Source organism: Agelaius phoeniceus, chromosome Z (assembly GCF_051311805.1).
Source record: "Agelaius phoeniceus isolate bAgePho1 chromosome Z, bAgePho1.hap1, whole genome shotgun sequence".
In the NCBI taxonomy this organism is placed as follows: Eukaryota; Metazoa; Chordata; class Aves; order Passeriformes; family Icteridae; genus Agelaius; species Agelaius phoeniceus.
The window spans coordinates 26,218,183-26,506,540 of NC_135303.1; the positions used below are offsets into that span (position 1 = coordinate 26,218,183).

At 42.9% G+C, this 288,358-nt stretch overlaps 3 protein-coding genes and 1 pseudogene across 5 annotated transcripts; 3 read left to right on the forward strand and 1 right to left on the reverse strand.

Annotated features, from left to right (window-relative positions):
• The first annotated feature begins 34,736 nt into the window (after positions 1-34,736).
• PTAR1 (protein prenyltransferase alpha subunit repeat containing 1) lies at positions 34,737-70,300 on the forward strand. Of its 2 annotated transcripts, none has more exons than XM_054652401.2 (7): positions 34,737-34,891; positions 38,578-38,747; positions 45,454-45,520; positions 50,472-50,576; positions 54,291-54,504; positions 60,632-60,948; positions 61,498-70,300. In XM_054652401.2, the coding sequence occupies exons 1-7, from the start codon at positions 34,806-34,808 to the stop codon at positions 61,844-61,846; spliced, it is 1,308 nt and encodes a 435-aa protein (XP_054508376.1). In that variant the 5' UTR covers positions 34,737-34,805; the 3' UTR covers positions 61,847-70,300. The 2 variants fall into 2 exon arrangements, with proteins under 2 accessions (XP_054508376.1, XP_077027332.1); XM_077171217.1 differs by having other exon boundaries at positions 61,501-70,300.
• An 11,360-nt stretch (positions 70,301-81,660) lies between these two features.
• APBA1 (amyloid beta precursor protein binding family A member 1) lies at positions 81,661-168,388 on the forward strand. 2 transcript variants are annotated; one of them, XM_077172073.1, is made up of 13 exons: positions 81,661-81,767; positions 123,523-124,727; positions 135,253-135,354; positions 138,667-138,706; positions 142,678-142,823; positions 147,684-147,716; positions 148,861-148,947; positions 149,517-149,702; positions 153,057-153,236; positions 154,425-154,637; positions 162,147-162,266; positions 162,926-163,066; positions 164,424-168,388. In XM_077172073.1, exons 2-13 carry the CDS (start codon positions 123,576-123,578, stop codon positions 164,493-164,495), a joined length of 2,472 nt encoding a protein of 823 aa, XP_077028188.1. In that variant the 5' UTR covers positions 81,661-81,767; positions 123,523-123,575; the 3' UTR covers positions 164,496-168,388. The 2 variants fall into 2 exon arrangements, with proteins under 2 accessions (XP_077028188.1, XP_054508489.1); XM_054652514.2 differs by lacking the exon at positions 81,661-81,767 and adding an exon at positions 82,156-82,328.
• LOC129133200 (cyclin-A1 pseudogene) lies at positions 103,837-104,837 on the forward strand (annotated as a pseudogene).
• Positions 168,389-169,802: 1,414 nt separating the features above from the next.
• ENTREP1 (endosomal transmembrane epsin interactor 1) lies at positions 169,803-198,174 on the reverse strand. The gene is made up of 11 exons (XM_054652580.2): positions 197,814-198,174; positions 195,283-195,339; positions 185,966-186,076; positions 184,420-184,548; positions 183,561-183,668; positions 183,330-183,445; positions 179,049-179,178; positions 178,391-178,463; positions 173,682-173,831; positions 171,643-171,926; positions 169,803-170,519 (listed from the first exon to the last, which is right to left on the reverse strand). The coding sequence occupies exons 1-11, from the start codon at positions 198,069-198,071 to the stop codon at positions 170,310-170,312; spliced, it is 1,626 nt and encodes a 541-aa protein (XP_054508555.2). The 5' UTR covers positions 198,072-198,174; the 3' UTR covers positions 169,803-170,309.
• Positions 198,175-288,358: the final 90,184 nt, after the last annotated feature.

The window sequence follows — 288,358 nt, forward strand, 5'->3', positions numbered from 1 at the left end:
AAAACTCCTGGCAGTATTATTTCATTTTTCTGGTTGCTATCACATGGTACTCTTAGGAGCAAACTGCAACTGCTGCAGATGGAGCACTGGGGAAAGCTCTTCTACTGCTGTCTCTGGCATGAGCCACATGTTTACCAGCAAAGCAGGTACACCTATGTGCTTTTGGGGATGGCTCAGAGAGGAAATTAATTTACATTCTGTTGAACTGATTCTGTATAACACTTTGGAATACCCTGCTCTGCACAGCCCAACATAGTTTACTCCTAACAAAATGCATGTATTTGTCATGTTGTTTCAACTTATTGTGTCTTGATTCTGTGTATTTACTCTTCTGAGCACTGAAGTTGCATCTGCTAACTGATGTTCTGAAAACTACACATGGAGACCCATGGAGCTCTCCACTGCTTCTAGATTGCTGAGGGTGGGTGACTGATCTTAAGGAGCACATGACTTTGTGAATGGAAATTGCAATCAGGGCAGTGCTGCGTCACCTGCTGAAGCTCAGTGAAGGGAATTCTGCAGCAACTGAGCTTGGCAGGATTGGCTGCTGCTGAGGGCTGTGATACAGAGCCACAATAACAGACAGGAGGGGTTGATCTGTTTCAGATGCTAAGTCAGCATTTGCAGTATATAAGTATATATATGAGACACATGTATATCTGTAGGTAGTGCTGTACTTACAGAAAAGAGTTTAGTTAGTGACTGAGCTGAGCAATCCTTAAAAAATATTCAATTATTCTGTAATATGTGGGGTTCTCATAGTAGGGAAAAGACCAGGAGGCCAGTCTCAGGGAAGTTAAAGCTGGGCATGAAGGCACTGCTCAGTAAAGCTGACTCTTTGTGAGCAGCAACAAAGAGACCTCAGGAACCCTCTCTTATATTAAAATAATCAGGCTACTTTTATAATTTCTATATTATTTTTTAGGACCTTACTTTACCTTTACAGACCTTGTTTAATTCTCTGTAAAGGAAAGCCAGCTGCTGGAACGAAGTGGGCTCTTGCTTTACAACATTGTGGTTTCGTGAAGAAGAGTAAAAGGAACAGTCAAGAATGACACCTGCATATGAAATTACTAAATGAGTTAAGTCCCAGTGATCTGTCATTTTGTTAAATCTCTGCTGGCACCAGCAAACTGCAACTTCCTCTTTCAAAAACCAAACAAAAAAAAGAGACACCGTTCAGGTGCCAGAGAAATAGCTTGCTACACAGTGCTCAGTCTAATAGCTAATGAATGTTTTGCAATTCTTCTCACATCTGAGTTCGATGATTTTTTTTTTTTAAACCAGACAGTTAGCAGATTATTGGAAATGGTTGATTCATCACCCCTGGAGGAATTTAAAAGATACGTAGCTGTAGCACTTAGGGACATGGTTTAGTCAAGGACCTGGCAGTGTTAGGTTAGTTGGTTGGATGATCTTAAAGGTGTTTTCCAACCCCAACCATTCTATTATTCTGTGGTTCTGTGGCTGAACTGTGCAGTCTCTAAATATTGACTACAAGGCTGAGAATGGGCCTGCTGGCCAGATAATGGCCCCTGAAGGCCACTGGATATTGCTTTTAGCTACAAATTCTGTCCTTTTCTGTCAGCGGAGGGTGCTCAAGTCACTGATTTTGCAGTTGGTATAAGTGATCAGGAATGTCACAAGAATACTCAAGCTTGATCCATCCTAGGGAATGCAGCTCTACAAGAGTCTCTTCTATAGCTTCACACTTTAGGCTGGTCAGCCTTGTGGAGGAAAGGAAGCCAGTAGGTAGGAGCTGGAGTAGCACCATCCTTGTCAAAGCAGGAGAGCCAAAGTGAGAGGAGCAATCTCACAGCCATGAGAACTACAGAGGAAAAAAGTAGTAGTAAAAAGTAGCCTTTCCACATGCATCCATGTAAAGGAGTTTCTTGTATTAAGTCCAAGCTACAGCACCTTGCTTCACTAGCAAGAGACAGGAACCACCACAAGTGAAGACCTCTCAAGGCAAAGCTGAGCGCTAGATTTCCCCAGATACTCTGCTAAGGATGAGCAGTTAGGAAATGAACTTGGGAAGAAGAAGGAAGAAATGTTACCAAATATTGGGTTTTGGGAACTAATATTCAACTAATATTCAGAACTTCTAAAGATTCAGGCATTTTAGTGAATATTTCAGCTACTCAGGTGAGAACAAAAAGAAATGCTTCAATTAAAGCAGTCCTGTGAGTGTGCTGTTACTGAGGGTTAGTTATATCTAGATGAAAAAACAACCTTTGCTGGTCAACATGAAAAGATGAATTTTAATAAGTACAGACACCTGGTGTGACCCTTGGGGTGCCCTGTGCAGGGTCAGGAACTGGACTCCATGATCCTTGTGGGTCACTTGCAACTCACCGTATTCTGTGATTCTGTGAAATAGAGAATAAGGACTACTTGCAAAAATATAGCCTAAATATTAATTCCAAAACAACTGTATTTTTCATTTTAAAAGGGATTCACAGTACTCTGAAACAAGATGTACCAGTGTAACTCTGGCTTGTAAATTGCAAAGTTTTCCCATGAAGACAAAATTCCAGGAAAATCCAGATGGTCATGGGATAGAGTAGAAGGACAGCATATATTTTGAACTGGAGAAGTTTTACTTTGCATAAAGCTAGAGTTAGGATTTGGTTTTGGGCCAGGGAAATCAAAGACCTCAGAGTTGAAGTGTCAGCAACATCTTGCTCAGCCCAAAGACCTGGGATGGCAGCTGGGCTCAGGAAAAGCTGTAATTCAGAACACATCTGGAATCATGAACAGGTCTTATCCCCCACAAAGGTACCTGGTTAAAGTCAGGGTCTGGGTTAGTTATCTGAAGGCCACATTGGAGCAGTGTCCAATTGGCCGAATTAAACTGTTCCTTCCAATATAGACTACCTATATTCTGCTGCAAATTTTAGCTCTGAAAAGAGAAAAGTATTTTTTTGCTCAAAAAGCATTCAAGTGCCATTATCCTCTTTGGACATTGTGGAATGAATCAGGTAAGAGAAGAAATTGTAAACAAAAATTTTTAATCCAGAAATAACAAAACACCATGGACAGTAATTTGTACCAGATGCTACAGTATACAGGTAAAAGTAAATACAATTTATACAGGTAAAAGTAAATACAATTAGGCCTACAACATCAAATATGAGCAAATTAACATCACTGGTTATTTTAAAATAAGTAACTCTTTCTTATTGTCATGAACAAAAGCCACTGACAACTGCAGAAAACCTTTTCTATCAATGGTGTCCCTTTTGTTTATTGGTTCTGTGCCTGTAACAATATACTTTTACAATTTCTCTGAGATATCAGCTGCAGAAGAAGCAGGGGAATGCCCAGCTGTTCAAAAGTTATTTCATGATACAGAGGACTGCACAATGAAAAAAATTAAGGTTGCCATGGTAAAATATTATTTGTGTATAAATAAATGCACTGCAGACAGTTTCTTCCTCAGATGACATTACTTTTGCAGAACTTTGTAGAAAACAGAGGACAAAGCCAAATATGACGATATGTGCAGAGATGGAAAACGGGACGGGGGGGTGGGGGGGTGAAAGGAAGTGAGACAAAAAAAGGAAGATTTATTCAGTGCTGTTGAAAGTCATTAGTGCCTATGTTTTAGAATTCAGTGAAGTGGACCTGCATGTGCCTTATCTCACTATAAAGTAGCTTTCCAGGGGCTTCTTGAGACTGAAATAAGGTCATGAACCCCCCTGTCAGGGGCAAAATTTCTGCCCAAAAATTTATCAAAATCCTGCAAAGAAGGGTTGCCCTCTTTAAGAGAGATCTGTCACAGGATTAGTTCAGCTGTGTCAGGACCTTTTCTGTCTCCTGAGTCAGCAAAGAGCTAGCAGACACCATCTCAGCATTGTATCCTTGGGGTTTGAGGTCCTACAGCTGCAAGTTACTGCGCTCACCTGGCTGCCGGGCTGGAATTTTGTGTGGCTTGAAGTCATGCAGTACTCCACCTCTTAGCTGGGTATTCCTCCTGCCTGTGTCAGACCTTTCTCTTTGCCAGCACTGGAACCATCTCTTCTGTTGAAACATGCTGAATAAAGCAAGGATATGTACATATGTACATAAATGAAATACATGCTCACATCAATAGCAGTCCCAGTTGCAACATCAAATAGGAAGTGTATGAGATTAAAAAAAAACAAAATAAAAAAATACCCAAAAAACAACCAACCAACCACCACAAAAACAAAAGAGCTGACATACATATGGCATTTTTGCCTGAAGGAACTATGGCTGCAGTTTTACAAATTCATAACAAAGTGAAGAAGACTCTTTATTTTACAACAACTGCAAAGGAAATCAGGACACTCACTGAATGCTAGAGATTGCTGAGTATCACAAGAAGTATAGCTTCACTTTTACAACCCTCCAAAGAGGCAGCTCCAGCTGCTTATCGATTTTCTATTTGATATATAGCATAAATATATGGGCCATGAGATGAATATATATTTAAAGCTGTGCAGGCAGGTATTGCCACAGGGTACCCCAGCCCACTCACGTTAAATGCTAGCATTTCAACAGATTACATACAACAAAGAAGAATCTCTGTAATGTATTGCTTACTTTGATTACAGGTCATAACTTGTTAGCTACCTGATGAAAAACCTGAATGGCAGCTCCACAGTGTTCCTGCATTGCCAATTGATCTGACTTAAACCCTGTTTCATGGGCAAAACTGGCTAATTTTTTCCCTGCTACACCAATTTGTTTCTTATCTGTAGATGTTGTGGCACTCAAGCAGTTGTTGAAAATCTTTAGTGCAGCATTTATTACAATGGTAGGAGAAGGGAAATGGCTGGAACAAGAAACAAGGGAGATGAGGGAGATGAACATGGTGGTTGTTTATTGTTTGGAATCATCCATTTCATTCCTCAGCAAGAGAGCAGCATGCTAATAAGCTCAGGTGTTTATCTATTTAGTGTTATTTAAACAGTTAAGGCCTGGTTGTCATTTCACATCTCAGTTTTATAATTCAGTCTACTTCTTCCTTGTTTGCCCTGTGGTTGGTGTGAGAAGAGTGTGGCTTCTCAAACTGAAATGTTATGTAGCCCAAGTTAAGGGAGTATAGGACCCAAATAATGAACATAAAGAATGCAAACCTGGGGGGTACAGAAAAATCCCTGTATACTGTGTACTTTAGAAGCCAATTTTCATGAAAGAGAGAGCACCACTTTGTCATTCCTGATTTGCTTTCCAACCAAAAAGCCTTGCCAATTTGACAATCTGCAGGGACAAAAATGTCTTTCACAGGTTAAAATATTTGTTCCCTAGGAATTATTAGGAACTGTTGGACATTATGAATGCTTCCAGATTGGCAGAAGAAATGACAGACTCACACTGATAATCTCTAAAGAAAAAATTAAATCTAGAAACTTTAGAAGTTCTTCTTCCTGTTTTTAAAGCTAACAAACAGATGAGGCTATTTCTTCTAAAGTTTTTTACTTAGGCAAAAAAAGAAAAGCCAAAATTACACCCCTTCTTGTGGCTGTGGTTTTGCCCTGTCAGCTGATGTGGTCAATGTCTCCAATAATCTGTGCACCCTGCCTACCTCATACCAGATGAGCCAGTAGTGGTCTTTGCACCAAAAGCTGCACATCATGGTAAATGAGCAAATTTCATTTGTCAACCAAGCTACAATTTGTGGCTTTCTTGCAACCATCTAGAGACAAGCAGTGAGTGAGGATTACAGTATATGGCAAGGTCCAAGGGGGGAAATGACTAATAATTAATGACACTGGATATGAGGTTTCCACAACAATGTGCAGTCGTGAACTGGGTCCTGTGACTGACTTACACAATACGTGTATATGTTTTAGAGTTGCATTCTCTTCTGGTTAGGAACACTCCATTTTTAGTTCTAGCATCATAAGATGGGTTCAATAACTGGCAAGCTGCCAGATACCCTGTTTCCTTCCATAAGTTTCTAGATGTTAATTGTTACTTGTTCTGAGATGTGCAGGAGTGTTTTTTATCAAGGTGAACTCTCACAGAGAGGTTTATGATTATATTGTGCCAATATCTATAGCCACCTAGAGAACAAACCAGAATAATGGTTGAGGTGCTCAGTTACAAGTGGGCCGACAAGAACTGGTCTGAGCAGAGCTCCAGGGCAGGGTTCCCACACAGATCTTACATCTATCACCGTGACATAGCAACAACTTCATCAGCTTCCTCAGACTGACTGGGCCACTGTTCATCACTGTTCCACCTCCCCCAAGCACCAGGCTTCTCACTCCTTTGTCCAGACCTAGCCTTATGAGAAGGGAGAGCTAGGCATTGTCAACACATAATCTCCTGATTAACTTTGTATTGATTTCCTTTATACTTGGCTGATGGTCTGCAAGCCATCACCCCAGCTGACAGCTTGTGCATAATAGTATTAATTGATGGTGCCCATTAGTCCCAATTATATGAGAGATGACTGGGACACTTAGCTCACCTTCTACACAGCAGTGAAGCCATGGGCTGAAAGGGCCACAGAAGTGTATGTGAGAATAAATAGAAGCATGTTCTGCTGTTACTTGTATGGCATTATGCATAACAGACTAAAGAAATCTGATGCTCCTAAATTTTTAAAGAAAGAGTGCTTTGTCAGCTGGAATTTCTCCCTGTAATTTCTCTATGAATAAGCTTTTCTAAAATTTACCATGAAATGTGCTGTGGAATCTATTTTTATCACAGATCCACGTCACAGAATCTCAGAGGTTGGCAGGTATCTCTGGAAGTCACTTAGTCAAAACCCCTGCTTAAGTCAGCTACAACAAGTTTACCAGGGCTGTTGTTCAACCAGGTTTCTAATATCTCTAAGAATGGAGACTCCATCACCTGCCTAAGACACTGGATGCACTGTTTAATTGTCCAAACACTAAAAAATTTTTTCTTCTCTTTAAGTAGAATTTCCCATATCTCTCTTTTGTCTCTTCATTTTTCTCTTTTGTCTCATGTCCTGTCACTAGGTGCCATTAGAAGAGTCTGGCTTTATCTTCTTTATGCCCCCCATCAGGTATTTGTACACAGTGAACTACACTGTCTTGTGTTAACTGCAGTCATGGCTCCTCCCAATAGTCACATTACCAACCAATATTTTTTTTTCTGTGAAATTAACAGAAACAACAGAACTTCTTTGAATTTTCAGTCACCAATGTCAGGAAATCATCTTCAGTGGAGTCTGGAAAATTCCTGAGTTGTGCTGTACTGCATTAACTCTGCAGCAGATAGAGTTGAAGAGCTGAACAACCCCCTGAGGGCAAGTGAAAGTGAAGTGTCATCCAGCTGTCTGAAGACCTTCAGATCTTCTCTGAAGCAGATATTTTCCTAAGCATGTCTTCTGTAGAAGAGACCTTTCTCAACACCACTCATGTGTGCTGGCCATTGCAGGATTGTGCTCCATGCACTCCTGCTGCTCCTTTGTACAAAGGGCAGCTCCATCTCCTCACTCACCCAACCTGTCCTTCCTAAAGAATCTGTTTCCATCCATCACAGCACTCCAGCCATGTGAGTACGTTTCCATCCATCGAAGTACAGCAAGGTTCATGCAGTGATACTGTAACTCTGCAAATGCACATAGATCCAATTCCAGCTGTTTGCTCCCCAAAAGGCAATAGATAATTAAATGGTAGTGGGTGCTTGCAACTTAAATTATGAATTTCAAAAGAGAGTGTGAAAAAAATAATCTCATTTTAACCTCTATTTCATCTTCTGATATCCAGTCCTTTAGGAATACAGTCCTTTCTGTAACCAAGAAACAAGAAGCTGTGATTTTTCTGCAGCTTAATCCAAAGACCTGTGGAATTACTAGGCTTTAGATGGAAACAGCAGAAAATGCCAGGGAATAACAGAATACTATAGCAAATTACTACTTTAGTTTTCCCTAGTAACTCCTTTTGTGGAAATCATTTTGTTTCAGTTTTAAGTTACCCTGAAAGAATATGTTATGTCTGACTTCTATTTTGGTGCCAGTCAGAAAAAGGCAGGGAGAAAGGAAACTCCATGCTTGCTTGTGAGACAGTTATAAGCCAAGGAAGAATTTCAGAACCTTGAGAACCTACCACAGTACTGCAAGCTGAGGTGCCCCAAAGGGATGGTGACATAGACACAATGACACTGAATCGTGTCACAAACCCTTTCCCACATGGAGTAGAGAGTTCATCACTTAAGGCAAAGGAATGAGCTGTGCTGCTTTTGGGAGGTGGAAGAAACAGCATGCATCTTTGTTCACTAGGCATTTTGAACATCTCTGTGGTGTTACCATATATTGGTCAGCGATTTCAAGGTCATGAGATTGCAAGGAACAGACAGAGTGAAATAAAACTGTAAGAGGAATACAAAGTAGTAGGATGGGCAGGGAGGTCTAACCTCTACAGGTCAGCAGAGCCAGAAGATGAGGCTGACTGCAAGAACAAAGAAATCCAAGCATGTACTGCAGCTTTTCTTCATGACTTACAATCTCAGGTATATATAATCCCTTGTTATATCAGCTGGCAAATTGTGCTATTTGCAAGAAAACTCAGACTGGCTTTTGAACAAATATGAAAATTATGTTATTTCTGTTGTAATGGAAAATTTTAAGCTTGCAAAAGAAAGTTGTGCCACAACAGTAGCAACTGTGAGCAAAAGAAGATGGAGAATAACGCTGAATGGCAAGTTTCTTTCATACAACCACCAGAGGCTAAACTATGTTAGATGACCATAGGGACCATTTAACAATGCCCAGGTTTAAAAGTCAACAGACCCTAGTAATTTTTGTAATTCAGTAACTTCCTATTTACAGCTACTTAATCACACAAGATTTACAATCAACTCACCTGACAATTCTGTTTATTTGTTATTGTTTCCTTTGGTGCTACTGTTAATTTTCAATTTGACCTCTATGCTTTCCACTTGAAAACTTGCCTTATCTATTTCATAATACATTATGATACCTCATCAAAATTTGAAATGGAAATTATGGATACCTCTATAATATAAAAATCAGTCTGTAAAACAAAACATAAGTGACTTGAGCTCAGTTTAATTGGAGACTCTAGGAAAGGCATGCACAGAATGACAGAACCATAGACTAACTGAGGCTGAAAGGGACTTCTGTTGGCCATCTGGTCCAACCCCCTGCTCATTCAGGGCCACCCAGAATCAGGTGCCCAGGACCATGATGACTTCCGAATATCTTCAGGGATGGCATCTCCAGAACCTTCCTGGGCAACCTGTGCCAAGGCTTTTTCACAGTGATAAAGGGTTTCCTGCTGTTTGTAGGAAATTTTCTGTGTTTCAGTGTGTGCCCATCATCTGTGGCCCTCACACCGGGCTTGTATGGAAAGAGTCTGGCTCCCTGCCCTGTGTGCACTCCCTTCAGGTACTTGCACACCTTAGTAAGATCCCCCTCAGCCTTCTTGGAGCTCCAGGCTGAAAAGCCCCAGCTCTCTCAGACTCTCCTCAAAGGAATCATACAGCACACAGGGACTGAAAACATCACATACACCCTGTTTTTATATGAAGCTCAGAAATCACTACATTTTCCATCCCTAAAATGAGATGTTCTATTCATGGCCTGACTGAGCATTGTGATTTCCTATTATGCTATGGGTAAGTATGTTAAAGAAAAGACAGCAGTACATATTCACCAAGCATCAGGCACAAGTAAACACTTGCAGATTTTGGTCACAATAATTATAGAATAGGTAGAAACAGAGATAAAGTATCAGTATCCAAAATTATGAGTGTGTTAAAATAAAAAGGAGCCATGTTTAAAAGTATAACACCATGCAATGATGCTGACAAGTCTGAGGTCAGCTGAAAAGATTATGGCCAGCTTAGCACTTGGCATAGATGTGGTAGCAATAATGTAAAATGGTAATTAAAATCTACAGTGTGTATTCAAAGTGAGAGTACTTCTACTGAGATGAGTTGTCCCAGTTTGAAGAGAGAAATTTTATGAAAAAGCCATGTGAAAATCTGTGCCAAAAAAGTATGCCATGATCAACAGAGTCTTCCTATTTGGAATCCCCTGATTCAGTCCTGCCAGGAGTTTTCCATAATTGGTGCAGACAGCGTCACACAAAACATGAGTGGGAAAGCAGCAGCTATTGCTTTCTGCAGACCTGTGAGGAAATGTGTTGTTGTTATCAGATTTCTAAAGTCCATACCTCTTTGGTGTATTCTCATGGCTACAGATCTTCACTGACTCCTTCTTCTGCACGCTGTTCTCTCTCAGTTCAGGGCTCCTCCAAGGCTCTCCCTGACCGGCTAACCCGCCCCCTTTTATCCCAGTCATCTTCATTGGTCACAGCTGCAGCCCAATTAAGGACATTGCAGCTGCAGCCTATCAAGGGCAACCGGGACCTCTGGGGCAAAGCCTCTATACATATATTCAAATACAAAACATTTCCTCTACTATATTTCCCCCTTTTCTTTTACTTGAGTTAACAGTTGTACAGATGTTCAAGTACAATACATACATTTCTCCATGACTCACAGGCCATGTACAACACACATAGCTCCTTGCTCAAAGGCCATACTCTTTCACAGCTCCTTGACCCAAAGGCTGTGTTCTGCCACAGCTCTTGGCCACCACAGCTCTCAGCTGTCTTATCTTCTGCCAACTATCACCACAGCTCTTGGCCACGCCACAGCTCTCCACTGTCTTATCTTCTGCTAACTATCACATCGGGGTCACCAATTACCGTTGTTATCAGATTTCTAAAGTCCATACCTCTTTGGTGTATTCTCATGGCTGCAGATCTTCACTGACTCCTTCTTCTGCATGCTGTTCTCTCTCAGATCAAGGCTCTCCCTGACTGGCTAACCCGCCCCCTTTTATCCCAGTCATCTTCATTGGTCACAGCTGCAGCCCAATCAAGGACATCGCAGCTGCAGCCCATCAGGGGCAACCGGGACCTCTGGGGCAAAGCCTCTCTACAGATATTCAAATACAAAACATTTCCTCTACTGTAATGTGGAACCTATTAGAAAATAATAAAATTTTCATATGAAATAGATTATTCAGAAAAAATTACAAAATTCTTCATTGAAATAATCTGTGCATAAGAACTACCTGTGTTGGTTTTCTTCAAATAAAGAGATTCCCAAACACCAACAGAAGTGGAGACTTCTGTGAGCAGAAGTATTTAAAACATCTGGTTTTAAAGACAGACATATAGTAAATTATTCTTCTTTGTGTAACTATACAGATCATCATTCTAATCCCCAGTATGTTCAGAAAAACAAGAGAAAGGCTTCCTAAGCAAGAGGAGCTACATTTCACAAGGACATCCAATCTAAGATGGAAATACAAGTTTGATGCTGTAAAACAGCTGGTGACCATCAGGCCTGTTGAATTCAGACCACAAACTCATTAGAGCAGGAACTGCTTCTTTGTTCATGGCTGGTGTCTTATTTCTTAATTGGCAGTGTTATTGCAAAATAAGAGGAGAAAGAAAAGCTCTGATTTTTGCTAATTCAAACCAGAACTGGAATGACATCAGTTTGTTAGTGTTGGAGGCTAAATTTTGACTCACATAAATAACAGAAACCCTATTACACGATGTCAAGTGCTAGAGAGTCCAATTGTGTTTGACTTTGCTATGGTCACACACTCTGTTCAATACCAATATTTTACACAATCTCCTGCTTTTAAAAATAGAATTAAGCCTTCTCCTGTTTCCCTTGTAGATTTCAATGAAGATTTGGAATCTCTTGATGAAAATAGAAGTGGTGAACACCAGTGTTGAAAAAAACCCATATTTCTGAAATGCTGGCACAGGCAGAATTGAATATTCAGCTTACTTCAACCTGTCTCATGGTGATGTATTTCCCTGGTTTTGTTTGTAATACTCTCCAAATATTATTAACTAAGTCTTTCCATTAACAGTAGTTGTGTGCCAAACAACAGAATAAATTTTGAAAAAAAAATTTGAAAATAGAAAAAGAGTGTAGTAAAAGGCTAGAGGATAATAAAATATTGATATTTATTAATTTCCATAATAGACATTAGAAGGAAAAAAGTAAAAAGTGAAAGAAAACAGGAACAGATATTGCTTTCAAGAAACTGTATGTAATGACTCAGTTGTGCTCCCATTGAAGGAAAAAAAAAGACTTTCACTTGATATTAATGGAAATAGGCAAAGATTTTCAGTGACCTAGAGATGCTGCAAACTGAAAAGATGTGTATCCTTGAACACTATGCTTGAGACAAAGAAAACATTACATTTTATTTTACGTTGTTCAGTGCTATTTGGACATAGAAATAGAAAGATAGTCTCAACAGCAGCAAACAGCTAGAACATCCAAACACAGTATTAAAGGTATTTATTAATTCTTTTGTCTGGTTATGAAAGGTTATGAAAGCCATCTTACCTCAGCTCATCCAGCACATCACAGTAGAGGGTCAGGATTTCTACTTTCAGAACAGAAACAAACCAGTACTTTTTAAAATTAATGAGTGTATAAATAGGTTATTTTCTATGCCTCTGTGTGCATTTTTTCTAAATATATTTGAGATTCAGATTTTATAATATACTGTAGAACTCCCCAGAACACTAGATTTAACATTCTCATCCTTTCCCTTGCCACAGTATGTATTGCTGTTCAAATACCAGTTCAGCTGTAGGCAAAACAGCTGCCAGTTCACTGGAGGCAAACTTTAAACCATTTCTTGTTCCTTTGCACCCCTCTTTTCTCCACAACTGAAAGGTGAATGTAAGAGGCCATGAGTCAAGTCCTAGTCTCATCCAATCAGGCATAAAAGTCAGCAAACACCCATGAAATCAAGGCAAGAAGAATAACATGCAGAAGAAGCCAAGTCTTTTAGGTAGGAGCACTAATTTATCTGAAAAACAGCCTTGCACACTTTTTCCTTTTCAAACAGTTTGTACACAGCTGTGAGAGTTATTTACCATTTCTGTCCCTGCTTGTCTTCAGGGCAAAGATTTGTTGGTGCAAAAAACCTCTGACCCCCTCCACCTTCCCCAGCTGGGATTGTGGACCTCCAGCCATCTCACTGTATCCAACTGATTTCTTGGGAAACTTCCCTTCCCCTTAGGAATGGTGTCCCAAAGACCCAGTTCTGATTTGCACTTGACAAGCATATCTGTGTTAAAAGAATTTGTAGCATGTTCACAACTAAGGGCAATTTGCATTTGAAGCCAATGACTACATACACAGCTTCAGACATATCTTGGGTTTTGAAAGCCTTTAATGCTAACCCCAGAACAATTGTCAGCATTTATTATGGTGATTTCTGACATGCCACTGGGGATTGTTTCATAATCAGAAAGAGAAGAAGAAGAACCACAAAAGTAAAAGTTCTGCCAGAAAAGTAGACTAAAGAAGACAGATGGTTTATATTAACTGAAAGGGCATCCAGATTTGTGATTTTCTTTTTCCTTAACAGCAATATCAACAAACAAATTCAGAAAGCTTCTAGTGTTTCTTTAATTAGCTGTTTAAACACTTAGTCTCTCTGTATTCCTTAGGTGACCATCAGCACCATCAGCTTCATCCCCCATACAGACAAGGTAACTGGGGATAGGTGGAGATCTGGAGATCCCTGCTCTGAAGACTTTTTAGTGGTAAATTGTGCACAAAACCAAAAGGCATACTGAAAACCCTGCCACAGAGTATTAATGAAACATCATGCTACTGATGTATTTTGCCTGTCCTAGCACAGGACATGCAGAATGCAGAGACCTCCTGGGACTGCATGTGGTGAAAGAAGCCACACACAGTGCAACATCTGTTTGTGCTGCCTGTTTGTACACACAGGTGTTGAAATACCCAGACAGATGTGCTCCAGTGTCCCTTGCCCCACCTCAGAGACACCAGCACAAGTACATCCTGAGTGATGAACCATAGGAAAAGGTCCTTCAGCAAAGCAGGCATTACAATAAGTTGTCTGCTTACTCCCATGTACCCTCCAGTGGCAAAGAAAATTATGTCAAAGAAGATCATCTATGTGCTTTCGTTTCTCTTATAACTAGTCTACTCTGTAACTAGGTCCCCAAGAGACTGTTTTCTTCTTGAAGCTCAAGTTTCCACTCAAAACCTAAAATTTGTGGTCACTAGACTATTATCTCCAGGCTTGAGAGCCATCTGTCTTTCTTCTTGGGTGGCTTCCACAGTTGTATACTATAATCAGGATCAATTATGTATTTATTTCTGACAAAGAACAGCCACTTCTCATGGTTTATTCCGCCTCTTCAGACAGTGATTGAGACAATTCTGATTCCTGTGTCCCCAGAAGAAGAGGAATTCTTACAAAATAAATAGGAGAAGATTTAGTAGACAGGATTTATTTGAAATAGTTCTTCCACACAGCAGGTCACAATATGGACAAATTTTTCATTAGAAAGTTACTACTAGGTCATGGGAAACCCTCTGAAAATATTAGGGCAGCCTCTGTAAAAATCTTATTAAATATCTGAAGCTGACAACTTAGCAGTAGACAAAAAGAACATAGATGAACCAAAGAAGAAAGAGGAAGAAAACCCCATCTTTTTCATACATGAAACTTTGTCTATGCAGGGAATAGACAAGCAGGCTCCTACAGCCCAAACCAGTGAAGCAAACCAAAAGATGCAACCTCATCAAACACCTCTTTGCTGCAGTCACAAAGCCTTCTCTGTGGAACAGCCCCACATGACCATCAAGTGCCTGAGACTGTGGAGCTGAAACTGCTCCTGCATCAGCTGGGCATGGGAATGCTGTGGGCCCAAGACCCACCAGAGGAAGAAGCTCCTCCTGAGTTTTCTCACCAAAACCGGAATTATCAACATGCACAAAAAAACAGGTCCATGTGGACCTTGGCTGTAAGAACACCCCGCCCTTGTGTTTGCTCCAGCAAAACAGATGCAGCCAGGCTACACCACTCCTTTTTCATGGTAGTCACCAGAAGAGAGATTCCAGCCCTATTGTACCAAATCACACAGCTGTTCAGAATATCAGGTATCAGTATTTTGAAAGTTTTATTTGTCATTATTGCTAGATGTAAAAGGAATTATTAATCTAGATGCTAGTGGTATCTGAGATGCCTGCAGCAAGGTTATGGCGACCCATGTAACAGTCTCAGTTCAAATTCCTGTGGTCTGGGACTTCAGATGAGTCCTATTAGCAGATAAATCATACATTTAGTAAGTGTTTATTTGTTTCTAATTGTACTTGAAACTCCAGCTAACAGACCATAACTACAAGACCTTTAAAAGCCCAGGCATGATCCAGTAAACCATTAGAACAATGAAAAGGCCTTTACAGACTTATCACACTTTAAACTGAAAAAATATGTTTAAGGTTTGCTACTTTGTTCTAGTTTCCCCAGCAAATAAAAACCTATACTTCAGTTGTTTTAGAAGAGGTAACTGAAGTAGCAACTGCTTTCCTTCAACACCTCTTGACTTAGGGGAAAAGAAATGAGGAAACCAAAGAGGCAGGGAGTACATTTTTCACTATTGATATTATTGGTCTGCACTTTTCATACTGTGTAAAAGCAATGTGGCTCAATAATGTTAGCATATCCTTTTGAGAGAAAAGCTTTTGTTTTTAAACTTTCTAGAGTAAAAAGTAGCAGCAGGATGGGGATTTGCTATCCCCAAGATTCACAGATCACAAACATTTAGATTATGTAGAATATGTATTTTGCTGCCTACTCACCTTCTACTCCTGCATAAGTGCTTTGTTTTATGTGCCATTGCCATAAATATTTTAGTTGCAGTTCAGTTCTTGATGAAATGTGAAACAGGAGGAGTCCACTGAAGCAAAACAGAATGGGGAGAATGGACATGGAGATGTCTTTGCGACCTTCCTTCTGCCTACACATCTTCTTGGAAGAGCTGTTCATCCATGGGCTGTCAGTGTAACCAGGACTCGGGGATGGCCAAACACAAAAACTTCTCTGCTAGTTGCAAAGAGTAAGGAACAGAGAAACAAGAACAGTTCTAGCTTGAAGTATGTTTTGTGTCATCTTACCTGTGTTTAAGTTGGCTAAAATGCAATTACTACTTCATAGTTTTGTAGAAATTGTTCTGACTGCTCATGTTAATTAGCACAAGAGAGCAAAATAAGTGTCAAGAGAGAATTTGAGCACTTGTTTCTACAGTGGATTTTCTTTAGTAAAAATGACAAACTTCAGCTAGGATGTTGTGGATAATGCTGCCAGACATACAGTGGGATTCTTGGGACTGTGCTGTGCAGAGCCAGGAACTGGACTTTCATGATCCTGGTTGTTATGAGTAAAAGAACGTTTCCCATTTTTTTTTTTTGTAAAAAGGTTGCAAAGTGAACAGGTTGGACCAGTTGCTGCCAAGGTGGAGTTCTACCTGTTTGTTATTGTAATCACCAGTCATTCTCGTTAATTGCTCCTTTTGTATCAGTATGGCCCTGCCTAAAGCTAAGTTGATAGCCCTTCTGCTTGGACAGTGAGAGGAGGGGGCATGGGGGGGACATCAGAGGGGATGCAAAATAACTTCAGAACCAGCATGCCACAGGAAGCCACCCCACCAAACTTACTGAAAAGACCCCAAAAACAACGCGCCAACACAGAATTAAGAGATCAGAGTGATGTCTGGATGTGAGGAACAAAGTACCAAGCCTGCGGAGATGCTGAGAACCTTTGTTGCCGCTCGCCCTGAGCAAAGACCTCAGCTGGAGCCAAGACCACAAAGACAGCAAAACCTAAAAGTTGTAACACGGGGTGTACCCCCACTGCTCTTGTGAGGATGAGACCGCCCAGCTCTGTCCTTTAGTGAATAAAGCTGCACATTCCTTCTCCTCCAAGCCACTCTGGAGTGCGAGGAGGAGATACTGCGGACCCATCGAGCCTCCCAACCTTAACCTGATCATTTTTAATAAAGGCATTAAAAAGGAGAAAGTCTTCTGCCCTGTCTAATTCTCTGGTGGGTCCCTTCCAACTCAGGATTTTCTATGATTCTATGAGTATTTTGCTTGGAACATTTTTTTCCACACTTCTAACTCAAGGAAAAAAAATATAGTAAAATACACAACATGTAGGCCTAAAATGACAATTTGTCCCTGATTCTTAAATCAAATGGAGAACTTGTTGTCCACATTAGAGTAGCTTGGATAAAATAGTAATTTCCTGACAGTGTTGTAATTTTGTGTATATAGGAAGTGACAAAGCTAAATTTTAGTTAAGGAAAGCTTACAATTTTAGCAATTCGCTTCCTTTTTGTACTTACTTGGTCTCATTTAAAAATTCTTTTCTCAAACACTTCTTCAATAACTATACTGACTTTTTCTCAGCTGAAACACAAAAATTATTTGAGTTCATTGTGGAACCACTGAAATTTACAGTCAAATGTAGCTTTTTTCTTATGTTTCTCCTTATAAATTTCTGCATGTTTGGGGCATAGGAAGAAGAAAATTCAAAAGAGTGTGAGAGGTCAGCATAAGTACTACAAATTTTAAATGATGACAATAGTAAACTGAATTTTTACTTTTAAGCATCCAAACTATACTTAGAATTATTTTTTTTACTTCTCCATGACTAAAATGAAAAATCAAGGCACAATTATTATTCTCTTATAGCAACAGCTAAAGCCAACACCAGGATTCTGTTCTGAGGTGCATTGGAAAGCAATGTCTAGGAGAAAGAAGCAAGATAGAACAATGTGTATCTAGCACAAAATACCTCAGAGTTTGAGAGGACCACCACTAACACCGTGCATGTAAGAGACAACTCCTGCAAACACTGATTTATTTGGTACAGCAGTCCTCCCAGAAAAAATATCACAGTATGAAATATAGTTTTTTGGTTGGTTGTTTGGGTTTTTTTAGATGTGGAAGCTTAACATGGTTATCACAGATGCTTGTGTTTTTATACACCCAAGGTAGAACAGAACAGCATGTATTGCAGCACACTAAAAAAGCTTTAAATGTGAGTTGTACTGCCTCAAGCAATGGTAAAAATGGTACTGCCTGTTCCTTAGGAATCTGTATTTACACTTTTCAGCAAGTATGTTCTTGTGCTCTATGCATAATGTAAGAATGTCCTGCTGTGCCTGTGGTTTTGTCCACCAGACTCACATGGCAGCTGCTGCCAGATACAGAGCTCTTGCAATCCTCCTCCTACAGATTTTGCACCATTTTTTGATGTCAGTGACAGACTTTGAGTTCTGGACAGGTATATCTGTCGCAGACATCTTTTCACTAAAAATCCTTTCTTTAGGATTTTTCCTTCTGAGAAGCTAAGAGGCCTCAGAGACAGAATGTAAACAATGGTTATCTGCTGCTGTGGAATGCAACAGGTGCACCTGTGATTGGCCCATCTTGGATGTTTATAATTAATGGCCAATCGAGGACTGGGCTATCTCAGACAGAGTGCGAGAGAGCTGCGTTTGTTATCATTCTTTTCTTTTCTATTCTTAGCTTAGTTAGCTTCTGAGAAAACCTGTCCTTTTTCTTTTTAGTATAGTCATAATGTAATATATATATCATAAAATAATAAATCAAGCCTTCTGAACATGGAGTCAATGTTCTTGTCTCTTCCTTCACCTGAAAACCCCTGTGACCATGGTCACATAGATCAGAGTAGAAGAATGTGAAGAATCATTCTGAACAATGTACACATGGGTCTGTCTCACTTTTCACTCGTTAAGTACCCTGTTACCAGCTTCGCCTTCTCCATTCATTACCGGGAGGTCACTCTATCCCAACACATAGGATTTTAGGAAGCTACTTCAGCTGTCAGTTGCATTTTCATTTTAGAATCATAGAATTATTTAGGTTGGAAAAACTTTTAAAATCAACCTATTATTATAATTTTGTGCTTTGTTTGTCAAGTTACACAGAACAGGAGGGGTCAGTACACAGCTAAGCTCTAGAAAAGCATGTTCTATGATAATAAATACATTTATTTTCATTGCAATAGTAAACTTCCCTTATAGTAGCCTTTTTGACCAGAAAAGGATTAAGAAACTAAATAATTTACTGTGTTTACTAGATGAAAAATAATAAATATTTCAGGAAATTCAATGAAAATCATTTCCTTTAAGTAATGGTTACTATAATTTATCAGTTTTAACATTGCTTAATTTTTATACCTATTACATACTAATTTATTATACTAGCTTGTACCATGAGTGATTTAATAGTTGTTAATAAAACAGTAACTTAAAGAGCAATAAACTGATATTCTGGCAAGAATATTCAGATGTGATTAAGCTCTACATGAAAGAGAAATTAAACCTATGATGTAACAATGATAGGAAATTTTCAACTGTTGTACCTTTAGGAACTTCATTAGGGAGACTAAGAAAATTATATCCTAATTCTGTGCAATATTTTCTCAAAAGTAGCATTCTATCTTTATGTCTCAACTTGATTTTCAACAATACATAAAAGATGAACCTGTAAACAAAATTCACGTCTGCTGAAACCAAAAACACCAATGCAGAGAAGACTGAACTTTTTATTATTTTACAGTCTTTCCCAACCCTCTGTTGACTTCTGGTTTTTTTTTGTTTAAACTTTTCCACTGAAATCTGTCTAGTTGATGAATATCGTTAGTAACTTAATTTCACCATTTAAACCCATAGTTACATACAGAAGGAATACCTGCCCCAGAAGATGTACAGTCATCAATGGCTCTAATCAGATACTGAAAGCAGGTCCCAAGTGCTGTCCTAAATTATTTTAGCCAGGAATTTGTTAATCTTTATTAGACTTCATGTGACTGAAAACTTTCTTTTGACACCCTAATCTATTATGTAATCCTCCAAAAGTTAGCTTCCATTCTTCTAAATCCTATATCAGGAAAACTATCTCAAGAAACTGCTCACATGCTTAATAGTTTGTGTATTTTTTCTGCTAAATTACCTGGTCTCACTAGTATGTTTTGTTTCCTATCTGTCCCTGTGAGGGGAGGAGGAAGGGTAGACATTGATCTCATCTCTGTGGTGACCAGTGCCAGGCCCCAAGGGAATGCCCTGAAGCTGAGTCAGCGGAGGTTTAGGTTGAACATTAGGAAAAGGTTTTTTCACCGAGAGGGTGGCTGGGCACTAGAACAGGCTTTCCAGGGAAGTGGTCCCAGCACCAAGCCTGATGAGAGATTGAAAATCATTTGGACAATATTCTCAGGCACTGGGTGTGACTCTTGGGGTATCCTGTACAGGACCAGGAGTCGGACTCAATGATCCTGATGGGTCCCTTTCAACTCAGCATATTCTGGGATTCAATGATTTATTGAGGAGACATTGATTTTAAGGGAAAAAATAAAACCATAACTAAACCCCTTCAGATATCCTTTTGTCCCAACTGGTACTGAAATCAAATGGCTAAGTAAGAGTTAGACAGGTAGTAACTTTCAGGTGTACCTGATTAGTTATGCTGTTCTATGTCGCTGCTAAGCAAACAGTATGTAAGACCTGGCTCTTAATCATCTTTTTGTAAGAGAATAGTTCACAGGAACAAAAACATCAGCTGTCTCTCCTGGTGTGTTTGATTTGTCACTATTAATAGTAGTTTTGTTACTAGGAAGCTCCCACAGAATTAGGTGCCTATCCTGTATTTGACATACACGATAGACATGATGCAGACTCACCCTTACACTTGCACTTTCTCTTTTTCTATACTGTTTGCAAAACAGACTTTAACCAGCTTAAACATAATAAAATTATCAGAGAAGCAGGATATAGCCCTGAAAATGTAATCTTTATCACAATATGAGCCTAATGCAAATGTAACAAAACAAGAACCATTTATGAAAGCAGGAAAGGCTTATTCCATAAGCTTCTAAAACAGCCTCTGCAAAACCCAGAATCTGAGTCCAGATGCAGCTTTGCTTCTAGGTCCAACACAATTTTTATTTTCTCCTGTTTTCTCCTGTTTTCTCCCCTTCCTGGATCCACCTCCACATGGATCCAGGAAAGGAAAACAGAAACATAAAACTCTTACCTGTAGGTAAGAGCTTATTTTCTAGGTATGCCTTAGGAAATACATGACAGTTCAAATTCCTTGGTTCCCTAAGATGGTGGTTTCTTCTTAAGAAGCACCTGGAGGTATACAACAGTTCAATATTTCTCCATGTTGGCTTACCTACACTTATTTTTGTCTACAACTGGGTATTATAGAGCCATAGTTGCAAACTATTTCTAAATGTTTTGTTTAGACTCCATGAATTTATCAACAGAAGCTATTTACACACCTTAGCTTGACCTCTTGTTGATCTATGAAAATTAATGGAGAGTTCAAACACTATCAGCTTTCCTTATTCACTAAAACTGCAAAAGAAGTATGCAAGTTAATAGGGATGAAGTAAAAGTTGTTCCATCTATTATTGTGTGCTTTGTTGGGTTTTTCTCCCCAGTAACAAATTATTTTAATAACTGGGCTAGATCTAAACCACAGAAAATACCACGTGAAAGACATATGCCATACACAGATTTACTAAATATGACTACCACTGTGATTAATTCAGCTATATGAAATCCCAAACAAATGAATACTTTTTAATTTAAATAATACTTTTTAGTACTTTAAAATTTTAAAGTATGTTTAAAATTAAATGCTACACTGGGTTTTTCTAGGTTAATGCACAATGGAAGCAAATATTTAGTATATGGAGTATTTGATGATAACTGGACAGACAGTATCTTGGGGGGGGGGAACAATTTAAAATGTCCTACTCAAAATGTTACACTGTTTTTGTGGAAACTTAAGCCATGTCTGGAAAAGCTCCAGTGACCTGACACAGTCACATTTAGAGCTCTCAAGGTTTCATATGAGTGTATTGCTACATGGTGGCTTCATATACAAAGAACTGCAATGAAAACAAAAAGAAGAAAAGAACATTTGGAGTGCTTTCATGTCTCCAGACATATATTAAAAAAATTAGGTTCTACCTTATTATTAATGGCAGAATAATTTATTTTCTTTGAGGTCTCAATTGCAGGGAAAGAAACCAAATAATGAATAGCACAATAGATCTTTTATATGAAAATCCCCAATAAAACCTACAATTTGTAACTCAGAGTGGTCAGTGCTTTGGCCAGTGTCCCAGAATAAAATCTACAAATTGTAATTCAGAGTGGGCAGTTTCAGGGATGGGGGCTATAGCTATTTTAATTCCATAGAATTTCGCTTATCTGTGTATTAAAACCACTTATAAAACTGAGAAAATACCTTCCCCAAAAGTCTTGAGAAGATTCCATTTGCTGGGGACCAGATGAGAATCATCTTACTGTTTACCACCTCGACTCAGCACTCTCCATTTGGTTCTGAGATGAGACAGGAGAAAAAAAAAGGTAAAATTATCTAGCTTTGGTAACACATCTGGTTTTATGATGTTATACTGACTACAGCTGTAAAGAAAAAACCCAACAAACCAAACACTGGGAAAATAAAAGAAAAAAAATCAAGACTACATCATTTCAGAAAAATGCATTTTGAAAATTCTTTCCTAACAGGCCAAGAATTGTGGCTGTCTGGAGCTGGAGAAATATTACAAGATATGTTCTTGCTGGCCTTTACAGCTGGATGGGGTAATGCATACACCAGACTCAGGTATCCATTTGGGTAATGGTACATTACATTACATTTGTCTCTGTTACATTAATGGTAACAGAGACAAATTTTGTATTTTCTACAGTTTTCTGAAGCTTGTAATGATCACAGCATTCAAGTTTGACCACCTTCAAATTAACAAGAACATGAAGACTTGTCAACAGTCAAATAGGAACAATTGCTGTGTCTGCAGATTCTCATTTAATAAGAACCATTTTATCTCTGTTTGCTCCAGTGAAATGACTTGAAAGGCATTTGAATACATTCTGTCAATATGTCAGAGAATAGAATGGTTTAAAAACATAGCTGTCAGTACTTGTATCAGATACACATCCCTCAAACTTAACTTGGTGATCTAAATATAATATAAATGTCAAAGGAATCTTAAATGGATTTGGTGTTTAACTGTGATATGAACTTATTCAACTCCTCTGTTCAGCTCCCTACCCTTGAAATTCTAAAAAGAGATTTACAAGAAAGGCTGAAAATTGAAAAATGTGGACAGCTATAATGCTTATATGGGTCAGAGAAATGGGTGTAGTTACAAGAAGAATGACTCTGGAATATTACTGAGGACAAGTTCTTATTCTTAATTAGAGTAAAACTCCTTGTTTCAGGTGGCACTGACACATATTGCCCACCACCTGTTTTACCAGAGTGAACTGCTTTATCCAACAGTATGCAACAGCCTGCATGTTTTCAACTCTGCCAGCCTTTTTTGAAGTCCTGTATTTTAAATGCATTTCCAGAGATGACTGAAAACTGTCCTCCAACACTTGTCTACTGAAAAATTACAAAACAGGAGGACAAAGAAGAAAAATAAATCACACCTTTATATCTAAAATGCAACACTAAGTCGTTCGTCACTGCTGTCAAGAGTTGCACTAAAGCACCTGATGGCTTACATCCAGTTGTGGAGTTTGGCTATCCTCAGCTATATTTGCAACTAAAGATCAAAGGAGGAGAAAAGCAAAAAAGGAATAAAATACATACACAGGACCTCCCTCTGCTAGCTACACTGTGTCCTCTAGCATCTGAGCTTTCATTTAAGCAGCCCTTCTACATTCCACTTATGCTTTTCTAGGATAAATATCTGGGAAATCAGTTTGGAAGTCAACATCCTTTTACTGCTTTATTTCCAACCCTGGAAGGCAAACCTGACATACTGACAATCAAGAGCAGAATAAAAGCAATTCTGAACTATGTTGTGTTGAAGTTTCTTACAATCTTCCCAAATATTTTTCTCTGCTATGAATATATTACACCATACAGATCTGTAATGTTGTTTACCTGAAATAATAAAAAGTAAAATCATGAATATTTTAAAGTGTTCTGGATGACAGCCTAAGAAAACAGCTACAGAATGTAAAAGACATTCTGTCAGTTTCCTGAAAATCAATCACTATTTGAGATTCCAGACTTACTGCATTCCATCTGTTATGAAAAAATGATTAAATAGTAAACAATTAATGATAGAAAACTGATATGAATCAAACAGTTTTACAGGAATTTTTTAGAGGTTCACAGTATTTTTTCATTCAGGGAAGGTTGCTGCTGAAGACTTAATAATACAAATCTGTCACAAAATATTGTTCCTCTTCCTTTCCACAGCCAAAAAATGGCATAAAAATCTGCAAAGAAAATTAAGCAGTGCCATCTTCAGCATGCATTATTTCATTTCCTATTTAAATAGTTTTTCAACAGTTCCTTCTCTCAAGTTCTCTATATATAGAGAAAGCTTTTTATTTGAAAAACACAGATTACATTTTAACCATATTTGCATCATATAGTGTTATACATATTTTCAGGCCATATCAAATTTCTTCCCCATCAGGCCCCCTCCATCAGCATGGCTTTAGATCAGGGAGTAAAGGCCTGTGTTGACATGGGGAAATCCTAAAAATTAAGTCCTTCAAACATCAGATTGAAGGGGCTGTTGCAGTTCATCATGCTACAAATTATTTCAGAGGTCCAATTCAGAGTTCTGTATCACACACAGAGATAAATACTCATTTTGGTACCAGAAATAACATGTTAAGTCCTCATTCCATTAGTGTGGACTTCTAGAAGTCTTAAATATAATTTCTTTATATTACATAATGATAATAGATGAGAAAGGTGAGCTTGATAAATGATGATTCAAGTCTGCAAGGAAGCAAAAGAAAACTCTCACAGTTATCTTCTGGGCACAGTGATACAAAATCTGGCGGAATTTTTATGGAAATGCTGCAACATTTACTTCTAGAATTATTTTTTTTTAATTTTATCACCTTTTCTGAAAAAAATCTATAAATTCTTCACAAAGAATGCCAGAGCAATAGGCTGACAGAAACCTCATGAGGTACCACCATTAGTGCACAGTCCTGCACGAGTGAACAGCCCCTGGCACCAGCACATTCTGGAGACTGCCCAGCTGGGAACAGCTTCACAGAAAGCACATGGGGGTCCCCCAGACACAAAACTGACCATGGGCCAACAGTCTGCCCTTGTGACAAAAAACCCCACCAAGAGCATCCTGGGCTGTGTGAGGAGCAGTGCTGCTGGCAGAGGACAGCCGTGATCCTGCCTTTACTCACTCAGCTCTGGTGATGCCACACCCGGCTGCTGGTCCAGCTCTGGGCTCCCCAGACACAAGAGACGTGGACATACTGGAGAGAGTCTAGCAAGAGCTGCAGAGATGATGAAGGGATTGGAGCACTGCTCCTTTGAGGAGAGTCTGAGAGAGCTGGGGCTGTTCAGCCTGGAGCTTCAAGAGGGCTCAGGGGGAACTTATTAAGGTGAAGGGAGTGCACTCCTGAAGGAGTGCACACAGAAGAGGGAGCCAGACTCCTTCCAGACAAGCCCAGTGATAGGTGATGGGCACACACTAAAACACAGACAATTCCCTCCAAACAGCAGGAAACCCCTTTATCACTGTGAAAAAGCCTTGGCACAGGTTGCCCAGGAAGGCTCTGGAGTCAATATTCAGAAGTCATCTGTTCATGGTCCTGGGCACCCAGCTCTTAGCGACCCTGACTGAGCAGGGGGTTGTACCAGATGGCCTACAGAGGTCTTGTCCAAGTTCAACCAACCTGAGATTCTTTACCACTGAGCAGCCAACTGTCAGTCTATGAGTTCAAAAATAAAAGTTTCTTTACTCAAGAAAATGTGGGGAGTTTATTCTATACTTCCTGCAATACTACAAAATAAATTTTCCACTTCAAGGTTCCTAGACCATGCAGCAGTACCACAACAGCCCCTAAAATACATTACATTATCCACTTTGCCATTTGTTGCTCTTTTATTGCCTTCTCACACTAGAGTGGCTGCTGTGAGCTCACTGTTTCTGGGCCAGCCCTCCACAACCACATGCGGCTTTCTATTACACATTGTGCTTATCCTTTCTAATGACTCAGTGCAATAATACACACCAAATTCCATTGTTACTTTAATGAAGACCATCATGAAGGGGGCAGATTCAGGTCCACCTATTATGGGATTCATCACTGTTAAATAAGTATTCCCTTACAAACATACAGTTCCTAAACACTTGAGGACTTCAAAATACCATCTTCATCACTGCTTCATCCATTAGCAAACAAATCTACAAGCAAAGCTATTTGGTGCAGAGAAAGGCAGAGTAATTTTTTTTAATACAGGACAGGGTCTGGGCAGTATGCAAACTACTGCATGTTTTTATGTTGTTTTGGTTTTAGGACTAGATTCAAACATCATTCTATCTTCAAAATCCACTCTAGGCAGCATGAGTGTGTTTCAGCCAAAGCATTTCCTTGGCACACGCACAGGGAGGGAATCTGTCCATCCATCCATCCATCCATCCATCCATCCATCCATCCATCCATCCATCCATCCATCCATCCACCCACCCACCCACCTATCCATCCATCCATCCATCCATCCATCCATCCATCCATCCATCCATCCATCCATCCATCCATCCATCCATCCATCCATCCATCCACCCACCCACCCACCTATCCATCCATCCATCCATCCATCCATCCATCCATCCATCCATCCATCCATCCATCCATCCATCCATCCATCCATCCATCCATCCATCCATCCATGGATCCCCTCAGTCTCAGGATAAGGTGCCACCGCGCCCCCTGCTGTCCCGGGCCGGGCTCCGGGACCTGCTCCCTTGCTGATCCCGTCAGTCGTTGCTGCCTTCCTATCCAATCACTTTCCGGCTGCTACAGCCAAACTTAGGATGTTAAAACAAAATATATGAAGTGCAAGCGCTTTTTATCATAAAAGCCTTTGAATTTTTAATCCCTTTTTTTCTTCAGACTACATTAAAATATCGTTTAGTACCTTCATTGTCACATGAAAGCCTGAAGCGACTGCTGCTCGAATTAAGCACTGAGGAGTTACTCCAAAACAACTTCATAGCACAGTTAAGCCCAGTCTTAAAAGGCTGGAAAAATTAAGTTAAGTTCTAATATAAATCAGTTTTCTAAAATTGCAGTAGGAACTGTTCCGCCAGTAGAACACAGCTACCTGTTTTCTTCTTTTTGCATTTAGAAACGGCATTGTATTGCTGTGATTTAACACAAAAGGAATGCGGCACATTAGAAATCCATGTGCTATCTCTGTTTGTCCTGGACTTGAGAAACTTCTAATCTCTCCTTTCTGCAATGAGTGTTAAGTGCTTTTTCTATGAGTCAGATAATTAAATCTGAAATGGGGCTTTGTCAATCCTGCATGAGAAGTGAAGTCAAAACAACTGTGACATTATCTCAATTTATGATGAAACAAAATAAAAAGGCTCCCCCACTACATTTTGCCACCACTCACATATTCCTACACATTTTCCTGGAAAAACATTCTGGAGCAGTAAGGTGTTTCATGAGGAGTTTAGCCATGGAGAACCACAGCATTAATTGAATAAAGTAACAGTAATGATGTCAGATCAGTAAGTCTAAGTAAGAATAAAATAATTCCATAATTTTTTGGTTTAAAGACTTGTCTTCTGTAAAGAATGACAGTATTGCTAAGGAGTGGTTTTAAGTACTGTTCAGTATTTTAAGCAAACATTTATAGCATTGTTTTTTAATGTGTGGAAAGCTTTTCACATTCAGTCAGCAGCGCCTGTGTTTTATATTCATCACACAAGTTCACTGCAACACAAAATCTGTTACTTTGGAAGCCTCTTGCACCAACTGCAGGTTCACTAATATCCTTCATATTTACTGTATTACTAATCTGTGTTACAGCTTTAACACTACAGATAAATATAAGCAAACCCAAACACAGTAAGTTACATGACTTCAAAATAAAATATGGGTTAGGACAAGTGGGAGAATTTACTTTGCATCCATGTGAGTATTAATGGAACTGGGTTTGTGAAGACAAGCAGGGGGAAGGGTTAGGAAGTCTTACACACAGCTGATGTAAAAGTCTAGTCTCTTCTTGATTCTATTCTAAAAATGCTCATGAATCTCAGTTTTTCACAGAAAACACTTCAGAAATTGTAGAAGCCTGACACTTTTGAATTATTGTACTTCAGATATATGAATGCTTCTAAAAATAATAATATCATTACATAACACACCTTTGTAGTCAACTGAATAAAAATGACAGCTACTTTAGATAAAGTTTTCTAGCAAAAAATGTAAAATGCATAGGTGATAATGAATCAAAGTATGTTTTACTTTAAACCTAGGCTGCTGAACTGGTTTAGTTTCATTAATTAAAAGGTGTCTATTAGAACTGTACCAGCTTTCACCTGATACCTTAATTCACTAACCTTAGGAGATCCACCAAGTAACTTGGAAGAAAAAAGCCCAGAGATAGTCTCGGGGTGTTGTTGTCTTGGAAACTGCAGCCCAGCTGACTACAGTTCCTTGGAGAAAGATTTCTGTATGAATGCTTTTGTTTAGCATAACTGAATTGTTCTTCTCTCCAGAAGAAGCAGAGAAATATAGCCAGCATGGAATGATACAGACCTATTTCTCATTTTGCCTTAGTGACATTCCTATGAGCCATCAGATCTGACCCTGAAAATACACAGCCATACCTACTACATCTGAAAAACCTGGTTTTCTGCACACAAAAAAAAATATTATTCACAGAGTGAATGTATCTTTAGTCTGTTATACAAAGAGGAAAAGCGACCTACTTTAATTGAATTTGCCTTCTCAATGGAACATGCACATTTAAATGTTATGTTTGCTGAATAAACTAAACCTAAAGGACATGAAGTTGCAGGTGTTGTCAGTTAAAGCTACAAACAGACCTCAGAGATGTATGCACTTCAATTTCTGAGCTACAATAAATGAGGTGGCACAGTTGCTTCTTCTGTACTTCCTTGTACCAAATACATTGAAAAGAATTTAATTTATATCCTAGTCTTTTGAGCTCAGCCTTGAAGTGCCAAGGCATGGCAAGGAGAATGGTTAAAAAAAGTACAAGTCACATTTTTGGAAAGCCAGAGTGAGACATTCTCCAGTTTCGAGTTCTTCAGAATAAAGGCTAAAAAGCAGTATTATTTTTAATACTATTTTCCAACCCTCTCTGCTACCACCTTTAATTCATATAATGTTTGCAATTGTATCTCATTACACTGGAGAGAGAGCAAGTAAGACCTATGCCTCTCCTTCAAGGCAAAAAAACCCTTCCTTCTGACACAGAGTATTTTGTGCGTTAAAGAATAAAAAGGTCAAATTTGCTTCCTGATCACTACACTAATACTGAAATAAATAGCAACAAAACTAGCTGAGATGTATGCAACTATAGGACATTTCTAGGACTATCAAAACTCTTCTTTATCTACATTAATGGGCACATAGTAGGGTTCCTTCCCAGCAGCCCTTTAAACCTTCTCCAGATCAACAGCTGCTCTCTTCTATTAACCACCTCCAAGATATTTTATCTTAGTAACATATATTCAGAATGTCGGTCATCAGCAACTCCACAAAAATATAATTGAAAGATGAAAACTGTATGAGCAGCTACAGATACTGAAACTACAAACATATTCTGGGATTCCCTTTATTTGCTTCCCAGACTTTAAAGGAAAGATGAGACTTCAACCTATGGCTCCACATGTATTTTGCCATCATCTTAACTAAAAATGTGATTTCATCATTTTCAGAATAGAGGAACAAACAAGTGCCTGATTCTCTTTAGCAATCCATGTTAATATGTGCATAATATGTGCAGCATGTTAAGCTACAGATACCAGGACTGTGTGTTGCAGGATCTGAAGGCTTCAGAGTTGTTATTCTCAGGAGCCTTCTGCTTGATTAGAAGTGTTTTTTCATTATCTAGCTTGCTAAACTAATTAAGGCTTGCATGCACTATCCTTAAACAAAATTGTTCTCTTTTATCAAGCCAATACATTTTTAAAAGTTTTAATCTCAGCCCTGGAAGAGGGAGGGAGGGAGGACTTAAAATTCTCTTACTCCTTTATGTTGCAAGATTGCTGTGAAGAAGAATTATCTAGAATATGTAAATAAACATCAAGAGGAAATTAAGTGGTCACAAAATTTCATTCTCTACCATTCTTATTGTAAATAAAAAGCAATCCTATTATAGATAAAATCAGTTCTCTTATATATAAGGAACAACTCTTGAGACTGAACTTTGTCCTTCACTAGGAAATGAGAACAGATTCTCAAAAGTAGTCTAAGAGAGCATTTAGCAGTAAGCAGAAACATTGAAGATATTCTAAACACAACAAAAGTATGCTCATTTACAAAAACAATCATCCCACACTCTGCTACAACAGGAAGGAAAATGAAATAGTCAAATTTATTACTTCTCTGAATCACTCCTTGATGATTGTAAGTTACTGAAACACTGAAACTACATTTATATGGGGTGACAATTTCAACATGGGTTGGCTGATATGGAAATTGTAAAGAAATCTCAAAATTGTCCTAGCTAACACTGGACAGGCAATGTGCATCTAGCATTAAAATCAGTTATTCTTCCTTTCAGAGAGATTTTAATAAAATTAAAATAAATTACTTTTTTAATGGGGAAAAAAAGAGGAAAAATTAGGTGTCAGACTTACAATAATTGGTTATGCATGATTTGCTGATTTAAGTGCGTAGGACCAACAATTCTTGCTTAAAACCCACCTCGCTCTTCAGGCTGTGTAGGTGTACTCAAACCACTTGATACTATACATACAAAAGTAGTGTGGAACTTCTCCCAGTCACATGCAGGTCTTAAGGAAAATGAATATAGAGTTTGTTTCTAAGAAAAATTTTGACATTAGTTAATATATTGGAAACATGTTCACAATATTAAAAATTTATTTCTTTAAAAGTTAGAATTTTTATTAATTTAACATATTTTCCATTCAAGAGAATGAGGAATTCAGTGCCTGAGAGATTATTTCTTCTTGGAACATCAGCTGCATTTTCTTTCTAAATAAGAAGTGAAGAATTTGGAGAAACACAGACAAACATATCCACAAGGGACATCATTTATACCCAAACCGTAAAGCATATGAAGTATTTCTCAGAAATGTTTTATCCAAAAAAAAATTCAGCATATTTTAGAGTGAGGTTTGCCTCCATTCCTTTTATCTCTCATCCATTGGCGGACCATGTTTGCACTGTCAATGATGCTGTTCCCACAAGCCCACTGATGCTTATTGACCACATAATGAACAACACACCCTACATTGGTGACCAACCTTTATAATAAAATATAATTTATTGCAGTAAAACCATTACATTAGGATATTAAAATTTGATGCAATAACAATATGCAAAGAATTTTTCAGGTGAACCTTGGAGCTTCCTTGGAGCAAAGCCAGAAGTACCTGACCGTGTCTGAACACCGCTGTAACAGAGTTGCAGGACAAGTGCCCAGAGGAGTCAGCTCTCCCTGTCCTGCTGAGGCCACACCTCAAGTCCTGGGCCCAGTTCTGGGGCCCTCAGTTCAGGAAGGACATTGAGGGGCTGGAGTGTGTCCAGAGAAGGGCAATGGAGTTGGGGAAGGGTGTGGAGCAGAATTTCTGTGAGGAGCAGCTGAGGGAGCTGGGGGTGTTTAGGCTGGAGAAAAGGAGGCTCAAGGGGACACCGTATTGCTCTCTACAGCTGCCTGAAAGGAGCATATAGCCAGGTAGGGGCTTGGTCTCTTCTCCCAGGCAACAGATTGAGAAGAAATGGCCTTAAAGCTGCACCCCAGGGAGGGTCAGGTTGGATACCAGGAAGAATTTCTTCACTGCAGTAATGCTGAAACATTGGAATGGACTGCCCATGGAGCTGATGGAGTCACCATTCCTGGAGGAGTTCAAGAAATGACTCCTCCAGGACATAGCACTTAGTGCTATGGTTTATTTGACATGGTGGTGTTTGGTCAGAGGTTGGACTCAGTGATTTTGAACATCTTTTCTAACCACAATGATTCCATAACTCTGAGTCAATGTTGTGCAGTTTACCAAATATCGTATTAAACAATGACTGAACAGCAGTCATACCACCTAGTACTTACTGCATGACAAATAATTGGTTTATCTACACTACTTTTAGGCCTTTTTACATCATCCCTCATTGTAGACATCAAGCTCTGGGTAAAGCATTCTGTCACTCTTGAGAGGTAACCCTGAGAAGGTTCCCTGCCTGAGAGAGCCCAGTGCAGGAGAGCTCAATGGGCTCTGGTGATGGCAGACACTTGTAGTGAGAAGTGACAGCCTTGCAGTCAAACACTCCTTTGGTGTGCTGCACGTGTAAAAGTGTGGCAATGCTTCATTCCACCCAGTTCCACACCAGACAAGGTACTGTGCTTCTGGCTCAGGGCATTAGTTCCCAGTAAGATGAGACTTCCCACAAGACAGGGTTTGCACATGGGGGCTGATTCCAGCCAGGCCTCAACCAAAGTACTGCTACCTCAGTCATCGCGGGTGCACCTGTCTGAAACAGCAACAGCTTTCTGCTTGCTAACCCCAGAAGCAAACACGTGCACAACTGAGTATAAAACCATACACACACCCACCACATTCTCTGATGTGAAAGAACCATCACTGAAAAATTTGAAGACTCATGCTTTTCATTATATGAAAAAATGTGCTGTGGCCTCCTGTATTTGTGCCATGGCTGTCAAAATTTCAAACAACCTTTGTAATAAATAGAAAAGCAAGGCCAGTGGTGAAGCACTTTCACACTCGTGTTGGCCATACAATGTGATCTGCTTAGAAAAATATTAGGCCATGGAAATCACTGAGACTGATGTGCCCATTTCCCCATGCACTTTTTCCACCCCCACAAAGGAGGGACAACTAGTACCAGCTGTGAGACGGTTTCACAAAAAATATAATACTGAAATCAATTGCAATAAACTCAGTTGGACTTGTCCATAAAGCTCTAACAAATTAAAATGGTTGAGGGGCACAGAAACAAGCCAAGATTACTACATGTGTTGCAAAGGTGGCCATGAACAAATTAACAACTACATTTCATACCTGGTGAATTGGATCTGAATAGCAAGGTTTTAACCTTTTAGGCATTTATTAAGGCAATTTTAATGTACTAGGAGTTTGTTATGTCACTTTAGATAATTAGAAGAACATATTATTCTGTACCCATGACAGAAGAAGCCCTCATACACATAGTTTCCAACACTTTTGAGACTGCCCCAGATCACATGGGAATGGATAATTCAGGGAAATGTGTTTTCTGTGCATGACAGAGAGATAATTCCTGACTATTTAACTACAGTGTATTTTCCACAGTTTATGCCCTATGCCAAATGTAACGGAAGAGTGTTTTCTGAAAAAAATTATTATCATTTCCCCAAAATTACAGCACGTAAGCATTCTTGGGTGACCATTCAATAATCACTGCATAAAGCTACAATAAAGTATCATGCACAATAGTAACACCAATGCCCACATTACAAGCTTTGACAATGTATATAATTGTTAAGATGTACAAATTAAATAAATTTTATTATGACATTTAAATAAGAATAGCAATTTAATATTCAGTCCTCTTCTTCAAGGTATGCATGAAGTCAAACAGTATATTGTCAGTTGATTGCACAATTCTAAATAACTACTTTTGCAACTTTTTAGTACATTAGTAGTTTTGTGTCAATTTTCAGTACTTTAAGAACTTTGCATTGTTATGGTTGATTTTAACTTGTACTCAATACTAAAACCAAAAAAACCCACCAAAACCCCAACACATCACAAACACAAAAATTAGACTTTTAATCCAGAGAGTATTTTTGTCATGATTAATGACATCTGAAAATTGTTTCATTTAGGTCTAATTCACCAAAACCTCTTAACAGAATTACAAAAACAAAAAACTCGACCCAAACCAACCTCATAGCTAGAACTATTTCAGTCACTGGGTTCCCAGACTGAACTTCAATTTGATGCTTTTCACAAATGTGATTCAAACCTTTACACAAACAAATTGCACAGGACAAAGTGAGAAGGCAACGAGTCAGAAAAGGCATACTGTCCATCACATAAAACTTAGTCCTTTCCAGTAAGGCAAATAGGCATAAATTAAAAATTCAAGGTTATGCTGAACCCAGAAACCTAAGCTATTTTGAAAAAACAGCTTGTATTTTTCAGCTAAAAATACCTACCAATATTTATCAAGTGTTTCAACACCTTTCCTCATATTTGTATTCTTGCTTATTTGACATCCAGAATGTATCAGTTTGCTTCAACAATTTTAGACACCACACATCATAAATACAGCGTCTATACATTCTACGAAGCGCATGAAAATCTGGAACAGCACAAACATGTAACACAACTCCCTGAAGCCAGCATTATTTAGTCTAAATTCTTCCACTTAACATATGGGCTATTAAGAAGGCCCTATAAAATGTCCCGTAGGCCATTTCATTATTATTATTTTGTATTTTTAAGGAGAATATATGGAAGGGTCTACCAGGCCTCTGGGGGGGGGGCGGGGGGAAGGCAATCATGAAGCAGATTATGATGACATTGCAAGCTTCCAAATTAGAAACAAATCAACTACGCACGGTTAATGCTTTGTAAATATATTAATTTCTAATGACAAGCAAATACATAAGTTACGGTCCAGAATTAGAATCGCCTCTTCGCATTCCACCTTGCAGATCAGCGCTCCCATGTCTCCTGGGAGTCAAGAGAAGCTATGCACATAGTGCTTATCTTTTAAAGCTACGCGGCCTACACGACTGCCGACATAACAATCGCAGGGAGCGATAATCCCACGTCAGAAGGAGCGGGCGCCGCTCCCGCCCGTCCCCGCCGGCCGCGCCCCGGCACCGCCCCGCGCCCGCCACGGCCGCGCTGCCCCGGAAGCGCTCCCGCCGCCGCCTGCGGGAACATGGCCGAGTCGCCGGAGGAGGTGGCGGTGCTGGTGCAGCGGGTCGTGAAGGACATCCGCAACGCCTTCCAGCGGAACCCACACATGTGAGTGCGGCCGCGGCTGGGCGGCGCGGAGGGAGCGCTGCCCGCGCTCCGGCCCGTGCGCGCTCCGCGGCCGCCGGCGGGGGGGCGCGGGTCCCGGCGGGGCCGGCCGGGGCTGGGGCCGGGCCCGGGCCCGGGCCCGGGCCCAAGGTCACGCCGTGAGCGGCCGCGGGGACCAGCCGGGTCTCCTCCGAGCGGGAGGGCCGGCTCCGGGCAGCTGCGGTGGCACCCATGCCTCCGTGGGGCAGGGCGCCGTGTCCCTGTCCTCGGTACTCTCCTGCTGCCGCGGCTTTTCCTGGCTCGTTCCGGGAGCCTGAACCTGGAGACCGGTCCGGCCGCGGCCGCAGCCCGGCGGCCACAAGCGCCCCTCTGGTAAAACGCACCGCGTCATGGGAACCAGCGAGGGCTCCGCGGTCTGGAAGCGATAGATGTATTTTCAAAGGAAAGTCGCTAGTGACCTCTCTCTGAACTCGGTGTTTGGCAGTGTTAAACTCATCGCGCAGTCGGGCTGGGGCTGAGCCTGCCCGCGGGTGGGCCAGCCCTGCCGAGCCCCGCAGGAGGCAGCGGGCTCTCTGTCTGCCGGGAACAGAGCTCTGGCGCTGGTGGGAAGAAAGCTTAGGATAGAAGCCTCCTGAATTGCACCTTTGCACAAACAGAGCAGTGTGGTGAATCCCACCTTCAAATCCATATCTGTTGGTAGAAGTGCTAGTCATTTCATTGTGTGTTGTTTTGGGGAAGACAGAATGACTATGAAAATGCAAACCACAGTAATTGGTTGTGAGAATCAGATTTATCCAGAAATCTGGGGGCCTGATGGTCTGTTTTATTTTTCAGTGTTGTTGACCAGCCTTGAGACCCTGTTTTAAGTGCCTCCCATACTTCTCTTTCCCAGAATGTATTTCCCCAGCCTTTAAGACACAAACCAGGGAAAAATCTTTCAACCCATATGCAAGCTCCATGTTGGTTATGGCAAATAAGGTAGCACATAATGAATAACAACTTCCTAATTTAAGTGAGGTGTATTTGTGTCAGCTGGAAAGTGCAGTCTCTGAGGTAGTGGCCTGTTAATCTGTTCCAGAAAGTGATAAACTAAACGATTGAATAGGAAAATTTTATGTCACCTAATTTATCCCTTTGCTTAACAAGAGAAGATTACAGTGAATACCCTCATGTTTCTCTAAATGTAGTAAGCAATTTGGGTGGGCGGCCAGGTTTTAAAATGCAGCATATGGATGCTGTTTAAAAAAAGGCTGCATTTTGCCTTGAAGCTTCATTTTCAGGATGTGAAGCAGAATGTGCTGTAAAGGGCCAGTATTTATGAATGAATGTTCTGATTTTTTCATAGTTCCCACTCCTCTGCCAGAATGCTTTATTGGTAGCAAACTTAGAGATGATGTTTTTTAAGAATTTGCTGCTATTGCAATTTCTTTTCAGAGATGCAATCTCAGAGATGAAAGTAGGCTGCAAGAGTTGTGTGTGCTGAGATTGATGTACTGTGACATGCTGCTAGTGAAAAAGCACAAGCTGCTGCTACTTTATCTCTCAAAGTAGACAAAGTGACAGTCATGTCTGCTAGGTTTCTGAAGTGGTTGAAACTACTTGAAATGGGACTCTTCAGGCCTGTGTAGGCTGTGGGCCCTTGCTATGCTGCCTCTGTGCCTCAGGAGCACCAGGATGTAGCTGTGCTGGCTGGGTCTTTCCATGCATTTCATCTTGTCATCTGCTGCTGGCCAGCTGCAGTTCCTGGCAGGTGGTATCCTGAATTCAACGTGTTACAGATCCAGGTTTGAATTATTTTACATGGGAACTGCATAGCTTCACTGAAAATAAGGAATCTGCTACATGCATGATGTTGCTGTTGACTTCCCATGCTTTTGTCCCATACTCGCCTCTTTTCCATCATTTATTGACCCTTGTCAATGGCTGCTTGTACACCTACCCACTTGTCAGCTTTGTGCAAACTGTGTCTGTCTGTCATTTTGGCATGTTCAAAGCAGTGTTGTGAAACTTAGCTCACCCAAGTCAGACTTTTTGCATTTGGTAATAAGTAAAGGTGTGGATGTTTATTTTGTGAGTTTTTCTTCTCTCCTTGCTGTTTACCTTTGGTATACTGTTTGTGAGTTACAGCTGGTGAGTTCTTATGGTAATTCACAGAGTTAATTAGACCAGTAGTGCCTGACTGCATCTTCCTTGATTTTGGAGACTTTAATGTCCCTGTATGCAAGGCCAGGCAACGTTTTACCAAGGACTTTTAGTATTCATAAAAGAAAGACCCAGTGGTACGTACAGACTTCAGGCTATTAAGATACTGTGTTGAAAGAAGCAGACTGGAATGACATTTTAGGTTTAATCTTGCTTCTTGAAGAGCTTAGCTTGTGTTAAATAGAGCAGCACAGATAAGGATCTTGCTTTGATACTCATTTCTTGCTCTTAGTGGGGTAGGAGGATGCTTTTTTCTTCTCTCTCTTCTCAGCTGACTGGGAAAGCAAAAGGGACCTGAGTGTATTTGGAGACAGAGCCATGTGATTTGCCAGTGTTTTACCTTGAGTTCACCTTACCTTTGTTTTTTGTGGCTTGTGATATATGTTGTGATGTACAGAAGATCAAATCGGTTTTCTGAATAGGCAAATACATTCTTAAACAAGTGCACTGTGTCACTTTTGATTACCTCAGTAATAGTCCAGTGAGGACACAGAACTAAATCAGCACGCTCAGAGTACCCAGTAATAAATTTTATTTACGATAATTGAGTTGAGGTTTAGGAGCTGACACTTGCTGTGTATCTGTAAATCTTGTATTAAGAAGACTTAAGATAGAGAATTTGTTTTCTGACATCACAAGAAATCTTTTTTGTCCTGAGTGAGATCTGAGGATTTCCCTTTTTAGCAACAATTTTTTCTATTGAATGGGGGAATTGTTGGAGAAATGATGCAGAATTGAAATAAAATAATGTTGCCTTATGCCTAAACAAATGTGAATCCTTGATGAGCTCTGTTTATTTCTAAGAAGCTGCCAAAGCTGCTATTCAGCATGCTAGAAAAACCTGACAAAATGTAAAATATGGTATGGCCCATTGAAACTGAACAGATGAGTCTCTTCTGCTTTGTGTGCTGGTACAAATGCTCGTGTTTGTCGCTGTTATTTTAAAGGCTTACATTTCTCCTACAGAGTTGTCATCTAACCCGACTGGCCTCTGTGTCTCAAATCTTCCCCCCGTTGATCATACTGCCTTGCACAGGACAATGAAAAATGGGACATATGGAAGTGAGCATATTCTTCTGTGTGATCCTTAGTGTCAGAGCACTTGGTCACGCTGCTGCTGGGCACACCTGGGTAGCTTTTGGTCAGTCAGGCGCCTGTACTAGTTAGCATGTTCTGTTTGTCTTGCTGAAGCAGCAGTTACAGCTCTGTCACATATTTATTACAAAACCAGGGTGCTTGTCTTGATTCTGCAGAGTTAAACTGCTTGTATGATAGTCTAAAAACAGAAAAAATGGGGCTTTCATCATTTAGGATCTTTGTGACAATCAAATAAAACTATTCAAATTACAGGTTTCAGCAAAGACAAGGAAAAAAGATGATGGAATGTTTGGTTGGCAAGCATTGCCAACCATTGCATTTCCATATTGAGAAAAATAATTGTCACCTACTAGAAATAAGCTTAATTATATTTCTCTCTGTTTTTTAAGAGATGAAATTGGATTAATACCCTGCCCTGAAGCCAGATATAACCGGAGCCCTATTGTCCTGGTAGAAAACAAGCTTGGTGTGGAGAGCTGGTGTGTGAAGTTTCTTTTGCCGTATGTCCACAATAAACTTCTCCTCTACAGACAGAGAAAACAGTGGCTGAACAAGGATGGTAAGTTCTGAGTTGGAGAAGAGTATATTACGTGATCTTTAGTGCACATTTTTATTTATCGTAAAATAATTTAGTTTAGAAAAGAGCTTTAAGATCTGAGTCCACCCATAAACCTGACACTGCCAAGTTGAGCACTGAGCCATGTTCCTAAGTGCTGTGTTTACATGTCTTCCAAAATACCTCTAGGGATGGTGACTATGCCATTTCCTGGATGGCCTGTTTCAATTCTGGCAACGCTTTCAGTGAGGAAATTTTTCCTCATATCCAACCTAAACCTCTCCTGGTGTAGCCCGAGACCATTTCTCTTGTCCTGTTGTTTGTTACCTGTGAAGAGAGAATGACACTCACCTGGCTACAGTCTCCTTTATATGTAGTTTTGGAGAACAGTAAGGTTCTCCCAACCCCCCTTTTCTCCAGGCTAAACACCTCCAGCTCCCTCAGCTCCTCTTTTTAAGACTTGTGCCCCAGTTGCCCTTCTCTGGGCTCACTGCAGCACCTTGATGTCTCAGTGAGTACATGGAGATGGTCACTGATGTGATCCTGCTGGCCACACTATTGTGATCCAAGCCAGGATGCCCTTGGCCTTCTTGACCACCTGGGGACATTGCTGGCTCATGTTCAGCTGGTTCTGGCCAGCACCCCTGGGTTCTTTTCCACCAAGCATCTTTCCCGCAAGCCTGGGTGTTGCATGGCAGTGCTGTGACCCAGGGGCAGGACCAGTCAGAACCTCATACAAGTGGCCTTGGCTCATCGATCCAGCTTGTCCAGATCCCCCTGCTGAGCCTTGCTGCCCTCCAGAAGATCACTCCCACCCACAGTGGCATAATCCCCAAACTGACTGAGGGTGCACTCAATGCTTTTGTCTGGGTCATTTACCCTTCCTAATGCCAGTTTAACCTGTTGTGGAAAAAATGGTGGTTACTGAGGGGAGCAGGCTTTGAATTGTGCATCTTAACTTAAACAAGTTTATTTTCATTTGAAAAAAAAATTTCTTTCTCTCTTGCCCAAACTGGAAAGGTTAGAGGCAGACAACTTCTGTGAATTATTTGAGGAAGTGATGTTAGTTGATGCAGAAGGAATTTTCTTCCTGAGTCAAAAGGAAAATGTGGTGACATATATATCTACTGTAAGAAATGAGTGTTTCAGATGCAGAGGTACCAGAAATTATTAGTCCCTACAGCTTGGTAATTGTAAAGTTTTATTTCCTTTCTCATCTCTTTGTTTTGGTTTGGTTTTTAGCTTAACTTGCATGAAAAATTCTTTTGTATATGTTCTTTAAAAAAATTCAAAATAAAGAATTATGAACAGGTGTGACATAGGAGGTACTTGACTGCTTATAAGGAGTCCTGATCAGAGCAAGAATGAAAAAGAATAACTAGTTTATGAAGCAACTGTTTTGTTTATTGTTGCAGTACTTTCTAAGTAGCAGTTGGAATAAAGAATGTTCTTATGCTGGGCTTCTAGTGTTTTATTTCTGGTGGGTTTTTTTTGTTTTGTTTTGCTTAGAGACCATTTTCTAGTATCTTTTACCTGCTATGGTATTTTTAATATTCCTCAGAAAGCAGGATATCTGTTGTGTTGAAGAGTACCCTGTGACCACTCACAGAGTTGAGATTTTTAGTATCTCATATGCAACTGGGTTTCAGTTTTGGATTGTTACTGTATTTTAATTTTTTTCTGTTTACTTATAACTAACCTGTCTATAAAGCACTGACTGTGTCCATTTTGCTTCAACATGTGTGGGATTGTCTTCCCCTGCTGGAGCATACCAAACAGTCACCCTTCATTCAGTTGTGTTGATTGTAGCTATAGCAAAGCCAATCTCCCTGGCTGCTTTATGAAATAGAGAGTTAAAGAATTATGTTTTAAATAGTGGGATTTTAGCATACATCTGGTGCAGACTCTACCACCTAGTCATAACTAACATGGTGTTCTACTTGGTGTTACTGCTAGGTTAGTTTTTGGAGTAGGTCTGTGTAGATCAGGAGATGATGTGTGGCCAGTAGCATTTCTCCTTCAATATCTACTTTTCTTTAGTGTTTTATTGCTGTATTCTGCTTCACTTTAAGTGTATGAAGCCAGCTGTGCATGATGCTCATTAAAGTGTAGAGTATGGCACAGTCAGGTGGTGTTGGTCAGGTCTGTAAATGTGCACTTGAGCTTCTTTTGCCTTTGGAGGTGATATGGAGAAAGATCAAGGTCTTTAGAGGATCTTGGAGTGGGAGGATTCTTAAGGCAGAGAGTGTTGCCTTCTTTTATCTGCTTGATGGTGGGGTCTAGATTTGCTAAACATGCCTTGATTTCTTATTACAAACATATGGATGTATAATGCAAGCGTTTTGGAAAGAGTAGCATGAAATGGCAGGCAAGGCAGATCATGGCAAGAAGGAACCCATTTTCCTGGCCATGAAGAGTCTTCCAGTGCTAGCTGTAGACCTCGAGTGATGTTAGAGTAACAGTGCACTGGCTTGATCCTCAGAATTAATTACCCTTCCAAAGAGTAGCTCAAAGAAGTTGAAGTGTTTTCATGTATTGCTGGGTATGACTGACCCATTAACTGTTTTATTTTTGTCTAACAGATTGTGTATGTTTGTGTCATTGTGTTTCCCACATTTCTCCTAGAGGGTTGATGACATGTCATTATGTGGACTTTATAAATTTTACGTGGCCCTTTACTTTTTAATTTATACATAATTTATTTTCTTGAATGTTTTTTCTCATCACAGACATCTTTAAAATTACAGACTCTTCCTGGGGGTGTGTATTGCTAACATAAGTAACTTCCATATCTTCTTGGTCTTTGTGGTTTGTGGTTGGACCTATTAAGACCAGGATGGTTTTGATCACTGCCACCAACCGACTGCTAATTTATTCAGTTCTCATAGAAACAGGTGATTGTGACATTCCAGATTTGAAATTTGTAATGCAGATGATTACAAAATTCAATAAACTGAACTTTAATACAGGGAATATAATTAATGTTGACTGACACATAACTAAATACAAACTTTAGCATTTAAAGAGTTGAACCTACTAGCACAGGCAATCTTAGCAACACCAGTGGTTCTCATTGCAGTGCTTTTGGAGCTCTGAGGTAGGAGTTTGTGATGTATATTGTTATTATGCTACAGATCTTCAGCAGGGAAACTTCATTTTGGTCTCAAGTGTTATTGTAAGGTCTAAACATTGAAATTTCCACACAGAGAAAAACTTCTTGTTCAAGACAAACTAGAAGCATTGACATTTATGTCACATTTTTGGGTGTCTGAAGACAGCTAGTAGCCATTACCTGTGTGCTGGTGCCCTGCTCCAGTCACACCTGTGCAGGTGCTTTGTGGTGATGCTGTCACACCTGCTGATGCCACAGGGATGGTGTTTGCAGGCCTCTGCTTCCCTCAAAGCTGAAGGAAACAAGCTTCATGCACAACCCTTCCTCTCAAAATGCAGCTCAGAAAACTCTGTCAGTGAATACTGCAGTAGCATGCATTTTAAACTAGTGCCTGCTTGGCTTTATTTCAAAAGTGAAACTCTATTCTGTTTTGTCTCTTCATTTACATGTGTCAGAAGAGGTATCTACAGCATTTTCATGACTGCTGAGGTTTTCTGTAACCACTGTAAAACACAGTCAGGTCCTTCATGTTAAAACCCTATTTGTAAAGGAGTTTAGTATGTTTTAACATAATTGAGTTTCACATTTGATAAAAGGTTTGAGCAGAAACTGAACTGCAGTGGTGGAGAGAATTAAGGCGGAAGTCTTTCCCAGGTGGACTTAGAGACTCATCTCTGAGATGTTATAAGTATGTATATTCTGTCAAGAGATGTTATGATATTCTCTTAAGTATTCTCAAGAATTTTGTGCCAGATTGCTTTTGTAGATGAAGGTGCATGCCTGGAATTTGTCAGGGTAGTTGCTGTCTTTTGCATCTAGTAAAGAAATAGATTTGTTTATTACTTCTTCAGAACTCAATTGTATATTCTATTGAAGCTTGTTATAAGTGGTGATTGCAGATATAGTCTCTACTCACCTCTTCCGTTTTGAGTCACTGTAAACCATTTAAAATAGAACAGAGGAGAACAACAGGGTGCTGATTCAAGTGTCTGGTATTTTTTGTGACAGGATCGTGGAAGAAGGAGGTGTTTTATAGTCATTCATTGGTAGGTTAGTGACACAGATGTTTAGTTATAGTTTCTTTTGGATTCTTGGAATCCAGAGTCATGACTGCTCCCCCTGCTATTATTTGAGTTTAGAAATCCCAATTTTACAATATGTTTTTATCTTTTCTCCAATATTTTTTAAATTTATGCATGCATACTATATATGTTTTGTCAAGATGGTTTTCTGTTACAAACTACTCACAGAATATCTAAAAATCTGGATACAGCCATATTTAAAGGTGTGCTAGAACCACATTGTTTTATTTGTCCTTTTGCAGTTAGGGAGACCTTAATATGCAAAAGGACGTGTTCAGTGTGAGCACCTATAATGCAATAGATTGCCTGAAATGTATCTAGTAGAAAGTAATTTTAAATTGTAAATAAAAGATTCTGGGTTTTGTTACTGACACAGGGGAATAGTTGGCAAGTACTATCATTGTGTACCAGATCTGTCATAGGACTTCCTAATAAAAAGGGGCTCAGAGGTTAATAAATTGAGCCATTTTTCTATTGAAAAATGGCATAGAGATTACTAAATTGTGTCATTTCACATCTCTGGCTCAGAATCCACACTTCATAAATCTTCATTGGTTACATCAAAGAATACCGATATGAAAGAACTGGATTCTACTTGGAGATTTTGCTTTTATCTGCATCTTTCCTTTGATAATATTCAAGATGAAGTGAACCTCTGTGATGGAAAAATGGACAAAATACAAACAAGTTCTGTTTAAGTTGAACTTGATTGGGTGCTGTTACAGACCTTTGAGATTACCAGAACGGTCATATTAACTGGAAATCATGTATGAGCAAGCTGTGTTGTTCTAAGGAGACTTTGAAAGGCTTTTCTGAGAAGTATTCAAAAAACTGAAATAGGCTATAATAAACTATTGCTTGATGTGCCTATAACACATGCAGTGCTAGTACCTAATAATTGCTAAAACCATTGTTGCAGGTAAAATGGAAAATGTACATAAAACAATCATAGCTCACAATTTTAACTTTACCTCCTTATAAAAATTATGTTTTTGTAAATGTTCAAAACTGATTTCTGAATGTAAAATTGAAACAGTAGCCACAAAACACTTAGCAGATGTTTAATTTTATGTATGTTTGATTTTGTGTATGTGAGTAATCCTGGTTATTTGAATTGGGATAGTCAGCTGCATAAAATTAAATGGGTGTTGAAATACTTTCCTGGTTCAGGAATTGGGTAAACCAAGGAATAATATTTGTACATTCAGGCAGCAAATTAGAAAGAAGCTTTGCATGTATGAAAAATATTTATTCCTTGGCAGCAAAGAGAGATTTAACTTGTGAAAATAGAAATTTAAGTTCTTTCCTTGAGACACTTTTCAAAACATTACAGCTTAGTGTAAAGTCACAGTACACCAAAGAATTCCCCACCATGCCCCCTCCATTACCCCTTGCATTATATGGTGGCTTAGCATGTTCCTCATAATGAAGAACATAATGGAAAACACTAAATTTCTTTGTTGGACATAAATCATCAATCAGACGCACAGTAATATATGAAGGTATTTCACTTTTAGACCTACTTAGGTATTGACTCTTGTTTCAAAGATACCTGAAGCCAAGTCCCTTTGCATTTTGAATTAATTTGTGTATTGTTACTATGGAATTTCTAAACAGTTCATTCATTTTGCAGTCATATTGACTGCACTAACCAGAGATCTGTTTCCATGAGATACCATCCTTTTCTTTTTCCTTCAATGAATGAAGTACCTCTTATTTGCTGGAAATCACCTGAAGTATGATCTAATTAGTATGTTAAATTCAGGATGATTAGGAGAGATGTAGCCAAATTTAATTTACAGTAAAAGGTTGTATAGTCACATTCAGTTTTTATGACATAGTTAAAAATAAGTGTAATACATAAATCTGCGGTATACAGTGCTTAAATGCAGGGATGCAAGCAAATGTTTTCATTTTTGCTTTGGGTTTTTTATTGAATTAGTCTTAAAACTTCAGTCTGAGGCACTTAACAATGTATTTAAAGTGTTTTCTGTACAGTTTAATAGGGAGTTCTTTTGTAATCCTCATTCATAGCTGTGGTGTTTCATTTTTTAGCTACAGGTTTTTTATAGTGTATGTATTTTTGTATGTATTCTGGCAGCCATCTGCAGCTCAGACTTGTTCTAAAATAGTAGGGTATATTTTTATTTTCTGTAGTATTTAAAAATCTTTGGATTTTCTTTGAAGAATTCTCTGCTTCTTGTATATAGTGTGTGTAGTTAAAATCACTGAATACTCAAGGATTTTATATTATGATTTTTCCTTGCTCAGGGCATACTCAGTTCATTATTTTAAATAATGAAAAGGGAGGATATGGCAGATCTTGCTCCCTCTTAAATTAACTATTAATTAATTAATGCGCTCTCATTTCTGGAATAAGAGCAATATTTTACAGAGGTACAGCAGCCCATAGCAGGAAGACTTTGAGGAATGAGAGGGAGTAAGGGACTGCAGAGGGATCAGTGCTGTGTGCAAATCATTGCTAATCTTAATGTCTCTTGTTCCATCGTTTTAGAGCTGATAGATATCACGTGTACCCTGCTACTGCTGAACCCCGACTTCACCACTGCTTGGAATGTGAGGTATGTTGCATTCAGAAAATGCCATCAAAAGGCCCAGGCCTTACATGAGTCAGCTGAAAGCTTTGTTTCAAGTGGTTGTTAGTGACGCAGCAAGAACTTGTCAACTATGAAGTGCTTGAAGGAATGTTAAAAATCTCTTCTTTCCTATATGTTGCAGATAGTTTGAGACTGCCCTTCTTTGGTTTGTTTGTTTGGGGGTTTTTGTTTTTATTTTTGTTTGGTTTTTTTGTTTGTTTTGGGTTTTTTTGTTGTTTTTGTTTTTGGGGAGGGTTGGTTTGGTGTGGTTTTTTTTTTTGGTTGTGTTTTTCTTAATTGAAGGCTGATGATTACAGTGCTGCATATGAAGGCATCTTTGCACCACATTTTCAGGGTGTATAAGACCCACTGAACTACCATTCCTCTTTCCTCCTGCAGTTAATGAGGGTAGTGCTCAGTCTGCTGTGTGTATTCACTGTTCTCATTTTTACCTCTCTTTGAGTTCTTTTGAGATTCCATCTCAGTTTGCTGCCACTACCAGTGCAGGCTATCAAGCTCAGTAGATACACTGCAAGAGAGGGGGAGAAGGTGTCTACCCTTTATTTCAAACGCATTTCCCCCCTTCCCTCTACTTTCTTGTACCTGTTGAGTTTAGCCTAGCTTCATCATTGGTCAACCTTCAGAACTTGTCCAGGAGTCATAATGGAGGAGGAGGAGGAATTTACCTCCTTGCTCTTCAGGAGGTGCAGAAACAACAATTCCTTACACTTTTGTAATCTTACAGCTGTTTTGTAAATTTCAGAGTTGGAGGAGTATTCTCTTTCTGCTGCCAAGGTAAGACTGGAGGCAGTCTATAAAAGCTATAGTTTCAGGAGGGCTGGAGGGCTGGCAAATTTGTGATGGTCTCTAGGAGTGCATTAATGGAAAACAGGACTTCTGTAGTTACAGTGCACTTCTGATGCTGTGTCTGTTTGTCAGCCCTACTTATGACAAATTCAGCTTTTTCTTTTTTCTTCTTTCACTGCTGATACAGTTCTGAAGGATTCTGCTGTGTTCTTTCTGTCTCTCAGGTCTAAAAAAGGGGGATGAATGTGATAGCAAAGGGTTTAGTGTCATGAAAATGTCTAACTTGAGTAGCTGTGAAGTTAAAATTGAATTAGGAACTTGTATAAGTACTAGAGCTGCTACAGTAATCTCATTTTATGGTACTTATAATTGATTTTTGGTTTATGTTTTGTGGAATTTTTTTTATTGCACATGCATTCATCCTTATCAGTCAGGCTTTTTTGTGCCTGACAACTGAAAGTGTTCGCTTTTATGTGCATGAGGAAAGTAGTTGAAAGTTGTAAGTGGAATTAAAAATGCTAAGGAATACGGATGAGGATTGTTTTCTCTTTTCTGATGATTATCATTTACAAAAACATACAAATTACTACAGAAGTGGGCCTTACTCCCCGAATTGTTGACTAGTGATCTACCAGTCAGTCTGTCTTTGAAGCTCTGTTTAGCATCCAGAGAGATCTTGTTACACAAGCCAGTCAGTATCTGTGGAGGTTACCAGCGAGCCCATTCTAGCAGGGGAACTGCTTTGCTGAATCTGACCCTTCATTGTTCTAGGCTTCTGCTGGGAGTTTGCTCTTCTGACGGGGAGGCACTTTTGTTATGTTGACATATATTTCAGCTTCTCTGAAATTACAGTTCAAGCTAGATCAATCAGATGTGTGGTGTAAAAAGTCACAGAGTAGAGGACTGATTGTGTTCTGTGCAGATGCTGGTAATAAATCCTTATCCTGAGGTACTCCAAGCTGAGAACTAATTGTATGAGACTTGCACTCTGCTTGCAGAACATGATGGATCTGTTGTGGGATGACTGATCTTGTTGCTCAGACAGTCTTTGTCTTGCCAGGTTCATCTTGCATTCTACATACATTCTACATACATTCATCTTGCATTCTACATTCGCTGTTTTATTTTGAGGGGAAAAAAAGCATTATAGACTCCTAAGTAGCCTTAAAATTAAAAAGTATTCTAGTTGTTTGCTGAATAGCAGCCCTGCACACATTCTTGTAATTTATTGACTTATTCGCTGTAGGCTGGGATAATCTCTTTTTCATACATTGAATTCTACTGAAAGCTTCAGAGGTAGTGGTTGACTCAGTAGCACTGAACTTGAAGATACAGGAAGAGAGAGAAAAGGAAATCCTTTCCTAGGAAAGGACACAGGACTTGGCAGAGCCATGTCAGAAGACTTGAATGGTGTTGTGGAAGACAAGTGGGCATTTCAGCTCAGCTGACAATCTTAGAAAGTTGTATCTGATTAATGAAGCACAAGAGAACACAGAACTTTAGACATATTATCTAGGCCGACTAGGACTAGGTGCTCTGCCTTTACTTTGTAGCTATTCTGAACAGTTGAAATATGCCTACCACATACATCTGTTGTTTATTTATTTATTTAAATTAGAAGTGACTGGAAAGTGACAGAAGACCAGGGACTATAACCTAAACCCTGAGACCCTGAGCAAGAGGTAATTATGTGGCAGAGAAGGACTTGCTAAAGAATAGATGTGTCACTTCCTAGGAACTGAGAGAGAAACCCCTGTTTTACTGAATGGCATAAGAGATATCTCCAGTTGTTAATCCTAAATTCAGTTAGCTTGTGTTTTTAGAAGTTGAAAAGTCTTGTAAGTTAAAATGACCAAAATTTGTATGGAAGTGATTGTAAAGGAATTTTTATAAATGCCTTTGTTCTTCCTGTTATACTTCCTGGCATGTACAATTGATGAAAAGACATTAGGTAACAAGATGCTCTGAAAAGTCACATTTTGCTTTCAGATATAAATGACTTCGAAAGTGTTAGCGTAAGGCAAGTAAAAATTACTCCAGATTATCTTTTATGGGAGCTATAATCCTTAAGACTGAAACATTATCTATGATCCACACAGCAATAAAGTAAGCTAGAAATTATATATCCCAAGTTGGATGTTAGCTGAAAGAGCTCAGAAGAGGTTTATGTGGGAGTGTATGGTACTTCAGTCATACTAATGCTTGCAGTCCTCTGTGAATGGGAGAACCTCTCATTTAAAAATCATTACATCTAAAAGCAGCTTTTCTACTACAGCAGTGAAGGTGGATCTTGTCTGTACTGTTCCTCAACTTTGCAAAAGAGGAAGTTTAAGAGTGTATAAGTGTGAAGCTGCTTAGTTAAGAGTCTATGTTTTGATACAGAAAGAACACTTACTTCACTGAAAGTTCAGATTTTGGGAGGTAGGGGGCTTGGTAATCTAAATCTTTGTTAAAAATGTACATACATTTGTTTTAAGTATCAGACTGATTTAAAAGCTGTATTTTCATTGTGTCTGTGTGGTAAGTAATTTTTACCAAAATGTCACCTTTGCATTGCAGTAACGAAGCAGTTGTTCCACCTGCTCCAATGCAGACCCTGAATATTTATTTTGTCTGCTTTCCAAATTTGAGAGCATTAGAACAGAATAGTCTGATCAGTTTGCCACTTCTGGTCAGTATATCTGAACTGCCTGTTAAAAACCATCTGAAAGCGTCGAATCTGAAGCATGCTGGAACTTGGTTGAGATAAAAACAGGTGCTCCAGTAGCTATCAGAAGCAAAACTTGCTTAAGGATTTATACATTCCCTACTCTGCTTCAATTTTAAATAATATTTGCTCGCTGTTAGTGTTGCAACCATTAGCTTCTGACCGTGGTTCTAAGTTCAATTACAGCAACACAAAGCCAAAGTACCAGATGGAGTCAGTTTCCTACTAAAAATTACCAACTCAGACAGAAAATATGTACTGACAGAAGGGAAATATGTCAATTTGTTTGTGAGACTTGGGCCATAACTTTAGGACAACATTATGTTTTCTGCATCAGACTGCAGAGGAGTTTTGGCTTCTTATTTGATAGCAGATCTTTCCAGAAAATATTTCCTCCCCTCCCACTGGGGTTTTTTGTTCAGAGAGTTGATCATATGCTCCTCACTTACTTGTGCCATGCCTATCATTACCATGAACCAGAAATTATTAGAAAAACCAAAACCCAAACCAATGCCAAAATTTCTTCTGCTTCTTGCACTCTCAGTTTTTAGTTGTGACTTCTGCAGGTTCTGGGAAATGTGTGTTTTCTTTCTGCAGATTCTAACTTCGGAATTTACTGTAACTTTACTTCAAAGCTGCTACCTACTAGATTGGAGAATAGGGTATGAAGACTAATGCCCTTGGAGTAACCAGTGATGGGGTGATATCTACAAACATGCTCAGGACAGGCAATAAGAGTTACAGAGCTAGAAAGAAGAGGGTGAGGGGTAGGGAATTCTGTGCAAAGAAGGTGAGAAGGCCAAGTACAGATTTTCATTTTGCTCTGTCTATAGGAGGTATTCTTGTAAGGGTTGTGTTGGATGAACATTAAGTTTTGTCAGGGCAAATTTTCAATTTTTTTAAACCAAAGATTGTTTTACATTTAAGTAAACTGAGCAGTTGCAGCCTTTTTGTTAAGTTTGTAAAACATTCTACACACAGAGAATATTTTCCTTTTTCTTATAAATTTAGGCAAGAGCAACCTTGACACTGTATCTTGAACAGTATTTCAAAACTAAAGGTGTGGAGGAGTGCTATATGTAAGAGTATTTCCAGATGTACACATGATCTAAGGGCTTAATTTGAAGAAGGGATGTTTGTTCATGTATGTAACCCTATAATTTCAGTAATTTCTGGGTAGGTTTGAGAACTAACAGATTGTATGACTTCAGATTAAAATAAAGTTCTTTGTGCACATATGTATAGTACATATGTATATATAGTAGAATGGATTAAAGCACTAGAGAGTTTTTAAACTCTTGTAGTTTGACAGTGAAGTTCTGTTATGATACAAAAGAAATGCCATGCAGTTTGTTATTGGGATTTGTGTTCTGTTTTCAGGTTACTACTTTTATTCACACAGATTTATTTTATCTTTTGTAGGAAAGAATTAATACTGTCTGGCACTTTAAATCCACTTAAAGATTTGCATCTTGGAAAACTGGCGTTAACCAAGTTTCCAAAAAGTCCAGAAACATGGATTCATAGGTTGGTTTCCTTTGCCTTCTATTGACTTCTGAAACAATTTCCCTAGGGTTTTTTATTTCCTGTTTTTGGGTTAAGGAGAATCATAGATGCAGGAAGATCTAGATATCAGATTCTTTGAACCAGTGATTGCAGAATACTGTGCTTTGGCTTTTAAAGCTACCTGTCTATTTTCTACACTTAGAATTGAAATCATGTGTACTTTTTCTGCTGCACGCTTTTGAAGTAAACTTTGGAGGGGGGGTATATTTCCTTAGACATTTATCATGTCTTGCAGGACCTGAAATCCTCAATGTGAAAATTCGGATTCCATCAATTTTAACTTTTTGAGTACTGTAGGTTTCTCCTTTCCCTCAGATTTACTACTGTATTGTTTGTCTACATTTCAGAAAGTGAAGATTATGTTAAAGCCAACCTTTGTAAATAAACCTGGGTTCTTTTCCATTTCAATACTGGTCTTACTGGTTTGGTGAATTTATTTTTATAATTTCTAACTTAAATGAAATCATTCAGTCACATCTACTGGATATTAAAATAACAAATCACATGTTTGGAAAGCTTAACTCCAGAGTTACTCAGGTTCACAAAGCTAACCATCTCAGTCATGACTGACCATAAAATGCCTGTAGCAGAGCCAAGTGAAGCATAGATCCATTGCTCCAAATAAAAAGCTATGTCAACCTTCTATAGACAGCCCTAAAGAGATTTAAATGTATCACATTAGGAAGCAGTTTGCAATGTTTGTGTTTAACATGTCCAGCAGTAGGGCAGCTGTAAAGTTGATACTGCAGTAGAGAATTCATACTCTATAAAAAACATAAAACTTACTGACTATATGAGAATTTTTGGAAGTGGAAGTTGTTGGTAAACTCTTGTTTGTCAGTGCGTGCATGAACTTAAAAGTCTCAAGGTAAACCTAGTAAGCAATGCCTGGAATATTCCAAGGTGTTTCATTGATACAGCAACAACAATGAATTTCTGCAGCATCGAATTTTAATTTTGACGTTCAGCTTCTTTTCATCATCCTCATGCTACTGACTTGTGCTGCTTGATGGTTTTGAAGCAAAAGTATGTAGTTATAATATACTTGCAGTTTGTCGTAGTTTACCTTTTCTACATGGTAACTAACACCAGAAAAATTGGATTTTTTTTGCATGTTAATACTTCTGAACCTGATCCCATCCATATCATTATGATGATCAATATGTTTTTTATCAAATAAGTCAGAATGTTAGGTTCTTTATATTTATTTACATTTTAGAAATAATAAAAAATTCTGACTATAATTTCCATGCAAATCTAAATTAGGAGTATTTTGATAGTGTCATAATTTGTTTTTCTTCCTCTTACTTGCCTACATCAGAAAAGTGTATTTAAGGATGATTGCACAAATGTTTGGCTTGGATTTGGATATGCTAACCCTGATTGATACATGTTAGGAAATAAGATTTGCAAAAATACTTCTCTGCATCAGGATAATGATTAATTTTGGGTTTCCTATTCCCCCATGGTATTAAATCTCAGGCAGAAGATGCAAAAACTTATAATGGGGCTGTGAATAAATTCAGTAAAACATAACCAAATTGTTTTTTCTTATGCATGGGAGATACACTCACTGAAGATGTCAAATACCTGTAATTTATTTTGTCAGATGACCTCCTGCTTTATATTTTGGGGTTTCAAATATATCTTGTGCATATACAGTCAGTATATCTATTGATTGTGACTTTGTCACTTAACAATCCTTTGTTTGTTTGGAGTCATTCCAGGAATTGTAAGAGCAATAGTAACATGCAAAAGTGAAAGTGACTCCAAATTAATGGGAGTAAAATTAATGCAGGAAATAGAAGAAGACAAAAAAAAAAAAAAAAGAAAAGCAAATAATACCATGATATTCAACAGATTCCAGAAATATATTTTAACATCTTCTGAGGTTATGATTGCACTGCCTAGAAAGTAGCTCTAATTTAATTTTATGGGTTTTTGATGATGTAGCCACAGAGACGATGAAGTCTGTATTTTTTCACTCTCTCCTGCATGTGTAATTTTTCAGATTTCCTTGGCTTATAAAGCATGCTTGTTCTAAGAAACTGAAATAATTGCAGAGTTGAAAAATTTTGTCTTTATGGTTTTACTCAGATGTTGGTGTTAATGAAATAATATATATCTTTTTTCAAGAGTGACATGCTTATTGAGTTTTTTTTGCCTAGACTACTTTTGAGTTTTCTATTTCTTGCATAGCTGTGGACTGAAACAAAAAAAAAATACAAAAGGTGATGTTTGGATCAAAGATATTTTTAAAAATTAAAAGTTAATTCTTCAAAATTACCACATTTCATAAAATACTGTTATACAACAGAGCATGGTTTGCTTAGCTGTACATCTTTATTTAGAGCAAACGGTGTGTAGAAAGAAAGTGTTCATACACTGCTTGTAACTTTATGCTGAGAAACAGTCAGTTTAAATTTGCTTTCTTATAAATTATCTTTAATATTGTCTTCCAGTACTTTGTTCTTTTTTGATAACTGAGTGAAAAAGATACAATGTAGATAAAACTCACATGTGAACAAGCATATTGTGAATGTGTTCAAATAAAAGAAAAAGCAGATGAGTTAACAATTTTTTTAATACATAGTTAACTTACATATTTTTTATATACCTATATATATGTAGATAAATAAATTTACATATGGCTTGCAAAATAGAATTCTCTCTTTCAAAACAGTTAATTTCTTACTTTTATTTTGTTTATTGATTTCTTTTAACTTGGAGTTAAAAGAAATTTTGACACCTTTGAAAGTAGCAATTCATTGGTTTTGGAACCAATGTGAGCCAGTACCAAACAGGATAACCTCTGTGTTGCACACCAGGGGATGTCAGTCTCTCCAGAGCATTCCACACAGGACCATAGCAATTCCATTGACATGGGCTGCTCTGTGGAAATTTACACATCTATAATCTGTTTTTGTAGAACCCTTTTGTGCTGGGGCTGCAGATGCAGCATTGAGGTTGCTTCTAAAAATACCACTAAAATTTTGTCCAAAGCAAAATAAAAAACCAGAACCATAGGAATCTATGCTTATCTCAGATATATGAAATCAAGTATGTGTAATTATCAGCAGAAACTTTGTTTTGTTTATACCTATAGCCCTTGAAACCACAAGACTTTTGGGCTTTGCTACTGCTGGTGGTGTACAGAAACCAGTTTGAATTGCAGTGTGCAGTACTGCTTAGTATCTTTTACAGAGGTATTAAGCATCTGTATATAAGCATATATATAAGCAGAGTGTATATATGTATATATATAAGCAGAGTTAATTTTTATTAAATCACTTCTTTCTGTCTTGCTTTGGCTACTTCATTTTTAGTGCTGTGCAAGACTTTGAAAGAGGAGCGAGTTAGAAATTTCATGCACACGCTGCTTGCACTCTTTCACAAATTTGCTATTTCCTTCTGGTTTATTTTGTAATGCTGTGTAAGTAGCTGTGATCACTTAGAGTGAGCAAACTGGTGCAGCTGTGTTGGGAGTGTGATGATCGTGTCATAGTTTATAGCATGGCAAGCATTCAGATGGTTGTTTACTGCTCACTCATTACCTAGCTAGAGTATAGTTCAGAGAGTAGAAATATTGGAGAGGTTTGATTTATGCACATGAAAAAACATCTTTTTCTCTTAAAACTGCTCTCTCACCATTAACGCTTTACATCGTTTAACCAGACGATGGGTGCTGCAACAACTAATTCAGGAAAACTCCTTGCCCAGTCATGCAACTAAAGGAAACCTGGGAGCAGCACCTGTGGAGAGGATTCACCGACTGGTGCAGGAGGAAATGAATGTCTGCTCTGAAGCTGCTGGGAGATATCCAAGCAACTACAATGCCTGGTCCCATCGCATCTGGGTTTTACAGCATTTGGCAAAGCTCACTGTCAAGGTATAATACAATAGTGAATAAATTCTTAAATTTTCTCCTCAAAAAAACCCAAATACTGGTTTGCAAAGCAGACTATATAACCTGAATGAAGAGTATCAAGTGAAGTTACCACAGGTAGCTAAGAATGTTTTAAGAAAGGGGACAAAATCTTGCAGTGAGTATGTTTTGCATTTTTCTTGCCAGTGTAAGCAAGTTCTGCTCAGCTGAACTAACACATTTTTCTTGCCTGTATAGAAAGTTCTGTTTCTCTCTTAGTACTTGGTGCTAACATATGTGTGGGAAGAGTATAGGAGGGACGATGTGAGCCGAAGTAAGGAATGGGGAACTCTAAGTAATTCTTCCAGCACTAGTCTTGAAATTCATAGTTGAGGAAAAAGGTAATGCATAACAGATATTAAATTGATAATGTGAAAGCAGTGTTTCAATGCCCTTACTCAGCTTACATGTGGTTTCAGAATTTTGAAGGACCAAGTAAAGACAGCAAGAATTTTGGAGAAGGCATAGTAGTGCTTGTAACTAATTTTTTCAGCTATAGCAGTATTTTTTTGACAGCATTTACACTGGGACCTGATTGAACTATTTCAGGGACACTTAATGCAGTGTTGAATGTTTTCTCAAGACGTGCAGCAAATTAAATTAGTTAATGTGACATGGTCTAGGCAGTTTTGTAATACCATGTTTTCTCAGTGGTTAGGTGAATTCTTTGAGTATTAGGTTGATACAGTGACACATCACTCACTTTTAACAGCAGCTTCTGCATTTTGGCACATAGGGTTATAAGGTAATAACCCTATGTGCCAAATTAATTAATAAGTAATTTGGACATTGTTGAGACAATGTAGCCATTATTTTTATGCCCATTTCAGAGACAGGGTAGAATTTGGACTCATCTGCCTAGCAAGTGTATATGAAAAGGTAGTTTTCAGAAAACTCAGAAGAATTGCAGGATTCAGCGAGATTGGAGGTTAGAAGTTAGGGTTGGAGGTCTATATTTACAGAAAACAGGAACTTTAATATCTTCAAGAGCTTATTAAAAGGTGAAGGGAGTTAGCACTGTTAAAGAAAATCCAAGTCATTTTATGCCTTAAAACAAGTTCTAAACAGCTCTGCGTCCATTATGCTGGTAACAGTAGTCTGAGGATCAGGATTACACCTTGAGTGCTTTTTGCATTTGCTATTCCTTACTGATTTAATTAAAGAAAAATAATTACATTGTAATAGAAATAACTCTCTGCAGAACTGGAATTATTTTGGTGAATTTATTCATTGTCAGTTGTGAGTGCATTTTGTGACAAATCACAAACATGCCTATGAAGGAAGTATTTTAAATTCATTTGACCATTCCAAAGTCTATTCAGTTGGCCTACCATCCCAATTCCCCTACTGATCTACTTTTTTTAGAATGAAGACTATGGAGGTGATACTTTTGTCTAGAGTTGTCCATGTGGTCTCTGTTACCTCTGGCAAAATTTCACTGGTGCTGTTGTCCCTCCACCAATGTATTAAACCTGTTGGGAAGTATCTGTGTTGGCCCTAGGTTTTTTTCAGGACAGCACCAATGCACCTCATCAGGGGGCCTAGTAGAAGGTGTTTGGGATACAGGAAAATTAGGGAAAAGTGTGGAGCATAATAGACGGCAAGAAACTTGTGATAAAATTTGTCTAGGTAACTTTAAGAGGCAGAATTATACAGTGTTTAGTTGCAAGATATGATGCAAGGAAAAAGGCAAATAAGAAGGAGAACAAGGAAAAAGCAGGCATTACAGACTTTCACAAAAATGTGCAGGTTCACAGAATCACAGAATTGTTTGGCTTGGGAGGGATCTCTGTCTCATTCCAACCACCCAGCAGTGTGCAAGGATGCCACTCATTAGATCAGGTTGCTCAGGACCCCATCCAGCCCAGTACTGAATACTTCCTTGGAGGGGGCAGTGGAGCAGTCTCAAGATAGAGCTCTGAGGGGCTCATCACCAGTCTCCACCTGGACACAGAGCTGTTGACCCCTCCTCTCCGGCTGCATCCATCCAGCCAGTTCCTTACCCACTGAATGGACCTTCCATCAAATCCATCTGTCTCAAATTTGGAGATAAGGATGTCATGTGGAACCCATATTGAATGCCTTCCACATCTAGATTGATGACATCTGTTAGTCTTCTCTTGTTGACCATTGCTTTCACTCTGTCATAGAAGGCCACCAGATGGGTCAGGCACAATTGCTGGCTGCCTTGTGTCGCCTCCGTGTCTCGTAGGTGCCTTACCATGTCTTCTGGAAGGATCTGCTCCATGATCTTGCCAACCACACAGGTGGGGTTTACTGGTCTCCAGTTCCCCAGGTCTTCCTTTCTGCCCTTTTTAAAAATGGGAGCAGTGTTTCTCTTTTTCCAGTCACTGGGGACTTCCCCTAACCGCCGTGACTTCAGATACAGTGGACAGTGGGTTGGCAACATGAGCCAGTTATCTGGGAACTCTGTAATGTGGATCTTCAGATGCCATAGACCTGTTCAGCTTCCTCAAGCGGTTCTGAACCTGCTCTTTGCTTATAGTGGGAGGGAGTTTGCTTCCCCACACAAGAGTCTAGAAAATCAAGGACTAGAGAGAATTGGGAGGGAGGCCTGACTGCCAGTGAAGACTGAGACAGCAAACTCAGTACTTCATCCTTTTCCATGTCAGTTGCCACCAATTCTTGTTTATTAAGGAGCATACACTCTCCTTGATCTTTTTTTGTGACCTGTGTACTTACACAGTCCCTTCTTGTTATTTTTTGCACCTCTTACCAAGTCCTGTCCAGCTTTGCCTTGGCTTTTCCATTCTTTAGAGGTTTTTTACTTGCTTTATGTCTCATGTAACACCTTCAGCAGTTTCTTTGTTTGAATATCTGAAAAGTATGATAAATTTCAACAAGATGCAAGACTAGAATCATGCTGAAAAACTGACAGATAAAACAGTCGTCACTGATTCTATGGCCATTGAGGTCTTGCAAGGTTGCCTGAAATTAAGGAGTACCTGTATTATTTAGGGCTGTATTTCTGCTGTAATACAAACTTTGCCTGTAGTTTGAAGTGTGCAAGGAAGCAGAGGCTCAGAAACATAATTTGTATGTTGTAATTTCATTTAAATATGACTTCTCAAAATAAGTTTATCATTAACAAAGCTGTTGATCTGCTTTGGAGGATTTCAAGAGGTAGGCCGTGTAATAGGATTTTGGTTATTCTTTTCCCTTTGGTTTGATAATCTTAATGCTACTGCAGACTGAATCTCAGCTCAAGCTCCGGGAAAAAGATTTAAAATTCTAGAGGAAAAATTTGGGCCCAGTGGGAAAATTTACTCAAAAGATATAGATGTTCCTTCTTTCTTACACTAGATAGTCAAAAACATTATCTTCTTTCAATATAGAAATTTCAGTTTGTTCTAGCTGCAGAATTTGAATGGCATTAGCAAGTTTACATAGTGTTTAAGAGTGTTCATTAATATAAATCAAGGATTTGTCAAGAATGGATAGTTTGAAGCTAATCTAATAATTCTGGTATTGGTGTACTTGCCATGGAAAGCCTGATTTCCAGCTTTCTCACATGACTGTACAGTCAGTTATTGGGGTTAAATCATGGGCTCCAGATACCTACTAAAAGGTGGGTGTATAATTAGGGAACTGGGATAGAGAGGAGTATAGTCTTAAAATTCATACACATCATTTTGCTTCAGTGAAACCATGCAGATAGAAAAATAGGGTGTAGTTCAGCAAAGGTTGACTGACTTTTTTGTTTTCTTTAGATTGAAATACTCAATTTCATAATATGGAGATTGACTAATTAGACCCTACAGTAAAACAAGCAAGCAAACAAGTAGTGGGGTAATTGTCATGAGGCACCACTTCTCTTGTGTGATGCCCAGAAGACAACATGTTCATGAGACAGAAAGTGGTTTTTCTTGTAGCCAGTAACGCCTTAGCTTTTTCTTAGATGACAGGGTCTTCAAAAGTGCTAGTTTATGTGAATGCTATATTATTTATTTGTTTATCCTTAAAAGGATATTTCCCCAGTTCCTTTGCATTTCCCCAGTGTCCCAGACCAGGGAGGAAGTTCAGGTCTGCAGTTTACAGTTGGAAAAGCGCTCTAAAACAAAGAAGCACATGGTCAGGAGGAGGGTGTAAGAGGAGTGCAGACCCAGAGGTTGAGACGAAGGTCACTGAGCACACGTCATGTTCTGGGAGAGGCTGCCAGTTCCATGGTAGTCAGCTCACCACCAGAGGTAGAAAAGAGGTTGTCAAGAGTGGGGAGGGAGGAATTTTCATATAGTTTCATCTTCACAGAACAGTGGCAAAGGGCTTGTACTGATAGAGATGGAAATGAAGAAAGCTGGCTTTCTAAGAAAGAACCTCTTGGAATTCAGGCATTAGCTGGCTTTTTCTTTTACTTCCAGTTGTTAGAAGCATTTTCAACTGGTACTCTGAGGTTCCTAGGTAGGAGGCTGTTTTTTGTAGATGTGAAGATATTTCCATGGCAATCTTCTGTGCTGCTTTTTTAAAAGAGGTGTTCTGGTTCAGGTAAGGAGTAATGCTGGAAATAATTTTGTTCCCTTTGTACAGGGAATTAAAATGCATAATTAAGATGTTCCCCTGTAAATTTGTAGCTTATAAATATTTCAGATAAATAATTGGATTCTTCCAAGGTCTCAGTTGAGCATAAATGTGTATAGTATCAATTACAGCTGAATAAAGGCTGATCTGATTTTTCTGAGCCTTATGTTGTTCTTGATAGACTTACAAATTTTGAAGTTCAAAAGTTTAAAATACTAAGCTCAATTCTATGAAGAAAGGAAGGAAAAGTTGATCTTATGGTTTAAAGTGCAGATCTGGACATGGAGTTTTAGCCCCCTTAAGAATGTTGTGTGTGAGCTGTTACTTAATACTGCACTTCAGTTTGCTGATCTCTAAAAGGAAGGTAATGGTGGTATCTTTTGGCAAGATTTAGAAAAACATGATGATTATCTAGACAGAAGACGCTGTTTACATTGTATTTGCTCCAATTTCTTTTAGAACAAATGCCCCCCAAACAAGCTATATACCTAGTGTTGTGTGTTTCCATGATTTTCTTTATGGGAGGCTGTGGCTTTTGTGCTGCAATATCTAAAAGAAGGACTTCTACCTATGAAAGTTGTTTTGCATCAGCTGGTCTTGTTAAGTGATGTAGGTAGCTTAGGAGAAGAGGTTAAAAGAAAGAGTATACCGTAAGACTATTAAGATTACTTCCAAAAGTCTTTAGAAGTAAATGAAGAGGGTAGTTTTAAACTCTTTGGATAGTTAAAGCTCTGGAGGAGAAGCAGTGTGAGCAGAGAGGTTAAGGCCTGTGAAAAGAACCAAACTAGTGGCTCTAACAGAGAAAGCAAAGCATAGTGAAAGCTTTGTCTGGGACCCAAACTTGCATTTCTCTCCAGAAATGAATTTTGAATTTTAAAAGCACTCAGAATTAAGAGACAATTCACAGGAGCCAGAAGTGTTAAAAACAGAGCTACAGTTGGCAATTTAAGTATTTACCAAAGTTGTTATGAACGCCTTTCTAGGAGTTCTTCAGTAGTAAAATCAAGGAACCTGATTATGGACACATACTTTTATATTTCACCAGCTCTAGGACTTTAAACATAATGTTATGGTTGATTTTCTCTCATGGAAAATCAAGGTGCAAATCAAGTTTGGGTTTTTTCTTTTTAAGCAACTCACCTACCTTCTGACACCCACAATCCACTGGTTAAAAAGTAAAATTCTTAAAGCTAATAGCAGTGTAGTTTGTGCCTCCTCTAAATAGTATTTATTGCTAACCATTTTGAGATTCTTAAACCACTGCTTATTTCGTATCAGAAATGGTTTGGGTTTTTTTTCCACTCAGCTTGTGGGTAGGTTTCTTAAAAACCTTTTCACAGTTTGGAAGAAGTATTAATTTGTTTTCTGCAGGAATGCCAAGATGCTTTTCAGCACATAGTACAAAAGGCTCAGTGATAGTTCTTTTTCCTGTGTATTCTTAAACCATTACCACAATGGCTGAAATCCCCGAAGAAGAGATTACCTTAATGCAGAAGCAGTAGTGGTAAGTTCCTCCACTATACTGGTTGATAACTGTGCCTGCATTTTGTTTCAGGTTCTCCTTGATGAACTTTCATCCACTAAATATTGGGTATCCATGCATGTCTCGGACCATAGTGGATTTCATTACCGCCAGTTCTTGCTCAATTCCTTGATACGCAGAACGGTGACTGACAAAAACATACTGGTTCAAAAGCAAGTGGTTAATGAACAAAACCCTAGCCTTCAGAAGGAGGAAGAGAGTGCAGGGACAGAAGCTGCCTGTGCAGAGGAGCAAAGTGTGGATCTCCCTGGCTGTTTAGACGAAGAGATGGAACTCTGCAGTGAACTGATTGATAATTACCCAGGGCATGAAACCTTGTGGTGTCATAGGTAAGAGGACTTGATCAAAAGAGTTTCCTTCTGATTTGTGGATGATTCTTCACATGGTACTTCCAAACAAATTGTTTTGGTTTTAGGAAGTACCACTCAATAAAAGATTTTTTAAAATACTATGTATTAAACATTTGGAAAATGTTCAAGAGCATAATCAGAGCTGTTATGTGGGAAATTTGATTTGGCTTAAATATCTTGCGGTGTAAGCTCCACTTGTCCCTGTAATTTGTGCAAGAGACACAAGATGCTGGTAATGAGCCTCCTCACACTTTAAATGTTAAACAACACACAATGAACAAAATGTCAAGAGATGATTGGGTGCAGAAAATGTTTGCTTTACTAGCTGGGTGCAGGTTCCTGACTAGGTAACAGGAGATTTGCCAAAGATGGAGACCTTTCTAGTACAGTGTGCACAGAGAAGCAGATTTTGTGTCTGTGAGGAAAGTCTGGCGGGATAGCAAATGAATTGCAGTAGTTCAGTAGCAACAGGTTATTTTCAGTGCATGACTTTCTTTTTTTCTTTTCTTCTTTTCTTTTCCTTTGAAGAAGGTGTGTATTCTACCTTCAGCAGCACTTAAGCAACAAACTTCCTCTTGTGAATACATCTGTATCATCTGTGGACAGCAGTGATGAAAGTCTGAATAATTCCCACCACAGTCCTGCAACAAGTCACATGGCACAAGCTATGGATGTTGATGGTTTGAATGAATCCAGCAGCAAACAAGGTTATACCCAAGAAACAAAACGCCTGAAGCGTGCTCCTGTGCAGGACTCTCTTGGTCCAGAAATGGAATACCGGTTTGTTGATAAAGTATTATCAACTTGTAGGGATGTGGACCAAGCCAGGTTTGCTACTGCTTATAGAAAATGGTTAGTTACTTTTTTAGGTCAGTGAAGGAAACATTGGAAGCCTTCAGGGTTCTTCTCTTAGTGCAATATTCTCTTTTCAGACACAAATGCATGTCTTGGTTGCAAGTGTTAGCTAACTCTGTGTTTCTCTCTCTTTTGACGGTCAGTCCTAAAGCTAAATTTCAGAGTAGACATCTGTCACTTTATTAAAGAACTGGCATATGTTTTTATTAAGCAAATGCAGTTTGTTACTTAATCTCTCAAAGAAATCACTCTTACCAGCTTCCTACCATGACTTTTTTTTTAACTTCTGCATTAAGGTGGACTCTGAATCATTTGACTAAAAAAACAAAAGAGGTAAAAGAAAAAAAGTTTGAAATGCTTGCGAAACAGAGTGTCTGAAAAAAATGGGAGAATCTGTCACTATCAGCTAAACCTGCTCCCAGTTTGTTCCTGTATGGCATCATGCTAATACCTTATGGGATCCAGACTATGTTTGGTGAGTGTTATTATTTTTATATAGCAGTCTTTGGTAGAACACCAGAATATAGTGTTTCTTTCTGAAGGCTTCAGTAACAATTTTGGAGCTGTGAGACCTTTTACTGTTTTAAATTGGTTTTTTGTTTGCTTATTAATTGTCATGTTAGCTTCATAGGAAGGTCTATAAGGTTGAAATCTTGATAAGCAGATACAGGAAAATGTGGCAGAAAATAGTTCAAACACATGTTCAACCACAGCCAGAGCTGTATTTGGCTGTATTTGTGAATTGCTTTCTTAAAACAGACTATCTTCATTTCTTACTTGGTTTTTATTTATTTATTTTATCTCAACAGTCCAGATTTAATCACATTTGATACACATTTCTGAATGTCCTTTTTACACTACAGATTCTCACCCTACCAAATCACACATTGGTAACTTGTATTTAATCAAGACCCAAAATCCAATATTGGATGGAGTAAAAAGTAGCTCTTCCAACTAATGATTGAGACTATACAGTTGAAAAAAAAACAGTGACAGCAAGGAGGGAGCTAACCTTTCCCTTATCTTTTTTTTTTTTTTAAGAGCTTCAGTCTTTGTTGTTTTGGGCTTTTTTTTCCATTTTTACTCCTAAAGAAGAGCTCTACTCCAGCCATACATCTGTTTACATAACTGTAAATTTTAAGGGAATTCAAAATCAATTATGAATGGTGTATTTTGTCATTTCCTTAGAATTTGTCTGTACAAGGGATTTTTTACACTAGTAGAATTGTGCTGGTACACAGACCCAGGGAAAACATTCTACAACTTCTGTAGAAGTCCATACAATGGCAAAATTGCCTCTTTTAAAAGCAGACTATTCTCTGGGGGGATTAGATTTTCAAGTTCGTTTCCTTGCCATAATAGTTTTATTTATCTCCTGCCCCATATGCCTCTTGACAAAAAATTTCAAGATGCTGTTTCTGTTGGGCAGAGAGAAAAAATGAGGGAGGAAAAAACACAGGTAGCCTGCTCAAAAGATGTCACTTTGAATAAAAAAAGCACTCAAAATGTGAAGTTCCTGCACTTCTAAGAAGTTTGATGAATGGCATTTACTCTTGCATTTCAATATGAAAACAGACCACCTCCAGTCTTTGAGAGTATGTTCATGATTCATTTCAGGCACAAAGTAGCTAAAAATTACATTTCTAAATGTACACTGTTCTGTTTACAGTACATAAATAAGACTGATCTAGGCTTGAGCATCTCCATATCAAAGCTTTGTTCCAGAGGGCATCCACACCTGCCTCTCTGTAGGTATGCATGTATTACATGCATACATTAGCTTTGAGGTGCTGTGGGATGCTCTGGTGGTTTGGTTGATGATTTTAGTTGCAGAAAACATAGCTGTTGTCTGAAGGAGGTGTGGGATTGGCTTGAGAGCACAGTTTTGTCATAAGATGTTGCCTCAATGATCACTGACAAATGGGTAGTTTCAAGTACAAACACGAGTCTGACCTTAGGAACTTAACTTGAGCAAGAGCTTTTACACATCCCAGGAGACCTGATGTTTAGCGAATATGGATGATGCATTAAAGTATGTGTGGAAGCCTGGGTCAGCTTGATTAACAGTATCCCAATAATGACTCATATGAGCCTGGAAAGTGTGAAATCAAGAGGGCAGTATATTAAAGATCAGGTTCTTAGTCTTACATTACTTAGTAATGTATTTGTGTGTTCTGTTTACCCTGGCAAAATTTTCTTGTTTATGAGAAAAATATTAGTGATAGGAGCAATCTTGGAAGTTGGAGCATGATGAGAAACATTCCTTGAACTGTGGAGGGAAGAGATTCTCTCTTCTTGTACTGGAAAGACTGAGGCTTTCAGAACAAAATACTAATGTTGGAATCTGACTTGAAATTCATTATATAGTTTTTCCAGACTATAATCTGGAGTCTTAGTTAGCATTCTCAGAGCTGTACTGTGGAAGTTCTGTGTTTTTGAACTTGACATCATAAACATTTAAGCAGATGCCCTCCTATACATGTGTATAGTTCCTGTTCATGTCAGCACAAGTGATGCATTCTTGTAGGATGACAAGATTTGGTCCTATGTAACTGAATAGAGTTACATTGAATTTTAGTACTTGGAAGAATGTTCTGAGAACTCTGATTAGAGATGGTGCTGATATTCTTACTGCTTTTGTAAAACACTGATGGCTGTAGCATGATTCATAAGTGTGGGTTTTTAAAGTCTGCACCTCATGGAAATACTCCCCTGCACTCTTTTTCTTTAAATCCAGTTAGAATAGTTACATTTAGAAATGTTTGCAGACCTGAAAACTTAATAGTGAAATTGAAACAAGTCATATCTTTCTGTTTGAAGGAATTGCAAACAGTAAGTTGTTAATTTTGAGCTTTAATTTTTTAACAGTAACAATATAAATTATATTAAGAAAAATAATATCTAAATTGCTTCAAACTATCAATGTCCTGAAGCCTCATGCACGAAACTATTTAAGAGGTACTTCTAACATACTGCATTAAGCTCAAACTGATGTGAAGTTGTGGAACTATGACCTTTGCAGTATACCTGTCTAACCACTTGGTGTTACTGCGGAGTCCCCTTTGGGCACTACTTGAAAAATAGAAAGTGGCTTTTGGCCATTGGTAGTTAATGTACTGAGCATGGCTACTTTACATAAGGCATTTCAGCTGTTTTGTGTTTCAGAGATCAGAGACTAATAATTTAGTCAGTGAACATTCCTGCAGGGAAAATGTCCAGCAGAAACTGCAGAATTCAAAGCTCTCACTCTCTGAAATTTCTTCAAATATAAAATCAAACCTAGTCCATCTTTAAACATCTTAGTGTAAAGTTCAGCATCTTTCCTAATTTGTCTTTTGCTGTAGTATGTGTCATTTTAATTGATTCTTTTGTTCACTGGATTAGTCTTTGTAGAAATTCGTTTGTACTAGAAACAAAGGGTTTTGAGGAACAAATGTAATTTGAAATGACAGAATTTGGAATAGAAGGAACCACATTTTAAAGTGGTAAATTCTCAGCTGCTAAATACAGTAACTGTTATTTCACTGGCATTTTGTTTGTCTTGTGTGTTACAGTCACTGGAGAAACATGCAGCATTAAATACAGCTACAATAACAAACTTGTATGAAGTCATTGGAACGCATTGTTATAGCTGCTCTGATTGATAATGTACTCATGTCTGCATATTTGTGTTTATTGACTGCTTACATATTCTTTATACAACAAAATCCATGTGTTATTTAAATAGGGGATAAATAACTTGTCAGTTTATACTATTTGATTAATTACCTTGTATGTAATTTGCTTTAAGACAAATAAGCAAAGTGATAATATAGTGAGAAAGCTTAGATTTTTGTCTTATAATGAAAATTTCTGGCATTTCCAGTTTTATTCTAGTGCTGCTTAATTAGAATGTGTTGTTAGACTTTGTGGATGGGAGTGATTTTTTTGCTAAGTAGATAGTTAATGAATTTTTAAAACAGTACTGTATAATATTGATGAACAGAAAGAAGGGGTTTTGGAAAAGTTTGTCTGCATAAACAGATTCAAAAAGCATACTTTTTTCAAGAACATATACACTGAGCAAAATGTGAGTACCAGAGAATAATTTAGATTGTGAATCTTCAGAGATTTGATGATTAAATTTTTGGACAAGTTGTTTGCTTAGTTTTGTTTTGCCTTCTGTAAGGGAAGAGTGCTTTTTGGGTTTTTTTTAAAATCAAGTAGGAGGTGAACCATTGCACTTACAAAATGGGGAGAAAAACCCACAACTGCTGAATTGTATCTCATAGAGCAGTTTTGGGAAAAGCAATGAACTGACACTGAAATGTTGATGTCACTTCAAAATGCATCTTTGCGCTCATTGGGTGATGAGAGATATATGTAATTAGATCTTACTATTTTATCAGTGTCAGATACAAAGAATAGGGTGTAACTCACCAATTCTCAAATGCACTTAACATTCAAGTTACTATCAAAGGAAGTTCAGTGTCCCTGTCTATGATATTTTCCTTGTGTACTCAGAGGTATGTTTCTTTTCAGCCTCTTCTCTGTTCTTCCAACCAGCAAAGAAGAATGTAGCAAAGCATTGGTAAAGTGGCCTAATTTTGTGTTTGAGTAACTCTGACTACCTCCCAAAAAGTACTTTGACTGATGTCTATAAGTGGAGTTCATCAGGCTCAGTTATTTCAGAACCTCATGCTAGGCCTATATGCTCTTTCAGATGTGAAAAGCAAGAGGTTTAATCAATGAATCTATCAAGCTTTCCAGGGACAGTTTGAAGGAGAATGGAAAAAATACTGTAGTTAAAGTTGGGAAAACTAGAATTAGCATAAATCTTCATTTGCCTTTTTCTCTGAAGAAGCAACTGTGTTGCTGAAAAATGGAGGAAATATGCTTCCAGGGAATTCCATATATTATGCTTTTGAACTGCAGACCTGACACTTCCTAGTGGCTTTTGCTTAGTGTGTAATGTTACTTCTCAGGGCATAGTCTATTATAGTGAATTAGGGTGCATTTGTACAGTTTATAATTATTGATTAAAAAGGAACAAGAGGTAAATATGTCACTGGCTTTTAATTACTTTTTTTTTTGTCTAGCATATTATTTTATAATCTACTCACATGCCAACACTGTACCCAGTAATCTCATCTGCTTCTTACTGTTACTCTGTTGAATTGCTGTTGCAGTCTTGCAGGAAGCTCCTGATAGTTGTTGGATTTATTCTCTGAAGTTCCTAGTAGTATTCAGTAAAGTAATTAGTATCTCAAGTATGTTGTAATAATGGGGAAGCTTTTTACAGCATCTGTGTTTATGCACCATAGGTCTTAGATTCAATATTTAAAAACCTTTTGTTAGGATTCTGAATGCTAAATCTTTTTTGATAGCTGTCAAACTCTTACATGCAACAAAGTTATTCTGGAAAGCAGAAGTCGTAGCTGAAGTCACATTTGTTAAATACCTTTATCTGCTCCATCTGGAGCCTGCTGTACATCCTACTTATAGACAGAGGTGGGGAGAACCCACAGTGAGGTGCATGTTTTCTTCACGACACATTTTTCTGAATGGAATATAATTATGGTTAAACAAAGAGCTTTTCTTGGATGAGGTACACCTGTCTGTTCATTGTGAATAAAGTTACGAAATTGGTACATCATTAATACGGTAAGATTTGCTGAATGGCTGCATGTAATGAGTAGATAAAAGAAATGTGTTTTTTTTAATCTGCTGTTAAAAAAAATCACATAATGATACGAGGTACCGGAATTTGTTTTTAGAAAGGAAAATGTACCTACTGTGTTCATTCCCTTTTGTATCAGTTTTTCTTTTTTGAAGTAGCTACATTTAAAACTGAAAAGTGTACTTGGGAACACACTTAACTTCATATAATCTCACTACTTTCATATAATCAAAGTAATAGATGTCTTAAATGTTTTGAAGTAGCATTAAGATCCAAGGTAGTGACAGCACTACAGTGTTCAAGTGAGCCAATAAACTCTAATTTTGTAACATCATTGTGTTCATCAAAGTACTATTCTATGTAGGGAAATGTTTATTTTATCAAGATTTGTGCAAAAATATTTAATTCTCATAGCTTTCTTATTAGGGGGATATACAACTAGTTTTGAACATAATATTTTGCAATATTTTTTCTATGAAAATTTCTCAAATGCACAGTTGTCACCATTGTAAATTTTATGTAGATTTTCAATATGAATTAGATAAATCATAAATTTTGTAGCAGAAAGACTAAAATTATGACAGGACAGTAAGACACTGAAAAGTAATCTGCTAAATGACCAGTCTTCTACAGGATAGGTGATGTAAAGCGTTAAGTTTGTTTTTAAGTGGTCTTACTTTGTCATAGGATGAATTCCTGTCAGATGGGGATTATTGTCTTTTTTTGGGGGGGTAAACAGTAGAGAATTTATCTGTGAATAAATTATCTATATTTATTTTCCCACAATAAGTGTGCATGTATGTGTGAATGGATGGATGGCAGAACCGTATTTATGTCCTGTGAACGCTGCAGAAATCATCCACATTTGGCTTCCTGTTGGCAGACTCCTCCATGGATGACCTGTCCTGAGTCTTGAGTCTGAGTCTAGCAGGGTCAGTGCCAGGTTGTCTGCTGAAAGCAGTGAAATCTATTCCTTCTCTCTCTGTCTTAATCTGCCTGATTATCATTATACTTGGGGAAATGCCTGCACACACCAACCAAATCATTAGTGGTGGTGTTTATTCCAAGTGCTTGTAGAGAGTATTTGAGACTGTGAAAGAGTTTGTAAGGTCTTGCAAGTTGGGACAATTTGGGGGTGCTCAGTCAATACCCAGGGGATACTTTTCACGACTCCTCCAGAAAGGAAATGGACAGGCATGTTTTGCATGAGTGCTTTAGCGTCACAGGAGACTTGAGAAAAGTATAAGTAGTGACTGAAATTGGTATTTAAAAACAAGTAGTCTTTTTGGTACTTTGTTTTCAGTATTTTTCTCACGTTCTTTTTTGTAAAAATAAATCACATAAAATATTCTCAGAATTAATTAATTTTGAGTGTATTCTGATTTTGAATTATTGGATTTGACAGCTTTCCTCGAAGCTGTTTTACTGGAAAATGCTAGCTACCTTCCTGTTTCCTCTTAGATAATGTGATTCATTCCAAGTGTCCTAAAATAAGCACCTGAAATCACAAGGTGTTACTGAAAGTATTGTTTATCATCCTAAATGCAAAACTTAAAAAAGCTTTTCTCATATGCTTAGTTTTGTTTTTTTGGTTTTTTTTCTTTCATTTTTTCTTATTAGCTGCTAGGTATAAAGAGTATGTAAGGAAGCCCATGGCTAATATGAGCAATCTTGGCTTACTTAATTTGGGTGTTCATTAGTTCAGAAAGGAGCAAGTAATAAACCCACCAGGGTTCTTGTATAGAAGTAATTTGCAGGATCTGGTTATTTGTTTGTGATCTGAATTTTATTTATTTTTATTTTACATCTGTTGAAATGAGTTTCAAAATTCCCACCAACTTCATTGACTTCAGATCACGCTGTGCTGTGGAGAGAGTATCAGCCTCTACCTGATAGCCATCACATATTTAGTGTCATGAATTTTAAGGGACTTGTTTGTCTTTCACAAGACATACGTGGTTGTATTTATGGCTTCAGTTAAAAAACAGTTTGTGTATTGTGTAGTCATTAGCCCAGTGGAAAAGGAGCCATTAAGGTTATGGATTGTTTGAGGTTTAAAAGGGCAGCTAGAGAAGAACTAGGTGTACTACAGGGTGTTGGTAGCTAAGGAAGCTTCCTTTTTCCCTCTGTTTTTTTTTCCCCTTCTATTCTCTCCTCTCCTTCTCTCTCCCTCTTTCCTCCACCTCCTGCGCCAGCTCAAAACTCCCCATTCTCTCCCCTTCCTCCATGATTTGTCATCTTTTCTAGTGGCAGAAAGTTTCATGCAATGTGCCTGTGTGCAAACCAGGATAACAGTTGAGTTTTGGAAGTATTGCATATCAATAGCAAATAGATACCAGTGTTTGAGGTTTGTGCAAGATATTTAGGGATGACTGGAGAGGTTTTAAGTGCTGTGTGATAAGTGATGCACTATTGAACAGGAATGTCTTAATAAACGGTGGATGGCCTGAGTGTTGCTGTTGTCCACATTTGTCACCCTTTCATCTCCACAAATGCTTATCACTAGCTAATCTGCTTTGTAAAATTCATCTACATCATGTTGATTTGAGATGTACTACAATTATTTGTTGTTACCTAGTACTAGATAACTTCCACCATGCCTTTAGTCCTCCTTCAGTGGAGCCTGGCCAAGTATAGATTTTCATGGTTGTAAAACTGGTTTTGCTGTGAAGGGTATTTGAAATTCCACCATATAAAATGTGCATTTTCCTGATGTCTAGTTAGAAACATAGACGGGCATCTTAGCACTGTTTTCCAATTGTGCACACTGAGTTTTACCTTGTTTATCTCAAATAAACATTTTACTGTTTACGTTTACCATTTTGTATTGCATGGTAATTTAATTTTCACATATCCTAGTAGTACAAAATTACTTACACAATAAAAAAGAGCACCCTTACAGTTCTAACTGTTCTGTGCAGATGTCTTCCAAAATTTACAGGTACAATTTTAGTGGTGGTGGTTGGTAAGCAGATTTTTTTCACTTATTTATCAGCAGACTTGTTTTTGTATGTATTAGTGACAAAATGGACTAAGCACTGCTGTAAGTTATTGTATTTCTGTAGAAAATGGGAAATAGTGTAATATTGTTTTTGTTAAATGTTGGCAGTTTATAAATAAACTTTTCATCTCCTAAAAACCCTTTGTTTTGTGGCAATACTGAACTCCATTTTCATTCATTGTACAACAGACACCCCTTGTAATTACTGCTAATCTCTTCCACGATACACTTCCTTTGACAGGAGTTTCATCTTTTCATATGAATTAAGTGATTTTAGCAGACTTATTTTTGGTTCTTTTAAACACTGACACTTAAGCCTTTTTCAAAAGCTTTCCTAGGTCTTTGTTCAATAAAAGGAGAGAGATGAACAGGAGTTAGTTCTTTATAAGAGACTTCTTTCTGGCAATAGACAGCTGACTGTACTGTTTAGAGTTGCAGAACTTGGACAGCTGATTGCTGCTTATGTTTTTCTAACTTACTAAAATTTCAGCATGATGTTTTGTGATGTGCTTGCCTTTTTTAAAATCTGGAAGCAACCAGAAGAGCTTGTGCCAGTCTTTCCAGGTTCCATACAATTTCTATATTGTTACAATTGAAGGAAAAGTATTTCACAGATACTAAAAGCAGGTATTTGACCTCTCGTGTTAAGAAAATATACCTTCTTTGATTCATATTAAAGGTAGATGTAATATAGAAGTACTACTACACATGGTACTTTGATTCCGGTTGAGTGCCTTTAGAAGATAAATTCTGCTGTATAAATTTTATAAAACTACCTGAAGAACATCCGTCCCTAATCTGACCCCTGATCTGAACTGGATGGGAAGATTCTTGAGGTATGCTTATTATTTTTGTAAATTCTCTAATTATGCACATCAGATACAATAATAGCTGGATCCATAGTGTTGATCTGCAGTTAAGCCCTTCAAATAGTATTTTATTTCATGTATAGTTTCTATGATTTCATTTAGAAAAGTTGTTAATTTTTTGGCAAAATGGACTTAGATGTTTAGATCTCTTTCATAGACTTGAGTGAATGCTGCAGTAAATTTGCTTCTAGTCCTTGTATTTCAGGGCAATCAGTAGCTCTATAAAGAGCTTTCATTCCAGCTGTATTCCAAATAATTCCAAGGTTCATTTAAATAATGTATTTAATGACTAAATATTAATATAAAAGAATGGTGAACTATCAGAATGTGTGGTTGGGATTGGGTTTTTATATCATTAAGCACTGACACTGGGGTATTTCAATGTAATGGCATATGATAAAACTCTTTAAGGTTAGAAAATTTTGTATTTCATGTATCTTGTAAAGTGTGACTGGAACCGTAGGCCCAATATTTCTCAAATTTACTTAAGGTTTTCTAGGATTGTCTTGTCATCATGGTATCTTCATCAGATATAAAGGGAAAGAAGTTAAAAATATGTCTGCATGGTCATTCTCTTCTTCTTGCACTTTGTAATAATTATTTGTTCTCTTGACACAGGGCTTCAAGTCTTCTACTGTTTTCTAGTTCCAGTAAGTCTAAATCTTCCAGAGCTACTACTAACCCTTTAGAACTAACCCTTTAGAACTAACCCTTTACAACTCCTTTGCTGGATACCAGAAGGTACTGTCTGCTTTTCCAGAAGTGTAGAGTATCTGGCTGTTAACTCTAGTCTGTTTGGGCTGCTACACCTCTGAAGTCAAACTAGGGATTCACCACTTCCTTTGTAACCAAACATTTGAAGTACTTAGAGAGCTACTTTTTTGCAATGTCTGGTAAAGAGGTAAAAGTAAAGAAGAGGAAATGTTATGTCAAGAAGTATCAGTAGAGAGTAGGTAAGTTTTGGGGTACAGAGCGGAAAAAACCACAGCAGAAGCAGTTTTTTTTGTTTTTGTCTGAGTCTTGCTATTACCTGCATGAGTTTTGTCTGACATGCTAGGAAAGCAGTTCCTGGGGGAAGATGACAGCCTTTGAAGAGTGTCTTGATTTGACACTGGCTCAAAGCCAGGCACTCGAGAGTTGCTCGCTCACCCTCTCCTGCTACAGCTGGGCAGCAGAGAGGCTGCGGGCATGGATCCCCACGGGCTGCAGGTGGATCTCTGTATCCCCCATGGATTCCCATGGGCTGGCTGCTGCCCTGCCCCATGGTCTCACCACAGCCTGCAGAGGAATCTCAGCTGTGGTGCCTGGAGCACCTCCTGCCCCTCCTTCTCCACTGACCTTGGTGTCTCCATGTTGTTTCCCTCTTGTTTCCTTCACATGTTCTCACCTCCTCCTCTTCTCTGACTAGAAGTAAAACTGTGTGCACTTTGTTTTGATTTTCTTCTTAAATATGTCATCACAGAGGCGTTACCAACCCCTCTCGTTGGCACAGCCTTGGCCAGCAGCATGTCCATGGTCAGAGCCATCCAGGACTGGCACGGCTGGACATGGTGGAAGCTTCCAGCAGCTTCTCACAGGAGCCATCTTTGTGCCCCCCGCCCCAAAAAGCTACCATGCAAAACCCCCAGCTACCAAAAAGCTACCAAAAAGCTACCATGAAAAAACCAATACAAAGGACAAGTGTTTTTCAGATTCTGAAGTGGAGTGTTCATAAGGGAAATGGGAAGTTTTCTATTTAATATGAGAAGTATGAGACAGCTTTTTTTTTTTTTAATCTTGAATATATTTGCAAACCCTCTAGTATGATTTTATTATGCTGAGGTACCCTTTGCTGTTGTCTTAGAGCTCAAAAGATGAGGATAACAAAGACTTTTAGCTGTGGAACCTATGAAGTTTTAAAGGTCTTGCTTTCTTTCACCATATAAGGTTGCTTGTTAAAACAGAGATACATTAATCTATCTGACACCTCTGTCTGGTTGGGAAAAGTGACGTAATGGAAGTTGCACTTAGTGGTTTCTATGGCAGTTAGTGATTACCAAGTGGAGTCAGAAGATAGGAAGAGAAAGATCAGTCTGGGCATTATCATTATCCACTCTAAAACTAAAAGCTTACATCTTTTAACACATACAGGCATGAAGCAAAGAAAAACTAAAAGGTATCAGAGTTCTGTAGTATCATGCTAGGTTAGCGTGTGTGGGTATGCATCTTTAGCTGTATGGGACTTGACTGCTTTAAGCCAGTGAGATTTCCCAACATTTCAAACAAGTTGGTGAAGCCATGAAAATTTAGTAGCCACTGATAATCTGTTGATCTTCATTTCTTTCCTCATTGAGGTGTCTTCACTACCGAAGGACAATACAGCTTTTTCTTAGGAAAAGGTGAAGAAGAATCTCTCTGTACGTAACTGCTGTCTTTACAAGGTGCTGTCTGGCTGTGTTTTATGAGTAACTCGTCCCTTTTGTACCCCTTGCTGTCTACCACTGTCCACTACCTCCCCATCCCCACTCCTGCTAATCCTTCACATGTCTGCACAGGTACACCAATTGCCTTGGACACCCTGGACCCTCAGGTTTGCATCCTCATCAGTTGCAATTTTTCCAGTTTGCCTTTGGTTTTTTAATAACCATCATTTTTGTTTCTTGTCTTTGCCTCTGTTAGTTCATCTGTTGGGTTTGTGTCTCTCTGTGCTGTGTTTGTGGCTCCCCCTTTACTTGTTATGCCCTTTGGTATTGGAAAGGTCCTTGATCAGATACCTGTAAGCAAGCATTACATATCCATGCACAAACAGGTTTGCCTGTTTCTGGGAAAGCTGAAAACCTTGCTTCAGTGTAGTTTTTTTTTATCCCATGACAGCTTTATTCTTTACTTTCTGAAGCCTTTTCACTTTGAGTGAAAAAGTAAAAGCTTTCCTAAAGACCTCAAATGAATAGCTTTATTGGTTCCTGCAGTCCCATGAAACACATGCTACTCAGTTGGGTAGTGCTTGAATTGAATTAATACAGAAATTAAAATTTGCTTTCCATCTGCTTATGGGATTCAAGCAGTAGTTGCAGTTTTCCCTGTAAGATATTGCAATCACAAAAACAAAGGGAAAACTGCAACAACTGCTTGAACTGAGTAATTGGAAGGAGAGGGTGGCAGAGCTGAGTAGTAGTTTCTAAATTACTGTAATGAGGATGGAAAGGGAACAACATGAAGTACAAAGAGATAATCCCCTTCTGTCTGGAAGGACTTTGGGTTGTCTCAGTGAGCAGTTGTCTTCAATGAAGAGAACATACTTGCATTAATGAAGTGGGTCCACTGGGTTAAAAATAGGGATGCAGACTTAAATTTTTATTGATACACAGCAGGTCAAAGCCAGCTGCACTGAGTCATAATTAGGGACATGAGAATGAACTAGGAAAATGTCAATTCTTTGCTGTCCCTGCTAGCAGAACTAACCACTGCAAACTTACCAGTTTATGGGTTAAACTGTCAGATCACACTGGAACAGAAAGCACAGGAACAACCTGTTGATGAGTCTGGACGTTGAGGGGAGAGAAGGGAAGATACTTATCTCCATTTCTCTCTGATTAGGGGTTTCCGTAAGAGAAGCAGAAATATAAAATATATCTTTCTTTAAACTTGGAGGACAAAGGAGGGGATGAGAAACCTACTGAAGGTACACAGAAAGTAATAGGGACTCACCACCCTGAAGGAGAGTAACCACAGAGCATGAGACCTACTTTACCACTGCACAGAAAGGGCAGACGGACCTTCTTGTCTGGAAACCTCAAGGGTGATATCCTTTGTGAAGGATAAAAGCTACTTTATGGCTTCTGTGAGTCTGGCTGTGTCAGTGAGGTTGAGTCTTCCTACATCTGGCAGGTACATATGGTAACTGGTTTGAAAGATATCACCATACTTCTTTTTATCTCCATTTTTTATTTTCTGAGTCTGTGAATATATTTGGGGTTTTTGTTTTGTGGTGCTAAAGGTTTGATAGGAAGAATAAGGAGTTTGTTCCCACTCAGGCCAGGGAGAAAACTGTGTTTGAATATGATACATTAATTAACATTAACATACTGTTGAATATGCTAAGCAGCACGGTGTGGTGCAAAACGGAGTGATTTGGTTTGTTTTGGTGATTCTGTAGGAGCAGGACAGGATTTAGCTGTGCTTTTGTGTTTAGCACCTGATTGCTGTGGCTTTTGTTCTGGAGGGGTTTAAGTCATGTCATGTGTTGTGAAAGGGCTCCTTAGTTCTACTAAAGCAGATTATTTCCCTTTCTGCACTGCTCAGTGCACCACGGGTCCTACTAGCTATCCAAAATACAAGGAACAGTTGGTGTATATGTATTTAGCAACATGCAAATTGGTTAATGCATTGTCATATATGAATCCTGTTGAGGAGGGTCAGGGATGTGGCTCTCTGTTCTGGCTCTTGGCCTCCATAGGATATTGGTCATGCACTCAAGGGAGAGAAGTTCAGTCTGCATGGGAATTTTTTATTACACTTTGAGTGATCTTTGTAGTCGTATGTTTTTCAACAATGCAAGTATATATATGCATATATCTATGTGTATTTTGTAATTGCAGTTTCTAAATTCCACAAAACCAGTAGCTGGAAAGTATTTGCTTAATGAATAACAGACCTAATATTTACTAATACTGCAATGTTGTAAATGAAGCAAAGAAATGGTGTCATTTTTGTGATATACCATGTATGAGCCACAGTATTTGGTCTTAGTGTTGATAACTTTGATGTGAACATATTTCATACAAAAAAAATAATTTCACAGGTTAACTGTTTATACTCCCGCCTCCTACAGTTAATTAAAAAAGCTGCTGCTAAAAGTAATTTCTGCACATATGTTTTCACTACAGCCATTGCTCAGGAAGGTCCTTAACATTACAGTTTCTGACCATTTCCCTTTTCATGCCATTAGTGACATAGTAACAATTTGAATGCAAATGCTTTCCAATTAGTGGTGTCTTGAGGTGCATTAAGTACCTAGGAAGCATGATCTTCAGTACAGACCAATATAAAGAAATAAAACTATAAATAAATCCAGGCTATATTTTAATAGAAGTTAATACAAAAAAAAAGCACAGTTCCTTGACTCTGTTAACATACTTCAATTTATTCTAGTGGTGATATGTAGTAAAACCATGGCAACAAAAATATCTCAAGAGATAAATCATAAAATATCAGACTACTTCATCTAAAATTAGGCTGGAGAAAAATTAGGGGGTTGCATGTAATCATAGGAGTTTGCTACATCTTTACAGCACAACTTGGAGACTATTTAAAGAAACTGTGCTGTCAATGATTTAAATTTTTGCCTGTACTCCCACAACTCTCCTAGGACGGACAAATAAGTAGACCTAGGATTTGCCCTTTCCTCTGTTTTCCTTCTTTGAAGACAAAATAGTTATATGTGAACACACCTGTATATTTACTTCAATCAAGGCTGAAATTTCCTCCGCAAGATAATCAAAGATCCCATTTCTCTGGCAAAAGCTGCCTTTTGCCTTAACTTGGTTCATATTCTAATGCTGAAACATTTCTCACCTAACCATCCATCGACACCTTTCAATCATGTGCTCTGCCCACTCTTTTCACCTCTCCAAATGACAGTCATTCTTCAACCTGACCCAGCAATCTTGCTAAGAGTAAAAGATGTTAGTGCATGAAATACATCTGCCTTCAAATTCACTTTGCACCTCATTTGTTGCTGCCATCTTTCATATAGTGACTAATGCTAGTGCCCCACTAAGTAAAGCTTTTCGAAATGAAGTGTGTAAAAGGGTCTTTCTATAGTGAACATAACAGATATATCAGAACTTGATCTAAACAAGTCAGCCTCCTGGGCTGATTTGACAAGGAGGAGGCTCTATTTTCAGCCTTCACTCCCTTAACATACAGAAGTCCATTTATTGCTATGCTTCACCATCACCTTGAAAACCAGATTTCAGAAATATTAACAGCTCTTATTATTTGAATGAAAGTAAATACAAGTGTATATGCAAGACTAGACAGACTATTGTTTTCATTTAGTTTGTTCCTCTTGTTTCTTCAGAGAACATGAAGGTTATTTAAATTTTCCACAAGGCTTTATTGTCCAATTTTACTCATAATTCAAACCACACAAATATCCCTGGCTGCTATGACAGCATCTCTTGTGTTGGCTCTGCTATACTTTGTTTATTTCACTTGCTTTGTATATGAGTAGAAATGCTTGGCATTTTTTATTCTTACATTTGCTCCCTTGGTCTGAATACAGGCTGCTAGCTGAATGATTTTCTCATTAATTTGGAGTAAATTAAGCTGGGTTGGATTTTTTGTTCTGTTTTTTGTATTCACTGAGCTTTGACCAAGATACCAACTACCTCAAACTTGTATTGCATTTCTACAGCATTCTCATCAGCAAGGTATGACTATTATGAGACTGACACGTGAAAAGGGATCATGTACAATTACTGTCCACTTGAAAATATTTTTTTTTTTTTTAAATTGCTTTCACTGGTGCTCTTTCAAATGGTTTTGAAAGGAGCACTTCCACACTGCCAGGCAGTGTGGTGAGGCTTAAGGTGCAAAGTGTTCAAACAGCAGGTCTGACATAATGGATATATTTTTTGCATAGTATAGCTGTGACATTTAGGTGCTTCAAAGAGCAAATGGTACAAGATTGTATGTGATACCTGTCACAAACATCAGCTTGCAATAACAAGACTTGCAGCACTTTCTGAAAGTCCCCATATGCAAATGATGCTGGATTCTCTTTGTTAGCAGAAAGGAGCTTACGCTTCTGAGGATCCTTGGCTGGGTGCATCTCTTTTTGCTCTCTCTTGGACCTCTTGGGGTTAATAGTAGAAGTGCCTCAACTGAGGCTGAAAACTTGCTGAAATCAGAAGGACAGTAGTGCCAAATCATTGCTTTAAAATGTGAAATTACAGGCCCTATACGAAGGCCTGGTGTCCTGGTTCCAGCCAGGACAGGGTAAATTTCTGCAGTAGCCAGGAGAGGCATGGACTAGAACCTGTAGGTTATTCTTTACTACCTGATGCATGCACAGGGGCAGAAGGAAGGGATCTCTTCCAGTCAGGTAGTGGGAAGCAGGTGGTAAAGGATAACGTGTCTGCATGGTGAGCACATGTGAATCCTTCACCTCTCTTGTACACTCTGTTAATAATATTGTTGCTGTTACTGTTCATTTATTGTCTCATTGCTGCTTCCAGTAAATTGTTCCTATTTCAACCCATGATCCTAGCCTTTTGTACCTCCAGTTCTCCTCTCTAGCCTTCTTCAGAGATGAGGGGAAGAGACAGGCCAGGGGTGTGAATGGATGGTGCATGGATTGTAATGTTTCAGTGCTAACACTAAATTGGGGAATACCATTCCTAAACCATGACACTGTGGGTTAAAAAACTGGACCTGAGTCTACTTCTGGCTTGGTTTTGCCAAGCAGTTGGGCTGATTACATGACTGATTTCTATGGCACTGCATTCAGAAGTGCCTGACTCCAGGAACCAGCCCATCAGTGAGCACACCATTTGGCTTGTTGCTGAAGTGATGAACAAACCTTACCAGAAAAAAAATCTAGTCACTTCATTAACTATAGAATTAACGTGGATTTTTTTCAAATTCTGTAAAGCAAGCAACCCAACTTTTTGGGAACGAATGTTTGAAACAGCACTAGAAAGCTTAAAGTGGTGTTGAATCTCAGTTGTTTAGAGGCTATATTACTCATGTGTCATAAAATATAATCAAAGATAAGAGAGAAGAAGCATTTAAAGAATAAAGTGTTTGATTTTTTCCAATACTCCCTTAAGACTACACAAATCTAAATGATAAAGAAAAGCATCTTCCTTGGGCACATGGAGATTGCAGGAGTGCTTGGAGGCTATGTTAAGGTATCATTGCTGACATGGAAAATCACTGGCTGTGGAACCTAAGTGTTTCCTATGCTGCTAAGGAGTTACAGACAGATTGGATGAAGGCACAGTGAACTTTGATATGGGAAGTCAGAATAGTTGACAAAATTGGATTTTTATGCTTGAAAACCATAGATCTGATTCCATGCCATTGACCTAGTTATTTCAGACCAAGAAGTTAGTAAAGAAGATAAGATGATTGAGTCTGGAAGATACTATTCATAAAACTGCCTTCCTTTAGCTCATTGGTCCAGTACCAGAATTTGAAAACATTTTGGTTTCTGAAACCCACCTGTTTCAGTACCAGCAAGCACCCCTGAAACAGCCTACTCTCTTCTAGCAACAGGTAATGCACACACCACTACAGTTAGTGATTAATGCTTTTTGAGATATGAAAGCTGTAATCCTAAGCTTTCAGACAGTAGAAAGCATTAATTTCCAGCCCTTCGGGGTCTTGAGCTATCTGACCTTGAAAATGTCAAGCTTGCACTCGTCTTTTAACTTGTGAGAGCTGTTTTGCTTTTGGCCCAAGCCTGAAAATAATGTCACACACACCTAAGATCACTGCAATGTCCAGTTCCTGAAAACACATAGAAGCTGACTAGATTAGTAAGCTAATGTAGGAAAAATGTGTCTGAACTGCCAGGGCCAAAGCTTTTATCTAGGCTAATGGGTATATAAATAGCAACACCTCCCTTCCTTCTCCCTCCCCCCTCCACCCCCCCATACAATGAAAAAATAGGTTCAGTGTAAATAGCACTTTTTACCTAGCAAGATTGTCTGAATATGCCAGAAGCTGGCTGATAAGTATTTGTCACTGATTACCACAGCTACTTGCAAAACTGTCACCCTCAGAAGGTTATAATTTAATATCCAGCAGACAGTATTGATTCATCTGCAGTGCTACTTGATTTTATAAATGTTACAGATTATTCTTGGTGCTTTTCCTACTGGTTTTTCAGTTGGTTTTAATTTTCTAGATTGAAATTTCACTAAATAATGATGATAATGAAAACAAGAGCCTGAAGGTCAATGCTAATGCAGCATTAGCAATACTAATACTGTCGTGTTCTAGCAGTGTCTGTCTCTTCAGGTTCACAGACAGCTTATATGCTAAAAGACCTGTCATCATGGGCTGTGAAACACAAGCGGTAATTGGAGCTGTGTGAGAAAAATGCGTTTAGGACATGAAACTTCTCTAGGATATAATTTAGCAGTCATTGAGACTGCTGTTAATCTTTCTAAACGATAGAAATGTTAACAGAAAAACGTAGGTCGGGGAGGACCCCTAGAGGTCACCTGGGCAAACGTCCCTCTTGGAAAAGGACAAAGATCCCATTCGGGACCAGATGCTTCATTATTTTGAGAGGAAGGGCAGGGGAAAAGAGCTTGATTGCAAGTGAAGTGTTTTATCTAACGAAATTCTCCAAGAATTGATAGTTTTGAAAATCTGTCATGCATATTTTATACACCTTAAGTCGTGGTTACCCGGGGCTGTTCCAGGGCCATACATATAGGACATAGCAAAGAAGGGAACAGACATGGCCTCCAGGCTTATTTATTTTTGCTACAAATGTTAGGTTCCTCCAGAACAGGATAGAAAACCAGCGATGAATAGAAACTATTAGCATAGGAGGGAAAGAAATGAAGTGTTACAATGTATTAAAAACAGAGGAGGAGACTTTGGTATTAGTTGTCTAAAGAATAAATGTGTTTCCTTCACTTCTTCATTCTTTTCAACATATTTTTTCATAGTCTCATTTTTTAAATCTTTATTTGGAGAATACTGTAGCATTTGGGCATTGGCCATTTAGAAATGCAGCTGTGCAATACAGAGTGACAGAACTATATCGTAACAGGGGAATAGGCGGTGATGTTACCAAGAACCAAAAAGTCTCTATCCACCAGAAGGGGAAAAACAGAATTTAAATCCAAATTAACACCAAATTATCATAGTAATTAGTTAGAAGCCTTTATATGTAGATTGCGGTGGGGTTTGCCTAAACACTTCACAGATGTCTGACACAACAGATGAAGAGATAAATTGACAATACTGTCAAAATGTACCAGTTTAGGTCGCCAATACTACAACTTTTCATCAGTTGTTAGGTTTTTTAAAGCCCCCTGGCCTTTTTTAAAATGAAAAAGCTGGTTAGTTCATCTGGCTGTGAAAAAGAAACCTTGTATTTCTTCTTCTTATTTTGTTTAAATACCATAAAATGCAAGACACTATCTTGAGGACTTCAGGATTTTGTTTGCACGTGTGGAATCACTGAGACAGTTAAGTACAGGGAGCAGGAGCTTGTAGAATATACGCGAGATAGTTTACAGCCCGACTATAGATGCAACGCTGTGTTTGCGTACACGAACACGGGCGCAGGTATTGTGGGAAAGAGGCACTGCCAAGCCCTTCCTAGCATAGCAGTAAGCCTCCCTGCAGGCTGCGTGCGCAATTTGGTTAGCTGTGCTGCACCTCGGTCTTTGCAGCTTCTCCCCAGGTGAGGAGGACGACCAAGGCCCGCTCGCAGCTGCCATGCGGATGGGGCGCATGGCACACCCACCCTCACACCTCCTCACCTCCTGGGCCACCGAGCCTGCGGGGCCCGTGCCCAGGGAAGGTGAGACGGACAGGTCGGTGCCCGGGAGGCCTCCCTGGCTCCGAGCTGCCCAGGCGCTGCCAGCCGGTCCGGAGAGCGCCGGGCGTGTGACCGGCGCGGGGCCGGGGCAGGAGCCGCGCTGGGAGCAGCCGAACCGAGCCGCACCGACCCCCGACCCCGCCGGGCCAGTGGGGCGGCACCGCCCACGCCCGTCGGGGCCCGCTCCCGCCGGGAGGCAGCGGGAGGGAGGGAGGAAAGGAGCGAGCGGGCGTGCTGACGCGTGAGGGCGGTGCGGCGGGAGGGGCCGGCCCGGGCGGTGCTGGCGGCGGCAGGAGGAGGAGGAGGAGGAAGATGGTGGCCGCGGGAGGAGCGGCCGGCTGCTGGGCTTTCCGCCCTGCGCTGCATCGCCGCCCCCGCCGGAGCCGCCCTGCCTGCTGAGGAGGCGGCGCGGACCCGCACCAGGTGCGGAGGGGTCGCGGCCGGGAGCGGGAGGGGGGGTCCGGCCGCGCCCCCGCCGCGGTGTCGGGGCGGCAGCGGGCCCGCGGGGCGGGTTCCCGGCGCGGGATGCCGGGCCTGTCCCGCCCGCAGCGGGTGCCGGGCCGGTCCCACCCGGCGGCTCCCGCCCGCAGCGGGGTGCGGGTGCTGCGGCGGCCTCTGTCGGGCTGCGTGGGCGTGCGCGCATCTCCGAGCCAGCGGGGCAGCTCTGCACCTGCCCCGGGCTGCGGGGAGCGGCGCCAACGCGGCCATGACCGCCTCCATCCCGGCCTCTGGCGAGGCATTGCGTGCTTTCCCTCCGTTTATTTGTTCCATTATTTTATTTGGTGGGGGTGGGGTGTGTGTAGAATAATGTCGTGTGGAGCCGTGGACCTGAAATCAGTGCGCTGATTTGCTGTTTTTTATTTTTTCCTACGCGCACCTTTTCTGTGGTGGAAAGGAGAAATGGTGGGGGGCGGGGGCAATGTGGGGATTTCGCATCCGGCGATCGGATGGTCGCCGTCGCAGCAGGACAGTCTCAGCAGCCCTTTCCGTCGGGAGATGTTGCCGGGGTTTGCGGCCGCGTCCCGGTTTGCAGCAGGGAACCCAAGGGGGCCTGTATCTCCCCGTCCTCCCCGTGGAGCATGCTCTCCACCCCTGGGCTGGGGGGAAGGTGACATCTGCTACCATCACGTTCTGCTTTTAGGAAATGGAAGACGTCTTGATTTTTTTTTTAATTTTTTTTTTTTTTTTTTCCCCCCCGGAGAAGCAGTTTGAAAACAATGATTGCCTAAATCACAGTCGCGGTCAGTGCAGCGGTGTACATTACATCTGCTTTCTGTAAGGATCAGAGTCAATAGGAGCAGTCTACCAAGACTTGTTTTACTGCCATCATAAATCTTCTCTTTAAGAGAGATGGGGATGTGGGTCTAGGATGGAAAACTACATCTTTTTGCTTTCCCCTGTTGTAGATTTTTCGGGCTATGGAATTGCAGTTTGGTTTAGAGAGTGCATTGCAGATCTGGCTGCTTTCATAGCTGCTGAGGAACTAGAAGGCAGAGATGTTTGCCTGACTCTGCATACATTAAGAGTGAGCTAATGTGGGTGTAGGGCAGATCAGCTATGTAGCGTTTTTCTTGTCTTTGACATGCGTCACATTACACCAGCTAATGAGAGTACACCCAGGTGGCTGCAGTTTTGAGACTGCTCTGCAGCTGTGGCCCATGGGGTCCCAAATAACTTGCCAATATTCCAGTCATAGTACTCCTAGTTCTGCTGCATTGCTGTTAAATCTGGACCACCTGCACCTGCCTTTGCAGCCCATATCAGGAACAAGCATGTGATGTCTATTCTTCCCAAAAGGTGATGGTGCCATAGAATGTGTTTATTCTCTATGTGCTGCCAAATCAAAAGTGAGGTGCAGGTTTGCCTTTATCTCTAGTGCTGTGAGAGAAAGGAGCAGGATAGACTGCCCAGAAGTGCTGTTCAGGAGGGAAGGAGAACAGTTACTATTGAATTCTGTGCATTCATGTGTGTTTGTACAGAAAAATAAAGTGTTGGGTGAATAATAATGGACGACCACAAGAAATTCTGAAAAAGCAGAACATTTAGTGTTGTAGCGTACCTTAGATGTTTTGGATGTGTAATGAGTGAAATGTAAACCTTAGTGAAAGACAGCTTGCCTTCCTTGGAAAATGTGGTCTGAGATTAATATATCAATGAGCTTTTAGGCCAAACTGATTTCTACAAAGTAATGGTGGTTCAAGGTTGGCTGGATGCTGTGAATCATGTAATTCATTGCTCTGAATTTTGTAGCTTAGTTGTAGCTTAAAACGATATTTCTATTTTACATTAGTGCGTTATCTTCCCTTAAAATAGCAAACGTTCTGGCTACTATGCTGTCTTTTAACAGATGCAAGGCCAGCCTATTGAAAGGCTATCAAAACTATTTACTGATTAGCTCTTCAGCTCAAAAATGTAAGAATGCTGGGAAGGTGATTTGGTACATATAGGTAGATAGAAAAGATAGTTCCGGTGTGTGAAGAGGGAAACATGCCAAAGCTTTTTAGTATAACCCTGTTTGGTTACTTAATATGAAATCCTTTATGACAAGTTTGCAATTTCATATATATTGGGAAGGGAATGCATTCTGGTATTTTGTTTTTCATTTTCTTTCTTTTTTTTTTTTTTTTAATTGACTAGAATTGCCTTCATGTATTTAAAACATGGGAGCTAATGCTTTAGAGGAGATTTTGTGATATGGGATGTGGTGGACACCAAAGGTGAGAATCTTGTAGTCCATCATCTTGTAGTCCACCATGCCCTTATTATTTTGAGGATCTTATAAATCTGAAGATTTTGTTTGCTCTGTGGTAATGTAAGTAATCCATAACACTTTGAATAAAGGGAGTACTAATTTTGAGGCTAAAGTTTGTGTCATCTATCTAAATGGGAACGCAAATGAGAAACCTGAACTCTTTGCATATGAGATCTGAATAGATTTTAATTTGACCGGGAACTGGCTTCTGACTTTTTTGATACTGTTTTAATCCACAGTCACATGCAATGCTTATGTTCTTAAACTTAGAAAGCCTTCAATATGAGGATTGTGTGCATCTTTGAAATGTAGATAACATTTTGTTTTGTAAGCAGTGCTTATCAGCACTACAGCCAGCAGAAAAGTCATGAGGGTAAAACAAAATGGAATCTCCTGTTCAGCTGCTTGTTTTGTATTTTTAACAGGCCAGTGTGGCCAGTCATTTGCAGTGGTTTTGTTGCTTGGCTTTAGATTGTGTCAGTGTGTGGTAATGTTTATTACAAGCAAAAGCAGGAAATAACTAATTGTAAGTCCAGAAAACGTAGCTGGGAAAATAAACACCATGTTGCTATATGTATGTGAGTTCAGGGTTAGTAACCAAAACTACTGAACATGCTAAAAAACCAAAAAAAGGAATTACAATATAAAGTTCAGAGTCTTCAGACAAAATGCAGGAAAAATCAAGCTGAGAGCTCAAACTTTTCACTTGTGTCCCATGGCCTAGATACTTCAGGATTTTTCCCTTGGCACATGAATTGTCTGTTATTGATCATAGCTGCTCTGGATTTACATGAGATTATGAATTAAAAGAATCAGATCTTTTTTCTTGAGATCTTAAAAAAGATTATTAAAAATATTAGAAGTTTTTAATAATTAATTTTTAATTAATATTCAGTTTAATACATGTTGTCCATAGGCAGTGTGGCTTGATTAATTAAATCTTAACTTTGAACAAGATCATATTACCATAGTCTTAAGTGAAGCCTTGATAAGTGCATTTTTAAATGTGTTTTTCTGGTTTCCTAGAAGGTGAAGATTCCTTCTTAGTGAGTGTTCTAGCAAACAACCCTTTGCTCATTTATTTCCAACAGATTGCCAGTTATACGTATTGCATAGGGGTTAAAGGTTTCTGAGAAACAGATTGATTGGTTTTTCTTCACAATAATGATTGATTTGGTAAGTCACTGCTGGTAAGAGGCTGCTAAGAGCAGTGTGATAGTATTTTTCTGTTTCCACTGCTCACATCAATGTTCTGCCAAAAATCTGCACGTTTGTTGCTTTACTGAAGGGGCCTAGGGAAGCATCTTTATTTGGTGCTTTCACAAATGCAGGCATGTGATGATAATGTCTGTTCTAATTCTGAAGAAATAAATACAAAAGCAGTACAATGGGTGCATGACAGCTGTGGATGGCAGAGGACTTAGCTGAAGATACTCCAGAACCATTAGAATGTGTGTTTTCACACTAAACCCTTTCTGCTAGAAACCATCCATGTTGACATGAGAGGAGGAATGAAAGTGCAATTCCATTTCTGGGGAGTTCTGTTTGTACTGAGATGCTGCTAGGCAGGTGGCATCTCACCAGGTCTGTCATGTCTCCTGTGGTGATTTCTGTCTAATTAAAGATATGTACTGGGAGAAGTTTCCATCACCCACAAGCCTGTGTAAGTAGCTGTCTGTGGATAAGCAGTGGGGCTTTGAACATTATCGAGGAAGCTAAAATAAAGGTATTAGAAGTATTTAAAACAATATCTAGTCTGCATGAGGTAAACCACACTGGGAGCCTCTGTTTTTCCTATCACTTAGCAAAAGGAGGAGATGTCCTTTGATGTTCTCCAATTAAAATGAAAAATTCAGAATGTTTAAGTACTATTTTTTTTAGGCATATACCTTCCCCTTTGTGTTTTCCAGCCTGTTCTTGGGCTGTTTGGTCCATCAGATCTTGTTCACAAGGCAGCAATTAAGAATTGAGTCTTTTCTTTCTGATGAGCACTTCCATAAATGCTGCTTTCCTTAAGAAGATGACCACCTTGTCACCCATCTGAGAAAAATGTAATTGTAGGGAGTGAAAGACTTCATTAAAATCTGTGAGTTAGTCACAACTGGGCAACACATACCTGGAATTTAGGCTGAATCCTTTTGGTGGTAGTTCCTTTTTCCAACTATTTTTCAGAGTTTTTTCAAACTCTTCTGAACCTTTTCTGTATATCAGGAACATGCCTGCTGAATTTAATTTTCAAACTCTGAACTCAAAAGTTGAACACAGGTCAGAAAAACACAAGAACAGCAGAGCCACGGAGGCTACAAAACTTGCTCATTTTGGCAAAGCTTATTTGACTACCCTACACTGACTCACTTTTGCCTTATTTTTTCCATTTTGGGGATGCATGTCAGGATGAGAAATGCCTTTCTGTATGTATGTGGTTAAGGTGTTCATTCAATATCTAGTATTTATTGGTTTTGATTTGATTAAATATTTTCATTTCTCTGCAAGAATTTTCACTTCTGTACCTAAGACAATAGCTTTCTGATCATTCTTCTTGTGGTGGTCATTCTGATTTGAGTTTTTTCTTAATAAACATGCTTTCTCAAAACTTGGATGAACAAGAACTTATGATCTGGGTAAAAGGAAGGAGGAAGAAAAAAGAAAGAACATAATGCAAGTTTTTAAACATACACAACTGTGACCTGGTTTTCCTAATATATGCTCAAGTTTTATTTGTGGATTTAAAAATTTTTATTTATTTATTCTTATATGTAAGTTGCAGTTCATGCCAGCAGTTTTAGTGTTACCGTGTATTTGTGTAGTGTCTGTTCTGATGGGACTTTGATCATGTTTGAAATCTTGGTGCTTTGGAAGTCTTGAATGTGACTCTTTAGAGTAAATAAAATTAAATTGGGAAAAACATTTTTAAAAGAAGAGCCGAGACTAAAAAAGCTCTCACCTGAGTCAGGTAAAGAAGCATGGAGTAAAAGCTCTCGCTTCAGGCTTTTCTCAGGCTAACATCAGCAGAATGCTTTAATACTTCAAATCCAAAAAACAGGCAAAACCAGTAGGTTCTTTATATGTTACTGTCCCAGGTAAATGTTAGGAGGGTGGGTACTGCCTCCACTGTTGGAAGAAGAGATTGGTATGTTGTTGTATGGTGTGTGGGGAGCTAAGGTTTTTTCTGTTCTCTTTCCTTAACAGCTTTCTCACACCAGCTTTTTTATGATCACAGAGTAATTTGAATTGGAAAGGATCCCTGGATGCCATCTGATCTAAGCTCTGCTCAAACCAAATGACTGAGACAAGGGCTGCACATGCCATGTTTGTAACTCTTGGCTTAATCAGGGCAGGAAACTCTCAAGATGGAGTGCTGTGCCTCTCATGGTATCCAATACCAGCTCATGCAGCAGGTTTTGCTAGAGTCCTGGTGGGGTGGGATATGACTGCTGGACAGAGGCCTTCCTCCAGTCTGCCCTCCTCATCCTCTGCTGAAGAAGCTGCCATGCAGAAAGCTGCTTGCTTTGCTGCTGGCATTTGGGGCAGCAGGAGTGTTGGGGTGAAGGGCCTGTACCATGTGTTCTTACCACTACCATTCTCCTTAGGAAAGCACTGAAATACAGGTGTGTTGGCTGTATTAGCCAAGGCAATGACCTCAAATTTATTTTTTTAGATGGTCAAGATGGAGGAAATTATTGCTCACTGGTTTAGAAACTTATGTTCTTGGTATGAATTTATTTTATAGCGGTTTCAAAATTATAGCACTCTTTTTAAGAAATGGAAGATTTATTAAACAGCATACCTAGTGTGTATGTGCAATGCAGTCACATTTAACTTAATGAGAAAATCTCTCCCACTAAGAAGGCTGTGGTGAGGTGACAAAAATTTGTATTAAATAGGCATCAGTGCAAAACCAACCTTTAGCTTTGTAATTCCATTGCATTTTTAGTGGACATTTTACATACCCTTTCCCCTTGGTGTGTATTTCTGGTATTCACAGCTGTTCTGTATTCACCTTTTGTCTCAGAGTGATAAATAAGGATGAACTCAGGGTTCTGCTTTTGCTTAACAATTATCATTCCTTGCTGATAAATGATTAATGTAATCCACTTATGAGATTGCCACAGCATCATTCAGATTTTGGCATCCTAATTTTATTTCATAACAATGAGAAAATCCCAAAGTCCTCAAAATCTTCCTCTTGTGGGACCAAGCTGCAAGGTGCATGGGAAGGAGATGTTTGAGCTTGATGCCTTCTTGGCAGGGAGATGGGCATTAGCCCAAGGGGACAGCGCTATAGTTCATAATATTGACTCTGCATTAGCTTCAGCATCAGCTTCCTGATGGTTAGTCTGACTGCCTAGCCCCAGTTCAAAGTTGTGTCCAAGTCAGGCAGTTCTAATGTGTTGTATTTTCAGTGTGACACCCTTTGGCCCATACTGATTCTAGTTGCAGTTAAAGTTGAGTGTGGGCTTAACAGATCCTTACATATCTTTCTATTTCTTTACCTTAGTAAACTGTAACCACTGCATGTCTTTAATTCAGCTTAGGTTAAGCTGCTTTTGAATGCAAATTTAAAAGCTACATGAAACATTTATATTTAAGAGTAACACAGACTTAATGCTTTGATCAACAATATTTCAAACATATTTTGGATTAAAATCAAACTACACTATTAAAAAAAAAACAACAATCCTAGTATTTCTTGTTAGCTACAGACTTGGTTATTTCTGGATTTGAAGTCAAAATAACCCAGCTTCTTAAGCAAAATTTTTTTGTGTCAAAGAAGGCCAAGTAAGTAAGCTGGAAAGAGGAGAGAAGAATATATTGCTTAGGATGTGTGCATGTGTGTAATTTTTTTTTTAAATATAAAGTATTCTTAGTAATATATTGGATAACTCTTTGGGTTGTATTGGTTATCCAGGTGACATGGAGCATCAGCTGATGTCTTCCATTGCTCTGGGTATGACAGTGCCTGTGTCACTGGTGTCTCATTGTTAGCCATCATTGACCAAGGACAAAGGAGATCTGGTTCCCTGTCAGACCCCCTTCAGGATAAATTGCCTCCTAATAGCAAGTAGAAGGAGTTTAAGCTGAATGTCAGCATGGAAATATAGTTGTTTGAAAACTAAATACTAGAAGCACAATTGCAGCTTGTATATAGTTAACATTCATACAGTAGATTTTCAGAAAAGTAGAAAGGTCCATACTTCAAAACTTGATTGACTTTTGGTGATTCTCTAGGAATTAAAAGTGGAGTGAACAACCTTTTTGTGCATGGAGCAAAGGCAATTTTTATATATCACATTTCTGGTGTGTAAATTCATATTTTATTGAACATACATTTTCTTCAGCCACTTTTTCCATGAAGATAATGACTAGAGGTTCAAATATTTTTTTTTTCCTTCTAGTATGTAACTGTTGAAGCCTGGACAGGTCACGACTCAATTTTGATCTTCAGCATTAAATCTGTGTTATGATCTTGTAAGCAGTGGCATCCTCAGGCACTGTAGTGCAAGTTCATATATGTACACCAGGTATAATATGGATAGCAGAATAGCATGAACAACAGTAAGGTAAGAGTTCCTTTTTTGCATTGAGAAATAGAACTTTATTTGTATGTGAAAGAAAGGGTTTTAGCTGCTTGCCCAAGACCCTTGTGTTTTCAAATAGCGGTGTGTAAACCAGTAATTTTAGGGCCATTGGCCATTTGAAACACTAAGGGTTATGTATACTTTTTTAGGTATTTTACGCCTGAAAACCAGAGGGTGAAATTACAAGGAAGGGATTCACAGGATGGGATAGTCATATGATCTGATTAATTCAGAGTTTCTTGTGATGGAAGGAAGAATATCATATATTTTTCAGTCAAAATAATTCCAAAATCAATCTGAAATTTTAGTAATCATATGAAATGTAGAGACTGAAGGATAATACACAAAAAGCCCTGCTCTTCTTCTGTTTTTGTAATATTCTGTGTCTGTGTTAATATGCTCAGTGTATCAAAAAATCAGGCACATACCTCCTACCTTAAAGACTAACCTCCTCCAATCATGTGCAAATCTATAGTCACTTTATTTACTCTGCTTGTTGAAGACTCCCTCTCTCCAGTGTATGACAGGAATCCCATGACTTCATTTCTTTTTGCAATATCTCACACAATTGTAGTATCTCACACAAGTGTAGTAGTGTACAAACCTCGGTGGCCTCCTTGTCTGTGTTAACTTTTCAGATGTAGTGAGGTACGGAGCAATGTGTGCAGTCCAGATAAAACTCAACCCTTCAGGCAGGTTTCACTGGTCTTCACCTGCCACCTGTGGCCATTCATGCTCACATGGGAAGACATGGTTGCCAGTGCAAAGCCATCACATCTTTGAAATGTGAGGCGTTGTGCTTTGAGTTACCTATAATTATTTGCATTTAGTTTGAATAGCCTGTAATACTGGGGGTTTTAGGAAGGAGGGCTGTGGTTACAGAGAAAAGTTGCTCAGTGTGAAGTGTTCTGCAGCCTCATGGAAAACCCTTCTGTTTTCCACTGGTGCCACCTGATGAGGAAGAGGCCTTGCCCTGTTCTTCTGTCTGATCTGCTTGGACATCAGTCAGTAGCATATGTGAGTTCATAGTGGGGAAAATGTGGGAAACAGAGGAGTCTAGTTGATTTTTTTTTCCCCTCTAGGAAGACAAATTAGGATGTTGAAAGTGCAAAAAAAATCAGTCACCTTCTCTGGCAGTATGCAGGGAGCTTGAAGGCTGGCCACAGAAGCAGGTTATTTAGGAAAAAAAAAAGAGATTTGACTGAGACTTTCAGTTGTGTGTAGTTCATGTTCACCTGGTCAAACTTCACGAAGCCTTGCAAACACTGTGGCTTTTGTTATCAAGTCCAAATTTTAGCATTATTTTTGACTGAAGTTATTGGTACAGTGATTACACTTTGGCAGGGAAGTGATTATCAACATAAGTTTTCCATGTTGATGCCTATCCCTGCTCTTAAAAGTTGCATCCTATTTGGAGGAGAGGAGTGGGGAAGGGAAGAGATTTGTGTAAGTGGAGCATCCATCTGGTGTATTTTGATGACACAGCCTGTTGGTGTGTTGTTACTTGCCGTAACCAAGGCAATGCCAAATACATAACAAGGACTTAGCATACAATGTAAAAAGCACCTGCTGTTGTGCCTGAATTACATATTCAGACTGCTGTGATTTCTGAAGTCTGTTTATTCTTGAACACTTGTTTGTTAAATGAATATTTTGAAGACACTTGAAGAACCAATGACCACAGCTGTTTTAAAACAACATTCATGAAATAGGAACTTTTTCTAACTAAGAGGAAGGAATCTCCCAAAAGGTCTCTGACATGCTTTCATTATCCAAAGAGCAAATCTTCTGGCTGCAGTCCTGCTGAAAGAGATGATGTACAGGCCAACATATTAAGCTTCCAGCGTATAAGTCTGGAAGCTATTTTCTGCTAAGGAGAGACTAAAACATTGGAAGTCTAGGCTTTTGTTCTGTTGCTCATCAGCTGTGACAGGCTTTCCTCACAGGCAGTAGTTTGTGAATGCTGTTGTAGTGGCTCCCAAGTCTGCTCTTGCTGATAGTTATAGCCTACCAAATGAGAGCACTGACACTGGGAACTGATGAGATTTTTGACACTTTTGGTTGTGAGGAGGCATTTAAGTGTCAGAAACAAACATGGAGTGAAACTACATCAATTTTGGTACATGTTTTATGAAATGGCTGCGGTATTGTTGGAAATTTCAACCTGGGGACTCAGGGTGGTAGCAATGCCTTCCTTTTTTGTTTCCAGTATTATCTTTATGATCACAGATTCTTCAGTCTCAGACCCAGGTACCTCAGAGGAAACTTTCTTCTATGCTAGTTATAATTGTATTTTCCTGTTCCTAATTGTAGAATGTAAAAATTGCATTCCTCCTTCTAAGGTATAATATCGTCACCATTCAGCTCCATTTCCGTGGTGCTTGTGACAAGTGGAACATAATCTCATGTACATACTGTATTTTGCATCTGGTGTGTTTTGTTTACATGAATAGTTTTGCTGTAGGTACTTTGTATTTTACATGCCTTTGAATTGTTTGTGGTAGAGATTTAGTAATCCTTCTTTTTCTCTTCTCTCCTATTTGTATCTGGTTTGTAAGTAACGTAATGTCTTCTGTTTGTTCTTCTTTGTCCGGAGGAGATTAATTCTTCTGGCTCCAAATGTAGCCCTGTTCATGATTTCACAGTACATGTGGTGTATTTTCCAAGAAAAAACAATGATATAATATATGGATGGATTTTTATATACAAGGGATCAAGGTTAGAAAAAAGCCTTTGCAAAGGATCTGGTGAACCTCTGTTGGAGGTTTGGGGAGAGAATTGCATTTAAACTAAAAGCATATTTTTCAGAAAAAAACACCACCTTTAGCTGTTGAAAATTATTGGACAGTCATGACAGGGTTAGTGGCAGTATGTTAGAGTATAAAAATTGACAGATGCTTGACTATTCTGAACATGGAAACAGCTCCGCAGTTTGGAGCCACTGGCCTAGAGCATCTAAATAAATCTTTGTTATGTAATACTTGGTAGTGGGTGGTGACCATTATGCATAGCTCTGATATATCAGACTCAGGGAAAGTCTTTCCTTTTGCTGTGGCCTTGTGAATTTATGGTCAAAGTAAGAAGTTTTTCTCAGTTTTATATTTCCTTCTTTTGATTAATACTAAATATATTGTTGGGATGCTATCTCTGTGTACATGAATAAGATGGCATTTGGTTTTCTTCTGCCTTGCTGATTAAGGTGCTTAGTGAATTACAAGAACAGAGGACCTCATTGTGCCTGGCATGGACAGTTTCTCTTGTTCATGTCTGCATGTCAAGTGCATGGCACTTCTGTAGTGTCTGATCAGCAAATGAAGTTAGGCTGTTGTTGCTGCTGTGATTCTACACTGCTTTAGATGAGGGTTTGGCTGGTTTATTCAATTTATTAGGAACAAATGCATTCCTGTATTCTTTCTCTATTTTACCGGTAAACCTTACCCTGTCAAAGAAAGAGCTACATTAATTTTGGGCAGAAATTGGGTAGTCTACCCTGTGAAAATGGCATTTTGTTTCTAAATTTAAAAAGGTGGGGGTTTTTTTCCTTCAGTTCTTTACATTTGAGGCATGACGAAAGTCCAAAGCTTTTAATGTCTCTTGTGTGAAGAAAAGGTTTCATTCTGCAAAATATTCTACCTGTTTGAAGAGAGTGAACAAGGAGTACAAGAACTGATTTAAGAGTAATGATAATCTTGATAGCAAGTTTCTAGTGTTGAAGCATGTCTTGATATTGAAGCTCTTTGCTTTAAATGCACTTAAAAACTTTTGAACTCTGCCTAAGTTTTGTGCATTTTACAGCTGGGGTTGCTTGTCTTGTACAAGTAACACAAAGATGTTCACAGGGCAGGAATGATGCTTAATAATTTGAGGAACAAAATGTTACCTCCTTTTTGTTAGTAAAGAGGAATAATCTTACCTTGTAACCATAAAAAACCCTGGTAGAAACAGTCTGAATCAAAGCTATGTATGCTGAGGAGGATTTAACTGGGAATGATATGGTGAGATAGAGAAAGAACTAAGCATTGGAAAAAAAAAATCTCAACACTGATGTCTACCAGACTGTGAAATAATCTCCCAGGGAGTGAGAGAAGATACATGTTCAGAGGAGTGAATACTCAGTGGTGCAAGGGCTTCAGCAATACTGTAGGGAGCAACCCTCAGCTTGAACAACCTCTTTCAGAGGGATTTTCACATAGTTTTGGTTTTACAATCCAGGATGAATTTATCCTTGAAACTTATTTAAGCAGCTTTTCTTTTCTTCTTTTATTTGTCTCTAGATGTAGTTTTCTGATGTGTTTTTAGTGAGGACAACAATTTGATGATGTGGTAAATTATTTTGAACTTTATTTTTGTCCTTGAAGCAGCATTCCATGACTCTTTCACTTGTCAACATTTTTGGGATGATCTTTCAAGTTAGAGTAAAATATAATAAGAGTATGGGAATGTACCTTATCTGTTTGGTCTTACAAAGCAAAATCAGGTGATTGTAGTGTAATTGCATATGGTTATGCTTTGTAGCGATTTTTATATTCCTCTACAGCTGATAGGGATGTTTTTAGCAAGGATCCCCTGTACCAATGGATCTATCTTTGATGTAATTTCACACATTACTACCACAATTTGTGCCACTTGCCTTTCCTCCTTCAAAAATACAGGGGAAGTAAAACCTGTAAAAAAATCAGCTTTCATATGTAAGGACCAGATGGATTCACAGTGAGTGGCAGAGGGAGTGTAATCAAATGCTGGGTATAAAGGAGTTTAGACAAAAATAGTAAAAATTAGGCAAACACTCTCAATGAAATAATGGCCAACATGGGAAGAGGGTTAGTCAGTTTATTTGAAAGTGGTAAAACAGAGATTGATGTTTCAGGGTTAAAAGTGTTGGGAAAAAATAATTGTAAATGTTGTGAGTAACTGTAATAGTAGTGATGAATTAGCAGAAATGCTTCCAGGGAATAGGTTTGGAAAATTCTTTATGGGATTTGGGAGTTTAAATAGTGTAACAAAACTTTTAGCTCCTGATTCTTCGATTTTCTTTCCAGGGAGGATGTCATTTCTAACTGAAGTATCTTTGACTGCCACAGCTACCTATTGAAAGAAGGTGCTGTGTGTTTGTATGGAAAATGTTTTTATGAAAAGGTGAAATAGATATTTTGGTTGCAATATGCCTTGAGCTATTTTAGAACATTTCTCTTTTCTTCCCCATAGGAGGTTCAAGCAGTGCCCCTGTAACCAGAGGATTCTTACTGTTGCTCCTCTCCAAATCTGTCTTCCTATGCTGTTAAAATCTGACGTTGTAGAAATATTTGTTAGTAGTAGAAGAATTACTAACATGATTTCTGTATTGCTGTAATCATCCTGACTTTCATTTTCCATGTTACCCATCACTGTAATACCTTCAGCATACAGAGCAGGCAGTGCTGCCTGTTGCAGGACCACAACTTGCAGCAGACCAAAAGGCAATAATCAGGCATCAAGGCTGTCTCCATTGAGTGAGTGCTGCAGTTTTGACTGCACATGGTGTGACTGCAGTTGTATGAAACTGGTGTTGTGGGTTCAGTGCTACTCAGAATTGAGGAAATCACTGTATGGCATGTCACTGAATTACTTGATTCCTTGGATGTATTTTGCTTGCAAGTATTGAGCAGTGTAAGAGGTTGTACATTTTGTTTCTTCCTTCCTTACCCCTTAGCTTTTCCAACAGAGGGTGTTGAGTGAGAGCTGAAAAACTACAGTTTTCAATAAAGCACCTTTTACAAAATGTATACAGCAGTTACTGATTAGTTTTATATTTTTATGATCTTCTTCCCGCTTTTGAAATCTGTATGAAATCCATTTACTTGACAGCCCTTTCTAGATTTTTAGAATTGGAATAATGGTGAAGTAGCATGCTGAAGTTTGTGTGGTCCCCATAGCTGTGTCCCTGTGTGGGTTGCTGGCTCTGGTGGGGTGCCCCAAAAGACATGCTGCAGCTCTGATTTCTGATGCGAAGCCTGTTGAAACAGCCAAGTTACCTGCTGTCCTGGTGACCTGCCTGCCAGCTGCAATTTGTGACTGCTCTGCTTCTGCTGTGCTGTGTGGGGCGTTTGAAGGCACCAGAAAATCTGCCAGGAGCTCTCAGCTTCTGGGTTTGGTTCTAAGTTTGATAGTAAGTTGTTGATGATGTTGCTGCATATGTAACCTAGATCAGAAGTCATTGAGAGAGTGGTGAAATGGTTGTGCAGAGTTTGTGACTTCAACCAGCATACTAATAACGTTAGCTTTTTCTTTTCAATAAATACAGAACGTGTAATTAAACAACTTCTGCCTGATGCCTGGAGCTTATTATTAAGGGATTTCACAGTCTTCCATGACTTCTGGTAAGGCTCACTAAAGCTTGTGCAGAGGTTTAACTTGAATGTGTATTATTTGAAAAATAGTACAAATACCTGAAAAATACATTTTCTTTGTTTTCTTTCTGTGTAAAGCAGCAATAAAAAGCAGTGGATGTGACATTGCTGCTTCAGTGTTGACAGAGTAAGGAGAAAAGTAATGAATTGATAATCCTCTTTGTGTGGGAGATGACCTTTTTAATTTAAAGTAGCACTTAGTTTATTTTGAGAGTAGTTATTACATTGCATGCTTCTGTTTACATTTTCACTAACTGCTTGCTCTTGAATAGCTTGTAGTAAAGCTCTGTAAAGCCTTTTCCAAGCTATGAATAGGCTAGCTGAGCATGGCATTGTGGAAACCCTGGATAATAGCTGAGGCTATGCTTTTGAGCCTCAACATACAAAATCTCTGAGGTGGAAATTAGTGGGAGTGAAAGGTATTATCAACAGCATATTTTCTGAGCTTAGCCATATCTTACCTAAATGAGGTTTTTTCCCTGGGGATCCCAGGATTGCAAATCTTCAGATATTTGAAAAAGTAGGAAGTAAAAATGTCTAAGAGTCTTAAAGATTTTTTAACTTTTCAAGTCTCACTGTTTTGCTTCTAGCAGAGCTATCCAAGTCCCAAATAGTGATTTTTGCCTTCTCCAGGAATCTAGAAGCAATGTTTTTAATGAGGAGAAAACAATTCAGAGGCATCTGATTTAAATCTCTGTAGCTTTGCTCTAATCCTGCCATTAGCACAAAACTGTATTCAATTTTGATGATTTACTTTTATTTAGAATAAACTGGAGGTTCCTCCTTGCTGTGTAATTTATATGCTTGTTACTTATACTGTCAAAGTCTTACTTAGAAACTGAGCTGAGGTGGCACAGGGGCATTGTGGACCTTGGGAGAACGTGCCCGTATTCTATTTGAAAGATATTTTGCCACACAAGTTCCACATTTCTGCTCTTTTGTTGTTCTTTTTTCTGCTTGTTTTGTTGCTTTTGTTTTTTATGTTGCTCTCAAAAAAGAAATCTGTGTAAATAACATTCTTCCTCCCCTTTGTGAGCTACATGTAGACCATACTCTTCTTATGCATGCACTGTCCTACCAGAATGGCTTGGTTGATGTATGATTTTTTCAAATTTTTGTTGAGCCAACCAAACAAAACCCACCACAAACAGAATTCCTCCAAAACTGTAGAAGCTCATAAATTTGGACTCTGGGCAGCTGTTTAAAGGCAATTTTTCTGTTAATAAGGTATTTTTTTACACTGAGCAGTTAAAAGTTGTTCTCCTCTAATGTGGAGAACATTAGGCTTGCCTCAGGCTTATAAAATTTGAGGGAATTTAAAAAAAAAAGTCCTTCTTATCCAGATCATATTTGTGGGAATGTAGATAGATTGAAAAAATTTCCTGAAACAATAGTCATAATAGTTTCCATGTAAATGACTGAGGTGTTTTAAATTTTCTGTCTTTAACAATACGGATGTATTTTTTTAGATTATGCAGAAACTTTCAAAAGCTTTTAATTACAATTTTGTTTGTTTACTTCTAAGTTTCTACACAATTTCATCCGTATTTTTGGCATTAATAAGAATCATGACACCACACTACCTTGTGCAGAATTCATCAGGGGTTTGTTCATCTGGGACAGAATATATGGGTTAATACAAAAGCTAGTATTGAAATCCTGTGTGTTCTTTTGGGACGAAAGAGGCAGTATTCAGCCTTATTTTCTAGCTATCTTTTTAGCTTCTCCTGGGAGGTAATAGGTGAATGGGAAAATGGTCTTTCAGTGAAGTGACACTGCTGCATTTCTGTACTTGAGTTGTGCTCTTGTTCAGTTCCTCCTATGCTGTATCTTTTGTTTTCTGTTATAGCTTGCCACTACTTTATAGTCTTGTCAGAACTCAGAAAAATTCTATAGGCAGGTTGCAAAATTTAGAAGAAATCACTTCTGGAGTAAAGCCAAACAGGAAGATCATTAATTAAGAAGTGATTATTAAGTAAATGGATGCTGTACACAGGGAAGGAGCTGAACTTTTGGGTAGTGTGATACTTAGAAATTTGTATAGAATCTCATAAAATGGACCTGCAGTTGAAAATGTTTCGACAGGCAAACCAAATATCTTCCCATGTATGACCTGTAACCATGTTGCCTGCCTCCTCCTTTGCCCTGGCATCGGCACCTGACAAGAGAAGGTGGGGCACCTTCTGATCCCTGCCACGCTGGTATAGAACTGTGTCAGCCCCAAGTGTTTAAAAATTTAAATCTTTTTCAGTATCTTAAATAATTCAAAGCAGTAGGCTGTCTGGACTACTCACTTTCACAATACAGTTAGTTTATGTTTGGAGATGAGTGAAAATGAAGTTATGAAACTTGACACAAGGGTGGCTAGCACAGTATAGGCAGAAAAGTGCTGCTATGGGGAAGAACTTCCATGAGAGGATCTGAGAGATTGGTCTGATCCAAAGCCAGGACTGGTGAAATGAAGGGAGGCTGGCATTGAGGATCTGTGTGATGCACTAAATACAGCCATGGATCTGTGATTCCTCTGATGCTTTGCAGAACACTCACAAGAAATTACACAAAGACACAAGGAGCCTGATTTTTGTAAGATTCATAAGAATTCATAATTCTACTGTTCTTATACTGGTCTGTTGCTTTCTTGTCCACTCCCCATATCCTTACTAGACATCTCTCTAGAAAGCCAGGAAGTTGGTCACGAAGGAGAAGAGGGTGAGGATAGGGTCGCACCAAAGACCTGCTGAGCTATGGGCCTGGTTATGCCATGTGTGGATTGGCCTGCCAGCTGCTGCTGGACCTCCCCCTTCACCTGCTGGGATTCCTTCTGAAGCTTTAAGAAATTCCGTTATCTTTGAGACTCTTAAAAAATAAATTAAAAATTGGCCAGTGACTAAAAAAGTTAAGTGTGAGAAATAAACAAATGTTTAATCACTTAAAACTATTATTTGTGGATTAGCAAAACAGCCTACCTTCCAGCCTCTTTAATCACAGGGTGGTTTTTTCCAGTGTAATGTTATTTATAGGTAGTAATCTTACAAGCTTGAGTGGCTCTTTGTTTTCTTTGTGGTGAACAGTAAGTGAAAATCAGGGACAGAATATCTTAAATCTTTAATGAAGATTTAACTGTGCCAGCGCTTTTTTATAGTGGAATCAACTTCAATAAAAACATTATGTATACTTCACATATATAATTGGCTCTGCACAAAACTGCTTATGAACAGATAATAATTTTATTGTTTGTGCTTCATAAATTCATTCTTGCTTATGGCTTTGATGATTTGGTGTTTACATTCTCCATAGATCTTTAAAGAATTGGTGCTATATGAAGTACAGAATTCCAATTATGTTTCTAAAACCAGAATTTAAATGTTTTGATGTTAAAAACTATTTCTTTATAATTCTCCATAAGCTAAATGTCAGACCATGATTACTTTATTTTGCTTTTTTACTTCCTTTTTTTCTTTTTCTGAAACTTAAATTATGATTAATTGAATCAAATATTACTGAAGGAGATTATTAGAATCCTTATGGGACTGTTTTTAGTTTCAGTACATGTCATTTTGCAGTTGTAGTCACCTTTCATAAAAAGGTCATGCAGCTAAGAGTAGTATTTTTATTTGCCCCAACAATGTTTTTACAAGTAAATGAGCTCCTCAAGAGAGTAGTTTCAGTTACTTCAGAAGAAATGCAGAACTTTGTGATAATCAGACCTGGTTTTTTTGAAAAGAAAAAACCTTCTTCTTTTTTTTCTTTCTGTTTTCTTACATTTTTCACTAAATATTTGAAATAATTTTGAATCCTTGCTATCACTCTCAGTAATGTGTGACTGCTGCTATAGTGGCAAATAATTGAAAATAATGGGTTACAGAGAGGAAAACTCATCTGTTAGAAATAAATTTTCAAGACAGTAGATTGATTTTGTCTGTAACCTTTTCCCTGAGATAAAGTAGAATTTAGTAGAATCTCTCTTTTCCCTGAGATAAAGTAGAATTTAGGGCGTCAAAATTGATGTATTAGCACATCTTAGTGGAAAGAGTTGGCATTTTCAGTTCTGTTTCGTATTTTGTTTTCTCTCTTGGATTTTATTGTCTGAATTGACCGATGATTGACAGACAAAGTATTCTTTGTCATGAGTTACTAAAGAGATTTCCATTAAAAGCAGATTAAAGACGGCAGAATTAATCTAATTGTAGTGAGTTACTCTAGTTTCATTTTTTAGAGGATTTTGAATATAGTGTTTTATTTTATCAATATATGATTTTATTATTCTGTTGACTTCTACATTTTTAATTTCACTTCCTGAGGGAGAATTGTTCAAAGGCTATGATTTATTTTGATGATTTTTTTTTACATGTTTTCAGGTTTTTTTCTGCTGATAAAGGTGAGATGCAAAGGTATCCTCTTACTATGAGTTGAGTCAGCTTTTTTTTTTGGTGATAATTTTTTTTAAATTTTAAATTTAATATTTTGCTTCACTTTTTAGAAGGTTTCCTGATAAGCTCCTGGTCTAAATATATTTAATTTTTTTTAGTTTGAGTGGCAGTGGGGAGAGTCTGGGTGGATTTCATGTTGCACTTCCTTTGAGATTCATTGTAATCTCAGCTGTAAAACATAGTATACAATCCACAGAGAGGAATCTCATTATTGAAGTGGAAACCTGCATCAAGGTGGTATTTTCAGGATTTTGACAGTAGTACTCAAGATTTTCATCAGAGGTTTGAAAACTGGAGTGGAGAGGCAGCAGTCTTGAAGGGGATCCACCAGGGTGTAGGAAGAAAAGAAAACTACAGTGAATATTCAGAGAGGAGGGGAGGTGCCCCTCAGGAGGTGCCAAAGCAAGGTGCATGGAATTGTGGGGAGGGAGCAGCTGGATAAGTAACAGGTCTGCCAAAACCTCTATGGGGATTGCAACTAATGCAAGTTGTGTTGGCTGTGAAGTATTGGTACTAAAGGGAGATGCTGAACTGAGAAGAGGAATATAACCTTAGGAGAGGTGCAAAGTGCTCAGTGTGGGCTCAGGTGATGTATCTGGTTTGGCATGCTGTGCTGGAGAGAGCTGATGAAAGTTTGAAGGAGGGTCGTGGAAGTCTCTAAAGGACAGACTGAGTGAAGGAGGAATCCCCACAATTAACTGGAGATTGTTTAAGCTGAAGAAGGGATAGTGTGTAGAGAGCACTGGAAGTATCTTAAGTGAAGAAAGAGGCAGCAGGCAATCTGTTCTTGGTTTGGCAGGACTGGGTATAACTAACCAGCTTGTCCTGAGAAGGTGAAGAGGCAGATGAGAGCTTGGGAAAACTGCCAGCAGTAAAAATATCAAGACACTCAAATCAGACTAAGTAGCCATGGATAAATACACATATCAGAAATGTAATCGTTATCACTAATACTTCAGGAACAGGCACATTTATATGGTTATGTCAGATGGCATCTCAAGATATGACTCAGTGATTGCTGAGTTTTTGATGTGCTGTCACAGAACTGCAGTTTGATTGGTTTTGCAGGCAGGGGGGTAAATCAATCCACTTGGAACCATCGCCTTTTTTTTAATGTATCTATTTTCCATTTTTGTTCTCCACGCAATATTCTTGCTGGTTAGTTCCAGACCAGTTTGGAAGATGAGACCATAAAAGTAAATAACACTATTCAGTTTTTATAAAACTGCTGATGGGGTTTGGGAAAATATATTGACTTTATCCTCTGAAAAGAACACAAACTGAATTTGGCAGTTGCCAAAGCAATTGTGTGTGTCAGACCAACAATGTACATGTAGGTCTGTGTGGGGAAATATCGCGAGGTCTCGAGATATCGTGAGGTCACGCAGAACCCCTCCCCTTTTACCATTAACTGACCGTTACCCCCTGTTATAAAAGACCCTGCCTAACCATTAATAAATGCCAGTTACTGTCCACCACTTTGGTGTATGCATGTGCTTGGCCCATGTGGCAGAGGTGCTGCCACAGAACCATCCTCGACCTGGGACGCCACGCCCCAAGCGGCGGCAACAAGTGGTGCCAAAACCTGGGAACAGTCCGGGAAGTGGGAATCGCCTGGGCGAGTGGACGGTGGCCGGAGCAGCAGGACTGTCTCCGGCGGGGAGGATGCTCCCAGAGGACCGGCAAGAGGGGAGGGTCTCCCGCTGACATTTGGCGAAGGAGGAGGGCTCGCGCCAGGAGTGGCAAAGGAGGAAGGCTCGCCCTAGGACCAACAAAGGAGGAAGGCTCACGCTGGGGCGGTGAAGGAGGAAGTTTCACGCCAGAAAATTGGCAAAGGAGGAAGGCTTGTGTTGCAGCCGGCGGAAGAGGAGCTCTCGTGTCGCGATTCGGCGAAGGAGGAAGTCTTGCGCCAGGACCTGGTGAAGGAGGAAGTCTCACATCGATAGCCAGCGGTGGAGAGGATGGAGCCCCTTGCTAAGGTCATTTTTAAAATTCACAGAGATTGGGGCACAGATTGTGAGCCGGGAGATTTTGTCCTCGCGGTGTCGGGGCTCCTGCATGCTGGGGTAATCAGGCATCCGGAGGATATCTTCCGCCTGGAAGTATGGGATGGTTGTACTGGGGCCCTAGCGGAGGAACTATGTCCTCAGGCTCAGGGCGGAGTCTAAAATCATGGGGCAGGGTCATGTGGGCTCTGAAAAAGGCTCAGCCAGTCCAGCGGGAGCGGGGAAAGTGGAAGGCCACCCAGGACTGCTTGTGGGAGGAGCCCCGGCAGGGTGCGGACGATCGTGGGTCCGCTGAGTGTGGAGATTCACAGCCACGGGAGCGCTCTTCGCAGCTCCTGAGCCCAGGCAACCCATCTACGGGGAAAAAGCGGTCATTTTGGGATGGGCTGCTTGAGGAGGCGCGGAACGTCGCCATTAACTCAGAGGCGCAGAGCGTGGCCGTTGGTTCAGAGGTGCGAAGCCCCGCCGTTAGCGGGGAGGCCGGGGGCGCCGCCATTGACTTGGAGTCTGAGGGAGCCTGGGCGGTGCCTCAGCCTTACGCGCCGCAGGGTGACGAGCCCCAGAGGGGGGATGTCACTATGGTGGCTGGTGGGGCCGGCAGGGCGGCACGTTGGGGGTTGAGCCACTGGGCTCCCAACTGGCCGCAGCCAACAGCTGCTGCCTCCAGCGGCTGCGCCTGTGCAGGTCCGGCGGGCTGCCTGGGTGGCGCAGGGCGGCCGGACCCTTCTGTGGGCTGGTGGCGAGCAGAGCTGGGCAGCGCGGTACCGACGTCGGGGCGATGCATCGCACCGGGGAGAAGGGCCATGCAGGGCAGCGGGAGTCCTCCCTGCCGCCCTCTGCAGCAGCAGCGGCTGGGCCATGCTGGGGGTGCTGACGGAGAACGGCAGCAGCAGCAGCGGCCCGGCGGCCAGGGTGCTGCTGTTATCAATTGCTTTTCTGGCTTTGAAAACACCATCACTTCATGTAGAAAAGATGAAGTGCCCAACTGCATCATCAGTGCTGCATCAAAGCAAGGTTTTGCTATCTACATAGGTGATTCAGCTGCCAAGTGTCTGAAGAGCTGGAATTAAGCCACTGTGAACTGGATACCAGTGCAATGACATCCAGTATCCATCGGCGGCTGGATCTGAGTTCAGGCTCTCCTATGGTAGTGGAAGATGTTGTAACTCTGGCTGGAGAGTATGCAGAAGACATTCATCAGTACCTCCGAGAGGCAGAAGTAAGATTTAGGCCCAAGCCCTACTACATGAAGAAGCAGCCAGATATCACAACAGGAATGCGTGCTATCCTGGTAGACTGGCTGGAGGAAGTAGGGGAAGAGTATAACTTCGGACAGAGACTTTGTAGTTGGCAGTGAACTTCCTGGAGAGGTTTCTTTCCTGCATGTCTGCTCTCAGAGGGAAGTTACAGCTTGTGGCAACAGCAGCAATTCTTCTGGCTGTGAAGTATGAAGAGATCTACCCACCAGATGTGGATGAATTTGTCTATATAACAGATGATACCTACACAAAGAAGCAGCTGCTAAGAACGGAACACTTGCTTCTCAAAGTGCTGGGTTTTGACCTAACAGCCCCAACCGTCAGCCAGTTCCTCCTTCAGTATATTCAGAGACGTGGAATCTGTATGAGGACAGAGAACTTTGCAAGGTATCTTGGAGAGCCGAGTCTCCTTCAGGCTGATCCTCTTCTGGAGTACCTTCCTTCATAAATTGCTGCAGCAGCCTACTGTTTAGCAAACTATACAGAATTTTATGTTCTTCTGGCCAGAAAAACACCTTAACATTGTGACACTGGGCCACCCGAGCACTTGAGGAAGGCCCACAGGTCATAATTAAAAATGAACTAGGGGAATGGGAACAGGGTTGGAGACTGGTACTCACAGGGCGAGGGTACGCAGCCGTCAAGAAAAATAGTAAGATCAAAAAGTGCCCACTTAAGTCGATAAAACCGGACCTTCAGGGCAAAAAACTAATGAAATTTGTAAAGTTTGTTTTGCAGGACTGAATCCTCAGACACCCCCATGGCCTGTATACCCGGCTTCCTAAAGGCTGCGACGAATCATCAAGCAGCCCGATGGCAGACCATACCGGGGTTGTGAAAGAACTCAGTGACCAACTAAAGGAGCGGCTGGCACAGAGAAGGACTGGGGGGGAAAAACAGCTCAGCAAAAATGTTAAGAGGTATCCATCAAGTAGAGTTCGAGCTCTGGCCGGGTTCTGGCTCTACTTGGATGGAATGCCAAGTAACCCAGAGTTCTTCCCTGCGTCAAAGGATCAAAGGGCGATTTGGAGGGAACATAAGTCTGGACATGGACTCTCCAAATCCTCTCTAGTTTAAGATCAAACAGGTCGCAGACTCTGGGAGAATAATTCGGTCCTAGGAGGTCAACAAAAAAAACAACCACAACAACAACAACAACAAAAAACAAAACAAAACAAAAAAACCAACCAACCAGCCAACCAAAAAAAACTGAGGAGATCCTACAAAGATTTTCAAAGACAGGGTTCAGTCAGCCCCATGAATGATCGCCTTACATTTTAAACAAGTTTGTGTTGGTTTTTTTTAGAAAAAAACAGTTAGAGATAGTTAGCTTTTCGTTTGTTAAACATTTGCAGTTACACGTTTATTGCAGTTGTGTTATGGTGTTCAAGTTAATTGCATTTTGCCAGTTACACGTTTCCTACTTGTCAGTTTTGCTTTATGTTTTTAACTGGTCATGAAAGGGGGGGGAAATGTGGGGAAATATCGCGAGGTCTCGAGATATCGCGAGGTCACGCAGAACCCCTCCCCTTTTACTGTTACTGATTGTTACCCCCTGTTATAAAAGACCCTGCCTAACCATTAATAAATGCCAGTTACTGTCCACCACTTTGGTGTACGCATGTGCTTGGCCCATGTGGCAGAGGTGCTGCCACAGAACCGTCCTCGACCTGGGACGCCACGCCCCAAGCGGCGGCAACAGCTCTGGACCTGTTGCAGATTGCAAGGGCCACCTGTGCCCTGGAGGGCATCAAGCACAGCCAGGCAAGGGAAGGGGTTGTCCTGCTCTGCTCTGCCCTGGTGGAACAGGCTCCCCAGGGAAGTGGTCACAGCATCGAGCCTGACAGAAGTGTTTGGGCAATGGTGCCAGGCACATGGCGTGACTCTTGGGGTGTCCTTTGCGGGGCCAGGACTTAGACTTGTGATTCTGATGGGTCCCTTCTAATTCAGCATATGAATATATGGTTCTGTTTCTTGCCTGATCAGAGTTTCTTCAGGTGTTAGAATTAATTTTGGTTTAGTAGTAATAGAAGATGGTCTAGAAGTCAAAGACTAGCCAGACATAGGGATTTGAGTTTCTTTTGAGTTATCTGAGTAATAGAATTGTTTTAATTCATGAAGTGGTAATCCCAAATATTCACAGAAAAAGTGCCTCCTTCATAATACTCATATACTTACTTTTATGACCAACTTTATAATTCTTTACTCCATCCATTATTTTTCCATTTTTGCTGATTAGATATCATATGTAATTTGTAGCAGATAAAAGAAGAACCATATAGAAAATACCAATGGCTTTGTCAAGGTTGTAACCACTGACTTCCAATATATAATTTAGATGTTGAGCTGAAATGTTGTGACATACCCAGCAGGTATCTGTAAAGGGGGTCTGTTTACAGTTTGTGGTTTTAAGGGAGAGCTGTAAACACAATGTAATGGCTTCTTGTTTAGTGGTGATTTAAACATGTTAACTTGTATTAATTCTGTATTGAAAGCAAGCTGACTCCCATGTTAGTTAGTAATTGTAACACATCTGAGCACAGTCTATGCAGATAAATGTAGGGGGAGTGGAAGGAGTATGGCTTTCTTGCTTTTCAAGTAGATGTGAAATCCCAGAAAGCTCAGATCAGCTGATCCTCTTTCTGTCAGAATCTGAAGCCTCTGTGCTTGCCTATGCATGTTAAGTATTTTCACTTGATGTGCATCCTATCAACAGGGTTGATAGTCTGAGAATCTTTGATTTATGATGGAGCATGAGCTGGATTAGAGCACATTTACACTGTGAGCACTGGTAATGGATTCTTTCACTTCACTTTTTTTTCCCTTTGAGTGCAAGTTCTGTGATGCAATTTAAAAGGAGAGTAGATGTTTGCAAATTAATGAAGTCATAGCAACAGCTCAAGCCTTCAGTAACAAGTTCTGCAGGCTGGTGTTACCGTTGCTCAGTTTTCCTGTTTGTCTCTAAAATGAACTCTGCTCTCTCTTTCTGCTTACTGAGTCATTCTACATTAGGGATTATGTCCAACATAATTCCCAGAGGAAGTGAAGAAATTTGAAAGAGATTGGTTTGGTGCAAAATACTGTCCTATATCTAAGTAATTGAGAATGGAAATTGCTTATGCAGGGAGAGTGAACTGTGACATGTTGGGTACTAATATAATACACAAATCCATTCTGCTCCAATTCTTACACTATGCCTTTCTGTAGTATAACAGGGGGTCTCAGTATAAACAAATAGCTAACCTAATCAGTCTGTTTCAGCATTTCTGTTTGTTGAATTTCTATCCAGATTGTACCTTGGCAAAGCTGGCTGCCTGTTACGATGTAATGTTTGTAGGGCTTTCAGATGGAACAGTATAGTTAAACTTAAAAAAGGTTTCAAATTGGAAGTTTCTTTTAGAGTACAAAAGCAAAACAATAACATATTAAATAGCACAAAGTAAATGAGTACTAAAAATAAGCAATCACGAATTATTCTTGTTCAAGACTTGGGTTACACAGACTGATAGAGCCTTCAATGCTGAATATATGTAGCTATTTCCGTTTGATTAACATGTAGCAGAGTGTATTCTCTTCCCTTGTCCATGAAGATGTGTTTACAGAATTTAAAACTGATGCGTAATTCTTAAGCAGTAAATTCCAAGATTCAGTAGTCTAGAGGGTGTTGAAGGTATTTTAAAATATGCAGAAAAGAAGCCAAAATAATGAAATCTATGCAAGTAGGTATTTCATTCCTCTGAGTTCTATCTTTACCACGATCCTGCCTTTATGGGTCCTTATAGGTTTTATTAATTTTTTTGCAAATTCTGTACTTCTCTTGCCTAGTGACCTTTATATGAAATTTTAATTTTGATCCTTTGGAGGTTTTGTGTTCTATGCTGAATTGGTGCATAAAATATAGACCAGAATGATACAACATTGCATTCAGAAAAATAGTCCTCAGTGTATTTCTGATATGAGAGCCAAAGAGAAGGAAACAAGGAACTTTCACAGCACTTTTCACAGTGCTGTATTTAAGCTGCTTCACACTGAAAGTATTTCAGACTAAACCCCTTGTATTAAAGTATATTAGTAGTATTATATTCTCTATAGTGTCTATTTTTAGGACAGTGTAATGCCTGCATTACAGTTCAGCAGTTTCCTTAACTGATATGAAACATTGCAAAACTCATAGAAGGAAAGGATAAAATAAATGTGGACTCAAAATGATTTGATTTTGAATTCTGAAAGTTAATTCTAACTTTGGATTTCTTTGTAATTCTATTAGGTAGAATTAGACTTCTTTTTGCAATTCTATTAAGGTAATACCTTGTCCTCCAAGGCAGCTGTAGGTAACAAGTACTGCAGAGCAGCTCTAAGAGATTTTGGGAATGCTAAAGATCATGAGTTTTGTGTTCTGCTGCATTAAAAAAATGTAGAGAAACTTAATTAAAAAAAAATGCAAAGTATCGTCCATAGCTCTGATCATGAAACTTGCAAGAACCACAAGAGTCTATGGTGGCTTGTCTGTGCTATTTTTGAATATATTCTTTATTGAAGGTGTAATGGTTTTGCTTATTTCATAGTCACACATTTGGTAGAAAGGTGTCATTCTTAATGTTTTGAGTGTCTTGTGACAGAAACTGTCATTAGAACTGAAAGTCTACAAAAGTCAAAGCAAAGGGCTCTTCATTTATGTTTTATTTAAGACAGCACTAAGTAAAATAGAAACAAGTGTAGATAAGAATTTTGAGGATTTAAATCACCAATGTTATTGTTGTATAGTAAGCCAGGCAAGGTGATTTCAGAGGATTTTTTGATTTATTGCTGGAGAGTGGTCTGTAAAATGGGCTTTTCAGTGCCATAGTTGGCAGATTGAGAAGACCAACAACATGTGTGTCTGTCTTGGTTTAATAGAATTTAAAGAGGTCGACACTTTAAAAGGAGTTCCCTCCCCTTAATTTCAACTAGGCCCTTTCCATCTATTAGGAGAAATACAAATAGGTTTATAAGAGTCAAAAAGTAGCATTTACTAACAAGCAAAGCTGCAACAGGCAAAAAAATACAATAAATAATCACGTGATACAGAGTTTCTAAGTCTCACAAATTTCCCCAGAACAAAGAACAACCCAAAATGGTGGAAATACCCCTTCCAAGATGGTGCCTTCCACAGGGAGACAAAAGGAAATGGCACCAGCTCCCTCCCCCAGGATGGCACTGCCCAGGAGGCAAAGGGAAAAAAGATGGCCACAAACGCTCTGGGGATAAATGTTTTTATCTACTCATGTGAAGTCAATTTCCCCCATATTTGCGTTAAAGTGAGTTGAATATATGTCAATACTGTTTTCATAATTATTATTTTATTTCATTGAGCTTGTGGCAGATTGACCTTCCCTGGCTGCCATCTCTCTGCCTCTCTCTCACTCCTCCTCCTCACTAGGGTCCTGAGGAGGAAATAATATGGAAAGGTTTGTAAATTGATATAAAGAGTGGGATTTCCAGTTGCTGTCATGGGCAAATATTTGTTTTGGGGAAAATTAATGTATTGCCAAGTAGAGTAGAGTTGCATGGTGAGAAACAAGGACGAAACTCCCCTTGCTTGGGTCACCCTCAGCTTTTTTCATGCTCAACATTGCTCCTTCATTTCTGACTCTTCCACCTCTTCTTTTCTGGAGTAGGCCCTGCACCCCATCTTGACACTGCAGCTCAGGAGGGAAAAGTTGAGGTAGTTTCATCTTAAATTATGACTCAGATTTGGCAAGTGTTTGTGCTGTCAAGCTTAGAGCCTACAATCAATTATGGCAATGGGCAGCTGAAGAGCTCTGAGTAGCCCTAGGTTTGCTTAGGGGATGCACAGTTGAAGGTTTTGGGATTTGGTAGAGGAGACCATTGCCTGTGACTCTGGGCAGGCTCTTCGGGTAAGGTGACAGGAGAAATACAGTCCTTGGGACCAAAACGGTAAAAAGTGTGGTTTATTGGAAAAAACCTAACAAGCGCCCTAGCTTGGTAGGAAATCTAGGGAAGCTAATGTGCTTGCAGATGGTCCTTCAATACCATCATCCGAATGCTTAGGTCTGTGGTTGGCAAAGCCCCAGCACCAGCTGGTGCTGCACGTCTTGTCCGGACATGGACTTCTGCTGGCCCTGCTGCCAGCTGAGCTCTCACAGAAGGCACCCATCTTCCCCCACACATGTACATGCATAGCAGGAATTGCCCAGTGTATGACCAAAAGAGTTACTTGTGGGGTGAGGACAGAAGAGAACAGAAACAGGTTGTCTCCATTTTTCTTTAAGTCTGTTATTTTGCGGAGTTCAGATTCCTCTGGGCAAAACAGTGCAAAGAGAGCCACAGCTTCATTTTCTATTATGCATAAATGAGGCTGAGGTGAGGAAAACCTGGACCGTGATGGTACAGAGGCCACCCTCTCTGGGACATGGGAAATATGTGGGGGTGGGATTGGCTGCACTTGCCATGGCTGGGAGCCAAGGGAGATGTCATTGCTGCTCAGCAGCCTTTGCCTGCTTTGTTTTGTAGTCACTCAGGTGCTGTTGTCATTCTGTTGTGGGGTACCAACAAACTCTCTCTTGCTTATTTTCCTTAAATGATTTTTGGTGGCTTAGTTCTTTGAAGCGGGTATGGGTTATTGATTTCGAGCTTGTTGGCTCTTCTTCATTGCACCTTGAACATCTCTGTTTGCTGATATTTTTTCATTTGCTTTCCAGTGTGATAATAAGATTTCCTGTATGAGCCCTCTAAATATTTGTCTGCATGGTGTTACTCGTATAAGCTGTAAAATAAATCTGTATTTGGCTTCTCAGCTTGCTTGGTTAGCTGAACTGTGATTGTTACTTAGATTCCCAAACCATCCAGAATTAAATAACATAGTACAAAGAATTATTTTGGTGGTTTTAGAGTTTTTTCTTGGGTTTGGGTTTTTGGGTTTTTTTCTGTTTGTTTGGATTGGGTTGGCTTGGGTTGGGTTTTATTTGAATCTTTGGGAAGGAAAAGGATACCCTATGTTTGGGGTTTTTTTAATAATGTATTGTTTTTTCTGTCACTACAATTATTTCTTTTTCTTTTAGGATTTTGCTGTTATGTTAGGTTAATCTATTTTGCAGCCATTCACCTGCATTTCTTAGCTCAAAACCTCTCTTCTGCCAATTCTGATAGTTGTTTTGAAGAAATCTATTAGGTGATCTCCAAGTCTGCTCCAAAATATGTACTGAAGTACAGTGTGTGGGGAACATCACAAATTGCCTTCAAAAGCATCCTTCAGATCCAAGCTAAAACACATAGCTAAACCTACTCCGAGAAGCTGTCTCTGACAAGTGTGTAAGACAATCTATTCCCTTTCCAAACTACAGATTTTTTTTCCATGCTCCCTCACCTTCCTCTCTGCTTCCATTTTTTTCACAGAAGTCACGGAAAGACTTTTTTTCCCCCTAGAACTGATGTGAGTTGGAACTTCAGAGTCTTTTAGAAACGCCAGACCCCTGGACATAGGCCTGAAATATCCATCATTGTTTTCGCAGGACTAATTTTAATTTTTTTAATCATGGCTTTAATCAAATTTTTGAAACGTTCAGCTTGTAGCGACTTACATTTTGTTCCAGAGCTTGGATGATGTGTATTTGAGCTCAGGATCCGAGTACTGAGCACGATCTGAGCACGAGTAACTGTGAGCTGTTTGAAAACTGGCCTGAACTTTTGAAAGGCTTGAAACTGGTAGTGTAAAATTCCTATTGTTGACCAGCTGCATTTATTCATAAAAATTGTTCTATTCAGGTGGTTGATTTAACGTGTTTAGAAGTGTGTGGCAGAATAGCATTTTGGAGTCTTAGTTTTTAGTAACCCTTTTAGCAGAGTTTCAGAAGACTGTAAGGAAGAATATGTTGCATTAATACTTTCAAAAGTAAGTGAATGTCTAAAATACTTGTAGCATGGCAATTTAATTTAAGTCCCCTGTAGGATAATAGGAAGGATGTTTTGGGTTGACAGACTTTGAAAATTGCAAGCCTTTCTAAACTATGTATGCGGCAGTTCAAGCAAGTAAGAACTTGGGGGATCATAATGGTTTGTGCTTCTTAGGACCTTATATTTACTGATCATGGGTTTTACAGCTTCTATAGAGCTAAAAGTTTACTTGTCCAGAGAAGTTCATGTAACTTAATACTCACAGTAGCCATGTGCCTGACTGATTTGAAACACGGTGCTGAATTCTGTCATAAAGTGGTAAACTTAGAATAATCCTGTAGCAACCTACAAAGCTATAAGTATGTAGTTCTTTTTTATTTTCATTGCTTTTATGATCTAGTTCCATGTTTAGAATTAATTTGGTGACTTCCTGCCTTCATTTTAAAACATGAGAGAGATCACATCCTCAGTACTTTTTGTGTTGAATTTAAGAAACTAAAAATGAAAGGATGCTGTAGTATAGCAACGAAAAAGGAAGTTAGCATGTACAGTTTTATCATGTCAAACGTGCAAAGCTCAGGTATTTGAAGAGAAGTCAGATCAATGCTTTGCTTGATGGATAATAGACACCAGGGCATGGATTTTGAGTTAAATACCAGCAAAAAGTAGAATACCAGTTAAGCTTGGATCTCAGATGAGAAAGACATTCTGTTCTTGGAGGAATGGTACTTCCTTGGAAAGGAATAAAAAAAACCAACCCAGAATAATTTCAAATATATGATTCCCTGGAATTGTAGAATCCCCCCCTATCTAGGTTTAATGGAACAGTTAAGAAATACCTTACCTTTACTTTATAAAATATAATGAAGCAAGATAATTAGGGCTCCTGTTTCCTGTAGAGAAAGGGTTATGGGTGCCTTTGAAATGCATTGCCTTAATAATAACTTCTGAGGGTAAGTGAAAGGAGCCATTGACAGTCAGACTGACTGCAATCAAAAAGGATAAAAATACTAACCAGTGAATAGCTAAATAAGTACTTCAAGCATTGAAACATTTCAGGATTGTTCTATTCATCCTCTGATGATTAATTTTTTTCATGTTAAATACATTTTTTCATGTTTTACCTTAGAATCACCCTTTTTAGTTGCCACTTTTCTCTACTGTAATTCCACTGGTTGGGTGTGTTAATATAAAGGATTTTATAATGTTAGGAATGTATAATAAAATATTTTAAATGGAATACATGCTTCTACTAAAATCTAAGTATTGCTATGTAAAAAGAGAAGAAAAAATAACTTCTTCTGGGTGTCGTTTCTCTTTCAAAGGTAGACAAAAGTACTGTGGGGCAAGGTACAAATAATTTTTAAAACTAGGCAACTGCCACCTCGTGTGTGTTGAGAAAATTTTTAATTTATGTTCTGTTTTGCCTGTGACTCTATCTTTAAATGCTGTTACATTATATCCATTTTCCTGTTGTCTGTGTACCTGGAGTGGAGCTGGTCTGTGTAGAGGTTCTAGCTGTAAATACTGCAGAGATGTGAAAAGCGTGCTTGGGTGACTCTCCTTAATTTTCTTCCAAACTCTCCTGTGTAGCTGTGTTCTGGTCAGTTTATTTCCTTAGCAGGTAGAGACTGGCAAGTGTATGGGAAACGTTGTGCCTTTTACAGAATGCATCTGCTTTTGATTTGCTCTATCTGGTAGAAGTGTGTGTGATCTAGTTAACTTGATTAACATCAACAGATTTTTTTTCCTTAACCTGATGGGACCCCAGTGGCTGCAGCCAGGCATCACTTCCATTTCCCTGCTCAGTCTGTAATTTCTGAGCAAGCTGTGCATCTGAGCACCCTGAGCTGTGAACAGTGCAATTGCTAATACTCCTCAAGTTCTGTTGTAAGCTGCAGATGTGGAGAAATGCCAGCCTTCATTAGGGTTTAATTATGTCTGGGGAACAGATTTCATGTGTAGTCGCCTTGGAGCAGCTATTTCCAGTAACAGGAATGTGCTTGTGCTGAAAAAGTAGGTCTCAGTCAAGATCTTCCTAGTTCAGAGAAACGAATGATGTTGATATCCTCCCTGTTTGGATGAGTAACCCTTGTCTCATCAGCTCTGGGGGGTAGCACAGGTTGTGTCTTGCTTTCAAACTCATAGAAGGCACAGAATTGCTAATGTTATGAGATAGGAAAAAAATTAGTTTGAGGAGACTGGAGCAGGCAGATTTGTCTGGTGAGGCCAGTCAAATGCAGGTAGGTGCTGGTCTAGCCACACGGACCACTCCTGCTAATGAAAATCTGGTGTGCAGTGCCTTGTGGTGCATCTGCTTGAGTGCTGACAAGTGGCCACAGCATTTCAGAAAGGTTGTAACAGTGGAAGATGTGCTTGAGAGTTTTTTTACCTCTTTCCTCAGGACTATGCTTGGAAGTAATTGTATGACATCTTCCCATATGTTTTTGGAGATGGCCGTGGAACTATCTGTATGGTAGGGCACTGGAACACAGCTGCCAATCCGTGAGAAAATACAAGTGGCAGATCAGTTTTCTTTGGAGCCTTTGGAAACATGTGAGCTGAACTGTGTAGCTTTGATTTTCTTTTTTTTAATGTAAATTGAATCAGCTGCTTCTTCATGAAATAGAAGTAGTAAAATGATCTGCAAGTGTTAGAAGTTGATGGTTAGAGATGAGATGGGGCTTATTATATGTGCTAAAATGGTAACAGAAAATAGAGTACAAGAGACAGCTGTCCGTATAGAGAGGAGAAAAAAGTTAACTTTAATCTCCTGTAACCTACATGTATGCATTCCTACTACCTTCTCTTTTGCATCTGTTGTTTTGTGTCATAGTTCTTGTTCCTTGTGAGGTGTTTTTTCCCCTCCTAGATACCTACAAGTATACCCAGAAGACTGAATCTGTTGAAGTAGCATTTAATTCTGAGAATATTGCAATTTGAAACCACCAAGGGTTTTTTGTTTTCTTTTTTTTTTTTTTTTTTTTTTTTTTTTTGTTTTTTTGGGTTTGGTTTTTTTGTTGTGTGGTGTTTTTTTAGGGGGTTTTTTTTGGTGTTTTGTTTTTGTTTTTTGGGTTTTTTTTGTTATTTTGTTTTGATTTTGTGTGTGTTTGTTTGTTTGTTGGAGGTTTTTTGTTTAGTTTGTAATGTCAGTTGTGACTCTAAATGAAATACTTTTGTTGGTGGGATTTCACTGTTCCTTCATGAGATTTTGTTAGCCCGCAGCGCTTACATGCTCTTGCTTACTTAATTTCTGTGAATGGAAGCAGATACCTGATGTCTTGCTGTCACTCAGAAGTAAGTACTAAGAGACAAACTAGCTAGTACTTGAAGCCTTCTTCTTAATAATGCAGTCCAGACATATATCAGGTCCTTTAAAAGCTTATTGTATTACAGGTAAAAAGTGTTAGTTCAGTTGTTCTGATTGGCGAGAACTTGCATGCTCCTGACCAAATACCGGGGAATTTTAGCTATCTCATCTCTGACTGGCTCGTACTTCCCCACTCTGAATAATACCTCCACATCCTACATATTGTCTTCACCAATGACTTTCTCAGAGAAAGACTTGGAAAAGTCATTGTCAAAAAGACATATAGTAAAGTGCAAGTATAATAAAAATAAAAGTTTAAATAATAGCTGTCTATTTTGAAGTGTTTCCTTTTCCTAGAATAAAAATAGGTGATGCCATAGTTTCTGGTAACTATGTGTTACAGTTGCCATGCAGTGGTACATTTTTAAGTAGATGAAAGTCAAGGAAGTTCTGTATCCTGTCTATCCCCATTTTTGAGTTTAATTCAGGTATAGCTCCTTTGGAACTTGTGAAATAAAATGAATTAAAGGAGGATCAGATCTTTTAATTCTATGCTGTCTGAACCATGATTGCTTTTCATGAGGAAATATCCTTAGCTTGAAATTCTCAGGAAATAATGAGTGTCTCAGAACAAATGCATTTGCTGATTGAGTGACTGAAGTTATTAGGGTTTCAGCACTATTTCTGTACCAATTCCATGAGTTGAAACAGTGTTCTGTGACAGCTGAAGAAGTTGATGAGGCTGACAGACTTAACTAGCTGGACTTTATTGTCTTTGGTATTTCTTGGTATTCTTTAAAGCTGTTAATTTGCTGAAAAACATTCTATCACATTCTAGCAAACCCTTGAAGTGATCTCAACATCATCCAAATGTTTCTGTGTACCAGACACAACCTGTGGATTGATTGCATAAAAGAATTTAAAAAGACTGGCCTGGAATGCAGCTGAGTAAGCCTGTTATAGCTAGAAAGGTTTGATCAAGTCTTTATATGTAGCCAGAGGAGGAAAATCCAAGGATTTTTTGGACATACATGTTCGTACTCTGTCAGTAAGACTTGAGGCCTTCTTATTCACCCTGAAGGTAACCAAAGCAGCATTGCATATGTTGTCAGCCCTGCAGTTCACTGGATCATATAGTTTAGTTTTGTCTACATTTATTTATATTCCACTAGTAATGAGTCTTAAGGGGATAGAAAGGGTATTAGGCTTCCTGGGCTGATTTTTAAATTTTTTTTCCTTTTGGTAGGTTAGATCTACTCCCTCTTTGTTCAAATAGAGAGAAAAGGATTGCTATAAAAATACCACTGGTGTAAAGATAATTTGAATTCAGAATTCATCACTGAGGACCCAGCATTTTATACTCTATTCTCTGAGACAGTTCTGCCCTTTTACATAGGGGAGAAAGAATGGTAAATTACAAACAGCCATGAACCTAGATTTGGTATAGATTCACTTTTAATAGTTGTACTTCTAACAGATATTGACATTAGTTTCACATTGTAATACCAATTTTAAATGCTGTGATACTCTGACAGTGCTTATGTACTTTTTAAATTTTTCATTCTTATTTGAAAATTGATTTTATTTGTAACCATGATTTGAATACCAGAGTAACAATTCCAACATTCTAAGTTTTAGATGATCTGTCTGCTACTTAAAGATGCAAGACCTAATACCCAGGAATAAACTCAAGCAGTAAGGTGTCAGAAAATGACACCAGAGTGAAAGCGAACCCCAAATTTCCTTAGTTTACCTGTTAATAAGACTATTACTTAGGAAGCTTAATCATTTTGGTGGTGACAATGGTCAGTTTTATTCCCTTAACTACTTATGATCTGGGATTTGTGATGTATCTTTAAAAGTGTTTTTGGTCTTTTGTGTCTAATTGTTGCACTTCACTGCAGAGGTTGCCTGTGGTTCCTTGTCAAGATTTTCCTCTAGTGCTTTTAGTTAATTTTGTCTGTTTGGGCCATAATATCTATTAACCTTTTCTGGCAGCAGATGGATGGCTTCCATCCATGTATTGCCTCTATTTCTTGTGCAGGCACGACTTAAGTGTTAGGTGATGAGAAGGATCCTTTTCTAATCAGAGTGCTCCCCATCTCCAGTGCCCTAAAGTATTTATGAGATCTGGACTGCCTGCATTGAAGATTACTGAATGGTGTTTCTTGCTCAGGAGCATATTTTAGCTTTGAATAAGATGTAAATTGGAAGGGATGAAAAGTGTGAAATGTTTTGAGTGCCCTAAATGCTGGTAGAACATAAATTCTAGATCTGTCTACTGTTAACAAAAGTTGTGGGTTCTTGTGTGCAGAGCAATATTGTGCATGCAGCTTTTCTGCTTTATAGCTACTGTAAGTGTTCACAGCTTTTCAGCCTCATTACGAACCAATATGTGCGTGTGTGCATGTGGTGGGATGTTAGTGTCACTTTCCAGGTGCTGCTTTTGCTGACAAGAAATACAAGTTTCACAGCTTTTTTATTTAAAGCTGTTTTGGATGAGCTTACTTAGCACATGGCAGCAGAAGCAATGAGGTTTCCCAAGCAGGTTGCAGTTCAGAAAAGAGTTACCTAATATAGGAGGAGAACTCCTTCAAAGCAGGCATTGCATATGTTGTCAGATTCTCAGAAATTTCCTACCATTGGGGCTTTTCAAAGAAAAAAAAATTAAGGTGTTTCTCAAAGTCATCCGTTTGCTAAAAGACTATGTTGGTTTTTTGAGAGGTAGCTTGTGTTCGTATGCCTTGTTGAGATCTGTGCAAGAGAAACATTGGTGTATTGCTGAAGTCAGGAAAATAGAGGTGCTTTATGAAATTTCTCAGAGAGTGTGTCAAGAAGACTTCCACTTGAGGTGAGATGCCTTTGAAAATTCAGTCAGAAGCCCCTGTATTCCCCTAGTTTCATTTGCAGTTATGTATAAGTATGTTGAAAGAATAGCTATTTTTAATGGAAGATATGGGTGAATGTGGCTGAAGTATTTTAAGGAAGACAACACTATTTTGCTCACACATTCAACTGCCAAATAAGAAGAAACAGTTATGCTTGTTATAAATGAAATATGTACCAAAAAACCCAGTATGTGTGTATGTAAATACCCCTCATGACGATACAGGCTGGGTCTGGTGGGGACAAGTAGCAGATCTGGGACAAGGCCCAGGCAGTAAAATAAGGGTCAGCTGCACCTGGGGCAGTATGAGACAGATATGATCCTGAGAGCCAGGGTAGGATAGGAACTATCCCCTCTACTCAGAGCCTGCCAGAACCCACCTGAGTACTTTCTCCCTTTTGAGTCCCTGATACAGGGATGATACTGGTGGGAAATGATGGCAAGCCACAAGAGACACAGGAGAGGCAGGACCAGGTTGCTTCAGCTGAGTGGAGGGATGGCTTCCATGTCAACTGCCCACGGGACAGGGGAGATGCAGCCAGGCTCCTCACAGTAGTGTATGGTGGGAAGGAGAGTTAGAGGCAGTTGAGACATGCTGAAAGAGGAGAAAATGAAACTGACTGTAAGGAAGAAACATTTTTCCTGCAAGGACAGTCCATTGCTAGCATCAGGGCCCAGACAAGCTGTTGCCATCACCAGTCTTGCAGGTTATCAAACCCCAACTGGACAAGGCCCTGAGAAACCTGGTCTTAGCTCAAAGCTGGCTGTGCTTAGGGCAGGGTTGGACTGGAGACCTTCTGTGGTCCCTTCCTGAGTTTTACTGTTATCCTTGATGTGACAGAAAAACATGTGTGTTTAGTCTAGTTCCATGGGGCACAAAGCTTTGTTTTGAGACATTAACTATAACTGACAGACATATCAAGAGTGTGAGCTTTTATTGAAGTCAGCATTAAATTGTGGAAATACAATGCATAATGCTCTTATAAAATAAACCCTTAAAGTAATATTTATAATAATAACAACAATAATAATAATTATTTCCTTTCTGCCTGCATATACAAGAAATCAAACAGTTATTCATCTGGACTTGGGTAAGAAAGAACAAACCAAATTGGAATCTGAATACTCATGCTTTCACATTTTCTTACTGCATATCTTTTCTTAAATAGAACTTGGCTTATTTGTTGAGTTCTTGCTCTAGGATGATAGTCTGCCCTTTGATGGTGTTTTAAAGTAGCAGAGAAAAATTTTTAAACTTTCAACTTTATGTTGCTTAAGAAATATATGGATATATTATTTTTTTCTTCTTTAGAGACAGGAAGGTCATTTAACCTTCAGCAAAGAGTTAGTTGCAGTAGTAATCAACCTCTGATTTCTCTATTGTGGAGACACATTCCTCTATCAAGTCCTGTGTGCAAAGCTAAGAGAGATTACAGAGCACTTTCCCAAATATGTTTGATTACCAGTGCCCAGCTGCTGTTCTGGGTAATTAATGTGAGACTATAATATCATTCAGATCAGTGCTGTGTCTATATTTCCAAGGTCGGATAACCTCTCTTGCTTATATTCTCTTCTGTCTGTGGTATTTTATGTAGATTATTGACTTTTGTTTGCTTGCAGGAAATAAAGAGCTTTTTGCTTGTCTGGTGGGAAAGATCAGGCAAGCCTTGTATTTGTTTGAGGAAAGGGCTGCTAAGAATAAATAATGAGTGGGGCTTAGTAGCCTTCCAGCTACCATGTATAAACAGGGGTTTAGTAAATTCTAACCTCCAATCTTCATGGGTGTTCATTAATTCACTATCCTAAAGACTGACTGTTAAACAGTAAAATAAATGTTTTTGACTCGGAAGCTTACTTTTCATTGAAGGTTACTGAGACTGAGGTGACCTGAGGCCATTCATTCAGATCAGATTTCTAAGTCAACTTACTTTGAAACAAGTAAGAATTTTTTTAGATTTCAAAACAAACAATAAGTTATTGTTTTCAAAGTTAAAAGCTGGAATTTAATTTATAGGAGGAAAGGCAAGCAGAAGGGTGTTTTTCAGTAAAAAGCTTTTAGTAAAGCTTAACATTTCCTCCTCTTCTCTTCAAAATATGCAACCTTGAAAGTTTTGGGATATCAGTATTTGAAATCAAGCTGAGAGAATTCTTTAAATGAGAGAAATTTTACACATGGAACTTTGGAAGCTATAACTTTGACAAAGGAAAGTGATGGGTCTCCCAGGTATTTTTTAGCCATATTTTGTGTGGTTTGTAATCTCTCTAAGACATGTCAGCGATGCCATCTGTCCATAAAACTCATTATGTTGCAAGCATGTATTAAGACTTCTAAAACAGGATATCTTATTTTCAGCAATTACCAGTACTTTTATTGTCATAAAAATTATTGCATTTGATACCTTATTTGACTTGAGTAATCTTCATGTAGCTGATATTTTTCCCTTCTTTTCTAAAAACGCAATTAAGTTAAAGATGTATCAGGATACATGTGATAAAACTTAAGATAGTTGATCATTGTCCTGTGTTTATCTGTATCTTCATTTGTTTTGGCTAGCATTATCCTTGTTCTGGGGATGACTAATGACACTGAGTCACAAGTCAGGGACTAGTTGAATGCAGCAAATTTAGGTAGATTTTTTTAATCAACCGTCTATTTTAGCCTAATTCTCTCTATGTAGAGAAGAGTGGAAATTCTGTAATTTACTTAAATGAAATCTGGCCATATTAAAGAACCTTCCCAGCCTCACCATTCATTAGACTCTGATGGTCATACTTCTATCACCAGGGACTGTCACAGCTGGGACCGAGGCCATCACCCTTCATGGTGATGGCCACTTCAGTGACCTGATGGGTCCCCCCCTGATTCTTGCACCTTCTCACGGGGTCAGCCCAGGTTTCCTGGCTGGTGACCCCAGGTTTCCCATAGCAGAGGCTTGGATGTCTCTTTCCATAAAGGCATTTATTCATGGTGCCATAACACAGAAACAGCTCAAGCTCTGAGCCTCTGAGGAGGGAGCCTGGAGAAAGGAACTCCTGGGCTCTTGTCCCCTCACAGTCCAAGTGTGCCTAAGTCTCACTTCCCCTCCTGAGTCTTTGGCTCCAGCTGTGTCTCAGTATCCATCTTGTCCGTCCACCTGGCTGGTGCCAGCATCTTTGTGTCCTGTGTTTTGCAGAGAGTTGGCACTTCCCGCCCTCTTGACCGAGGCTCCTGCCACCCCAAGCTCAATCTGCAGCTCACACTGTGGGATGCAAACCGAGCTACGTGCACCAAATGTATTCCTCTGCTCTAATCTCCTTGGGAAGGACTTTTCAAAGAGCTCTTGCACCTTGGCATCCTCACCCTTTTTGTGGGCTAAAAGTGGAAGGCTGTCTGATATTGTTGTTCTTGCTTTCTTACCATATGCTGTGTGGGGGGAAGAGTGTTTAGTTCTGGTGCACACTAATATATACACATGTATTCTGCCCATTCTTTCCTAATGTCTTGGAAGTCTTAGCTGGAAAAGCCTTTATCTTGTCACTGAAACCTTACACACCTTCATTAGCTGGAAAAAACGAACTGGGTTTTGACATAGTTATTTTGAAATGGGATTAGTTTGTGTACAACATCCTTATAGGTCCACATAATATGATTTATTAGCTATTACTTTACAACTGGAATTTTTTTAAGGGCTCCTTTGTTTAAAGGGCTAAAACATTAGATGTAACAAAAACAAGGAGTGTTTACTGAGCTGGAAACTGCACCCTCTGGATTTGCTGTGGAAGTTTAGTGTAAGTGACTCACACCTTGGCTTGCCTGCCTGTCAGCTTCTGTAATAGATAGCAACTGAAATTGCTGTTACTTTCTCATCACAGGAAGTTATTCCTACTGCTCTTTCTGCACAGAGCTCATTTAGTCAGCAAAGTGCCACCTGAGCCTCCCTGCCTCAGTTTACTAGATTTGATCCAAGTTGTATTTCACATTCACATTAGTTTTTTTAGTTGGCAGTTGACACATGCTTTTATAGATCCTTCAAGTTAGCAGTCTTCCAATAGGTACCTTTTCTTATAGTACTTATCAGTAAGTCACAAGCTAGAGCTGTATTTTATTTACAGATATGTGGCTTGATTTAGGTAGCTAAAAGGACATGACATGTCCTCTTTATGACACTGCATCTTAAACACATAGGACAAGGTTCCAAAAAGCTGAAGCTGTTTTATAAAAATAAAACCTTCTGAGCTAGATGGTCCTTTTTCTGTTCCCTGCATATTTTTTATTATTGGCATTACTTTATTACTTCTCTAGTAACCATATGACCTTTTGAGATTTTTACTCAATTAGCAAGGCTGAGATGCCCCACTAGTCTTAAAGCAGTCATGGTTATGAATATTAGAAATGTCTTCACCATGTTTTAGGGAGGAAGCCATCTTAAGCTGATTATAGATAGATTCCAGGAAGATAACTGTGTTGTATCTAGAAAGAAGAAGAGGAGGCACCTGTTTCTTCTCTAGGAAGAAGAAACAGGTGCTTCAGATGTACTGTGCCCAGAAAGCAGAACTTTAATTTCTACTGATTTTTTAAAAGTGCATAGGGTGACTAGTTCACCTGAAGATGTCATACTGAAAGAGTATTGAATGCACAGCTGTCATGTATCTGAGTAACTTTAGACTCCTGTGACAGGACTAAATCTACTTTTTTACATTGCAGCAGCCTTCCTCTGCTCCAAGTTAGTGTTCTGTGGGGAAAGTGCTGGAGCAAAGGTGAAATATTTCTGTCATTTCTGCCATGGTAAAATCTCAGCTCCTGGCAAAAATTAGCTTTTCTCATAGGCCAGCATCTTTGCAATGCTACTGCAGTGCATTCAGGTATCTTCAAGGGGTTGTTTGGAAATGATACGTCCGTAAAGAATTTGTCCATGGAAGAGGGAAGTGCAGTCCCCAAGGGTGTTGTTATTGGTTGCTGCTGTTGGAGATCATTTGCATGGGAGATATACTGTTGTGCTGTCTATTACCTGATTGCAGAGCTTAGTCAAATGTTTGTCTGCTGGGAAGGAAGGATGCATTTTGTTGCTTCTGTTTATTAACTCCACTTTTTTTATTGGGAGTAATGTCAGAATTTTTATTTTTTTTTCTTTCCAGCTGTGATAGACAAAATGTCAGAACAATAAGTGATCTACTGTCCAAAATTTGCCATGAACCATTTGGTTGGACCACCTGAGGGGGAGATCAGTGAAGAGCCAGTGAATGGAGCAGTGAGTGAGTCAGTGGAAGCTGACCTGGAGCACGCAGAGGTGGAAGAGGAGCAGAGGTATGCGGTTCGCTACCCAAGGCACACCAACAGCAGCCACGTGGGCCTGTCTGGGCAGGAGGAGGAAGGCATGTTAGCTCGGTCAGCCAGCACTGAGAGTGGTTTCCACAATCACACGGATACTGCAGAAGGGGATGTGATAGCCACAGTGGAGGACAGTTATGATGTCGAGAGAGTGCAGGAAAATGAGGATGAGAGTGCATATGCAGTGCAGTACAGGCCTGAGTCCGAGGAGTACACGGAGAATGCTGAGGCTGAGCATGGTGAGGCCATTCATAACCGAACATTGCCCAATCACTTACATTTCCATTCCATCGAGCACGAGGAAGCCATGAATGCAGCCTACTCAGGTTACGTCTACACGCATCGCCTCTTCCACCGAGGAGAGGATGAACAGTATGCTGAGGCTTATGCTGACTATGGGCTGCAGGAGCATGTGTATGAGGAAATAGGAGACACACCAGATCTTGATGTTAGTGAGGGCATCCAGCAGTATGAGCGGGAGAGGGAGGAAGCTGACAATTACCGCAAGGAGGCACTTGGTGCCCGCCTTCACCATTATGATGAACGGTCTGACGGAGAGTCTGACAGCCCTGAAAAGGAAGCAGAGTTTGCACCCTACCCAAGAATGGATAGTTATGAACAAGAGGAGGACATTGATCAGATTGTAGCAGAGGTGAAGCAGAGCATGAGCTCCCAGAGCTTAGATAAGGCAGCTGAAGACATGCCAGAGTCAGAGCAAAGTTTGGAGCATGGCCAGGCTCTTGTCAGTGGTGGGCATGAAAGTAATGGCCAGCTAACATCTGGTTCTCGAGTTACATCTGGCTCAGGAGAATCTGTTCAGAGGTACAGCAAGGAAAAAAGAGATGCAATTTCACTGGCCATCAAGGATATTAAAGAGGCTATTGAGGAAGTGAAGACGAGGACCATCCGTTCTCCTTATACCCCTGATGAGCCTAAGGAGCCTATCTGGGTGATGCGACAGGACATCAGTCCATCCAGGGATTCTGACGACCAGAGGCCACTAGATGGGGATGTGAGTACACAAAGCTTTCACCTCTCAGATTATGTGTCTAATTTTTTAACTGTGACATGCATGGCAGTGAGGGAGGGTGCATTATATTTTTGTTCTGTGTCTCATTCTTGAAAAAGTGCTTTGTTTTAAATTTGTACCCTGGAGAGCATAAGAGAAGTAAATGTGCATTATCAAGCAGCCAGATTTTTCTTTATTTAACACTGCTGACCCCAGGTATGCTGTATATAAATTTGTCACATGAAGCTCTTTATATGTCTTTTTTGAAACAAATGCTGTTACGTTTTCTACTGCGGTAATATATTTTAGATTAGCAACGAAGCAGTTTTCTACTGTCTATCTTTGTATGCTTTTGTTAACTCTTAAGTTTCTAGGTTTCATGTTCTGTCATGTAACAGTCCCAACAGTTCTATCAGAAATCTGGTAACATTCTTTTTGATGATATCATAGTTCAGATTCATATTCTAGAAAACTTGCATGCCAACTTGCAGTGTCTAGAACTCAGTGTATTACATTATCACTGTAAAGTGGTATTTACAGCAACCTGAGAATTGAAGGGACTTGTTCAGGTTTAAGCATTAGCATTTCTGAAATTGTGTGCTTTTGGCATGAGGTTTAACTTGGATCAGGGCTGTCTACCAGGCTGGGGTTCCAGCTGTCTTTAAGTTAATTTTTACTACAAGTTTTATGAGTTTTCTGCATTATTTTATATAGTAAACTCATAAACAACTGTTAAATGGATTAAATTTATGCCTGATACAAAAACACCTGGGAGGCTTAATTTACTGACCAAAAAGTATCTATTACATGTTCCTATCTTACTATTTCAAGGGCAAGTACCTGCAACCATTGCTCCATTCCTCTATACTGCTGTGGAATGGGTTTTGTGACCTTTTGTTTGGGTTTGGTTGGAGTTTTTTGGGTTTTTTTGGGTTTGTTTTTGTTTTGGGGTTTTGGGTTTTTGGTTTGTTTGGTTGGTTTCGGGTTTTCTTTTTTCTTTTTTTTTTTTTTTTTTGTTTGGTTTGGGTTGTTTTTTTCTGAAGAACAGCAGAAGTAGAAATTATTGTGTGTTATTTTGGTATTTTAGACTGAATTATTGTAACATTCTAGGAATGCATGGGAACTATTTAAGACACCTCAGTTAATGCAAAGGGAATTCAGATAGTGAAAAAAGACCACATGCCAGGTATATCTATAACAGGCTTCTAATTTGTTTATCTGCCTTCAAAATGAGGACAGCTAGTATTCTACAGATAGAAAGAGATTTTTGGAGCATGGTGTTTGGCATGCTGTAAAAACATGCAAGCTGATTGAGACATACAGCTTCCAGATTTTATTTTTCCTGCAAAACTGTTGGAAACACAGTGAGGAGGGTGTTGTAGGGCTTTTTTCATGATTCTTAATAGAAAACCTAATTGAACCTTAAAAAAAGCCCAAACAAACAACTGTATTGCAAAAGTTATTTCTGCAAATATTTTTAAAATTATGTTTGTTACAGAGTTGATTTGCAGTCATGTGAGGGAAGAATATCTTCCCGGAATATTTTGTATGGAATTATTTTTAACTTAACTTCAGAAGTTTACAAAACTAAAATTATTTCTGTCCATATTTTCAGATAGATCACATTACTCTCTTTTACATGTTTTGTTTACCATATTGTCCGAAAATGCTGTTACTACTTGGAGGATCAATGGACTTCCTGTTGCTTCCTAACTAATTATAACAGAGTGCCATGATGGTCTTGGTGACATTAAGTTGTGGATCCTAAGAGCACCAAGTTCTTCTGAAGGTGCTTCACCTGCTCTCTAAAATCCAGGTGCACCTTGCAGAATTGAACTTTTCTGAGATGTGCTGATATGACTCAGCCTGGTATGCTCATATAGTGAGCAAAACAGTGGTCTGTTTTGTGGTCTCTGCATGCATTAGATATTGAAGTACAAAAAGGTTCCCATTTTGCACAAAAAATTTGATTTCTTATTCAATATTTTTTGCACCATGTCAGATAAGAACCTGACTGAAATTTTCAGGGCTGGCTGAAATCAAAACATATGATTTATAATGACAATTATTATAGCTCATCAAAGAGAGAAATGATGGTTGTAGATGTACAAAGCGTCTGTGTTCTTGGAAGGAAGAAGTAAATGGCACAAATAATTTAGAAAATCTATAGCAGATGGAGGAGCAGACTTGTAGAAGGGACTTGGGACTGAGTAGGAATTTTGTTTTACTCTGAAGAAGAGATATATATTTGTTTTACTGGATTCTTTAATTTAGATGGCAACTCAAGAACTGTCTGCTTTTTTTAATGCAGCGTTCCTAGGATTGCTTAACTGTAAATTGGGCAAAAATACCTTGTGTTGACTAAGTGACCATAAGTGGTCAATGTAATAAAAATGTAGTTGGAGCCCATTCCTCTAACTGTAAATTGTTCTTCTGTCCCCATCAAGAAAAAAGCAGAATCTCAGATGGGGGCTTTTCAGTGTAACCAGTATATGCCAGAGATGTTTTTCAGTCTGATTTATCGTATTGACCTGGAAATGTGAGTGTTTTTACCTTCAGGCAGACACCATTTTCTTGCCCTAGAAGTATCAAATTGCTGCAGATAAATAATGCAAATTGGGTGCTTTTTTGCCTTCAGTTATTTTGCAGGTCTACTTTGAAAACTATCCTCAAATTGTGTTAAACAATATTCTTTCAGAGATAGAACTTACCTGAAAATATTTCTAATAATATTGCCTTCTTAATCATGTGATACTGAAACTCATAAGTCTTCTTTAGACACAAACAAGAGTCACTTTTTATTTAGCTAGAAGCTGTCCACTGGAGACCAGTGAAGCAAGAAGAATGATTTGTGGTTTAGGCTCATTAAATACAACAGCTTCCTTTGCTTTTTTTCCCAAGAAAGTGGCTATTACTCCCCAGTGCTAAGCATTTGGGTAATACATTCACAGCAGAATGTTTGGTAGGAGGCCATTTAGAAGTGTCCAGAGACTGCTTTAAGAAGTTAACAATTCAGAGGTACTTAGCTAGCCTGCTGTTAGGTATAGTTTGGGACTGTTAGGAAAGACATGCAATGACTGTGACAGTAAGAAGGATACAGATCACTGTATATGTGTGTACTGATTCCAGTTTTATTTGCAAGTTAATCTACCAGGATTATCAGTTATTCCTGGATATTTTTTCTCAAAAGAAGTGTTTGGTAAGGTGTATGAGAAAAGTAAATTGCTCATTCCCCATGGACAATTCTGCTGTAATAGACTCTGGTAGTCTGTTTAATGTTTAAATGTTTAACAATGGAGAATATTAGCTGCCGTGTACCTTGTGTACCTTGGTTTAATGATGTATGCTTTCACTTGAATCAGAGGTGGTCTGGACAGTGAGTTTGTGGGGAAGATGTACTTGTGTATTTGATAAAAGCTGAAAAATCCTCAGTGTCTTTTGAATAAAGATAGTAAGAGTATTTTTTAACATTTGCCACACAAATGACATCTGTACAATCGGCATGTATTTCCAAAGGGTTTATCAGAAACCCTTTAAACCAAAGCAGACCATCTTTGGATATGACCTCATGAAGATCTCTGTTTCAAATACAATAGCAGTTAGAGCTGCACAGCTGCAAGTGTGGCATCAGGAAACTGACCCTTGATGGAAAAGGCTGTGGAACTGCATTGTTGACTCTTGTGGAACAAGATTGTGTTTTATGAGCGTGAAATTGGGAGATTTTGTTCACTCAAAAAATCATGAAATCATAGGATAGTTTGTTTTGGAAGGGATCTTAAAGATCATCTAGTTCCAACCTACCACTAAACCAGGTTGTTCACAGCCCCATCCAGGCTGGCCTTGAACACATCCAGGACTGAAGAAGCCACATCTTCTGTGGGTAACCTGTTCCAGTGCCTTACCATCTTCGCAGTAAAGAATTTTTTCCTAGTATCTAATTTCTACCTGCTCTCTTTCAGTTTAAAGCCATTCCCCTTTGTCCTGTCGCTACATGCTCTTTCATGCAATCTCTCTCCAGCTTTCATTTAGGCACCCTTCAGGCACTGGAAGGCTGCAGTTAAGTCACTCAAGGCCTTTTCTTTTCCAGGCTGAACAAGGTCTTGCTCACCATTCTTGTCAGATTCTCCACTGGAAACCTGCTGTGAATGTGCCTAGCTAACCACAGAAATTGCGATGTTTAAAGGTCTAAATAGAATACATGCAGAGCATGGATCTGGATTTGAGGATAAATGTTCATATGTTCATCCACATGTTCAAGTAGAAAGGATTACAGTTTTGTGTAGTAGATAATTCAAAATGTGATGAAATATTCTGGTATTTAAAGTATATGGAAAAAAAGTATCTTTGTTACAGAGCTTTGAGAAGAGTTGCTTACTTAGTTGGGGAAGTACAAAAACGTACTGAGAAAAGCACTGAAAGGCTCAAAAAGTCAAGTAGCATTTTTTGAGCTGTGAATTAAACAGTGGAAGCAGGCTGACTGCTTCAATTCTGCCATAATCAGAAGAAAACAGTGGCTTGGAGGTAGAAATCGTCCATTTGAGGACCAATTACCATGACTTTTTTCTGAGCTCTGTTCAGTTATCCATGGGGTAATAGATCTGAAAACCAAGTTTGTTGATGTCCAGGACATGATTTGTTTCTGCATGACAAGACTTTGGTTTTGCAAAGCCCTGTCACTGGTGTTTATTATGTCTGTTCCTCTGCAGACATTTGAGGTGGTGGGATGTTAGAATAAACCCTAACACAAAGTAAAATCACATATGTGGGTGGTTTAGATTTGTGAAATAGAAATTCAGAGCTGAAGACAAGTCTGCCAGGTGGAACAGAACTGAGCTGCGTTGTTTTGCTTCTCTGTTGTTTTTGGTTATGTATATTTTATTTCAACCCTTGCATTCTCATTTGCAGGATTTTCTCAATTTTGATACCTCTGTGTTTTCATGGAGATGAATTTGCTTCACTTCTTCCACAGCAGGAGTAATGTATTATTAAAAGGCAATGGAGAAGTCTTTTAAATAATTAAGCAGGCTTCAGTAATAAATGAACTAAGGGCAAAAAAGAGAGAAAGGAAACAATTGAAATAAAGACGAATTTTTATTGACAGTATATTGTTGAGTTTTTTTCTGAGTAGGTCTTTTAAAAGTGTTGGTTGAGTACACAAACTATAGGTCAGCTTTCCATCATTTATGAGAGACCCAGACTTAAGTGTATGCAGGGAAAAAAGCCCCAAATGCCCCAACCAAAAATCAGTAAAGAACCAAGGCAAACTAAAACACAGAGCATTATCAATCACACAGAAGAAAGCTTAAATTTAGCAATTAGTCTGCTTGAAGGCAAACATTCCCAGATTAATAACTGGCTTTTAAATTATGGTGAGCACTGGATACATAACCCCTTGAATATTGTTTTGTTTGATTACATTTTTAAATTATTGAAAGATGAAAGTAACTTGATTTTTCTGTGCTGTTGAAAACTAAAACAGCACTTGCTATAGTTAAAATCTTCTGAACACGCAGGAAGAATCCACAGTCATTTTTTTTTCAGACTGACACATAAAACTGCACTGGAAGTTGAAGTGAAACTATGGCTAAGGAAGTCCATACCCAGAGAAGCAGCCAGCACTGAGTTTGATCTCTCAAATGGGATTGTTTTTTATTGTCCAGATGATGGTAAGTGATAGGAGGCTCTGTCTTTGCAGGACATCATCACCTGGATAAGGGAAAATTCCACAAACCAAGAGTTCCCAAACTGCATTTGTTGGTCTGTGATCCTATGTGATCACTCCAGCATGTCTGATCTATTGCTATTTTTTACCTTAAGCTACATACAAAACATCTCCTCCGTTAAATGTGTAATAAGACTATAGTACATGATGTTATCTGCATAGGCAGGAATAATTTCTGATGATTACCACCAGCCAGTGTCTTACCCATAAGCAAATTGGTCATTTCTGTGGCAGCAACTGCATGAGTCAGCTGTTGGATCAGAGTCCTGACCCACAGTTGCCTGTTGTCAGAGCCCCTCACTTCAGATGCTAACTAACCAGGGTGGTAGTTAAAATGACAAATGGTGCTTATCAGTTGTCTTGGGCACAGGAGGAGCCTTTTGGGGGAATCTCTTTAGGCTGCCTGAAATTCTTCTATGGAGAGGTCCTATAAGGGTTAATCAAATGTGTTGTTCTGAAGGAGCAGTTCAGCCAGTAACCTTGTCTCAGGTCATTTTTCCTATCATGTATGCAGAGACTGATAGGGGGCCGGTCCTGGACCACACAGCAAACTGATGAGTAAGTGCATGTGGTATGTGCAGAGGCAGTTATACCAGAACTACAGTACAAAGTTAAATCCCCATGTCAGAATTATAAATTGAATTGCATCGATTGTGCTACAGTGTGCAGGTATGCTTGAAGTGCTAAGTTGGTATCATTTTTATCAAGCCCACCATTTTTAGCACTGTACTTAAAACAAATTTTCAACAAAGACAACTAATAATCATTAGCTTTTAGCTTCATTCTTTACGGATATTTATGCCTACTAAAACCTATGGTCTCAGTCTGTATTTTAGTGAACGGAATTTGAGCTGTACAAATCACAGAGGACACTGCCATCACATAGTTGGCCTAGAACCTGGGAGATTTTCTGCCATAGTTGTCCTGATAAAGGCAGTTCTTAAGATTGAATGCATCTGACTATAATTGTGCATGAGACATGAAGATTCCATAGTGCTTTGACCTTTTCCTAATGTTTATGGGTTCTTTTCAGAGCACTATCTCTAAAATAAATAAAATTTTTAAAAATTAAACTCTCACTTTGTCCGATTGTCTCCTGAGCTAATGTACAAGGAGACTTTGCCCTACCTGTGCCATAATACCTGTAGGTAGACGTTAGTGACAAATAAGTAATGTCCTGTTGTTTAAGTGAATTTTAAATTTCGGAAGCATTTGTTGATTTGTCCGCATATAAAAAAGCTCTGAATAAACCACCTTTTTCAAAACAAAAAATGACCAGTGCTGTTTACCTTTGTGAGCAGCATGGACGGTGGGATTGAGTGCACCCTTGGCAAGTTTATTAACACCAAGCTAAGTGGTTTGGTCAGCACACTGGAGGGAAGAGTGGCCATCCAGAGGGATGTGGGTAGGCTTGAGAGGCAGACCTGACCTGTGAGAGCCTCATGAAATTCAGCAAGGCCAAGTGCAAGGTCCTGCACATGGGCCAGGGCAGTCCCAAACACAAACTGGAAGAAGAATTCATTGAGAGCATCTCTGCAGGTAAGGACTCAGGGATGCTGGTCAGTGAAAAACTTCTTACAAGGGCATGTAGCGATAGGACAAGGGAGAACCACTTCAAATTGACAAAGTAGGTTTAGATTAGATACCATGAAAAATTCTTCAGTGTGTGAGTGGTGAGGCACTGGTACAGTTTATCCAGGTGCCACATCCCTGGAAGTGTTCAAGGCCAGGCTGCCTGGGGCTTTGTGCAACCCAGTGTATTGGAAAGTGTCCCTGTCCATGGCAGGGGCAGTAAAATTTAGATAATCTTTAAGATCTCTTCCAATTGAAAAGATTCTATGACTGTATGATTCTATGATTTCATCCCCTCTCTCCTAGCCTATGTGACTGGCAAACTGTACTCTCTTCAAATGACCTGCTGCTAAAAGCACATAAAACAACACTGCTTTTATAAGTTTCACTGTTTCAGTGTCAGTTACATGTCTCTTCATGAGCTGTATAGGAAACAGCTGATTGACCTGGATAGGTTAGATGCAACACAATCCTCTCCTTTCACAAGTTCTGTTACTAAATCCCTCTGCACAAGAGCAAGGGAGGTTTCTCAGGTGGAGTGGGTTGCATCTTAGTTAGAGTCGAACCAACTCCAAAATTGAGATGGAGAATTTTTGGATGTACCAGGTTGAGTATCATAAGAAAAATGTAAGTAGAAATTCAAGGGGAAAAGGGATAGCTATCAGGTTTTTATTGCTGCATGTAAAAAAATCGAATTTCATTGATAGACCTCTGTGCCTAATAACAGTGTGCATCATGTGACCTTACTGTGTTTGTTCTAATAACAACTTTGTTAGGCTCCTAAAACTTGTTTTGTTAATAGCAAATTGCTAAGCCTTTATTTTAGACTTTATTTAGAGCAGCTGTGCAAATTATCTATCCACTAGGATCCATCAAAATATTTCTTGTTATTGCTCTGACTGCATTCTTTCCTTGTACAGTACCTCTAAAAACACATTTTGGTGTCAAAGAGAGCTGAGTGTTAATTCTTCAAAGACTGGACTTTCCTGTACAAATGTTTTCAAGGACAGCTCTCATGCCCTGTCATGCAGCAGACTTTGTAAGATGTTTGATACTTGGATTTGGTAGTTCTGGTTCTTGGTTTGGTTTTGGGGGGGGGTTGTTTGTTTGGTTGTTGTTCAGGGGTGTTTCTCACGCAAAACACTTATTTGAGCAGCCATTCAAAGAGAGTGCATGGAAAGCCATGTAATAACTTAGTTCTGATACTTTATAGATAAAAGTACCTGAGTAAAGGCACTTATACTGCTACTGGAGTAACTGCTAGTACATTTCAAATGATGTGCAATTTCTTAATGCTAATTGTCTGGTTTAAATTGAATTATTAATCTTTATCCTTCAGTATGTGAATATGAGAGTTTTCAGCCGTTGTAAAGAGCACTTTTGTGTGTGTGCACTTACACATACCATGCTTAATTTGATTTCTTTGTTTCTTGTTTAAAGAATGCTCTTGAGTGCTACAATGTCTAGATGCCATTATTGCATTGATAATATAATGCACCTTTTAAATTTATTCCTAATACAGAAATACTGCATAATAATAAGAATGTGACCGCCTTGAGAACTCTTCCTTATGTAAATAGGAGTTGCCATTTGTGCAGTTGCATCACTGTGACACTCTTGACTGGTAATTACACAGCAACTCAAGGGAGCCTGTATCTCTCCCACAGCCCCTGCTCACGTGCTCTGTGTGGCAAGTAATTTTTCAGTCTGATGATGCGATCACATGCCAGCTTTCTGGGGATTGTTTCACAGCCGTATCATTTTCTGTCTTGCAGTTGTGATTCAAAATACAGGAAGATGCAGGGACTGCTCTTTAGCACAGGAGATATCTGTAAAGAATTGCTTCTTAACTCTTTGGTAGCATTTATTAGTTAACTATAATTTTAATACTTAGTTATTATCTGAGATAGAGGAATATCTGTAAAGAGAAAGAAGTGGAGAAGGGAGTTATGGTTTTTTGTTTCATTTCATATCTAAGGGAGGCTAAGAAGAACTTAGGTGTTTGGGGTTTTAGTTATTGTTCCTGGTTTGGTTTTGTGGGTTTTTTGTAGACTATTTCATGGAACTCAATTTTTCAGCTGCAGTAGATGCAGAGCATGAGGGTGGAGCTGCTGCCAGCTCAGACCACTGGAAATGTATCCCTTTTCTGATATGACTCATTGGCTCAGAGAAAAGCTATGTCTTACTGTTTATGAAAAGATAAGAATAGCATTTCACTTGTTTTGCCATCAGTGATGAACTGTTGAGCTGGCACAGCCAGCTGTGATTCTTCCTATGTTAAAGAGCTGCATTCTTCCTATGTTAAAGGAGAGTGTAGAATGCCAGGGCTATTGGGCTGAATACCCAGCTGTAGGTAAATGCTAAATTTTCCTTTTGAGGATTTTCATTTTTGCTTTGGCAGATATATTTTGTAGGTATCTCCTTAAAATCTGCCTCTGGAAATGCCTGCTGGGTTAAAGCTTTGTACTCTTTCATTTTGGTCACCTTCACTAGTTCCACATTCTGTGTTCTTGTGTCACACCCTCATACCAGGGCCCCTACTCTGTACTTCAGATACCTTGCTACAGTTTTTTCTCATCACCAGCATTCATTAGGAATTGTCTGCGATTAGAATATCCTTTCCCAGAACATTCTTCCCCTTTATCAAGATACTTGTTGATCAATCACAAAGAGAGTTTCTCCATGAATTGTTTATGGAAAAAAGAGAAGAATGAGGAAATCTGATCTAAAAAGCATGTACTGAGCTGACAGCATGAACTGTTGAATATTTTCCAAGTCTTAACTGTATCTAGATTGAGGATTCCCAGTCCTTGATTACACTGGTATTGAATTGTCATTGAATATATGAATAAATTCTTGAATACATCAATATTACTCTGCACAGTTTATGAAAGTTGTTTTCTAAGATAATGGAATAACCCTTATGGACAACCGCTGTGACCTTCCTCTGCTCAGATCAGATTAGTTTAGCACTTCACGTTAGTAATACCTGAGGGCCTGTGAGCTTATGGGGAAGTTTCAGTCTTTTATTCATTTCTCCCAGTTTGACAACTAAAAAAAACTTAAGCTGAATCCCTGTGTGCTGCTTAAGGTCACTTTTCTCCCATCACAGCTTACTCTTAAGTGACTTTACCTTTTCTTTCTTAGAATGTCAGAGCATAGGATGTAGACAATGAAAGAATAATCTCTACACTGGGCACTCAAAATAACTTTTGATTTTCTTGCCATGTCTAGTCTCCATCTCCAGATTCTTCTTCACCTCGTGGTGCTGAATCATCAAGCAGACAACATCACCAGGATGTCTGCAGTACAGCAGAGGCTTCCACTAATAAAGAGGTAGAGTAAAACCTTTTTAAAGGCGACAGTCTGGTTCATGCTGCTTATGCCTTTTAATTTTCCTTGCTGCCTTGTACCTGTGCAATCCATTTTCTTCTTTTTTCTTTCTTATGCTTCTTTACCTTTTGCTTGCCCAGCTGTCTGACTGAATTTCTAACATACTGAAGACTCTTTGTCATGGCATTTCTGACTCTGTGTTCAGCTGTCACTAAATTTTTAAATTTATTTAACAGGCTGCAGGGTACTGATTTACCAAACAGCCAACATCCCCTCTGTAGCAGAGACAAAACAAAGAAGGCTTTTCCTTTTTTCCATCCACTAAGAAAGAGTATTTGTCAGCCAGATGAAAAAGGGCTTAAATTAAATTATTACATAACAAATTATGCTGCTTAATATTTTGTCATTGTAGAAACTGACCTGCAAGTGATTCTTAATCAGAATTCAGTTCCTGACTCGAGGCTTCTCAGAATAAAGCTCCATAGTTTGGGATTTTTCCCCTTACCTGGTAGTGCTTTAGGCTGCAGGACTTCCACCAAAACAAAATAAGCATGAATAGAACTGCTCATCGTGTAAAAAGAAAATAATTTGAAAAAAGGATTTGGATTTGGATAGAGTAGCAGGTTCTGTAAACAGAAAAATCTGCAAAGATTTGGTTTATTTGCCTTCTTTTCATAAACTTGAAAATAATTTAGAAACTGCCATAATAAAATATCATATTGCTACTGGTAGCAATGGATGAGTTATTTTCCAAAATTAAAAACCTGATCTACTGTAAGTGGATTAAAAATGAAACACAAATAATCCATTTGTTCCTTTTTACTTTTGCAATTATCAAGGGACAGAAAAACTTGTAAGATGTATGTAATTGTGCCACTCTGCATTTGCATTTACAAAATAATGAAAAATTTCAAATGACTGAAGAAACACATAATTTTCCATATTCTGAAGTTTTCAACTATAGATCATACCTTTAAGTTTTCCTCTGCTTCAATGTTAGCCTATTAAAGCCTTCAGCATTCTTTGCTACAGACTTTATCACTATGTATTTTATATTTTAGCTATTTTTAGGTATCGGTAAACTTCTCCAAAGAAAGAAAGCACACAAAACACTGTTGATTTCAATTGTTAGGATGTGCTTACTCAAAGTTACAGAGGTGGTAAACTAGGTTTTACTGTAGAATATATTGGGCTATTAGTTTCCCTCAGATAGGGAATAATTCCCACTTTAGTATTTCTAATACAAGCATAAAAGTGATAAAAAAGCCTCATAAATTCTGGATTTTTAGGTCTTAGGGAAACATTTTTATTAAATATAAATTTATAATAGCAGATGGCAACAATATTATTGAAAGTAATAAAATATTAATCACCTTGATGTTTCATTATTCATGGCTATGTAAAATTAAGAGGTGTAGGTTTCCACCTATTGGTAACTTTACCTGTTTCTTTACTCTTCTAATGGTTTTTGTAGAGTGCCTTTCTACCTGGGTAATGAACAAGAAAAATTATGTTTGCGAGTGAGAATAAAGATATACATGATGGTGGTTTGCACCACTCTATCCTGAAAATTAAGTTGCTAGTTAAGGGTGCCGAACAGTTGCTAAATCTCTATCAAAGATTTTCTTCACTGTTTAAAAAGAAATATCCTTTCTAAAGTATTTATGTATATGAGCTGCCTCTCGCTTATAGGGGATTTGTCCTTTATGCCTGTCAGACCCCAGTGTTTGAATGCCCCCTTTAGCACTACATCAGCAACTATTACAAACAGTTGTTGGAGTCTATATGGATAGGTGGAATGCTCCAGTAGGAGCATTCATCTGAGGAGGTGAAAGAGCCACAGATGTGAAAGGCATGTCAGTGTTCTCACAGCAGCTTAAATGTGTTGGCAGCAGCAGAACATTGATTATTGACATCTTTATTGATGCTAGTGCAGAATCTGATGAACAGGATTCTTGGATTCTCAAACAGCTTAGTAATTTTCATAGGGAATGAAAAGAACTTAAAGCTTGCACAGACTCAGTTGTCTGTGTCACAGGTCTTTTGTTTATAATTCACAAATTTTATTTTATAGCAATACATGCATCATTGGTTAAAATATTATTTGTTACATCAATTTTCCATATCTTACAAAGGAAAAGACTCCTTGGGGTTAAGTCAGTCAACCTGTTACATAATTGTCACCTTTCTTGTTTTACCTGAGTCTTCCACTAGTACACAGATCCTGGTAAGTTGCCTGTCGCAAAGAAAAATAATTTGGCATCTATTTCTACGTACATCATCTGGAATGATACTTAAAATTATTGAAGATTTTATGCCTTATTCTGATCATGTGTATAGATTTTCTGATTTTCTTTTAATAGAGTGATATTAAGCAGTTTTTGGAGGAGTTACTGATAGTACAATCAGTCATAAATTCATTAACTATCCACTTACCTGCCTATTATAGCAGCAGGTATTTCGGTATATCCATTACAAATTATATAGTGCCACACACAGTTTTGTTTGATAAATTTTTGTATGTGGTTTATGTTATTAATTAAACAAAGTGGTGAACCTCACCTACTGAAAGTTGTAGCCATCAGATATCTGAAGGGTTAGCCTCATAGTCTTTCACAGAAAATACCAATAGGATCTATGGAATTACTTTAGTGTGTGTATTTACATGCACAGGTCAAGTTTCTATTTATTCCTTCACTATTTATGTAATTGGTGCTACCAAATGTGCTTTTGTGCTCCATACCGTGTCAGCCAGTTGGTGCTGAGGTCATGGTGAATCCCATTATCCCGGAGAAGAGAGGCTGCTCCCTAACCTGTTAAAATCTAGAAAGCTTTTTGTAGGCACTGTTAATGTGAAGGATACATCTAAAACCATCCCTAATGAATAACTGTATTTTGTTAAGGATGGTTTCAGTCATGAATTATAACAGTAAAGTGCAATTTTTATATTCCTGTATGCATTTATTTCTAGTTGGAAGATCCAGTATCTTTGGGGTATTATGTACTTTCCTCCATATTTCTTGATTATTAAAAGTAGTGCACCTATTGGTGGATAATTAATGCACTAGTGAAGACCAACAAGTAAGTGAAGTATGGTCTTACCATATTGTCTACTAAATAGACACAAATGGAATACATTGAATTTACGTAGATGCCTAGAGCTTGAAAATAATAAATGTAAATAATAATAAGTGGTTCTATCTTTACTAATAGCTATGGCTAATTAAAGTCTGGGGTTTTTTGGCACAGAAAAATTTTTAATGCATATTTGTGCACGCTATGTTCAGTTTGAAATCCTTTTTGTCTTAATTACAGTCCAGAAAAAGCTTGGCTTCATTTCCAACGTATGTTGAAGGTAAGATATTTCTACACTTTCTAAAATTTTTTTTTTTTTTTGCATCAAAAAACCCATCTATATTTATAATGCATAAAATTTTACTTTTATTTGCTGAATAGAAAAGCTGCTAGGGTTGGGTGTACTGATTTAGATTAAGTTGTGTCTAATTTAGAACCTGAGCTAAATCCTGCTGTGCTCCTTCAGAAATTCAGAAACATGGAGCTTTTAGTTTTTTGGTGTTTCATTCATTGTTTCTGTATCAGTTATGCTGTTTTTTTCCCTCAGTATGACTTGAAACACTGGTTTCTTTATGGTATTTGCACAACACATAAGAATGTGTGTGGACAAGGAAAATAGACTAAGCAAGAAGACTGTAGTGCTCTGTCTGGCATTGATTTCAATTGGCAGGCTCAATCTAATCTCAGCTGGATTTATGGACAGGCCTGCCAGTGAAAATCTGCTTTGTTTAACAACTACTTGCCTCTTTATTAAATACTGCATCCCATCTCGGAGTTAAAGTTTCAGTGGTGCTGAATTTTTTCAGAACAATATGAAAAAGCAAGTTACCTGCCCCATGAACTGCTGTTACTTTTTGTATGAGTGTGCATTCTGTGTCTTCTGCAGGAGGAGCACAAGTTGTATGCAGTTATGACAGAAGCAGAAAATAGAAGTTTTTTGTGGTTTTTTTTTTTTTTTGTTTTTGTTTTGTTTTGTTTTTTTTTACTTTTCCATTGACAGTGGTTGTTCCATGTGCTTGATGAAATTTTAGAAAGACAGTTGATGTAATACTTTCTTTGGACTTCCTCATCACTCTTTGGATTGCTTTACAGTGTACTGTGTTTAATTGATAATGTGATCATTTTCTTTAGACTGCAAATTGATTGTTGTTTTAGTCTTCAGGGTATAAGCTGCCTGTTTTGGAATCTCTGGCCAGAATGTCAATTAGTTCATAGCTAAGCATTGGAATTTTGGAGCAATGAAGAATCTCTCTTAGAATTTAAGTTCATCTCCTATTGATAGTCCTATCAAGGGACTATATACTCTATATATATAGGAATATATATCTATATTTTAAAACTAATTATCTCCACCTTAGGAAAAAAATAAATTGTACACTAAAATTTTCTTGGTGCTTGGTCCAGCACGAAATTCCTTAAAATTACAAGTGTTCCATTTTTATGCACCAGCAGTCCAAGGAAAAATTTGCCAGCACCTATGTTACGTTTTCATTGAGGTAATAGTTTTGTTGTCAGAGATAATAAAAGGAGGAGGTATTCTAAAAAGCAGTGCTGTCTGTGTGTTCACTTCTGATGCAATTAGAGCATTACCTTTTTTGGGGGTTAATACGCACTTTCTTAGAATCTTATACCTTTGCCCATTTTTTTCCCCTCATTTTGATCAGAAATTGTACTATAAAAAGTTTTGCACCTCTTTAGTATAGTGGTGGAAGTGGTGAAAAGGCCTTGATGTGTAGAGTAATAGTAACACTTAGAATGCTGTGTGATTTCTGTGTAAATATGTAGTACTTCCAAATGCATGAATTTCCCTAAGGAAATAACTCAATTTTTTTAGGTCATGTGCTTGCAAATGACTGTTCATTTTGAGAATTTTCAAGATACATACTGCCTGAGCAAACTGCACACTGGAGATAAGCATCTTAAATTTGCTAGTCATAAATTTTTGTATTTAAAAAAAATGATAAGGAAGACAAGCCTGCTCACAAGATTTATACGTGTGCTTCTGTCTGTGTATATAGTTTCAGTGTGACATTTGTCTCCAGATCTTTCTTTTTTATTTTAATCATTGTAATGACTTGCTTTTCCTTGAGGCCAAAGCCACCCATGCTCATTCTGAGGTTGTTGGTCCTATAGGTTATCATTAGAACAAAATTGGCATTCTTAGTAATTTCAAACTTAAAGCCCCATCACCTTATAGTACAAGATACCCCTTGATTTTAGAGGTAAAAAGAAAGACAAATATAAACACAGGTGTTCTGTGATAAAATGTGAACATATTTACCATGAGCATTCTTTAATATGATTTATATATAACTTGTCTTGAGGAACAATTGTTTTCCCTTACTTTTAAGAACAGGGAGTTTCTTAAATTAATCAGTTAATATGTTTTGGATCATAACAGTTTTAACATGGTGTCAAAATGGAACATTTTCATGTATAAAATTTTTAGATAAGGCTGCCAAACATTAAAAATCTTACAAATCATAAGTGCTGCTTTGTAAGGATTTGCATTGCTTGGTTATGAACACTTTACACCCCATCACTTTCCACTTTTCCAGAAGTTGATGGGTGTTGGATCTCCAAGGATCTGTGGACTAAGAGTGTTGGTTTGCCGCACAAGATGCTCTGTGTATTTAATAACATTTTTATTTAACTCAGTACTTTATCACAGTATCCTTGTTAACACTTACTATTTTTAAGGGTCTGTGGCATAAAAATATTGTGATGTGTGGTATGTGTAGAGCATTCTGGGGATATTGTTCTGCCTGTTGCACCAACTGTAGTTAATGCACAAGCAAGAGGCTGATGGCTGCTATGAAACTGCACCTTTCCTCTTTCTGCTTGTGACTGTTGCTCTGAGAATTGCAAGGCTGTTTTTGATGGGTGAGGAGCAAGCTAAGTAACTGTGTCTGTCCCTTTATCACAGTGAAATATCATAGGTTATTTTGCTCCAAGCTGATCCCTACTCACAAAAGAATGAGCTATTGTGAGACAGAGGCTGGGTTAACAATTGTAGCTTTGGCTGGAGAGATGTTGTACTGGGTTTGTGTAGCAAGGTTTTGGTAGTGGGGTGGGTACAAGGGTGTATTCTGTGAGAAACTGCTGAAAGCTTTCTGTCTGTCTGATAGAGTCAGCGCCAGCTGGCTCCAAGACAGACCCACCACTGGCCAAGGCTGAGCCCATCAGTGACAGTAGTAGCACTTCTGGGATAATGTATTTAAGAAGGGGGCAAAGACTCTGCACCACAGGAACTGCAGCCAGAGAAGAAGGGGCTGGGAATGTGTAAAAGAGGGATCTCTGAAGACAAGGTCAATGGAGTAGGAAGGACTGGAGGTGCTCCAGGTGCCAGAGCAGAGGTTCCCATGCAGTCCATGGGAAATACCATGGTGACGCAGTTGTGTCCCTCCAGCCAGTGGAGCTCCAAGTGGAACACATACCCACAAGCAGCCCCTGGAGGACCCCATGCCAGATTATGTGGATGCCCAAAAAAAACAGGCTATGACCCCATGGAAATCCCAGGCTGGAGCAGGCTCCCTGCAGGATATGTGGCCCATTGGAGAGAGGAGCTCACCTGGAGCAGGCTTGTTGGCAGGACTTGTGATGCCATAGGGAGTCCACACCAGAGCAGTCTGTTCTGAAGGATTGTCTCCCGTAGGAGGTATCCCATTCTAGAGCAGAGGAAGGATGTGAGGCCTCTTCCCTATGATGAATAAGGAGCATCAGAGAAAGCATGTGATGAACTGACCACAGCCCCCATTCCCTTGTACTTCTGGGTGCAGGAGATAAAGAAAATTGCGTATAAAAGTGAGTCCAGGAAGAAGGGAGGGATAGGGGAAGGTGTTGTAATGTCTGTTTTTATTTTTCATTATTCTACTTGTCTTCATCAGTAGTAGATGAAACAAGTTTCCACAAGTGGAGTCTATTTTGCCCATAACAGTAACTGATGAGTGATCTCTCCCTGTTCTTGTCTTGCCCCATGAAACTTTCACTATATTTTCTCTCCCCTGCACTTCTCAGGAGGGGAGCGATAGAAGGGATTTGGTGGGCAGGGTCAGCCCACCACAAATTTCGATACTATTATAGTTTGATGTTTTACTGCCTTTGAAAGTGCTGGTTGCCTTTTTGTCATGATAAACTGAAGAATTTCAGAGGAGGATTTGCAGCCATCAGGTGCAGACTCAAGTTGTCACAATTCTGCTTTTGCTGTGTTTCACCATGATTGTCTTCAGTGATGGCTTTCCTGTATTACAGTTCCTGGACCTTGCGATCCTGAAGACCTAATTGATGGAATCATTTTTGCTGCCAATTACCTTGGTTCAACTCAACTGCTTTCTGATAAAACTCCATCCAAGAATGTGAGAATGATGCAGGCTCAGGAAGCTGTCAGCAGGATCAAGGTGAGGAGTAATTCCTGCTGCTTCTTCTATGGCTGTTTTATGATTGTGGATATGAACTTCTTTCTTATGCAGTAATTTTTTCAGGTGGGGTTATCTGTAGTTTCAGAACAAAAGGTGCCTCACCTTTCCTTTGCAAAATAAATCACATATGCTGCTTATGGAACTAGACTGATAAGGGGATGTTACCAGGTCGTTAACAGGTCATTTTAATTCCCTATGGTAATACTCATGCTATGTACACTAAACCAGAATCTGAAGGGAGTGGTGGTCAAAGTTATATATTACCTGGCTGTGGAGGGAAAACAGGTTAAGGAAGTAACTAGTAAGTATTGCAGCTGCTTCTGGCTTGGACTCAATGGAACTGCTACTGTTGTAGTGACTGCAGTTATTTTTGACCCTGTTGTGGACACTTGTTTCTCCACACATGACAGCTGCTGTGATGGTAAAGAGAAGTAAGGAAAAATAATTTGTCCTGGAATCTGAAAAATTTTGTTTCAAAAGAGAAATTCCATCTGATTTCTGTACAGGCCACTTCCAGCAATGGGAATGCTGCTGTACTGTAAGTTACAATTAAGACATTGTCAGCTGAAATGAGGGTGTGTGGATGAAGTATTGCACAGTTGTACAGGATGCTGCAGCATTCCCACTACCTGTACATGACTGGCTAGTAGGCACACAGCTTCATCTTCTGCTAATTCAGCTAATCAATACAATCCACTCTGGGAATTTTTTTTTTATTTTAATATCTCTATGTTCTTCTTTTGTATATTTTATTTTGGCTTCCAAGCAGATTTGGTGTGCAATTATATAAAAGAGCGAGAAAGAGGAGAGGTTATCAGCAAGACCAATAATATTGTCTGTTAAGGTCAGCTGATGCTTTGTACTTCTATTATTCCTTCCACTGCTTTCAGTGGCAGGTGTTCAGTTTAGTCTCTGTATATAACTTTGACACAGAAGCTCCAAATAGAGCCATTGAGACAACTTCCAAAAAATGTGATTTTGCTGGTGTTCAAATGCATAAGCTCTTGTAACCTTGTCTCTGAAATTCGTAAACACTCACATTTTAGAAAAGGTGGGAATGTAGCCTTCCTGTTAGAGATTATACTCCACCATCTCTGTAGAAGTTTTCACTATCTTGAACTACAGAACCTTTTGCAGAAGAGGGATTTATCTTTGTTCATTGGCAACTCTGGATTAAGTGACATTCTTTAAAAATATGTTTTATGCAGCTTTTTCAACAATGGCAGGTCTTGGTGTGTTCTCCCCAAACCTGCCCAAACCAGTGAAGAGTTTTTCTGATAGAGTCTGTTTTTTTCCTGCTCTGAGCAAATAGGGCTGTGCCTTTCTGTTTAGTAGTCTCTTTGTGTTCCTTCTTGATGCTCGGCTTTGTGTTAGAAAACTTGTCTGATTTGAGTGAACAGGAAACTAAAGGTAAGGGAGGGAAATAAGGGCTTTGGTGAGGCTGGATCTAGGAGGGACACGTCACAGGAGGGTGAAAGGAAAGATTAGCATTACTTGTCATAGGAAATAGGTATCAGGAGTGGAACTTCAACCACAGGGAGTTTGCACCTAGAAGGTAAAGCTCGTCTAGGAGTACACTTTAGAAAAAGATTGCAGGGATATGGTAGACAAAAACAAAAACTAAATTGATTCAAACTGGGCCTAAGAGGTGTAAGAGTATAGAGTCTTTCTCCGATACAAAACATATTTTGTAGACATTCATTAACAAAATATTCTTCTGAGGATTCTGTTATGCCTCAGCATTTCTGTGCATCAAAACAGAAGAAATCTATTTAATGCATTTTACTCATTAATGCCATAATTTGTGCATCTGTGTAAATAGCAGGCATGCGCATCCTTTCTTATAGTGTATTTGCCTCAGGCTTGAGGCCCAAGTGATAGCATTTGTGACCTGGTAAATCAGGTCACAAATGCTATCACTTGGGTGATAGCTGGTGTATTTAATTTTATGAAACTCAATGTATTTCAGAAAATTATTGACTTGTTTTGTATTGTACACATTACCTTAGAAGACTTCTTGGACAATTACTGCTTTCTGCTTCTAAGTAATGCATAGGCTTTAAATCCCCCTGCACCTTAGGCTTCTTGGCTTATAAGCATTGGTCTTGGCTGGTTTTGTCACTGGCCATTAAAGCTAATCATTTTCAGAGAGAAATTCATTATGACAGATGGACTTCCTGCTGCCAGATTCATCACTGCATCAGATATCCCATATCCTAGATGTGTAAATTATGGCCCTACTCATGTTTGTTCACAGAGTGCCTTTCTTGTTGCATGTCAACCATTTCTCCACTGTTGAAGAAAACAAAGCTTTAAATTAAGAATGAGCTTTTAAAATACACAGACTTGAAGCTGAGTATTAAAAAGAGGTGAAGAGCTTTGTTTGAGCCCTGTTATTTATACCTTCACAAAAGTGTGTACTATCTGAATTTAATAATCCCTAAATTACTCCTTTTACCAGAGCCTTCAGACCACATATTCATTCATTTGGAATATGAACAGATTTTGAGAACAATTCTCCAGACTTCTTCTTTAAGAAGTATCTTTTCAGGTGAAAGTACAAGAGTTGGGTGTTTTCTTGCTTGACCTTCATCCCTGTGAAGTCCAGTTAAGTTAAAACAGATGCACTGCTTTGAAGGTGTTCATCAAACGTAGTTCGGAATATTTCATTAGGAGGCACTTTTAGCATGCTGTGGGGTAGGTTTGAGCATTTCTAGGTAACACCTGGTTTAATTTCTGAGTGTAATGTAAGATAGAACGCATATATGGGATATTTAGTTTAGTATTTCACACATTTTTACACACTCGGTGTCCTCTCCATGCTCACTGATTTTTTGTAGAGAGTAAATGGATTTAATAAACTTAGGACCTCTCTGTAGCAAAAGCAGAAGCTTGTTGGGTTTTAATGCATTGTAATTTTGGAAATTGCATCTATATAAATAAGTACATTTAATTTACCTTGAATTAAAATCCTGTATACTGTATATTAAAAAAAATTGTGTGTATTAGGTATATTCTGTTTCCTTTTTTTTTTTCTTCTAGGAATACAGAAATAATATTTGATTTGAGTTAGCAAAATAATGTGGTGATAAAGAGGATTTGTCTAATAAAGTGTCTTGCATAGAATTATCCCAATTTTTTTTTTTCATGGACCATAACTTCTTTTGTGACATTTCCGTGCAGTGTTAAATCACTTACTAAAAGTGCTTGATCCATATCATTGCCTTATTTTATGAAATATTTGAAAGTAGTTCTTCAATATGTTCCATTTGAAGAACAGAATTTTCAGTATATTGAATTATAGTATAATTTGGTAAATTGTTAATTCTACATTTTAAAGTTGTAGTTCAAGGATTTTTTTTGCCCCCTTTTTCTTAATTTTGGCCTATACTTTTCTTCTTTTGGGAGGTCCATCATTCTAAAGTTTGGGAAGGGTGAGAAAGAAAGGCTTGATTTTGGAAAGATATCTAAATGCTCTATCTAAGGAGTGTCTCCTCCTTGCCCAGTGTATGACAGGCAGCTGTTACTCAATATAAGTATATTATTTCTGAGTATTAATTTAATTTGAGAGTAATGTAATGAAGAGCCTGCCATGTAAGGCAGTTTTAATTGCTTTTACAATAGTTTGCAATCACCTGTTGCAAAATAACCTACCAGGCTATAAAATACTTCTTAGTTTGGAAAAGGTGACTAAAAGCTATTTTGAGAATGTTTATATTTGTAAACAAGGAGCATGGCCTAACCTTTCAGTAGCTGCTTTCAGATTTGTTTAGACAAAATCTGACAGATTTAAGTTGTGAGCATCAGTATTAAAATGTTTGATGTATCTTATGATTCAGGCCTCCTATTTGCTCTTTGTAGAAGTAGCTAGTGCTGAGTCTGTCTGCAGCTTGTAACTATAAGCCTCCTTCCCACCACGAGCACGCCTGTAAATTTAATTTAAAAAGAGCCTGTTACTGTTGGAAGGGCTAATTGCCAGCCTGGTGAGTATTGCATTCCTTCAATGAGCAGGTCTGTAAAGTTCAGTTCACCATTGGTTTGAATTCACGATTGAATTCATGACTCAAGACTGTAAAAATTATGTTTGTTTGGGTTGTTAGTAGAAATGTTTTTTAAGGTGTTTTTGGAGCTGAAACACATGCTCCACTGCTTGCTTGAAAAAATGTGATAGTGTGGACATATCTTTGTGTAGGTGTCACAGGAAGATTTGTTGACCAGTTCACACTGTGAACATTGGTGCAGATTATTTGCTCAGAAGAAAGAGAGATTGAAGGTGACAGTTACCTTCTGTCATTTTATTTTTCCAGGAAAAAGCAGCATAGTGTTAGGGAGGTTGTTTTTTTTTGAAGTCTGTTGAAGTATGAGATCTGAAAAACCTGTAATAATAAAGAAAGCATACAATTTTTGTCTCACCTTTTACATTGGTGTACCTTCAAAAGAAATAATTTCTTGTAATGGTTTACACTGGTGTAAGTGAGGGGAAGATCTCTTCTGTTTCTTAAACCATCCTCCCCTCACCAAGTCTCAAAAACAATTACACTCAAAATAACCTTGTTTGTTGCAAGGAACATTTTAAGTGAAAAAAAAATCCTTTTGTGTTCTTCCTGACTCTTTTGGTGCGGTTTCTTTTCATTTCTGAAATTAATTGCGCTAAACATGAAATTTTACAATTTTTTAAGCTAAAAAAACAAGGAGGAAGTTAATTTAAGCAGGGACTTATTTACACCAGCTGGTAGTCTGTGAGCCCTGACATTAGTTTGTAGATTCCTGCTTGACTTGGAGTCTCTGTAAGTTCTTCTCTAACTGTTCTCCTGTCTCTGTTTGTTCCATGCTAAGCAGATGGCCCAGAAATTAGCCAAAAGCAGGAAGAAGGTGCAGTACAAACTCCATCAGCTTGATGTTATGCTTGTTCTTTTGTTTTCTGGGAGGGTTTTTCCCTTTCTTTTTATTTTGTGGTTTTATTTTCTGCATCCAGCAAGGTTTTTTCAGATTTGTTTCTGAGCCACCATGACATATCTGGGATATCAGTTGCCTGATTGTCCATTTTTTGTTGCTTCTCATTAGCCATTTCATGTTAGAAATAGAAGAACGATTGGATCTATCAAATGGTTACAGGCAGTACCCAAAATGCATATTAAAGAATCAGGACTGACATGGCAAAGGTTTAAACATTGTAAAATTATGGATTAAAATGGAGTGTGGGGTTTTTTTTGTTTGTTTTGGGGTTTTTTACTTTATTTTTAGACTTTTTTATTTTAATTTAATCGTTATGTTGGAGTGCTTTGTTTGACTCACAGAGATGTCAAATTGCTGGATGCAAAAAAAAAAGTTTATGTCTATACATACAGTAATATACTGAGATTGACTCATCTTGTAATAAGTTTTGTTTGTGGAGCTATCAACTACCTTTTAACAAGTGTAATTTAAAAAATATTACAAATGTTTGCTTTCTTTTAACAAAATATTACTTCTTAAGTGGGTTACTGCTTGAAAAGTATCTTGTCTGACTGTGAAGGTCTTCTTGCCAGAACTGCATTATGAATAGTTCAAACAGTACCTCCTGTGGTACAGGTTTTTCCATTGGTCTTAGCAGCCACTGCTAGCCCAAACAGAAATTCCTCAGGCAGGAGATACTATTAGGCCTTTTTATGGCTTGTATGGAAACCTTATTTGAAGTGGGATTCATAGTGTGCAGAAAATGGTAAAATCATATTACTTTTCAAGAAATCTTTATAGTTCATGTTGCAGTCAGGTATAATTTTACTGAATCAGGAAAAATAGCAGGCAAGCTTTTATGAGGTTAACTTTTTTTTCAAACAATACCCAATTCACTTTCACATATATGATATAGTTTCCACATCTTTGTGTTTATCTTTTGCTTCTGCAGTCTAATACTCTATCCTGCATTGCTGTTCTGGTGACTGTGTCTTAGTGTACCCCTGTACGTGAACTAACATCATTATTAGTAAGTATGTTACCTAAGGTGTTTGTTTGACTCTAATCCATTTATTTGCAGGCTCCAGAAGGTGAATCTCAACCCATGACTGAAGTGGACCTCTTCATTTCTACACAGAGAATAAAAGTACTGAATGCAGACACACAGGTATAGACATAGACACCTTTGTTAGTATTGTTGGAAAAGACTCCTGGAATAGACTTTAACGTACATCTTAAAATTTGTCTTTAAAATGTGCTGGATTTTATATTCCCCTCTAGGCAGAAATCCATGTTCAAGTGCCATGTCATACAAGCAATTATTCTGGTGTGTATGACTATAGAAATAATTAGAGTTTGTGGGTAAGATAATTGTAGTCAGCTTATGTCTTCTAAGCCATGCTGCATCAAGTATTGATTGTGCCCAGAGTAGCCCAAAATATTTAGCTGCAATAATTTGCTTATAGTCCTGTACACATACATGCTCAGCATATGCAGGTTCTGCAGTTCAGGTTTTGATGTGCTTTTCCACAGAAAAAAACGCTGTAAAACTTTCTCTTTGTTTTATTTTTAGAAAGTGAAGCTCTTGGTTTCTGTTCTATTTCCCTTAATGCATGACAGATGTTACAGATTTCACCTAGCAGAGGTCTTACAGCTATTTGTGTGTTTTGATGATACTAGATGTCCAATAAGAACCTAGTTGAAGCAGCTGCTTATGTTGGTTTTCTTATTCCCCAGGAAACCATGATGGATCATCCCCTGCGGACCATTTCTTACATTGCTGATATAGGAAATATAGTTGTTTTGATGGCTCGTAGGCGAATGCCACGCTCTAACTCCCAGGATAATGTGGAAGCATCTCACCCCTCTCAAGATGGAAAGAGGCAGTACAAAATGATTTGTCATGTCTTTGAGTCTGAGGATGTAAGCAATTACATTGTCTTGTAGTTTTCTAGGAGTGGAAAAGTAAGCAATTTTGATAGGCCCAAAGCCCATTGTGAGTGGTCCTGTTTACTTTTTAACTGGACCCAGTATTTCGTTTAAGCAGAGGAACTTGCCTGCCATTTATATGTTTGGACATGACATGTCACAGGAAGTTGGTGTTTGTAGAAACGCTTACTTTTTTAAAGTTTCTTTAGTGCCTTCCAGTAACAGTGATAGGAGGGTCCAGTTGCTGCAGGTTACAAATACCAGCTCAAATTTTGCATAGGAGAGGGAAAGTCTATCAGAGATGCTTATTTTCATAGGGAAATTCTAATTCCAAGTCTTGCATTGAGGATCAGACACTGATGCATACCAGAAAGGTGATTTTTTATTTTTCAGGTGGTTTGTGTAGGGGCTGTAGTTACTGTCATCATATCAAAAAAACAGCAGAGAAAGTTTGTGATTTCAGCAGTCCCAAAATATGCTGAATAGAGACATAAATGACTAAATTTTAACCTATGGCACAGTTAAGGTACTTTACACAGGATTAAGTTACCTTACACAGGTCTTGATCTCCTGCCTTCACAATCAGTGTTTATACCTTGCCGTTTTTATGTACTTTTAAAAGTAACTTTCAGTAACTGAAAAGTAAAATCAAACTTACTAGATTGAAGTGGTTAGATAAGCAGTTTTTAGGATCATAGTCAAGTTAGACCTAGTAATCTGGGAAACTAACATACTGAAGACAACTAAGTAAAAATACCAGTTTCTTCCATGTCTTCCAAACTACAGTGAACAGCAAGGACTTTGAGATGGGAAGGTTTTCTTGAATAAGGAGCTGATTTTATGTAATAATTTAATGTAATCTGCTCTAAACCTCTGTCTGAATATATTATCTGAATATATTATTGCACATGAATGTGTATACATGACCCACTGCTGAAGTTAAAAAGTAAGGATGAGCACTGATGAAAGTAATCCTGGACCAAAATTGACAGTATATAAAAATTCTGGATTATTTCCACAAAATAACATGTTTTGTTAAAACATGTTTTGTAAACCTGTTTTGTAAAGCCTTTTAAGAATCTGGTGTGAAATACAGTAGCCAATGTATTTTTTGCTTAATGACATTTGACATGCTACCCACTTTGAGGCTGCTGTTCCTGTGTTTCTAGTCACAAGTTTAGACACTGCTTGCTCTTTTACTGGCCAGTTGAAAAAGCAGAAATCAAACTGTCACGTTCCAGAGTCTTGGGCTTATTTTCCTTTACTATGGGGTGGTCTGAGCCTTTGCATGATCCATTCTTTCCAGATCTGTTACCTAGGCTGCTGTTAATACTTTGGTTAGCTAAAATTTGAACTTCCCAGTCTATGTTTTGTTTCGATCAGCCTGTATTTGTGTTGTGCGTGATCCTCTCTGTGCCTGTAAATCCAACTGGCTTGTAAAATGCCTGTAGATCCAATAAAATCATTGCTCATTAATGGGGAAAATATGCTGAAAAACTGCAGATTATATCAACTCTCCTTAGTCATGGTATATAGCTCACAGGTAACTTCCCAAATTTATCTCAAATACTGAAGTGACTAATAGTCAGAATGGAAGGACTGTAGCAGCAACAAAATGGCAGCTTCAAAGATTTTGTACCTCCAGTGAAGTCATGTGGCCTGTTTATATTATAAAACCTGTCTTTTCTTCTTCTGGGATGGCTGGGTACTTGGCAGAATCTACACAGAAGTGAAACAGAAGCTGTGAGCGTGTGAGTGGGTGTTGGCCAGAACATGTCTCTGCTTGGATGAGTCTTTGTCTAAAGAGGACAGCACCAGATTTTCAGCTATTTAGAGGTGTACCTTTAAATGAGTTGAACCTTAGTGATGTGTCCAAATGCTGGGTGTATAAGCGGGAGCTGGTCTCTTCCTGGGAGTGAAGATGCATGTGTACAAACATAAAGTCTGCACTCTTCACTTACATTACTGAGTTATGGAGGTGCAGTTTTCCCATTTTCTTGCTGTCCTTGCTATTAAAATTAGGTTGATCTTAGCTTTGGTAATATATTACTGGTCTACATATTGGTCTTTTCAGCACCAGCAATCATGCTGTTCTCATCAGCAGGTTTAGTGCTAGTTTGAGCTAAGATACAGCATTTTTATTTCTGTGTTGGGAGCCTTTCATTTATTAGGGACCAAACTGGACTTTAAAAATGGCCATCAGACTGTATAAAAGTACATCTGGGCAGCATTCATTCGTTACCAGTACTCTGCCAGGCCTCCACTGTCAGCTGTGGAGCTCTCCGTTTCTCTTCCCTGTCTTTGCCATAGACAGCCCTGTGTTTCAATGCACACCACAGCCACCTCCCGTGCACTACAGAGGGCTCACTGGGTGAATCTCTCCACCTATACACAGCAGTACTCTGCACCGTGCTGTGCTTTGCTTTCCTGCCCTTTATTTGCCTGACTATGATTACTGTGTCGAAGGTGGGCATCCCTCTGGCCTTGCTTGGCACAGAGCTTTCCCCACGTCTGCCTGCTGCCCACTTTCAGTCCCACAGCTGCAGGAATCAAACAGCTCATGGTGGGAGCAATGCAGTGTAGTGAGTGAGAGGTGCATTTGGTGTCTTTGGATGCAGACAAGACTCTGGGAAGCTGCAGGTGCAGAGGGTGCTCACAAAGGACAGAATGAGTAGGAAAGAGACAGAGAACTCCCAGGATCATGTGAGTTGGAAGGAGGGAAATAAGTGTAGGGGACAGAGGCTGAAGGTAGTAGCAGGATGAAGAAGGAGATGCTTATGACCATTTGCAGTTACTTTAGGGCTTGATCTGGTCTCTTTTTTGTCTGAGGCTGAGATAGGAGTAGTCACTATCAATGTTGTAAAGGATGGTAGGAAAAGTAGGAAATACCCTTTTAAATGTGGTTGTGTGTTTCCTAGTAGACATTTTCTTTTTCATTGCTTGCTTGTCAGAGAATGACATTGCTTCTGCTGGAAGGGAGTGCCATCTGGGAGCAGCATGTGTGGGAAGAATGATAGGTGCAACCCACAGTCACTGCAGTGACTCTACCTTTACACTTACATTAGCAGTTCTTACCTGTGAAAGGATGTCTTTCTTTCTCATATTTGTAATTTATAATTGCTTACTGAGCTAGATTCATGGCAGAGCTGAATGTGTTGAGATTTTGTGGGTCTTTAAAATTAATTTGTGAGGCACAAATATTTTTTAGACTGGATTGCAGTAACTTGTAGGTTCATCAACTTGATGATCCGTTTTACAGTGTGATTGTAACAGAAAATGTCAGTGGACATGAGCATCAGAATGTTTCACTTTTTTCTTTTCTTTTCCCTTTTCTGGGAACTGCTACAGGCGCAGCTGATTGCACAGTCCATAGGTCAAGCATTTAGTGTGGCCTACCAAGAATTTTTGAGGGCAAATGGAATCAACCCAGAAGACCTTAGCCAGAAGGAATATAGCGACTTGCTTAATACCCAGGACATGTACAATGATGATCTGATTCACTTCTCCAAATCTGAAAATTGCAAAGATGTATGTATCTTTTTTTTTTCCCCACAAATATTCAGCTGCTCTTTATCAGTTGTGGGCCTGTGTTGGCAGAAACTAAAAAACCATTAATACTTCCTATAAATTATCTCAGTTAGTCTAGAATATCCTCCCTAATAGAACACCCTGTCATCAGTTCTATTTCAAATGCAAACAGTGAACCTCAAATTTATCTGCAGTCAACTGATTTACCACCTGTTTCTGTTCTTTTTACCAAACAATTTTCAGACATGTTTGAATGGGAACTTAAAGCAGATTAACAGATTAATGCAATTAAAAAAATTACAGTGAACAACATAAAATTTATAGAAGCAGCGGTGTTTATGAACATGATTAATTCCAGGTTTTAAATAACTGTATGTGCCAGAAGGCTTTGCAGCTTGTTTGATAAAAATGAACCAGTGTGCAACTGGAACACACAGGTAATGTCTTTCCAATGCAAAGTTGTAAAGTCTTGCAATCTCTTCTTATTTAGCTTTGTCCACCAAGCCCATGGCACCAGGGTTTCCTTCACTGGAATTTCTTCTTTTCATAAACAGAAATTACTTCTGAGGGGTGTGTCGCAGACATCTTTTCATGAAAATCCTTTCTTAGGATTTTTCTTGCTGAGAAGCTGAGAGGCGTCAGGAACAAAATGTAAACAATGGTTATCTGCTGCTGTGGAATGCAACAGTTGCACCTGTGATTGGCCCATCTTGGATGTTTATAATTAATGGCCAATCTCAGCCCAGTTAGCTTGGACTCTCTGTCCGAGACACAAACCTTTATTATTCGTTCCTTTCTATTCTTAGCTTAGCTAGCCTTCTGAGATGAAACTTTTCCTTCTATTCTTTTTAGTATAGTTATAATGTAATATATATATCATAAAATAGTAAATCAAGCCTTCTGAACATGGAGTCAACATTCTCATCTCTTCCCTCGCCTGAAAACCCCTGTGACCACTGTCACAGGGGTGTTCACCATGAAGTCTGTATCATGTGTCATTTAATGTTTGAATGCAAATGAAAGGTAGTAAAACATGTACCCTATTTTGTTTTGCCTTTGAATTAGGAGGGCAGGTTGCAAATGAAGAGGGGTATATTTGTTGGGTTTGTTAATGTTTGGAGGGGGATGATATTAGTTCCTTGGGTGTAAAAAAAACTCTTTTTTCAAACACTTTTTCTTATTATACAGGTTTACATTGAAAAGCAAAAGGGAGAAATTCTAGGTGTGGTGATTGTGGAGTCTGGCTGGGGATCCATTTTGCCTACAGTTATCATAGCCAACATGATGCATGGAGGACCAGCAGAGAAGTCTGGGAAGCTGAACATAGGGGACCAGATCATGTCAATCAATGGGACCAGCTTGGTTGGTTTACCACTCTCAACATGTCAGAGCATTATAAAGGTAGGGAAAATGTTTCTGGAAGCTACAAATTTTAAAGATACATAATTGAAAAGCAGAAAGTACAAAACTGAAGTAAATTCTTACCAAATGTTTGCATGGCACTTTGTATTTCATGATCTGAAAAAATAGTGTAAATTATGCCACACCAATTTTCTGTCTGGGACCACTGAAAGTGGTGTCATCTAACATCATTGATGAGGTCCCGTCTCAGTTGTCTCTTCTCAATGCTGAACAGGGCCAGCTCCCTCAGCCTTTCACAGAACTGTGGCAATTTTAGAATGGAAATGACCTCTAAGATCATTGTGTCCAATGGTAAACCTTTTCCTCCTAAGTGAAGTGCTCCAATCCCCTAATGCTAGCCCTCAACAGGACCTGCCTCCTGCAGGAGCTCCATGTCCCTGTTGTGCTGAGGAGGCCAGAACTGGACACAGCACTCCAGATGAGCCTCAGCAGGGCCGAGCAGAGGGGCAGGGTCACCTCCCTCGAGCTGCTGGCAGTGCTCTTCCTGAAGCACCCCAGGACACCATTGGCCTTCCTGGCTACACAGAGACACTGCTGGCTCAGGGACAACTTGTGCTGAGGCCTGGGATTATTCCTCCCCAGGTGCATTTGCTCTTGATAATTTCAGAAGGGTCCTTTCTGCCCACCCCTCCTGCTTGTCAAGGTCCTTCTGAAGGGTTGCACAGCACTTGGGTATCGGCCACTCCTCCCAGCTTTTGTGTCATCAGTGAGCTTTCTCCATCAGTAGGCACTCCATCTCTGATGATAAGTTAAATAAGATTGGGCCCAGTATTGAAGCTTGGGAGACACTGCTAGATACAGGCATCCAATAGACCTGTGCCACTGATCCCAACCCTCTGAACTCTCATTCAGCCAGTTCTTAATCCACCTCACCACCCACTTCCTGAGCTCTTGGCTATGAGGTTATCTTGAGAGGCAGCATCAAAGTCTTGATCAAGTCCAGAATGACAACATTCAGTGCCATTCCAGACTGCTGTGCTATTTACTTGTGTACCAGGGCTCTGTGCACAATTTCACAAGGGAATATTATGTGCAGAAGGAAGATATTATCAGGTACACAATATATTGAAATTTTATATCACAAATGGAGGCACAGGTGCCTGATATTGTCATAAGCCTTACTAGCTGTCAAATACTTCTTAATATTTGGATGAAATAGAGTAAATGCTTTTTTGTTTGTTTGTTTATACCTATTTTTAAAGCTTTAAAACTTTGACTTAAAGACATGCACCTGTGGCATCTTTGCCCAAGTTATTTCAAAGTGCTTCACTTATTTAGTTCTTCTCTTCACTTGCATAAATGGGGCATTTTAATTGGAAGAGCTTTCTTCTAGTTGTCAGAAACGCATGTGACAGTGAAAAGCTTGCAGGTCATCTGGAATTGAACAGTGCTTAGGGCGGCTGTAGCATACAAAGGAAAAAGTATTTCAACATCAGTATTTAAAGAGTGGGAAAGATGCATCACTAGAGAGTGTTTGAGACAAAGTTAATTAGTTATTTATTAGTTATTTATTGAAATTAGTTATTTGTTGAAATGGTCCTGCCTAGCTCTGCAGATCATCACGTACAGACACATAATGTAATGCTGGTGGTACATTATACAGACATTCTTCCCTGACTTTTAGCAATGTACCTGTTAGACTTATTCATTTAGGCAACTTTTTGGTAACAAGTTGTATTATGCAAATTTCTCTTTCACTTTGTATTTTTTTTAATTGAAAAATAAATTTCCATTTACAAGATAAATTTGCCATGCTAAAAAAAAAGTACAAACTATTTTTTTTCCTTCAGGGATTATCTCTTAATATTTGAACTGAGATGTTTGTTATAAAGACTTTCCATTCAGGCTTCCCAAAATGTTAATACTGAGTTCTGATAAGTAATGGATGCATAAGTCACCGAACCAGTAATTTTAGATTCAGTGAGTAGAAATGACAGCATGTGTGACAAACTGAAAATAAGGCAAAAACAGTCTTAAATCTGTAAAGAAAGGAAGGAAAATAATTGTATTAAATATCTTTGTGCCAGCATCATCAAAGCAAAACACCCTGCAAATTTAGGCTCTTTGTAATTGCTTCCTATCCCGCATAATTTTTATTTCTAAAACTCTGATAAGTTATACTTCCCTTATTCAGATGGAGATTTTATTGTGCTCATCAGTATTTTGTCAATACAGAACCAACCAGCTTTGCTGTTTCCAGCTTCTGCAGGCCTGTCTCTTCTTCCCTGATACTTACCGCAGTTTCCACAGGAACTGCCAGCCTTTTTTTTTTGTCTTTCTAAAGAGATGATAATCTGTATGTTTGCAGATCTTCATAACCACACATCTGGAGTTATTCATATAGCACTTTTGGAAACAAATATGTGTATGAATGATCTAAGTGCAGATCATTAAATGTGGTGGAAATATGCCAAATTTCAGATTTCCTTAGCATGCTGGAAAGATTCCTATGAAAAGATGATAATATTATGTGGATAAACATATGTCACAAGCCCTTCAAACAAGATAATTCAGTATTATGGATGTAATTTCTGCTCCTAATTTGCCATAAACCAATTGCAAACTGATGGAGCTTGGAAGAAGCTTTCCATGTGTAGTGGCTATTCCCTAATAGGATTATGCTACTTCTGTCTTTTTCAAAGGCATCTGGTACTGGCTACTATCAGAAATATACTCAGGAACTAGATAAAAAGGTGGTGAAAATACAATTTTTTTTGTTTCCGATCAGTTTATGTTACCAGTCTGTATATTTCTGAAGATCACCCACTTCTGAAATATATACACTTTCTGTAAAATTAAAAGGATTTTTCATTAGGGACGACATTAGTTTTTTGCCCTAGGGAATACATGTAAGTAACTTGCACATTCAGCAGGGAAGTAAGGGCATGACAGTATCAAATCTATTCTGTGCATGTACCCTGAGTGAATTCAGATGACCAAAGTTAGACACTTAAATTCCTCATAGAAATGGGCATCCCCAGTACTCTGCATGACTCCCACCTCTCAGGATTAGAATGCTGAGTCAAAAGCCCCTTAGACTTTTCCATAGACATTGTGCCCACAGTGTAGTTCAAGTTGAGAAGTCCCTCTTCTCTGCAGTATGTGGTGTTGTCAAGATCTGCCTATAGAAAGTGAATGGCCCTTGAGCATCTGAGGTGCACTGCTAATTCCTCACCAAGTAGAGGAATCCATAGTCATGGAGGAGGTGGAGTTCAGATCTTCTTTCTCCTGAGTGTGGAGTACATGCAGCTCCCACAGCCATGAGCTTTGTCATTTTGTGGTCAGACACCCATTCATTGTCTTGCAGCAACTTTCAAGAATGAGCCAAGCTGAGCTCAGCACTGTGGGGACAGCTGTTTACACCCAATGTTGATTACATCCAGTTTAAGGCACTGATAAGAAAACAGACTTCAAGGTAGTTCATCATGCCAGGATTCCAGTTTAGTTACTTAAGTCACTGCTGAATCTGGAGCTCAGCTCAACAGAATCAGCAGTAGTAAACTCTATGTAAAGACTTCAGTATATTACCTTAGCTACAGTAGAAACTACTTTCCAGAATTAATCATTTGAAGTCAGTGTCTGACACTTTGATTGCAGTGGGACCTAGATTTCTACTGTATGTATGAAAGGGATTTAGAAGCAGATACTGGAATTGGCAGGTGTTTAATTAAGTGAGCTGAAAGTTGCTGTATTTTTTAGAAAGCATTTAGTTCTTTATGTGAATTTTCTTTATAAATGGATTTATGGCTTATATTTTGTGTGAATTAATAATTTCAAAAATCTCTTAACAATCTCCAAGAGCTCTGAGTACTTGAAGTTGTACAAAGGGTCAAGCTGGCATTTATTTGTGGTTTATTACATTTTTGTTTTCATTGAGCCATATGAACACAATCTCGAGTCTGGCAGTCACTCCTGTTACTGGATAGACCAACATTTTGGTTCAAAATAGAGCAGGCTTCTTAATGCTGTGCCCATTAGGATTTGAGTAACTTCAAGACTGGATGCTCCACAACCTCTCTGGGTAATACTTGTTTTACCACTCTGACAGTAAAAATAAATTTTTCTCGTTCAATTTTCTTCTAGTAGCAAGGAGTTCATGGTGAATGTGATACAACTCAGTTGGAAGGGAGGAAGAGTACTTCGAAGGTATCAACCTCTATCTTGAGGTAGATGATGAGTGAGTAGATAATTTAGAGGTTAGGATAAAAGGGCAGACTGGTAAGGGTGACACTTGTGGGTGTGTGCTACAGGATGCCTGGTCAAGAAATGGATGAGGCCTTCTACAGGACAGCTTACATCAGCCTTGAAGTCACAGGCCCTGGTTCTTGTGGGGGACTTTAACTACCCTGACATCTTCTGGAGAAGCTACATAGCAAAGCACAAACAATCCAGGAGGTTCCTGGAGAGCACTGGTGACATCTTTCTGTCACAGATGGTGGAGGATCCCACAAGAAATGGGTGTGCTGCATGACCTCACCCAACAAACAGGAAAGGGCTTGTTGGAGGTGTGAAGATTGGGGCCAGCCTGTGAGCAAGAACTGCAACCATGGGCCTCAGGAGAGCTTATTTTAGCCTCTGTAGGGATGTTGACAGAATCCCATGGGAAGAGGCCCTGCAGGGGAGGTTGATTCAAGGATCACTTCTTCCAAGCTCAAGAACTACACATCCCAATGTGCAAGAAGTCAGACAAGGGGTCAAGAGACCTGCATGGGTAAAGGAAGAACTCTTGTCATTACTCAAGCATAAGCAGGGAAATACACAGGAGATGGAAGCAGGGTCAGGCCTCTTGGAATTAATATAGAGAGGTTGTCAGACTAAGGAGAGCTGAGACAAGGAAGGCCAAGGCCGATTTGGAATTAAGTCTGACTGAGGATATCAAGGAAAACAGATGGGCTTCTTCAAATACATCAGCAACAAAAGGAAAACAAAGGATAATGTGGACCTGTTACTGTAGGAAGGGGGCACTCTGGTGACAGAGGACACAGACAAAGCAGAGTTACTGAACAGTGCCTTTGGACTGGTGTTTGCTTTCAAGACTAGCCCTCAGGAATCTCTGACCCAGGAAATCAGGGTAAAGAAATGTTGGAAGGAATATTTTCCCTTGGTCAAAGAGAATTGAGTTATTTAAGGCAAACATCTAGGCAAACTCAAAATCTGCACATCCATGGGCCCTGATATGATGCATCCATGAGTGTCACAGACATGTTTTATGAAAAATCCTTTCCATAGGATTTTTCTCCTGAGAAGCCTCAGAAACAAAATGTAAACAATAATTATCTGCTGCTGTGGAATGCAACAGGTTCATCTTTAATTGATCCATGTTGGTTGTTTCTAATTATTGGCCAGTCACAGTCCAGCTGTCTCGGACTGTCTGGTCAGTCACAAGATTTTAATATCATTCCATTCTTTTCCATTCTGGGCAAGCCTTCTGATGAAATCCTTTCTTCTATTCTTTTAGTATAGTTTTGGTATTATATATATATATTAAAATAATAAATTAGCCTTCTGAAACATGGAGTCAAGATCCTCGTCTCTTCCCTCTTCCTGGGACCCCTGTGAACACCACCACACATGAGGGCTGACAGAGCTAGCAAACACACAGTAAGGATCTTGGCCATCATCTTTGAAAGTTCATGGCAATCTGGAGATTTGTATGAGGACTGGAGAAAAGCAAATGTCACCTTGTCTTCAAAAAGGGCAAGAAAGAGAACCAGAGAACTACTGTCCAGTCAGCCTCCCTTTATCCCTGGGAAAGTGATGGGACACCTTGTTCTGGAGGCCATCTCTATCCACAATGACAATAAGGTGATCAGCAGTAGTCAGCATGGATTCACTGAAGATAAATCATGCCTCATTAAATTAATTGTCTTCTACAGAAGAACAGCTTCCTGAATGGATGAGGGGAGAGCAGTGGATGTTCAACTTCTGCAAGGTTTTCAACACTGTCTCTCTCAATATCCTAGTAGACAAACTCAGGGAATATGGACTGGGTTAGTGGGTAGTAAGGCGGATAGAGAATTGGCTGAATGGCAGATCCCAGAGGGTCATAATCAGTGACACAGGGTCAGGTTGGAGGTCTCTAGGTAGCAGTGTCTCTCAGGGTTCAATACTGGTGCAGGGTTTTTTTAAGTTATTCATCAATGTCTTCAGTGAAGGGACAGATGCCTCCTCTGCAAGTTCACTGATTGAGCTGGGAGGAATGGCTGACACCCAAGTTCTGTGCATCCCTTCAGAGGGTCCTCAACAGGCAGGAGAGATGGGCAGAGAGGAACCTTCTGACTTTCAGCAAGGGCAAATGCAGGATCCTGCACCTGGGGAGAAACCACTCCATGCACCCGCACAGGCTGGGGCTGACCTGCTGGAGAGCTGCTCTGTGGAAAAGGACCTGGGGATCCTGGTGGACAAGTTGTCCCTGAGCCAGCAGTGTCTCTGTGTGGCCAGGAAGGCCAGTGGTGTCCTGGGGTGCTTCAGGAAGAGCACTGCCAGCAGCTCAAGGGAGGTGACCCTGCCCCTCTGCTCGGCCCTGCTGAGGCTCATCTGGAGTGCTGTGTCCAGTTCTGGCCGCCTCAGCACAACAGGGACATGGAGCTCTGGGAATGGGTCCAGGGGAGGGGTACAAAGATGGTTAAGGGACCAAAGCATCTCTCTCATGAGGAAAGGCTGAGGGAGCTGGCCCTGTTCAGCCTCAAGAAGAGAGAACTGAGAGGGGCCTTATCAATGTAAGTATCCGCAGAGAGGATGCCAAGAGAATGGAGCCAGGCTCTTCTTGGTGGAGCTGAGCAGTAGGGCAAGGGGCAGAAACTGATGCACAGGAAGTTCCATGAGAACATAAAGGAATAACTTGTGTAGGTGATCATGCACTGGAACAGATTGCCCAGGGAGGCTATGGAATCTTCCTCACAGGAGATATTCAGGAACCATCTGGACACAATCCTGTGCCATGTACTCTGTGATGACCCAGCTTGAGCTGGAAGGTTGGATCAGATGACCCAGAGTGGTCCCTTCCAACCTGACCCATCTTGCGATTCTGTGAATAATAGAAACTATGAGTGCTGCTTATACGAGGATGATATAAGGGAGACCTACTGTTTGCTTGACAGAAATTAGTATGTTTCATTAGGGAAGCAACTGTTTTGGTAACTAACTTAGTTACTTATTTAAAAGTCATTGGTCATTTGGTGAGCTGCATGAGCTGATTTAATATCCTTTTATGTATGATTTCTGTTATCAAATGAAGAAACTGCCAGCAGGAATCTAGTTTTCCTAACACAACTGTGCCAGATTTTTGGCAAGAAAAATTTGATGTTTTATCCCTTACCTCACTAAATATTCTGTTGCTTGTGTCTGGCATTCAGTGATCAGATTCTGGTACAATGCATACAAAGATCTATTTATTCAAGGCTGCTCCCATGTGATCGTTCTAACAAGTTTTTTTTTGTTCTGCTCATGTTACATGTTTACAACTCTCAATTTGGTATTTTTTTTCAGGGTTTGAAAAACCAGGCCCGGGTTAAACTGAACATAGTTAGATGTCCTCCAGTAACCACAGTCTTGATCAGAAGACCAGACCTCAGATATCAGCTGGGCTTCAGTGTGCAGAATGGGATCGTAAGTACCTTCCACTGTTTCTGATCAAGCTTTAACACACATGAAACTTCCTCTCCATTTGTGGTTAAGTTTCAGTGTGAGAAGAGGGAAGCTGCTATTTTCTCCCTTACAGCAAGCAGGATTTTACATTTGTCAAGTCTGAGATATAAAAGTTGTGTTAATAAGAGGTTTTGTCTTTGACTTCACTTACTTCACAAATTTACAGTCAGACAGAGGAATAAAAAAGTTGTTTCAGCTTCAAAAACCAAAAATGTGTGGAAGAGTCTGCTTTCAGCATGCATCATATATGTCTTTAGCCAAGCCATTGCATGGTCTCAAAAGAAAAAGCCTGTTCTTGATCCTTTTTGTTGTAAGGCATCTGCCTAATGAACAATATTAAATTGAGGTCCTTCATACACTCAAATTTCCAAACCAAAAGACATGTAATGTACAACACAAACAGCCTTTTCTGACAGTTTGTTCTGCTCTTGGAAGAGAATATCCATTAGCTACTCATCACTAACAAATTTTGCTTTGGAGTCAGTGATAGATTGCATCTTAGAATTTGCTGTTGCGAGTCTGCACTTAAATGTTGATTCATATATTGCAGGCAAAAAACAGGTAGTCAAAAGTCTCTGTTCCTTATCCAGCCCATGATAAATTTGTGCTCTCCCTTGCAGATCTGTAGTCTTATGAGAGGAGGCATTGCAGAGCGAGGAGGTGTGCGTGTTGGCCATCGGATCATTGAAATCAATGGGCAGAGCGTTGTAGCAACACCCCATGAGAAAATTGTTCACATCCTCTCAAATGCTGTTGGTGAGGTAAGAACCAGCAATGTGTCTAGGCAGTATAGCAGAGTTCATTGCTGTTACCAGTAACAACCAGTGGAAACCAGTAATGAGCAGTGTCCTTCAAGGCACTGTACTGGGACCAGCACTCTATCTGTCATGTCTTCATCAGTGACATGGACAGTGGGATTGAGGTGCACTCTCAGCAAGTTTGAAGATAACATCATGATCAGTGATGCTTAAGGAAAGGGATGCCATTAGAGGGACCTGAACAGGCTAGAAAAGTGGCCCATGTAACCTTTGTGAAGTTCAGCAAGGCCAAGTGCGAAGTCCTGCCTCTGGGTCTGGGCAATCTCCTACATCAATAGAAACTAAGGGCCTAAAGGGATTGGGAACAGTCCTGAAGAGAGGAACTTGGTGGGAGGAAAGTTGGACATGAGCCAGGAATGAACACTTGAAACCCAAAAGATGAACTGTATCCTGGGCTGCATCAAAAACAGTGTGGCCAACAGGGAGGTGATTTTCCCTTCTATATTCTGCTCTTGTGAGACCCCACCTGGAGTCCTGTGTGCAGTTCTGGGGCCTTCAGCATAGACAAATGAACCTGCTTGAGCAGATACAGATGCAGGCCCTGAAAAGGGCCAGAGAGCTGGAGCACCTCCGCCTGTGAGAAAAGGCTGAGAGGGGCTTCATTGTTCAGCCTGGAGAAGAGAAGGCTCCAGGGAGACCTGACAGCAGCCTTTCAATGTGTAAAGGGGGCTTCTAAGAAAAATGGAGAGAGGCTTTTACCAGGGTCTCCGGTGCAGAACAAGAGGCAATGGTTTTAAACTGAAAGAGAGTAGATTTTTAGATCAGGCATAGGAAGAAATCCTTCACTATGAGGTTGGTGAGCCATTAGAACAGATTGCCTGGAGAAGCTGTGGATGCCTCATCCCTGGAAGTGTTCAAGGCCAGGTTGCATAGGGCTCTAAGCAACCTGTTCTAGTGAAAACTGTTGATACCTGCAACAGGGCAGTTTGGACTAGATGATTCTGAAAACGCTTCCAACTCAAACTGTGTTGGAATTCTGTTCTACCTCTGTTGCCCCATTGCTAATCAAATCTAAAAAGCTGAAGTGAGAGCAAGCCTGTGCACCATTTCTTTCATTATTTGCCCCATACTTCTATGCTTTAGAAGAACCATACCTTGAAAGTATGACATGTGGACAATTTTAGATGGTTCATCAATACTAAACATATTGTTTCATAAAATCATCACCTGCAATACTTTAATAAGGGTATGAAAACTCTCAAGTTTTACCCTTTTTCCTGCCTTGTATGACCTTATCTGGGTCCTTCACGTGAGGTATGCATGTTTAGAAACATGGATTAATTTGGCTTATTTCCTCTAGATCCATATGAAGACTATGCCAGCTGCCATGTACAGACTGTTGACTGCACAAGAGCAACCAGTTTACATCTGAAGCTGACACCTCACCACCACAGTGTGCATGGAAGATATTTTTTCCTCATTAGTGCTTGTCTCTCTAGTGCTGCATTTCTGTGTCTGCAAAGACATTTCTTTCTCTCTCCCCCCATCACAGACACAGATACACTGTTGCTGTCTCCTTCATCCCTTTTCCCTCTTCTTCCCACCATTTTGGTAAGGGGCAAAATATACCTGTGGAACTATTTTGGTTGCATCTTTTTACAAGTGACACTTCATACAGCTCCACATACAAAACAGGAGAATAACAGCAGCATAGTTTACAGCAGTATTCACAGATGGCTCTATTTCATGCTACATAATCAGTTTTATTTCTGTGGCTGTAATTTTACAAACTGAGTAAATTAAATGTTGCTGAATGAAAAATTACTTTACCAAATAGATAGAAGTATAGGGTAAAAGGTGTTCCCTTGGATATCCTGCCTGTGACTTTGGTTCTCTTGCCCTGTTTTCTCACAGGTTCCAAGCTCAGTACTAAAGGTTTGTGTCTGTGGGGAAAGTAGAATACCAAAAGGATTATTTTGCCCTCAGGAAAAATTGCCTGCTTATGAAGATTCAGTAAATGCTGCTGTTGTAAAATGAATTGTCCAAATACACACCTTTTAATTCCCCTCTGTCATCTGTTCTTCATGATAGTAGGACTCCAAAAGATACTCCATAAGTTCCTGAAGCATGTTATTCTTGCATTACTTACACTAAGAAATTTGGGAGGCATTTTTTACAGCTGCCTCCATCTCTCTGCCCCCAGGTTTCTATCTTCTAGTTTTCTTCAGCTTTGTGTTTTATAGTCCCTTCCTGATTTTAGAGGTTAAAGAAGTGGGGGGGAGAATCTTTAAATAACCACAAGAAAAATATTGAGGGGATCTGCTGAATAGCTACACTTTTCTAGGCTCTTAATTCCAATTTTGGTGCACATAGCCATGTGTGCCAGTGTATATAGACATTTTTAAAATTGTGCTTCCTATTTATGAAGTTTGAATATAAGAGATCTGCAGACTATTCTAAGTAATTTTGTTCTCTGAGCCAGTTTTAACATATATTTTTGTCCAAAGACCTGTCTAATCTTATTGACTTCCTATTTAGTTCATGATATGTAGGTAACAGTTGAAAGGATGAGGCAGGAATAAACTTATTTATTTTCTTATATAATTTAGCTTGTGATTTTTTCCCATATATATGGCACTTAAAAGAGATATGTGTGTACTATATGCACTTGTATGAAGATGATTAACTGTAGGGATGTATGAAATCTTGTATTTGATTAGCCTCTAAGTTGCATGCTAGAGACAAAATGGGAAAAAGGGGCTGGGTTGGGTCCTTTGGTTTCTTTAAGAGGGTTCAAAATAAAAAGAAGCAGTGTCTTTTCTTCCTAGTGAGAGAATTCTACATTCTCTGTAGTTACTTTTTTTCAGGACTGTATACTGGTGTTTATACTGAAGTTGAACCATGCGTTTAGTCCAGGCTAGTATGTTGATTTCTTTTAAACAAACAGTTTGTGCTGTGTTTTGCTGTGATGGAAAGGCTCAGTGAGATGAAAACAAGAGCAGACAACACACAGCCACACACCACTTCTGCTTTGCAAATGCGGTGTTGTTCATAGTCACTTGTGTCTCACTTGTTGTGACGTGAGCTGTGCAATGTAAGCGTTGCTTGCAGTCCAGTGATGATCCTAGACATTGCTATGGGGATTCATGGAAGTGGGTGTGTGCACGTGCACTTGTTGCAAACACTGCTGAGAACCACTGAGCACTCTTGTCATGGGTCCATTTTTTGGCTTTCTAAAGTCATGGATAACCATGGCCTGATCAGAGTTAGAGGATGAACTGTATTTCTGTGGGAAGCAGATATTTAAGGGACATAACAAAGTGGTGCATAAACTGTTGTAGTAAGGGGATATGTTTTAGTGTTGAGATTAATGTACAATGACTTGATTTTACTTGCATTTATTGTTGTTATATAATTTAATCCAAGGCTCCAGAATAGCAGATTGCACAAGAGAATGGTGTTAGTATTCCAGGTTAGTACTTAACTCTGCTGCCTCACTGATGCAACAAGATAATTAATGGCTTGTGAGTATATTGTTTAACTGTAGACATCTGGTTTATGGTAATTTGAACCTTTTTTCTAGAACTTTCCATATATATAGTAATAAATGTAAATATGGTATATAACCATGTACAATTTAGAAGATTCTATACAGTGCAGCCTTTCCATAAATTGCCTGAGGAAACGTAGTGAACTCTTGAAGACACAGTTATCATGCTTCTGGTTCCTGCTATGTGTATGCCCTCCACTTCACTTGTTTTTGTGGTTCTGTCTGGCCCATGTGGTGAAGTCTTTAGCTCACTTCACAGGGAAATGATGAAAATCTGAACATGCAAATGTGTTAAGAGAAGAAACTACTGTTTCTTTGGAAATCTGGCAGCTGGGGGGTTGTGAAGTTACTGTTCATCCTAAATAGGTGCTTAAAATTAAGCAAATGAATGCTTGCAGGACCAGAGCTTAGCAAAAAAAAAATCTCATTTTTTCAGTTACAGTATGTGCATAAAATTTCTAAACTGAGAGGTCCATAGTGTGTGCACACTTCGGAGAGCAGTCTTGTAAACAATCCCATTTTACTCTGTAAACAGAAAGAGTTTCAAGAAAATGGAACTCAAATGGGAAAGCTGGCTGTTCTCTAGACTGTTGCAGCGGTTTGATAGATCAGATATGGGGATTTTTAACAGATGTAAAGGAACATTCCTTCAAAGGTTTACATTCCTTCTTCAGTGACAGACCTGAATTCTTTTTCTTTCATCCTTGCTGCTTCGTACAGTCTAATTAACTCTTCAGTGTTTACATTAAGGATGAAACATCCCTTGTTTTTTTTATTTTTGAGAAGTTTCACGTTTGTTTTGAATCTTGTTTGAGTCTCAGTTTGGATTTCCAGGTTTGCTAGTTTTCCTTCTTTTCTAAAAGAAATGTATTTCTCAAGACAGCAACATGGTTGAGATCTCTTGTATATATTTAGCGCAGTACCTAGACTATGAAGTTGTACTATTGTTCTGTAAAGAGGATGAATAGAAATTATTGTAAAGCGTTGGGAAAAGCATAGTATTGTATTTGTAACAATATTGTTCTTTGTAAACATTTAATGATCTCTATATAAAAATATAAATATATATATATAAATATATGTGAGCCTGGAATGTTGATATTGCACATCTACTGAATGTAATTATTCTGATGTTTTCTGCCACAGGTCTCTGACCTCTCTAATGAAGCTGTGCTGGTTTGACTTGGGGGAGAGACAGAGGGGAGAAGAGTGGGCTTTTTGCTTTGGATGGGACAGGGTAAGGGGTTTCTGGCCAGTTATTTTGTTGTGATGTATTTACTGTGCTACATTCCTTTATTTAACAGAGCGCTAATGTCTGTAAGATTTGCAACAATAAACTACAAAACAAAAATACCTCAGACAAGGCTGAGAATTTGCTCATACTGACCTAGAGGCTGACTTGCCAATGCTGAATGCATGCATAATTGGAAGGTGTCTGAACTTCTTTTTTGCCACTTAGTCTGGAGTAATTCTTATCTATGTTTCTGCAGGCATGAAGCAATGCTGTTACCTTTATTTTCAAAACAGCATTCTTTTCAGGCATTACATGACACTAGTGCTCCTAAACAAAGGTGATTCCTAATCTACTGTGATTGTGACAGAAATATTATTTATTTGACTGAATAACTTTAAGTAGGATTTTTTTCATAATTTTGATAAAAATTCCTCACACTGAGAGTAGTTTCTGAAATCACTGTTTTCCTTTAAATGTCATTAGCATGATTTATTATTAACCACCTAACACCATTTCAATAAATAAAAGTAGAATTCTGATATGTCTGTCCCTAGAATTACTCCTGGAAGTCCTCTGCTAAGGTTAATTTTTTTTAAAATATATAATCATAAAATAAAGATATAAGATATTATGAAAAATATTATTATATTTGAAAGTCAACAAAAAAAAGGTCATCCAGGGACTGTTGCTTCTGGTGAGGCTTCATAGAATTTTCTGTGCCTCATAGATTCTCAAGAGTACTTTGAAAGCACAAAAATGACAATACACACCACAGCTGATTCAGAAGAAAACTAAACATGGGCATTCAGCCACTTAGTGGCTGTTCATAACATGAAATACAAATACCATCAACATAAGAGAATTAAGTATTTCACCTTAGTTGCTTAAATGACAGACGGAAGAAATTGCGAAGTCCCTGGTCAAGGGCGCAGTAGACAGGCTGAGCTTCTGTTCTGCATTCCCCTGTGTACCACCCTCCATCCTCCTATTTACTCTTTCCATTATCTGTACATACCAATTTCTGTGTTACAATTTTTTTCTGCATTTTTGTGGATAAACATAAGCCCTAACTTAAGCAGTACAGACAAAAATTTCAGCAGATTTGCTGTATACACAGGGGATGTGTTTCTTGCCCCCTCCTTCAGTGTTTTTAATGGTTGGGATCCACACAGAGGACAAGCAGACCCCACCCACCCCAGTTCCAGCACCCTGTAGAGCGCTGCCGGCTGAAGAGGTGATGCTGGTGACCTGCATGGACTGACAGTGTCAGTGTGGAGGATGGGACTGTAATTTCAATAAATGTTCCGTGCAGAAGCATATGGAGCAATCCTGACCTAAAATCATGGTACATGAAGTGATCCATGTGCCTCTTACCTGAGTAGGGCCAGGCCTGTGCTGTGCTTTGTCCTGCTCCTACAGATGGACCTCCAGGGATGTCCCTTGGCCACAGAATAAATTTAGATGGTTTATTTTAAGAAGGGAGCCTGCAGGCAGCCCCAGTGGTACTCAAAATGTAAATACCACCCAGCAGTACATGTGTCCCCGCCTTTGTCTAGATGTGCAGCAGTAAGGTCCCATGTGAACAGCCCTTTTGTTTGTAGAAGTGATGAGTAGAGTTGTTTTCTAAGAAAATTTTTAATTATGTCAGATGATCTGAATGGGGTAAAATGGTCGGATCTGCATAACTTGTGCCCTGCCTGATGCTGCACAATCTGGGGTTCCCAGCACCTGATGGAATATAAAATTAGCTATACTAGCTTCTTTGTTCATAGCACCTACTGTAACAAACAGTATTTTAAATGAAACTACCCAGAGAGTGCCTTTCTTCCCAGGACAGGAACAAGCCATCATCACCTGTTGCAAAACACCTGTGCTTTTGGGTTTTGATGTTGTTCCATCATTAAGACAAAAATAATGTTCTGCCATTAAGAGAGAAGTTCACTGAGCCAAAAGAGCACTTTATCAAGACAGATTTTATTTTTAGTACAGTTTGCACATCAACAGCTTTCCTTTATAAAGAATAATTTTAGAATTCTGTTCAGCATTTTTTACTAACTTAGTTCATATCTGAAGGTCTCCATTTTATGACAGGAGATTTTAATTTAAACCAAAATGCCAAAAAATTTGTGAAGTTCTTCAATACTGCTTTTGACAGCTCCTTCCACAAGGATGATGTATCATCATACCCCACAACTACCCATTACCAAACTTCACAGAGATGCAGGGCACCAATGTATCACAAACAGATGAGCTGCAGCTGAGAGCCCAGTAAAGGTCAGCTTTCAAATCTCCTCATTGCTCTTTGCAGAATTATCTTCCCCCTTTGGAGTCTGTGCACAAAGTATTAAAAAAGAAGGTGATAATTGACAAACCCATCCACCCACTTGCCAGAGATTATTTTCCTCTGCAGTATGTGTATGTCTGACGGAAGTGCTCTGCTGAGGAATAACCAAAAGGCCAGCTCAAAGCACAGTTTCTCTGACAACACCAATAACACTGTGAGGCCGTTCATGTTCTGCTCTTTGGATTCTCCTCTCTGCTAGCTGTTCTCCCTCTGTGGTGAAAGTACTCAGGTCACCACAGCTCTCCAGGTACAGCACTCCAGGGTGCAATCTAGAAGGCAACACATGGACTCTCAAAGATGTGGCTTGCTGGGCAGGTGTTGTCATCACCTTTAAAAATAAAAGAGAAGTTTAAATCAGTTTTGTTTTCTTTTTTGGTTCTTGTTCTGTTTGAATAGTTTTTTTACCCAACTAGGAAGAAGCTAGTTGTAATGTTGTCTGTTATGTTTAAAGAATAATTTAAAAAGCTATAAAACCCCTAGCATTTCCCAAGAGGCATGGGAAAAGGAGTCCTGCTTGGGAAAAGGAGTGGGGTGATTTTTAATTTTGCTGTTGCTTGTGGGGTTTTTGTTAGGTTGGTTTAGTTTCCCCCTCAAAGGGGGAAACTAAAGGTGCACAGGAATTCTCTCACTCCAACCTATGGCATGTCTGGTATTGTTATACAAGGAATCTCTATGTTGCTTCCTTGCAGAAGCCACTGAACTGTAATAACCTTCAGGCCTGTGTGATAAGTTAAATTCTAAGGAGCCTTTTTCCCTCCTGTTTCTGTCATATTTGTCAAGGCTTTTGCTGCCTGAAGGCTGCAGTGGGAAATCCCACTTTATCTGCAGAGCCTAAATGACACTGATGCGTTTTGCATGAGAACCAAAACCAAAACCAACTGTCATAGCAAATCATTTGTGCTATGCATGAATCAATTTATCTACCTAAATGGTCTGTAAGTTACCAAAACATTTGTTTGATGAAGTCTGCAGTGTCTGAAACTTCTGGATATTCACTCTATTAATGTAAGCACAAATTTTCTATTTTCTGCTTTTCTTTCTTTAGTACTAGGTCTTATTTTTATCCTGAGAGCCCATCACAAAAAAGTTGCTTCTAGTGGATTGACATAAAAATTTCCTTGTCATCCTCCATTCCTTCTGGTTTGCAATAGCAAATGCTTATTTATAACATCTTCTCCCTCTCTTCTGCCACACTCAGTCTAAAATGCTATTATGTTATTTACAGTTCATGATTCCTCAACAGAAGACTGACTCATTTTTTAAATACACACATACTCTGGCTTCTAGGTGATAGAGCAGAAAATGTCACAGCCTCTCACACACTCCCTACATGGAACTGAAGTGCTGAAGGAAGCCAGTTTGGTTCAAGAACTCCGACACACAGACTGGCAAATGGAAACCTATACTTCCGAACCAGGGGCAACATCTATCAGAACAAGTAATAAAACTACCTGCTCAAGGAAAGTGGCACTGGTAACAGCTTCTGCCATATGTTTCTCATCTGATTTTAAAACAGACTTGATATTTTCCACCAAGTCATGTATGTCTGGGCTCATGCTGCAGGACTGCTCAAGGATCCACGCCACACGCCGTTTAGTGTCCATGTAAGAGTTATAGTCTATCAGAGACTGGGGTCTTCCCCTCGAGGCTCTGGCTCTTGAGCTCTTCCGCAAGGTGACAGCGTTCAGTGGATTCACATCATTGAGTGTTGCAGTTTGACAGCTGAGCACTGTCCCTGAAGACAAAAAAACAAGTAAACAATCTGCATAGTTGATAGTATTCCCAGAGATTCCCCTCCTCATTCAATAAGGATGCAGTGCATGGTTTAACCTTGTACAACTTGACAGTCTGGCATGGTCAGGGTGGCTTGGAAGGCTCACTCTATCAGATTTACACAAAATGCCTGTAAAATAGTCATACGTAGCTATGACTGAGTGCATATTACATGTCACAGTGTCTGGAGGGACTCTTCCCCTTTGGAAAGCTCTTTGTCATTTTGTGTACATTTGGTTCCTTTCTCTTGTTTCTCATCTGAAGAGACCTGAAATGCCTGTTGAGTGTTAATGTAAACATAAAGGTATAAGGCTTTTATGATGTCTCCTAAACTCTTTATAACTTTTAGTTATTAGCAGTCAAGAGGACAAATTGTACCTGAAAATCACTACCTGCCAAGGTGGAAGCTAGTAATACTACAAAGTAGAAATTCAATGAAAAAAAACCAAAACAACTTAACCCACACCAAAACATTCAAAATTACCTTGCAAGGACTAAACAAAGGGCAATACAGAATCAATTTTGCTGCCTTTGGTAAAAAATTCACTGCCTTTGGTATAAACAAGTTACCAAATTTTGACCCCATTAAAAGGAATAAAAAACCAAAATTAAAAACAAAACCACACCTACAGATTATTCAAGAAGCACTTTAATGTTGGCTTCAGACCAAAAACTGTTAGGAGGAGACGCAAAACTTCCCAGCAAGAAGAGCGCTACCTCGAAGCAAATTTCCCTGTTGCAGTGAGTTCCTATTTTGTAGCACTGGTGACTAACTCAGATCTAACTGCTGAACAGACCTAACCTCAGGAACACCAAGCCTAAAGCTTCCAAATGCTCCTGACATGGGGTCTCTGTACAGTGGAAGCACTCCACTTTCACAGCTATGAATAGGTTCTGTGTCATGTAACTACTGCTTCAGCAGCAGATTCTCTGGGCTGCCGTGGTGGAAGTTGATAGGAGGACAAGAAAAAAACACATGGTACAGCACAGCTATGAAAACATTCCACAAAAACAAGTGTAATCCAGACAACATGCTCCCAATATCCAAAATAAATGGCTGTTACTAATATGCCCCATTGGCACTTAAAATACATTTTGAGTGCTGGTATGTATCAGCAGCTACTGTTGAGATTCCAAAATCCTCTCGTAAAAACTGCAAGACCCCTGACAGGTGCGTTTTTCAAGATTGTCAGCAGTATCACTGACTGTGTAGTCACATTAGCAGTTTTCCCTCAGCAACAGAATTAGATCACTGACACCAAAGCAATTTCATCAACTTTCCACCATGGGTTGTGTTGAGTTTCTGAGGGATTTTTTTGACAACATGAGGCTTGATAAAAAGGGAGCAAAATTTATGGGCTAATACCAAATCCCCAAGCCAGTTATGGTTTATTACTCACATTGACAACTGCACTTGTAAGACTTCAGATGTCAGTGCACTGAGGAATCCTGTGTCCTCTCTCTCCTCATTTTCCACTACCCCTCCCTCATACCCAGACCCTGCTACAGACCCTGTTCCTAGATATGAAAACCTGAAAAGCAGCAAGATGAGGAGTTAGGTGGAGAAGGTTTGGCAAAGCACAAGAGTATTGTCATGTAGGTGCCCTGTTGGGAAACAGCAGCTGATTTCTGCAGGTACGAGGTTTGACATACCGAACTTCTGAAAAGTTCTTTCAAAGAACCATTACACAATCACTGACAGACAAAACAGAGTCACCTTGAGGCAGCTGGCAGTGCAGGAGCCCAGGATCACTTTTAGAAAATTTCCGCAAGGGATCGAAGGCTCTTCTGTTCCTTCCTGCAGGCACACAGCTTGCATTTGAAGGGGAAAGGCTCACTCTGCTGGAAGGCTCCTGAATTTCTTCAGCTGAATAATCAGAAACAGAAAAGCAGAAGTAGTCAAAATAAAGCTAATCTGTAGAAGCCATTATTAGAGACTGGTTTTTTTTCCCCATCTGTAATGGGGAAATCTGCAAATCTGTAATGACAGAGGTCATAAAGGTCATAAAGAGGAGCATGTATGTGTGCACAGACCCACACTTACTGAACAGTAACATTGGTCTAAACCTTGTTTAAATGTTTGCAAAAACCTGTTCAGCCTTATGCAACTGGAGTACCGAAAGACTACAGTCTGGTACACCCTAGTACAAAAATCACCTTAAACTACCTGATCAGAGAGAAGGGAACCACAGCTTTATTGGCAAAAAACTAAATCTCACAGAGCCCCAAATCCTCCTGCTTATAGGCAGTTGTACCAAGATATGACAGTATACAGTTAGAGAGGTCAGTCATCTTTTGCAATTAAGTATCTTGTAAATCAGTGACCAGTCCCTAAAAAGGAATTAAAATCTTTACTTAATTATTTTCCTGCATTCTTGTGACATGCTATATCCTTCCCACTCCTTTCCTAAGAGTGAAACTATGTGCTGCAATTTAATGAACAGGACAGGATGCAGCTATGTAAGCTTGGTTCTGTACCTCCATCTAGTGGCACCTGGCATATTACAAAAAACAATTTTATTGATCATTCAGGAGTTTAGAAATTTGTAGTTGGCTGCCCTTAACTGGATGCCAGGTACCCACCACAGCCACACCCCTCTGCAGCTGGACAGGGGAGAAAAAACATAATGAAAGGCTCATGACTTGAAATAAGGACAGGGAGAAATCACTTATCAATTACTATCATGGGCAAAACAGATTCAGCTCGTGGGTATTGGCTGATTTTACCCAAAAACGAGCAGAATAATGAGAAGTACAAGAGATCTTAAGAACACCTTTCCTATCCCTCCCTTGGGCTTCTTCTGCCCTGCAACAGTGCAGGGAATGTGGGTTATGGTCAGTTCATGGCAAGTTTCTGCTGCTGCTCAGGGAGAGGAGTCCTTCCTCTGCTCCAGCATGGGGTCCCTCCCACAGGAGACAGTTCTCCAGGAACTTTTCCATCTTGAGTCCATTCCACAGGCAGCAGTTCTACATAAAATGCTGCAGTGTGGTCACTCTTCCATGGGGTCAGTCCTGTTCCAGCGTGGGTCCCCCAAAGGGTGGGTACCAAGTCCTACCCGGAAACCTGCTCCAGCATGGGCTCCTTTCTCCAGTGGTCTGCAGGTCCCTCCCAGGAGCCTGTTCCAGCACAGGCCTCCCATGGCTCCACAGCCTTCTTGCACACACCAGCCTGCTCCAGGGGGGTTCTCCATGACCTGCAGGTGGATCTCTGCATCCCTGTGAACCTCCATGGCTGCAGGGGCACAGCTGCCTCTCCATGGGCTGCACCATGGGCTGCAGGGGAATCTCTGCTCTGGATCATCTCCTGCCCCTCCTTCCACCTGGATCATCTCCTGCCCCTCCTTCTCCACTGGCCCTGGCATTTGCAGGACTGTTTGTGTCACATATTCTCACTTCACTCTTCTCTGACCACCAATACATCTGCAAAGTAACTTATTTTCCCTTCTTAAATGTGCTGTCACAGAGGTGTTACCATGATTTCTAACTGGTCCAGCCTTCTCCAGCAGCAGGTCCATCTTTGGAGCTCTACCAGGCATAGAGGAAGCTTCAAACCTTCCAACAGCTTCCTTGCCACTACCAAAAATTGGTCATGCAAACCCAGTACAAAACCAAATTCATGTAAATAGTCTTTTATTCAGAACACAGCAAAAATCTGTGGTGTCACTCTTAACAGGTAAGCAGCAGTGGCAGGAGCATCAAGAAAATTTGGCTTTGATGATTGTACTTGTTGAGCACAGCACCTTATCATCTACACAAATGCAACTGAGAATCTCTAAAGAGAAGAAAGAGTGACACAACCTATATAAAACAGGTACCAGCCTAGAAAATCATAAGGTAAGGCCCAGCAACAAAATATGGCAGCCCAAGAATCATGCAGGATTAAAGAGTCCATCACCAATCTAAACTTTTCAACACCAGTGGAGCTGTGTTAGCAATAAGCCCTGGAGGTACAATTCTGCTATTACTTTGGAGAGGTTGTTTGGTATTTTTTTTAAATTCTAAGCAGATTAATCAACAGATTTTGTGATCTTAGATAATCCTCAATAATATTAATGTTTCAGAGAGATAACTGTCTTATGGTGGTGTGAACTAGAAATGCGTACACCTAGTTTGTGATGATACAGAGCAGCTACTAAGCACTTCCTGCCACCAGCAAAATGTTGCATTGTCTTCCTACTGCACTCAGCAGGGAAGTAAGTCCCTTTCTTCTTCACAGGAGTGATTGTGAAGTCAGTAAAACAGTTTTAGCTGGCACACAGAATCTTCAGAGCTCCTGCTGCAGACAGAAGTCAGGATTCCCCTCACTCTGCTGGCAGAGTAGTCCACAGCTCTAACTTCCATCGGGAGCTATGCTCAGTTATCAGCCCTGATGATGCCAAGGGAATCAGCATCATACACAAATGCCCTGGCATGATAGCCTGCCAGTGTAAACTGAAAGATCAAGTTTTATTTACGGACTGCTACACGGCATCAGCTGAGACCGCCCACAGACTTCCTCTGCCACAATTCCAACATAAGCCCGCCCCCCCTTTGTATTTCCCCCCTGCAGTGGTTTAACCCCAGCAGGCAGCTCAGTCCCTCACAGTCACTCTCACTCTTCCCCAGTGATATGGGGAGAAGAATTGAAGGACAGAAGTGGCAGAACTCATGAGCTGAGATAAGGACAGCTGGAGTGAGGTGGGGAGGATAGTAACCCAAGAAACTCAAGGGAAAACAATTGATGCAAAAGCAGTCACTCACCACTGACTGATCCCAGCCAGTCCCTGAACAATGACAACGCTGGAACACTCCCCCCAGGTCACAAATCCAAACCACCACCATAGGCTCCTATGAAGGAAATTAACTCCATTCCAGCCAGATGTAGTACACCTCTCCAAATTTAAATAAAGGAAGAGATACTGCTCCATATATTTCTGTTTTCCTAAATTCTAGGAAGCCCTGGCATCTAGAAGAAGCAGTAGGGTTAATTTTTTCTTTCTTAAGAGGCTTACTTTCTTTTTTTATCTGAATTTAACAGGCAGGCTGATAATTAAATGTTTCTTTACAGACATTTTTATTTAAAAAAATACTGGACAAACCAGTTAGGATGATAGAGAGGAGGGTACCCTTTGCCATATGTGCTCAGGTAGGTCTGATTCTTCCAAAAGAAATTTTTAAACAAATGCCTCAAACAATGTGATATCAGAGCCTTTTTTCAAAACAAAACAAAACAAAACAGAACAAGACAAAACAAAACAAAACAAAACACTTTCCTGACTGTCTTTCCCTGCAAGTGCATTTTCTATGCTATTTTTTTCCTGTTTCCAGTCCCCATAACTTTTTAACATGTATCCTTGTATTTGATAACCTCTTTTTGTTTGTGCACAGGAGCTCAGAGAAAGCAACAGGAGTTTTACCAGTAAGAAAGCTTTGAGAAAGAAATCCAGAGGAACTGTAGCAAAAGGCTTCATTCTGATTATCACAGCTGGCAAGACACCATAAGCACCTAAGTGCTTGTATTCAGAGGTTTCAGGCAGACGGTCAGAGTTTAAGGGGATTTTGACAGAGCTGACATTTGGCTAAAGTATGACTTTACGCAAACTCTTTTTTTCCCCTGACTCCACATAACTGGAACAATTCTAGCTGATGCAGTTCAAACCCAAGGTTTTTTTTACATTTACTAAGTAGGCTGGCAGAAGACAGGCCGCAATCAAATAAAAGATTTGGGGCTTCCCCCGTGCCCCAGTCTTTACTCTGTTGTGTGGATATTGCAAATGAGACAATCTTGCCACAATACCCAAGTCCTAATGAAAATTGGAACACATTTTCATGGGCTGTACTGGAAAAGCCGGAAGTTAATGATGTTCAGCCACAAGCCTACATTGCAACAAACATTAGGCTAAAAAAAAACTTTGAGCCATAGGCATGGTTTTCTGAAACAGTGCAGAGCAAACTTGATGTTGTCTCTAACAGAAGGTTAGCTATCTCCCATACCAGGATGCAGAAATTATTTAGTAATTCTTCCAGTTCAGGCTGGATAATGGAGTAATTCCCCGTTTAGCTCCACACAGTACTGCATTATTCAATCCTTTTCCTATTTTTACCAGCAACAAAATGTTAACAGGCCCCATCACATACACTAAAAAAAGGGAAGCACCGGAGGTGGACATCATTTCTTAAAACATATGGATATAGTATCAAAAACTAACTTTTAGGTTACTAAAAAGGAAACATATCCTTCTTTCTGTATCTTGCATAAAAACAACTTGCTGTGCTTTTAAACATTTTAAATATTAATCCTTGCTCCCACCCCAAAACAATCATGATTCTGTATTTCTAGTTTGCAGTAAGATGGCTGTCCGTCAAAGAACTAATGCTGCTGCTGCATTATTGAGTTGCATGTGTTGGAGGGAATATTCTAGAGCAAACATTAAAATTATTTTTTACCTTGAAAGGACTGCCTGTCAATTACTTCCCCTGAATCAACCTCTTCCACACCATTTATTTGAAGTGCACCTCCCTGGAATAGAATACAAAAGTTGAAAAATCACAAGTCACCACCTTTCTCTGGCATTTCTAAGAACTGCAACATCCACCTTAGAAATGGAATACCTGTTCTTAACTACAGAGAGACTGTGTGATATGACTTCAATCCCATGGCAAAATCAAGGCCAGTGGATATATTCATATTCAGTCTAATATTCATATTCATCATCCAGGTCAGTGAATTTTATCCTACCCAGTATTTTCTGGGAAAAAGTGCCTGTCTTTTGAAAACACCAGTGAAAAAGGATGGCCAGTGATGCCAAAACCTTGACCTAGTCCCTCATGGGAGGAGTAAGCGAACTAAAGCAAGGAGGTCTTTTTGAATAACCAGCAACAGGCGTGCTCCACATTGCTTTCTGCTCCTTCTCCCTATGCCTGGGTTGCTTTCCAACTGGATAAAACTTTACAGTTCCACAGATAAGTGACTAATTAAAATCTCTGGTGAAATTTACATTCATAATCAAATGTATCCGCCTGATGTACATATAGCATGCTTGAGTGCAACCTCTCCCTTAGAGTGGAAAAACCAAATCAGACATTGAACTCCTGTGGCCCATACCTGCTCAGAGCTTTTTAAGCTGCAAACAGTTTCGTAGGGTGGAGGTGGGTCCAGAGGGCAGTACACTTCAACCCCTCTGATTCGTGTTACATAAATATAGTGCAGTGAAATCACATCAGAGACAGGTGTGCTGCAATAAATAACACAGATCAAATCTGTTAGTATGGCTTTCCAGCTGCAGAAAAAAATCACCTGTTTCCAAACCCCACTGGCTTTCTGTGCCAGCTGAGATTTTGGGATGCAAGACACAGATACTGGACTCGCCAAGATCTACAAGACCTTATCTCAGAAGATGGCAAGAGTAATTCTCAGTTTAGCTCCTCAGGATGCGCCTCTCTAGTGTGTTCCCCAGAGTTCAAACATCTTTGGGCCTAGGAACCCATACCAGTTTTACTTCAGAGATTCCGTTTTGTGACAAGAAATTAAAGTACAGGTTGTCACTCAAAATGTGACAGCCTATCTCTGAGTTTTGTGAACCACTGAGTTCTTACTTATAACCTAAATTCAAGATACTTCTGACCTGGTGCTTTATGTTCAGATACAGCTGCACAGAAAAAGCCAAATCCAAACTAAAGGCTGTTTTTGTGAAAGGCAACAATATTATGGTTGAGCAATTCCAAAGGCTTGTATGAGGCAAATGCACCTCATGGCTAACCTCATTCCTCAGTTTCCAAAGAGCTCTCTGAAAACTTTACCACAGCAGAAATCCCAAAGGCCTTCTACTGCAACATCTTTCTCTTAGGAGGTAGCTCTGAGAAGGAAGAAAATAGAATAGTGCCTAGAGAAACCTTAATTTTGATAAACATACGTTTACATTGCCCCAGGAACACTGGGGTAACAATGTGGGGGTCAACAGCAGAGCTGGCAGGAAGACCTCCCCAACACAATCCTCAGAGACGTCTGTGACCCAAAACAAACATCTCAGCTCTTCTCTGCATTTTTTTTTTTAATTTTATTTGCTGATTTGGTGCTGAGCAGGAACCTCAAGAAACACACAGAAACCTGTATTTTGCTCTCTGAATTTTGGTCAGGTTTCATTCACCATCACTAGTGGATGCTACTCTCAAGCATCCTTGAAGGACAAAGCAAGTCCTTCCTCACAGAATTTAGGCCTTCTCTGGACACTGGCTGGAGGGAACAAAGATGACTGTGAAATTTTTTTTCTTGCAAGCTCAGAGGAAAGGGCAGAATGACAGAAATGCCAATGGAAGACCACTTGCACAGACAGGAAAAGAATAAAACTTTCAAAATGAGAAGCTGGAAGCCCACTTATGAAAGGCTCCTGTGAAGGCAATGGAGGTAATGCACAGAGAAATCTGAGGAAAGGAAAGCAGATATTTTGACAGCTGGCCATTATCTTTTTTTAGTCTTAAAAATGGGGAAAACAAAGTATGTTAAAATAGTTTTTAACTACAATCTACTTAATCTGCTCCAAAAGGCTTCAGAATAATTCTGGAGACAGATCCTCCATCAACATTACTTCCTCACATTTTCCTAGTATGCTGATGCTGAATTTACATTCAATGTAAGCCACAAAGTTATATACATTTCAAATCTTAGTTTTGTTTTTAAACATGCCTGATCTGGCCTACCCAGCTCAGTCATACCTTGAAAATTAATGCTATGTCCAACAATTATGGTAAAACTTATTACATAATATGCAACTAGAAAAGCACTCCCTGGAGTCCCTTAATTGTCAAAGTAATTTCCAGGAGGTACACAAACAATACTTTAAACTGAACTGTGGCAGATTTGTAGGCCTTGCTGCCCAACATACATTATCGCTTCCCTTAAATTTACACATCTTGTGACACTTTCATAGAATCACAGAATATCCTGAGTTGGAAGGGACCCACAAGGATCAAAGGCCAACTCCTGCTAAACTTCACATTTTATTTTTCACCTGTAAACTCAGCTCTCACTGTTTGCTTTGTGCCAACCCTGAAAAATAATGTAATTGCTATTTTTTAATGTATGAAATAACAAGAGTTAGGAATTGACCAGACACTTGAAGGGCTAGGGTTTTTTTTTGCTATTAAATGTAACAACAAATGTGAAAGTTTCCCATGAACAGGTGAGCAAACAAATTATCTTTGATATCTGGACCCCTGATGTTTCAATTTAAAGAGTGGCAGAGAAGGCCTGCCCATTCCAAACATATCTTTGGCACAAATTTTGATGACTGTAGTATATCCCTTTTCAGGGGACGTATGTGTCTCAGAGCTTGCCGATTTGTGCTCACCTCCCTGGATGTGGCTCCTGTCACACCCTCCTTGCACACTTGGGATGCAGGGACCAGGGAGCTCAGCACAGAAAGCTAGGGCACAGGAACTAAAAGGAGCTCAGGGTACAATCTGGGAGGAAGAAGTGTGAGAAGGCTGACTGAGAAATGGCCACATCCCATCTCAGCCACTCTTGCAGGATTCAGCCTGGGCTGAGTCATAATTACTCATCTTCCAAAAACAGAAATAAAGCCAGTCTGCTGCTATAACTTCTGCACTCCTGTATAACTACCCAGAACACCCTAAAACAAGTAGCTTGACTTCAGAAAGATGTCATCATCAGCTTTACTATCAGCCTGTAATTACTATCATTACTTCAGCATTACTATCAATCAGTTTTAACATAGTCACAGGCAAGGTAGCTACTCAATTTTAGACCACAGAAGCCTTAAATACTGTAACCAGACCCTCCTGTGCCCAAAAAAAAAAAAATTAAAAAAAAAAATATATACTGCTTCCGGGAAAGAGATAACCATCCAGAATGACATGCTAGAAAAAGAACAACTGGTCCATTTTAAAGCAGGAGAACTCTGAAAAGCATAAATACTATTCTTACAAAGAGATCGTTATACATTCCACTCTGTTGTCATAAGCTGCTTGAACCAAGACTTAAATAGAGGATTTCAGTAGTATTTTGAATTCAAATTCAGCCTCTGGTGTTTCAGAGAACCTGTTCATTCTAAATCCTACTGCTGTGCCATGTTACAATTTTCTAGCCAATCCCAAAATCTGTAATTACTTCTGCCAGGATCATATAGTCTTGAAAGTCATGCATGCTATTTCTGATGAAACAGTGAAATAAACTAAACACTCCTGCTCACTGCAAAAAGGAGGAATTTTGAACAAGAGTCATAGAGTCTGCTTGAGCACCATAATACTTTATGTATAAATATTTTATGTTCAGAACAAAATAATGCAGCCCTGAAGGCACTTGAGACAGTAGTTCATGTTCTGATTCAGGTGTTTATTATTCCTTATCAGTAAAACAGTCTCACAACCATGTGTTCGGCAGCTTTTCATTAGAAGGCACAAAATGGCTAACGGTCTCTTGTTACAAGGTCTTTTAAGACTAAACTATCCAATTAAGAATTGACACCTAGATTATTTTCCCTTTTAACCCAATGACTGATCCCAAAGACTGATCCCAAAAGTCCACAATATGGACTTTTCTGCCCAATTACAAAACATCACAATTACAAACCCATGAAGAAGGAGGAAGAAGAAGGTAAAGAATAACAACCTGTCTCCACCCTAAAATCTCCATCTTGCTTTATATTTATTTCTATATTCTAAAATCCCAAACGCCTAAGTTTTCCACCCTGTGATATTACGCACTTCTAAGCAACTACACACCCATTATCTCAGCACTATCAATGAATTTTGGAAGCCTTCTTCACAGCCTCAGGTCAAATGCAGTGTTCTCTTGTGGGTCTGTGCCTATAAGCACAGAAAGTTTAAAATTCTCAGCATCCAGGATTCCAACAGCCCCACCTGACTCATAAACTAGTAAAGCCAACCTGCAAGTTACTTTTAAGAGCAAATAACCTGCAAGGTAAGGGATTACTTTTCCAAGCAGTGCAGTCAAAATACACCCTTCAGTCAGCCCTAAGAACTCAAGAGGGAGAAGGAAAATGACTCAGGTCACTCAGGGGGAACACCATTCAGGGTCTCTGGCTTGCCAAATGGTTGTGTCTGGCATCCCAACTACTGTCCTCCCCTGCTCCTGACAGCATCTTCGTGTAAGTCTTCAGGTGTGTCAAGGAGTAGTATTTCTCTCACCCAGAAATAGTTCCTAGGGAATCTAAACTCAAAACCACAACATTTTACCCCCTTACCCACACTGTATTTATGCTTTCCAAACTAATAGGTTTTTTCTTCTTCTTTTTTTTTTTTAATCCCTCTAAAATCACAAACCTTTTTTCACCAGAGAAAACAATCATAAAAAAAGATTAGGCAGTGTTTCAAAAGACACTAAAAGAAAGGGAGTGTACAGTTTTACCTGTGACTTTGTGGAGTACAAGAATTAGAAGTTGCAAAATAGGAGGGAGGTGGGACAGGTGGGACAAAATCATCAGGATCCAAATTGTGATCTTCACCTTCAATCTCACATTCATCCTATTCAAACACAACTTGTGTTAAAACCCTTCTGAGCTATAAATATTGAACAGTGTAATCTGTTAATATTGCTTGTACCACTCTCTATGGCAGGCCACGCCTGGTGCTCACTTACTGTGCAGGATCTTCTTGATGCGAGTGTCAGTAAGCAATGCAGGGCAGCTGCTGTGAAGCAAACTGTGGCAGTGAGAGCATTCAGGGCACTAAGAGCTAAGAGAACCTTCTGAAGAACATGAAGAATATTGAAATTAAAAAATTAAACCATGGTATTTGTAAATGTAAAAATAATAATAAATAATAATACAAAACCAAAACAAATAGAGAAAACACAGGGATGATCATGGCAATTACTTCTAAAAAATGTATGGGATGAAGTCTTCAGCACAATCTTCAAGACTGGAGTAATTTGCAAAAACTTGTTTTACACTATTTATTGTCCTGACAGAGAGCTCCAGAAGAGTTTAATACAGCTCAGACGTGATTTATCCATCTACTCATCCAAGAATTATAACCTTCCTCATAACTTCTCTGTGGGAAATAAAATTCAAGATGATCACCATTAAAGACATGTCAAAGCCTTTTGATATTTGAAGATGGTATTGGTTGGGAGTTTTATTTTAGCAGTTTGTAAGCCACAAGAGGCTGAGAAGTGCAAAAGACTAACAAAGGCATCAAATCATTAGCTAAAATTTAGATCTTATTTACCCCTGTAATCTCATCTGGATTCGACAGCAGTTTTGGTGGAACTAAACACAAAAAACAGGCAAGAACTGCTTATTGGCTCAGCAATGCACAAGTCAAAACCCAGACATGAAACCCTTCCCTCCCGTCATGTTACAGTACCATGAAGAGCTTCTGACTGATCAGAAAAATAACAGAGTTTTTCCCAGTAAACATTTCAGCTCTGCACTGCTGCATAAGCATGGACATTATAAAAGCAGTATACTGCTCCCATTGATGGGTGTGCAGGGTACCTTGAGAACAAGGTGAGCAGCACTGCATGACTTCACGTGGTATAGCTTCAGTACAGCCTTTGCTTCTGTGCAGGTAGTAGGATGAAGTTCTTCACAGCAAAAACAAGTCTTGATTTCATCCATATCCATCTTTAAAAAACAAAACTCTATTTTTAATTGTTTTATGCAACATTTTTACCTGCGTAATATAGAACCTATTGTCTTAAACTAAGCCAAAGACCACAAAGCAGACTGGAAATACAGGATCGTATAATTAAACAGTGTGGTATGCCAATGATTCCTGCATTATAAAGCTGTACTATACACTTCTTATTTGAGAGAAAGCATTATGGGTAATGCATTAACACACTTAAATACAACTTATTATAACCAAAGCTGCTCTGATTGCTAAGCTATTTTACTACTTATGCTTTTTCCAATGCATAACTGCCTAGAAATTATTTCTCTGACTGTGGTGCAAACCACTCTATATGAACTGTACACATTTTCTATGGTTCAAGAATATATCTTGCATTTCTATGGATGGAATGAAACCCTCAACTCTAATTTCAACACAGTCAAATCATTAATAGCCATATCTGTACACCACAGGTTTTTGTAAACTTTCACTTTCAAATTAATCTTATCATCTTAGTTTTCAAAGTAGAAATTCAATGCTTCCATATCTAGAAATAATTGAGGTTTTAGCTTTCAAACTCTGGAGTCACAATGTTGACACTCTTCCACCTATAGAAGCCACACTACAAAATAACTGATGATTTCAGGAATGTCTTTTTGCTCTACCCTATATTTCCAACTACAGGCAACTCAGAAATTCCTGCAAGATTTGACCACCTCATCTGGAATATCATCATTAATTCTCATTATGGCTTTGGTACAGTGATACTGGACTAATCTAGATTCCCATGGGTTTATAATCTTGGACTCTTACTGCAATACATCTACTGGCATGTCAAGGAACCAACAATAGCTTTCCTGAAAGAATAAATGAATGAAAATATATATTCAAAGATCTGTTCCATTAGCCCACAAAGTCCTTCAAGCTTTTACACACAATCATCTTCATCAACAAGTGACTCTGTACTGTATCCTTACATTTCAATTATTCCACAGTTTCCAGTTCATCAATAGTGATTCTTCTATTTCTCATGACAACCACTCGCGAAAAATCTTTTGCATTCTGTCCTGCCTTGCACAGACTGCATCTTCCTCAAGTGGAAGCGTTCTCAAAAGCTACTATGATTTGATCTACCTTATTTTTTTTCTCACAGCTTCTACTGTAAGGTATCACAGAATGGTCCTTCCCAGGTGAGGCAAAACAGGAAGAATAATCCCACGCACACATTATAACAAACTGAACATTTTGTTGGTAGCTCATTATTACCCACACACAGTTTTTTTTCAATGGTTTATATTTTTTACATTACTACAGAAAATTTCTTGTGCTAGTTCTTTAATTACTTGCAACTCTCCATCAGGACATTTTGTGATCTCAGCACAGCAAGCTAATATGCCATAATGAGAAGAAATCAGTATGTGTGCTTACCGAATCGCATCTGGGTAGCCCGGACACAAACTGAATGCCTTGACATCCTAGTATTAATCCAGTCACATTCAGCATAAAACTGATCATAGACAGCAGAACAAACAGGTTAACCTGGAACACCAAAACAAAGTTAACTGCAGTGGGCACAGAAACCCAACTCAAGGAACCTATTACAGAGCAAATCCCATTCACAAGCTGAAGCTGGGAATGACTCTCTGCTTTTTCAAAACTGCCCATGACTTCAGTGCCCCAAGGTGTGTTAACCGATTCCCAAAATTCTGTTTTCTCTCTCCTTATTCTGGACTAGTTATGCAACTATTGAAAACATCAGTAATAATAGTACAAGAAATTAAAGGTTTTGTTGGAGTGCAAAGTATGATCTGCAAGTTGCCCAACTTCCAACATGTGTCACACTCTCCCACCAAGTTTAACTTTCAACACATTCAGAACAGTAAAGAAACCTGAAGAGGAAGAAACATCTTAAGACAACATTCACTCTGCACACTTCCAGAATTATTCTACAGCACAAATATATGAAAAATGTTTGTTCCACTACAATAAATATGGAAACACTTTTGAGACTTGAGCTGCATGATTTTATTTCCTCCTGGCTACTAAAACCAGAATATTAGGAAATCAGATAATACTTTCAGATTTATAAAACACCAGAAATCGAGCAATGGCAAGAGCAATAAATACATGAAAAAAGGACAAGCAGAAGTAGTGGACAAAATGATGTGTTGCTTTCCCTTTATAATCTAGGCTTACATGACTCTGGATATGGATTTTGGACATACGAAAGAACCATCCCTGTCCCCATTCATACAGGCAAAAATATCCTGTACTTCAAGAAAAAGTACTGGGTAAGACTACTACTTTAGAGACAAATAAAGGTAAGATTCCTCTTTAAGCATTCAATCCCACAAAGCAAGTATCAGATTCTTAAGGTCCTAAAGCATCCTTCTTAATAACCATCTGCTCGCTCAGGTTTCTTTGTAGCAAAATGGTCCAAATTAAAAAAGTAGGACATCACAAAATACAGAGGAAGAGAAGGACACTATGAGGGACATGAGTTCAGTCCTGCTCCAGACTTACAGAAGATCCAGCAACAAGGACTTCCTAAACACGCAAAGAACACCATGGCCTTCCAAATAAATTTATCTGATGTACCATGGTTTGCTACCTAGAATCTGAAACAGAAAGAGGTAACAGCTGTTGCACAAATTATGTTCCCATTTTCTGACGTTCAGGGAAATAATCCCCAATGAATGGACATGAGCCAAAGAGCATTACTATGCAAGCAAGCTAAATTCTTCAATTACAACATTACTAGTCATTACTAGTTTGATGATAACATTATCATGTAAGGTACATTTTAACCCCAAGAACCCCAATAATTGATGTATCTATTAGTGAATCTCTGTAGAGAACTGGGACTACTTTGTGTTAGGCACACTAAAAACAAAATAATTTCTAAATTATTAAGAGGAAGAGCATTTTGTCCTAGCTTTTTACTAATCACAAAACCACAGATAAGAGGGGGTTCGATCTAGAAAGGACTCTGAGTGTCATTTTTTTTTCCATACAAACACAGAATCTAATGATTTTTTAAAAATTACACCATGCTCAGCATGTAAATGAATGAAACCCATTCCTTATGCTTTTACCTCAATTATCTTAGTTACTCTTCTAACAAAAAACTACCTTGAGAAAAAAATTTGGTACACACATGTATTTCATATAAAGAAAACTTTTCAACTGGGTTCAACACAGGGCACTGATAATTAGAATTAGCCAGTATTGTAAGTGAAACAGAAGCTGTTTCAACATAAAATATGCTTACAGCACAACTCTCATTAAATTATATAAAAAAAACCCAAGAGGTGTGCTTGTCCTTTTTCAGCTGATGACAAATGGAGAAAAGAAGTTACGTGGCCTAAGTAAAGAAAGATTTAAAAAACCCAAAAAAACAAGCTAGCAAACTGACATTTAAGTTGTCTCCTGTGGTACAGAAGCTGCAATGGAAACAATTCCATCTATAGCTATATAAAAAGTTACAGTAAAAATCAAGACTTCCAATTCAAAATTTTGAAAAACAAACAAAATCATTAATATTTTACTAAAGGAATGCCAGAAATCAAAGAACAAAGAGGAAGAGAAAGAGCATTATCATAAATATGTGAAACAAGGATGATACATTCTGCATTTATGTTCTAATAAATTCTACCATGTGCACATATAATCTTGATCTGTTTTTTATTATAGATATAGTATATTTTTGACTGAATAATCCAATATTCAGAAAATCCTGCCAAATGAGTAGAAGATAAGAATAATTCCTCTAGATTCAATCTAAAACACTACCATGATCTGAACTATAACCACAAAATTCTCTACCACACATCTTGACAGTTGACTGTCAAGAGAAAAAACCTTTTTTCTTTCTGCTCCATCACTGGTCAACATTTTTACACAATAACTGAGATTGGAAGGGACCTCTTGAGACCATTTAAATCTAATCTCCTGTTCAAGCAGGTGTCACAACAAGGGACCTGGAAGCATAAGATACCTTCCAACCCAGACATGGCCATGAATCTGTGACCTATAGCAAGCTGTTGAATATAATGCCCAGTTAGTTTTGACTTATCTCTACATGTAACCTACGCCAGTTTTTAACCATCAGAACAGTAAAAAAGTTATCTTCTGTGTTCAGATGGAGTTTCCTATTTTCTCAGTTCTGCTCACAGCCTCTTGTCCTGGCAGTGAGCACTACTGAGAAAGGTTTAGCTCACTATTCTTTGTTCTTTCCCATCAGCTGTTAATGGAGATGTAGGAGATTTCCACTGAGCCTCCTCTTCTCCAGGCTGAACAGCCACAGCTTTCATACCTTTCCAGGTGTTTGAAGGATCACATCCCTTGACCTGTTGGCAAGTCTCTGCCTAATCCAGCCCAGGACACCAGTAGTCTTTGCCCCAAGAGCACTTTGCTGTCTCATGGACAGCTTGTTGTCCACCAGGATCCCCAGGTTTTTCTTTGCAGAGCTGCTTTCCACCATGTTGTTCCCTCCTGTGCGATAGGGTAATTTCCCTGCGCAGGCAGGACTTTGTTTTCCACGTTGCTGAAGTTCAAGAGATTCCTTTCAATGCAATCATCAGCCTGTCTAGGTCATTCCAAATGGCAATATTTAGTGTATCAGCCATTCCTTCCAGTTCGGCATCACCTGTGCTGACAGTGCACTCAGATTCACTGTGCAGAGCACTCACTTCAGTGGTATGGCTCCTCATTTTCTACCCCTCAGGCTCACCCCTGCTCCTTGGCTGGCTCAGCTTTCACCACTGATCACAGCCCTCTATGCCCACTTATTCAGTCATTCACTGTCCCATCTAACAGGTACTCTGTCAGCTTAATTAGTTACTTATATTCTCCTGCAGACGCAAATTTAAATGTCTACTCACCTACAAGTAAAAACGGGTTACACTTCAACCCAGCAACAGAAGATTCTACCCAGAGGAAAGAAGTTCTTCTCAATTTAGAAAAAATAGAGAAAAGCAAACATGGTATTTCAAAAACTAAAATAGATGTAACTGGTGTTAATTGCAGTTATAAAAATGGAAACAACTCAAACTATGGCCTTAGTTTGGCTCACAGCTTCATCTTCAGAGCATTAGATACACATGGACTATCAACAGCTGCCGAAAGCTGTGAGGAACCTTCATATGAATTAAACTACACAGAAGTGAAGTGTATTCTATTCATATTTGCTAAAGTCTTGCATGTATGATTTTTTTTTCAGGTAAAAAAGTCCATCATCATGCCTTTTGAGGACTCCAAGGAAGAATAAATTTGCATGGTAAAGCTCTCACACTATCTTTCATTCTGCATGGAGAAGCTCCTTTTTGTCCTGCTGCTGCTGCTGCCACTGAAGCAAGTATCTAATGCCAGAGAAGAACTGCTTTCACTTGAACATGCATGTGCAGGACTGATGCCCAAGCAGGCACTTAAATGAAAGAAAAAACAGTTGCTTCAACAACTCTTATATCAGTTTACAGCTGACGTATATTTTTTATAAACATCCTGTAGAAAAGAGTACATCTGTTTATTAATTGCCCACATGCACAGCAGCAGTAACAATAATTAAAACTCATAGGATGACCTTATTAGATTTCTGTCAGTTGTGAGAGCTATTCATTGTACTGTATGGAAACCCACAATACAACTGTGAACAAAGGAAAGCCCCACATGAAAAGACAAATTAATTCATTTAATAAAAAAAGTCACATATTTTAAATGCAGCACTAAAATGCTGCATGTATGAGAGAAAAGCTTTTGCAGCATATAAATGGCTATAAGCTTCTAATAGCTTTTCTTAATCTGACTCCTGAAAGAGTATTTCTAGTTGCTTATACTGACTTTAAAACCTTTGCATAATTACTACTTACTGACCTAATGCTGGAGTCTAGAGTGTGAGCAAAGAGGTTAATAAAGAACTATTTTACTTCTAAAATACAGGGAAAAAGATACTACTACAGTAGTTATCACAAGTCAAATGACTGCTTGTTATAAAGCCCATGCCTAGGGAGAGACTGGTTTTCAGGGTCAGGGAAGCTAGGGAGCTTCTGTTCACAGTTCACTGTTACTAGCAGAGCTAAAATTTAGGAACACTACCTGAATGAAATATCTCGATCTATACATTAAATTTTAGTCAAATTAATGAAAATCTATCAAGGTGCAGATATCATAGCAGCAGTCAGCCCTAAGAAACCTTTATTTAAAGTTTTCTGGAACATATTTTTCTTTGGATAAAAATTTTCAATTAAATACAAAGTTTACCACAAATAAATTCTTCAAAATTTTTCAGGTTATAAATAAAGCCTGAATTCCATGAACTTTTTGTTTTCAAAGTAAGATCTGTAAATATTTCTCATTAACCAACTATAATAACACATTTAAATTAAAAGTGGATCAAATAAAAATTTCAAATCCTTATGGGACCACACTGTAAAATATCTGAAGAATCCAGACTGAATGACTCATGCTGGATGTGCAACTCTGGTTTTTCTGTCAAACCCCTCAAAGCTTTACATGAAAACAACGGCATGTATGAACACAAAAGCTGCCGTACTAGCAAACAACATTAAGCATGCAGTACTTGATGTAGCTGAAAGCCAGTCACATCCAACTAGCCTGCATGTTTTCTGTTGACTTCTTGATCCCATGCATTTTGCAGACCAATCTGCTCCCCAGAACTTGCAGCTGCAGCAGTTAAACTGCACAGCACACCAGGCTAGTGTCTTGTTGGACGCTGGCACTCCTTTCCCTTTCATTCAATCACAGCTAAGTCTCCTCTTTAGCAGCAGAACTCAAGCACCAAACAGACACCAGAGAGATGATTAACTTGAAGTCTTGGTTTCAGTTGGCGAAAAAAAACCCCAAAACCAGAAACAAACACAGAGAGTCACCTAAAAAGCACTCTCCAGGGCTGTAACTAATTTGTGCATGACTGAAAGGAAAGGATGCTTCACTACCTAAGGGCTTCTGCATTCAGCAAAGCCTGAACAGCTCCTGGCAACTCCTGGGAATGCAACATAAACTCAAATCAGTCCTATCTGGCATACAAGTAAGGACACAAATGTAGCAGCTAGCATGACCTGTCAAAGACATGAACTGCCCTCAAAACATACACAAACAAACTAACAATCAGTTTTACTGATGTACTCTCTGAAAGAATTTAAGTTCCTTAAGGTAATACTAAGATTTGAAACTGTGTGAAAGGAAGGAGCTTAGGAGCAGAGAGAAAGAAACCAGATTCCATGCATGGAGGAAGGTAACATTGAGGAAGATTGAGCCCACAAGAGCTCAGAGTCAATACCCATGTAACTTGGAGGAATAGGTGGTGAGTTTCCCTTTCCACATTAATGTACTTGGACAGTCCTAAAGAAGAAGAAACATAGGATCGTTAACATTTCCCAGACCATCGAGTCCAGTGTTAACTCAGCATTACCTCAAAGAAAAATCAGCTTCAAAGCACAAGCTTTACAAGATGACTTCCAAAACTGATTGACACTTGATATCGATATCCAGAATGAAAATCCCTCAAACACTTAAAATCAAGGAAGGACTGAAACCAGACTTCTCAGTAGCTGTACTGCTCAAGGCTAGGCCTTCCTTGCAAAAATGTCCTTGAAAATAAATGACTTAATTTTGCCTTGCAGTACCCTCTCTCAGAGATATATTATTTATCTAGTATCATCCCACACTGTTAATACAGCTGTAAAACAGTGTGGGTGGCAAAACCCAAATATGGCTCTCCATTTTATTTACTAAAAGGTCTTATCACAGCCATTCCTCTTCACGGCTGTTTTTTCACCGATGGTGCTACTAAAGGTCCACTACATCTGTAACCAATGTGTTTCCTTCCTTTCTCCCCGCCAAGGAAAAAAACGAGTGGCTGAAACACCACAGCCCATCCCCAGCTCATTCCTCACAGCACTGCAGCCCTGTGCTTTCTTCAAGCATCAGCAGCACCAGAATCTTGCCATCACAGAAAAAAAACCAAAACAAACTACAGTCTGGTTCTTTTCTCCATTACCAAGGCCTTGGATTGAAGTGGCAGCCATGACAGCCTGACCCTTCACAAAAAACCAAACATAGATAGTGAGAAACCTTCACTGGGAGTGCTAAGGCTTTACATAAGGAGTTGTAAGAGGAGGACAGTCACAACTGACAAATGGATATGTTTTAGTTCTGAATGAGTTTTCTAGTCTTCCTTATGAATATCATAATTCTAAGTCATGACTGTGTAATGATCTCATTGCTGAGACATTTAGGAAGCTTGCTTTTACAATTCGTTTAATAGTGCATCTCCATAACTCCCTAGAGAAAACATTCAAGTTAGTAGAGGCTAGACATAATAGATATTTAGCCAAGCATAAATATGCCCACAGAAACTAACAATCTGTCCTTGAAAGACTGTAGCTAGTTTAAGGCATTATTTCCTTACCCTCAAGAAGAGTTTAATGTTTATTTATTTTCCCACATAGAATAGACTATTTCAGTTGGAAGGGACCTACAACAATCATCTAGTTCAACTGCCTGACCACTTCAGGGCTCACCAAAAATCAAAGCACAGTATTAAGTGCATTGTCCAAAATGCCTCTTGAACACTGACAGCTTGGGGCATCAAACACATCTCTAGGAGCCTGTTCCAGGCTTTCACTGCTCTTTTAGCAGAAATGCTTCCCAGTGTCAAGGCTGATCTAATCTGGCTATCAAAAATCAAACCTCTATAGAATGCACATACAAATAAGAAAAAAACCCCAAACAGTTACGTAGAATCACATAATCACAGAATAATTGTGGCTGTAAGAGAGCTGAGGAAGACTCCTGTGTTATCTCCTGCTCAAAAGTAGGGTCAGCTATGAAATCATGGCAGGCTGCTCAGAGCTTTTATCAATTTCATGTCAAAAACCTTCCTGCTGCATAATATCCCAGGGCAATCTCCTTCAGCATGTGACCATCCTAAAGACCATTTGAAATAAAAGAGGGGATCAAGAATAATTTGTGTTTTCTATTTAAGTAAAACTAGGAAAGGAAAATAAGGTTTATACAAAGGACAATGTTAAAGAGTGAAAGAGCAACAACATGCTATAGAAACAGCATAGAACACAGGCAGTATTAACAGAGGAGTACTGTGCAAGCCTCAGGCAGTTTGAGAATGAGAGCATGTACGTTTATCTTGATGAAAATATGGTCCTTCCAGATTGGGAATCTCTAACAGTGGGCTCCTCTCTATAGCCACAAAACTCCTAAAAAATAGGCCATGTTAACCAATGCACACTGAGAAACAACAATGGATGTTAGGGGTGCTGGTTGACAGCTAGCTGAACATGAGCCAGCAGTGTGCCCAGTGGCCAAGAAGGCCGGTGGCACCCTGGCCTGTGTCTAGAACAGCGTGGCCGGCAGGACAAGGGCAGGGATCGAGCCCCGGGACCGGGCACTGAGGAGGCCTCACCTCAAGTCTGTGCTCAGTTCTGGGCCCCTCACTTTAAAAGGGACACTGAGGGGCTGGAGCCTGTCCAGTGAAGGGCAACAAGGCTCCTGAAAGGACTGGAGAACATCTCTCATGAGGGACATCTGAGGGAGTTGGGGTTGTTTAATCTCAAGAAGAGGAGGCTCAGAGGGGACCTCATTGCTTTTTGCAGCTCCCTGTAAGGGGCTGAGGTGAGTCGGGGCCTAAATCTGATACAGTGCCTGCAGTGAGAGGACAAGAGGGAATGGCCTCAGGCTGAGACAAGGGAGAGTCAGATTAGATACTAGAAAAAGCTTTTTTGCTGTTAGGGTGGTCATGCTTTGGAATAGGATGCACCAGGGAGGTGGTGGAGTCACCATTCCTGGAGGTGTTCAAAAAGCATCTGGATCTAGCATTGGGTGATGTAGTTAGGGATTTGGGGCAATGCTGGGTTGATAGCTGAACTTGATGATCTCAAATCTCTCTTCTAACCTTGGTGAATCTATGATTCTATCCACAGCTCACACATCTAATCCTTGGTACTCCTCACTGATACCCATGTGGATACCAAAAGAGTGCTGCAGAAAAATTAAACTGCCTTGGCCCGAAAAAAGTCTTCAGAAGTGACAGTAAGGTAAAAAATTCTGAGCAAATACACAAAAGCAAACAAAACAAAATCAACCAGCCAAATGAAAAAACTCCCTCAACTCACACACAAACAAAAGCAACTCCACAGCTCCTTTTCAAATTCCAGCTCTGAGACATTAAGAGCTACACAGCTTCAGATTTCACTTACATGTGGAAACAGCTTACACACCCTGCACATCAATCTACTCCAACAGCAATGCAATGTCAACTGTATATGAAACTAGCACTGGATCCTGCTGTAAGGTGTTAAATTAGCTCTCAAACCCATTGTCAAAAACTAAAAAACTACAACTAAGCTAGGATTTAAAGCCATCTCCTTCATTTCAGTTTAAGCTGCACAACCTTGGAGAACTAAATTACTTATTCTAAGCCAGCATTTTCTTATACAAAAAAACCATAAAATGTGTGCTTTAAATAATATTAACAATTCTTCCAGACATGGTCACTCTTGCCCTTACAGGGGACTTCATCCATGCAGGAATGAATATGGCCTTGCATGGTCTTTGACTTCTCTTTAAATAATTATGATTCTGCAATTTGAAAATAAAGACTAGACACTATTTTTTTGAAAGGAGAAAGGAGTGATTATTTTTTTACCGACAACTATTAAATTATGCTCTTTTTTTTTATGATTTCCTTACAAAGTCTAATCCATACTTACCAAAAGCCGCATTGGTCTCTTCCATGTTGTTAATCCTAAGATTCCACATAAGATTGCCTACAACATAAAAAAACATGGCATCAGCAAGAAGCAAAGAACTGTTTACAAAATGCTATTTACACTGTTTTTATTGCTGTTCTTTGGAACACTATAACAATGCTGGGAAGATACGAAGATACACTTTAAAGCAGAGAATACCTATGCTGATGAAGTTCTTAGATCCTAAGAGCATTCTGTGAAATAACAACCAAATTAAATATGCTAGTTTCTTACTTTTGCCTTCCAGAAAACATGCATGAGGACAAGTAGTATATCAGCAATTCCAACCTCTACATTTGCCTTAAATAACTGCTTTCAGCCAACAAAGTATTTGTTCTCTGCAACATGGCTAGGCAAATCTAAAAATTGTCCTTTTCCTCCCCTCTCTCCATCACCATCTCAGCACTTCATTAAGTGCCTACTTCCTTCCTCCCTTTTGCTGATTTCTGACCATTCTGGTGAGCTAAAACCCTGAGCATGAACCCTACCAAAATCAATAAAGAGCACCACCAGCACTACCTCCCTGAAAAGTTTTGCTATTTAATCAGATGAATGCCAGTATCAGCGCGAGGAAAGAAGTTAAAATAAAAGCACATTCTCCTGCAACAGCAGTTTTTAGACCAAACTTGCTAAATCACAGAACTGAATCTTATGATTCTTTCTTTACCTTATAGGACCAAACAATTAAGAAATGATAAAGAATTGCTGCAGAACTGAAATAAACAGCATACCTGAATACTCTCTCACAGAAGAATAGGAACCCTATAAAGGTAGGCAAGTAAGTTTCTCATCATGTCCCATAAGTCAGCAGCTATATTTTAACTTGACGGACATTGTGACTAAGCCAGCCAAGCTCCTACCCCAAAAAGAAACAGGAAGACTGGAACAACCAGGAAGTCATCCACTAGTATTTTTAATAAATCCCTTCTGTAATTTCATTCACTTGACATGATCAATCTAATCTAGCGTAACACGCATATATGACTTGGCCAAAACACCTACTGATATCATCACTGGTGTTGCAAAACCACATACATAACTGCAGTTTCATAACAAAGTATTTTTTGAATTCTCTAACTGCAAAATGGACACATGATTTTATAACAAAGCACATCATACTGACATATTTTTTTCCTTAATGACAGCAAATTTATTTTATTACATCTGTTAAAGATAAGAAAAGAAAGTCCTTCTCAAAATTTTCCTGGCATGCCCCTCACAAGTCAGCATGTAGCATCCATAATGAAAAGAAAACCAAACCAAAAAGCACCCAACCAGACACAGCAGTCAGCTTTTAATGGCATCTGCTTTTCCAGGTTGCTTCTGAACTAAAATTTTCACACATATTTTAACACCCTAACAGTATTTTGGTAACTTTTCTGAATGTACTATTGTTTCAGAAATATAATTTTAAAAACCCCAAACAAAATCATCACCCTTCTTGATTATTAAAAATACTGAATAAGTCTATCTTACACATGCAATTTTAAAGCATTTTAAAAGCGCAAGCATGGTTCTGTGTGCAGAATTCAAAGAATGTCCATTGGTTACATAAACTTTTAACCTAGAGTTGGAATAAAAAAAAAAAAAGAAAAAGAAACAAAACAAAACAAAAAGGATGAAAGATCACAACAGAGATACCAAACAAAGTCATTTGGAGGGTCTGGATTTCCCTCACCCCCGAAGTACTGTGTACATTATACAGATCATTATACACACTGCATTATATAGATCAATAGGAACTACTTGATCCCCAAACAACTGCACTGAGCGTGTTTTTACAGGTGGTGAACAACATGGCAATTTAATTGAAATGTTTAAAGCAAGGGAAAAGCTGATACTATTCACACAGGCAGCAGGAGCTGTGTCCCAACCCAGTACATGACTTTCTGACTGCCGGAGGGCCCAAACTGGCACTAATCAATCTGACTCTGCTACACTTAGTAACTTCTGCTTACTGCTGCCTAGCTTCTGCAATATAAACTCTTGCATACATTCCATATTTATAAACCTGTGTTTTAAAGCAGGGCCCAACAGGAGATGGAATAACTTCTTTCAGTAGTCTTTCCAAAACTGTGCTAAGTCCATCCATTTTTTCCCCAGGAACATTGCTGATTTATCTCTACCTTATGCCTACGATCAAAGGCACAAAGCACAAACATTCAACATCTACACACACAACAATTTTTGAAAATCCTGTGTCTGATAGCGCAAAATCAAAATAACCGAGTACTTTTTTTTTTTTTTCCAAAAATGCACGTCAGGAAATAAGTCCCCTATTTGTTTGTCTCGACGTTTGTAACTCCGTTGGGGTCCTGCAAACATCCTACAAAGCTGTCAGCAAAAAGCCGTTACCCCGTTACCCGGAGGCTGTTTCCAGGCCGTCGTGGAGGAGCGGGATCACGCATCCCTCGGGACAGCCAGCCCCGCAGGTGCCGAGCACGCACGGCCGGACCCCAGCATGGCGTGTCCGGCCCGCGGCCGTCACTTACCGAGGAGCCGGCCCAGAGGGGACACGCGTTCTTCACCTGCGGGGCGCTGCTCAGCGACAGCGCCCCGAAGCACAGAGCCACCAGGGCGCTGCCCAGGCCGGTCTGCAGCAGCCCCAGCCCGAGCAGCGAGCGGAACAGCAGCAGGGGGCACGGGCGGCACAGGCGGCGGTGGTGCCGCGGCGCGCCCGGGCGGAGGGGCCCTGTGTGGGGAAGCGGGACGAGTCCCGGGAGAGGGCAGCAGGACCCCGGCAGCACCATCGGCGGCGACACGGGGGGCGCTGGCGGCGGCTCTCGGCGGGCGACCGCTGTGGACGGCGGGCCGGGCCGGGCGGGGCCGCCCCACCGCCACCCCCGTGCCAGCCCCCTCGGGCGCCGACTTCCTGCGGCGCTGCCGCCGCCTCGCCTCCCGTGCGGACTCCGGTCCGCTCCCCTGCGGGGAACACCAGCCCTAGTAGCGCCCTCAGCGCCAGGCGCGGCCGGGGCCACCCTAGCAGCCAGTGCCGAGCCCGGCGCAAGGTGCTTCGCCGGAGCTCGGACGCCGTCCCCGACTCTCCCGGACCCTGAACCATCCTTCCCGTCCCGGGTCTCCCCGCTGATGCTGCTGCAGCCGTTTTGCAACAGCTTTGGTAGAGTTTACCCTTCCTCTTCTTCCTGTGCTCCCTCCCTTGCCCTTCTCCTTTGCCCTTTTATCCCTGGTCACTGTTGCTACCGAGCACTATGCGTAAAGTTTTAAAATAACTCTTTACTGGGAGGAGGGTGCGGGACGCCATTGGATTGCATTTCGCGTCGTTGGCGCCCAGCCCGACGAGAGGACGAGATTTGGCAGACAGCACGACGTGTGTTGTATTTGCATGAGCGTGCCTGGGTGCTTGCCGATGCCATGTTGTCCGAGACAGGGGCAGAGGAATCTTTACCCGGCAGTTTTCATATCTTTCCTCTCTCCCCGCTCCCTACACATTCTCCTCCAGTACTCTTCCTCATTTTCCCTGGAAAATATTACTGTTACCGTGGTCTGTCCTTCTCCACTTGATGCACTCCAAGGAAGGAGGCTCTGGAATCTACTTCAACCGTGTGTTCTACTCTCCTGCTCAGCCAAAGCAATTTTACACCTGTTTGGCTAGTCTGAACATGGCTTCAAGAAATTTAAAAAATATAGCTTTTGGTACTTTAGGAAAATAAGGCATGTTGAAAAGGGTCATTGGCTTAGATAACAGCCATTGCTCCTTTTCAGAGAAAAGTGCAGAAATTTCTTTTGGAGTTGCACTCTTATTACATTTATTTATTTATTTATTTATTTATTTTTATTTATTTATTTTAAACCAAAACATTCAGTATTTAGAGTGCTCCTTACCAATAAAAAAAAAAATTGCAGAATCACAGAATGTCCTGAGTTGGAAGGACCCACAAGGGTCATTGAGTCCAACTCCTGGCCTTGCACAGGACATCCGTAAGAGTCACACCATGTGCTTGAGTGTATTATCCAAATGCTCCTTGAACTCTGTCCAGCTTGGTGCTGTGACCACTTCCCTGGGGAGCCTGTTACAATGCCCACACCCTTTGTGTGAAGAATCTTTTTCTAATATATAACCTAAACTCCTAACACAACATCAGGCCATTCCCTTGGGCCCTATAACTCATCACTACAGAGAAGAGACCAGTGCTTGCCCCTCCTCTTCCTCTCACAAGGAAATTGTAGATTGTGATGACGTTTCCCCTCAGACTCCTTTTCTCCAGGCTGAACAAACCAAGTAACTTCAGCCACTCCTAGTATGGTTTCTCCTTAAGACCCTTCACAAGTCTCACAGCCCTCCTTGGGCACCCTTTAACAGTTTAACATATTTAACATAATTTTGTGCCCAAAATGGCCTGAAGGTGAGGAGACCCCCTGTGCAGAGCAGATCAGAACAATCCCCTCCATTGTCCAGCTAGCCATGCTGTGCCTGATGCCCCCCAGGACATGCTTGGCCCTCTTGGCTACCAGGGCACTGCTGACTCATGTTCAACTTGCCATCGACCAGGACTTCCAGGTCCCTTTCCATGGTGTTGCTTTCCAGCCTCTTGTTCAGCAGGTGGGGAAAGTTCATACATATGCCTGAAAATAAATACACATAAGAAAAGACAGCTGTAAGAAATAAGCTGACTTGTCTTGATGGGGAGAAGTATATTGCTGCTCATGCAGTTGCTCCAAGTCAACCATTGGAATTTCCAATCAGGAAAGTAGCATGTTTTCCATTCCTACATTTTAACAAAAGTGAAGTTATTTAAGACTTATGCTGCCTTGCTCTCCTTTATCTACATGGTTCATGACATAACTCTTTAATGTTGTTCTTTAGTCTGGTTTAACCTGGTTTATTTTTTTAATAAATAAAAAAAAAATGTTGTTTCTCTCTAACAGAGAGAAACAACATTTATAATACAAGCAATCACTGTTAGTAATTTTGTGTACTCCAACTAGACTTGTCAGCTGGTCTATTTGTGTCATTATCACTAAGACATTGATGTATGGCAAGTAAATTTCAATTATTGTATTTTTAATAGTGAGTCCATGGCAGTGGTGTTTATTTCTCCTTAAACAGACAGAAACATACATGTTCAAATTCAGTGAAGAAGTTATGTTCATGTTATCAAAAAATTTGGAATTTTATTAAGTAAAAAGTATTATCAGAAGAAATCTTACACTTTGAAAGAATTTTCTATAATCATTTTTGGGTTATTTTCTCTAAATACTGCATCTGACCAGGAATTTGTCCCATTTATTCACATGCAGATAATGTTGACTTCTATTAAGTCATAGTGGGCCCCACAGTTGTTTCTTTTTTGTTTACTCAAAGCACTGGCTGTAAGACCCCATGAAACCTTTTAGCCAGCTCTGGCAGGAAGGGGGTGATGACAATTGGCATTCCTTTAGCAAAGAGGAATTGCATGCTCCTTGTTCCTGTTAGCATCAAGGTGTTATGTTGCCTCTGAGAGTGCAAAACACACTTCCATTCAGTAGTGATAATATAATATTTATCTGGAGGTTCTGCCTATGCTTCTAAATATAATGTGAATAAAAAACAAAACAAGAAAAATTCATGGAATATCAGTTAAATTCTACTTTGACTCAAAATCCAATTTTTTGAGGATATTTAAGCAGTTGGTGTGAACACCATATTTTGAATGCCAGAGATGCCAAATGTCTTTGAAAATGTGTCCTTTGAGGTCACATTAATGCTTTGTTCACAAAGTGCACGTCCAGCGCTGTGAAGTAGTCAGCAGATGGGTGGTTTGTTTTTTTCTTCACTGCAGTTCACCCTTCTGCAATTGCTTAGCTGTCTCCACCTGTTGCAGCGTGATTTCCTGTTTCACCTATCCCAACCCCCCCCAGGTGTGCCAACCTTCCCCCTCCCCCTTTTGCCCTCCTGCTAAGAGCTGTTATCAATCTTAACATTCCAGCAAGGGCGGTGTGTGGTTGGCAGAAATTCAAAAGATGCCCTTCAGGTCCGGGTTCATTGGCCTGTCCAAGCATCTATATCCCTTGAGCCTTCCCCTCCTCACACCTGGTTGGCCCTCACCTGTCCCGTCCCCTCCCCCTGTCCCCGGGGCTTAAAAGGACACGAGACCATGGGGCTGGGAGTTCTATTGGGAGCTGTTACCACATTCAGAGGTCTACCACCCTAAAATAAAACTCTGGATTAAGACTCTACGATAGAACCCGCTCCTTTTCTCTTCACCATCGCCTGAACCTTTTCCACCAGAGGTAAACTGAGTTCCTGCTTTGCCTGGATTTGTTCCCAGCTGCAGCATCCAGCCGGCCAAAGGTATCTCTGGGGTAAAACGCCACAGCTGCTGCCTTTGGTCTAGCAGCGAGGGCTAGACAAAGCCAGGCATGACATGCCCGGAAACATCAGGATTAATACTCTATAACTACCCATAGAAGTGAACCTTCCTGCTTTGAAGTTTCTTCATTGGGTGGACTGCCTGCCAAAACAGCTGGGTTTAGGAGTAGTGCTTTCATGATCTAGCCTAATTGACTTGAAAAGTTACTCTACTTATTGCTGTCACCCTACCATGAATTGGAAACACCTCTTTACAAACATGCTACTTGATGTCAAGCTTACTGCCTCATCTGTGTTTCTTTTTAAGCTATCTGCATTGATAGAGGAAAATGAATGCTTTCCTTTTCCTGCTTTCCTAGATGATTTTCACTTAAGCCTCTAGTTTCTGTGAAATCTAACCCATTCTGCCAGTAGAGCTGCCAGTGTTCCAATACCTGAGATTCCAATATCTGAGTATTCTAGTTCCTCACAGTGTGCATAAAATAGATTAGAAGGCATCGTTTTTGTTTTGGAGACAATAGTAAATTGACATGCTAGTCATGCGTGCCTTAGTTGTATATGCTTTAGTTAGTGCTCCTATACCCTTCCTGAAACAGTTTTTTACAGAAGGGGTGAAAAAGTAGTAAAATTGTCTGCCCAGGAATGTGGCAGAGTCACCATCCTAGATGTGTTTAAAAAAAGATTGGATGTGGCACTCTGTGCCACAATTTAATCGAGGTGTTAGGGCATGAGTTGGACTTGATGATAAAGGTCTGCGATTCTGATAATGGCTTTCTTCTTCTATGGCTGTAATTTACCTTGCAAAAAATTCCTTTTTCTCTTTTAAAAGTTTCTCTCTTTCTGACATGAAAAAACTTTCTACCAAGAAGGTCATTGGACTGTTCCTGAGGATCAGTCAGGGGCTCAACTTAGGAGAGTCTTCAGTGGAGAACATTCCTTCATGAAAAGTGCAGCTCTTCAAGGAGCCTCATAACTACCATTCTCTTTTGCCAGAGTAAATCTTCTGTGATGGTGTTCTATGACCAGTCACAGAGCTCTGGTTATCCCTACAGAGTGGTGTTTGGATGCAGAGAAGTTGCACTCTGAAGCTCCCTGGCCTGTTTTCCCAGAAACCTTTCTGACCAGGTAGCTAAAGGCCCCTTCTGTCCCCTCAACTGCAGATGAAATGCAATGCAGGGAGCAGCATTGTCGTGCCATCTGGGCACAGGCACAAGCCTTGATTTTGCACATTCTCCTTTTGCATTCTCCTTGCACATTCTCCTTTTGCTCTTTTTCTGGGCTTTTTTGGAAGCACTTCTGTTGCTGTGGCTGCAGAAGTAATTCCTGTGGGAGGAGGCGCTCCCAATATCATCCTGGATCTCCAGGGCCCTTGGCTAATGAGGGTGCACAGGGTCAGGGAAAGACAGTAAGAGAAGGGAGTGAAAGCAGCACCTAGAGATTTTATCAAGGATATAGCAATTTATTTCTTTTTTCTTTAATAAGAACTTACTGAAGCCCTGCTACTGCTGCTGATTGGGTGGTCTCTTGTGGGGTTGGGGATAGTCCAGATGGCTGGCAGCCCTCCTCCTTCTGGAATGCCGAGGCCTCCTGGGCAAGGGGTCTATACCCTGGCTGGGAGTGGAGGGGCTGTGGCTGTCACCTTGGGCAGAGGGACCTGCCACTGCTGCTGGCTCCATCTCCTCCTGTTCTGCAGGGATGGGAGCAGATGGGTGGAGGGTGTGGAGGACAGCTTCTGATATGCTGGGTTGGTCCTCCATGCTGGACCCTGCCAGGCTGCTGGCAGGGGCAGCCTGTAGAGCAAGATTTTCTTCCTGAGAGCTGGGGAAGATGGGCACAATGCTGTTGGCCTCCTGCCTGGCAGGTTCCTCTGCCACTGCCTCCTGCCCCAGCTCCTCCTGCTCTGCAGGGGTGGGAGTAGATGGGTGGAGGGTATGGAGGACAGCTTCTGATGTGCTGGGTTGGTCCTCTTCACTGGAGCCTGCAGAGCTGCTGGGAGGGCTTGGGTGGGGAGCAGTAGTATCCATCTGAAATCTGCTGGAGGTGGACACAGGATTGTTCTGTGAGACAGCATAAGAGTGTAGCAGCCTTTGGGCCTCTTGTGTGCACTCATTCACAATGATGCTGATGAGGCCATGGATCAGAGGTTCTGTATGTTCCTCAAGGAAGTCCTGTAGCACGTGGACCAAGACATTCTTAGCTGGACCACAGAGGGACACAGCATGCAGGACAATGCTCTCTGCAATCCTTGCCATCCACCATCTAACCCCATATTTTGCCTCCAGCTCTTGGCGCAGCCAGGGCACCACAGGGTCAAGGAGATGCTCTTCTCTTTGGAAAAGTTCTGCCCACACTCTAGGCAAGAGGCCACCCACGGGCTCTGCTCGTGCACCCCGATGCCCTGCTGTGCGTAGTATCTCCCGTCGAGCATGAGAAGGGGACTCCACAAAGGGGCTGTTTTTAACCAGCTGCCCTAGGGTTATTCCTGTCCAGCTGCTGGCATTTACTGACTCTTCAGAACTTGTGAAGACACAGTCTATATAGCTGTCTGTCTGCACAGAAAACCTGACAGCCTCTATCACTTCTCTGCAGAGTGGGCACACTCTTTGCATCTCTGCCCAACGCATAATGCAAGCCAGGCAAAACTGATGGAGACAGGGCATCACGTAAGTGAGGTCATCTCGAGCATCACGGCAGATGGGGCAGTTCCACTCTGTTTCTGTGGCCCTGTCTATAACGTTTGGCAGTCTGGATTGAATTAAGAATGAGAAGATGCTCCCCATCGCTGGCACTCTCAAAAGGTGTAACACACTGCAAAATGGGGATGCTGTGGTCATGAGCTGTCCTGGGAGGGGGTGGATGAAATGCTCAGGCCCCTCAAGGAGAACCCTCCCAGTTCCCCAAGCCTGAGCACTCATTCTATGGCCACCCCAGGGGGACATTTCCCTGCACAACTCACCTGTGCTGTTCCCGGCTGCCTGACCCTGGCAGGGCTGGGGAAATACTATTGTGGGCTCCTGGATGGGTACTGAAAGTGGCAGCATGCAGCACTAGAAAAAAAAAGCCTGGATTAACCCTCCAGACCTCGTGGACATGTTCAACAGTAGTCCAGGCATAATCCAGACTGGGCCAGGCTCTGGCAGCATCTAAATATACACAGTAAGGGACACAAGGAGACAACCAACGTGGTGATGTCACAGTCCACTGCCAGTGATCCACTTCCACTACCCTGTAACATCACAATGGGATGTCCACCTCCATGGTATTCAGACCAACACAGCATGTCAGAAGTTGGTCTCCATGGGTGTGACAGTAATCCCCTAGAGAGGAGACCCCCCCGGCCCTGGACTCTTACGCAGCCCTGCAAGTCCCATCAGAGTAGTAGTAGTGCTTTCTCATGCAGACAGGACCATGGAAGAAGTACTGAAAAAACACCAGTCATGCTTATAGAGGAATCATGAGTGAAAGATTCGCTAGGCATTCCTCATGCAAGATGAGGAAAACTCCAATAATGCCTAGTACTATATCTGCTAACCAGCAAAGGGGCTTTGATCGCAGAAGTGAAAGTCTCTGGTGGTGGGATTGTGACTGCCAAGAGTGGCTCCTGAAAGGTCAGACAGTAAAGTTTCCTTAATGCATTTAGAGTTCAGTTTAAGCAGAGGAAAGAAGAAACCCCTCTGCATTGATATAAAAATCAGTATTTTAAGAGGAGAGGAGGAAGAAAGGGAAAGATATAGCAGATTATGGATAGGAAAAGTAGGTAATAGCAAAAGCACTCTTCATATGAACACTACATTTCAAATAAATGAAAAAAAAAAACCAAAATGAAACTAAAGCAAAACCAACCCCAAATCCAAACAAAACGAAAAAAATGAAAACAAAAACAAAGATAAAACAAACAAAAAACCCCAACAAAACATAGAAAGAAGGTTTATACACAATATTCTTTGAAACTTCAGAAACTTTGTTTCCAGATGCATTCAGTTTATATAGTGGTTGATACTCTTTAGAGTGCAGGAAAAAATATTAAAGGCAGTTGATGAAGTAAAGGAAAAGCCATATTAAGCATGTCATGTTTTTTTCTGATATTTCTTCAAAATACCTACCACAGGTAACTCTGAACCCAGAGAATGCTAGTGTGTGGGATGAACTGGAAAAGTTGTAGCTTTGTGACTTGTTTCTTAGCAAGCAGCAAACACCATAACTAAACAGGCATGACTGCCGTGCCGCATCCTCATGGCCATTGGCCCTCGTTGGCTTTTTTGATAAAGTGGGCTGCTGTGAGCTCCCAGGATCACTCTGGTAGACACACCTGAGCCATCTGTAGATGTGACTCAGCCTACAGGCCCTGGATGGCAAGAATATGTTCCCAGAGTAGGCGAGCTCACCTGGCCAATAACCTTACACAGGCAAGAACGGGAGCAAACGTACAGCCCAGAGGGTAGCCGTCACTGTCATCCCAGGAAAAAGCAAAGTGCCAGAAAGTAGAGGAGAGAGGGACCGACTCCAAAGCCCAGCTCTGCAGTGATACCTACTGCCCTTGTGCTCTCTGCTGGCCCTAGCGAGAAAAGGCATCTTTGAGTTCAAAGCTTTTCATGCTTAGCCTGAACTCCATACCAGTGCTCCACTTGAGAAGCTTAATGTCTTGCTGGAACAGATGAAGTATTTATCAGTAGTAATTTTTCAGATTAAAAATGTAGTTTTCTGATAAAATACACAGAATCATATGGAATCATCCAGGGTGGGAGAGACTTTCAAGATCATCTAGTCTAATCATCAACAGAGCACCACTATAACCACTCTTACACCATATCCCCAAGTGCCACATCCAGATATCTCTTAAATGCTTCCAGAGGTGACTCCAGCACCTTGCTGGGCAACTTATTCCAATGCCTGAGCCCTCTTTCAGTGAAAAGAAATTTTCTAATATCAAGTTGATCTTCCTCTGGTGCAACTTAAGGTCATTTCCTCTAGTCCTTTCACTTGAGACATTACAGAAGAGGACAACCTGCACCTCACTACAGCCTCCTCATAAGACATGACTTCATCAGCTCTGTTGCCCCTCTTTGGAAACACTCCAGCACTTCATTTTGCTTTTTTAAAGTGAGGAGTCCAAAACTGAACACAGAACTCAAGGTGTGGCCTCACCAGTGCTTAGTACAGTGGGACAATCACTTTCCTAAACTGCTGTCCTGTGCCTTATCCCCTTTCCCTTCAATGTAGTTTAAAGCCCTCTCAATTAGCTGTGGCAATTCATGGGTCATAATACTTTTCCCTCTCCAAGTCAGATGGATGCTGCCTGTCACCAGCAGGCCTGGTGCTGTGTTATCCACCTCATGGTAATAAAACCCAAAATTCCACCTATGGCAGCAGCCTTTAAGCTATGTATTAATCAGGTTTCTTTTCCTGTTCCTTTCAGTATTTGGTGCTGGTACTGAAGGAATGCAGGAGAGTAAAACCTACTCTTTTGACCAAAAGCCCCAATGCCCCAAAGTCCTTTTGATTATCCTTTAATCTCTTCACTTGGACAAATAATAGAGGTTAAAAGTCAGAGGGTTGTACCAGATCAGGGATTTTCTTACGTCAGGGATTTTCTCAGGGATTACTCCTGTGCCTTCCCAGAGCACCAGGGAGGCAGCAGACTTCCCTGTGGGGTGGGTCCAGCTGGCATATTGGGCCCTTCTTTTCCCTCAGAAGGGAGTCACCTGCAACAATTTGTTTTGCACTTCTTCTGGAGGAAAAAGGAATTTTGTTTGAACATTGAAATATTTAGGACAATCCAGATAAATGTTTAATTTTGGATAGAAAAAAAACTTAGTCTTGGCCTCCCAAAGTGTTCCATGTTATGGGGTGTTCATGAGGGAGAGATCCCACTTCCAAATGGGTATAACAGATGTAGTCACTCATAGCATTCCAAAGTCATGTATATCAGTACTTTTCAAACAAATTCAATTACAAATTTTCCTTTTGAGATGAAAGTGCAGTCTTGATGCTAATCAGATACTGAAATCCTACTTAACTGCTGTATAAACCATTCTAAATTCCTGCTGATCAGAATGAAATTTCAGTATATCCTAGCTTTTTCACATTTGTTTTTAACCTCAGGCCCAGTTGTTCAGTGATGTAAATTAACTTTACTTTCTCTCTGAAATATTTTTTAAAAAGCCCCAGATCCAACCAAAAAAGTATTTTTCATTAACACATCTTTTCTATATCTGTGATCTGTATCTGTTAACTTTTGTCTTGGCTGATTTTGACGTAGTTTGTTAAAATTTGTTTTGTAGAACAACTTTGTCCATAAAAAGACATCTGCCTGTTTATGCCAATGGTAGAACTTTTAGTCCCAGGCTAAGTAAACTCTAGTTTATGCCCTTCTGCTGGGAGCCATGTAACAGCAGAACAATGAATTATGGGGGTTTTTTGTGGTTTAATTTTTCTCTAATAGGCAGGTAAGAAAAGAACTGACTTTAGCAGCTTGAGAGTAATTAAAGAGATTAGCAGTAATTTAGGATCTTATGAAAAGCATAAGCTGAAGATTTTCAGCCTTCAGCTGTTAAAGTTTAGATGTTGTTAAGTGGAGGCTCTTTATCAGGTCAGGGAAGTTACATCTACAGAATTTATGAGAGACTGGATTTTACATTTTCAGAGACTAGTATTGCAACTCTATTTACACTAGTGGAGTGCAAATCCTAAATCTCAAGAAATGTTGTGATTTGGAAAGCTGTGGACAAGAGCAAATTCTAAATCAGTACTTTATGCTTTAAGAGAGTTGTTCTTTCTAACATCTTCCATTGAGTCCTGGATGCTCCTTATTTTCCTATTTCTTGTTCACAGGAATAGAGATCATGCTACTGATTTCCACTTGAACATTGAGACATTGACTGTAAGGCTTTCAATGAGGCCATCAAGCCAATTACTTATCCATTGACTGCTTCATTTGTTAAACTCATCTGTCTCAAATTTAGCTACAAGAATACTGCAGAATACTTTGTTAATAGCCTAACAAAAGACCAGGTAGATGACTTCTGTGACTTTTCCCTTTTCCACTGATGCAGTTATTGCATTGTAGAAGGCCCCTGAGTTAGCCAGACATAAGTTGTCAGGACCTCTCTCATCGCTCTCTACAACTAACTGAAAGGAGACTGTAGCAAGGTGGGCTGTTCTTCTCCCAGGCTACCAGTGACAGGACAAGAGGACATAGCATCAAGCTGTTCCAGGGTAAGTTCAGGTTGAACATCAGGAAGAATTTCTTCATGGAAATGGTTGTTAAACATTGGAACAGACTGCTCAGGGAAATGGTGAAGTCACCATCCCAGAGGTGTTCAAGAAACAACTGGATGTGGCACTTGGTGCTATGGTCTAGTTGATAAGGTGGTCACTGGTCAACAGTTGCTCCTTTATTTTTCTCCTGGAACCATGCATCGGTGGGGGGGAGCATCCTATGATGTCATCACTGAGTGGTAGAAGGTGACATCCCAGTGTCAGATTGTAACATCATGGGGGATGGATTGTGACATCACATCTCTCGCTAATTGTATTAGTGTACTGGCAGAACCTAAGCCAGTCTGGCTCCATGCTTGACTCCTGCTGAGCAAACTCTGGAGGATGTAGCCAGGCTTCTTGCAGTGCTGGGTGGTGTATTGGGGGCTGTCTTTGGCAGCTCTTGGTGCCCATCCTGGAGCCATCAGTACTGTTTCCCTGGCCCTGCCTGGCTTAGTCACCTGGGCACCACAGGTGTTTGCAGCAGTGAAGGCTGGCTGTGCAGGAAAACATCCCCCTAAATTGGGGTGGGTGATTGGGTTCAGGCAGCCAAGATGGTTTCTTTCTTGATGGGGCTTGGAATTTTTTCTTCCTCTCCCTGGGACAATCAGGAGGACTCTCATGTAGTCACACACTGCTCTGTGTGACACCAACAAGGGGGAGCAGCTCCTGGTCCTCACCTCTACCCAGTGTACCGCAGGGCACAGAAATGGCCATGGGAACAAACTGGAGTTGCCCTGTCTGCCAGGGCACTCAGAATGATATGGCTTCTGCTCTGCCCTGTCACCACCAGTTCTGCCTGGGCTGCATCCTGCGATGGGCACTGAGAAATCCATCGTGCCCACTCTGCAGAACACTCATAAGATCTATCAGGTTCTCTGAGCAGAGTGAATGGGACTATCTACAGTGCATCATCACTCCCTCCAGTGAATCACCAGAAGCCAGCAGCCAAGCAGGAGGAACTCCTGGAGAGTTGACAGTGGCTTCAGTGATGAGTGAAAATGGCTGCCATTACGCTGTGGTGTCCCCTCCATCTTCTCCACAGGAGACTCTATCCCTACCTCAGCAGGCAAGTGCAGGGCCAGAGTCCATGGTTGACATCCTGCCTGAGGTATGGGCAGAACTTTTCCAACGACAACAACATCTCCTGGACCCTGTGCTGCCCTGGCTGTGCCAAAGGCTGCAGAGAATATTCCGGGGCAAGTGGTGGCTGGTACAGGCTGCGGAGAGCAGCATCCTCAGTGATCTCTGTGTCTATGGTCTGGATGTGGAGACCTTGGTCCTGAGGCTGCAGAACAGCCTTGGGGAAGGCACGGCACAACTGGTTCATGGCCTCATCAACGTCATTGTGGGCCAGTGCAGCAAGGAAGCTCAGAGGCTGCTGCACTCCCACGCTGATGAGGAGGAAACCCACAGACCTTCAGCCAGCACTAGGCCTGCCAGCTCCAGCTCCAGCAGCTCCAGTTCCAGCAGCTCCTATGTGGGAATTTCTGCCAGCAGCCGTACAAGCTTCAACATGGACGAGGAAGCTGGTACATCAGCCCTCCATGGAAATTGCAGTTCCCCACAATCTCTGCCTGTCCCCACAGAGTGGGACCAACTCCAGGAAGAGCCAGGAAGGGCAGTGGTGGCAGGTCCCTCTGCCCAGGGCTGTAGCCACAGCCCCTTCATTCCGGGCCAGGTCAGGGCCTGCTCACCCAGGAGGCCCTGGCACGCTCAAAAGAGACGGGCCCCCAGTCCCCAGGATTCTCTTCAGTCCAGCGAGAGGCCAAGGCAAGGACCTGCCTGAGCCCTGCAGCCCACAGACTCTCATCATCACTTCAGATGAAGTGATGAAACCTGGGGCCACTGAAGTCCACATCATCTTCAGGAATTGGCCTCACCTAAGGCATTTTAAAGGGGAACACTCTAAAATGAGTTCTTCCCCTTTGTTTTAGTCCCTTTCCACCAATAAGGAGAAACTAAATACAAATGGATATAAGTAAAAAAAATAGCAGTTTACTAACAAGCAAAATTGAAACAGGCAAAAATTCCTAGTAAATAATCACTAGATACAGAATTGCTAAATCTCACAAACCCCCCTAGAAAAAGAAAAAATCCAAAATCGTGAAATCCCCCTTCCAAGATGGCGCCTGCCATATGGAGACAGAGGGAAAATGGTGTCTGACCCTCCCCTCAAGACAGAGGCCTTCACAGGTGGCCATGTGGTCAGGGAGAGAAACAGAAAGGATGGCAGCAAACCCTCCCAGGAAGGTTGGAGCTTACAGAGAAGTTCCAGTGGCAGATGAGAAGAGCCAGCATGTGTGGCGTCAGCACTGCCACCGGTGGCTTCCTCCTGTTGCCTACCAGACTCCAGCAGCACTGGCGCTATCCCCTGAACTGTGCCTGTGGTTGGGGGGGAAAAACCATCTGTTGGCACTGACATGGGGTGGCCTAGCCCTGGGACGGCTCAAAATTCACTGCAGGGTTTGAAATGGTCATTGTGAAACAGTTTCTGGTTGGGAGATGCAGCTTTGCCAAGTTGCTACTGTTGTGAGCCTAGAAAAACCCAAGCTAAACACCACTCTGCCTTTGGCAAAATTACATCAGGCAAAAGAGGGCCCAAAAGGGCCCAGTCTACCTCAGCTCTAAGGCAAAAGCCAAGAAACAAGTAAGGCAAGACGTGAGAGAGCAAGCCAAAAGGTAAAATGGGTGTTCTGCCGGGTATTCCAACCTTGTTGAAGGGACTGGCATCACCTCCACCTCCTCCGTGATCCTGGGTCCACCTGTGCTGCTACACCTTAAACACACAGTACTAGTATTTGGACACAGATAGATATGGAATACTGTAAACTTTTTGGTCACCCAGACACCTTCCCAGGTCTTGCTTACAGAAGGTGCTTGGGCACCAGTCCTTCAGCACCAGGGATCTGAGTAAATGTATAAATGTCCAACCCTCAGCAACTGAGAGAGCTCGACAACATACTGAAACATGAGTGTATTTGAAAATTTAGTCCCAGTACAATCTGGCTTGTCAAAGGAATTTATGGACCAAGAATCAAAAAGCAATGGAAAAATAGGGTTCTGACAAATTTCTCAGTTCTTGCAACTTTAATTACTACTTAGAATAGCTCACATTGTGTTCTTGGACAGAATCCACTTGAAGTAATATATTCCTCTACTCCATTAGAAATGAGTGACAATGTGCCCCATCCCCAGAGCAGTGGTATGGGAAGGAGGAAACATAACTCTTAAGTTAACCCTTTAAACTTTAATACAGTGGCTGATCATTTTGTAATTTAACTCTAATAATTGAACAGCAAGGAGTACACTCAGGTGGAATAATGAACAAGGATGAGTAGTTTTATAGTATTTTTTTCCTCCTCTCAGAATCTTCCAGTACATTCCCTCCCTTCCTCCTCATCTCTGAATTGCACATATATGGAAGAATTTTGTTTTATTTTGAAACTGATGGGAGCTGTGTTTCAAGGTGTGACTTTTGACTATGATATCTCTGAATCAAACTCAAGATTCCCAAGGATGCTTGATTTTAATTCTGAGGGATCCATCCACAGCAGGGATCTACCCTGGAGCTGTTGCTCCTAGAAGTACATAGTACCTTGGAGTGGTGTTTCAGATGTCATTTTGTAATTTAATGCATCAGATTACTTTCTTTCCAAGAAAAACTAAGTTTCTTGTGGGCTCAGTCGACGAGATGGAGCCATTTTGAGAATAAGCTAGACATGACAGTACTGCACACGTATGTGGAAAACTCATTTTCCTAAATTATTAGTTTCCCTGTCCAGTCTTACAGGAAAATTAGACTGCTGGAAATCAATTCCTATAATTGAGCTGAAACCCTGCAAGGTAACGTTTACTCTGAAATATAAATTTAATAAAGTTACATATAAAGCATAAAATGAATATTGCCAGGGCATCTTTATAATGCTATTCTACATACTTTCTAATGCTGGGAGAAGTTCCTGTGGTCTATTTTCAGTCCTACAATTATGAAGTATGCTATAAAGCAAAGCACAACTGACTATTTCCATCTCATGCAAGAAAAGTTACACAAAGTAGCAGAAACGGTTCCATGTTAGCTGCGTTTCAAAAATAGGTGCTTTAGTGCTTAAGGCCAAAGTAGGGGAAATGAGAAGAAATGAGAAGATTTTTGAGTTGATCAAAAAGCTGTAAGGAAACTTTGCTCACAAAGCAGAGGTAAATTTGTAGAAGTTTGAGAAAATCCATTTGGGTAGTCCCTGGTTTTGAAATTGTTGGGTTTACAAGTCAACCTGCAATACTGTGACTCAGAATGGGCAATCAAATCCTGGGATGTCTTCAAGTCACCACTACTTGTGAAAAATCTCCTCAAAATAAAAAAAAGCTGACATGTCCTGGGATGCTAAAGCAAACCTATTTCTTACTCACATGTGCTCTTCAGATCTTCCACATGGTGGAAGTGCAATCCAATCCTGTAAATCCAAAGTCTGAAGAGCCCATTCTAAAGCTCCTTCTAAAGGTCCTGTTGAACATCAGAGGACATGTCTGTGCTGAGTCACCAGGAAAGCAAGCTAAGCCAAGGCTCATGATTCCACGGGTGAACAGAGTTGATTTGTAGAGGAGTTGCATGCACTTTCTTCCCCCTCCCACCAGGATTTTGTTCCACTTTCAAGATGCCTCTTGGGTCTGCCTCAAGATTTTGACAGAGAAGGGAATGACTGCATCTCATTTGTACTGGGATGTGGCTATCCAAATTTCTGCACGGAATCTTACAGGGAGCATGGAGCTTGGGCAAACATCTGTCCCACTGCAGCTTTGGACTGTTCCAAAGGGGCCTCCTTTAGGCTCAACATCTGCAGGCCATTGCAGAGCAGTGGGCCGCAGGCCGCTGCCAGAGCTCCGACATGCCACAAGTGTGGCAGCCCAAGAATCAGCGCACGTCTCTTCCAGATGTTCTGAGACTTTCAGCTGCCAGAGAAACAACAAGCAGGACCAGAGAAGCTTTGCGTCAAGAGCTAAGCCAGGGTCTCCCTCCACAAAGGGAGGTCAGCCTCCAAAGCAAGTCAGAGCAAAGGTCAGCATGCTCCCGTGTCTCAAGAAGTGACTGCAGCCAACAATAGTCCTGGAAATTTATTCTCTTTGCTTCTTTTGCCCCCTAAATGACATTGAAGAAGTGAGACTTTTCAGAACCAGCCAGGATGCCACCTAGAAGAAGCAGACTTGCTTTCAGTCAAAGCTTTTGGGACCAAAAGTCTTGTTTGCTTGGGTTCCTTGGATGCCGCTTGGGTTGGTGCATTTTCTGAGTTCCCCTGGGATAATTTGAGCACTGCATCATGGGCTGGGAGGACATTTTCTGCTGCTTTATGAGTGAGGAGAACTTCCCAGGCTTTTCTTCCACATCAGCTGTACAGAAGGTTGGCTTGCTGGGCACAAGAAAGCCACAGAGCAGCTGCTATTGTGAGGTCAAAGGAGCGGTGCCACGTCACAGTGCTGTCAGCACAGTGTTGTCCCGGTGCGCACAAGGCCTGGTCCAGAGCAGCTCTTCTGCTTGCTCCCTGCAGGAGGATCCTTGTGCTCAAGGAGTTCTCAGCAGACGGCTTGCACCCCGAGAGGAGTCTTGGCTTTCCCTTGGGTGGCATTCAGCGTGCAAACCCACACAGTGCTGCCAAAATGATTGGGCAAGTCTGTGCCGCGGTTTGCACCGTCTTTTCCGTTGTCTATTCTGGCTACTACCTGACCCAGCTGACTCGTAAGTAAAGGTTTCTCCTGGGGCTGGCATTGCCCAGCTTTTGCTTCACTCTGCTCTTGATGCCGCACCAGTGACCGAGTTTATTTGGGAACAAAATGGCCATGAAGGTGCCACTGCTTTGGTCAATGTCCCGCCAGCGGCATCAGTTAAAAAGCGGGAATCTGTACTGGGTGGCGGGTGCAGAGTATTTGCCGTGCAACCTGCAGCAGTTGCCTTCCCTCCCCAAGAGAGTGTGTGGCAGCAGAGTCCGTCATTTCCTCAGCTTGCTGCTTCAAGCAAGACGAGCTGCAAATTGCAGACTCTGAGGAGAGTAGAAGTACTTCTACCAACTCAGTGGTTCTCTCCAGGAGCAAAGGAAAGAGCCTTTCCCTCCAAATTCTGCCCCTTAGAGGCCTTGGCTGTGTGACTTGACCCTTTGATGGTGTGCCAAGATTGCAATTCCCTTGGTGATGCAGCACAAACTCCAAAGCAGGGAGGGTTTGCTGCTGAGCCCAGCAGCTGTTCCTGGGCTGCTTCAGCAGGGAGCTGCCGCAGCCAAGGGGCCCTTTGTGGAAGCTTTGCTGGGCTATCATCTTCAGCCAAGGGATGGGAATTAGGGCATGCAATTTAAAAGAATAGAGATCTAAAATGCAGGAAAGAGAAGAGGAAAATGCTGCTTGAGCTGTTGGGCACAAGAGAAGCTCAAACTTTTGAAGAGCAGCGGGCATTTCCACCACTCTGTTTCTATTTCTCTCTTGGCAAAAGAGGCCCAAATGTAGACAGAGCCTACTATAGCGTCCTTGTTGTTCTCTTGCTGGCTGTGGGAAAGAGCTGTTGCTCCTGGAGTCATGCTGGAAAAGGGAAATGCTCTGTGTTGGGACTGCCTTGTGCTGTGGGAGTCGCCAGCACGGGCACTTTTCTAAGGGTCTCTGGTAACTTTTGCCTTGCTCACTGCAGGTCACCTGACACGCGGGTGGAGACCAGCCAGTCCTTTGGTGAGTGGCAAAGGAAGCTGAGAGGTTGCTGGCATGTGAGAATTGTGCAGCAATTCTGCCAGCTTGGCCTGTTGCAGTCGAGTGTGGAGTGCCAGCGTGGGAGGCTGAAAGGAAGGCCAGCTGCCCGGAGGCATCAGCAGTAGCAAAGGGAGCCCTGGCTGTTTGCTGATTTTCCAGTGAAGAGCCTTTCAAGAGATGAAAGGCAAACGGGATGGCTCCAAGGCATCTTGCTGCTTCTAGGCAGCAGGGAAGTTCAACTGCACAGCAAGATGGAGTAGCAGCTCGTTCAGCCAACTTCCTCGGGTTTTCGTGACTCAGAGTCCCACTTGTATCAAAGTCTATGATTTCCCCTTCTTCTGGGTCCTTTCCCAGCTCAGTAGAAAGCAGCTCCTGAGGGATTGGCTTTTGCCCATCTCTCTCACTTCTGTCTGTCTGCAGGGCTCAACAGCTGGGTCAGCTGCTCCTCTGGCTGCCTCTGTCATTGAGGAAGAGGCTGAAGAGCAGCAAAGGAACATCAAGCCTTCAGCTGCTGTCCCTCCACAGCCTGAACTTGCAGAGCCAGTAAGTGGCAGCTGAGCTTGGCACTGCCTTTGGTGCAGGGCCAGGCTTCCCGTTTTGGAGCACCCCTTGTTGCTCGTGGCTGAAAATTCTGACGGTCTGTCTTCCTGCCATGACCTAGTGCTGCTTCAGGCAAGCCAGGGAGCTCCGGCCAATGGGTTCTGAAGTTTGACATTTAAGCTGGGATGCTGAAAGGGCCCGAGAATGTCTCTTGGGATCAGACAGGAGGCAGCATTCAATGATTCTCAGTGTAGGAGTCAGCCCCTTGTGTCCATTGTCAGTGCAGGCTGCCCATGGTCAGCAGACAGAGCGGCCCAAAGACACAATTGACAGCCTTGCAGGGTACCTGGGAGAGACTGGGCCCTGGAAGGGACCTGCCCTCTCCTAATGGACTAATTCGCTTCAGGCTGTGCTTTGCTTCCAGCCGGTCAGAGCAGAGTTTGGGGAGGAGAATGCTTGGCAGCCCTGCATTGTAAAGGGCGGGTGGGTCTGGGCAGGGCTGGAAGGCAGCTCCAAAGGGCCGCTCCCTAAAGGCTGCCATAGAGAGGGGAAATCCGTGAAACAGATCAGAGAAGGGACACACTGCAGGCTTCTGAGCAGACCGTTGCATGCCAGCTCCGGGCTGATTTCATTGCCTAGGGAAAGACAGGAGGAGGAAAGCAACAAGGCTCTGGGGCTCTGCTCTGATCTCTTTCTGGATCTTGGCAGCCCCAGCAATACCTTGTTGCCAGTGTCTTGCAGAAAAGCTGAAAACATGGAGCATGGAGGTGGCTGTGAGGGGCTGGATCCAAGTAGCCTTTGGGCTTTTCCCAAAGTTGCCTTTGAGAAGGGGACGTGGGAAACGCCCTAGCTGGAGAGGCCTGGCGGTGGCTGACAGCACCTTCCCAAGGCCTTGCTTTTGCCGTGCGCTCCGCGGGGCATGTGTGCCAGCCACCCTTCTGACGGGCAATCCTTTCTTGTCCCAGCTCAAGACGGGCTCTGCAATTCAACCTGGTGCCGCTGGACCAGCATGGCCTGCAGCAGCCAGCTCACCCCCCGCTGCTGGCACTTCCTGCAGCAGCGCAGCCCAGCAGCCCGAGATGAGGGAGGAGCAGGGCCTGAAGACACTGAGTACGTCCGGTGCATTTCTTGTCTGCCAGAGCAGTGTGTTGTGTGTGTGTCTGGGTGTAGGCTGCGCCAGAAGTTGCCCCTCGGTCTCAGAGGCACTTAGGCCTCTCTGCAGAAGCTGTTGTTGTGCTCTGAGGCAGCGCGGCAGCGCTCAGGGAGTCCCTGCTGCCTGTGAGGGCGGCTGGGCCTGGCTTGGCTCTGCCTGGGCTGCCTTCTGGGCCAAAGACAAAAGCCGAGCTTGTCTCTGCTTGAGCAGAAGGCTGGCACCTAGCAAGTGACTAGGCCCCAGGGAGCTCTCTGGCCCCAGCTGTTTTCTGGCTCTCCTTCTTACTCCTCCTCCGGCTCAGACACTTTGTGCCCCTGACAGTGGACCTGCCAGTGATGGTGGGTGTGACTGCAGAGGCTGCAAAGGCCCTTGGTTACCTCTTAGGGCCCCCTTCTTAAGGGCTCATCATTTTGGCTTATTGCATGGGATGCTGCACTTGAAAGAAATAAAGGCCTTCTTGGAAAGGCCACCTGATGAAAGGTCGAGAAGACGGCCCTCCCACATGTTGGTCTCAGCTGCTGGAGGCCAAGGGACTGCAAAGGGCCCAGAGCTGCTGGCAGTGGGGCTGTCTTTGGGACGCTCTGGGGAGTGGCGTCTCTGTGTGCGAGTGAGCGCCCTGCACTGTTTTTGTCTTTCAGGGAGCATCGTGAGTCTGGGCCAGCCAATGAGCAAATATACGGCATTTGAAGAACTCGGACGAGGGTAAGCGTGACATTGGCTCATTTTACAAAAGTGTGGGCCAGGTCTTTGGCCAGTGCAATATCAAGCGTGAAGTCAGGCAAGCTCCAATCATGGTCAGGCTCTGGCTTGACCTCCTGTCACCTGCCTTGACTGCTCGGTCAGAGCAATCCAAAGGCCTCATCAAAGACAAGTTGATGCTGGCAGTGTCTGGCTTGCAGCAATGAGGAGCAGGAGCTGGGAAACCCCCTGCCCTGCAGCTTTCTGGCCTGAAAGAGCACCTTGCCATTCAAGAAATGTCAGATTCTCAAGGACAGTCTTCTGACTCTAATTGTTCTCACTTTTTTGACACACACATGCATGCACACCCGCACAAGGAGAGAGCTCCCCCTTAGGTTTGGAAATTACCTGGCTGGGTGTGTGCCTTGGAGATTTCCAGCGGCCCTTGGTCTTCATGCTGGACCTTAGTGTTCCCTTGGACAGCCTGCCCCGCATGGCAGAGGGCTCACGGGCTGACGTGCTGCTGGCCGGAGAGACGCCGCAGCCAGGCATTTTCTAAGGAAGGCGTCCAGGCAGTCTGGGGAGATCTGCTGCCTGGGCTTGCTTTCACTGCCAAGGGATAAAGGGCTCTTTCTGCTGCTTTGACTTTCTAGGGGGTTTGGAGCTGTTTATAAAGCCCTTGACACCAGCAGCGGACAACAGGTAAAGTGCCAACAGCCCCATGCCATTTTGCAGCTCTGGAGCGCTTTCCCCGCTGCTGTGAGCTCTGCCTGGAGGTTTGGATGGCTGCTCCATGTCTGCAGCAGTGGCTGTTCCTCTGAAGTGCAGTCTAGGCTCAGGGGACAGAATGCATTTGGGATGGCCTTTGGTGCTTCTGCTAAGCTCTGCTGTCTAGTGACAAGGCACTTTGGCACAGCCCGCTGCCTCATTGCACCAGCACTCGCTCTGTGCTCCTTGTGATCTCCAGCAGGGTGCGTCTTCTCAAGGTAAAGGTCGCCAATGTCATTGCAGGTGGCAATCAAGATCATGTCACTCGAGGAGGAGATGTCCGAGGAGCTGGCTGCCAATGAAATCCTGGCCATGAGGGACAATAGGAATCCCAATATCGTAACCTACTTAGACAGGTTGGCGTATTCTCATGTCAATGTAGCTTTAGCTCGTGCAAGTCAGAAGAGGCGATGCCCTTTGGTCACTGGCAGAGAATGGAGCTGGTGATGATTTCTCTGCTCATCTCCAGAGCGTGGGAGGAGGTGGAGCTGGTGTTCAATAATCTCTTGTGGCACATGTAGCTTGGAGAGCAGTTGCAAAAACCTGGCTCAGGCCCTGGGGTGACTGAGGCTGTGCCCATTGCTGTCTCTCCATGCCGTTGTTTTCTTCTTTCAGCTACCTGGTGGATGCGGAGCTCTGGCTGGCCATGGAGTTCATGGACGGCGGCACCTTGTTTGATGTGCTCAGGGCAGTGTACCTGGAGGAAGGACAGATAGGCGCTGTCTGTCGGGAGGTGAGGATCCTGCTTGTGCTTCCCCAGGCCTGCCCAGGATGCTGCTTGTCAGCTGGAGGTTAAGGAGAGCTGAGATTTCTTGCTCTCACCTTTCTTTTGCTGCTGCTGCTGCTGCTGTCACAACACACAGGAGAAGAAAGAGCGTGGGAAGTGAACTGCCTGCCGGTGTCCCCGCACTCCTCAGGCTCGGTTCTTGCACTTTTCCATCCTATCTTTCCTCTGGCGCTGGTGCTCGCTCTCTCGCTTGGTTTCACTTGCTTCCTCTTCTCAGCTTTGCCTGGGAATGTTTGCCTGGAGCCTGTCTGTCTGTCCTACATTGCTTGCCACTGGAAGGCAGCATGAAGGTGGCAGAATTTCAAGCTGAGGGCAAAGAGCTGTCCTCAGCTTCAAAGGATAGCATTGCAGCCCAGATGGCGAGGGATTCTGGAACAGCTCGAAGGTGCTGCTTCCTCCTCTGCTGCCACTAGGCTTCCCCAAAAATCTTTGCCGTGCCGCTTCCCAGCCAAAGGTGATGCGCTTCCTACCGAAGGCTGGTGGAACTTTTGGGAGACCAGATGCCTTTGCTTGGAAATCTAGAAAAAACTTCCAAGAGTGTTGAAGCAGCAAGCTCTTCTTGGTGACAGCACCATGGTGCTGCACCCTCACTCACAATTCCCTGAGAAAGCCGTCTATCCCGTTGAGCTCTTTCCTTGCTGGTGGGATGAAATCAGATCCTGCATGTTAACTTTCCCTCCCTCCTTTTTCTCTCTCAGTGCCTGCAAGGACTGCATTTCCTTCATTCCCGCCAAGTCATCCATAGAGACATCAAAAGCAGCAACGTTCTTGTGGGCATGGATGGATCTGTCAAGTTGGGTGGGTATCCCTGCTGGGCTGCAGTATTTCCAGCATATGCCTTGCGCTCACATTTTGGTGACTGCCACTTGGGCAGAAGCGCCGCTTGGCCAGTGCGTGAATCGTCAGGGTGTTTTTGAAGTGACCAATGCCTTATTTGCCTGGCTCCAGCCACATGGAAGGAGAGCTCAGCTGCTTTTTCAGCGAGATTCAGCATGGCCTGGTCAGGCCTGGAGTGGGCAATGGTTTTGGCCCTTTTGCCAGTGGTAGCTGGCTTTGACAGGCTTTGTTTTTGTCCTCAGGTGACTTTGGCCTCTGTGCTCAGCTCAGCCCTGAGCGCAGCAAGCGCAGCTCCAGCGTCGGCACTCCCAGCTGGATGGCACCGGAGGTGGTGAGAGGAGAAGCCTACGGCCCCAAGGTGGACATCTGGTCCCTGGGGATCATGGGGCTGGAAATGGTGGAAGGGGAAGCTCCTTACCAGCGGGAAGCCCGTCTCAGGGTAAGGTGCAGCTTAGCAAGAGGGCTCTGTGTGGAGAGAGCTCTGTGTGGCTAGCAAAGGAGCAGGTGGAGTGTCCTCTTGCATCCATGTGCTGTAGGTTTTTGAGCTGATAGAAAGGAACGGGCCCCCAAAACTGCAGCACCCCAGGCACCACTCGGCTCTCCTGCGCGACTTCCTCCGCTGCTGCCTGCAGGCAGACGAGGACAGGCGCTGGTCTGCCCAGGAACTCCTGCAGGTAAGAAAAAGCAAAGGGCCAAAAGCCCTGGGAGCTGAGGACACCTGCAGGGAGGGATGAAGGGGAGTGTGGGCCATGTGGCACAGACAGCTCCCAGCACAGGAAGGCGCAGGGGGACATGCTGCCCTTGGTGCTCTTTGTGTGTCTTCCTGGTAGCCAGGGAATCCTGCTTGAGCCCGTGAGGATGGGATCCTGGAAAGTAAGAGTTCCTTTCTTTCTTCTTTTCCTCTGGGTAGCATCCCTTTGTGACCTCAGGCGATCCTGCCTCCAGCCTGGCTGCTCTGATCATCTCAGCCAAGCAAGTGCAGGAAGACTGGAGAGGAGACAGCTGCGCCTGAGGAGGTCCTTGTGCCCCACCAGCCGAGAGGAGGGAAACGGGGATGTGTCATCTCTCGGCAGAGCTCCAGCCATCCCCCGAGTATTAAGAGGAGCTGTGCCGTAGATAGGAAACGTGATAGTTTTGATATTTGCTCAGTTTAGCTGTTAGGTTTGGTTCGGTTAGGTTTGGTTAGGTTAGGTTAGGTGTGTTGTTAGGTTAAATTTAAAGCTCTGTTGTTCTTCTTTCTCAAAAAGATGAAAGTTTCGAAAAAGTAGGAAATATAGGGATCAGCTTTTAAGGACTATAGAATGTGGATAGCTTAGATAATAGAGGATAATTGTTTAGCTTAGAATAGAGTGTTGTTAATTTAGGGAAGCTCTGAGGTATCTTTTAAGTAGAAATGAAAGAATTTTCATAATAAGAATTAAGCTGTGAGAGGAAAAGCTGGACTGCAGCAGAGCTGGACCCTGCAGGCACTCCAAGCTGTCAGCCTAAACAGGCCACCTGCAGGACTGAATGATGAAGATGGAGAAGTAGTGAGGGGATACTTTGTTTCAGCCAGAGAGGCAATAAAAGTCTAAAATATCCAGAGTGTTGTGAGACTCCCTTCCTTGCCAGGCTGTAGCTAAGTGGACAGTCCCTTTCAGAGGCCCAAAGAACATAGTGAGGTAAGCAGCTTTGCTTGCCTTAATTGGGAAAAGCAAGTGCGGGAGGACTGGAGAGGAGATGGCTGTGTCTGAGGAGGCCCTTTTGCCCCGCCAGCTGAGAGGAGGGAAAAGGGAATGTATCAGCTTTAGGCAGAGCTTCAGCCATCCCTTGAGTTTTCTAAGGAGCTTTGCCATCGATAGGAAATGTGTAGCAGACATCTTTTCACTAAAAATCCTTTCTTTAGGATTTTTCCTTCTGAGAAGCTATGAGTCCTCAGAGACAGAATGTAAACAATGGTTATCTGCTGCTGTGGAATGCAACAGGTGCACCTGTGATTGGCCCATCTTGGATGTTTATAATTAATGGCCAATCGAGGACTGGGTTATCTCGGACAGAGTGCGAGAGAGCTGCGTTTGTTATCATTCCTTTCTTTTCTATTCTTAGCTTAGTTAGCTTCTGAGAAAACCTGTCCTTTTTCTTTTTAGTATAGTGATAATGTAATATATCATAAAGCAATTAATCAATCCTTCTGATCATGGAGTCAACATTCTCGTCTCTTCCCTCATCCAAGAACCCCTGTGAACACGCTCACAGAAATGTAATGATTTGAGGTTTCCTTGGCAAGGCTTTTTTCAGTTAGGACTATAGAGCGTAGAAAGCTTCATTCCTGATGAATTGCTTAGATAAGAGAAGAGTATTGTTGATTTAGGGAAGCTCAGAATTATCCTTGATGGAGAAATGAAAGAATTGTCCTAAGAAGAATGAAACTAGCAAAGAAGAAGCTGGGATGCAGCAGATGTCCTGTGAGCTGTCAGCCTTATCTGGCCACCTGGAGGACAGAATGATGGCAATGAAGATGGTGAAGTAACCAGAATGATTTATTAAAAGTACGGATATTGATCTAGTACCGATATCCAACTGTGTCAGACAAAGACTCTCTAACAGTTTAATGTTAGAAAGTGTATGTTTATTGCGACGCTGGGCAGCGTACAGGACAGCTCCCAAATACACACCGCAATTTACAGGTGATTACAGAGTCCTTTTATCTATACAAATATAGAATACCCAAAATACAAATGCATAGTCTAACTTTGGTACATCCCATTCCCTGCTTTGTATGGTAATTAGTTCAAAAGCTATTAAGCATGTGCAGTTTGCTCCTTTAAATGGGTATGTGGTCCCTTTCATGGGGAGGGGTCCTAAAATGAGGAAGTAAATGAAGTCTTCTTTGATCTGACCTTCCTACCTTTTCAATGCAAATATGAAAAATGAACCCTTGGTAGAACTCCCATTCCCCGTCTTCAACTGATTTCCGAACAGAAGAGGCCTACAATTGTCTTGTGTTCCTAAAAGCTATTTATCAGTCTCTATAGTCTTCATTATAAACACAGCTAACCAAACATTATGTTGACAAGCAATCAATTATTAGTTAACTTCTAACTCTTAACTTCATCAAGGCCTACCCATTTTTTTAATTAACTCTAATAAAGCTTATCTCTAACTAAAACCTCAGCTCCTCCAAAATGCCTAAATTCCTTAAATTTTATGTCTCATTCCCCACTTCTTCTTTGGAATGAGTAAATTCTTTTACACAATATGCAGATTCTTCTTCATCTGCCCAAGACATGTGCCTAGTGTCTCTCAAGACAAAACCATCTGCTTTTGGTAGTGAAATTAGGGCCATCATCTGTCTTACTAACTTCCAATTCCAAACAAGTATTGCAATCGACAAAATTAAGCCTATAGTAACTAAAATAAGCAACACAATAATAGGATGAAATAAAGCATTAAGTATGCCGGTCGCTGTTGGTGACCATCCAAAAAGCACATCCCACCAATGATGAGACAAGGGTTCCTCAAATCATTTAAAAACTCCTTTGATGGTTTCTGTGTCATGGTGTATAGTGATTAAGGTCTTTTTCCCTGCATCTCTAATCCCTTTCAAAATTTCTCTCAGTTCTTGATGCTTCAACAACTGAGCAGCTAAAGTCAAATTCATTCCTATGGGCACAGGCACTATTCCTTGCACAGTAACTAAGCTGGCTTTTATATACTGGTGTGACACTACAGGTGCCCACTAGGAGAAGTCACATCCTTCAATTTTGACAAATTTACAGACATATAAATTAAACTGAGTCTCATTCATGCTTAGATTGTCTATCATTACAGTGGGGCATGCTGTCCTGAGACAGACACAAACCTTGTCCTATATATACAAGTAAAGTTGTCTGATTCCCTGAATGCATTTGAATGTGGCAAATGCTTTGGTCTGTGTCCAAACATGTGTCTCTATCACCTTCTAATGTCCCCTCGCAGTTGTTTCCTCACAGAGCAGGGCTCTAGGTTGATGGTTTGCCACTTTCCTCTAAGTTCTTGTGCCCATGTTCTATGTTCAGAAGGATACAACACAGTCCCCTCATGGTTTAATCTCAGGGGAACTGCTGGGTGAATTAAACTCACTGATGCATTATGTATTGTTAAAACAAAGGCTGTTACTTTACTAGTCACAGGGTTATAAGTGAAATTAACCAAGGTCCACCAAGCTCGCAGTTCCCTTTCCATATTAGATGCACTAGCCCAAGAATTTTGTGGAGTTCAGTAGGGAACATTCCTTCTCTGCCTTCCCTGATGACTGCAGTGGCCAATGACTGCATTCATAGTTGTGCTTGAGTACACCCAAGAGGTAGCGAAACGTTTTCACTGGCTGTGCCTAATGCATTAATTATTACCTCACGATCCTGTCCTTCAGTGTTCAGTAAAAGAGTGACTTTGATTCTTCTTTGGTGCAAGTGCCCAAGCTGTGACAAGTCAGAGGATAATGATCACACCCGCTCGGCTTTAGCTAAGGAGATTGCTGGAGGCCCAGAGCGGGACACTGGTCCTTTCAGGAGAAACTGAAACCGAACTAGCCATGCCTTTGTGGTGCATGCGGATAGGAATTGGATAGAATCGGAGGGCTTAAAAATGTCCTCCAAGCTGGTCAGCTCCATCAGTCCCCCAAAATGAAAGAAAGTTATCTGGCTGGGCTCCAAAAAGGACTCAACCCGCTGCTTTTATGCCAGAAAATATGGTGAGACCAGACCACTCATCTAGATGCAATTCAGTGAATTAAACAAAGCCTCCCTTTCCACTCCCAGCTGAGATGTTGAGGAATCAAAGGCTGAAGCCCCAGCGGTATTTCACTGGCAGTAAAGGAGACACACCTCAGGAAGTCCTGCCAGCTGAGCAAGGGGCTGGGTCTGGGGGAGGTGGCGCCTGCCCAGATTCTTCTCTCAGGGCAAGTGCCCTCTTTGCAACACCAGGCAAATGGAACAAACATTGCCGGAGGGTTTTCATACCAACAAAAAGACAAAATGGAACAAACTTTGGTTTAATGATAAAGACCCATTGGCTCTCCACAAAGGCAAAATGACAAAAGGCAGAGCATAGACAACACCCAACCTTTGAAATTTATTGAGAAATCTAAGAAAACTAATGAATCTCCAATAATACTAATGGATCTTAACTACTAAATTGAGGACATTCCTATCATGTCAACTAACTAAGTAGAAGATTCAACTACCCTAAAAGCTTAAAAAACAGTCCTATTCCTATCGAGTCCTGTTGACACCTAACTCTTGCTAGCCCTGGACAACCTGGAGGGTTGTCTAATTTCAAAGTCTTTTCTTCTTGGGGAGAGGCTCTGCTGTCTTCCGAGGCCGATGTCTTCTGCTGTGTTTGTTCCTTTCCTTCATGCTTTCAAACACCCTGCAAGATAGGAAACAAACCATCCATTGCTGACGCTAGTACACACCATGAAAGCAAGTGCCGAGATCTCCGTTTGAGTATGAATTTCTGTCTTTTCGGGCAGTGGCACATTTGTCAATTGATCAGCACCATGAGTCTGATCCTTCTACTTTCAATGCCTTGAAATGTCTTCCTCCTTTTGCTGCGTCCTCTTTTGAATTTGATCAGCAGCATCAAACCAAGCTTTGATGGATCTATTCCTACTTGTATCAACTGTGTCTTGTTGGGGCATGGCAAGGTTTCATTGTGAAGGCTGGGTTTTACCTAAGCTCTTTGGGTTTGAGGTGGGTGTTAAGCTTGACCACGGCTGCCAGAGGCGATGCTGCAGGTGCCCCCAGCTTCCCCTGCGGTGCCTTTGAAAAGGGTCAGCCCCTTTTAGTCCATAGGCGCAGCTGTGAGCAGAAAGAGGAGGAACTTACGCACCGTTTGCACTGCCCGCAGGGAAAGGGGCCTCCCGCCGAAGGGGGCGGCTGGCGAGGTTGGCAGCAGGGACACTCGGCGCTGCGAGCCCTCTTGCGGCTTCTCTTCCCTGTCTCCCCGTTCCCCTTTCTGGGAGGGCTTTTCCTCCTCTTTGCTTTGCCCACACTCTGGAAATCAAAGAGTCCTTATCAATGCTTCCTTCCTCTCACAAAGCTGGAAATCAGAGCATCCAGCAGAAAAATCGATCGGCCTAAGCCGACCCTTCCAAAGCCTCAAGAGCTGTGAAAACGGCTGCCTTTGCCAATGGGCTGCGGCGGGCTGCCAAGCCAGAGCTTGGAGGAAAATACTCCTCTTTTCTACAGGCCAAAGGGGTGGGATAAATACCTGCTATTTAGAGCTCTACATTTCTTATTTCTACCTTTCTGCCTAACATCTATTTCTCTCTGCTTTTCCTCCACAAATGTCTAGGCAATGGCATTTAAATTACGTCCAATTAGGGTAGACACATGCTTAGCCATTTTCTAGTCCCCAAAATGATCTCCCTCCCTCTCTCTCTGTCTCTCTCTCTCACACATGATGGGAAGCAAATTGCTCTTTGCTGCTAAGGAACGTTTTAGGGGAGCCACAGCACCGGCAGCTCCTTCTTGGGGAGTATGCTGGGATGCTAGAAAAACTCCCTGAACATCTGCAGCATATCCACAAAGGCAGCCTGGATTGCTGATGTCAGCAAGCAGTGGGGAATTAAGGGTCTGACTGGAGTCAGCGAGGGTGCCAGGCCTTGAGAAGCCCATCTGTAGAGAGTCAAAGCCCATTTTGGTGGCGGTGCTGCTTTCTTGGGTCAAAGTTAGGCTCCAGAATTGCATACTTCAGGGCAGCAGCACAAGGAAGGCCCGGGCAGCATCTGCTGTGCCTTTCCCAGCGCATGGGACGATGTGATCCTGGCAAAGGGGCGTCTGGCATGGCTCGCCAGCAGCTTTTCTCCCCTTCTCCCAGTTTCTCGACCTTCCTGGCACCTCTCCATTTTCTTGCCCCTCACCTGAGCAGGAGTGCTGGCAAGTTTATGCTCCTTTTTCCAGGAGTAGTAGTACTCCACACACTGGGCCACGGTCTTAGTCTGGATCTGTTGTGAAGAGAAAAAGAAGGAATCGAAAATGGTGTCGGGTGCACTGGGGAAAAAGTAGACTATGGAGTGAAGTAGGAAGTAAAAGCATGAAGTAAATGGAGTAGGGTGTAAAATGAAATCAGCATGGGGAAAGAGAGGCATCATGCAATGTCTTAAACTGTGTCTTAAGCTAGGTGGTAATACACGCAATGCACAGATCAACAACAAATCCATCTAGCACAGTTCTTCTTTGCCCGCTTCACTCCAGTTATGCCAGCACAGCGTCTTGTGGAAGCAGCAGCAGACCTGTGCCACAAGTCTGACAGAATAAAGCTTCATCTTCCAAAAGAGCTTGGAGAAAAGGGCTGGAGAGGCAGGATCATCCTTTTGACACAGGCTTTTGATGTCCCCTTTTGTTACTACTTGAAGATACTTGGTACTTGAGAAGAGAGAGACTGAAGCCCAGTGCTTGTTCCCAGAAATAAGCAAGCTTTCCTGCTGCTGATCTGCTCGGGTAAAGAATGTCCCGTGGCTTTACCTGCTTCTGGATGAGATGAAAATCCTTGCCGTAGGTGTGGAAAGCCTTTTGGAAGGACTCCTTCTCCTCAGGTGTCCATCTATCAGAGCCTGGCAATAAAAAGCAGCGGGTAGGAAACGGATCCCTTGACCCACACCAAGTAGATCCCACTGGCTGCCAAGAGAAATCGGTCGCAGGCCGTCATTCACGTGTGTGTAGGTGTCTGCTCCCTCAGAAGGCCATGAAGACAAGAGCAGGCATTGCCTGGGGAGAAGGACTGGAAAACAAGTAGAGCTGAAGGACTAGATGCCGGTGCTTTCCCCAGCCGCAGAGGAGACAAGACCTTGTGCTGGTGTTAAGCACAATTTCTTGAAGCAGAAACGCTTGCCACAAGAATGAAGGGGACGGCAGCATCTGTCAGGGACGCAAGAAGCTCTGCTTTGCTTACCTGCGTAATGATAATCAGCCATGGGATGGCCTTGAGCTGTTGCAGGCCCCTCTGAGAGCAGCATCTCCAGAGCCTCCTGCAAGATCAAGAGGGAAAAGGCTTTAGCCGCCCCAGCACATTAAAAATGAGCCAAAAAATCACAGGTGCTGCCTTTCAGCTCCTTTGCCTCTCCAGACATTCAAGCGACTCTATCCCATGTGGGTGAAACACTGTGATTTGCTCCCAGTCCCTAGTTTTTGCTGCCCAACCCTTTGATCCTGGTCCCTGAGAGTGGCCTTTTGCCCACCAAGCTGAGGATTTTGCTGCTCCTGCAGCCAGAATGGCCTCAGCTGACTGAGGCTTCTGGGAATTTCCCCTCCAAAGGTCTTAGAGAACCCAGATCTCCAGGCCATTTACAAGGCAGCAGGACCTTCCGCCGCCGCCGCCTCCAGGAGGGAGATTCTCCCTGCTGGAGCCGTTTGGGCTCAGCCCTGACGCAGCTGGAGGAGACCCAGCAGGCAGCAAGTGCTCTGCTCCCTGTTAAGACCCTTCTCCAAGGAGCAGCCAGGAAAGGCTGTCCCAGTGCCCGGGCCTTCTGCATTCCCTGTGCCCTCTTCTCTGCGCCCAAACAGCCGCTTCTTACCGGAACGCTGCCGCGTGCCTGGTGCAGGCAGTGCAGGGCGCGCTCCAGGTTAGCTGCTGCCCCGGGAATGCCACGGGAGCTGGCCATGTCCAACAGTTCTCTTACTGCAAGCACAAGAAAAAACCCACCGAAAGTCAGCCTTGAGGCCAGCAAGGGCAAAGACTGCCATGCAAGGCAGAAGGACAGGCCGGCAGCTAAAGACAGCAGCTTGGAGAGAGAGCATGAAAAGGAGAGCAAAGACAGGGCCAGCTGAAGCAAGGGCCCACGCAGTGCTGGCTCTCCCTCCAAAGCAGCTTCTGTAAGAAGAAGTGGGGGCCAATCTCCCCTCTTCCAGTGGCAAACGGCCCTGACCAATTTGGAGAGCAAGGTGCTTGCTCTTTCTCCTTGCCTCTAACACTTCTACATGGGAAGATGGGCGAGACAAGGAGAGAAGCAGAGCCTGCAAAAGGCTGCCTTTTTAGGCAAAAGGAGCCTTTTCAAGACCCAAGTAGCTCAGGGCTGGAAGCAAAGCTTGAAGCAAAGCTACCTCTGTCAGGTTTGTCCATGTCAGAGTCATCCTCCCCCCAGGGCTTCCAGACCAGGGTTGCAGGCTCTTCATCCTCACTTGGTGCTCTGCTCTGCAGCTCTGGGAGCTCAGCCTGAAAGTCGCTGCCAACATTGATGTGTCTAAAGGAAGAAGGAGGTGGAGGTGAGAAAGGCAAGTGGTCAAGAGAGCCTTGCTGTGCACCCACAGGCTTGAACCAATCCCAGCCTGACTGTGAAAGAGCAGTTCTCCTCCTCGCCATTCCTCCAGTTTGCTGTCCTTTAACCCTAGGCCGAAACTCACGGCTGAATCTGGGCTCTTGCTTTCCTTTTCATTGTGCCTCTCCTTTCCACCTGAAAGAGATCAAAGCAATGCTCCAGTTCAAAATCCTTCTGCCAAGGATGTGTCTGTCAGTAGCCTTCTTTCTCATCCTCATCATTGCAAAGCCTGAGCTCCTGTGGCCCAGCTCCTTTCTCTTTGCTGTCATTGCTGCCTTTTTGACATGGAATGTCCTAGGCAGGACCCTCTAGCAGTCAGCAGCTTCCTCAGGAGGGCAAGCAGAAGGCCATGCACTACTCTCTTCACTCCCGGGGCCACTGAGAAGAGCCAAGAGAATGGCAGGGAAGATGTGCCAGTGCAGGCTTAGGTTGGATAGAAGGAAAAGCTTCTTCAGCCAGAGGCTGCTTGGGCACTGCAACAGCCTCCCCAGGGAAGGGGGCACAGCACCAAGGCTGACTGAGCTCCAAAAGTGTTTGGACACTGCTCTTGGGCACAGGCTGTGATTGTTGAGGCTGCCCCGGGCAGGCCCTGCAGTTGGGCTCAGTGATCTTTCAGAATCCCTTCCAAGGCAGAAAATTCTGTGCTACTGTGATTGTGCTCTTGAGGAGATGGCATTTGACGGCCGCCCCTGAGCATGAGGTAGAACCAGCCCTACATGCACTGAAAAACGAATCTCTAAAGATATTAAAATAGAATGGATCTAGAAGCGATGGAGCTAGGTAAGTAGATAAGAATTGCTGATCCCAGATGGTTTTTGAAGTTGAAAGCCCGTGTTTGAGGAGAAGCCCAGTCAAATGCTTCCATGCCCTGAACGACAGGGATGCCAGAGGAGTAGTGCCATCATTGTGCTGTTTGAAGCTTTGGAGCGGGTGTGAGCAGAGTCAGGGCATAAGGGGATTTGTTGACACTGAAGGCCTGACCTGCTCAGCCAGGAACAATTTGTTTTGGGGTCAGCACAAGATAGTTTGAGGACTGAAATGGGTGCCAAGAACTTTGAATCAGGTCATGCGTGGACGAGGATCTGCAACTGCACTGGGACACCTCTCTAGGTCCTCTATGGAAAGGTCTGTGTTTCCCCTGGAGGCAACATGATTCCTTCAGAAGCTGCACCCTGCTTTCACGTGGAAGCTCGTCTGGGGAAAGTGAGCACGCAGCCTGTGTGTCGTGCTCGGTGGGAGAGGCAGCTGGAGCCTCCTGCCCCTGTGCTAGTGCTGTGAGGGCAAACGGGGATTTTCTTACCTTGGACGGTTCCCAAGTGCTCGGGGGATGCCCGGAGGCAGACGAGGAGACCAGGATGTCGGTGCAGAGGCCGGGTCTGGCGCTGAGTGCAGAAGGCGGCTGGTCAGGGACAGCCCAGGAGCTGATCCTGCAGCTGCTGCTCCAGCAGCGTTCCAGCAAGGGCCGCAGGAGCAGGAGACAACGACAGTTGCTATGGGCACAGCCCAACATTCCATCTAGAAGCCCAGGGGAGCCATGGGACAGAAAGAGGCATGGGCCGCCTTCTGCTGCAAGTTTGCTCTGAGAAGCTTCCCATTGGGCCTTTTCTCCTCAGTCGTCTGATGAGACGGGCAAAAGCAGTGCAGGGACAGCCCTGGCTCTTCCCGGTGCTTCTTTGCAAGGTGCCTCCAGCTGAAGGTGCACAGGAGCCTGCCTCTGTGCAAGGGCCCAGACCTCATCTCCTGCCCTGGAGAGCCAGAAGGGCTCCTCCCACTGGCTCTCCTCCAGCTCTGAGAGGAGCTGGAATTTGCAAGTTGTCCAGCGCAGAGCCAGCTCCAAAGCTTCCTCTCAAAGTGGAGGCATTCATCCTGCCCCTTTTCTCAATTCTCCTTTTGCTGCCCAATAATGTCACTGCGTGGTTTCCCTCCTTTGGGCCTCTGAGCTGGTCTCTCACCTCATCACTCCTCCCTTGAAACTTGGAGAAACAGGATGTTTTTCAGGGCAACTGATGGGGACACACACACACACACACAGGGACAGCACACGGGCATTTCTCTAGCAAACATTGATGCAGAATTTCTAGATCCCTCTTCCAGCTCCCTTGGAGAAGCTCGGTGGTTGTCCCAAAAGACTCTGGCATTCCTCTAAGGAAGCAACACTAACAGAATTACCTTTCCACACTGCTGGCCTTCACATTGCTTTTAATGCCTAGATGGCCGATATGACAAAAGCCAGGCAGCTTTGCTGCTTTCCTGCCTGTCCTTAAGGAAAAGCAAATCTTGCTTCAGTCCCAATCTTGCTTCCTTCCCAGCCTGCATGTTACCCACCGGCCAGCAAACTGAGGGGGCAGCTGGAACAAGTCCCACTGCAAGGCAGATACTTTGTAGCCTCCAAAGCCCACCTGCACCGGCTCCATCAGACAAGGGCAAGCTTCCCTGGGCTTCCCAGAAGCAGCCTGGCAATTGCCCCCTCCCTCGCCCCCTCTGTACCCTCCACAGCCACTGCCACCAAAGCCTTGCTAGGCAGAGCCATTTGCTGGCCTCGATAAAAGAGTGACTTGGATTCTTCTTTGGCGCAAGTGCCCCAGCTGTGACAAGTCAGAGGATAATGATCACACCCGCTCGGCTTTAGCTAAGGAGATTGCTGGAGGCCCAGAGCGGGACACTGGTCCTTTCAGGAGAAACTGCAACTGAACTAGCCATGCCTTTGTGGTGCATGCGGATAGGAATTGGATAGAATCGGAGGGCTTAGAAATGTCCTCCAAGCTGGTCAGCTCCATCAGTCCCCCAAAATGAAAGAAAGTTATCTGGCTGGGCTCCAAAAAGGACTCAACCCGCTGCTTTTATGCCAGAAAATATGGTGAGACCAGACCACTCATCTAGATGCAATTCAGTGAATTAAACAAAGCCTCCCTTTCCACTCCCAGCTGATGTTGATGTTGAGGAATCAAAGGCTGAAGCCCCAGCGGTATTTCACTGGCAGTAAAGGAGACACACCTCAGGAAGTGCTGCCAGCTGAGCAAGGGGCTGGGCCTGGGGGAGGTGGTGCCTGCCCAGATTCTTCTCTCAGGGCAAGTGCCGTCTTTGCAACACCAGGCAAATGGAACAAACATTGCCGGAGTGATTTCATACAGACAAAAAGACAAAATGGAACAAATTTGGTTAAATGATAAAGACCCATTGGCTCTCCACAAAGGCAAAATGACAAAAGGCAGAGCATAGACAACACCCAACCTTTGAAATTTATTGAGAAATCTAAGAAAACTAATGACTCTCCAATAATACTAATGGATCTTAACTACTAAATTGAGGAGGTTCCTAAAATGTAAACTAACTAAGTAGAAGATGAAACTACCCTAAAAGCTTAAAAAACAGTCCTATTCCTATCTAGTCCTATTGATACCTAACTCTTGCTAGCCCTGGACAACCTGCAGGGTTGTCTAATTTCAAAGTCTTTTCTTCTTGGGGAGAGGCTCTGCTTCCTTCCGAGGCCGATGTCTTCTGCTGTGGTTGTTCCTTTCTTTCATGGTTTCAAACACCCTGCAAGATAGGAAACAAACCATCCATTGCTGACGCTAGTACACACCATGAAAGCAAGTGCCGAGATCTCCGTTTGAGTATGAATTTCTGTCTTTTCGGGCAGTGGCACATTTGTCAATTGATCAGCACCATGAGTCTGATCCTTCTACTTTCAATGCCTTGAAATGTCTTCCTCCTTTTGCTGCGTCCTCTTTTGAATTTGATCAGCAGCATCAAACCAAGCTTTGATGGATCTATTCCTACTTGTATCAACTGTGCCTTGTTGGGGCACGGCAAGGTTTCATTGTGAAGGCTGGGTTTTACCTGAGCTCTTTGGGTTTCAGGTGGGTGTTAAGCTTGACCATGGCTGCCAGGGGCGATGCTGCAGGTGCCCCCAGCTTCCCCTGCGGTGCCTTTGAAAAGGGTCAGCCCGTTTTAGTCCATAGGCGCAGCTGTGAGCAGAAAGAGGAGGAACTTACGCACCGTTTGCACTGCCCGCAGGGAAAGGGGCCTCCCGCCGAAGGGGGCGGCTGGCGAGGTTGGCAGCAGGGACACTCGGCGCTGCGAGCCCTCTTGCGGCTTCTCTTCCCTGTCTCCCCGTTCTCCTTTCTGGGAGGGCTTTTCCTCCTCTTTGCTTTGCCCACACTCTGGAAATCAAAGAGTCCTTATCAATGCTTCCTTCCTCTCACAAAGCTGGAAATCAGAGCATCCAGCACAAACATCTATCGGCCAAGGCAAATCCTTCCAAAGCCTCAAGAGCTGTGAAAACGCAGCCAATGGGCTGCGGCGGGCTGCCAAGCCAGAGCTTGGAGGAAAATACTCCTCTGTTCTACAGGCCAAAGGGGTGGGATAAATACCTGGCTATTTAGAGCTCTACATTTCCTATTTCTACCTTTCTGCCTAACATCTATTTCTCTCTGCTTTTCCTCCACAAATGTCTAGGCAATGGCATTTAAATTCAGTCCAATTAGGGTAGACACATGGTTAGCCATTTTCTAGTATCCAAAATAATCTCCCTCCCTATCTCTCTCTCTCTCTCTCTCTCTCTCTCTCTCACATGATGGGAAGCAAATTGCTCTTTGCCGCTAAGGAACGTTTTAGGGGAGCCACAGCAGCGGCAGCTCCTTCTTGGGGAGTATGCTGGGATGCTAGAAAAACTCCCTGAACATCTGCAGCATATCCACAAAGGCAGCCCGGATTGCTGATGTCAGCAAGCAGCGGGGAATTTGGGGTCTGATTGGAGTCAGCGAGGGTGCCAGGCCTTGAGAAGCCCATCTGTAGAGAGTCAAAGCCCATTTTGGTGGCGGTGCTGCTTTCTTGGGTCAAAGTTAGGCTCCAGAATTGCATACTTCAGGGCAGCAGCACAAGGAAGGCCCGGGCAGCATCTGCTGTGCCTTTCCCAGCGCATGGGACGATGTGATCCTGGCAAAGGGGCGTCTGGCATGGCTCGCCAGCAGCTTTTCTCCCCTTCTCCCAGTTTCTCGACCTTCCTGGCACCTCTCCATTTTCTTGCCCCTCACCTGAGCAGGAGTGCTGGCAAGTTTATGCTCCTTTTTCCAGGAGTAGTAGTACTCCACACACTGGGCCACGGTCTTAGTCTGGATCTGTTGTGAAGAGAAAAAGGTGTCGGGTGCACTGGGGAAAAAGTAGACTATGGAGTGAAGTAGGAAGTAAAAGCATGAAGTAAATGGAGTAGGGTGTAAAATGAAATCAGCATGGGGAAAGAGAGGCATCATGCAATGTCTTAAACTGTGTCTTAAGCTAGGTGCTAATACACGCAATGCACAGATCAACAACAAATCCATCTAGCACAGTTCTTCTTTGCCCGCTTCACTCCAGTTATGCCAGCACAGCGTCTTGTGGAAGCAGCAGCAGACCTGTGCCACAAGTCTGACAGAATAAAGCTTCATCTTCCAAAAGAGCTTGGAGAAAAGGGCTGGAGAGGCAGGATCATCCTTTTGACACAGGCTTTTGATGTCCCCTTTTGTTGCTACTTGAAGATACTTGGTACTTGAGAAGAGAGAGAGACTGAAGCCCAGTGCTTGTTCCCAGAAATAAGCAAGCTTTCCTGCTGCTGATCTGCTCGGGTAAAGAATGTCCCGTGGCTTTACCTGCTTCTGGATGAGATGAAAATCCTTGCCGTAGGTGTGGAAAGCCTTTTGGAAGGACTCCTTCTCCTCAGGTGTCCATCTATCAGAGCCTGGCAATAAAAAGCAGCGGGTAGTAAAGGGATCCCTTGATCCACACCAAGTAGATCCCACTGGCTGCCAAGAGAAATCGGTCGCAGGCCGTCATTCACGTGTGTGTAGGTGTCTGCTCCCTCAGAAGGCCATGAAGACAAGAGCAGGCATTGCCCGGGGAGAAGGATTGGAAAACAAGTAAAGCTGAAGGACTAGATGCTGGTGCTTTCCCCAGCCGCAGAGGAGCCAAGACCTTGTGCTGGTGTTAAGCACAATTTCTTGAAGCAGAAACGCTTGCCACAAGAATGAAGGGGACGGCAGCATCTGTCAGGGACGCAAGAAGCTCTGCTTTGCTTACCTGCGTAATGATAATCAGCCATGGGATGGCCTTGAGCTGTTGCAGGCCCCTCTGAGAGCAGCATCTCCAGAGCCTCCTGCAAGATCAAGAGGAAAAAAGCTTTAGCTGCCCCAGCACATTAAAAATGAGCCAAAAAATCACAGGTGCTGCCTTTCAGCTCCTTTGCCTCTCCAGACATTCAAGCGACTCTATCCCATGTGGGTGGAACACTGTGATTTGCTCCCAGTCCCTAGTTTTTGCTGCCCAACCCTTTGATCCTGGTCCCCGAGAGTGGCCTTTTGCTCACCAACCTAAGGATTTTGCTGCTCCTGCAGCCAGAACGGCCTCAGCTGACTGAGGCTTCTGGGAATTTCCCCTCCAAAGGTCTTAGAGAACCCAGATCTCCAGGCCATTTACAAGGCAGCAGGACCTTCCGCCGCCGCCGCCGCCGCCGCCTCCAGGAGGGAGATTCTCCCTGCTGGAGCCGTTTGGGCTCAGCCCTGACGCAGCTGGAGGAGACCCAGCAGGCAGCAAGTGCTCTGCTCCCTGTTAAGACCCTTCTCCAAGGAGCAGCCAGGAAAGGCTGTCCCAGTGCCCAGGCCTTCTGCATTCCCTGTGCCCTCTTCTCTGCGCCCAAACAGCCGCTTCTTACCGGAACGCTGCCGCGTGCCTGGTGCAGGCAGTGCAGGGCGCGCTCCAGGTTAGCTGCTGCCCCGGGAATGCCACGGGAGCTGGCCATGTCCAACAGTTCTCTTACTGCAAGCACAAGAAAAAACCCACCGAAAGTCAGCCTTGAGGCCAGCAAGGGCAAAGACTGCCATGCAAGGCAGAAGGACAGGCCGGCAGCTAAAGACAGCAGCTTGGAGAGTATGAAAAGGAGAGCAAAGACAGGGCCAGCTGAAGCAAGGGCCCACGCAGTGCTGGCTCTCCCTCCAAAGCAGCTTCTGTAAGAAGAAGTGGGGGCCAATCTCCCCTCTTCCAGTGGCAAACGGCCCTGACCAATTTGGAGAGCAAGGTGCTTGCTCTTTCTCCTTGCCTCTAACACTTCTACATGGGAAGATGGGCGAGACAAGGAGAGAAGCAGAGCCTGCAAAAGGCTGCCTTTTTAGGCAAAAGGAGCCTTTTCAAGACCCAAGTAGCTCAGGGCTGGAAGCAAAGCTTGAAGCAAAGCTACCTCTGTCAGGTTTGTCCATGTCAGAGTCATCCTCCCCCCAGGGCTTCCAGACCAGGGTTGCAGGCTCTTCATCCTCACTTGGTGCTCTGCTCTGCAGCTCTGGGAGCTCAGCCTGAAAGTCGCTGCCAACATTGATGTGTCTAAAGGAAGAAGGAGGTGGAGGTGAGAAAGGCAAGTGGTCAAGAGAGCCTTGCTGTGCACCCACAGGCTTGAACCAATCCCAGCCTGACTGTGAAAGAGCAGTTCTCCTCCTCGCCATTCCTCCAGTTTGCTGTCCTTTAACCCTAGGCCAAAACTCACGGCTGAATCTGGGCTCTTGCTTTCCTTTTCATTGTGCCTCTCCTTTCCACCTGAAAGAGATCAAAGCAATGCTCCAGTTCAAAATCCTTCTGCCAAGGATGTGTCTGTCAGTAGCCTTCTTTCTCATCCTCATCATTGCAAAGCCTGAGCTCCTGTGGCCCAGCTCCTTTCTCTTTGCTGTCATTGCTGCCTTTTTGACATGGAATGTCCTAGGCAGGACCCTCTAGCAGTCAGCAGCTTCCTCAGGAGGGCAAGCAGAAGGCCATGCACTACTCTCTTCACTCCCGGGGCCACTGAGAAGAGCCAAGAGAATGGCAGGGAAGATGTGCCAGTGCAGGCTTAGGTTGGATAGAAGGAAAAGCTTCTTCAGCCAGAGGCTGCTTGGGCACTGCAACAGCCTCCCCAGGGAAGGGGGCACAGCACCAAGGCTGACTGAGCTCCAAAAGTGTTTGGACACTGCTCTTGGGCACAGGCTGTGATTGTTGAGGCTGCCCCGGGCAGGCCCTGCAGTTGGGCTCAGTGATCTTTCAGAATCCCTTCCAAGGCAGAAAATTCTGTGCTACTGTGATTGTGCTCTTGAGGAGATGGCATTTGACGGCCGCCCCTGAGCATGAGGTAGAACCAGCCCTACATGCACTGAAAAACGAATCTCTAAAGATATTAAAATAGAATGGATCTAGAAGCGATGGAGCTAGGTAAGTAGATAAGAATTGCTGATCCCAGATGGTTTTTGAAGTTGAAAGCCCGTGTTTGAGGAGAAGCCCAGTCAAATGCTTCCATGCCCTGAACGACAGGGATGCCAGAGGAGTAGTGCCATCATTGTGCTGTTTGAAGCTTTGGAGCGGGTGTGAGCAGAGTCAGGGCATAAGGGGATTTGTTGACACTGAAGGCCTGACCTGCTCAGCCAGGAACAATTTGTTTTGGGGTCAGCACAAGATAGTTTGAGGACTGAAATGGGTGCCAAGAACTTTGAATCAGGTCATGCGTGGACGAGGATCTGCAACTGCACTGGGACACCTCTCTAGGTCCTCTATGGAAAGGTCTGTGTTTCCCCTGGAGGCAACATGATTCCTTCAGAAGCTGCACCCTGCTTTCACGTGGAAGCTCGTCTGGGGAAAGTGAGCACGCAGCCTGTGTGTCGTGCTCGGTGGGAGAGGCAGCTGGAGCCTCCTGCCCCTGTGCTAGTGCTGTGAGGGCAAACGGGGATTTTCTTACCTTGGACGGTTCCCAAGTGCTCGGGGGATGCCCGGAGGCAGACGAGGAGACCAGGATGTCGGTGCAGAGGCCGGGTCTGGCGCTGAGTGCAGAAGGCGGCTGGTCAGGGACAGCCCAGGAGCTGATCCTGCAGCTGCTGCTCCAGCAGCGTTCCAGCAAGGGCCGCAGGAGCAGGAGACAACGACAGTTGCTATGGGCACAGCCCAACATTCCATCTAGAAGCCCAGGGGAGCCATGGGACAGAAAGAGGCATGGGCCGCCTTCTGCTGCAAGTTTGCTCTGAGAAGCTTCCCATTGGGCCTTTTCTCCTCAGTCGTCTGATGAGACGGGCAAAAGCAGTGCAGGGACAGCCCTGGCTCTTCCCGGTGCTTCTTTGCAAGGTGCCTCCAGCTGAAGGTGCACAGGAGCCTGCCTCTGTGCAAGGGCCCAGACCTCATCTCCTGCCCTGGAGAGCCAGAAGGGCTCCTCTCACTGGCTCTCCTCCAGCTCTGAGAGGAGCTGGAATTTGCAAGTTGTCCAGCGCAGAGCCAGCTCCAAAGCTTCCTCTCAAAGTGGAGGCATTCATCCTGCCCCTTTTCTCAATTCTCCTTTTGCTGCCCAATAATGTCACTGCGTGGTTTCCCTCCTTTGGGCCTCTGAGCTGGTCTCTCACCTCATCACTCCTCCCTTGAAACTTGGAGAAACAGGATGTTTTTCAGGGCAACTGATGGGGACACACACACACACACACAGGGACAGCACACGGGCATTTCTCTAGCAAACATTGATGCAGAATTTCTAGATCCCTCTTCCAGCTCCCTTGGAGAAGCTCGGTGGTTGTCCCAAAAGACTCTGGCATTCCTCTAAGGAAGCAACACTAACAGAATTACCTTTCCACACTGCTGGCCTTCACATTGCTTTTAATGCCTAGATGGCCGATATGACAAAAGCCAGGCAGCTTTGCTGCTTTCCTGCCTGTCCTTAAGGAAAAGCAAATCTTGCTTCAGTCCCAATCTTGCTTCCTTCCCAGCCTGCATGTTACCCACTGGCCAGCAAACTGAGGGGGCAGCTGGAACAAGTCCCACTGCAAGGCAGATACTTTGTAGCCTCCAAAGCCCACCTGCACCGGCTCCATCAGACAAGGGCAAGCTTCCCTGGGCTTCCCAGAAGCAGCCTGGCAATTGCCCCCTCCCTCGCCCCCTCTGCACCCTCCACAGCCACTGCCACCAAAGCCTTGCTAGGCAGAGCCATTTGCTGGCCTCGATAAAAGAGTGACTTGGATTCTTCTTTGGCGCAAGTGCCCCAGCTGTGACAAGTCAGAGGATAATGATCACACCCGCTCGGCTTTAGCTAAGGAGATTGCTGGAGGCCCAGAGCGGGACACTGGTCCTTTCAGGAGAAACTGCAACTGAACTAGCCATGCCTTTGTGGTGCATGCGGATAGGAATTGGATAGAATCGGAGGGCTTAGAAATGTCCTCCAAGCTGGTCAGCTCCATCAGTCCCCCAAAATGAAAGAAAGTTATCTGGCTGGGCTCCAAAAAGGACTCAACCCGCTGCTTTTATGCCAGAAAATATGGTGAGACCAGACCACTCATCTAGATGCAATTCAGTGAATTAAACAAAGCCTCCCTTTCCACTCCCAGCTGATGTTGATGTTGAGGAATCAAAGGCTGAAGCCCCAGCGGTATTTCACTGGCAGTAAAGGAGACACACCTCAGGAAGTGCTGCCAGCTGAGCAAGGGGCTGGGCCTGGGGGAGGTGGTGCCTGCCCAGATTCTTCTCTCAGGGCAAGTGCCGTCTTTGCAACACCAGGCAAATGGAACAAACATTGCCGGAGTGATTTCATACAGACAAAAAGACAAAATGGAACAAATTTGGTTAAATGATAAAGACCCATTGGCTCTCCACAAAGGCAAAATGACAAAAGGCAGAGCATAGACAACACCCAACCTTTGAAATTTATTGAGAAATCTAAGAAAACTAATGACTCTCCAATAATACTAATGGATCTTAACTACTAAATTGAGGAGGTTCCTAAAATGTAAACTAACTAAGTAGAAGATGAAACTACCCTAAAAGCTTAAAAAACAGTCCTATTCCTATCTAGTCCTATTGATACCTAACTCTTGCTAGCCCTGGACAACCTGCAGGGTTGTCTAATTTCAAAGTCTTTTCTTCTTGGGGAGAGGCTCTGCTTCCTTCCGAGGCCGATGTCTTCTGCTGTGGTTGTTCCTTTCTTTCATGGTTTCAAACACCCTGCAAGATAGGAAACAAACCATCCATTGCTGACGCTAGTACACACCATGAAAGCAAGTGCCGAGATCTCCGTTTGAGTATGAATTTCTGTCTTTTCGGGCAGTGGCACATTTGTCAATTGATCAGCACCATGAGTCTGATCCTTCTACTTTCAATGCCTTGAAATGTCTTCCTCCTTTTGCTGCGTCCTCTTTTGAATTTGATCAGCAGCATCAAACCAAGCTTTGATGGATCTATTCCTACTTGTATCAACTGTGCCTTGTTGGGGCACGGCAAGGTTTCATTGTGAAGGCTGGGTTTTACCTGAGCTCTTTGGGTTTCAGGTGGGTGTTAAGCTTGACCATGGCTGCCAGGGGCGATGCTGCAGGTGCCCCCAGCTTCCCCTGCGGTGCCTTTGAAAAGGGTCAGCCCGTTTTAGTCCATAGGCGCAGCTGTGAGCAGAAAGAGGAGGAACTTACGCACCGTTTGCACTGCCCGCAGGGAAAGGGGCCTCCCGCCGAAGGGGGCGGCTGGCGAGGTTGGCAGCAGGGACACTCGGCGCTGCGAGCCCTCTTGCGGCTTCTCTTCCCTGTCTCCCCGTTCTCCTTTCTGGGAGGGCTTTTCCTCCTCTTTGCTTTGCCCACACTCTGGAAATCAAAGAGTCCTTATCAATGCTTCCTTCCTCTCACAAAGCTGGAAATCAGAGCATCCAGCACAAACATCTATCGGCCAAGGCAAATCCTTCCAAAGCCTCAAGAGCTGTGAAAACGCAGCCAATGGGCTGCGGCGGGCTGCCAAGCCAGAGCTTGGAGGAAAATACTCCTCTGTTCTACAGGCCAAAGGGGTGGGATAAATACCTGGCTATTTAGAGCTCTACATTTCCTATTTCTACCTTTCTGCCTAACATCTATTTCTCTCTGCTTTTCCTCCACAAATGTCTAGGCAATGGCATTTAAATTCAGTCCAATTAGGGTAGACACATGGTTAGCCATTTTCTAGTATCCAAAATAATCTCCCTCCCTATCTCTCTCTCTCTCTCTCTCTCTCTCTCTCTCACATGATGGGAAGCAAATTGCTCTTTGCCGCTAAGGAACGTTTTAGGGGAGCCACAGCAGCGGCAGCTCCTTCTTGGGGAGTATGCTGGGATGCTAGAAAAACTCCCTGAACATCTGCAGCATATCCACAAAGGCAGCCCGGATTGCTGATGTCAGCAAGCAGCGGGGAATTTGGGGTCTGATTGGAGTCAGCGAGGGTGCCAGGCCTTGAGAAGCCCATCTGTAGAGAGTCAAAGCCCATTTTGGTGGCGGTGCTGCTTTCTTGGGTCAAAGTTAGGCTCCAGAATTGCATACTTCAGGGCAGCAGCACAAGGAAGGCCCGGGCAGCATCTGCTGTGCCTTTCCCAGCGCATGGGACGATGTGATCCTGGCAAAGGGGCGTCTGGCATGGCTCGCCAGCAGCTTTTCTCCCCTTCTCCCAGTTTCTCGACCTTCCTGGCACCTCTCCATTTTCTTGCCCCTCACCTGAGCAGGAGTGCTGGCAAGTTTATGCTCCTTTTTCCAGGAGTAGTAGTACTCCACACACTGGGCCACGGTCTTAGTCTGGATCTGTTGTGAAGAGAAAAAGGTGTCGGGTGCACTGGGGAAAAAGTAGACTATGGAGTGAAGTAGGAAGTAAAAGCATGAAGTAAATGGAGTAGGGTGTAAAATGAAATCAGCATGGGGAAAGAGAGGCATCATGCAATGTCTTAAACTGTGTCTTAAGCTAGGTGCTAATACACGCAATGCACAGATCAACAACAAATCCATCTAGCACAGTTCTTCTTTGCCCGCTTCACTCCAGTTATGCCAGCACAGCGTCTTGTGGAAGCAGCAGCAGACCTGTGCCACAAGTCTGACAGAATAAAGCTTCATCTTCCAAAAGAGCTTGGAGAAAAGGGCTGGAGAGGCAGGATCATCCTTTTGACACAGGCTTTTGATGTCCCCTTTTGTTGCTACTTGAAGATACTTGGTACTTGAGAAGAGAGAGAGACTGAAGCCCAGTGCTTGTTCCCAGAAATAAGCAAGCTTTCCTGCTGCTGATCTGCTCGGGTAAAGAATGTCCCGTGGCTTTACCTGCTTCTGGATGAGATGAAAATCCTTGCCGTAGGTGTGGAAAGCCTTTTGGAAGGACTCCTTCTCCTCAGGTGTCCATCTATCAGAGCCTGGCAATAAAAAGCAGCGGGTAGTAAAGGGATCCCTTGATCCACACCAAGTAGATCCCACTGGCTGCCAAGAGAAATCGGTCGCAGGCCGTCATTCACGTGTGTGTAGGTGTCTGCTCCCTCAGAAGGCCATGAAGACAAGAGCAGGCATTGCCCGGGGAGAAGGATTGGAAAACAAGTAAAGCTGAAGGACTAGATGCTGGTGCTTTCCCCAGCCGCAGAGGAGACAAAACCTTGTGCTGGTGTTAAGCACAATTTCTTGAAGCAGAAACGCTTGCCACAAGAATGAAGGGGACGGCAGCATCTGTCAGGGACGCAAGAAGCTCTGCTTTGCTTACCTGCGTAATGATAATCAGCCATGGGATGGCCTTGAGCTGTTGCAGGCCCCTCTGAGAGCAGCATCTCCAGAGCCTCCTGCAAGATCAAGAGGAAAAAAGCTTTAGCTGCCCCAGCACATTAAAAATGAGCCAAAAAATCACAGGTGCTGCCTTTCAGCTCCTTTGCCTCTCCAGACATTCAAGCGACTCTATCCCATGTGGGTGGAACACTGTGATTTGCTCCCAGTCCCTAGTTTTTGCTGCCCAACCCTTTGATCCTGGTCCCCGAGAGTGGCCTTTTGCTCACCAACCTAAGGATTTTGCTGCTCCTGCAGCCAGAACGGCCTCAGCTGACTGAGGCTTCTGGGAATTTCCCCTCCAAAGGTCTTAGAGAACCCAGATCTCCAGGCCATTTACAAGGCAGCAGGACCTTCCGCCGCCGCCGCCGCCGCCGCCTCCAGGAGGGAGATTCTCCCTGCTGGAGCCGTTTGGGCTCAGCCCTGACGCAGCTGGAGGAGACCCAGCAGGCAGCAAGTGCTCTGCTCCCTGTTAAGACCCTTCTCCAAGGAGCAGCCAGGAAAGGCTGTCCCAGTGCCCAGGCCTTCTGCATTCCCTGTGCCCTCTTCTCTGCGCCCAAACAGCCGCTTCTTACCGGAACGCTGCCGCGTGCCTGGTGCAGGCAGTGCAGGGCGCGCTCCAGGTTAGCTGCTGCCCCGGGAATGCCACGGGAGCTGGCCATGTCCAACAGTTCTCTTACTGCAAGCACAAGAAAAAACCCACCGAAAGTCAGCCTTGAGGCCAGCAAGGGCAAAGACTGCCATGCAAGGCAGAAGGACAGGCCGGCAGCTAAAGACAGCAGCTTGGAGAGTATGAAAAGGAGAGCAAAGACAGGGCCAGCTGAAGCAAGGGCCCACGCAGTGCTGGCTCTCCCTCCAAAGCAGCTTCTGTAAGAAGAAGTGGGGGCCAATCTCCCCTCTTCCAGTGGCAAACGGCCCTGACCAATTTGGAGAGCAAGGTGCTTGCTCTTTCTCCTTGCCTCTAACACTTCTACATGGGAAGATGGGCGAGACAAGGAGAGAAGCAGAGCCTGCAAAAGGCTGCCTTTTTAGGCAAAAGGAGCCTTTTCAAGACCCAAGTAGCTCAGGGCTGGAAGCAAAGCTTGAAGCAAAGCTACCTCTGTCAGGTTTGTCCATGTCAGAGTCATCCTCCCCCCAGGGCTTCCAGACCAGGGTTGCAGGCTCTTCATCCTCACTTGGTGCTCTGCTCTGCAGCTCTGGGAGCTCAGCCTGAAAGTCGCTGCCAACATTGATGTGTCTAAAGGAAGAAGGAGGTGGAGGTGAGAAAGGCAAGTGGTCAAGAGAGCCTTGCTGTGCACCCACAGGCTTGAACCAATCCCAGCCTGACTGTGAAAGAGCAGTTCTCCTCCTCGCCATTCCTCCAGTTTGCTGTCCTTTAACCCTAGGCCAAAACTCACGGCTGAATCTGGGCTCTTGCTTTCCTTTTCATTGTGCCTCTCCTTTCCACCTGAAAGAGATCAAAGCAATGCTCCAGTTCAAAATCCTTCTGCCAAGGATGTGTCTGTCAGTAGCCTTCTTTCTCATCCTCATCATTGCAAAGCCTGAGCTCCTGTGGCCCAGCTCCTTTCTCTTTGCTGTCATTGCTGCCTTTTTGACATGGAATGTCCTAGGCAGGACCCTCTAGCAGTCAGCAGCTTCCTCAGGAGGGCAAGCAGAAGGCCATGCACTACTCTCTTCACTCCCGGGGCCACTGAGAAGAGCCAAGAGAATGGCAGGGAAGATGTGCCAGTGCAGGCTTAGGTTGGATAGAAGGAAAAGCTTCTTCAGCCAGAGGCTGCTTGGGCACTGCAACAGCCTCCCCAGGGAAGGGGGCACAGCACCAAGGCTGACTGAGCTCCAAAAGTGTTTGGACACTGCTCTTGGGCACAGGCTGTGATTGTTGAGGCTGCCCCGGGCAGGCCCTGCAGTTGGGCTCAGTGATCTTTCAGAATCCCTTCCAAGGCAGAAAATTCTGTGCTACTGTGATTGTGCTCTTGAGGAGATGGCATTTGACGGCCGCCCCTGAGCATGAGGTAGAACCAGCCCTACATGCACTGAAAAACGAATCTCTAAAGATATTAAAATAGAATGGATCTAGAAGCGATGGAGCTAGGTAAGTAGATAAGAATTGCTGATCCCAGATGGTTTTTGAAGTTGAAAGCCCGTGTTTGAGGAGAAGCCCAGTCAAATGCTTCCATGCCCTGAACGACAGGGATGCCAGAGGAGTAGTGCCATCATTGTGCTGTTTGAAGCTTTGGAGCGGGTGTGAGCAGAGTCAGGGCATAAGGGGATTTGTTGACACTGAAGGCCTGACCTGCTCAGCCAGGAACAATTTGTTTTGGGGTCAGCACAAGATAGTTTGAGGACTGAAATGGGTGCCAAGAACTTTGAATCAGGTCATGCGTGGACGAGGATCTGCAACTGCACTGGGACACCTCTCTAGGTCCTCTATGGAAAGGTCTGTGTTTCCCCTGGAGGCAACATGATTCCTTCAGAAGCTGCACCCTGCTTTCACGTGGAAGCTCGTCTGGGGAAAGTGAGCACGCAGCCTGTGTGTCGTGCTCGGTGGGAGAGGCAGCTGGAGCCTCCTGCCCCTGTGCTAGTGCTGTGAGGGCAAACGGGGATTTTCTTACCTTGGACGGTTCCCAAGTGCTCGGGGGATGCCCGGAGGCAGACGAGGAGACCAGGATGTCGGTGCAGAGGCCGGGTCTGGCGCTGAGTGCAGAAGGCGGCTGGTCAGGGACAGCCCAGGAGCTGATCCTGCAGCTGCTGCTCCAGCAGCGTTCCAGCAAGGGCCGCAGGAGCAGGAGACAACGACAGTTGCTATGGGCACAGCCCAACATTCCATCTAGAAGCCCAGGGGAGCCATGGGACAGAAAGAGGCATGGGCCGCCTTCTGCTGCAAGTTTGCTCTGAGAAGCTTCCCATTGGGCCTTTTCTCCTCAGTCGTCTGATGAGACGGGCAAAAGCAGTGCAGGGACAGCCCTGGCTCTTCCCGGTGCTTCTTTGCAAGGTGCCTCCAGCTGAAGGTGCACAGGAGCCTGCCTCTGTGCAAGGGCCCAGACCTCATCTCCTGCCCTGGAGAGCCAGAAGGGCTCCTCCCACTGGCTCTCCTCCAGCTCTGAGAGGAGCTGGAATTTGCAAGTTGTCCAGCGCAGAGCCAGCTCCAAAGCTTCCTCTCAAAGTGGAGGCATTCATCCTGCCCCTTTTCTCAATTCTCCTTTTGCTGCCCAATAATGTCACTGCGTGGTTTCCCTCCTTTGGGCCTCTGAGCTGGTCTCTCACCTCATCACTCCTCCCTTGAAACTTGGAGAAACAGGATGTTTTTCAGGGCAACTGATGGGGACACACACACACACACACAGGGACAGCACACGGGCATTTCTCTAGCAAACATTGATGCAGAATTTCTAGATCCCTCTTCCAGCTCCCTTGGAGAAGCTCGGTGGTTGTCCCAAAAGACTCTGGCATTCCTCTAAGGAAGCAACACTAACAGAATTACCTTTCCACACTGCTGGCCTTCACATTGCTTTTAATGCCTAGATGGCCGATATGACAAAAGCCAGGCAGCTTTGCTGCTTTCCTGCCTGTCCTTAAGGAAAAGCAAATCTTGCTTCAGTCCCAATCTTGCTTCCTTCCCAGCTAGCATGTTACCCACTGGCCAGCAAACTGAGGGGGCAGCTGGAACAAGTCCCACTGCAAGGCAGATACTTTGTAGCCTCCAAAGCCCACCTGCACCGGCTCCATCAGACAAGGGCAAGCTTCCCTCGGCTTCCCAGAAGCAGCCTGGCAATTGCCCCCTCCCTCGCCCCCTCTGCACCCTCCACAGCCACTGCCACCAAAGCCTTGCTAGGCAGAGCCATTTGCTGGCCTCGATAAAAGAGTGACTTGGATTCTTCTTTGGCGCAAGTGCCCCAGCTGTGACAAGTCAGAGGATAATGAACACACCCGCTCGGCTTTAGCTAAGGAGATTGCTGGAGGCCCAGAGCGGGACACTGGTCCTTTCAGGAGAAACTGCAACTGAACTAGCCATGCCTTTGTGGTGCATGCGGATAGGAATTGGATAGAATCGGAGGGCTTAGAAACGTCCTCCAAGCTGGTCAGCTCCATCAGTCCCCCAAAATGAAAGAAAGTTATCTGGCTGGGCTCCAAAAAGGACTCAACCCGCTGCTTTTATGCCAGAAAATATGGTGAGACCAGACCACTCATCTAGATGCAATTCAGTGAATTAAACAAAGCCTCCCTTTCCACTCCCAGCTGATGTTGATGTTGAGGAATCAAAGGCTGAAGCCCCAGCGGTATTTCACTGGCAGTAAAGGAGACACACCTCAGGAAGTGCTGCCAGCTGAGCAAGGGGCTGGGCCTGGGGGAGGTGGTGCCTGCCCAGATTCTTCTCTCAGGGCAAGTGCCCTCTTTGCAACACCAGGCAAATGGAACAAACATTGCCGGAGTGATTTCATACAGACAAAAAGACAAAATGGAACAAATTTGGTTAAATGATAAAGACCCATTGGCTCTCCACAAAGGCAAAATGACAAAAGGCAGAGCATAGACAACACCCAACCTTTGAAATTTATTGAGAAATCTAAGAAAACTAATGACTCTCCAATAATACTAATGGATCTTAACTACTAAATTGAGGAGGTTCCTAAAATGTAAACTAACTAAGTAGAAGATGAAACTACCCTAAAAGCTTAAAAAACAGTCCTATTCCTATCTAGTCCTATTGATACCTAACTCTTGCTAGCCCTGGACAACCTGCAGGGTTGTCTAATTTCAAAGTCTTTTCTTCTTGGGGAGAGGCTCTGCTTCCTTCCGAGGCCGATGTCTTCTGCTGTGGTTGTTCCTTTCTTTCATGGTTTCAAACACCCTGCAAGATAGGAAACAAACCATCCATTGCTGACGCTAGTACACACCATGAAAGCAAGTGCCGAGATCTCCGTTTGAGTATGAATTTCTGTCTTTTCGGGCAGTGGCACATTTGTCAATTGATCAGCACCATGAGTCTGATCCTTCTACTTTCAATGCCTTGAAATGTCTTCCTCCTTTTGCTGCGTCCTCTTTTGAATTTGATCAGCAGCATCAAACCAAGCTTTGATGGATCTATTCCTACTTGTATCAACTGTGTCTTGTTGGGGCACGGCAAGGTTTCATTGTGAAGGCTGGGTTTTACCTGAGCTCTTTGGGTTTCAGGTGGGTGTTAAGCTTGAGCATGGCTGCCAGGGGCGATGCTGCAGGTGCCCCCAGCTTCCCCTGCGGTGCCTTTGAAAAGGGTCAGCCCCTTTTAGTCCATAGGCGCAGCTGTGAGCAGAAAGAGGAGGAACTTACGCACCGTTTGCACTGCCCGCAGGGAAAGGGGCCTCCCGCCGAAGGGGGCGGCTGGCGAGGTTGGCAGCAGGGACACTCGGCGCTGCGAGCCCTCTTGCGGCTTCTCTTCCCTGTCTCCCCGTTCTCCTTTCTGGGAGGGCTTTTCCTCCTCTTTGCTTTGCCCACGCTCTGGAAATCAAAGAGTCCTTATCAATGCTTCCTTCCTCTCACAAAGCTGGAAATCAGAGCATCCAGCACAAACATCTATCGGCCAAGGCAAATCCTTCCAAAGCCTCAAGAGCTGTGAAAACGCAGCCAATGGGCTGCGGCGGGCTGCCAAGCCAGAGCTTGGAGGAAAATACTCCTCTGTTCTACAGGCCAAAGGGGTGGGATAAATACCTGGCTATTTAGAGCTCTACATTTCCTATTTCTACCTTTCTGCCTAACATCTATTTCTCTCTGCTTTTCCTCCACAAATGTCTAGGCAATGGCATTTAAATTCAGTCCAATTAGGGTAGACACATGGTTAGCCATTTTCTAGTATCCAAAATAATCTCCCTCCCTATCTCTCTCTCTCTCTCTCTCTCTCTCTCTCTCTCTCACATGATGGGAAGCAAATTGCTCTTTGCCGCTAAGGAACGTTTTAGGGGAGCCACAGCAGCGGCAGCTCCTTCTTGGGGAGTATGCTGGGATGCTAGAAAAACTCCCTGAACATCTGCAGCATATCCACAAAGGCAGCCCGGATTGCTGATGTCAGCAAGCAGCGGGGAATTTGGGGTCTGATTGGAGTCAGCGAGGGTGCCAGGCCTTGAGAAGCCCATCTGTAGAGAGTCAAAGCCCATTTTGGTGGCGGTGCTGCTTTCTTGGGTCAAAGTTAGGCTCCAGAATTGCATACTTCAGGGCAGCAGCACAAGGAAGGCCCGGGCAGCATCTGCTGTGCCTTTCCCAGCGCATGGGACGATGTGATCCTGGCAAAGGGGCGTCTGGCATGGCTCGCCAGCAGCTTTTCTCCCCTTCTCCCAGTTTCTCGACCTTCCTGGCACCTCTCCATTTTCTTGCCCCTCACCTGAGCAGGAGTGCTGGCAAGTTTATGCTCCTTTTTCCAGGAGTAGTAGTACTCCACACACTGGGCCACGGTCTTAGTCTGGATCTGTTGTGAAGAGAAAAAGGTGTCGGGTGCACTGGGGAAAAAGTAGACTATGGAGTGAAGTAGGAAGTAAAAGCATGAAGTAAATGGAGTAGGGTGTAAAATGAAATCAGCATGGGGAAAGAGAGGCATCATGCAATGTCTTAAACTGTGTCTTAAGCTAGGTGCTAATACACGCAATGCACAGATCAACAACAAATCCATCTAGCACAGTTCTTCTTTGCCCGCTTCACTCCAGTTATGCCAGCACAGCGTCTTGTGGAAGCAGCAGCAGACCTGTGCCACAAGTCTGACAGAATAAAGCTTCATCTTCCAAAAGAGCTTGGAGAAAAGGGCTGGAGAGGCAGGATCATCCTTTTGACACAGGCTTTTGATGTCCCCTTTTGTTGCTACTTGAAGATACTTGGTACTTGAGAAGAGAGAGAGACTGAAGCCCAGTGCTTGTTCCCAGAAATAAGCAAGCTTTCCTGCTGCTGATCTGCTCGGGTAAAGAATGTCCCGTGGCTTTACCTGCTTCTGGATGAGATGAAAATCCTTGCCGTAGGTGTGGAAAGCCTTTTGGAAGGACTCCTTCTCCTCAGGTGTCCATCTATCAGAGCCTGGCAATAAAAAGCAGCGGGTAGTAAAGGGATCCCTTGATCCACACCAAGTAGATCCCACTGGCTGCCAAGAGAAATCGGTCGCAGGCCGTCATTCACGTGTGTGTAGGTGTCTGCTCCCTCAGAAGGCCATGAAGACAAGAGCAGGCATTGCCCGGGGAGAAGGATTGGAAAACAAGTAAAGCTGAAGGACTAGATGCTGGTGCTTTCCCCAGCCGCAGAGGAGACAAAACCTTGTGCTGGTGTTAAGCACAATTTCTTGAAGCAGAAACGCTTGCCACAAGAATGAAGGGGACGGCAGCATCTGTCAGGGACGCAAGAAGCTCTGCTTTGCTTACCTGCGTAATGATAATCAGCCATGGGATGGCCTTGAGCTGTTGCAGGCCCCTCTGAGAGCAGCATCTCCAGAGCCTCCTGCAAGATCAAGAGGGAAAAGGCTTTAGCCGCCCCAGCACATTAAAAATGAGCCAAAAAATCACAGGTGCTGCCTTTCAGCTCCTTTGCCTCTCCAGACATTCAAGCGACTCTATCCCATGTGGGTGGAACACTGTGATTTGCTCCCAGTCCCTAGTTTTTGCTGCCCAACCCTTTGATCCTGGTCCCCGAGAGTGGCCTTTTGCTCACCAACCTAAGGATTTTGCTGCTCCTGCAGCCAGAACGGCCTCAGCTGACTGAGGCTTCTGGGAATTTCCCCTCCAAAGGTCTTAGAGAACCCAGATCTCCAGGCCATTTACAAGGCAGCAGGACCTTCCGCCGCCGCCGCCGCCGCCGCCTCCAGGAGGGAGATTCTCCCTGCTGGAGCCGTTTGGGCTCAGCCCTGACGCAGCTGGAGGAGACCCAGCAGGCAGCAAGTGCTCTGCTCCCTGTTAAGACCCTTCTCCAAGGAGCAGCCAGGAAAGGCTGTCCCAGTGCCCGGGCCTTCTGCATTCCCTGTGCCCTCTTCTCTGCGCCCAAACAGCCGCTTCTTACCGGAACGCTGCCGCGTGCCTGGTGCAGGCAGTGCAGGGCGCGCTCCAGGTTAGCTGCTGCCCCGGGAATGCCACGGGAGCTGGCCATGTCCAACAGTTCTCTTACTGCAAGCACAAGAAAAAACCCACCGAAAGTCAGCCTTGAGGCCAGCAAGGGCAAAGACTGCCATGCAAGGCAGAAGGACAGGCCGGCAGCTAAAGACAGCAGCTTGGAGAGTATGAAAAGGAGAGCAAAGACAGGGCCAGCTGAAGCAAGGGCCCACGCAGTGCTGGCTCTCCCTCCAAAGCAGCTTCTGTAAGAAGAAGTGGGGGCCAATCTCCCCTCTTCCAGTGGCAAACGGCCCTGACCAATTTGGAGAGCAAGGTGCTTGCTCTTTCTCCTTGCCTCTAACACTTCTACATGGGAAGATGGGCGAGACAAGGAGAGAAGCAGAGCCTGCAAAAGGCTGCCTTTTTAGGCAAAAGGAGCCTTTTCAAGACCCAAGTAGCTCAGGGCTGGAAGCAAAGCTTGAAGCAAAGCTACCTCTGTCAGGTTTGTCCATGTCAGAGTCATCCTCCCCCCAGGGCTTCCAGACCAGGGTTGCAGGCTCTTCATCCTCACTTGGTGCTCTGCTCTGCAGCTCTGGGAGCTCAGCCTGAAAGTCGCTGCCAACATTGATGTGTCTAAAGGAAGAAGGAGGTGGAGGTGAGAAAGGCAAGTGGTCAAGAGAGCCTTGCTGTGCACCCACAGGCTTGAACCAATCCCAGCCTGACTGTGAAAGAGCAGTTCTCCTCCTCGCCATTCCTCCAGTTTGCTGTCCTTTAACCCTAGGCCAAAACTCACGGCTGAATCTGGGCTCTTGCTTTCCTTTTCATTGTGCCTCTCCTTTCCACCTGAAAGAGATCAAAGCAATGCTCCAGTTCAAAATCCTTCTGCCAAGGATGTGTCTGTCAGTAGCCTTCTTTCTCATCCTCATCATTGCAAAGCCTGAGCTCCTGTGGCCCAGCTCCTTTCTCTTTGCTGTCATTGCTGCCTTTTTGACATGGAATGTCCTAGGCAGGACCCTCTAGCAGTCAGCAGCTTCCTCAGGAGGGCAAGCAGAAGGCCATGCACTACTCTCTTCACTCCCGGGGCCACTGAGAAGAGCCAAGAGAATGGCAGGGAAGATGTGCCAGTGCAGGCTTAGGTTGGATAGAAGGAAAAGCTTCTTCAGCCAGAGGCTGCTTGGGCACTGCAACAGCCTCCCCAGGGAAGGGGGCACAGCACCAAGGCTGACTGAGCTCCAAAAGTGTTTGGACACTGCTCTTGGGCACAGGCTGTGATTGTTGAGGCTGCCCCGGGCAGGCCCTGCAGTTGGGCTCAGTGATCTTTCAGAATCCCTTCCAAGGCAGAAAATTCTGTGCTACTGTGATTGTGCTCTTGAGGAGATGGCATTTGACGGCCGCCCCTGAGCATGAGGTAGAACCAGCCCTACATGCACTGAAAAACGAATCTCTAAAGATATTAAAATAGAATGGATCTAGAAGCGATGGAGCTAGGTAAGTAGATAAGAATTGCTGATCCCAGATGGTTTTTGAAGTTGAAAGCCCGTGTTTGAGGAGAAGCCCAGTCAAATGCTTCCATGCCCTGAACGACAGGGATGCCAGAGGAGTAGTGCCATCATTGTGCTGTTTGAAGCTTTGGAGCGGGTGTGAGCAGAGTCAGGGCATAAGGGGATTTGTTGACACTGAAGGCCTGACCTGCTCAGCCAGGAACAATTTGTTTTGGGGTCAGCACAAGATAGTTTGAGGACTGAAATGGGTGCCAAGAACTTTGAATCAGGTCATGCGTGGACGAGGATCTGCAACTGCACTGGGACACCTCTCTAGGTCCTCTATGGAAAGGTCTGTGTTTCCCCTGGAGGCAACATGATTCCTTCAGAAGCTGCACCCTGCTTTCACGTGGAAGCTCGTCTGGGGAAAGTGAGCACGCAGCCTGTGTGTCGTGCTCGGTGGGAGAGGCAGCTGGAGCCTCCTGCCCCTGTGCTAGTGCTGTGAGGGCAAACGGGGATTTTCTTACCTTGGACGGTTCCCAAGTGCTCGGGGGATGCCCGGAGGCAGACGAGGAGACCAGGATGTCGGTGCAGAGGCCGGGTCTGGCGCTGAGTGCAGAAGGCGGCTGGTCAGGGACAGCCCAGGAGCTGATCCTGCAGCTGCTGCTCCAGCAGCGTTCCAGCAAGGGCCGCAGGAGCAGGAGACAACGACAGTTGCTATGGGCACAGCCCAACATTCCATCTAGAAGCCCAGGGGAGCCATGGGACAGAAAGAGGCATGGGCCGCCTTCTGCTGCAAGTTTGCTCTGAGAAGCTTCCCATTGGGCCTTTTCTCCTCAGTCGTCTGATGAGACGGGCAAAAGCAGTGCAGGGACAGCCCTGGCTCTTCCCGGTGCTTCTTTGCAAGGTGCCTCCAGCTGAAGGTGCACAGGAGCCTGCCTCTGTGCAAGGGCCCAGACCTCATCTCCTGCCCTGGAGAGCCAGAAGGGCTCCTCCCACTGGCTCTCCTCCAGCTCTGAGAGGAGCTGGAATTTGCAAGTTGTCCAGCGCAGAGCCAGCTCCAAAGCTTCCTCTCAAAGTGGAGGCATTCATCCTGCCCCTTTTCTCAATTCTCCTTTTGCTGCCCAATAATGTCACTGCGTGGTTTCCCTCCTTTGGGCCTCTGAGCTGGTCTCTCACCTCATCACTCCTCCCTTGAAACTTGGAGAAACAGGATGTTTTTCAGGGCAACTGATGGGGACACACACACACACACACAGGGACAGCACACGGGCATTTCTCTAGCAAACATTGATGCAGAATTTCTAGATCCCTCTTCCAGCTCCCTTGGAGAAGCTCGGTGGTTGTCCCAAAAGACTCTGGCATTCCTCTAAGGAAGCAACACTAACAGAATTACCTTTCCACACTGCTGGCCTTCACATTGCTTTTAATGCCTAGATGGCCGATATGACAAAAGCCAGGCAGCTTTGCTGCTTTCCTGCCTGTCCTTAAGGAAAAGCAAATCTTGCTTCAGTCCCAATCTTGCTTCCTTCCCAGCCTGCATGTTACCCACTGGCCAGCAAACTGAGGGGGCAGCTGGAACAAGTCCCACTGCAAGGCAGATACTTTGTAGCCTCCAAAGCCCACCTGCACCGGCTCCATCAGACAAGGGCAAGCTTCCCTCGGCTTCCCAGAAGCAGCCTGGCAATTGCCCCCTCCCTCGCCCCCTCTGCACCCTCCACAGCCACTGCCACCAAAGCCTTGCTAGGCAGAGCCATTTGCTGGCCTCGATAAAAGAGTGACTTGGATTCTTCTTTGGCGCAAGTGCCCCAGCTGTGACAAGTCAGAGGATAATGAACACACCCGCTCGGCTTTAGCTAAGGAGATTGCTGGAGGCCCAGAGCGGGACACTGGTCCTTTCAGGAGAAACTGCAACTGAACTAGCCATGCCTTTGTGGTGCATGCGGATAGGAATTGGATAGAATCGGAGGGCTTAGAAACGTCCTCCAAGCTGGTCAGCTCCATCAGTCCCCCAAAATGAAAGAAAGTTATCTGGCTGGGCTCCAAAAAGGACTCAACCCGCTGCTTTTATGCCAGAAAATATGGTGAGACCAGACCACTCATCTAGATGCAATTCAGTGAATTAAACAAAGCCTCCCTTTCCACTCCCAGCTGATGTTGATGTTGAGGAATCAAAGGCTGAAGCCCCAGCGGTATTTCACTGGCAGTAAAGGAGACACACCTCAGGAAGTGCTGCCAGCTGAGCAAGGGGCTGGGCCTGGGGGAGGTGGTGCCTGCCCAGATTCTTCTCTCAGGGCAAGTGCCCTCTTTGCAACACCAGGCAAATGGAACAAACATTGCCGGAGTGATTTCATACAGACAAAAAGACAAAATGGAACAAATTTGGTTAAATGATAAAGACCCATTGGCTCTCCACAAAGGCAAAATGACAAAAGGCAGAGCATAGACAACACCCAACCTTTGAAATTTATTGAGAAATCTAAGAAAACTAATGACTCTCCAATAATACTAATGGATCTTAACTACTAAATTGAGGAGGTTCCTAAAATGTAAACTAACTAAGTAGAAGATGAAACTACCCTAAAAGCTTAAAAAACAGTCCTATTCCTATCTAGTCCTATTGATACCTAACTCTTGCTAGCCCTGGACAACCTGCAGGGTTGTCTAATTTCAAAGTCTTTTCTTCTTGGGGAGAGGCTCTGCTTCCTTCCGAGGCCGATGTCTTCTGCTGTGGTTGTTCCTTTCTTTCATGGTTTCAAACACCCTGCAAGATAGGAAACAAACCATCCATTGCTGACGCTAGTACACACCATGAAAGCAAGTGCCGAGATCTCCGTTTGAGTATGAATTTCTGTCTTTTCGGGCAGTGGCACATTTGTCAATTGATCAGCACCATGAGTCTGATCCTTCTACTTTCAATGCCTTGAAATGTCTTCCTCCTTTTGCTGCGTCCTCTTTTGAATTTGATCAGCAGCATCAAACCAAGCTTTGATGGATCTATTCCTACTTGTATCAACTGTGTCTTGTTGGGGCACGGCAAGGTTTCATTGTGAAGGCTGGGTTTTACCTGAGCTCTTTGGGTTTCAGGTGGGTGTTAAGCTTGAGCATGGCTGCCAGGGGCGATGCTGCAGGTGCCCCCAGCTTCCCCTGCGGTGCCTTTGAAAAGGGTCAGCCCGTTTTAGTCCATAGGCGCAGCTGTGAGCAGAAAGAGGAGGAACTTACGCACCGTTTGCACTGCCCGCAGGGAAAGGGGCCTCCCGCCGAAGGGGGCGGCTGGCGCGGTTGGCAGCAGGGACACTCGGCGCTGCGAGCCCTCTTGCGGCTTCTCTTCCCTGTCTCCCCGTTCTCCTTTCTGGGAGGGCTTTTCCTCCTCTTTGCTTTGCCCACGCTCTGGAAATCAAAGAGTCCTTATCAATGCTTCCTTCCTCTCACAAAGCTGGAAATCAGAGCATCCAGCACAAACATCTATCGGCCAAGGCAAATCCTTCCAAAGCCTCAAGAGCTGTGAAAACGCAGCCAATGGGCTGCGGCGGGCTGCCAAGCCAGAGCTTGGAGGAAAATACTCCTCTGTTCTACAGGCCAAAGGGGTGGGATAAATACCTGGCTATTTAGAGCTCTACATTTCCTATTTCTACCTTTCTGCCTAACATCTATTTCTCTCTGCTTTTCCTCCACAAATGTCTAGGCAATGGCATTTAAATTCAGTCCAATTAGGGTAGACACATGGTTAGCCATTTTCTAGTATCCAAAATAATCTCCCTCCCTATCTCTCTCTCTCTCTCTCTCTCTCTCTCTCTCTCTCACATGATGGGAAGCAAATTGCTCTTTGCCGCTAAGGAACGTTTTAGGGGAGCCACAGCAGCGGCAGCTCCTTCTTGGGGAGTATGCTGGGATGCTAGAAAAACTCCCTGAACATCTGCAGCATATCCACAAAGGCAGCCCGGATTGCTGATGTCAGCAAGCAGCGGGGAATTTGGGGTCTGATTGGAGTCAGCGAGGGTGCCAGGCCTTGAGAAGCCCATCTGTAGAGAGTCAAAGCCCATTTTGGTGGCGGTGCTGCTTTCTTGGGTCAAAGTTAGGCTCCAGAATTGCATACTTCAGGGCAGCAGCACAAGGAAGGCCCGGGCAGCATCTGCTGTGCCTTTCCCAGCGCATGGGACGATGTGATCCTGGCAAAGGGGCGTCTGGCATGGCTCGCCAGCAGCTTTTCTCCCCTTCTCCCAGTTTCTCGACCTTCCTGGCACCTCTCCATTTTCTTGCCCCTCACCTGAGCAGGAGTGCTGGCAAGTTTATGCTCCTTTTTCCAGGAGTAGTAGTACTCCACACACTGTGCCACGGTCTTAGTCTGGATCTGTTGTGAAGAGAAAAAGGTGTCGGGTGCACTGGGGAAAAAGTAGACTATGGAGTGAAGTAGGAAGTAAAAGCATGAAGTAAATGGAGTAGGGTGTAAAATGAAATCAGCATGGGGAAAGAGAGGCATCATGCAATGTCTTAAACTGTGTCTTAAGCTAGGTGCTAATACACGCAATGCACAGATCAACAACAAATCCATCTAGCACAGTTCTTCTTTGCCCGCTTCACTCCAGTTATGCCAGCACAGCGTCTTGTGGAAGCAGCAGCAGACCTGTGCCACAAGTCTGACAGAATAAAGCTTCATCTTCCAAAAGAGCTTGGAGAAAAGGGCTGGAGAGGCAGGATCATCCTTTTGACACAGGCTTTTGATGTCCCCTTTTGTTGCTACTTGAAGATACTTGGTACTTGAGAAGAGAGAGAGACTGAAGCCCAGTGCTTGTTCCCAGAAATAAGCAAGCTTTCCTGCTGCTGATCTGCTCGGGTAAAGAATGTCCCGTGGCTTTACCTGCTTCTGGATGAGATGAAAATCCTTGCCGTAGGTGTGGAAAGCCTTTTGGAAGGACTCCTTCTCCTCAGGTGTCCATCTATCAGAGCCTGGCAATAAAAAGCAGCGGGTAGTAAAGGGATCCCTTGATCCACACCAAGTAGATCCCACTGGCTGCCAAGAGAAATCGGTCGCAGGCCGTCATTCACGTGTGTGTAGGTGTCTGCTCCCTCAGAAGGCCATGAAGACAAGAGCAGGCATTGCCCGGGGAGAAGGATTGGAAAACAAGTAAAGCTGAAGGACTAGATGCTGGTGCTTTCCCCAGCCGCAGAGGAGACAAAACCTTGTGCTGGTGTTAAGCACAATTTCTTGAAGCAGAAACGCTTGCCACAAGAATGAAGGGGACGGCAGCATCTGTCAGGGACGCAAGAAGCTCTGCTTTGCTTACCTGCGTAATGATAATCAGCCATGGGATGGCCTTGAGCTGTTGCAGGCCCCTCTGAGAGCAGCATCTCCAGAGCCTCCTGCAAGATCAAGAGGGAAAAGGCTTTAGCCGCCCCAGCACATTAAAAATGAGCCAAAAAATCACAGGTGCTGCCTTTCAGCTCCTTTGCCTCTCCAGACATTCAAGCGACTCTATCCCATGTGGGTGGAACACTGTGATTTGCTCCCAGTCCCTAGTTTTTGCTGCCCAACCCTTTGATCCTGGTCCCCGAGAGTGGCCTTTTGCTCACCAACCTAAGGATTTTGCTGCTCCTGCAGCCAGAACGGCCTCAGCTGACTGAGGCTTCTGGGAATTTCCCCTCCAAAGGTCTTAGAGAACCCAGATCTCCAGGCCATTTACAAGGCAGCAGGACCTTCCGCCGCCGCCGCCGCCGCCGCCTCCAGGAGGGAGATTCTCCCTGCTGGAGCCGTTTGGGCTCAGCCCTGACGCAGCTGGAGGAGACCCAGCAGGCAGCAAGTGCTCTGCTCCCTGTTAAGACCCTTCTCCAAGGAGCAGCCAGGAAAGGCTGTCCCAGTGCCCGGGCCTTCTGCATTCCCTGTGCCCTCTTCTCTGCGCCCAAACAGCCGCTTCTTACCGGAACGCTGCCGCGTGCCTGGTGCAGGCAGTGCAGGGCGCGCTCCAGGTTAGCTGCTGCCCCGGGAATGCCACGGGAGCTGGCCATGTCCAACAGTTCTCTTACTGCAAGCACAAGAAAAAACCCACCGAAAGTCAGCCTTGAGGCCAGCAAGGGCAAAGACTGCCATGCAAGGCAGAAGGACAGGCCGGCAGCTAAAGACAGCAGCTTGGAGAGTATGAAAAGGAGAGCAAAGACAGGGCCAGCTGAAGCAAGGGCCCACGCAGTGCTGGCTCTCCCTCCAAAGCAGCTTCTGTAAGAAGAAGTGGGGGCCAATCTCCCCTCTTCCAGTGGCAAACGGCCCTGACCAATTTGGAGAGCAAGGTGCTTGCTCTTTCTCCTTGCCTCTAACACTTCTACATGGGAAGATGGGCGAGACAAGGAGAGAAGCAGAGCCTGCAAAAGGCTGCCTTTTTAGGCAAAAGGAGCCTTTTCAAGACCCAAGTAGCTCAGGGCTGGAAGCAAAGCTTGAAGCAAAGCTACCTCTGTCAGGTTTGTCCATGTCAGAGTCATCCTCCCCCCAGGGCTTCCAGACCAGGGTTGCAGGCTCTTCATCCTCACTTGGTGCTCTGCTCTGCAGCTCTGGGAGCTCAGCCTGAAAGTCGCTGCCAACATTGATGTGTCTAAAGGAAGAAGGAGGTGGAGGTGAGAAAGGCAAGTGGTCAAGAGAGCCTTGCTGTGCACCCACAGGCTTGAACCAATCCCAGCCTGACTGTGAAAGAGCAGTTCTCCTCCTCGCCATTCCTCCAGTTTGCTGTCCTTTAACCCTAGGCCAAAACTCACGGCTGAATCTGGGCTCTTGCTTTCCTTTTCATTGTGCCTCTCCTTTCCACCTGAAAGAGATCAAAGCAATGCTCCAGTTCAAAATCCTTCTGCCAAGGATGTGTCTGTCAGTAGCCTTCTTTCTCATCCTCATCATTGCAAAGCCTGAGCTCCTGTGGCCCAGCTCCTTTCTCTTTGCTGTCATTGCTGCCTTTTTGACATGGAATGTCCTAGGCAGGACCCTCTAGCAGTCAGCAGCTTCCTCAGGAGGGCAAGCAGAAGGCCATGCACTACTCTCTTCACTCCCGGGGCCACTGAGAAGAGCCAAGAGAATGGCAGGGAAGATGTGCCAGTGCAGGCTTAGGTTGGATAGAAGGAAAAGCTTCTTCAGCCAGAGGCTGCTTGGGCACTGCAACAGCCTCCCCAGGGAAGGGGGCACAGCACCAAGGCTGACTGAGCTCCAAAAGTGTTTGGACACTGCTCTTGGGCACAGGCTGTGATTGTTGAGGCTGCCCCGGGCAGGCCCTGCAGTTGGGCTCAGTGATCTTTCAGAATCCCTTCCAAGGCAGAAAATTCTGTGCTACTGTGATTGTGCTCTTGAGGAGATGGCATTTGACGGCCGCCCCTGAGCATGAGGTAGAACCAGCCCTACATGCACTGAAAAACGAATCTCTAAAGATATTAAAATAGAATGGATCTAGAAGCGATGGAGCTAGGTAAGTAGATAAGAATTGCTGATCCCAGATGGTTTTTGAAGTTGAAAGCCCGTGTTTGAGGAGAAGCCCAGTCAAATGCTTCCATGCCCTGAACGACAGGGATGCCAGAGGAGTAGTGCCATCATTGTGCTGTTTGAAGCTTTGGAGCGGGTGTGAGCAGAGTCAGGGCATAAGGGGATTTGTTGACACTGAAGGCCTGACCTGCTCAGCCAGGAACAATTTGTTTTGGGGTCAGCACAAGATAGTTTGAGGACTGAAATGGGTGCCAAGAACTTTGAATCAGGTCATGCGTGGACGAGGATCTGCAACTGCACTGGGACACCTCTCTAGGTCCTCTATGGAAAGGTCTGTGTTTCCCCTGGAGGCAACATGATTCCTTCAGAAGCTGCACCCTGCTTTCACGTGGAAGCTCGTCTGGGGAAAGTGAGCACGCAGCCTGTGTGTCGTGCTCGGTGGGAGAGGCAGCTGGAGCCTCCTGCCCCTGTGCTAGTGCTGTGAGGGCAAACGGGGATTTTCTTACCTTGGACGGTTCCCAAGTGCTCGGGGGATGCCCGGAGGCAGACGAGGAGACCAGGATGTCGGTGCAGAGGCCGGGTCTGGCGCTGAGTGCAGAAGGCGGCTGGTCAGGGACAGCCCAGGAGCTGATCCTGCAGCTGCTGCTCCAGCAGCGTTCCAGCAAGGGCCGCAGGAGCAGGAGACAACGACAGTTGCTATGGGCACAGCCCAACATTCCATCTAGAAGCCCAGGGGAGCCATGGGACAGAAAGAGGCATGGGCCGCCTTCTGCTGCAAGTTTGCTCTGAGAAGCTTCCCATTGGGCCTTTTCTCCTCAGTCGTCTGATGAGACGGGCAAAAGCAGTGCAGGGACAGCCCTGGCTCTTCCCGGTGCTTCTTTGCAAGGTGCCTCCAGCTGAAGGTGCACAGGAGCCTGCCTCTGTGCAAGGGCCCAGACCTCATCTCCTGCCCTGGAGAGCCAGAAGGGCTCCTCCCACTGGCTCTCCTCCAGCTCTGAGAGGAGCTGGAATTTGCAAGTTGTCCAGCGCAGAGCCAGCTCCAAAGCTTCCTCTCAAAGTGGAGGCATTCATCCTGCCCCTTTTCTCAATTCTCCTTTTGCTGCCCAATAATGTCACTGCGTGGTTTCCCTCCTTTGGGCCTCTGAGCTGGTCTCTCACCTCATCACTCCTCCCTTGAAACTTGGAGAAACAGGATGTTTTTCAGGGCAACTGATGGGGACACACACACACACACACAGGGACAGCACACGGGCATTTCTCTAGCAAACATTGATGCAGAATTTCTAGATCCCTCTTCCAGCTCCCTTGGAGAAGCTCGGTGGTTGTCCCAAAAGACTCTGGCATTCCTCTAAGGAAGCAACACTAACAGAATTACCTTTCCACACTGCTGGCCTTCACATTGCTTTTAATGCCTAGATGGCCGATATGACAAAAGCCAGGCAGCTTTGCTGCTTTCCTGCCTGTCCTTAAGGAAAAGCAAATCTTGCTTCAGTCCCAATCTTGCTTCCTTCCCAGCCTGCATGTTACCCACTGGCCAGCAAACTGAGGGGGCAGCTGGAACAAGTCCCACTGCAAGGCAGATACTTTGTAGCCTCCAAAGCCCACCTGCACCGGCTCCATCAGACAAGGGCAAGCTTCCCTGGGCTTCCCAGAAGCAGCCTGGCAATTGCCCCCTCCCTCGCCCCCTCTGCACCCTCCACAGCCACTGCCACCAAAGCCTTGCTAGGCAGAGCCATTTGCTGGCCTCGATAAAAGAGTGACTTGGATTCTTCTTTGGCGCAAGTGCCCCAGCTGTGACAAGTCAGAGGATAATGATCACACCCGCTCGGCTTTAGCTAAGGAGATTGCTGGAGGCCCAGAGCGGGACACTGGTCCTTTCAGGAGAAACTGCAACTGAACTAGCCATGCCTTTGTGGTGCATGCGGATAGGAATTGGATAGAATCGGAGGGCTTAGAAATGTCCTCCAAGCTGGTCAGCTCCATCAGTCCCCCAAAATGAAAGAAAGTTATCTGGCTGGGCTCCAAAAAGGACTCAACCCGCTGCTTTTATGCCAGAAAATATGGTGAGACCAGACCACTCATCTAGATGCAATTCAGTGAATTAAACAAAGCCTCCCTTTCCACTCCCAGCTGATGTTGATGTTGAGGAATCAAAGGCTGAAGCCCCAGCGGTATTTCACTGGCAGTAAAGGAGACACACCTCAGGAAGTGCTGCCAGCTGAGCAAGGGGCTGGGCCTGGGGGAGGTGGTGCCTGCCCAGATTCTTCTCTCAGGGCAAGTGCCGTCTTTGCAACACCAGGCAAATGGAACAAACATTGCCGGAGTGATTTCATACAGACAAAAAGACAAAATGGAACAAATTTGGTTAAATGATAAAGACCCATTGGCTCTCCACAAAGGCAAAATGACAAAAGGCAGAGCATAGACAACACCCAACCTTTGAAATTTATTGAGAAATCTAAGAAAACTAATGACTCTCCAATAATACTAATGGATCTTAACTACTAAATTGAGGAGGTTCCTAAAATGTAAACTAACTAAGTAGAAGATGAAACTACCCTAAAAGCTTAAAAAACAGTCCTATTCCTATCTAGTCCTATTGATACCTAACTCTTGCTAGCCCTGGACAACCTGCAGGGTTGTCTAATTTCAAAGTCTTTTCTTCTTGGGGAGAGGCTCTGCTTCCTTCCGAGGCCGATGTCTTCTGCTGTGGTTGTTCCTTTCTTTCATGGTTTCAAACACCCTGCAAGATAGGAAACAAACCATCCATTGCTGACGCTAGTACACACCATGAAAGCAAGTGCCGAGATCTCCGTTTGAGTATGAATTTCTGTCTTTTCGGGCAGTGGCACATTTGTCAATTGATCAGCACCATGAGTCTGATCCTTCTACTTTCAATGCCTTGAAATGTCTTCCTCCTTTTGCTGCGTCCTCTTTTGAATTTGATCAGCAGCATCAAACCAAGCTTTGATGGATCTATTCCTACTTGTATCAACTGTGCCTTGTTGGGGCACGGCAAGGTTTCATTGTGAAGGCTGGGTTTTACCTGAGCTCTTTGGGTTTCAGGTGGGTGTTAAGCTTGACCATGGCTGCCAGGGGCGATGCTGCAGGTGCCCCCAGCTTCCCCTGCGGTGCCTTTGAAAAGGGTCAGCCCCTTTTAGTCCATAGGCGCAGCTGTGAGCAGAAAGAGGAGGAACTTACGCACCGTTTGCACTGCCCGCAGGGAAAGGGGCCTCCCGCCGAAGGGGGCGGCTGGCGAGGTTGGCAGCAGGGACACTCGGCGCTGCGAGCCCTCTTGCGGCTTCTCTTCCCTGTCTCCCCGTTCTCCTTTCTGGGAGGGCTTTTCCTCCTCTTTGCTTTGCCCACACTCTGGAAATCAAAGAGTCCTTATCAATGCTTCCTTCCTCTCACAAAGCTGGAAATCAGAGCATCCAGCACAAACATCTATCGGCCAAGGCAAATCCTTCCAAAGCCTCAAGAGCTGTGAAAACGCAGCCAATGGGCTGCGGCGGGCTGCCAAGCCAGAGCTTGGAGGAAAATACTCCTCTGTTCTACAGGCCAAAGGGGTGGGATAAATACCTGGCTATTTAGAGCTCTACATTTCCTATTTCTACTTTCTGCCTAACATCTATTTCTCTCTGCTTTTCCTCCACAAATGTCTAGGCAATGGCATTTAAATTCAGTCCAATTAGGGTAGACACATGGTTAGCCATTTTCTAGTATCCAAAATAATCTCCCTCCCTATCTCTCTCTCTCTCTCTCTCTCTCTCTCTCTCACATGATGGGAAGCAAATTGCTCTTTGCCGCTAAGGAACGTTTTAGGGGAGCCACAGCAGCGGCAGCTCCTTCTTGGGGAGTATGCTGGGATGCTAGAAAAACTCCCTGAACATCTGCAGCATATCCACAAAGGCAGCCCGGATTGCTGATGTCAGCAAGCAGCGGGGAATTTGGGGTCTGATTGGAGTCAGCGAGGGTGCCAGGCCTTGAGAAGCCCATCTGTAGAGAGTCAAAGCCCATTTTGGTGGCGGTGCTGCTTTCTTGGGTCAAAGTTAGGCTCCAGAATTGCATACTTCAGGGCAGCAGCACAAGGAAGGCCCGGGCAGCATCTGCTGTGCCTTTCCCAGCGCATGGGACGATGTGATCCTGGCAAAGGGGCGTCTGGCATGGCTCGCCAGCAGCTTTTCTCCCCTTCTCCCAGTTTCTCGACCTTCCTGGCACCTCTCCATTTTCTTGCCCCTCACCTGAGCAGGAGTGCTGGCAAGTTTATGCTCCTTTTTCCAGGAGTAGTAGTACTCCACACACTGTGCCACGGTCTTAGTCTGGATCTGTTGTGAAGAGAAAAAGGTGTCGGGTGCACTGGGGAAAAAGTAGACTATGGAGTGAAGTAGGAAGTAAAAGCATGAAGTAAATGGAGTAGGGTGTAAAATGAAATCAGCATGGGGAAAGAGAGGCATCATGCAATGTCTTAAACTGTGTCTTAAGCTAGGTGCTAATACACGCAATGCACAGATCAACAACAAATCCATCTAGCACAGTTCTTCTTTGCCCGCTTCACTCCAGTTATGCCAGCACAGCGTCTTGTGGAAGCAGCAGCAGACCTGTGCCACAAGTCTGACAGAATAAAGCTTCATCTTCCAAAAGAGCTTGGAGAAAAGGGCTGGAGAGGCAGGATCATCCTTTTGACACAGGCTTTTGATGTCCCCTTTTGTTGCTACTTGAAGATACTTGGTACTTGAGAAGAGAGAGAGACTGAAGCCCAGTGCTTGTTCCCAGAAATAAGCAAGCTTTCCTGCTGCTGATCTGCTCGGGTAAAGAATGTCCCGTGGCTTTACCTGCTTCTGGATGAGATGAAAATCCTTGCCGTAGGTGTGGAAAGCCTTTTGGAAGGACTCCTTCTCCTCAGGTGTCCATCTATCAGAGCCTGGCAATAAAAAGCAGCGGGTAGTAAAGGGATCCCTTGATCCACACCAAGTAGATCCCACTGGCTGCCAAGAGAAATCGGTCGCAGGCCGTCATTCACGTGTGTGTAGGTGTCTGCTCCCTCAGAAGGCCATGAAGACAAGAGCAGGCATTGCCCGGGGAGAAGGATTGGAAAACAAGTAAAGCTGAAGGACTAGATGCTGGTGCTTTCCCCAGCCGCAGAGGAGACAAAACCTTGTGCTGGTGTTAAGCACAATTTCTTGAAGCAGAAACGCTTGCCACAAGAATGAAGGGGACGGCAGCATCTGTCAGGGACGCAAGAAGCTCTGCTTTGCTTACCTGCGTAATGATAATCAGCCATGGGATGGCCTTGAGCTGTTGCAGGCCCCTCTGAGAGCAGCATCTCCAGAGCCTCCTGCAAGATCAAGAGGGAAAAGGCTTTAGCCGCCCCAGCACATTAAAAATGAGCCAAAAAATCACAGGTGCTGCCTTTCAGCTCCTTTGCCTCTCCAGACATTCAAGCGACTCTATCCCATGTGGGTGGAACACTGTGATTTGCTCCCAGTCCCTAGTTTTTGCTGCCCAACCCTTTGATCCTGGTCCCCGAGAGTGGCCTTTTGCTCACCAACCTAAGGATTTTGCTGCTCCTGCAGCCAGAACGGCCTCAGCTGACTGAGGCTTCTGGGAATTTCCCCTCCAAAGGTCTTAGAGAACCCAGATCTCCAGGCCATTTACAAGGCAGCAGGACCTTCCGCCGCCGCCGCCGCCGCCGCCTCCAGGAGGGAGATTCTCCCTGCTGGAGCCGTTTGGGCTCAGCCCTGACGCAGCTGGAGGAGACCCAGCAGGCAGCAAGTGCTCTGCTCCCTGTTAAGACCCTTCTCCAAGGAGCAGCCAGGAAAGGCTGTCCCAGTGCCCGGGCCTTCTGCATTCCCTGTGCCCTCTTCTCTGCGCCCAAACAGCCGCTTCTTACCGGAACGCTGCCGCGTGCCTGGTGCAGGCAGTGCAGGGCGCGCTCCAGGTTAGCTGCTGCCCCGGGAATGCCACGGGAGCTGGCCATGTCCAACAGTTCTCTTACTGCAAGCACAAGAAAAAACCCACCGAAAGTCAGCCTTGAGGCCAGCAAGGGCAAAGACTGCCATGCAAGGCAGAAGGACAGGCCGGCAGCTAAAGACAGCAGCTTGGAGAGTATGAAAAGGAGAGCAAAGACAGGGCCAGCTGAAGCAAGGGCCCACGCAGTGCTGGCTCTCCCTCCAAAGCAGCTTCTGTAAGAAGAAGTGGGGGCCAATCTCCCCTCTTCCAGTGGCAAACGGCCCTGACCAATTTGGAGAGCAAGGTGCTTGCTCTTTCTCCTTGCCTCTAACACTTCTACATGGGAAGATGGGCGAGACAAGGAGAGAAGCAGAGCCTGCAAAAGGCTGCCTTTTTAGGCAAAAGGAGCCTTTTCAAGACCCAAGTAGCTCAGGGCTGGAAGCAAAGCTTGAAGCAAAGCTACCTCTGTCAGGTTTGTCCATGTCAGAGTCATCCTCCCCCCAGGGCTTCCAGACCAGGGTTGCAGGCTCTTCATCCTCACTTGGTGCTCTGCTCTGCAGCTCTGGGAGCTCAGCCTGAAAGTCGCTGCCAACATTGATGTGTCTAAAGGAAGAAGGAGGTGGAGGTGAGAAAGGCAAGTGGTCAAGAGAGCCTTGCTGTGCACCCACAGGCTTGAACCAATCCCAGCCTGACTGTGAAAGAGCAGTTCTCCTCCTCGCCATTCCTCCAGTTTGCTGTCCTTTAACCCTAGGCCAAAACTCACGGCTGAATCTGGGCTCTTGCTTTCCTTTTCATTGTGCCTCTCCTTTCCACCTGAAAGAGATCAAAGCAATGCTCCAGTTCAAAATCCTTCTGCCAAGGATGTGTCTGTCAGTAGCCTTCTTTCTCATCCTCATCATTGCAAAGCCTGAGCTCCTGTGGCCCAGCTCCTTTCTCTTTGCTGTCATTGCTGCCTTTTTGACATGGAATGTCCTAGGCAGGACCCTCTAGCAGTCAGCAGCTTCCTCAGGAGGGCAAGCAGAAGGCCATGCACTACTCTCTTCACTCCCGGGGCCACTGAGAAGAGCCAAGAGAATGGCAGGGAAGATGTGCCAGTGCAGGCTTAGGTTGGATAGAAGGAAAAGCTTCTTCAGCCAGAGGCTGCTTGGGCACTGCAACAGCCTCCCCAGGGAAGGGGGCACAGCACCAAGGCTGACTGAGCTCCAAAAGTGTTTGGACACTGCTCTTGGGCACAGGCTGTGATTGTTGAGGCTGCCCCGGGCAGGCCCTGCAGTTGGGCTCAGTGATCTTTCAGAATCCCTTCCAAGCCAGAAAATTCTGTGCTACTGTGATTGTGCTCTTGAGGAGATGGCATTTGACGGCCGCCCCTGAGCATGAGGTAGAACCAGCCCTACATGCACTGAAAAACGAATCTCTAAAGATATTAAAATAGAATGGATCTAGAAGCGATGGAGCTAGGTAAGTAGATAAGAATTGCTGATCCCAGATGGTTTTTGAAGTTGAAAGCCCGTGTTTGAGGAGAAGCCCAGTCAAATGCTTCCATGCCCTGAACGACAGGGATGCCAGAGGAGTAGTGCCATCATTGTGCTGTTTGAAGCTTTGGAGCGGGTGTGAGCAGAGTCAGGGCATAAGGGGATTTGTTGACACTGAAGGCCTGACCTGCTCAGCCAGGAACAATTTGTTTTGGGGTCAGCACAAGATAGTTTGAGGACTGAAATGGGTGCCAAGAACTTTGAATCAGGTCATGCGTGGACGAGGATCTGCAACTGCACTGGGACACCTCTCTAGGTCCTCTATGGAAAGGTCTGTGTTTCCCCTGGAGGCAACATGATTCCTTCAGAAGCTGCACCCTGCTTTCACGTGGAAGCTCGTCTGGGGAAAGTGAGCACGCAGCCTGTGTGTCGTGCTCGGTGGGAGAGGCAGCTGGAGCCTCCTGCCCCTGTGCTAGTGCTGTGAGGGCAAACGGGGATTTTCTTACCTTGGACGGTTCCCAAGTGCTCGGGGGATGCCCGGAGGCAGACGAGGAGACCAGGATGTCGGTGCAGAGGCCGGGTCTGGCGCTGAGTGCAGAAGGCGGCTGGTCAGGGACAGCCCAGGAGCTGATCCTGCAGCTGCTGCTCCAGCAGCGTTCCAGCAAGGGCCGCAGGAGCAGGAGACAACGACAGTTGCTATGGGCACAGCCCAACATTCCATCTAGAAGCCCAGGGGAGCCATGGGACAGAAAGAGGCATGGGCCGCCTTCTGCTGCAAGTTTGCTCTGAGAAGCTTCCCATTGGGCCTTTTCTCCTCAGTCGTCTGATGAGACGGGCAAAAGCAGTGCAGGGACAGCCCTGGCTCTTCCCGGTGCTTCTTTGCAAGGTGCCTCCAGCTGAAGGTGCACAGGAGCCTGCCTCTGTGCAAGGGCCCAGACCTCATCTCCTGCCCTGGAGAGCCAGAAGGGCTCCTCCCACTGGCTCTCCTCCAGCTCTGAGAGGAGCTGGAATTTGCAAGTTGTCCAGCGCAGAGCCAGCTCCAAAGCTTCCTCTCAAAGTGGAGGCATTCATCCTGCCCCTTTTCTCAATTCTCCTTTTGCTGCCCAATAATGTCACTGCGTGGTTTCCCTCCTTTGGGCCTCTGAGCTGGTCTCTCACCTCATCACTCCTCCCTTGAAACTTGGAGAAACAGGATGTTTTTCAGGGCAACTGATGGGGACACACACACACACACACAGGGACAGCACACGGGCATTTCTCTAGCAAACATTGATGCAGAATTTCTAGATCCCTCTTCCAGCTCCCTTGGAGAAGCTCGGTGGTTGTCCCAAAAGACTCTGGCATTCCTCTAAGGAAGCAACACTAACAGAATTACCTTTCCACACTGCTGGCCTTCACATTGCTTTTAATGCCTAGATGGCCGATATGACAAAAGCCAGGCAGCTTTGCTGCTTTCCTGCCTGTCCTTAAGGAAAAGCAAATCTTGCTTCAGTCCCAATCTTGCTTCCTTCCCAGCCTGCATGTTACCCACTGGCCAGCAAACTGAGGGGGCAGCTGGAACAAGTCCCACTGCAAGGCAGATACTTTGTAGCCTCCAAAGCCCACCTGCACCGGCTCCATCAGACAAGGGCAAGCTTCCCTGGGCTTCCCAGAAGCAGCCTGGCAATTGCCCCCTCCCTCGCCCCCTCTGCACCCTCCACAGCCACTGCCACCAAAGCCTTGCTAGGCAGAGCCATTTGCTGGCCTCGATAAAAGAGTGACTTGGATTCTTCTTTGGCGCAAGTGCCCCAGCTGTGACAAGTCAGAGGATAATGATCACACCCGCTCGGCTTTAGCTAAGGAGATTGCTGGAGGCCCAGAGCGGGACACTGGTCCTTTCAGGAGAAACTGCAACTGAACTAGCCATGCCTTTGTGGTGCATGCGGATAGGAATTGGATAGAATCGGAGGGCTTAGAAATGTCCTCCAAGCTGGTCAGCTCCATCAGTCCCCCAAAATGAAAGAAAGTTATCTGGCTGGGCTCCAAAAAGGACTCAACCCGCTGCTTTTATGCCAGAAAATATGGTGAGACCAGACCACTCATCTAGATGCAATTCAGTGAATTAAACAAAGCCTCCCTTTCCACTCCCAGCTGATGTTGATGTTGAGGAATCAAAGGCTGAAGCCCCAGCGGTATTTCACTGGCAGTAAAGGAGACACACCTCAGGAAGTGCTGCCAGCTGAGCAAGGGGCTGGGCCTGGGGGAGGTGGTGCCTGCCCAGATTCTTCTCTCAGGGCAAGTGCCCTCTTTGCAACACCAGGCAAATGGAACAAACATTGCCGGAGTGATTTCATACAGACAAAAAGACAAAATGGAACAAATTTGGTTAAATGATAAAGACCCATTGGCTCTCCACAAAGGCAAAATGACAAAAGGCAGAGCATAGACAACACCCAACCTTTGAAATTTATTGAGAAATCTAAGAAAACTAATGACTCTCCAATAATACTAATGGATCTTAACTACTAAATTGAGGAGGTTCCTAAAATGTAAACTAACTAAGTAGAAGATGAAACTACCCTAAAAGCTTAAAAAACAGTCCTATTCCTATCTAGTCCTATTGATACCTAACTCTTGCTAGCCCTGGACAACCTGCAGGGTTGTCTAATTTCAAAGTCTTTTCTTCTTGGGGAGAGGCTCTGCTTCCTTCCGAGGCCGATGTCTTCTGCTGTGGTTGTTCCTTTCTTTCATGGTTTCAAACACCCTGCAAGATAGGAAACAAACCATCCATTGCTGACGCTAGTACACACCATGAAAGCAAGTGCCGAGATCTCCGTTTGAGTATGAATTTCTGTCTTTTCGGGCAGTGGCACATTTGTCAATTGATCAGCACCATGAGTCTGATCCTTCTACTTTCAATGCCTTGAAATGTCTTCCTCCTTTTGCTGCGTCCTCTTTTGAATTTGATCAGCAGCATCAAACCAAGCTTTGATGGATCTATTCCTACTTGTATCAACTGTGCCTTGTTGGGGCACGGCAAGGTTTCATTGTGAAGGCTGGGTTTTACCTGAGCTCTTTGGGTTTCAGGTGGGTGTTAAGCTTGACCATGGCTGCCAGGGGCGATGCTGCAGGTGCCCCCAGCTTCCCCTGCGGTGCCTTTGAAAAGGGTCAGCCCCTTTTAGTCCATAGGCGCAGCTGTGAGCAGAAAGAGGAGGAACTTACGCACCGTTTGCACTGCCCGCAGGGAAAGGGGCCTCCCGCCGAAGGGGGCGGCTGGCGAGGTTGGCAGCAGGGACACTCGGCGCTGCGAGCCCTCTTGCGGCTTCTCTTCCCTGTCTCCCCGTTCTCCTTTCTGGGAGGGCTTTTCCTCCTCTTTGCTTTGCCCACACTCTGGAAATCAAAGAGTCCTTATCAATGCTTCCTTCCTCTCACAAAGCTGGAAATCAGAGCATCCAGCACAAACATCTATCGGCCAAGGCAAATCCTTCCAAAGCCTCAAGAGCTGTGAAAACGCAGCCAATGGGCTGCGGCGGGCTGCCAAGCCAGAGCTTGGAGGAAAATACTCCTCTGTTCTACAGGCCAAAGGGGTGGGATAAATACCTGGCTATTTAGAGCTCTACATTTCCTATTTCTACCTTTCTGCCTAACATCTATTTCTCTCTGCTTTTCCTCCACAAATGTCTAGGCAATGGCATTTAAATTCAGTCCAATTAGGGTAGACACATGGTTAGCCATTTTCTAGTATCCAAAATAATCTCCCTCCCTATCTCTCTCTCTCTCTCTCTCTCTCTCACATGATGTGAAGCAAATTGCTCTTTGCCGCTAAGGAACGTTTTAGGGGAGCCACAGCAGCGGCAGCTCCTTCTTGGGGAGTATGCTGGGATGCTAGAAAAACTCCCTGAACATCTGCAGCATATCCACAAAGGCAGCCCGGATTGCTGATGTCAGCAAGCAGCGGGGAATTTGGGGTCTGATTGGAGTCAGCGAGGGTGCCAGGCCTTGAGAAGCCCATCTGTAGAGAGTCAAAGCCCATTTTGGTGGCGGTGCTGCTTTCTTGGGTCAAAGTTAGGCTCCAGAATTGCATACTTCAGGGCAGCAGCACAAGGAAGGCCCGGGCAGCATCTGCTGTGCCTTTCCCAGCGCATGGGACGATGTGATCCTGGCAAAGGGGCGTCTGGCATGGCTCGCCAGCAGCTTTTCTCCCCTTCTCCCAGTTTCTCGACCTTCCTGGCACCTCTCCATTTTCTTGCCCCTCACCTGAGCAGGAGTGCTGGCAAGTTTATGCTCCTTTTTCCAGGAGTAGTAGTACTCCACACACTGGGCCACGGTCTTAGTCTGGATCTGTTGTGAAGAGAAAAAGGTGTCGGGTGCACTGGGGAAAAAGTAGACTATGGAGTGAAGTAGGAAGTAAAAGCATGAAGTAAATGGAGTAGGGTGTAAAATGAAATCAGCATGGGGAAAGAGAGGCATCATGCAATGTCTTAAACTGTGTCTTAAGCTAGGTGCTAATACACGCAATGCACAGATCAACAACAAATCCATCTAGCACAGTTCTTCTTTGCCCGCTTCACTCCAGTTATGCCAGCACAGCGTCTTGTGGAAGCAGCAGCAGACCTGTGCCACAAGTCTGACAGAATAAAGCTTCATCTTCCAAAAGAGCTTGGAGAAAAGGGCTGGAGAGGCAGGATCATCCTTTTGACACAGGCTTTTGATGTCCCCTTTTGTTGCTACTTGAAGATACTTGGTACTTGAGAAGAGAGAGAGACTGAAGCCCAGTGCTTGTTCCCAGAAATAAGCAAGCTTTCCTGCTGCTGATCTGCTCGGGTAAAGAATGTCCCGTGGCTTTACCTGCTTCTGGATGAGATGAAAATCCTTGCCGTAGGTGTGGAAAGCCTTTTGGAAGGACTCCTTCTCCTCAGGTGTCCATCTATCAGAGCCTGGCAATAAAAAGCAGCGGGTAGTAAAGGGATCCCTTGATCCACACCAAGTAGATCCCACTGGCTGCCAAGAGAAATCGGTCGCAGGCCGTCATTCACGTGTGTGTAGGTGTCTGCTCCCTCAGAAGGCCATGAAGACAAGAGCAGGCATTGCCCGGGGAGAAGGATTGGAAAACAAGTAAAGCTGAAGGACTAGATGCTGGTGCTTTCCCCAGCCGCAGAGGAGACAAAACCTTGTGCTGGTGTTAAGCACAATTTCTTGAAGCAGAAACGCTTGCCACAAGAATGAAGGGGACGGCAGCATCTGTCAGGGACGCAAGAAGCTCTGCTTTGCTTACCTGCGTAATGATAATCAGCCATGGGATGGCCTTGAGCTGTTGCAGGCCCCTCTGAGAGCAGCATCTCCAGAGCCTCCTGCAAGATCAAGAGGAAAAAAGCTTTAGCTGCCCCAGCACATTAAAAATGAGCCAAAAAATCACAGGTGCTGCCTTTCAGCTCCTTTGCCTCTCCAGACATTCAAGCGACTCTATCCCATGTGGGTGGAACACTGTGATTTGCTCCCAGTCCCTAGTTTTTGCTGCCCAACCCTTTGATCCTGGTCCCCGAGAGTGGCCTTTTGCTCACCAACCTAAGGATTTTGCTGCTCCTGCAGCCAGAACGGCCTCAGCTGACTGAGGCTTCTGGGAATTTCCCCTCCAAAGGTCTTAGAGAACCCAGATCTCCAGGCCATTTACAAGGCAGCAGGACCTTCCGCCGCCGCCGCCGCCGCCGCCTCCAGGAGGGAGATTCTCCCTGCTGGAGCCGTTTGGGCTCAGCCCTGACGCAGCTGGAGGAGACCCAGCAGGCAGCAAGTGCTCTGCTCCCTGTTAAGACCCTTCTCCAAGGAGCAGCCAGGAAAGGCTGTCCCAGTGCCCAGGCCTTCTGCATTCCCTGTGCCCTCTTCTCTGCGCCCAAACAGCCGCTTCTTACCAGAACGCTGCCGCGTGCCTGGTGCAGGCAGTGCAGGGCGCGCTCCAGGTTAGCTGCTGCCCCGGGAATGCCACGGGAGCTGGCCATGTCCAACAGTTCTCTTACTGCAAGCACAAGAAAAAACCCACCGAAAGTCAGCCTTGAGGCCAGCAAGGGCAAAGACTGCCATGCAAGGCAGAAGGACAGGCCGGCAGCTAAAGACAGCAGCTTGGAGAGTATGAAAAGGAGAGCAAAGACAGGGCCAGCTGAAGCAAGGGCCCACGCAGTGCTGGCTCTCCCTCCAAAGCAGCTTCTGTAAGAAGAAGTGGGGGCCAATCTCCCCTCTTCCAGTGGCAAACGGCCCTGACCAATTTGGAGAGCAAGGTGCTTGCTCTTTCTCCTTGCCTCTAACACTTCTACATGGGAAGATGGGCGAGACAAGGAGAGAAGCAGAGCCTGCAAAAGGCTGCCTTTTTAGGCAAAAGGAGCCTTTTCAAGACCCAAGTAGCTCAGGGCTGGAAGCAAAGCTTGAAGCAAAGCTACCTCTGTCAGGTTTGTCCATGTCAGAGTCATCCTCCCCCCAGGGCTTCCAGACCAGGGTTGCAGGCTCTTCATCCTCACTTGGTGCTCTGCTCTGCAGCTCTGGGAGCTCAGCCTGAAAGTCGCTGCCAACATTGATGTGTCTAAAGGAAGAAGGAGGTGGAGGTGAGAAAGGCAAGTGGTCAAGAGAGCCTTGCTGTGCACCCACAGGCTTGAACCAATCCCAGCCTGACTGTGAAAGAGCAGTTCTCCTCCTCGCCATTCCTCCAGTTTGCTGTCCTTTAACCCTAGGCCAAAACTCACGGCTGAATCTGGGCTCTTGCTTTCCTTTTCATTGTGCCTCTCCTTTCCACCTGAAAGAGATCAAAGCAATGCTCCAGTTCAAAATCCTTCTGCCAAGGATGTGTCTGTCAGTAGCCTTCTTTCTCATCCTCATCATTGCAAAGCCTGAGCTCCTGTGGCCCAGCTCCTTTCTCTTTGCTGTCATTGCTGCCTTTTTGACATGGAATGTCCTAGGCAGGACCCTCTAGCAGTCAGCAGCTTCCTCAGGAGGGCAAGCAGAAGGCCATGCACTACTCTCTTCACTCCCGGGGCCACTGAGAAGAGCCAAGAGAATGGCAGGGAAGATGTGCCAGTGCAGGCTTAGGTTGGATAGAAGGAAAAGCTTCTTCAGCCAGAGGCTGCTTGGGCACTGCAACAGCCTCCCCAGGGAAGGGGGCACAGCACCAAGGCTGACTGAGCTCCAAAAGTGTTTGGACACTGCTCTTGGGCACAGGCTGTGATTGTTGAGGCTGCCCCGGGCAGGCCCTGCAGTTGGGCTCAGTGATCTTTCAGAATCCCTTCCAAGCCAGAAAATTCTGTGCTACTGTGATTGTGCTCTTGAGGAGATGGCATTTGACGGCCGCCCCTGAGCATGAGGTAGAACCAGCCCTACATGCACTGAAAAACGAATCTCTAAAGATATTAAAATAGAATGGATCTAGAAGCGATGGAGCTAGGTAAGTAGATAAGAATTGCTGATCCCAGATGGTTTTTGAAGTTGAAAGCCCGTGTTTGAGGAGAAGCCCAGTCAAATGCTTCCATGCCCTGAACGACAGGGATGCCAGAGGAGTAGTGCCATCATTGTGCTGTTTGAAGCTTTGGAGCGGGTGTGAGCAGAGTCAGGGCATAAGGGGATTTGTTGACACTGAAGGCCTGACCTGCTCAGCCAGGAACAATTTGTTTTGGGGTCAGCACAAGATAGTTTGAGGACTGAAATGGGTGCCAAGAACTTTGAATCAGGTCATGCGTGGACGAGGATCTGCAACTGCACTGGGACACCTCTCTAGGTCCTCTATGGAAAGGTCTGTGTTTCCCCTGGAGGCAACATGATTCCTTCAGAAGCTGCACCCTGCTTTCACGTGGAAGCTCGTCTGGGGAAAGTGAGCACGCAGCCTGTGTGTCGTGCTCGGTGGGAGAGGCAGCTGGAGCCTCCTGCCCCTGTGCTAGTGCTGTGAGGGCAAACGGGGATTTTCTTACCTTGGACGGTTCCCAAGTGCTCGGGGGATGCCCGGAGGCAGACGAGGAGACCAGGATGTCGGTGCAGAGGCCGGGTCTGGCGCTGAGTGCAGAAGGCGGCTGGTCAGGGACAGCCCAGGAGCTGATCCTGCAGCTGCTGCTCCAGCAGCGTTCCAGCAAGGGCCGCAGGAGCAGGAGACAACGACAGTTGCTATGGGCACAGCCCAACATTCCATCTAGAAGCCCAGGGGAGCCATGGGACAGAAAGAGGCATGGGCCGCCTTCTGCTGCAAGTTTGCTCTGAGAAGCTTCCCATTGGGCCTTTTCTCCTCAGTCGTCTGATGAGACGGGCAAAAGCAGTGCAGGGACAGCCCTGGCTCTTCCCGGTGCTTCTTTGCAAGGTGCCTCCAGCTGAAGGTGCACAGGAGCCTGCCTCTGTGCAAGGGCCCAGACCTCATCTCCTGCCCTGGAGAGCCAGAAGGGCTCCTCCCACTGGCTCTCCTCCAGCTCTGAGAGGAGCTGGAATTTGCAAGTTGTCCAGCGCAGAGCCAGCTCCAAAGCTTCCTCTCAAAGTGGAGGCATTCATCCTGCCCCTTTTCTCAATTCTCCTTTTGCTGCCCAATAATGTCACTGCGTGGTTTCCCTCCTTTGGGCCTCTGAGCTGGTCTCTCACCTCATCACTCCTCCCTTGAAACTTGGAGAAACAGGATGTTTTTCAGGGCAACTGATGGGGACACACACACACACACACAGGGACAGCACACGGGCATTTCTCTAGCAAACATTGATGCAGAATTTCTAGATCCCTCTTCCAGCTCCCTTGGAGAAGCTCGGTGGTTGTCCCAAAAGACTCTGGCATTCCTCTAAGGAAGCAACACTAACAGAATTACCTTTCCACACTGCTGGCCTTCACATTGCTTTTAATGCCTAGATGGCCGATATGACAAAAGCCAGGCAGCTTTGCTGCTTTCCTGCCTGTCCTTAAGGAAAAGCAAATCTTGCTTCAGTCCCAATCTTGCTTCCTTCCCAGCCTGCATGTTACCCACTGGCCAGCAAACTGAGGGGGCAGCTGGAACAAGTCCCACTGCAAGGCAGATACTTTGTAGCCTCCAAAGCCCACCTGCACCGGCTCCATCAGACAAGGGCAAGCTTCCCTGGGCTTCCCAGAAGCAGCCTGGCAATTGCCCCCTCCCTCGCCCCCTCTGCACCCTCCACAGCCACTGCCACCAAAGCCTTGCTAGGCAGAGCCATTTGCTGGCCTCGATAAAAGAGTGACTTGGATTCTTCTTTGGCGCAAGTGCCCCAGCTGTGACAAGTCAGAGGATAATGATCACACCCGCTCGGCTTTAGCTAAGGAGATTGCTGGAGGCCCAGAGCGGGACACTGGTCCTTTCAGGAGAAACTGCAACTGAACTAGCCATGCCTTTGTGGTGCATGCCGATAGGAATTGGATAGAATCGGAGGGCTTAGAAACGTCCTCCAAGCTGGTCAGCTCCATCAGTCCCCCAAAATGAAAGAAAGTTATCTGGCTGGGCTCCAAAAAGGACTCAACCCGCTGCTTTTATGCCAGAAAATATGGTGAGACCAGACCACTCATCTAGATGCAATTCAGTGAATTAAACAAAGCCTCCCTTTCCACTCCCAGCTGATGTTGATGTTGAGGAATCAAAGGCTGAAGCCCCAGCGGTATTTCACTGGCAGTAAAGGAGACACACCTCAGGAAGTGCTGCCAGCTGAGCAAGGGGCTGGGCCTGGGGGAGGTGGTGCCTGCCCAGATTCTTCTCTCAGGGCAAGTGCCGTCTTTGCAACACCAGGCAAATGGAACAAACATTGCCGGAGTGATTTCATACAGACAAAAAGACAAAATGGAACAAATTTGGTTAAATGATAAAGACCCATTGGCTCTCCACAAAGGCAAAATGACAAAAGGCAGAGCATAGACAACACCCAACCTTTGAAATTTATTGAGAAATCTAAGAAAACTAATGACTCTCCAATAATACTAATGGATCTTAACTACTAAATTGAGGAGGTTCCTAAAATGTAAACTAACTAAGTAGAAGATGAAACTACCCTAAAAGCTTAAAAAACAGTCCTATTCCTATCTAGTCCTATTGATACCTAACTCTTGCTAGCCCTGGACAACCTGCAGGGTTGTCTAATTTCAAAGTCTTTTCTTCTTGGGGAGAGGCTCTGCTTCCTTCCGAGGCCGATGTCTTCTGCTGTGGTTGTTCCTTTCTTTCATGGTTTCAAACACCCTGCAAGATAGGAAACAAACCATCCATTGCTGACGCTAGTACACACCATGAAAGCAAGTGCCGAGATCTCCGTTTGAGTATGAATTTCTGTCTTTTCGGGCAGTGGCACATTTGTCAATTGATCAGCACCATGAGTCTGATCCTTCTACTTTCAATGCCTTGAAATGTCTTCCTCCTTTTGCTGCGTCCTCTTTTGAATTTGATCAGCAGCATCAAACCAAGCTTTGATGGATCTATTCCTACTTGTATCAACTGTGTCTTGTTGGGGCACGGCAAGGTTTCATTGTGAAGGCTGGGTTTTACCTGAGCTCTTTGGGTTTCAGGTGGGTGTTAAGCTTGAGCATGGCTGCCAGGGGCGATGCTGCAGGTGCCCCCAGCTTCCCCTGCGGTGCCTTTGAAAAGGGTCAGCCCCTTTTAGTCCATAGGCGCAGCTGTGAGCAGAAAGAGGAGGAACTTACGCACCGTTTGCACTGCCCGCAGGGAAAGGGGCCTCCCGCCGAAGGGGGCGGCTGGCGCGGTTGGCAGCAGGGACACTCGGCGCTGCGAGCCCTCTTGCGGCTTCTCTTCCCTGTCTCCCCGTTCTCCTTTCTGGGAGGGCTTTTCCTCCTCTTTGCTTTGCCCACACTCTGGAAATCAAAGAGTCCTTATCAATGCTTCCTTCCTCTCACAAAGCTGGAAATCAGAGCATCCAGCACAAACATCTATCGGCCAAGGCAAATCCTTCCAAAGCCTCAAGAGCTGTGAAAACGCAGCCAATGGGCTGCGGCGGGCTGCCAAGCCAGAGCTTGGAGGAAAATACTCCTCTGTTCTACAGGCCAAAGGGGTGGGATAAATACCTGGCTATTTAGAGCTCTACATTTCCTATTTCTACCTTTCTGCCTAACATCTATTTCTCTCTGCTTTTCCTCCACAAATGTCTAGGCAATGGCATTTAAATTCAGTCCAATTAGGGTAGACACATGGTTAGCCATTTTCTAGTATCCAAAATAATCTCCCTCCCTATCTCTCTCTCTCTCTCTCTCTCTCTCTCTCTCTCTCACATGATGGGAAGCAAATTGCTCTTTGCCGCTAAGGAACGTTTTAGGGGAGCCACAGCAGCGGCAGCTCCTTCTTGGGGAGTATGCTGGGATGCTAGAAAAACTCCCTGAACATCTGCAGCATATCCACAAAGGCAGCCCGGATTGCTGATGTCAGCAAGCAGCGGGGAATTTGGGGTCTGATTGGAGTCAGCGAGGGTGCCAGGCCTTGAGAAGCCCATCTGTAGAGAGTCAAAGCCCATTTTGGTGGCGGTGCTGCTTTCTTGGGTCAAAGTTAGGCTCCAGAATTGCATACTTCAGGGCAGCAGCACAAGGAAGGCCCGGGCAGCATCTGCTGTGCCTTTCCCAGCGCATGGGACGATGTGATCCTGGCAAAGGGGCGTCTGGCATGGCTCGCCAGCAGCTTTTCTCCCCTTCTCCCAGTTTCTCGACCTTCCTGGCACCTCTCCATTTTCTTGCCCCTCACCTGAGCAGGAGTGCTGGCAAGTTTATGCTCCTTTTTCCAGGAGTAGTAGTACTCCACACACTGTGCCACGGTCTTAGTCTGGATCTGTTGTGAAGAGAAAAAGGTGTCGGGTGCACTGGGGAAAAAGTAGACTATGGAGTGAAGTAGGAAGTAAAAGCATGAAGTAAATGGAGTAGGGTGTAAAATGAAATCAGCATGGGGAAAGAGAGGCATCATGCAATGTCTTAAACTGTGTCTTAAGCTAGGTGCTAATACACGCAATGCACAGATCAACAACAAATCCATCTAGCACAGTTCTTCTTTGCCCGCTTCACTCCAGTTATGCCAGCACAGCGTCTTGTGGAAGCAGCAGCAGACCTGTGCCACAAGTCTGACAGAATAAAGCTTCATCTTCCAAAAGAGCTTGGAGAAAAGGGCTGGAGAGGCAGGATCATCCTTTTGACACAGGCTTTTGATGTCCCCTTTTGTTGCTACTTGAAGATACTTGGTACTTGAGAAGAGAGAGAGACTGAAGCCCAGTGCTTGTTCCCAGAAATAAGCAAGCTTTCCTGCTGCTGATCTGCTCGGGTAAAGAATGTCCCGTGGCTTTACCTGCTTCTGGATGAGATGAAAATCCTTGCCGTAGGTGTGGAAAGCCTTTTGGAAGGACTCCTTCTCCTCAGGTGTCCATCTATCAGAGCCTGGCAATAAAAAGCAGCGGGTAGTAAAGGGATCCCTTGATCCACACCAAGTAGATCCCACTGGCTGCCAAGAGAAATCGGTCGCAGGCCGTCATTCACGTGTGTGTAGGTGTCTGCTCCCTCAGAAGGCCATGAAGACAAGAGCAGGCATTGCCCGGGGAGAAGGATTGGAAAACAAGTAAAGCTGAAGGACTAGATGCTGGTGCTTTCCCCAGCCGCAGAGGAGACAAAACCTTGTGCTGGTGTTAAGCACAATTTCTTGAAGCAGAAACGCTTGCCACAAGAATGAAGGGGACGGCAGCATCTGTCAGGGACGCAAGAAGCTCTGCTTTGCTTACCTGCGTAATGATAATCAGCCATGGGATGGCCTTGAGCTGTTGCAGGCCCCTCTGAGAGCAGCATCTCCAGAGCCTCCTGCAAGATCAAGAGGGAAAAGGCTTTAGCCGCCCCAGCACATTAAAAATGAGCCAAAAAATCACAGGTGCTGCCTTTCAGCTCCTTTGCCTCTCCAGACATTCAAGCGACTCTATCCCATGTGGGTGGAACACTGTGATTTGCTCCCAGTCCCTAGTTTTTGCTGCCCAACCCTTTGATCCTGGTCCCCGAGAGTGGCCTTTTGCTCACCAACCTAAGGATTTTGCTGCTCCTGCAGCCAGAACGGCCTCAGCTGACTGAGGCTTCTGGGAATTTCCCCTCCAAAGGTCTTAGAGAACCCAGATCTCCAGGCCATTTACAAGGCAGCAGGACCTTCCGCCGCCGCCGCCGCCGCCGCCTCCAGGAGGGAGATTCTCCCTGCTGGAGCCGTTTGGGCTCAGCCCTGACGCAGCTGGAGGAGACCCAGCAGGCAGCAAGTGCTCTGCTCCCTGTTAAGACCCTTCTCCAAGGAGCAGCCAGGAAAGGCTGTCCCAGTGCCCGGGCCTTCTGCATTCCCTGTGCCCTCTTCTCTGCGCCCAAACAGCCGCTTCTTACCGGAACGCTGCCGCGTGCCTGGTGCAGGCAGTGCAGGGCGCGCTCCAGGTTAGCTGCTGCCCCGGGAATGCCACGGGAGCTGGCCATGTCCAACAGTTCTCTTACTGCAAGCACAAGAAAAAACCCACCGAAAGTCAGCCTTGAGGCCAGCAAGGGCAAAGACTGCCATGCAAGGCAGAAGGACAGGCCGGCAGCTAAAGACAGCAGCTTGGAGAGTATGAAAAGGAGAGCAAAGACAGGGCCAGCTGAAGCAAGGGCCCACGCAGTGCTGGCTCTCCCTCCAAAGCAGCTTCTGTAAGAAGAAGTGGGGGCCAATCTCCCCTCTTCCAGTGGCAAACGGCCCTGACCAATTTGGAGAGCAAGGTGCTTGCTCTTTCTCCTTGCCTCTAACACTTCTACATGGGAAGATGGGCGAGACAAGGAGAGAAGCAGAGCCTGCAAAAGGCTGCCTTTTTAGGCAAAAGGAGCCTTTTCAAGACCCAAGTAGCTCAGGGCTGGAAGCAAAGCTTGAAGCAAAGCTACCTCTGTCAGGTTTGTCCATGTCAGAGTCATCCTCCCCCCAGGGCTTCCAGACCAGGGTTGCAGGCTCTTCATCCTCACTTGGTGCTCTGCTCTGCAGCTCTGGGAGCTCAGCCTGAAAGTCGCTGCCAACATTGATGTGTCTAAAGGAAGAAGGAGGTGGAGGTGAGAAAGGCAAGTGGTCAAGAGAGCCTTGCTGTGCACCCACAGGCTTGAACCAATCCCAGCCTGACTGTGAAAGAGCAGTTCTCCTCCTCGCCATTCCTCCAGTTTGCTGTCCTTTAACCCTAGGCCAAAACTCACGGCTGAATCTGGGCTCTTGCTTTCCTTTTCATTGTGCCTCTCCTTTCCACCTGAAAGAGATCAAAGCAATGCTCCAGTTCAAAATCCTTCTGCCAAGGATGTGTCTGTCAGTAGCCTTCTTTCTCATCCTCATCATTGCAAAGCCTGAGCTCCTGTGGCCCAGCTCCTTTCTCTTTGCTGTCATTGCTGCCTTTTTGACATGGAATGTCCTAGGCAGGACCCTCTAGCAGTCAGCAGCTTCCTCAGGAGGGCAAGCAGAAGGCCATGCACTACTCTCTTCACTCCCGGGGCCACTGAGAAGAGCCAAGAGAATGGCAGGGAAGATGTGCCAGTGCAGGCTTAGGTTGGATAGAAGGAAAAGCTTCTTCAGCCAGAGGCTGCTTGGGCACTGCAACAGCCTCCCCAGGGAAGGGGGCACAGCACCAAGGCTGACTGAGCTCCAAAAGTGTTTGGACACTGCTCTTGGGCACAGGCTGTGATTGTTGAGGCTGCCCCGGGCAGGCCCTGCAGTTGGGCTCAGTGATCTTTCAGAATCCCTTCCAAGCCAGAAAATTCTGTGCTACTGTGATTGTGCTCTTGAGGAGATGGCATTTGACAGCCGCCCCTGAGCATGAGGTAGAACCAGCCCTACATGCACTGAAAAAAGAATCTCTAAAGATATTAAAATAGAATGGATCTAGAAGCGATGGAGCTAGGTAAGTAGATAAGAATTGCTGATCCCAGATGGTTTTTGAAGTTGAAAGCCCGTGTTTGAGGAGAAGCCCAGTCAAATGCTTCCATGCCCTGAACGACAGGGATGCCAGAGGAGTAGTGCCATCATTGTGCTGTTTGAAGCTTTGGAGCGGGTGTGAGCAGAGTCAGGGCATAAGGGGATTTGTTGACACTGAAGGCCTGACCTGCTCAGCCAGGAACAATTTGTTTTGGGGTCAGCACAAGATAGTTTGAGGACTGAAATGGGTGCCAAGAACTTTGAATCAGGTCATGCGTGGACGAGGATCTGCAACTGCACTGGGACACCTCTCTAGGTCCTCTATGGAAAGGTCTGTGTTTCCCCTGGAGGCAACATGATTCCTTCAGAAGCTGCACCCTGCTTTCACGTGGAAGCTCGTCTGGGGAAAGTGAGCACGCAGCCTGTGTGTCGTGCTCGGTGGGAGAGGCAGCTGGAGCCTCCTGCCCCTGTGCTAGTGCTTTGAGGGCAAACGGGGATTTTCTTACCTTGGACGGTTCCCAAGTGCTCGGGGGATGCCCGGAGGCAGACGAGGAGACCAGGATGTCGGTGCAGAGGCCGGGTCTGGCGCTGAGTGCAGAAGGCGGCTGGTCAGGGACAGCCCAGGAGCTGATCCTGCAGCTGCTGCTCCAGCAGCGTTCCAGCAAGGGCCGCAGGAGCAGGAGACAACGACAGTTGCTATGGGCACAGCCCAACATTCCATCTAGAAGCCCAGGGGAGCCATGGGACAGAAAGAGGCATGGGCCGCCTTCTGCTGCAAGTTTGCTCTGAGAAGCTTCCCATTGGGCCTTTTCTCCTCAGTCGTCTGATGAGACGGGCAAAAGCAGTGCAGGGACAGCCCTGGCTCTTCCCGGTGCTTCTTTGCAAGGTGCCTCCAGCTGAAGGTGCACAGGAGCCTGCCTCTGTGCAAGGGCCCAGACCTCATCTCCTGCCCTGGAGAGCCAGAAGGGCTCCTCCCACTGGCTCTCCTCCAGCTCTGAGAGGAGCTGGAATTTGCAAGTTGTCCAGCGCAGAGCCAGCTCCAAAGCTTCCTCTCAAAGTGGAGGCATTCATCCTGCCCCTTTTCTCAATTCTCCTTTTGCTGCCCAATAATGTCACTGCGTGGTTTCCCTCCTTTGGGCCTCTGAGCTGGTCTCTCACCTCATCACTCCTCCCTTGAAACTTGGAGAAACAGGATGTTTTTCAGGGCAACTGATGGGGACACACACACACACACACAGGGACAGCACACGGGCATTTCTCTAGCAAACATTGATGCAGAATTTCTAGATCCCTCTTCCAGCTCCCTTGGAGAAGCTCGGTGGTTGTCCCAAAAGACTCTGGCATTCCTCTAAGGAAGCAACACTAACAGAATTACCTTTCCACACTGCTGGCCTTCACATTGCTTTTAATGCCTAGATGGCCGATATGACAAAAGCCAGGCAGCTTTGCTGCTTTCCTGCCTGTCCTTAAGGAAAAGCAAATCTTGCTTCAGTCCCAATCTTGCTTCCTTCCCAGCCTGCATGTTACCCACTGGCCAGCAAACTGAGGGGGCAGCTGGAACAAGTCCCACTGCAAGGCAGATACTTTGTAGCCTCCAAAGCCCACCTGCACCGGCTCCATCAGACAAGGGCAAGCTTCCCTGGGCTTCCCAGAAGCAGCCTGGCAATTGCCCCCTCCCTCGCCCCCTCTGCACCCTCCACAGCCACTGCCACCAAAGCCTTGCTAGGCAGAGCCATTTGCTGGCCTCGATAAAAGAGTGACTTGGATTCTTCTTTGGCGCAAGTGCCCCAGCTGTGACAAGTCAGAGGATAATGATCACACCCGCTCGGCTTTAGCTAAGGAGATTGCTGGAGGCCCAGAGCGGGACACTGGTCCTTTCAGGAGAAACTGCAACTGAACTAGCCATGCCTTTGTGGTGCATGCGGATAGGAATTGGATAGAATCGGAGGGCTTAGAAACGTCCTCCAAGCTGGTCAGCTCCATCAGTCCCCCAAAATGAAAGAAAGTTATCTGGCTGGGCTCCAAAAAGGACTCAACCCGCTGCTTTTATGCCAGAAAATATGGTGAGACCAGACCACTCATCTAGATGCAATTCAGTGAATTAAACAAAGCCTCCCTTTCCACTCCCAGCTGATGTTGATGTTGAGGAATCAAAGGCTGAAGCCCCAGCGGTATTTCACTGGCAGTAAAGGAGACACACCTCAGGAAGTGCTGCCAGCTGAGCAAGGGGCTGGGCCTGGGGGAGGTGGTGCCTGCCCAGATTCTTCTCTCAGGGCAAGTGCCCTCTTTGCAACACCAGGCAAATGGAACAAACATTGCCGGAGTGATTTCATACAGACAAAAAGACAAAATGGAACAAATTTGGTTAAATGATAAAGACCCATTGGCTCTCCACAAAGGCAAAATGACAAAAGGCAGAGCATAGACAACACCCAACCTTTGAAATTTATTGAGAAATCTAAGAAAACTAATGACTCTCCAATAATACTAATGGATCTTAACTACTAAATTGAGGAGGTTCCTAAAATGTAAACTAACTAAGTAGAAGATGAAACTACCCTAAAAGCTTAAAAAACAGTCCTATTCCTATCTAGTCCTATTGATACCTAACTCTTGCTAGCCCTGGACAACCTGCAGGGTTGTCTAATTTCAAAGTCTTTTCTTCTTGGGGAGAGGCTCTGCTTCCTTCCGAGGCCGATGTCTTCTGCTGTGGTTGTTCCTTTCTTTCATGGTTTCAAACACCCTGCAAGATAGGAAACAAACCATCCATTGCTGACGCTAGTACACACCATGAAAGCAAGTGCCGAGATCTCCGTTTGAGTATGAATTTCTGTCTTTTCGGGCAGTGGCACATTTGTCAATTGATCAGCACCATGAGTCTGATCCTTCTACTTTCAATGCCTTGAAATGTCTTCCTCCTTTTGCTGCGTCCTCTTTTGAATTTGATCAGCAGCATCAAACCAAGCTTTGATGGATCTATTCCTACTTGTATCAACTGTGTCTTGTTGGGGCACGGCAAGGTTTCATTGTGAAGGCTGGGTTTTACCTGAGCTCTTTGGGTTTCAGGTGGGTGTTAAGCTTGACCATGGCTGCCAGGGGCGATGCTGCAGGTGCCCCCAGCTTCCCCTGCGGTGCCTTTGAAAAGGGTCAGCCCGTTTTAGTCCATAGGCGCAGCTGTGAGCAGAAAGAGGAGGAACTTACGCACCGTTTGCACTGCCCGCAGGGAAAGGGGCCTCCCGCCGAAGGGGGCGGCTGGCGCGGTTGGCAGCAGGGACACTCGGCGCTGCGAGCCCTCTTGCGGCTTCTCTTCCCTGTCTCCCCGTTCTCCTTTCTGGGAGGGCTTTTCCTCCTCTTTGCTTTGCCCACGCTCTGGAAATCAAAGAGTCCTTATCAATGCTTCCTTCCTCTCACAAAGCTGGAAATCAGAGCATCCAGCACAAACATCTATCGGCCAAGGCAAATCCTTCCAAAGCCTCAAGAGCTGTGAAAACGCAGCCAATGGGCTGCGGCGGGCTGCCAAGCCAGAGCTTGGAGGAAAATACTCCTCTGTTCTACAGGCCAAAGGGGTGGGATAAATACCTGGCTATTTAGAGCTCTACATTTCCTATTTCTACCTTTCTGCCTAACATCTATTTCTCTCTGCTTTTCCTCCACAAATGTCTAGGCAATGGCATTTAAATTCAGTCCAATTAGGGTAGACACATGGTTAGCCATTTTCTAGTATCCAAAATAATCTCCCTCCCTATCTCTCTCTCTCTCTCTCTCTCTCTCACATGATGGGAAGCAAATTGCTCTTTGCCGCTAAGGAACGTTTTAGGGGAGCCACAGCAGCGGCAGCTCCTTCTTGGGGAGTATGCTGGGATGCTAGAAAAACTCCCTGAACATCTGCAGCATATCCACAAAGGCAGCCCAGATTGCTGATGTCAGCAAGCAGCGGGGAATTTGGGGTCTGATTGGAGTCAGCGAGGGTGCCAGGCCTTGAGAAGCCCATCTGTAGAGAGTCAAAGCCCATTTTGGCGGCGGTGCTGCTTTCTTGGGTCAAAGTTAGGCTCCAGAATTGCATACTTCAGGGCAGCAGCACAAGGAAGGCCCGGGCAGCATCTGCTGTGCCTTTCCCAGCGCATGGGACGATGTGATCCTGGCAAAGGGGCGTCTGGCATGGCTCGCCAGCAGCTTTTCTCCCCTTCTCCCAGTTTCTCGACCTTCCTGGCACCTCTCCATTTTCTTGCCCCTCACCTGAGCAGGAGTGCTGGCAAGTTTATGCTCCTTTTTCCAGGAGTAGTAGTACTCCATACACTGTGCCACGGTCTTAGTCTGGATCTGTTGTGAAGAGAAAAAGGTGTCGGGTGCACTGGGGAAAAAGTAGACTATGGAGTGAAGTAGGAAGTAAAAGCATGAAGTAAATGGAGTAGGGTGTAAAATGAAATCAGCATGGGGAAAGAGAGGCATCATGCAATGTCTTAAACTGTGTCTTAAGCTAGGTGCTAATACACGCAATGCACAGATCAACAACAAATCCATCTAGCACAGTTCTTCTTTGCCCGCTTCACTCCAGTTATGCCAGCACAGCGTCTTGTGGAAGCAGCAGCAGACCTGTGCCACAAGTCTGACAGAATAAAGCTTCATCTTCCAAAAGAGCTTGGAGAAAAGGGCTGGAGAGGCAGGATCATCCTTTTGACACAGGCTTTTGATGTCCCCTTTTGTTGCTACTTGAAGATACTTGGTACTTGAGAAGAGAGAGAGACTGAAGCCCAGTGCTTGTTCCCAGAAATAAGCAAGCTTTCCTGCTGCTGATCTGCTCGGGTAAAGAATGTCCCGTGGCTTTACCTGCTTCTGGATGAGATGAAAATCCTTGCCGTAGGTGTGGAAAGCCTTTTGGAAGGACTCCTTCTCCTCAGGTGTCCATCTATCAGAGCCTGGCAATAAAAAGCAGCGGGTAGGAAAGGGATCCCTTGATCCACACCAAGTAGATCCCACTGGCTGCCAAGAGAAATCGGTCGCAGGCCGTCATTCACGTGTGTGTAGGTGTCTGCTCCCTCAGAAGGCCATGAAGACAAGAGCAGGCATTGCCCGGGGAGAAGGATTGGAAAACAAGTAAAGCTGAAGGACTAGATGCTGGTGCTTTCCCCAGCCGCAGAGGAGACAAAACCTTGTGCTGGTGTTAAGCACAATTTCTTGAAGCAGAAACGCTTGCCACAAGAATGAAGGGGACGGCAGCATCTGTCAGGGACGCAAGAAGCTCTGCTTTGCTTACCTGCGTAATGATAATCAGCCATGGGATGGCCTTGAGCTGTTGCAGGCCCCTCTGAGAGCAGCATCTCCAGAGCCTCCTGCAAGATCAAGAGGGAAAAGGCTTTAGCCGCCCCAGCACATTAAAAATGAGCCAAAAAATCACAGGTGCTGCCTTTCAGCTCCTTTGCCTCTCCAGACATTCAAGCGACTCTATCCCATGTGGGTGGAACACTGTGATTTGCTCCCAGTCCCTAGTTTTTGCTGCCCAACCCTTTGATCCTGGTCCCCGAGAGTGGCCTTTTGCTCACCAACCTAAGGATTTTGCTGCTCCTGCAGCCAGAACGGCCTCAGCTGACTGAGGCTTCTGGGAATTTCCCCTCCAAAGGTCTTAGAGAACCCAGATCTCCAGGCCATTTACAAGGCAGCAGGACCTTCCGCCGCCGCCGCCGCCGCCGCCTCCAGGAGGGAGATTCTCCCTGCTGGAGCCGTTTGGGCTCAGCCCTGACGCAGCTGGAGGAGACCCAGCAGGCAGCAAGTGCTCTGCTCCCTGTTAAGACCCTTCTCCAAGGAGCAGCCAGGAAAGGCTGTCCCAGTGCCCGGGCCTTCTGCATTCCCTGTGCCCTCTTCTCTGCGCCCAAACAGCCGCTTCTTACCGGAACGCTGCCGCGTGCCTGGTGCAGGCAGTGCAGGGCGCGCTCCAGGTTAGCTGCTGCCCCGGGAATGCC

Coding starts and splice junctions, on each gene's coding strand:
- PTAR1 (XM_054652401.2), top strand. CDS start 34,806: ATGGCCGAGTCGCCGGAGGAGGTGGCGGTGCTGGTGCAGCGGGTCGTG. Junction 50,577..54,290: donor CCAGAAACATGGATTCATAG/GTTGGTTTCCTT, acceptor TCGTTTAACCAG/ACGATGGGTGCTGCAACAAC. Junction 54,505..60,631: donor TGGCAAAGCTCACTGTCAAG/GTATAATACAAT, acceptor ATTTTGTTTCAG/GTTCTCCTTGATGAACTTTC.
- APBA1 (XM_077172073.1), top strand. CDS start 123,576: ATGAACCATTTGGTTGGACCACCTGAGGGGGAGATCAGTGAAGAGCCA. Junction 124,728..135,252: donor AGAGGCCACTAGATGGGGAT/GTGAGTACACAA, acceptor TGCCATGTCTAG/TCTCCATCTCCAGATTCTTC. Junction 148,948..149,516: donor TACTGAATGCAGACACACAG/GTATAGACATAG, acceptor CTTATTCCCCAG/GAAACCATGATGGATCATCC.
- ENTREP1 (XM_054652580.2), bottom strand. CDS start 198,071: ATGGTGCTGCCGGGGTCCTGCTGCCCTCTCCCGGGACTCGTCCCGCTT. Junction 195,340..197,813: donor CCCTCTGGGCCGGCTCCTCG/GTAAGTGACGGC, acceptor TTTATGTTGTAG/GCAATCTTATGTGGAATCTT. Junction 183,446..183,560: donor CATCAAGAAGATCCTGCACA/GTAAGTGAGCAC, acceptor GTGTTTGAATAG/GATGAATGTGAGATTGAAGG.